General features: G+C 38.0%; 5 protein-coding genes across 6 annotated transcripts; 1 reads left to right on the top strand and 4 right to left on the bottom strand.

Annotated features, from left to right (window-relative positions):
* The first annotated feature begins 85,371 nt into the window (after positions 1 to 85,371).
* LOC139728939 (histamine H2 receptor-like) lies at positions 85,372 to 259,885 on the top strand. Of its 2 annotated transcripts, none has more exons than XM_071639877.1 (2): positions 85,372 to 85,485; positions 258,413 to 259,885. In XM_071639877.1, the coding sequence occupies exon 2, from the start codon at positions 258,429 to 258,431 to the stop codon at positions 259,743 to 259,745; it is 1,317 nt and encodes a 438-aa protein (XP_071495978.1). In that variant the 5' UTR covers positions 85,372 to 85,485; positions 258,413 to 258,428; the 3' UTR covers positions 259,746 to 259,885. The 2 variants fall into 2 exon arrangements, with proteins under 2 accessions (XP_071495978.1, XP_071495971.1); XM_071639870.1 differs by lacking the exon at positions 85,372 to 85,485 and adding an exon at positions 243,590 to 243,641.
* On the bottom strand, positions 135,427 to 136,173 carry LOC139729559 (E3 ubiquitin-protein ligase TRIM56-like). The gene has a single exon (XM_071640486.1). The coding sequence runs from the start codon at positions 136,171 to 136,173 to the stop codon at positions 135,427 to 135,429; it is 747 nt and encodes a 248-aa protein (XP_071496587.1).
* LOC139729548 (uncharacterized) lies at positions 148,324 to 150,500 on the bottom strand. Its single transcript, XM_071640475.1, has one exon. The coding sequence runs from the start codon at positions 150,498 to 150,500 to the stop codon at positions 148,653 to 148,655; it is 1,848 nt and encodes a 615-aa protein (XP_071496576.1). The 3' UTR covers positions 148,324 to 148,652.
* On the bottom strand, positions 173,535 to 175,814 carry LOC139729537 (uncharacterized). The gene is made up of 2 exons (XM_071640468.1): positions 174,438 to 175,814; positions 173,535 to 173,600 (listed from the first exon to the last, which is right to left on the bottom strand). Exons 1-2 carry the CDS (start codon positions 175,812 to 175,814, stop codon positions 173,535 to 173,537), a joined length of 1,443 nt encoding a protein of 480 aa, XP_071496569.1.
* Positions 208,858 to 210,702, bottom strand: LOC139729527 (uncharacterized). Its single transcript, XM_071640457.1, has one exon. It carries the CDS (start codon positions 210,700 to 210,702, stop codon positions 208,858 to 208,860), a length of 1,845 nt encoding a protein of 614 aa, XP_071496558.1.
* Positions 259,886 to 288,358: the final 28,473 nt, after the last annotated feature.

Here is a 288,358-nt window from a genome sequence, read left to right as displayed (position 1 = left end):
GTTACAATTCATAGTCACATAAAAAAGATTCCCCCCCCCCCCCAATTCATTCACCGTTAAGAGTAGGGTGTTTAACCCGGTGAAGTGGTCCTGCCTCATATCCAACTGGACCCCATGGAAGACCATCTCGTGCAACTGGGAATATGGGCTTTTACAGCCATCTTCTCAGATGGAAAATGAAGCAAACAAACAAACTTCTACCAAAAATCCCCTGCCTTCCACATCTGTACGATGCGTGCTTTGAGACAACTGTGGACCATGATCAAGTGACTCAAAATCCAACTTACTAATTGATACCCCTCGCCCCCCTCCAAACCCCCCCCCCCCAAAAAAAAACCTCAAGAACTCAAATGTTTCTTTTTCTACATTTTTTCTATATCCTTGCATTTCTTTGGCTAAATGTACAAAATGTACCAACACAACCCTTTAAAACACAGTTTGTTGTATAATGTACAATGTAAAATTGTATGTTTCCTTCTTCTTGGTTGATAGATTTAAAAGGGAATATATATTTCTCTAATATGTCCTTTAGTTCATCATTTTCTATTTAATAAAAAAAAAATGGGTTCTTCTCTTGGAATACTAACAACTGTATTTACAAAATGGAGGTAACAAGACACTATGTACATTGTTTTGGCTTCACCTATTCTCACAATGTTGTCACAAAAAATTAATAACTTTACCGCGTGGCTTTTGGCGAAACCCTCATGCAACTATTGGTCGGTCTGTTGCGATATGTCTTTTAATATAATGTTCAGATCATCTGCTCTTGGAGGGAATGGTCCTTCAGAAATCTGTATCGTCTAGATCTACTCTCTACAGCTGACGATCAGGAGAAACAAGGAGGGAGAGGAAGATAGTGGTGTCACCCCCTTGCTGTCTTTAGCCTTGGGGTGAGCAGGCAGCAGCTGATCCAGTCCTGTACCCATGGAAGGCTGCCTGAGGGACAGACCAAACACCCGCCTTGTACGCCAGGGTCTGGGCATTGCAAGGCATATGAATCAAGTGATTACTAAAAAGCATTGTAGTCTGACGCAATTTTTTTTTTCTTCTATAAAGTTCCTACTTTTTATTTTTGTTTTCTTTGGTTTTGTTTCCTCTTTTACCATTCTTGCCAGCATAGACTAGTTTTTTTAAAGAGTATAACAGTTTGTTGTAATCTATTGATGTTAACAAAATTCAGTTGAAAAATGTTAATATTCTGATATGAGCACATCGTATCCTACCTTTAACTGCTTTAAAAGTCTGAAGTGAAACGATACACTTTTTAGTACCAGTAGTTAACTTCCCTTCTTAGCTTATTTGCAAGAAAAAAAAATTAAAATAAGCAAATATCATAAAAGACCTGTCTGATTTACTGAGTAAGCACATTATTTGGAAAAAATGAATGTCACACATATTTCAAAATATATATTATTCATTATGTTTATTATTAGATTTAATGTACTGCATCAATTATCACAGATGGGTTCTACTATCAATATATGAGCAGTCCTTTAACATATTAGTTTAAAGTACAAAAGAGAACAATTTATAAGATAACATGCATGGCAGCTGGCCTAGAAACATCTGCAAGTACAGAATGTAGGTCAGGTACACATCATCTGGCGTACAACCTACAACATGGTTCACATGAAACATGCTGGAAATATGCGCCGAAACAACCGCAATGTTTGTATGGTTTCTACGTGCGCACAAAACGATGTCATACCCCATTTATGTCAAGACAAGTAAGCATCCGAATGGCTTGATGCGGGGATCAGTCAAGACAGTGGGAGTGGGGGCAACATTGAGCAGATAACTTGTGGTTAGTGTCTGATTCAGGGTAGTCAACGATTAGAAGTCATAACTCCTTAGAGCAAAATTTTGCCCGCGTGATAAATCATGCCACACCTGCTTTTTTAGAGAGAGCTTTACTGGTTACGTTCTCACAAGTTTGTAATCCTTGAAGTTTTAAACTTCAATGATTGGCTTATAGTTTTAAACTATGACAAGCATCCACATGACAACCCTATGAACATTAAAGTTTGAATTTTCAAGCTAGAGTCCCGTAGGAAAATCAAACCACAAAATCAGATGAAATAAATACATTCAGCGCTGTGACGAACCGATAATGTGCTACAATAAAGTAGTGTACAAAACGCACTGGAAGTTGAGATGTCTTGTTATTCTACTCATAGACTAATCTTTACGATTGCTAACTTTCAAGTGCATCTACAAGGGGCTACATAAAACTACCAGCTAATGATTGAAGATTGAAACTTTGAGCTGATCTTTAAGTTTATGAACGTAACTACTGATTCTATACATTTTATGCTACAGGACTCAAAGATATTAGTTACATTTACACGCAGTTACCAAACTTGAAGTTTAGGTTGAAAACTTAACTGTCGATGATTAGCTCCACTCGTGAATTCACGACGCGGGTTCACACACGCACCTACACTTTAAGATACAACCTACAAGTGAATCCCGCTCAATGATTATATACCGAAAGTGCAGAGTCTTTGCTAAGACCTTATGCCCATATGAAACTAGCGCAGCTGGAGGTTGCCCCGGAAGCGAACGAGAAGCGAGGTAAACGCTAACTCACAAGCTCATTGACTACTGGGTCCACACGGGGCAAAACTACAAATGGGGACCCCCCACCCCCCCGTGGCTCGTGGATAGAGCATAAACCCCAAGACGTCTTGTGGTTCTTCTTATCAACCACACTTACCCCCTATTCAGACGCAAGCCAGTTTATACCAAAACTCGATAAAGAAACAACGTACAAAGAATAATCGTATAGCCGATAGACCGTTCAGACGCTAATTTCGACCATTCTGGAAAAACGTCGTATAGATGTGCAGTTTCTCACTGCGCATGTTGTTATGGTCATGAGTGACAGATACAAGGTCACACTTTTCATGCTCACTCCCATTAAGCCCCGCCCAGTTATACCGTTCTATGGTCGCCATACGTTCAGACGCACAATGGACATGATGGAATGCTGATTCGTTATCGAGTTCTAGTTCGAAACGATGCACTGACCGTCGTTTCGCTATACGTTGTTTCGTTATACGTCGTTTCGTTATACGTCGTTTCGTTAGTCAGCGTTCAGACGTATAAATTCATCGTATAGCTATACCGTTTTGGTATAGCTATACCATTCTGGTATACATTTTTTGCATCTGAATGCCCTGTATAAGATTGCTAAATTTCACATGCATCCACATGTCCCTAAACTACAAGCTAATAATTAGTTATGTTCAGACGGCAGGCCCTAAACTCGAGGTTAGGAAACCTCGAGGTTTAGCTCTTGCCCCCTAACTACGACGTGTGTTCACACGACGAATCTTAACCTCGAGGTTACGAAACCTCGAGGTCAAGCTTCTGCCCCCCCTCCCCCCCCCCCCCCCCCCCCCCCCCCCCCCCGTAACTACGAGTGGGTCCCACTCGATGTTAAAACCACAAAACCGGAAGTTTCAGCCCACACTGCTAACAAGGCGTCTATTTATTCTTTAGTCCAACCCTGTCGGACTCGCTTACAGGTACTCTTTTTCTCTGTCATGGTATGCAGAGATAGCACTGCACTGATGACTTTATGCCTTTATGAAGATATTCGTCGAAAACATTTTTTTTTTTTTTTTTTTTAGCGTCGGAGAAGAATATAGAATACAGTATAGCGAGTTCGACGTGTTCAGTTTCAGAGATCAAGCGCATGGGAAGAAAAGATGATGTTGTTGTGTCGTGCGTCATAGGTTTTTCACGTGTAGTGTATTTGTGGTGTACATTTGGGAGGTTGACCTGGAAGCAGAGGGAAATTGTGGGGGCTGGGGTGTACGGCGAGGTCACTCTTAACTTCGAGTTCGTTGTTTTTTGTGTCCACACGGTGCTTAACTACGAGTGGGGACCCCCCGCGGCTCGTGGTTAGAGCGCTAACCATAAGATTTCTCGAGGCTCGAAACATCGAGCAAACCTCGAGGTTTGCTAACTACGAGTGCGTCTTCACGGTCCCTAACTACAAGCTCTAACCTCGAAGTTTCCTAACTTCGAAGTTAAGGGCTCCCGTCTGAACGTAACTATTGAGAGTTCAGTTTTTTTATCTAAACTTGAAGTTTAGGAACAGCGTGTGAACGTAACTTTTAGCAGACATGAGACACAGCCATCAACCTCAGAAACAGTGATTGTCAATCTTTGTCATGGACACAGGTGTTTGAATGTTTGCATCATCGTTATAACAGCAGCAGCTGTAAGTATTGCAGGTACACAATTCAGCCCAGTCCTTGAATCAGAACTTGCAACCATGGTCCTAATAAACAGACATGAGCTGTCTTTTGTTCGGGTGTGTGTGTCTTTATGAAACTGTGATGTCACTACTAGTACTGTATCATTCGGTATTCTTCCTACAATGTATTTTTTATCAGTTCTTTGTAATGTTTCCTTTTTATCAAAGGTTACCAATGTTCCCTATAAATGTTTTTCACTATGAATGCATGTAATAACAGGTGATATTCGTTACCTTGAAGGTTCGCTAATTTAAAAAAAGGAAATAAGATTTGTTATTCCAAAGGTTTGTAATTCCGAAACACACAAACTCCCAATACCTTATAGGTTTGTTAATCAGAATATAAAAAAAGCGTTGTAAAAAAAAAAAAAACCATGAAATAAGGTTAGTTATTCGGAAGGTTTTGTTGATTCAAAAATGAAGTAGGGTTTGTTACTTCAAAGGTTTGTTATTCCGAAGGTTTGTTAATCTGAAAACAAACTGGGATTTGTTGTTCTGAAAGTTTGTTCATCTCAAAATGAAATGACATTCCTTATCTGAAAATGAAATACGGTTCGTTAATCCTGCAATTCAGAAAAACTCCTGGTGATTTGCAGGACATAATTTGAAATGAACGCTTCAAGTATATCAATGGACCTCACTTTTAAGAGAATCCATTGTGCATTACTTTAATGATGAACTGAAGACACAAAATGATTAATGTTAGAACAGCATTCCACCACTAGAGGGCACTGAGAATCTATCTTGCAATAGGCAAATGCATTTAGGTCAAATGAGGTCAATTTTTTTTTTCAGTTGTGAAAGCTTCTTTTCTATATCTGAACACACCAAAGCTATCAAAAAGCTATGGTCACAATCCCCCAAATCAGCCTGCTCGGCAGCAGAGCATCGTGTTTTTAGCTAATTTTGCCTGGGTACCGACCACCCCCCCCCCCCCCCCCCCCCCCGCCTACATTGTATTCCCCGCTATTTCCTCTCATTAAAGGCATCGCTCAGTCACTGCTGAAGTTGTACAGCAGAATCATAAAAATTTCAGCAGCGTCTGTCCACTTCTCACCCTCCACCAAAAATATATGCTCCATGCCCAGGCAGTGACCGCCCAGCCACTGAACTGATCTAGCAGTCACCGTCGAGCAAGATTGAAATGGTAATGGAGTACATGTATGTGCCACCCTCTCCCTCAGCGGAGCAAAGTGCTGGGCTTAAAGATCTTACTGTCGTAGTCCTTAAGGTCGTTCCATCAGCATCATAGACTTGTTGACCTCTTACAGGGCATTCAGACGCCAAAAAATTTATACTATAACGGTACAGCTATACCAAAACGGTATAGCTAAACAATGAATTTAGACGTCTGAACGCTGACTAACGAAACGACGTATAACGAAACGACGTATAGCGAAACGACGTATAGCGAAACGACGGTCAGAGCATCGTTTCGAACTAGACCTCGATAACGAATCAGCATTCCATGTCCGTCTGAACGTATGGCGACCATAGAACGGTATAACTGGGCGGGGCTTAATGGGAGCTCGCACGAAAGGTGACCCCACAGCTGTCACTCATGACTATAGCAGCATGCGTAGTAGGAAACTGCACATCTATACGACGTTTCCGAGAACGGTCGAAATTGATGTCTGAACGGTCTGTCGGCTATACGATGAATCTTTATACGTTGTTTCGTTATCGAGTTTTGGTATAAAATGGCATGCGTCTGAAAAGGGGGTTAGATGCAGAGTAAAAGTGTTTTTGATGGCCAGGTAACAGTCACATTATATACCCAGGTCGTTTGTGAGTTATTTCTGGCAGAGATCGGCAGGCTGGCCTGGGGCCGGTACACCTACGACACATCACAGATCCCCCCCCCCCCCCCTCCATCATCAGCAGGGCAATTTCTTGAAAATCTTGCCGGCTGGTGGGAGATCGTCCAGTTATCCATGGGTCATCATTCAGTCACTGCCCAGATGCCGTGTGGAGAAGATCCCCCAATTTTGCAAAGTTTTTATCTATAGTTGTAAAATCAACCAACATGGGCCGGGTTCAATAATCCGATACAACTGTTGTGAGGTCAATGTATGACCCGGAAGTATTATCTGAAGTCAATCACCATACAGTTAGTGGAGGGCGCAAGGGACCTTTTGTTTCAAAGTCTTCCAAGAACACCAAATTTGGCACTCATGTGTAGCCCAAACCATACTATTTCGATTTTTGGCGGGCGCCAAGAAGGACACCCTCTGGGGCGGCCATATTGACAAAATCTAATATGGCCATCATATCACTTTAAAGGTAAATAACAGTTAAAAAATCCCTTAAAGGGTAACAAATCAGTTTGAGAGCTTTTCAGGGTCAAGAAAGCCGATTCTTAAGTTATATATATATATATATATACATTTTTTTTTTGTGTGTGTGATCTCAGATCAACTTTGTCTCATAAAGTCACCCTAAATGTCATTTAGGGGTTAACCCATTATATTCGTAAGGGGAATAAAAAAATGGCTTGCCTACAGCGACTGCAGGTGGTAGCAGGGAAGGCAACCCTGGAAAAAGCATTGCGGTTGCTGAGGGCTGAAAAGGGCTTTTGCTGGTGTAAAAATCAGTATTTTCCATTGCAGTAACAGTAATGTTGGCATCTCTGTTACAGGTGTTATCAGAAGTGTTTAGTTCAGATATTTCTGAAAGCTTTATTCTTTATCACGAGAGCTTCATGACTTTGAAAGGATGTAGACTCCACCTTAGCTCCCCCTTCTCTTCTGGAAAGGGTGAGTATACAGTAGGAGCTACAATGTATAGCTGTCCCACGAGTTACTTACAATATGTCTGCTTTTCATGTTAAAGACAACGAAGGTATATACAGTAATTATTACCAACACCTTTCTAAGAGTATAATTCAGACTGCGATAACAAAATGATTATATTAGAAATAAAAATATATTGCTACCTATTACGTTCTAGCTTGAGTAGTCGGGGGGGGGGGGGGGCACTCATTTATGTCGACATTACTCCTGTAAAAGAATAAAGAGAGAAATATGAAGGAAAGCTATACGAAATAGGAATTGAAGGTTTCCAAGGAAATGTAATTTCTTAGCAACAATATGTGGATCGGAAATGACCAAAACAAATATTTAGGCCCTATATAAAAGAAGCAGGTGGCCTAAGACTAGTTTCTGTATATTGTAGCACAACATATTGTAATATAACTATATATTGCAATATAACTATTTATTTGGCTTTGTATTATCATGGTCTCGTGAAAAATTTACGTCCCAGTTAGATTCTGCAAAAAAAGTAGGCAAAGAGACGGGTTTCCGACTACACGTTGTACGAAATTAAGTGAGAAATTAAGAAAGTTTACCAACACATCCAAATATTAAGCATAATAATACCAGTTAGACAAGGTTCCTGACATTGCGAAAACCTACCCGATGACTAGGCTGATTTTGCAATAACCAAAGCATGCAAACCGTAATCCAAGCATTTCAGGGCCGGAGAAGTGGGGAAGGGCGGAGGGGGGGGGGGGGGTGGATGGGGAAACCGGAAAACGGAAAAAAAAATAAAAAATCGACCATTAATGACCCTTGCCCAAACCTATAGGCCCCGGAGCCCTCCCCTCCCCCACGCTCAGAAAACACACACACACACACACACACACACACACACACACACACACACACACACACGCACCCTCTCTCACACACACACGCACACAAACACACACACGCACACAAACACACACACACACACACATTCCGCCGCCCCTGTTTAAGTGTATACTCTTCAGGAAGATTGAACATGGAATTGTGAAGTGCACGTCACCATGTAAAGAAATAAATCAATTATTCATTACACTGTAATGCACTCGGAAATCTGTCAAACCTGTACCGCCCCACCCTGGCAAAAGACAGCAAGTGACTAATGCGCTATATTTCTCGTAAATGAACAAAAATTGTGCTGGCGATTCCAGCGACATATCTCAATAGGATTGATTTCTACGCCACATTTTTTTTTTCAGGAAAACATCAATAACTCGGATTTGAGTGATTTGTCGACCCCCCCCCCCCCCCGCTAAAGTAGGACAGTACGTGTGCAGATATATAATATATATACTGAGTAGATCATATATATATATATATATGTATATTTATATACATATAGATTATATATATATATATATATATATATATATACACTGTACAGTCAAACATGTCTATAGCGGCCACCCAAGGGAAACGACAAAAGTGGCAGCTACAGACAGGTGTCGCTATAGACAAGTTGGCGGCCTTTTTGAATGTCAATACTTGCATTTGATAATAGCAGAAAATACCGCTATTATTCATTAAAAAAAACAACCAGCAAATAAGTTTGCATGTGCAGCAGTGCTATTATGGGGATTTTCGTTGTACAATGCACTTCAAATCGTTTTTTTCCCCTGCTTCTGTTCTTTTGATGTTAAAATAATATTTCGGGCCTGAGGAAGTTATCTGGTTCATACCGGTTTGCATGAATGGGGTTCACGAGTGATGAGTTCGATGGAGATTGATGTGTGAAGCTTATGTAAACAACAAACAGTGCCCAAACAAGTACCGTATCTTGTCCTTATTAAAAGGGACTTAAACACTAATTAATTGGCATTTTGGGGAAATTCAAAGATGTTATTATGAGTTGACTTTGTCTTTGTAGCATATATTCAGGGCGGCATTACTGAAGCGTAGATCTAATCTTGTCAAGTTAATGGTAAGACGGGTTTTCGTGGCAAAGAGCTGCATCAATTTTGTCAATCTTGTCAGAGTGATTATGACTGAGCTAGGACTCGGTAGAAATCACTCAATGAACGTAAAAAACGTCGTATTCATGGCTGATTTAACGATTCAGCTAAATATTTGTGGCCGCTATACGCAGGTAGATATTCACCACGGGATAATGAGTGACCGCTGGCCGCGTTAGGCAGGTGGCCGCTATATAAAGGGTCCATAATGCAGCAATTTCGTTCGGGGGATTTTTCAGTAGCCGCTATAAGCAGGTGGCCGCTATAGAGAGGTGGCCGCTAAGACAGGTTTGACTGTATCTAAGAGAGTAATCATTTAAGCAGCTGTTAAGAGGAATGACTTTAATTTACGTTTTAAAGGCAATTCAAGAGATGTAGTCTCATTTGTTAAGGGGCAAATCATACTGTTTGCAGTACGTGGACGGTGATAAGTATAAATCACTCTGTCGAGTAAATTACGTATGAATCAAATGGTTTCTTATAAACATTTTGTGTTGAAATGTGCTTGGTAATTCTTTCGCATTCAAAATGTGTACATGAAAATTCCAATGTTAAATGCATGTGATTGGAAATGTGAACAGTATGTGCAAATGCTTCTGTGTTTCCTGCTAAACTTATTTGTTAGTCATTAGTGGGGAACAGACAAGAAAAGAGAAGTCTCGCTTCATGAGAGATGTCGAAATTCCGCTCTACACCACAACTACTACGGATGTCTATATACGGAAGTCTCAAGGTGTTGAGGTGAGTTGGAATGTCTTGTGTTGTGCGTAATTACAAAGGTTTCGTATTGTTACGTTCTGATATTAAAGTGCTGTGACGCCAGAAGCGAGAGTTTTATTGCTCTTTCTAAGCATTGCCGTTAAGGGTGCTGATGTTTTGGCGTAGACAGTGCCGTATATATGGCACTGGGTTGAGGAGCTAATTTACGTTGGGTCAATGTGTTATGGTCACTAAAGATCAATGTTATTTTATTTTTTTGCTGTTTTCACGCAAGCCCAACGTTGTAAGTAGAAAATGAGTGAAGATTATTCGAATTAAATAGTTTCTTTCGCGTTTGAGCTATGATGTATTTGAGTGAAGAAATGGTGAAAGTGGTAAACTCGGGTTGGGTATGAGATTATGACACGTGTTGCTATTGAATGTTGTGTGGTGAAACCTCGCACGATCGTCTGCGTTTCAGTATCAAGGAAATTACAACGCAAATGAGGTGAAAATTGAGAGTAGAATTATGAAGATAGTGTGGGATTAAGAATTTGGTGAAGTTGGTGTTTTACAATTAGTAGAGGCTACTATGTAATCCCGTGAGATTTTTGTGCCAAAATTGATTTTTTTGGCTAACTTTGTCAATTTGGGGGTGCTGAATCCAAAAAAGTTTGGTTCCATTTTTTCTGACCACGTCTTCAGCCGCCATTTTGAATTTCAAAATGGCCGCCATAGTAAACTGTAATTTTATCCATATCTCATTAAGTGAGTATTATAGAAGCTTCAAATTTGGTGCAAAGTGCATGGTTGTGATGTCAGACACTCTGGTATATCTTTTTCTGATATTGTGGATTGTTTTGATACAATTTGTAGGCTGCCATCTTGAATTTCAAAATGGCCGCCATAGCAAACAGTATTTTGAACCATATCTCATGCAGTGAGCATTGTAGAAGCTTCAAATTTGGTGCAAAATGCATGGTTGTGATGTCAGCCACTCTGATATATCATTTTCTGTTATTGTGGCTTGTTTTGATACAATTTCTGGGCTGCCATCTTGAAATTCAAAATGGCCGCCATAGCGTTTTTACCCATATCTCATGTTGCAATTATTGTAGGAGCATCAAATTCTCAGTAATAGACATGCTAGTGGTGTCCAACGTTCCAATACAGCTGTTTCCTATTGTCGATCATTAGATAGGCCACCATCTTGAAATTCAAGATGGTGGCCATAGAAAAACATATGATACTGTGGTAAGCGCCCTAGATAAATTTGCCAAAATTGTCTTAGTTAGACCGAATTCACGTTCAGGTCACGCAGAACGACAGCCATCTCTTAATTCAAAATGGCCGCCATAAATTCAGACTGTAAGGACGAGGTTCCAATGATGTCATCAAGCCATCCTGAGGGGCAAAAACTGTGTGTGTGGGGGGGGGGAGGGGAGGGGTCCCATACCATTTCCCATAAGTGTGGGCAAGCGTGTAAGCGTTACATCCCACGTCCCATAATAGCGCCAAGCGGGTATGTGATTCGCTTACACATGATTTGTTTTTGCCTCTCAGGCAAAACATTATTTGGTTTCGTGGAACCTCGTCAATAGTTATATTCAATCCCAGTTATTAAATATTTGTACAAAAGTAAGCATTGATACGATTAAAGATGATCTTCAAAAACTTGATGCTGCCTTGAGAGAATGAAGACAAACACGGAAAAGTCTCGCAATGTCAAGAAATGCCATGGTCACCCTACCAGGCATCCCATTCACAAGCTTGTTTGTTGACCACAAAACAAAACAACTCATCAGGGAGCTCATAATTGCTGGATGTATTTCTGGAATAACACAGAATGAATAAGGAATGCCAATGAGTAGGTTTTTCCTGATTGCCCTTGTGTGAGTCATCCTCAATTATCCCAAGATGCTTACTGCTGTACCGCCAATGACTCTAAAACTACAAAAGAGCAATAATAGCTCAGTTCTGTGGCACTTTGGATGCATAAGAATTCCTCAACAATTTAGAACTCCATCACACGAGGGTAATCTCAAAAATTATCACTGCATTGAAACTGATGAACGTGGTGTTTGGCAATCAGGTATCGGAAACATTCAAGGAGGATATTCTAGAAAGAGATGAAAATGGATGTTTTCATGTAATTTACTAAGAATTTGTATCTGAAAGAATTAAAAAAAAAAATCTGTCTGGGATAATATGAGAAAGGCCAGTCATTCAGCTCTTGCAATTGAAATACACGATGTAAGATTGGATCAAAAGTCACTAAGCTTAAGAAGACCACTACCTTCTTATAACACTTCTACCGGTACAACAGTCTGATAGACCTGTCATTATCCAGTCTGGAGGATACAATTATCGGAAGTTATAAGTTCTACTGTTCTATCAAGTAATTCCACAATCACTCTTCATCTCACAAGTTATGGCCTTCTCCTCATTCTGACTAACAAAGGTTCATTTTTCATACCCATGCCTTAGAAACCCACAAAACTGAGCCAAATAATCAGCCTGAAAGTTGAAATACTGATCAGTCAATTCCGTCTGACACAGAACGGGGGAAAAAAAGAAACAATAGGTTCATCAAAGATGCCATGGGAGCTGTCACCCGTCACAATGAGGAAGCAGATATCCTTATTCCGTTGCATGTATTAAATGCTACTTCAAGAGCAACAGGGAATTTCAGAGATAGTGATGATTATTACGTATAGACACTGACATTTTCATTCTCCTAATGGATCTTTGCTTTACTTTTAATACTGCATCGCATGTTGTCTGTTCCATCACTGGAAAAGGGGAGATGATTAAGTACAATTGACAATGTTGAGAGATTATGTTCTGCAAATTGTTGCGAAAAACAAAGGTCTGCTTGGTCATGCCTTTCATGGCACAGGATGAAGCTGAAAATTTGAGGATGTCTCAAAGAGCAGATGGATCAAGAATTCTCTAAGCCTTGAATCATGCAGAATATCCAATGACACAGTCCATGCCTTCCAGAAGTTGGGCGTGGATGACTTCAACCTGGACAATCTCCCGCTTTGCTTTCGTAGAGTCTTGATACAACACATCCAGAGAACAAACCTTGTAAACCTTCAAAACCTAATTTGTGCCTCTACTATACAGGGGAATTTAATATGGTACATTGTAGTTATTTCCAGCGGATATACATAAAGTGTGCAATTAAATGCTTTGAGCTTCCTACACCAACGGTAGCCACATAGTTCATTATCATGTTCATAATAATGACAAGAAATGCAAAAGTCATTGTTTCTGGAAGAATTTAGAACCAATTCTCCCCTGTGTACAGCCCTATATACAAGTGCTGTGACTTTAAGAACACATGCAGGGAATGAGCCTAGAAGACATTAACTAAAGTAAATTTCCAATAAATTTTCTAGTACACGGCTAATATTGTTTATTTAAGTTCTACAACCAAATCGTCTAAATGGGGGCATTTAGTCACCCAGACACAGTTATTGAGGCACTTTTGAAAGTCATTTGCTTTGACACCAGAATCACATGATTTCCCATTCACAAGTTTTACCCAAATGCAATGCTCTTAAAGGAATGTTTCCCATGGCAGCCATTTTGCATTTCAACATGGCAGTGTACCTACAGGAAGCAGTCCCTCCTATGCAATGATAACACTATTTACTGAAGTGATTGACTTACACATAGGTCCTACATGAAAGTGGTATGCTCCAGCATGCTTGAGTTTGCAGGGTAAAGATCTTACAGTACCAAATATGGATCGAAATCATCTTGAATTTCATGAGTGGCAGCCAATGCGAATAATCCATTATTACAGAATGTATATGATTATGTGTGTGTGTCTGTGTTTGTAAAATAATGTACAATGTACACCACCATAAACATTGATATGCCTCAAAGTTGCTTGTCGACCACAGATATTAGCTGAAAAGCAGCCATTTTGAATGATAAAATGGCAGCCTCAAAAATGATCTGCAATTTTAGGGAGGGGATCAAAGTACATCTGAATGTTCAACATCATGAGCCCGGTTTATGCCCGAAGTGAACTTTCTGTATTGTTTACAGCATGAAATACGGGTCGAAATATACATTCTGGTATGGCGGCCATTTTGAATTTCAAGATGGCCACCTATGATATCAAAATGGACCATTATTTCAGATAAAGATGTTTCAGAAAGTATGATAGCAAACGCATGCTCTTTGCCAAAGTTAGAACCTTACACAATGCATACAATATGAGATATAGGCCCAATTACATTTGCTATGGTGGCCATTTTGAATTTCAAGATGGCCGCCAACCAAAATTATCCATCATTTAAAGCGAATATGTATATATTAGCATATCTGACATCATAAGCATGCTTTTTGGCCCAAATTTATACTTTCCATAATGCTTACAACCTGAGATACAGGTAAAAGTGCATTTAGCTATGGCGGCCATTTTGAATTTCAAGATGGCAGCCCTCAAATTGTATCAAAACAATCTACAATATCAGGAAATGGTGTATCACTATGTCTGACATTATAAACATGCTTTTTGCATCAAATTTGAACCTTCCATGATGCGCACATTATGAGATCTGGGTCAAAATACAGTTTGCTATGGCGGCCATTTTGAAATTCAAAATGGCGGCTGAAGACGTGGTCGAAAAAAATGGAACCAAAGTTTTTTGGATTCAGCACCCCCAAATTGACCAAGTTAGCTAAAAAAATCAATTTTGGCACGAAAATCTCACGGGATCCAATATTTCGACATAGCAGACCGTACTAAATGGCGAAAATAGCCAGATAGACAGTAGAAACTATATGTATGAAACTGGCAGTGTTACAGGGAATAATGTATATAAGTCAGGCCATGGGGGGGCTGGGGTCAATCGGTTCAGGCTCTTACTATGAACTGGGCGACTGTTGAGATGTAGGCTCAGTTAGATTATTGATAGTGGAAGTCATGTGTATACGATGGACAGCATGCAAGGTTATGATAAATGATATTGGGTTAAGAGCAGGGGCGGATCCAGGAATTCTGTAAAGGGGGGAGGGGCGTTAACAATATTTCTGGTGCCACTTCCGGGTTTCATTTCATTGTTTTTCTTTTTATTTCTTTTGTTTTTTACCAAAAATAAGGGGGGGGGGGGCATGCGCCGGTTGCGCCCCCCTCTGGATCCGCCACTGAAGAGTATCATTATAACCCATGCACTCATAGCTGAATACAAATTGGTATTTATGCAATCTCAAGGGGGTTTATATATGGACATGTAGGTTCCTATTGCACTTTCTGCAATGATACCAGCTGTAGAATGAGGTGTTGAAGACACAGAAAGGATTACACAAATAACACAATTGAATTTATAATAGTCCGTTGGATTTATTGATAGAATGAAGATACATTCACAAGGAGAGTGTACACTTACAGAATATAGGACAACATGTATGAAGGTCGAATGTTCATGTGTCAATTCGTGTTGACATATTATGCTCATTGACTAATGTATGGCTTGATGATACTCATGACTGTTTTCATTTGTTTCATTAAAGGTTGAACCATCATCTACATTGGTCAAAATTACCAGCTGGTATCAACACACGGGTGTCACTTCGGTGATTGATTTCGTCGACAGTGAACTTCAGTAAAGTGCCTCAATATGTCACTAACATCTTGTATAGAGCACCAGCCGTAATGGCTGACTGATTCGCACGCTATTCTTTGAAAAGAAACAATACTTTGTTTCACATGAGATGATATCAAAAAGACTACTGCTAATCATCCGCTCATGTGAAGTCAAGCAGAAGTTTCCAAAACATTTCAAGAGGCATCTTGGTGAGTTACAGTATGTTAAACATGTCAATATAATGTGAAAAACAAATTAAAGGCCACCTGCAATACAGCCTCACATTTTCCGACATCACACCAACTTTGTTCAACACATTCCATATTTATTCGTGATGGAGAGGGAAAATAGTAAACAACAACATTGCAAGATTGATGCATTTCTGCGAAGACAACAGACGGGAACCGATTCCATGTAACATACTGTACATACACATGTCTTTTGATTTCTCCATGCATTTTTCCATATCATTACACACAAAGCAGTGTCATGCAGGGCAAAATGTGGGAAATGCTAAAAATTACCCCGATATAAACTGTCAATCACTTGACTTATAGCGGGATTGAAGAAAGTTTGGAAAATAATTGCATGTAGAATTTTTGTTTTGTTGAATTTATGTTTCCAATTTATCTATAGTTTGTTATACATTTTCAAAATTTAGGGAGGTAAATTCGGCAGTACACTAGAGATCACTACTAAATACAGTTAAGTCTGACTTTAATTATTTAAGTGAATTCCTTCTTGTAAATCAGGACAGTATTGTTTTGTTGATATTTTCCAACTAGTGTATGAAGTAGTTATTTAAAATACCATCAAGGGTATATAAAGGGCAGATATGTAACAAAAGATGGTCCAAATGCTCACATCCGACGGAAAATGTGAAATTTTGCAAATAGGGGTATTTTGGGGCGCTTGTTTCAAAAATTGCCGGATCCAAGAGATCTGACCACGGGGTCAGCCGCTATTTTGAATTCCAATATGGCCGCCATCACAAAACATACTTAAAGTTCCCTATCTCCAGTTCTAAAAGACCTGTGACGCCAAGATTCGGTACACAAGAGCGTTATAACATGCTGAATTTGATGGCAGATTAATTTGAAGTGCCTGACAAACATAGAATGACTGCCATTTTGAATTCCAAGATGGCCGCCTCGACGAAAAGGTCAAAATCCCTTTCTCAAATTCTAAGTGATGACTGACGCGGAAATTAGCTGCAAACAGGTATTTTTGCATGCCGAGTAAAAAAAATGGAATAATATGATGTGTCTGACAAACGCAATGCCCGCTATTTTAAATTCCAATATGGTTGCCAAAACAAACATCATGACTAACATTCACAAGCATGCCAAAAAGTGCAGCAAAAATAAAGCATAATGCACCTTTCCCTGACGTCACAATGTAAATACATTAGCGCACACTCAATCACTTACAAATGCGCGCTCAATCAGGTAGCCTAATTTACAAACCCGAGATAGAAATTTTCCACACTCCAACATGGCAACTTTGTAGGAAAATTCAAATTGGCTGCCGCGCAGCTAATCAGACATATCAAGTCAGGCTGTTATTGAAGTGGTCATATCACCGTGCTTTTATGTATCAAATTTTAATGGCCTATTTTATTCAGAACTGAAGATAGGGATCTTTGACGGCGGCCATATTGGAATTCAAAATGGCGGCCGACCCTGTTGTCAGACCTCTTGGATCCGGCAATTTTTGAAATCAGCGCCTCAAAATACCCCTATATGCAAAATTTCATATTTTCCGCCGGATGTGAGCATCTTTTTCACATATCTGCCCCACTAATACTATAAATTGTACTTGGTACCATATTCCCTGGTGACGCCATAAGGGTATAATTATGTTTTACAGGTATATAGCGTCATTTAAGGCGGTACATACTGGGTATGCCGTAATCTACGTCATTCACGACGACCTTCAAGGTCCATTAACATTCTGAGGTGTTTAGACATGGCTGGGGAGTGTGGGTGCACGTCACGAGACCGACACCCACGAATCATACAGCCCACGAGTCACACAGCCCATGAGTTCGACACTAAGGCCCACAAGCAGTGACAAGACCGACACATTAAGCCTCGTGTTGTAATGTCTAACTCGTGGGCTGTTTTTACCCTATAGTGTTGAACTCATGGACTGTATGACTAAACCTGTTTTCAATGTCGAACTCGTGGGATGCATGACTCGTAGCTGTCGGTCTCGTGGGATGGCCCTGTATAATTGCCTGTAGAGCTAATCCTGACTAATCTGTTTTCTGAATACACATTGTTTTCCATAAGTTTACATTTGAATCTATTATCCATATTTCTTGTCCTAGCTCACCCCTTATCACTTCATAAATGCTGCCAGACATGCCAGATACAAAACGAAAAATGCATTTTCTTCGAGATTTACATTCGGTTCCTAAATTGCAGAATGCTCGTAACAAATAATCATAGGGAAAAGAATTTTACAACAGTATATACTGTGGTGAGTTCATACAAAATTTATGCATAGGTTCCATACTGGTCAACTCACATTGTAGTCACAAACGTGTATTCAAACTTCAGTTTAAAGAAATTCCTATGGACCTGTTCGGTTTGGGCGCTGAGATAACACTGCATAAATTTTGCCATACTAGAGTGTCATCCCTAGCATTCTGCCCTCTGGAAAGTTAACAAAAATGTCGGAAAATTCATTTTTCTGCTTAAAAAGAGAAAAAAAACATATCCTGGTTGAATAACTATCAGGATTTGAGATTGAGGCATGATTGCATTTGAACGAAAAACTGAACATTTCAAAATTTTATGTAAAACTGCAGCTGGTATCATCAGCTAACTCATTTACACATTCACATTGATATACACACTTTGTACCAGTTTAAGAACTGTTTTACAGAAATTGGCGGGACTTCACAATTTCATAACTTCCCTAATTTTATTTTTTTTTTCACCAAATTGTCACTGTTGTGCCTGTCATATTTTACTCTTTCTTTCCAGACCAACTTTTTACCGGCCTGGATTCCCCCTTAAAGGGTACTTTCACAAAGATGATACATTAATACACAATATTGCTGTCCAGTTGGTCCCACCTTTTATTTGGACCTCTTTCTTTTAGTTAAACACCGATTTTCATCAAATAAACCTTAATTTATTTTTTTTTTTTGGATTGTATGATTTTAAACTGTTATGTAATGGTTTCTGATCATCTTACAAAAAGTTAAAACCTGAATCCCCATCTCCTCCAAAACTTTACCATCCCTTTAAGATGTGCTTTCGGCGAGTCCAACTCCTCGCTAACGTTCGGAATGCGAACGGGTCATTTGCCTACATGCATGTGCGTAAAAGTGCCAGACTCGTCGGCTTGAACTGGTTCACCTCAGGGTGCTGATATGGCGTCAAGTGTAAAATTACGATACCCCAGTAGGCCTACATTGCATACTGGGTAGGGGAAACCCCGCTAGCCCACCCTAAATAATGCGATGTGCGTAGCAGGGTGTAACCTAACTGCGATCAACCCGAACACAGTATAACACTTATGGTGTAATGGAGCGCCTCAAGGTTACACAAGTGTATGTAACCATTATTTTATATTAATCAAAATCTTAGAAAAAAAAAGATAGAAGACTACCATGTGCACGCGGTTATTCCAGTACGATGTACGATATATCAATTTCCTATTTTAAAGCAGAGTCTGTTGAACAGTTTTGATAAAATAATGTAAGTACCGTCTTAAAGTTAGTTTTAATTTGTTTGTTACTGGTATTCAAACTCTGTTATTATCTCGGCTCCGTGGGAAGATTGTGTGCACGACCAAAAACACATTTAAGCAGACAAACAAAAAGTTCACGTGTTCATCGACATTTTCATACAGCGTAACGTGATAGCAGGGGCTCCTACTTTTCATGATTGTATACAATGGATACGTCACCCATGTGTAATGAACCTTGTTTTACACCTGAACACACCTGGGGGCATTTCATGAAGCATTTTGTACGACAAGTTGTCGGACAAATTGGGCTCTCAGCCAATCAGATGCAAGGATTTCAATAGCTTGTAACAGTTTGTCAGAAAAATTTCTGACGAAAATGCTTCACTGGGCGTAATAAGTCAGGTATGCGAGGCATGCCAGCCAACTCTTGAGCGTTGGACGTGGTTAAAGTGTACCAATATCCTTGAGATCAAATTAAGTTGTTTACAGCTAGAATACACACAAAAACAAACAAACAAACAAACAAATACAAAAAAAAAAACCAACCATAATTCACCGGTGATATCCCCTGAAACTGAAAGTATACACTATTATTTTGATAAATCAGATCGCATCTCTACCTTAACTATTTGGCACTTGTACTCCTTGCGTTTAAGTTCTCCTCCGTAAGCGGAGGTACTAATGTGTGAGCGTTCTAACACTTGCGTTTTTACGAACAATATCGAGATTCCATGTCGATCGGTTAAACATCCGCTCGAGACAATTTATTTGCAATATATATATATATACATATTTATACATACACTGTAAAAACATCGGTGTTAGATTTAACACCACGGGTGTTAGATCTAACACCGATCAAACTTCAATAAAGGACCACACCCACAGGTGTTGAAAATGCACTGTGATAGTGTTGAAATGTGTTCACCTGACACTTCGTGGTGTTAATTTGACACTGTATCTGGTGTTATTTTGACACTGTACTGGTGTTAATTCAAAAATGACACCACATGGTGTTGATTTGATATTTGTTGGTGTTAATATCAATGGTTTAACACCCGTCCAGCTTCAATAAGAGACCACACCAGCTGGTGTTACTTTGGTGTAAATTTATTTTCACATTTCTTCAAAGATCTAGTATTTTAATGTAAAATTCTTGATCGTCTTGTTTAAATTAAAAATCAACAAGAAGTGCAGTTACTAAGAAACTCTTCAAAAAACAGTTTAAAATTTGGAAATGACACCCGGAGGTGTTAATTTAACACCATAAATGAACACCGAAAATTTAACACCAGCTCGGTGTTCACTATTTAACACCGGACTTTTTGCAGTGTATGCATGTATATATATATATATATATATATATATATATATATATATATATATATATTGACTACTCTTTTTCAAGTCCTTTAAAAATTGAATTTAAAACCCAATGATTTATCTATTCATTTGTTTATTTATTTGAACATATTTATACAGGATTAAAAACGATCAGCTAAAGCTGTTTTACATCGAAGTCCTGTGTGGACAATGCAGTTCCCTGCACGGGGGATTACTGTAAAAAGACAACATCAAAAGACCAAAAATAAAACATTTCCCAACAGATTTAAAACAAAAGGACTGCCAGATTGACAGTACACTCAGTCAAACACACTCACATTCACACACACAGCACACACAGTCCCACACACACGCACACCCTCACAGACACACGCACGCATACACAAACACGCGCCAACACAGAATCTACACACTCGAGCACACACTCGTACCACATAAAGTGGTACAGCACAAGATCACGCCTCATACAATCAAAATTTAATATACACACAAACAACACAAGCAAAATATATAGGTAATGGCGGCTGTACATATCATGTCAAACATTGAATAACTAAAAACTGTTGTGTCACAATGTATGTCTTAAAAAGTCACGGTTATACCTTTTAAAAAGCAAAAGAGTGGGTGCATTTTTCAATTCAGTGGGAAGAGAATTCCAGGCTATGGAGCCCGAGTATCTGAAAGATTGCTTAAACATTTCATTATTTGGCTTCGGTAATACACTGTACTACATTTAACGAATTTGCATTTCTTATGTGTAGGCCATGCCTATCAAAATACATTTCAACTTCATTGCAAAGCCTGATTGGTGCTGTACCATGAATGCATTCATACATGAGCATTGCTCATGACATTCATCATGTCATGAGCATACAAAGAACATAATCCCGTCGGGTTTCCAGGCTTTGCCATTTCAATTGCTGAAGCAATTCAGTCATGCTGATATCACCATAGCCAAACTGTTTGGAAACTACACTGGCAGGTCTTTTTTTTTTTTTATAGATTTGCGGTTTTTGACGGAGCAGTTTCCCCACACAGAACAAGCATAGTCAATACACGGTCGAATGGTAGACTTGTATGCGATGTTAAGTAACGGAGTGTTAAAGTCGTTGTGAAGAAAACACTTTATAAGCTAAACTTTTACACAGCTGTTTTAAATAATTATCCCAAGTCAAAAGGCTGTCTATATTGACTCCCAAGTATTTTACACAGTCGACTTGTTTAAGTCTGGTTCCATTAAGATTCACATCTAAATCCTTCATAATAAGTTTCAAACGTGAAGATAACCATTACATTTGTTTTATCAGCATTAATTTTCAATCTATCATTTCTATAGCAGCTATATATTTCATCAATACAGGCTTGAAGCCTTAATTCAACATCACTCATATTTTTCCCACAAATGTAGATTGCAACGTCGTCAGCGTATATACTGCAGATACCTGAATTAACACTCTGAGTGATATCATTGATAAAAAAGCAATATGGGTCCGAGAACTCCACCTAGAGGTATTCCCATTGTTACTTTGCTTGGCTTTGATAACTTTCCATTCAAACATACTGCTTGTTTTCTTCCTCTAAGATAACTCTCAAACCAACATAATTCAACGCCATAAACCCCATGATACTGCAATTTCAAAAGTAATAATTCATGTGATATTGCATCAAAACATTTGGATATATCTTGCAAACATACTGCCACTACTTCACGCGCATTTTAAAGCTTCAAGCCAGTCATTAATGTTTACTCTGTGCAAACATTTAACAGTTGAATAATATTGTAAAAATGTTGACTGTTAACAGCAATAAAATAACAATCGGGGTGACAAAAAAAAATGTTATACATAGGGCATGTCTCAAGTATATTCTATACAAATACAGCAAACATGATACTCAGGGTAAATTCGAACTCCTGTTAACCCTGTGTGCGCTCTGAGTTTTCTATGGCACGTCCAAAGTCCATGACTTTATGCTAATTTAGCACCATCAAACATTCATATTAAAGGAGACTTCCGGATGATTTTCAGACCTTTATTTTCAACAACTAGAAATTAGTTATACTGAGTACAGAGTTTCAGAATTTATAGTGATGGGGATAAAGAATAAGAATGTTTTTCAAAATTTATGACAAATTGAAATGAACAAGGATGATGACATGGCAGCCTCACCATAGGAATGCATGAGTTGGGGCTCAAGGAAGCAGAACAAATGAAATAGTTATGCATATATTCTACTCAAGTGAACTTATTAAGCAAGCAATAATATTATTGTAATGGAATTACACCGCTACATTTCTGAAAAATATGAGGTTCCTATGTCATCAATAATGTTCCCAATTTGTTTCAGATTTGTTAGAGTATTGGTTTCTCCCCTCAAGGACCAAAATAAACTCCACAAATCTATTATGGAGCTGTTGATTTATGTACTACATGATATGAAATTACGAAAATCGTCTGGAATGCCCCTTTAAGCGCTGTGTACGCGTTGCATTCTGTTGTAGTATCCTTGGGGCAATGATGAGACGAAAGTGAATGCTGAACATAAAATCGGATAATCCGGTGAAGTTAAAGGACAAGTCCAGCTTCATTCAAACATGTGAATTGAGAGAAGTACTTGAAAGTTTGAGTAAAATCGGACAATGCCTTCAAAAATTATGCATTTTTGAAGTTTCAGTTTCTCGATCACTGGGTGTAAAGACTAATACAGCTTGTGATGTCATATGTGTAGAACATTATGAATAAAATATAAAGGAAATTCATCATATTTTAATTTTTTTTTTGCATAATAAAGATGTGTTCCACTTATATTGCTGCATCATCTCAATCCATGTGAAGGTGAACTTGTCCTTTAACGTTTCGGTGCAGCAATCGCTGGATGACTAGAAGACTACTAACAGTTTGTGACATGACGACATACTAGTGTTGTAGTCTTCTCATCCAGTGGTGTATATTATACAATTAGGCGAAGGCACAATAAGATGACGATAAATGTATGACAGAGTGACAATGAAACAGAAATTAAAGTTGCAATTTACTAATTATTTCTAATCATAGGGGATAAACCTGCTGAAAATCTAATGAGCTTGTAAAGAAAAGATCTCTAAGGGGAGAGAGAGAGAATCAAGAGATAGAAAGGGAGAGAGAGGAAAAAAGATAACCAAAGAGAAACATACAAAAACGCAAATGAATACATAGGAATACGTAGAACGCATAGTACAAAATGAACGTCATTCAACTGGATTGTGATATTTCATTTTAACAAAAGAGACTTAAAAAACCCCAAAACAACATACAAAAACTCCGTAATAAGCATTACTTCAAGTTTTAAAATAATGTGAAAAGCTTGTAAAATTCTTTAGACTATACGACTCGCATAAATCCCCCTAACAAATATAACCTCTATTTATGTTTAAGATCAATGTGTAGAACCCTTGAAATAGATTGTTTCAAACTAGGACTCAGAGAATTCCAAAATTTGGAGCCTTTATAAATAGGAGTGTTTTGGAGTATTCATAATCTCATTTTGGCGAAATGGTACAGATTCGTTTTGTTTAGGGGAATATGCATGCATTTTTGATTTTTTTTTTCTGGAATGAGTTTTCTATCACTGATGGAAAATGATTTCCATTTGATTTATATATTAACAGGCGAACATACAAGGAATAAAGATCTTCAATGTCAAGCATTATGCTATCAGAAAAGAGGGGGATCAAGCCTCGTGATCGCTGAATTTGAAGCCATGAATATTTTCTCCACATTCTGTTCTGAATTACCTGGACTTATCGTTAGCATTCCATAATTTAAATTGAGTAATAGTCGAATGCAGCAGAATGAACACATTTTAGGAAGAAATGATTCGAATTTGTAAATAACTCCGGCATTCCTTGATACAAGTCTGTACAGGGCCTACGTAGTTAAGATGACTTCTCCAATTTTAATGGACGTTCATCTATAAGAGCCTAAAAATATGAGAATCTCGTACGTTGTAAATGCGATTTGCAGTCAAATGGCTTAAAGGGATCGTATTGTTTTGGTTGAGACCTTATTTCAGGTTTCTCACATTTTTTTGTGAGATAATGAGAAACCTCTTATGAAATATGAAAGAGCATGTAATTCTATGAGGAATTCAACGTTAATTTGATGAAAATTGGTTTTGAAATGGCTGAGATATCCAGAAAAGAGCAATTCTCGTGGGACCCACACTTTATTACGATCGCTTTGTTTTTGGATGTTTCAGTCATTCCAAACCCGATTTTCATCAAATAAACTTTGAATTCTTCTTGAAATAATTCTCTGTGCTATATTATAAGTGTTTCTTGGTATCTCACATAAAGTTAAAAGCCCAATTCTCATCTTCACCAATACTGTACCATCCCTTTAATGTTATTTCACCGAGAAGATTTTCGATGTACCTACTAACGAGCGTGTAATTTGAGTTTTTAGTTTATAAGTCTGCGAGATCGGATTCATTCATTTAAGAGGATGAGTTTACTATTGATGGTATTATGGAGAGCATACTGATCTACAGAATTCATTCATTTAAGACAGTAAGAGGATAAATTCACTATCGAAGGCATTATGAAGTCCACCTTCATATACATAAGGATTGAGAGAATTCAGCAATATTAGTAGAACACATCAGTGAAAGTTTGAGGAAATCGGACAATGTATGACATTCAAAAGTTACAAATTTTTTAAGTATCTGCCCAATCACTGCTGGATGAGAAGACTTATACAGTGTATGATGTCACATGCGTACAACGATATAAGGAAAAAGAGAATTTCATAAAACCTTACTTTTTGAATAAAGTGCACATTCCGTCGACATGCTACTGACGTATGTTAAGGGTAATATTATATCCCCTGCCTTCTGAAAGAGAGAAGTCGAGTGTTCTTTTGTTACGCAAGGAAAATGGAAATATGTTGAATTTCCTTTATTTTTTTCTTTATATCGTTGTACACATGTGACATCGCAAGCTATAGTAGTCTTTTCATCCAGCCATGACTGAGCAGAAACTTCAAAAATTCATAACTTTTGAACGGATTGTCGGATTATCCCAAAACTTTCGCTGATGTGTTCTACTATTATTGCTGCATCCACTCAACCCACATGTCTGTGAAGGGGAACTTGTCCTTTAAAAGAAAAGATGCTTTAATCATCAGCATATTTATGGTAAAGCCTACTTTGAGCATGTAACGTCATTGAAAGAACAAAGAATAAGAAGGATGAGTCCCAATACAGAACTTTGTCATGCTTGTGGAACGGCACATTTGATAGGATTCTGGGAAGATTCACAGACATTTAGATTAACATCCTGGTGTCTATCTTTCAGCTAATCCTTAAATCACTCTAAGGCCTTTGCCCGTATCTAATAGTTTAATAGTGATTATAAAGTATATAGTTTATGTAAAAGTATTTCGTGATTGATTGTGTCGAAGGCATCGGAGAAATCCAGAAATAGACCACCGGTGTGACGGTGGTCTTCAATGGCGTCACAATGTCTGTCAGCTTCAAAATGTAAGATGATTTGTCCTACTTTGAAATTCATAAATGTCCGAAGCAAGTGGGGCTGCATGTGATATTGCGTGCCGTTATGAAGAGTGATAACATTTTTACCGACAATAATCATAGGGACTATGTATTGTCTCATTGTTAATGAGGTCATCATCTGCCATTTGCCAATTATGGAAGAGATATTAATAACACTGAAGTGTTCATAAAAACAACAATGACAATGCTAGATTCATAATAATCAATGATAATTGAATTGAAAAGGGTGTTTTATTGATCAATATCCACCGCAGCCCGGAGTGTGAATTACAGACATTGTTAACAAAGGACCATGAATGCATTAGAAATATACACAAGATACAGCATAGTACTTAAAAAAGTGCATAGAACAACAAAAAATCAATCATATTCATTTTAAAAATAAGTAGGAATGAGGAGAGTATAATGATGGCAATTACGATATAGCCATTATAATTAGTACCATAATGATGATAATGATAACAACAATTGAAATAACAACAATAATGATGATACTAGTACTTCTACTAATAATAATACATTTATGGATAATAATAATGAATAATGAATAAACGTTGTTATAATTATCTCTATCATTATCATTATGATTATTATTACATGTATTATCATTTTTTCCAAAATCACTTATGATATCGTTGTTGTCAGGATTCCTGCTACTACTACTAGGACCTACTACTACTACTGCTACTACTACTACCTCTATACTACTACAAGGCCTACTACTAACTACTTCTACTTCTACTATTACCATGATTTTCGTCATTGTCACTGACATCTTTTGTCGGCTACGCGTTTTTGATCAGACGTTTTTGTAGAAAATTCAGTTGTCACTTTCTTTCTGTGTGCGATATATCCAAATGACTACAGTCGATCTTCGTTTCGCGGTTCCACCTAACTGATCGCCTTTGTATCCAATTACCGGATAATCCGTTTACGAAATCATCGCATTGGGCAACGCGGGAGTGAGCATAATCCGGAAACCGAGCTATTCTCGAAAGGTCAACTGCGATGAGCCGTGTGCTTCCAAGAAACACATCGGGTTAGCAGGTGATAACCGAAATAAGTATCACAGCAATGTTACATTGAGGCGCTGTCGGTATTGTCCTATGAAGACAATTTGACACATCGCACCTCGCTTGAAAATATTATTTCAAGCAAAGCTGGCTCATGTAAAATTGTGTTTGTCTTTATGGTTGTTTTTTCTTACTCTCCGAAGAAAAATACTGTCAGTTGATATCGAGGCCATTAAGCTGTTTCAAAATGTTGAATTGTGTTTTTTTTTTTTTGCCAACTAAATCCAATTTTTCTGAAATTGATTTTGACTTGGATTTTTTTGGTTATTTTTGTTTCTTTACCACTTATAGACTCTTCCTTGCTACATTGACTGCTTCATATCACATCACAGATTATGTCTGCGGGACAGTTGGATTGAGCAAAATATGAGTGTGACTGAATCATAGACTTAAGTAGATCTGGAACGTCCATCTCGTTCCCTATACCTCTCTGTCTCTCTATCTATACCTCACCATCTAAAGTCCTTTTTACATTTGTGTTTCTTAACCCCGTACTTTCTCTGACCCAGGACTATCGTTAGTCCCGTACTAATTTTTCAGCTTTTTACACTCACCAATTAGTCCCGTACTAAGCTCTTGTCCGGGGCTAAAGAGAAAATTGACCGTTTTACACTCGTATTTCTTAGTCCGGTACTTTCCAAACCACGTGAATATTCATGATTACGCTGTGTTCTGTACACGTACAAGCACGCACCGGCAGCATTTGATTACCTCGTTTCTGATTGGTCAGTGAGGGTCGGACTTCGTCTCCGTTGCTTAGCCCAGGATTATTTTTTTTTTTTCGTTCTGTTTACACTCACTTGCTTGGCACCGCAATTGCGGTACTAACCCTGCTATTTTGCAGGACCAGATAGTACGGGATTATCGGTGGGGCTAGCCTACTTTGGCAAAAACGAGTGTAAACAGAAAGTGGGCTAAGGATAGTCCCGTACCAACGGTGGGGCTAAGCCCCCCCCCCCCCCCCCCGCCCCACCGTTGATACGGGACTAAGCAAAAATTTACAAGTGTAAAAAGCCCATAACTCTATGTTTATGAATGTTGTATGTATCTATCCATCTATCTATTTCAAGGAAATCAAAGCCCAAATGTAAATTTGAATGAGTAAAAGCAGAAATATTAGTAGAACATGTCACTGCAAGTAGCAGAAATATTATTAGAACATGCCACTGTAAGTTTGATGGAGATCGGGCAATCGATTCAAAAGTTATAAATTTGTAAAGTTTCTGGATAACGAGACTACAATACTTTATAACGTCATTGATGGGAAACAATATAAAGAAGAATTATCGTATACAGAAAATTCAAAATGTTTGAATATTTCCAGAATGACGAAAGAGCGCTTGTCTTGCCTCTTTGAGAAAGCAGGGGCAATGATATCGCCTTAAACATTATGTCAGTAACAAGTCGATGGAATGTGTACTCATGAAAAAGCAGATTTTGTAAAATTCTCCTGACGTTTTCTTTATTTTTTGTCCAAAGTGTCGTCATGAACTTTTGTAGTCTTCTTATCTAGTAATGATAGCATCGAACTTTAAAAATTCATAACTTTCGAATCGACTGCCCGATTTACCTCTCATTCATCGCAGCATTATGTGTGATATATATAAAAACCACATGCCGGCCCACTTGAGACTAAAAGAATGCGATGCAGGAGATGCTAATGGCATGGAGAAAGACATATATGTTTTTCTAATTAATTCTGGGTTATAACTCATAAAAAGCAAATTGATTGGGGATAGGCCTCATTTTACAGACCTCCTTTTCTCTATCTTTGCAAGTTTTGAACCACTGTTTGTTTGTTTGTTTGTTAGATTGCTTGTTTTCGTTAACTGTGAGTGTGTGGATGTATGTGCATAAAGACCAAATTGTGATGTAAGTTAATTTCTTGTTGAGTTTTGGCTATCGTGTGACCTGATATGCAGTTCTATTGAAATCTTTATAATTATGAAAAAATTTCGCTGCGAGCCTTTTGGGGTCTTATTGAACGGTATGAATGATAGGTTACAGTTCGCCAGTATTTCGAACACCGTCAACACTAACCCTGACCCAAAGTCCTTGGGAGTAAATAAGCTATTGAACGGAGCCAATGTCGTGGCACCCCAATACACACACCCACACATGCATGCACATCAATTGCTCTTTTGGTATCTAGTTCTCTCTTCTAAGAATTCAGGGTCTAAACACCGCATTCATCCCATTTATTTTCTGTGCAGCAACCCATGAGAATAGCTGCTCAGCGAATTTCTAGGTTGGGTACGTATGGGTCAAAGGCCTGGGTTATATGGGGTGCATGGAATGGACAATCAAAGGCAACGCGAGTCCATCGGTGAGAAACGTACTATCTAGCTCAGACACTTAGAATGCTAACTGACAGGCTTTTCTATATGTCTTCATTCTTCTTCTCCTTCTTCTTCATCCTTTGTCGTCTCATTCGTCTTCGTCTTCTTCTTCTTCTTTTTACTTTTGTTCTTGTTTTTCTCTTTATTGACATGTCAATTTCATGTCATTCATTTTATTTTACCACGCATAAAAGTACCCAATCAGCAAACGCTGTTTTTCAATGGGGCCGTGAATCAATGTACATAAATCATATTAACACTATAAGAAATTATTTTAATAAAAACAAACAAAAACATCAACTTTTTTGCACTACATTAACAGAGTGAGAAGTTAACATAATAATTTTCATAACACAAATCTACACAATAATTACAGAGTGTACACAAATATAAAAGATATAGATTATAGATATAAACTTATATCTGAAAATAAGATTAAGTCAAAAATTATGTGCAAACCAAAAATATACATTTTAAAGAACTGAACTATAAGATATCACCTTCCCAGATCATACCTCCCTCCAAACATGGTCATCCAAAACATCAAATTGATTTACCATATACACCTAATAATCCATTAAAAATCAATATGAAAATGTATTCAATACTTCAAAAATTATATATATGACTTAACTGTCATGCCATTTTTAACAATTTCTTAGATTTTCTCTTAAAGATAGATGTGTCTTGTACTTTGAGGTCAGTAGTTAGATTATTCCAAGCTACTGGGCCCCTGTATCCTAGTCGTCTTTTCCCAGTATAGTTTGTTTTGACTCGAGGAACACGAATGCTATATTCTGACTTACGTGTAACATAATGAGAATTTTGAAAAATAAACCTGCGACTTACATAATCAGGGACCTCCCCGTATAAGATTTTGTGCATGATGACTTTGATGACTATGCTTGAGCTATCAAAAGGATCGACTGGAATAGCTTGTGTATGTTTCTACAAGAACGTTTCATTAACTATTGTCTTTTGCTGGCCTCGTTGAACTCCTCCATATTTCTATTGCTAGGTGGTACTACACTCTAAAAAATTCCGGGTCAGAAATGACCCGGAGCTGGGTCACACACCGTTCCGGGTCAAAAATGACAAGGAATGGGGTCAGATATGACCCCATCCAGAGTCATGAATTTGGTCAGGGTGACCCCATTCCGGGTCTTCATGACCAAATTCCAAGTCATTTTTACCTGGAACGGTGTGTGACCCCAACGGACCCAGTTCCGGGTCAGTTCTAACCCGGAATTTTTTAGAGTGTACTGCCATTGCAATCGTTTCTTTCTATCTTTTTCTGACTCGATCCTTCTACCTGCTTTTTTCTCCTTCTTTTTCTTCTTTTTCTCCCTTCTTTGGAGAACAGTCCGCTATCTGATATATCATCGTTACTCATATAACTCGCAGATGAATGCAGGAAGTAAAGCATTTGATTTTGTGTGTATGCTTAGTTTATCTCAGCATACAAGAGTACAGGCAGTGGCGCCTTGTCAAAAAGCGACGATGAGTATGATTTCAAACGACTTCAACATGAACAGCTCCTGTGTGTGTGTGTGTGTGTGTGTGTGTGCGTTCGTGTGTTCTGATTTAGTTCCTGTTCTGTCACTTTGTTTCATATCTTACTCTATCTCACTTTCAGGAATAATGGTTACAAAATTGCCTTGAAAATTTTCTCAGATTTTTAGCCAAGAAATTATAGAGCTGGAAGAAGAAGAAAAATGAAATTCGTTACAAGATAAACTTGCTATTTCAATGAAAGAATTATTTTGCAAATTTTCGTAATCCATCACGTCAAAATTGAAATGTTCAGTTACAGGAAAGAAGCAGGCTGACAATCGTATAAAGCTTATAATGTTACAATGTCCCATCTGTGTACTAGTATCGGGGAGATATAAAGATTTATCATTACTTTGTATTGGCTTAGTATAGGTATAGGTATTCCTATGATAGTCTAGACTGGGGTGACTTTAGCTGTTGCAAGTATAAAAAGCCCCGTCTTAACAGGCCACAAGACGCAGGGTTATAGCCTCGGGGTAGCCTCGGGGTATAGCCTCCGGCGAAGATTGTTCTCCGGAGAAGATTGTGTCTGTTAAGACGCAACATGGTGAACATCCGGTCTCTGGAGAGCCTCCTGAGAGCCTCCAGATAAATCTTACCGTGGGAGCGACCATGTAGGGTAAAAGCGGGGCGTCATGTGATCAGCGCTTGCCACACAAATCTATGTCTTTCTATGTACAAGCCCAACCACACGTCGTTGGCGGACGAAGCACGGCGACTTCTGCACTTCGTGTAAAGGGCTGTGTGTAGTTACACGACTGGCTAATAAGCGCACATCACTTGTGACATACATGTACGTACACGTACGATCATGAAAAAACGAAAATTTACGATGATTCTGGGCTCTCGCTTGCGTATTTCGCGCATAAATGTGTGTAAATAAACGTTTCTAAAATGATATTGCTTGACCAAATGTGACTTCTTTTATTCTTAGTCAATCATAATAGCGTAATACCAAATTTAATGGATCAGAGGTGAGAATCTCATTCCTAAGCGCTAGCTCGCTCTGACCGTAGTTTAGCCAAAGAACAGTTTTCGTAAGTTATGATTATAGTCCTTCACAGTGACTTTTTATATGTTTAATTACCTAAAAATGTGTTTCTAAATGCTCTATAAACGCGACTTTATAGACTCTGTTTAAAAAAAAAAAAAGAGTCCCAACCGTGGGAGGGCCGGTGATATCCCCCTCCCACACCCTCCCCCTCTCGATCGCTTCGCTCCCTCGCCGAGGATCTGACATTATCTGTGCCCCGTTGAGATTTTGCCCCCCACCCCCCTTAAAAAAAAAAAGACGTTCCGGCGCGTTTGTCCCTGATAAGGTTTTCAAGCAATGTCTGTTAACTTTAAAACGGGGCACTCGGCGTTCTAATGTGGTTCTAGGAAAATTAGGCTACCCCCCGATTATTCCATCCCCTAAAAAGCCATAACCCTAACCCTAATCCTGAACCTGTTTATGCATTCCGTGGACTGTAAACACGAGGTGATTCTTCGCCGGAGAACGCCTAAAACTGCGTTCACTCAATCTCATTCATGTCTTTTATTCGAATAGACTGAGGTACCGTACTCAATTGTGCAATGAGTGATTGAGTATGCGGGACGATAATCATATTGGTGTTGAATTCCATTGGAATACAGGAAAACACTTGCCATGGATAGCACCATTAGTTTCGAGTGGAAAGCCAGCCTTTTGGTCCGCTCGTAAAGTGGAGCGACTATATAATGGGCAAATTTCCAGATGATGTGAATTCAGTCAATGCAACAATAGGCCTACTGGTTAGTACACTGGGAAATTTGAAAAAAAAAGCAGCTCCTCGAATGAAAGTCTGTGCCATAAGCCTTGCACGACATAGACCTCGAGATTGAACTGAGATAATTCCCAGAGTTCTTTTTATTGCAAGAGTGATTTACATGTCTCTCAGTGACGTTAGTAGAAAGAATATGAAAAATAAACTTGTATGTGTGTGTGTGTGTGTGTGTGTGTGTGTACGTTTATTTGCATGGACACTCTTTTTTCATCGTCTATATACTTAAAAGGGAATCAAACACAAATACATATGCAAATTGAATGAAGCCAGCAGTATTAGTATATAGAACACATCGGTAAAGTTTGAGGAAAGCTGGGTAGTTCGTTAAAGAGTTATGAATCGTTAAATTTGCTTCAGTCATCGATAGATGGAAAGACTACTACAGTTCGTGACATCTTGCATGTACAACATCATATACAAGTGTATAAAGAAACTATAACGAGAATTCGACAAAGTTTCATTCGTTTAAGAAAAAAAAAACCGCTCTTGACATTGTGTTGTGGGTAGTATCATTTCCCCCGGCCTGCTTTCTAAAAGAGGTAAGTCAAGTAATCTTTCATTACGCTAGAAAAGTGAAAATGTGCTACAGTTTCTTTCGATTTCCTTAGACAGTTTTCGACCCATAACGCCACAAAGTGTTGTCTTGTCATCAAGCGATACCTGCACCAAGGCTTAAAAATTCATAACTTTTCAACGCGTTGTCTGATTTTCCTCAAACATTGCTGATGTATTGTAATAATATTGCCGCAAACCCTCAATCTTCATATTTATTGGGTTTTACTCTCTTCTGTCGTCCTGTACGGTCGCTATCGTTATGTTTAAAGAAGGTTGACGCATCATTGAACAGCAGCTTTTAACAGCCACAAATGCCCTGGTCATATGTTGTATCCCACTCACATCCTGTGACAACATGGTACTTATTTCTGTCTCAATTTTTCATCTAAGTGATCTGCTCTGTTTTCAGAAAAGATAGTGGAAAATAGAAACAAAATTGAGTCCAGTGTCGATAGCAAACAAAGAAAAAGGAAACAAAAACAAGTGCAAATTAAGCATGAAAATCAGCAAAACAAAACAAGATGCTGTGAAAATAACCCTTCAGATGTAGACCGAAAAAAGTTCAATCACAAGTAGAGCAGAGGTCGTTTTCAGGATCAGATTAAAAGCATGTCCTTGAATTGACTCTATAATGAATGTATGCTTTATACCAAGTACCATAGGCATAAGAAATTGTCAAAAGCCCCACCGAGGCTGAGGCATCATAATGTGTGAGGGTTTTTTTAATCTATTGTGTGTTGAGTGTGTACGTCAGGGAGCTTCAGTTTGTGCGTTGATTCGAGCACGGTTGGAAGAACGCAAATCTATACTCTCTTTTGCTACATATACTTCAACAATTCACACGCGATCGGTATAAATGCGACTGTCGGCATAACGCCGCCCGGGGAGCAAACTGAGAGGAGACTTTTTAACACACGCTTATCTCCATGATGTCATGATGTATCGTATTCCATAAATTCTTGAGCCTAAAAACATTTCTCGTTGTTTCCTGAAATGTTCGGTATGTAATCGCTTAATTTAATTCGGCAACCACTGCAGAAATGCAGGCGATAAACAGTTGTTTACATCGGGATATTGTCGGCAGACGAGGGTTGATGTTTTCCTGTCTCGTCTTCGTGTTAACTTGCCTCGCTCTGGGCTTCGTGAAAGCGGCAGGTGTCCTACAAGCCCAGATAGCAGCTCAAATGAACATCACCGAGACTGAAATGGGATTTGCTCTTGGACTCGATACTGGCCTTCAATTCCTCTCCGGTAAAAAAAGAAATACGATTTGTACCCCCGTTCTTGTCTTTATGATATTTGTTCATTGCATAATACCATCGTGGAATATGTTACGGATTGAATTATTTTGATCACTCCAACTCTTTCATTTAGCAACCGTAAGCAAGTATGCTTTTCATCGTCATCTCAAATGCAAACTTTTTTTGTTGTTGTCATATTTTGTGAGTTTGTTGTATATTTAATTGGTTTTCTATCTTTTATGTCACTGGAGGAAGAATATCTGTATTTATTTCAACATGAAAACAACGTATCTTGAATCCTTCTCCGTTGACCCCCGTCTCTTCCTCCTCCACCTTTTTCTTTCTCTGCGTCTTCTTTTTTCAAGAGAATTACTAGGAACATTGGTCCGGCATTACAAAATTAAAGGGGACCACTCACGCCCCTCCCCATTTTTCCTTTTCCTTTTTTTTCTTTTTGTTTCAACAAAAAATAAAGCGGGGCGCGCGCCCGGTGCGCCCCCCTCTGGATCCGCCACTGGGATATTTAGTAATGGAGAACAATTCTCATGGTTTTTTTTTTTTTTGTCGTTATGCTTTGTTGTAGAAATTTGGGAAGATAATGTGTTCTCATATAACTCGTTAAGACTCTTAGATCACCAGCACTGTTCAAATTTAGTTTATTTAAGAATGCATTAAATGGAGATGCATGGCAGAGAACAAAAGAGAGCTAAAATAACCCTTTCTGCGCTAGGGGCTTTGGAGAATCATTATTGTTAATGTCATTATCATTGTTATTATCATTGTAATTATAATTATTATTATTATTATTAATATCATTATTATTGTTATCGTTGCCATTATCATTATTATTATTATTATTATTATTATTATTATTATTATTATTATTATCATCATCATCATCATCATTGAAATTATTATCATTATCATTATGATTTTTATTATTACAACTGACACTCAAACACACAAAATGGTTGAATACAATGACCAGTCTCTATAGACTTGCAGCGCAGCGTGGTATAGATCTATGCTACTCCTGAAAGGAACTATACACAGTCCAAATCACTATGTTGACTAGTGTGGATTCGAATGATATTTGTACAATCAGCGTCACCGACGTTATGGACAAATGAATATCCAAATCATGTTTTTGATAGTTTTTCTACTATTTTTCTTCAGACCACACTTGGTTACGCCCACAGAACGACAACCTTCCAGACCTGCCAAGACTCTGCCATCATATTTTTAACCCCATGTTTCAATCATTGCTGAGATATTGGTGTGATTAACATAAGGAACTGTAAACGTGCAAGTAATATGCTCGATCTGGGGGAGGGGGAAAATGCACTCCAGTGTCTTTTGTTATTATTGTACTCCAGCAATGTTTGACAGAAGATGTCACAGGCAGAATATTGGCGTAGAAGTTTGTTTGTTTGTTTGTTTGTTTGTTTGTTTTTTGGGGGGACGTGTCCATGAAAAATCTCAATATGATTATATTATATGAAGAGTTATAGCAAAATGAGCTAAGCGCCATTTTAAAACATTTTAAAGTAAGTCCATCGTCAGATATAGCAAAATTAAATCTTTCCAGTAATACCTCACTTGTGACGTAACAAGGAATAGTCTAGAAGATATGATTAAAAATGTCCTGCATTTTCTTCTTATTTTCTTTGTTGTTTTTAGCCGCTTTAATCACAAATCTCTCAACTTAACAAGAATGGATTTAGCTTGCTTTGCTATAAAACTCCTCGTGTATATATATATATATATATATATATATATATATATATATATGTATTTATATATAACACATATTCAAATATTCTTTTGGCCACTTAATGGTGGCCATGGTAATGATGACCAGGGTATTATGAATTACTACAGGTCAAAAAGTGCCACAGAATGTCGAGTCTTGTCAACCGAATCGCATGTTGCTTACAGGTTGTCTTCCTTTCCACACAGCACCTGTGGTGTCACTGCTGTACCGAAGGTTCTCCAACCCAAGAACACCGATAGCACTGGGGGCAGTCATTGGCGTCCTGGCCATGATTCTGTGCTCTGTGGCCACTGTAAAGATTGAGTTCTACATCTGCTTCGGAGCTTTAGGTACGTGTGTGACGCCCATCGACCATGCAAGCATTGTTATACCCTTCTTTTACTCTCTGCGTACCGCATTAATTTCTTGTTCATAGGTACGTGTGTGAAAATCGTGCATCTTTGAATCATTGGCGCAAAAAAAAAAAAAGGTTAAACATGTTAAATGGGTCGCATAGTTTTGGTGGAGATCTAACTTTCAGGTTCATACGCCTGTTTTTTTGTGTGTGTGTGTGTGTGAGGTAATGAAAAACCTCTCATGAAAGAACATCCAAGATGAATTCAATATCTATTTGATGAAAATCAGTTCTGAAATGGCTGAGATATCCAAAAACGGATCCATTGTAATAAAAGGTGGGACCACTTTTTTTAACGATCCCTTTGTTTTACGTTGTTTTCGGATGTCTTGGCCATTCGGGAACCGATTTTCATCGATAAACTTTGAATTCCTCTTAGAATAGCATGTTTTGTACTATTTTATAAGTGGTTCGTGGTAACTCGCAAAAAGCTAAAAGCCCAATCTTCATCCCCACCATCCCTACCCATCCCTCAAACGTACAACACGATGTACACACAATAATCAAGTTTGGCTTGTATAAGAGACTAAAACCTGAAAGAGTAAAAGAGGTTACAATACCACAGCCAGCTATTAACATTATCACATGAACCTATGGAGTCTAAAATACATTACCAAACAGTGCCTGTGATAACATAATATGTTAAGAATGTATTATATTCTTGTGGTATATTGTAGGCATACCAACACGTACAACAGGAAATACCACAAGACATCCACATCGGGTTAAAGGGTTTATAGTTATATTATCACAAGGATACCACATCCAGCTGTTCACATTACTACACCATGTACACGAGCCTGTAGTACATTAACACACAATACCTGTGATTACATAATTTTATTTTCGTGTGGTTTATTGTGTGGTACAAACACCACAAAAAATAACACAGGACATTTTTGTTAGGGTTCCGTCAAAATCGGGTCAAAAATAAGAAGGAAATGGATAGTTTAAAAGTTTATTTCTCTTCACGAAATAGTGTAATTCACAGCTTTTTTTGCATGTGCTATATCAATGCAGCTCCTTTGATTTATTGTTATGATATGTATTGAATTGACTTTTTGGGTTTCTCCATTGTCACACTGATTTAAAGCCCAATGCCCACTGTGCGACCTGAGCATGCGAGCTGGTGGCGAGCTGGTGCGAGCTTGATGGGGCAGAGGGGATACGGGTCTTGTCGTATGTATGGCAAGGGTCTACACTAGCTTTAAAAAAAAATATCTGTGGCCCGTTGCATAAAAGTTACAATTACGGTAACTTTGCCATTCAATGGTAACTTCCATGGAATTCTTGATTTTGATTGGCTGTTGAGTATTGTTGCCATGGTAGTTACCATTGGATGGTAAAGTTACCATTATTGTAACTTTTATGCAACGGGCCCCAGGTGGCCCTGTATATAGTACAGTGTATAGTTAGGATAGTATGTGTGCTCGCACGGTTCGGCCTCAATCATCCAACCACATCGTTACCGGCGGCCATAAGGGCAAGTGACATGGTCGGATAGGGTGGGATTTCACGGAGCACGCGAACGATTTGCGAAGGACGCGAATGACAAAATCCAACATTCGGAAAAGTTTTTCTCCGAATGTTTTCCGACAATGAAGCCGAAAACTATTCTTGCGCAATTTGTGCGAAGTTCCCACGACGTATGTGCGATTGTCGTGTGTATCATTGCTAAAGTACAGCATGTTACGTACACGAAGAACACGCGACGGAAATGCGAACAACGAAACATTTTCAATAATCATGGGAGAAAATGTAGCAAGGAGAGGTGGAAGCAAGAAAAAAATCAACTCAAAAAGCTTTCTTGAGTTGATTTTTTTTTTCTTTCCTGTATTTCTCCTTTCTTTTTCTCTCATTTCTCTATCGTGTGTTTGCCTACATTTTTTTTCCCCCTAGGACGTATCTCCACTAGTAAAGCATTTGTTCCTTTTTTTTTTTTGCAGTTCCTCCAACACATAATCTCTATAGTTCAAATGAAATTTACATACTTAAAGGGAAGGTAAACCCAAAGAACAATGTGGAGTGAGTGAAAGCAGCAACATTAGTAGAACACATCAGTGAAAGTTTGAGGAAAATCGGACAATCGATGCAAAAGTTATGAATTTTTAAAGTTTTGGTGTTGGAACCGCTGGATGAGGAGACTACTAGAGGATATGACGTATGAGTGGACAACAATACAAAGAAAATATAAAGGAAATTCAACAAAAATTCACTTTTCTATAATTATGAAAGAGCAATGGACCAACCGCTTTCAGAAAGCAGGAAGAATAATTGCTACCCTTAACATATGTCAATATCAAGTTGATGGAATTTGTAATTTTCATGAAAAATGGATTTTTGCAGAATTTTCTTCATATTTTCTTGGTATTGTTGTCCACTCATACGTCATAACCTCTAGTAGTCTCCTCATCCAGCAGTTCCAACATCAAAACTTTAAAAATTCATAACTTTTGCATCGATTGTCCGATTTTCCTCAAACTTTCACTGATGTGTTCTACTAATGCTGCTGCTTTCACTCAATCCACATTGCTCTTGGGGTTTACCTTCCCTTTAAGATTGATTTTAAGTGTATTCTGCGATTTTTTCTTTTGTATATCAAATATTCTTTCTCTTTGCTAGTCTTTAATTTCTTTCGTTACTATAGTTGTTAATATTTAATTGTTTGATGTTTAGATGTATACTACGATTTTTATTTGTAGAAAACGTACAGGGCATACATCCCTCAAACGTGCGCTAAACGTTCGCGAGAATGTCTCAAAAGGTACGCTAACAGTTCGCGATTACGTCGTAAAATGATCGGAAAAACTTCGCAGATTTCGCGTTAGGGTGGGATTTCACGGAGCACGTGAACGATTTGCGAAGGACGCGAATGACAAAATCCAACATTCGGAAAAGTTTTTCTCCGAATGTTTTCCGACAATGAAGCCGAAAACTATTCTTGCGAAATTTGTGCGAAGTTTCCGCGACGTATGTGCGAATGTCGTGTGTATCATTGCCTAAGTACAGCATGTTACGTACACGAAGAACACGCGACGGAAATGCGAACAACGAAACATTTTCAGTAATCATGGGAGAAAATGTACCCAAGGAGAGGTGGAAGCTGTCTTGAGTTGAATTGTTTTCTTTCCTCTATTTCTCCTTTCTTTTTCTCTCATTTTTCTATTGTGTGCCTGCCTACATTTTTTCCTAGGACGTATCTCCACTAGTAAAGCATATGATCTTTTTTTTTTGCAGTTCCTCCAACACATAATCTCTGTACTTCAAATGAAATTTTACATACTTTAGATTAATTTTAACTGTATTCTGCGATTTTTTTTTGTATATCAAACATTTCTTTCTCTTTGATAGTCTTTAATTTCTTTTGTTACTATAGTTGTTAATAATTGTTTGATGTTTAGGTGTATGCTACGATTTTTATTTGTAGAAAACGTATAGGTCATACATCCCCAAACGTGCGCTAAACGTTCGCGAGAATGTCTCAAAAGGTACGCGAACAGTTTGCGATTACGTCGTAAAATGATCGGAAAAACTTCGCAGATTTCGCGTAACATACGCGAAACATACGCGAGACATTCTCCAAAGTTTCGGAGTCTGTTTGGGGTTTCACGAACATTTTGCGAACATCGCGCGTGTCTTGCGAAGGTCTTGCGCATTTGACGAGGCTTTAAAGACACTTTCGAGAACAATTCACGAGCAAATCACGACCAAGTGTGCGGAAAAGGTTCGCAGAAAATTTCAAACTTTTTTGAAATCATCGCCGAAGTAAAAACGACATTCGCGAACAATTGACGACGCTTCCGAACCCTCACGTTCGTTTGGCGATCTTTTGCAGACCAAAATGCGAATGCTAGATTTTGCCATTCGCGACCTTCGCAAATCGTTCGCGTGCTCCGTGAAATCCCACCCTTACATACGCGAGACATTCTCCGAAGTTTCGGAGTCTGTTTGGGGTTTCACGAACATTTTGCGAACATCGCGCGTGTCTTGCGAAGGTCTTGCGCATATGACGAAGCTTTTAAGACACTTTCGAGAACAATTCACGAGCAAATCCCGACTAAGTGTGCGGAAAAGGTTCGCAAAAAATTTCAAACTTTTTTGAAATTATCGCCGAAGTAAAAATGACATTCGCGAACAATTGACGACGCTTCCGAACCCTCACGTTTGTTTGGCGATCTTTTGCAGACTAAAATGCGAATGCTGGATTTTGCCATTCGCGTCATTCGCAAATCGTTCGCGTGCTCCGTGAAATCCCACCCTTAAAGCGTGGTATGCTCAATTTTTTTTCCTATAATGTTGCGCGAGGTGTTTATAAAAGCTATTGAAAATCAACCATCCACAATTTGTACCTCCATTTTACATTGTTCCAAGACGGTTTAATGCGTAATGCTCATACAAGGGTACTTGTAGAATACTGAATACGAGGAACTTTATTGCTTGTTAAAATGGATACTGAAATTCTCCTTCCACTAGCATCTGTAACAAGAGAGGAAGAAAAACACAGCAACATACATTGCACATAATAGTATAACAAACTAACAAACAACAAACAAACGTATTGCACAGACGGTGTCTTGATTGATATAGGCCTATAGATAAGAAATATCTATAATTCATATAAAAAATCTACACACAAGCAGCCGCACGCACGTACACGTGCACACACACACACACAAGCTGTTTAAAAACCCTGATTACACATTCCCTCAATTCCAGAACTTCATCCATTTAACCTCCCCCCCCCCATCTTCCCTGTAAGTAATAATGAGATATAACGAGTAGATCGTCACTCAATTGTGGTTGCGCCCATATCAGTGCCATGTTTTGATGATAAGATCTGAGCTAACTAGTTCTTTATTCTTTTTCTTTTTCTGTCTAGGATTTGGAAATTGCTTGGTCTTTATTTCCAGCGTCATTGGTCTAAACGAAGAGGTTGGTACACACGCCTTCCGAGTTATGTACCCCTTGTCCCTGACCGGCTACGCCCTTGGATCATTCCTCCTACCCCCTATGGCAGAGGCATTACAAGATGTTTATGGTTGGAGGGGGATGGTGCTAATCATGGGCGGTCTGAATGCCCACGTCATTCCCCTTGCCGTAGCCCTAGGTCCCATTTCTTCGCCCAAAGAGATCGATGATGATGACGACGACGACGATGATGATGATGATGTGTTGCAGGAAGAGACTGACGTTGACGATCACGAAAGAAGTTTTCCAGTAGGAGAAAAATATCGCCGCGAACCTTCAATTAGAAATCGTGGGACTGTCTCAAAGGTTACTGAGTGTGTGACAAGCAGCGTGGACGGAGATTCAGAAACACCGTTTGCTCCCAGCGAGCTCTACAATGGCAACTCTCAGAGGTGTGTGACTAAACCCTGGGGTACTTCTTTTTATATCCTTCGAGACGATAATGAAGCAGATGAGAGTTGTGTGGAGGATGATTACGAGAAAGTTGAGGATTCTGGTTTGAAAAGTTTCCGTGAAAAGAACTGGAAGAGAGCTCTTCGGGCAATTGCTGGCAACGGCCAAGCACCAAGTGTCGCCGAAGAGCGTGTTCCGCTTAACGCAAAAGCAGCAGCAGCAGCAACATCAGCTAAGGAGGGTCAGTCATTCCTTGACTACTTCAAAGCAAGTTGCCACTGCGAGATTCTTTTCAACCCTTCACTTATTCTAGTGTTGCTTATGGCTCTGCTTGCAGGTTTTTTAGAATCGGGATGGAACACAGTTCTTGTTCCCAGAGCTCTGGAACATGGACTCTCCTTAGCCAGGCTCACAGTTTTCAATCTCGTCGCATCTTTGGCAATAGTGTTCGGTCGGCTATCGCTTGGATTGTTTGTGAGTTTCATCCAGCCTGTGCACGTGACTCTCGGCTGTTCCGTTCTCGCTGCAGTCTCCCTCCTAACGGACGCCCTGCTGGACCAACCTACCGTCACGCTGGCCTGTACGTTTCTGTCGACCATAGCCATGGAGGATTTGGTGGTTCTAATGGTGCTCCTTGGCCAACAATGCGTCTCTCATGAGAAGTTCGATATCTTCATCGGTTTCTACGAGCTTGTCTTCGGCACCGGCTCGTTAATTGGAGCGACAGTTTCCGGTAAATATCGTATTACCTTTACTTTTTTCCCCGAATTGAAAATTGAATGTAGTTATTTCATTTTACTTTTTTTAGCAGAATGACAGGGCACTTTAGACTCGCCTCTTTCAAAAATCAGGGGGAATATCCTTACCCATAACGTAAGTCAGTTAAGAGTAGAGGGAATTTTTACTTTTCATAACACAATGAGATTTGTTGAATTTTCTTTGTATTTTCTGTATATCGTTCTTCGTATGTGACGTTACAAACTACAGTAGTCTTCTCATCCAGTGATGGCTGTCCGAAAACTTAAAAAATGCACAGCTTTTGAAAGGATTGCCTGATTTCGTCAAACTTTCTGTGACTATTTCTGTTCATGTTCTACTGGTATTTTTCATTCAATGAATCCACATTTTTATTTGAATTTCATACTCCTCTAAATTATTCCAGTAAATAATTCCCTTCTTGAAATGATCTTTCTGGAAACTGTACAACTTACCGAAAATCTCAACTTAACATATTATTACCCTTGTGATCCGTTCATTGGAGAGGAGAGTATAGATTAAAAGTCTGTGCAGCATAGAAATTATTCTTGTTCATTTGACAGTTAGTGGGGCTATAGCACACTACGCAGTAATAGAGATCACAAATTATATCTAGGTGTACTCACTTCTCCCTAACTCGTCCTTGCAATGATAAAGTCAGTTACATTACGATAACGTGAACATCATCTCATTATACCCATAGAATAAACGGGGTCATCCCACTAGACCGACACCCACGAGTCATACAGCCCGCGAGTTCGACATTGAAAACAGGTCCATGAGTCATACAGCTCACGAGTCATACAGCCCACGAGTTCGACACTAGGCAAATAAAGCCCATGAGTTCGACACAAGGTATAAACAGCCTACGAGTTCGACAGATACAACATGGAGCTTAATGTGTCGGTCTCGTGGGCCTTGTTAGCTTAGTGTTGAACTAATGGGCTGTATGACTTGTGAGCTGAATAACTCATGGGCTGTATGATTCATGGGTGTCGGTCTCGTGACGTGCACCCGATTAAATTTCCATTTGGTTATTTCGATTTTCCCCATTATAATTATGTGAAGGGTTTCGGTATTCTGTCAATTGCTCCATCTATTGAATTGAGCTTTGTGTCTCAAATTAACACCTGAAGGGGAATTTAAAAAGGAGAGGTACGCTCGGGCATTCTCGTGTAAAGGATAAACTACTGGGTGACTCAATGACGCAAATTGAGACAATAAACAATTAGCGATTTATAATATTGGTCTCATGAAGATTGAATCGAAACGATTTATCAAAGTATTTGCATATGATTTCATCTTTTGCAGCTCTCTTTGCGGACAAGGCAAACACCTACGATGCCCCATACTTTGTCCTAGCTGCTGTTTGTGTATGCCTGTTATTATTTGCTATAATTCTGAAATGTATTGACTACTGGTACCAGCGTAAATCGGACAAAGCAAAGAGGCGGCTGGACAGCTACACACAACTCACCGGCAGATAGCGAAGTATCGCACCTTCTGCCATTTCTGATCTCCTCCGTCTAAAAGACGTTCCTGTGACAATCCCCGATGAAAAATTAACAACAACCTTCTAAAGCAAAACATAAACGAGTGTAAATCATTTGCTGAAATTCATTCTCTAGAAGTGAAAAGCAGCAGCAGTATTATATCTTAAAGAATGTCATTTTATCGCATAAATCTACATGAGTGACATATTTGCCTCGCCGATTTAATTTTTCACTCCACAGGAGGAAAAAAGAAAACTGGAAATAAACACAAAATACTAATTCTTCTGTCATTCCGAGGTCATTGCTTCACAAATGTTAAAGCCATCTAGAATCTATTCTTAAGTTGTATGTATTTTTTACATTTTAGTTGTATCTTCCATAATGTCTAATGATAAATGGCCTACTTGATTTTTTTTTATAGGAAGAGAGAACGTTTAGTACAAGCAGAAATTAATGCAGATCAACACAACTAATGTTGTAACTCAATTACAAATCACGACTACGGTTATCGAGGTTATCGTAACGTTTAGAAAACAACGATAGCAAAAATATATATTACGCTGATGTTTTAGGTTAATCTTAGTTCAATGCCACTCGATCTAAATTTTCAGTTTGCAATCTGACTGTAAATCCTAACTTCAATTTAGTCAATTTCCACATCAATTCTTTTTTTCGTCAACTATTTCAAAGACATCGAATTCAAAATTGGCAATGGTCAATGAAATTCATCCCCGTCGCCCATCGACCGGAGAACGTAAGCATCAATCTCGTCTTTGTTCGCACCATTTCATGAGTATTTCAAACAAATAAGTCGGATGGTATTGGTCTTTTATGTGAGCCTGAAACAATTCTTAAGTCCGCCGCACACTACACGATTTTGCCCCGATTCACCGGTCTTAAAACCTTAAGACTAGAAGTGTGACGTCACAGTCTTGCCATTTTCTAGTCGTACGACTGGGTCTTAGCGCCAGTCGTAGAGATTTGACATGTTGAATTTCTACCGACTGGTCGTGGGCTTTCAGCCATTCACAATGCAGTAAATGCAAGCGCACGCATGTGCGCACTGCGCGCGCTTTACAGTCGGGTCGTATAGTGTGCGGTGTCCGGTCGTACGACTGGTCTTAAGACACAGCTTGGCTTAAGACTTTAAGACCAGTCTGATCGTGTAGTGTGCGGTGGCCTTAAGTCGGCATTATCAGAGAAAATTAAGTACAGCAAGGACGATCTTTGATCCTCTGCGAGCCCCACTAAATTTCTGTTCATATGGGTATGTGTGTTAAATTTGTGTACATTTTACTCACTAAATAGCACAGTAAGGGTTAATCTTATTGTGACAACATTTTGATCTTGAGATGTTTCATTTCCTGATTTTATGTTATTGCACCTTAAGAATGAAACATATTTCATTTAACATGGCAGAGGGCATAAAACACACATAATGTTTCTTTTTAATTTTTGCATTAAAACGGGCTTATTGTCTTTGTGGGTCACATGTGCCTGCAAATCGTGGATCGCTATTTTCGTTTGTGCGGCAATACAAATTTTTGTCTCCATGTGTACTTTGATTAGGATGTGTTTTAAGTGTGCATGTGTGTCTGTGTTTTGCGTGCGTGTGTGTATGTGGGGGATTCATGTTACTCCCAAATGAGGGAAAAGTAAACGCCTGCGGGGAAATGAATTACAAAGAAATAACAACGGAAAAGATATGAAATAAATGAAGGAAAATTCGATGAAAATGATCGTTGTCTGTGTGCAGCGAGTGTGATGGACCAATTTGAATTTTTAATGACGAGAATGTGTGACAAAAATGACTAAATCAAAATTTGATAGACTTTGTCGAACATCATAGACAAAAGGCAAACTTGAAACTGGGACTGGCATATTCTAAATTTTTAGGGACAAAATTGAACTACAAAATTGAACTACAAATCTATCAAATTGAATGAAAACAAAAAGTTTGAAAATGAACGGGAAACTTATACACAGCTGTACATAGGGTCTAACCATTTTAGGAGCTCCCCCCCCCCCCCATTTTTATCCCGAAAGTGGCACCAGAAAATAAGGCTAAGGGTGTGTGTGTGTGTGTTTTTTTTTGTTTTACTTTGAAGCCGATTAACCCCGGAAGTTGTACCCGAAAAACTGCAGGTGAAGGCCTGTTCTTTTGTCTTGTTTTTGTTTTTGTTTTGTTTTGTTTTGTTTTTGCTTGTCAGCTGAAACCCGGAAGTGGCACCAGAAATACAACGCTGATGGGGCGACAGGACCTCGTACCTACAAAATGTCAAACGATTAGGAGAGAAAAAACAAACAAACAAACAAATAAACACACAAAAAACATGGCAGCCAAAGCACTATATCAAATGGGATAGCCTTTCCTTTGACATGCCGTGGTGGCTTCATTTTTGTGGTAAGACAGCTAGGATTTGGACACTGATCATTGTCACCAAAATTTGATATACGAGGTTTTGTCTCCCCTGCAACGAAAACTGGGCCCCCTCTTTTAAAAAACGCCTGTCCTGCGTATCACCATAACCAAATCATTATTGATTTTGAGATCTATCGTAGCACATTTTGGAATACGGAACCACTCTACGCACACAGCTCTCTTGAAGACATGACAACCTAAAATCGCGTTTCACCGTCCTGAAGACGAATGACCCCACATGTTCTTCTACCCAGCCCCCTCCTCCCTGAATGGGAATCTGAAGGGCATCCTTGTCTGATCTGCGTGCTTTGAAGGTTCAAAGTTTGGCTTCCAAAATGGTGCCACGAGATCCGATGCATGAGCCATAATTTTTCGAGAAGCGCACGAAGGTATCTAATCTGCCCCCCTCTACGGTCATATTCGTTTACTAAGGCGCCATCAAAGTGGCGTCATCGTTACTGTGCTATGATATAATGCAATATGATATGATATAATTTGATATATTTATAATTATATGATGCATACATGCATGCATACATACTGTATACATAATTTGTGGGGGGGGGTCGTCTTTTTGTGCTACATATCATTCTGTACAGGAGGAGGTTTTCTTTGAAGTACACAGTGTGAGCGAAATGAATTGAATCATTACTAAATGACTGTTCTGGAAACATTTCACCAGAAGAATACATGATATACCCTCACAACAAAGACAGGGACACACTATGACAAATGACTGCAAACATACACATCATTCACAGTTTAATTGAATACAATCTGTTCGTAATTAATGTGTTAACCCAATATAATATCCGCCCGTCGATGAATGCAGTTTATAAGCTGTCTGTGCCGGAGGCTACTTTACGTACGTTCACTAAGCTGTGCCATCTCAAATTCAAGGCGGCGTCACCAACACTTATGAAAAGAAAACTATGAAAAACTATATATCAATTGAAAGAGAAAGCAATGGTCTTTTATATAAGATGCAAATCGGCGTCATGTCATGAATTAAGTGACATTGTGATTTTAATATTTACATATGATTTATATATTTATAAATAATCATATCGCTTATACAAAAGAAACCACTCATGAAAAATATCCGTAGGCTTTATACGGGAAAAACAATCATCAAATTTGAAATCTTCATAATGCGAGCTTTCCGTTGGACCAGGTATGCAACTCATAGGGTAAAATGCTTATAAATAATATGAAGAAATATCAAATAAAAACTTATAGATCTGCGCTCTGCCGAATAGTGTGGTCTATCATACTCATAAACGTTATAGACTGATGGATGGGAATACACAAGTATTCGATCTCACATAGATGTAGACCTATTCTGTCAACAGCCTGCTGTAAACCTAAAAAATGAATACCAATCCAAATAAAAATATCAGTAACGGGAAGTGATGCAAAGGAATGTGGGATATCAGGTCAGAGTTCACAGGCTATGATAAGCTCTACAAATGACGTCATCGTCCCAGCCATTTCTGCTACGGATTATCCCATAGATCGGCGTTCTCAGCATTTGCGCAAACTATATGATACACGGGATATCCCGTAGATCGGCGGATATTGGTATTCCATATCTCCTATACGATTATATCGACAGCAAGCAAGGTCACGTTGTGGAGAAAATCATCAATTCTATTTTGGAGGATAAGCCTTATTTTCGAGGATTTTTCGAATTTCTGCACAAGTCCTTTGGTAATGAATTAAAAATTTTAATCTCAACATCTGAAGAGTTCAAATAAAGAATAGTGCATATCCATATCTTTTTGTTTGTCAATTTTCGATACTTGAGATCTAAGCTGCTGAAAAGCAAAATTATTGAAGTATGTGTGATATTTCTACAACGTCTTCAAATATATTTCTTTTTATTTGTCGAGTGCAACATCGTTGAAAAGTAGCTAATTTCCTTTTTATATAGTGACCTTACTTAAATTTTTTTTTTGAAAACATCTGTTTTTGGTATTCAAATTCTTCATCTGCAACGACATCATTCAAACATCATTCATTCATTCATTGTGAGACGAAATGTATTCAGAGTCAATATCATCAATATGTATGTATACATACATATATATATATATATATATATATATATATATATCCGTTGGGTATATATCCGTTGGGAATATAGTTTGTTGAGGATTGATGAAAAGTGCTCAATGCTGTTAAGCAGAGCATATATTATTATCATTATTATTATTATTATAATCATTATTGTTAGGTATTTACAAATTAGGAAACGCACGCACACACACGCAAATATATTTCATCGACAATCACACATCACACACTCCCAAGATTTCGTATTATGTTGACGGCACTGTGCCGCCATAAAAGCAAAGCAAAATAAAACAAACACACACACACACGCACACACCAAAAAATAAAAAGCAAAACAAAACAAATCAAAAAAGCAACAACATTTAGCAATATCACTTATGGAACACGCTGAATTCAGTCCGCAGTTGACAGACGTCCGGAGTAAAAATATCTTAAAAAGTTTATCTCTGACGTTCGTGAAATTTGAAACGCAGACGAAGAAATGAGAACAAGAAATAGAAGTAAGAAAACAACATCAAGGCAACTCACTTCACTCCGTCCGCTGGTCAAAAGAATTAAAGTGACGTTGCTTGCAACAACTAAAAGCTAGATAACATAGCAAAATTGAGATGTAAAATCGTGTCGTGTCCCCTCCGAGAGATAGACAGAGAGAGAGAGAGAGAGAGAGAGAGAGAGAAAGAGAGAGAGAGAGAGAAAGAGAGAGAGAAAGAGAGAGAGAGGGGGGGGGGAACGAGAGGATGACAAAGTAAAAAGTATTCGGAATGAGACGGTAATTGACAGGGAGACTGACATATTTTTCACATTTTCCTGAAACACATCGTAATAGCATGTCCTGCTTAGATATTGAAGAATGGGAATAACGCACTTATAGAGTTACCTCTAGAGGGAATGAGGAAGAGGGAGAGATGGGTGAGGTAAAGAAGCAGGAAAGAAGACTTCATATAGTCGTCATTTTCTTCTTTCTCTGTAAAGAAAGTGAGATTATAGCGAGAAGGGTACACGGGAATCATTTGCGATTGCCGTGAAATAACGCTAGTTGACACATGAGCATTATCAAGAGCAGGTACAATACTGTCGAGTTTCCGGCTGTATAAGTCGACACCAATTTACGTCACTTTTGAGAGCGGAAGAAATATCACGTGATCAGACGTCAGCGACCGTGTGAACAGAGGGGATCAGTTGGCCTGTAGCTGCATGTATCCCTAGAGCCAGCCAAGTTTATGCATTACTTTTGGAAATGAACCTCACGAGTATAAAGAAGTCCATAAACCGAATTATTGCGGATAAAATTTGAAAGTTTTGCCCCCAGACCTTTCTGAGGTACTACTGTAGTTGACATACATTCTTCCTCCATGCTCCTCTTACTATCTCTATCTTCCTCTTTTCACCCCTCTCATTTTTCTCAATCTCCCCCTATTTCCACAACATTTTATCTTCATTGCTTTCTCTCTTTGCTTTCCTCTCAGGAGTACATCTTTAACAAATAAAGTTTTTCTTTGCTGCAGCAAGCCTCCAATGAATGGATCCATCAGGCGTAGAATATTGTTCCTATTCACAAGAGTGGTCCCCGGGCGAGCCGCAAAATGTCCCCAGTGTCCCCGGGAGATGGGATGTTTAAGTCAATGAAGTCATGCTCCTTGTTCCGCTGGGCAAGTCTTATTGACATAGTGGTTAATGGCCGCTTTCATCCCACTTGACATCGGTACACTTCGTTTCATCCTCAAATATTGCTCCTGTTCAGTTTAAACAAATCGACAGCCTGGGCGGTTCTTGTTCTAGTGTTCACTTCCACATTATGAGAAAGACTTAAAGGGATAGCATGCCTGCTCCTCGCTAAATATATAATGCATACGTAAATTGCGCCCCCAAAAATCATAATCATTTAGCAATCAGCATCAGCCATGCCAAATTATGATAGTGATCTCTTTATAAAAAAAAGTAACAGTTTGTATTTTTGATTGTGATAAAGGTATAAATTGCGGCAGTGCTAATAATGATAACAATTATTGACACTCTCAGGAGCGACTTCTACGAAATGTTCCTCACGACGATGCTGGGAATAACTCAACAGTCATCGGCTAATCAAAAATCCTAAGCATTCAATACGGCGAAGGAATAGAAAATTGCTAAAACGGACTCCACGCGCATGATGCTTTCTCGTGGCGACGATGTAATGTTGCTATGCGAGAAAACCGGCGGTCACTGGCAAGAGATCGCGATCTTACACATCGCGATCATTTGCAAGTGTGATCGCGGTTTATGTATACAGTCAAACCTGTCTTTAGCAGCCACCAGTCTATAACGACTATTTTTTTTTCAGTTTCGCTTGGGTGGCCGACATAGACAGGTTTTACTGTACTTTCACTTTGTCCCTTATAAACAACGTTTCCCACTACTACTGTAACTAAAAGAAAGAAAGAAAAAAGTTCTCAATCTGGATAACGAAAATCAGAACACGAACAAAGCATTACCATTGAGGTATGCTCTGGTTTTATATACGTTTGCTATTATAATCAAAAGTGTGAATAGTAAAATCTCCAGCTCATTATTATAGTATAAACTCGTACACCATGCATGCCCAGTCTCTTATGAACCTCTTTACTTCTCTAATAACTGTCACTTTGTGAATAAAGTGACAGTAGAGATATTAGACTATAAATTTATAAATCGTATATCATCCTTATTATCATCATCATCATCATTTACATCTATCTATGTGATGAAAACCTAAATGGCATAAAAACGCTTCATCCTGCAGCAGGGGTGCTATGAAGAGTAATCGGCAGACAGACAGACAGATAGACAGACAGAAGGAGACATAAGTGGGCACACTCAAGAATTCATTGTTGAGATGTTTTGGATTTAACCCACCCCCCTAAAAAAAAAACACACAGCAAGGCCTTTTGCTTAACGATCAACTCAGATACCTGGTAACGGTGCTCTGGCAATATTCATAAATGAAATGGAGTATTATTCCATGCAGCGCTGTGTTTGTCAATTTTAGTGCGTTATTGGGAGGAGTGGTGTTTTCTCTAATTTTTTTTTTGTCCCTCGTCAAACTCATTTTCCGTCTTTTTTCTATCAATTATCATCCGCTTTCTGTCATCTTCCGTTTGTTCTTGTTTTTGTCTTATTCTTATTCTTCTATCCCCTCGTCATTTACCTATTCTTCTTCATTTTCTTCTTCTCCTACTTCTTAAATGAGTGTTCATCGTCATCATCATCATCATCATCATCATCTTTTTCTTACTCTTTCGTTCCGAATTCCTCAACTATTTTTTTCTTCTAAGATTGGTAAGTAATCAACGTCTGAAATCCAGTGAATGGGTTATTGATCACTAATGTATACAAAAATGTACGTTCAGCATCTTCCAGTATAGTACAGATACAACATTTGGGATGTTTGTATATCGTAAATAACGGTAGCCAAAACTTAAGACTTACCTCTCGACTTACAAAAATTTCAACTTCTTCTTCTTCTTCTTCCTCTTCTTCTTCTTCTTCCTCTTTTTCTTCTTCTTCTTCTTCTGGCTAAGTCTGCCTCCTTCAATAAGCTGAAGATTTTTGCAGACAGTAATTTACAGTGGAAGTTTAAATTAGAGCAAATCTGGGCAAGGAATGGGGGAATGGCAGCTTCATATCGATCACAAGAGGGCGGTAGATTCAAGATGTAGACAGGTAACTGAAAAAAAAAATATAACCAATAACCATAGATTTTGTGTGAAATTGTAAAGTGTGAACTAAATCGTTTTTTTTTTTCTCTTCAACTTGTCTAAATGGTCCGACATCATTACATAAAATAATTTATAGATATGTGCATACAGTATTACATTCCAAATCCAAATAATGATAAAATCGAAATCCAAAAACAAGAAAACACGAGAACCCTGATGTTCAAAACAAATGAAAAAAAAATGATGATCAAAAGAAGTCATGACTTCAGCAATTGCTGTATTCTGAAAACGTGTAACTGTGTTCTTCCTATTGTCTAAGGAGTCAGTTTGTATTATGCTTTATTGACATTTGTTCATATGCATACATGTACAAAACTATAATCATATAATGATTAACAGTATACAAGTATATAATTATCTAACAAACAGGTAAATATGCAAGTATTTAATATCATATAAGATTCTATAATAACAATAAAGTAAACAAAATAGATTTGACCGTTTCTTTTAAGGAAACTTGATTACTCGGGAAAGAGAAGGTCAATTTGAAGCTAGGCAAAAACTATCTGTCCCCCAAACAAGCATAAATCATATACCCTGTTTTGCCAAGTTGATAGAGGGGGATTAGAGTCGCCTGATCTCGTCATAACACACTATTATTGTAGCTTGTTTTTCCACAGATTTCTCCCATCAGCAGTCACACGAGCAGAGACATCGACCTATGAAGTAAAACCTCCCTGGGTCTCTGGCATTCTACACAATCAAAGTGTTTTTGTCTTGCTGTATTTATCATGACTGTTATTTTGGTTTGTTTCTCACCAACTCATTCCATCCCTCTCTTCTCTCCCTCATTCCATTCCTCCTCCTCATCTCTCTCTCTCATTCTATCCCTCTTTCCCTCTCCTTCCATCTCTCCCTCCATCTCTCTCTCTCTCTTACCTCCCCCTCTCACTCTCTTTGACTTCATGAGGGGATTTCCCCCTCCCCCCTCTCATCCCAGTTGACGTTGGAAGTCATCCCGCCTCATGTGTCATTGTTGTCATAACAACCAAATTGATGTAGACAGGTAGGATTAATGGGGCTTAATCGAATGCAAGCTGCTATTTCATACTCTCTAGAGGGGGCAAATTAAGTATCGTATTTGATGTTTGTGGGTGTAATTGGGATGGATTCATGTTATTTAGGAATACCAAGAGAATAAACGCACTTTGGAGTCCCGTACGTAAAACATCGACCCATGCTCATTTTCTGTTATTTTTCTTTGTTATTATTTCCAATAAAAACGATACTATGACGACAACGACAACAACAACAACAACAACAACAACAACAACAACAACAACAACAACAACTACTACTACTACTACTACTATTAATCCTACTACTATTACTTCTAATGATAATACTAATAATAATGATGATAATAACAATAATAATAATAATAATAATAATAATAATAATAATAATAATGATAATAACAACCGTGATGATAATAATACTGACGACGATGTTGATGATGATAATATGATGATTTTAACTATTATCATCATTACCATTATTATCGCTATTACATTGTATTATTATTGTTATGATTGATATTATTATCATTATTATTATTATTGTTATTATTGTTGTTGTTATTATCATCATCATCATCATCATCATAATTATTATTATATAATCAATGTGATTACACGTTATTTATCAAGGAAATCGCTTTGCTCGAAAAGCCCTCTAAATGGAGAGTGTCATTGAATGTATCAGTGACGGTAGAAAATGAAGTGCACAACATCACGTGACATTCAACATGCAGTTTCTAAAAACCTCTAATACAGCTGTATATGTCATTGCTTCTATTCATTGGGGCGCTGTGGCATAGTGGATAAGACTCCCGACTCCCGCTCGGAGGACCCGAGTTCAAATCCCGCCCAGCGCTTATACGTCCTTAGACAAGATGTTTTACCCACCATGTCCCTCTCGACCCAGGTGTATAAATGGGTACCCGGCAACGCTAGGGTAATAATAATGGCAGGGCCCTTGGTAGATCAGTGGCAACACTGAAGAGGCTACCCTGGATAATTAAGACCTTATTATTATTATCATTATTATTTATTCGACTAAAATAGATAGTCACATGAGCTATATAGACTTCCCAGTCTCTCTGAAGTAGTTATCAGAATTTTTAAGGGCTTTTTTTTTTCTCTCGACTGCATGTCCATTGAGTAAATCTTGACGTCTCACAGTGCTCGATATCAGAAGAAAAAAACAAACAAACAAACACCCAAACCACGGGTAAATGCGTTCAGCAATAAAAAGCTTGGTTGATTTCTCTCAGTACACCACATGATACAACTGTCTGACTGTAGAAGAAAGGAAGTAATGAATGTTTGTGTTGTGTCCATCACTTGCAGTAAACCAAGCTTTACATTGATGAATGCATTTACCATGGGTTTTTTTTTTCTTCTTCAGGTTTAAATCAATCGTAGTGAGAGGCCATCATGCACTCAATGGACATGAGGTCGAGAGACTATTACAAGAGACCCTCAAGATTCTGGTGAGTACTACAAAAAAAAAAAGAGAGTAAGAAATCTAGCTCATGTGAGTGTCTCATTTAATCAAATAGAGAGAAGCAATGGCATTTATCAGAGGTTTCTCCACCTTTTATTTTCACTAGAAACTGCATGGTCGCCTCACACGATCTTGTGCACTTTAGTTTCTGCTAACATCCCTACTGGAAAGAACATAGTGCCCCACAGTATAAGAAACACAGTGTGAAACACAGTGTGAAATCTCTTCACACTGTTAAATTCGAGCGTTTTAACAGTGTGAACACAACGTGAGACATCAATTCAGAGTGTAAAACAAAGCATTACTATGTGAACACTCTGTGAAAACCACACCACAGTGTGAAATCATCTTCATACTGTTAAATTCGAGCGTTTTAACAGTGTGAACACAACGTGAGTCATCAATCACAGTGTGAAACAAAGCATTACTATGTGAGCACGCTGTGAAAACCACACCACAGTGTGAAAATTTCACACTGTTAAAACACCCGAATTTAACAGTGTGAAGATGATTTAATCATCTTCACACTGTTAAATTCGGGCGTTTTCACATAGTCGACTATGTGAACACACTGTGAATACACTCCAGTAGGGATACCACGTTGACATTCTATTGTTATCAGTTACATTGTACATGTATCTACACAGTTCGTGTTGTCTGGACGCGATCACAGCTTTAAACTTACTTACTGGTACATCATAACGGGAGAAGTGAAGAAAAAAAATATCCACAACGGAGAACATTTGGGGTTTGTATGTTTGTCTGTGTGTGTGTGTGTGTGTGTGTGTGTGTGTGTGTGGGTGTGTGTGTGTGTGTGTGTGTGTGTGTGTGTGCTTATACCAACAACAATGATTATGGTGCCTATTTTGTCGTAATTCGCTCCTCTATATGCCTTCTATATTTACTTCTGCTCTGGTGGAGCTGTGTCCGAGCGATCTTCGTTAGACACGTGTCGTGAAAATTGTCTGGGGCCTGTCAACCGCAAGTATGTATGTTTTTGATGTTTAAAGTTGCAGCTGGCCGAAAATGAAGATTTCCAAGAAAACGCTGATATAAGCAACCATCTCGCTCTCTTGTAAATGTACAGAAAGATCGAGAGAGAGAGAGAGAGAGAGAGAAGGAGAGAGAGAGAGAGAGGGAGAGAGAGGTAAGCAACTTATTAGGTTCAATCACCCTGGACAAGAGGTGTACAGACATATAATCACAAGATGATATTCCAACATAAGAGATTACGTATATATACTGTACAATTAGATAATAATGATGATGATGATAATAATAATAATAATAATAATAATAATAATAATAATAATAATAATGATAATACATTTATAAAGCGCATGATAAGCACATGCTTCTCTATGCGCTGTACATTTCAGATACAAAATACGAACAAACAAATGACTAACAAGTACAATAATCAACATAACAAATACAATAGTTAACAAAAGGGGTAATGAATGTTTATCTTAATCAAGGAAGACGGAAAAGGTGGGTCTTAAGAATGGATTTGAAATTTGCAAAATTGGGTGCACGTCGAATGTTTTGTGGGAGATTGTTCCAAAGATTAGGTCCAACAACTGCAAAAGATCTGCCCCTGTAATATGATGTGTTAGTTCTGGGTTGAGTCATTCCCTTCTTTAACAGATCCTCTCACTATCTTCATCTTCTTTCATTAGCAATGATAAATCCTTGATACGGCGATAGAATGGAATTACTACTGAAAAACGTCTTCAAGCTGCTCTTGAAAACAAAACCAAACCAAACCAAACCAAACGTAAGATTTTCTCTTAAAAGTTTCATCAGTGAAATGCTGCCTTGAGTTTATTGGCGAAGTCATGCAAAGTTACACATCTTCTACAGGTGATTTTTCAGCTAGCAATACCTTCACATGCATTTTCACAATCATCTGGAATTCATGTCAAGCGTAATGACACCTGTGTTGCTGTTTTTTGGTTTTTTTTGGAGGATATTTACAGCGGATGAAGGGATAGAAAAAAAAATAGTAAAACGCAGACGTACGCAATGTATACATTGTACACATGGTGAAGAGTTTGTTTGTGTGCGTTTGTGAGTGTGTGCGTGAAAGTAAAAAGCATGTAAACAGTGTGGAAAGAGACAGGTTCGGCAGTGTCCCAAGTAACCTGTTCCATACTGAATTCTGAAATCCCTATAGATACACAGGCCACCAGGTTCTCGTATGGAACGGGTCAACGTGTTGAAGGCTGGTCCCGGGTGCGTTTTTTTTTTTGAAGACGGCACAGATTGGGGCATGGCGCGTGTTAAACCTATGGGAAAACGTTGGGTTAGGGTTTTTGGTTAGGGTTAGGGTTAGGGCTAGGGTTAGGGTTGGGGTTAGGGTTAGGGTTAGGGTTAGGGTTAGGGTTAGGGTTTGATGGTTAGGGTTAGGATTAGGATTAGGGTTAGGTTTAGGGATAGGGTCCCCAATAGATTTTTAGGGTCCCCAATCTGCGCCGTCTAAAAAAAAAAACACGCGTCCCGGGTATACTTGGGCAGATGTCTATGGGAAGTGCGTGTCATAGCAAACTCTACTCGTCCTCAAGGGGTTAAATGACAATTTTCTTCCGCAGCATGGCAGCATTCTTCCCCTTGTTTGACATGCGAGCGGTATACTGGATCAGACCTGATCATATTTGTTGGGAAATCAATTTAGGGGTTGCCTGATGAACTAGGTCACGTGATTAACCAGTGCTGCCCACAGTATAAGTCAACCACAAAAGCTAATAATACACTCAAATGTATTACTGCATCATCAAAACAGAGAAGCACATAGACTGAGTGAGTGAGTGAGTGTGTGTGTGTGTGTGTGTGTGTGCGTGTGAAAGAGGGGTTAAAAGAGAGAGAGATAGAGAGAGAGAGAGAGAGAGAGAGAGAGAGAGAGAGATTGATTTAAAGATGAGAATACGTCAAAACTGAATTCAATTTCGAGTTGCAAGTGTGTAATGCAGGGCCGGCGCAAGGGAGGGGGGGGGGGGGCATTTCTTTTTTCTTTTATTTTTGCATAATACATAGGAACACATAATGGTCTAACCACTTAGGCCCCCACTTCATTTTTTTATCCCCGGAAGTAGCACCAGAAAAATGCGGTTAAGCTTCCCCCCTTTTTTTTTTTTTGGGGGGGGGGGGGGGGGTGTCGAGCAGATCAAACCCGGAAGTGATCCCAGAAATATAAACTGGCCCCAGTCCCTCGTACTTTCAAAAATGCAGCACCGGCCCTGTAATGTGCTGGGTAGCGTGGTAGAGATAAAAGAAAACTGAAAAACTTGCAGACATAATGTTTCTTTCTCTTTCACTTCCTCACACACAAACTTTTTTTTTCTAGTAGATTTTATTTATTATATTCCAATCAGATACATAAACCATCATTTTTTTAATTCAAACATCAATCTAATGGCTTAATATCTTACAGATCGAAGAGTGAAAGTGTAGCCTGCCAGAATTTTGTAACTCTTGGGCAGTTCCAAAATAAAAATGCACATATGACTCTCCTTTCTGCAGCAAAAGGAACTTTGTTTTTGTACTTCAAATTCAAATTGAAATAAACAAGTTTTGGTGAATAACTCACCATGTGAGAATTTTATTTTGAAGTCTTATATGTATATAACTTGGTGAAATAAATCTTTTTTTTAATCTCTATCATTAAAAGCAAAATGAGTAGGATCGCTTTTAATTTGTAATGTATATCTAAATCTACCCAAATCCCTTGAAAAATATATGATATAATTTTCTGGATTTGATATAAAAAAAAAGAATTTCTGACCTAATGTATAAATCGCTTCAACACTCCTGTAATACATTTTAAATCCATTATTGTGTATATTATGCAAAATTCATTAGCATTGTCCATAAGGTTATGAAAATGATTAATTGCCTTTAATCTTCCGTTGCCTGGTGTATGACGCATAAACACACGCAAACACGCAAACACGATGTTTTTTTTTGCTTTTGTCAGTCTTTATCTTTTTTTTTTCATATAGGCCTAAACAATATACAATTAATTCATGACAAGTTAAGGCAAATTTTATTGTAACTACATACAACTGTAAATTCCACATTGTCAATATTACTGATGAAAAAGAAGGAATTTTGTGTATAAAAAAGGAAAGAAAAGAAAAAGAAAAAGAAAACCCAAAACACACACGCAGACACACACACACACACACACACACACACACACGCACGCACACGCACACATAGAATGATGGACCAGCCCTTTATTATTGAACTCAGCCGCAAGTACAGTGTCACGTGTGCCATCGTTCTTTTCTTTAAATAACCATGGCAACTCGATGGAGGGTGAAGTACGGAGGGAACAAAAGGTATCGCCCGTGAGATCTTTAAATCATGATAGAGCTGTATATGCATCAACAAGTCGCTTGTTTATATTTTCCCCTTGTTTATTTGCTGCCCTTTATGAATCTATAATTATTTTGGTTTGATAATTCCAAACCTCGCCCGATGAGATCACTTCAAAATGTTAAGATCATATCACCCACATGCTTCTTGGAATTCAGAGCTATTTTAGTATGATTTCATTCATATGATAATCTCTCTGCTTCTATACATATCCCTCTCTCTCTCGATCTATTCCTGTGCCTACCCATTGCATATTTTCTGTCTTTATTTATATTCATCTATGCATTATCTACCTCCGTCACTACCAACATGAATACATATGGCCACATCTTTTATTAGCACTATCAGCAGGAATGTATATGGCTACATCTTTTATAGCGTTCATGGAGGTGACGTCACAGCAATTTGAGCAACACACGGCAGTGATAATCAGAAATGTTTTGCTAGATAATGGCATCATCAGCCGTCTCAATCCCACTCATTGATTTCGGTGCTGTTGTTTGCCACGAGCAAAAGAAGTCTGGGTAACGCCCCCTAAAAGAAGACGGGAATGGATGGGTTACTTGAGTTGTTTTTCTTATCTTTTCAAAGCGGAGAATTTGTCATCTCGAGAATTGTTGAAGCAGGAATGCGAAAGAGAGGGAGGGAGGGAGAGGAAGAGAGGGAATGAAAGGTAGAGGGGATGGAGAAAAATACACATACGCTCGACAGGGATAACGAGATTAGGTAGAAAGTCGGGATAGGTTCGCCCGAATGCCAGCGAGTTAATCACATTACTTCAAGCAGAGCATTAACTTCAAAGTGAATGGGCTGGATAGACTTGGAAGCAGAGACAAAAAAAGAGGTGTATTTTGAGGGGAAACGGGTTGGGACACAGGCAAGCACACGACACAGGTTAAATTTTGCTGCATCTGGAGTGAGGAACGAGCAAAATGTGGGTAGAATGATACAAAGAAAAAGCGAGACAGACAAAAAAAAAAAAAAAAAAACAAAGAGGGAGAAGGGAAAAAATACACACACACTTGAAGGAATGTTATCTTATGCATGAAATGCAAGCCGGTCTTTAATAGAATAAATTTAATGGAATAAGTTTAGGGAAGCATGACACTTTTATAGGAGATGCTATTTAAAGGGAGTCAACAGTAAACAAAGGAGAGAAAATAAACCACATCCTGGAAAACAGTATCAACAACGACTTAAAGGGATATCAAAGAGAAAGATGAAGAGAAAAAAAAACGGGGTGGGAGGGGGGACCTGTGAAAAGTGGCAAGGGGCATTCCAAGAAGTTATCACATAAAAGTCTTAACATAAATATCAGAATGGCCAAAGTCGCTCATACGTAACTATGACAGAATTTCAAATCCATTTCATGAAGTCTCTATATAATAAGTGAGTCTTTATTGTGAGCAAAAAGTCTCTTATACAGACTTTCATTCATTCATTTCATTTATTTCGTTTCCAACAACATTTTCATACACAAGATAACACAACATCAATACAATGTAGTAACAAAGAAAAATACGTGACGTTAACAATAGTACGCATTACAAAATCAAATGAAAATTGAATTCAAACTAAAGTTGCAGGAAATGGAGGAGACATGCTAAAAAGCTAAGCTTGTATTTTGCAGTCTCCTCGTGGACAAAAAGACTAAATAACATCAAAAAGTAATTAGCTGGACAAAATATAAAAGGTGCACAACACATACAGACCTATACAAACAAACAAAAAACAAACAGACGGACAAACAAACACAAGTAACCTCTCTTGTAAAGAGAAAGATAGAGAGAGAAAAACAAAACAGTGAAGGAAAAAAGAGGAAAAGAGGAAATTATTTTGAAAGAAGAGACAGAAAGAGACAAGAGGACAGGAAAAAGGCGAGAAAGGAGACGAGATGAAGGGTCTATACCAGCACAAGCGAGGCACATGGTGCGATGGATCACCGAGATATATGTACATAATGTAAGGAATAGATAAAAGAAAAGAATGAGTATAGCGAATAAAAAAAAGAAAGCTCAAAATTAAGGCTAATTAAAATATAACTCATTCAGCTATATAAGAATTTATAAACAACTTCTTCAGTTTAAATGTGAATGCGTTTAAACTTAAAACTTGTTTCATACTATTATCGAGAGAGTTCCAAAATTTGGGGCCAGTAAAAGAAAATATAGATTTAGCAAACATAGTCCTAGTCACTGGCAAATGAAATGAGTGGTGGGTGGGATAAAAATGAACAGATCTATTTTTAGTGAACATGGACTCAAACACAAATGGGAGAGAATTATTGGTAAGTTTGTACATAAATTGTTCTAGGTGTAAAAAATACAAATCCTTTACTTTCATGAAACGATTCCGGGATAGATGCCCTTTGGGGACAGTGTGACCACTCAGTAAACATTAGGATGCTTACTGTATTATTGGCGGGATTTATTACAAACAAACACATACACACGCGCACACACGCACACACACACACACTCATCATATTATATGATATATAATATGAAATATAAACATATAGATGCATGTATACATATACATATTATATTACGTATATGCATTTCTATATCATCATAATGAGTATGTATATAATATGATAATGATATTGCCCTGGAATGCATTATACAACATACCTGTTTAGGAAGACGCCATCTATGAGGTAAAGTGGAACAAACAGAACAAGACTTGAGCAGAAAGAGAAGGAGAGATTGAGAGGAAAAGGGGAAGATGAGAAGGGACGGGAGAGAAGGAAGAATGGACGGGCTGGGAAGAGAATGACGAGACCATTATGTTTCAAGTAAGACACACTGGGTGAGTGACTAACAAGTGGCGCACGATGGTGGATGTGAAAGTCCCCCGCGCAACACCGAGCTTACTCTGCCCGTGACAAACGGGGACCGGCTTCATTTCCGCATTAACCAATACTCGGCTGAGCCCTCCTTTTTTTCCCTTCCAAAGGCATTACGGCATCCTGCTGGGTACGAGGGTGATCGGAGATTGCATTTCGGGGAGAGCTAATGGGCAAACGCGCTCGAAGAGCCAGTGAGCCAGGAGAAGCCGCCGCCCAATCTTGGTTCTTGGCCACGTGAGGAAGTTTTGCCCGAGTATGTTCCCACGACGTACATCGTGTGTTTAAAAGAAAGTCGCGACGGAGATACATGGCGCGCTGTCAAGGCTATTGGGGCGTGATTCATTCCGATTCCTTCCCCCGCACTCTCCGACCAGCCTCGCCTTTGTGAGGCTATCTCACATCCCATCTCCCTCTGCTCCAATATCGACCCTCATCTATTTCCGCCGAAAACTCGCGCTCAAAGTCAATGGGGGAATTCTTTTGCTTCCTTAGCGCTGTTCCTTCATTAAGCTCAATGTGTCATCTCTTTAGTATCCTCCAATGTATCTCACCTGTCTGTGGTAGTCAGACTCATCCTTCTTTGTTTCTGTCTCCGCTGCTACATTCATTTTTATCAACGTCAAGGAGTATGGACGAGTTGGCAACATGCCATTCTGTTTTTATTGTTGTTATTTTGTGTCCAATTTTCTCCTGCTGATGTTGCAGAATGTTTACTTTACTAATATTGATACATCATCTTTACAAAAGGAGGTCTACAAAACCTAGAAATCAATCATGTCTTCTGGGAACGTTGGCGGAAACTTGAAAACCTTGACTTATCCCCAACTTCTTCGAAACTATTCTGATCGATGTCACATTGTAATTGCTGCTGGCGTTTATTTACAAAATCTTCTCCCCGTTTCTTGTATCCTTCTTGTTATCTTCCATCCAATTCCCTGTCATCCCCCCCCCCTCAAATGGTCCCCGCTACATTCGGATGTATAATGAAAATGGTTCCATGGCATTTGCTCCCCTGCGACATTTTCTCCCATGAAACATCTGCACGCTAAGCCAAACAGAAATCCTACCCACAAACATAATCCTAACCCTAACCCTAATCTTCACATCAAACTAAACCTAAAACCCTATTACAACCCCAACCCTAACCCTAAGTCCTTGGAGAACATAAGACCGGAGCAACTGTCGCAGGAGAAAATGTCGTATGCCTTGACCCTGTAAGGCTACGCAAGATGCTTCATCTGGCCCTTGACCCACCCGTCCCAACCCTACCCCTACCCCATCCCCATCCCATGGCGTGGCCTTTTTGATCGGGGATCATCCCCTTTATCTTTTAATGGAGCCACTCTGACAGATCCACCCTCATCATCACCTCGGCGTCACGTCAGAAGTTGTCTCAACGTCTGGTATCGTGTTTGCAGAAATGTGCGGCATTCCGTCCATATAACTAATAAGAGGCGAATTACATGGAGAGCCCGTCAGTGTCAAAGCTGGATCTTTGCTTAGGTCTTTAAGGCAGATTTATCTTTTTCTTCTTGGCGTTTAACTCTGACATTCCTTTCGTTTGATGTCATCCGAATGTCACCATGTAGTTTTAATTTCATGTGAGAATTGCAAGGAAGAATGACAAAATAGTTAAAGATGTCTATTTTTAATTTGTGATGAGGGAAATTGTGCGCAAATATACCCACTTCGGGGTGATCACAGTTTAAAAGTAGAATCTTGGACTTCTGTTCTTTTTCTAAGTATTCAGTGGTGTAGGAGACATGAAATGCAGAAACGAAAAATTGAAATTGAAATTTGAAACATGTGAAGTTGGAATTGAAATACACTTCAAGACAGGAAAAATAGTCGCTATAACATCATCTAGAAGAGGATAGTTGTGTTTCTTTTATTTAGATTCTCCAAGAGTCACTTTTTTGATCGCCTTGGATTTCCCTATATAGACCTTGATTTTTTTCTTGTCCGTATATCATCTTGTATATTTGATGAGGTTGTCTGATGTCATTTCCACTTCTTTCACTTAATCCTTTCACACCTGATCACTATATTTCCTCCAAGAGAGTTGTGTCGTTGGATATTCTTTTTATGAGGCCACATCCATTTCAAGCTTAATCTCCCACGATGGCGGTCTCCTGCATTCAGTTATCTTTGTTATTTACTGAAAAATATCTCATATTTTATATATTTTATTTTGTGTCTCTATGTATGTACACTGCTCATTGCAATTGCTTATGTGTATCTATTTGTGTACTGTTATATGTTTTATTTCACTGCACTTGGTATTCTTTGTCTTTGTGCTTTTGAAATTTGTATTCAATTTGTATCTGATTGAGTGCGGAAATAACTCAAATCAAATCGAAATTTCCACTCCTTTCAAATTTCTTTGAACATTTACCACTATTACGTTGTAATTCAACGCTGTGTTTTGTTTGTTTCCAATTATTGTATAATTCTCTCTTTGTTAATAACATTGCTCACACTTCGGCGCTTCATCCTATATCATAATTACTGTCATTGAATTATCACAAGAACAGATTCCTAATCACATATAAAGTTATGTTGGTTTCTGATGTGCTTGCTGTGAATGCCTTCCGCGATGAACTCGTCTTTTTGTCTTGTTTGATATGGAAGAGATCATTCAATTTATTGTCACTTTTTCTCTTTATCCAGAATTTCTTTCGAATGTGTCCCTTGTTATCTTAAAGTGTTTGTTGTTTTTGTCCAGTTCACCGTGTGTACACTTGTTTTTGGAATTATCTTCCTTGAATACGTGTTGTGGTCAGCTTGTCTTTGCGATTAGCATATTTTCTGTGGGCTTTGGTGGTTACCGTGCCTGTTTTTGGTCATGCACTTTTCTCCATGGTTAGAAAATGTGTTTGTCTTGAGGCGGTATTTTTATCATTGTAAATTCTCTTAAGGTCTGTGCTTTGCGGTCACCTTGTATATTCGTTGGTACCTTCCCGTCCGTTTGACGTGCTTATAGCCTATTTTAATCTTCCTTACTTCTTTGAGTACCCTATTCGATAACTTTACGTCGTTACCTCAGTACCTGAGATGGTTTGAATCCTAATGCTTTCTTACATGTCCGACGTGTGTGCTTTTTTTCCCCTGGCTTGCATTCAGATCGAATCTTCATCTCTAAGTGGGTTTGACTTTTATTCGGTTCATTCATGCAACTATTCTTACTGATTGATTGTTGATCGTCGCAGTTCCAGTATGTAGTTTTCCTTTGGACTAAACTTATTGTTCTTTTACATTTTCATTACATAATTATGTACATAAATATGTGTATAATCATAATAACTATATACTTTTAAGTGTAATAAATAATGTTATAATTATTTCATCGTATATGCAGCTTTACGTTACTCTGCAATTCAGCCATTTGACTGCCATAGCAGTTTTGTGCATGAATAAACCAGACTAAAATGTTTTCTTGATATCAGATTGGGGTCCCCTTGTTATTTTATCAAATATTTGAGTGTCTTATCGTCCCTCCATTCTCCTTCAGCACATCGTTCTTGTGCCCATCTGATGATCTCCTTGTTTAAAAATGGAAAAAAAATCTGATTAAAAATAAACCGGAGTTTGTCAATTAAGTACATGATCACGGAACGTAAATTAACCACCCGATAGATACGTTGTCGTAATGATTTTCTGCAGGTTTTTCCTCTGCATCGTGTTTTTTCTCTCTCACAAATCGCAAATCTGTTGAATTATTTAGAGAGGAATTCGGTTTAAGTGATTGTTGACTTGTCTTTAGTTAAAGGGAAATGAAACCCTAATATGTACATGTGAGTTGAGTGAATAGGCAATATCAGAAAAAAAAACACATCATTGACAACAATCCGTTCAAAAATGATGAACTTTTAATTTTACACCGTCACCACTAGATGAGAAGACTACCGTGGATCATTACTTCACATATGGAAAATTACAAAGAAAATGTAATAAAGTTCAATAAAACATAATGTTTTATGACAAATACACATTCCGTAAACATTTTGCTGACATACGTCAAGGGTAATAATATTCCCCCTGCTTTCTAAAAAGTGAAAACATATTGAATTTCCTACTTCTGAGTTTCCTGCATTGTTTTATAGGCTTTTCTCACCCGACTAAAGATATCGACGGCTACCTTACATCAAACCTTCTCCTGTTCACCCTTTCTCTTCTCTGTATAGTCCCATGCATATCGATTCATGTTTGGTGATAATCTTTCTCCTCCCTATTCATTTACCTTTTCTTCGTTTTCTTCATCACTTGTCCCCCTTCTCCCGGGTAGTCCCTTGTCATAATGACCTATTTCTGTCACTCAAAGAGAATTCCGTCTCTCCCCTCACGTACAGAAATGAACTCAGAGTCAAACAGACTGTGAGAGAAGAAAGGCGAAAACAAAACCAGCGTGATCAACTGGGCGGGGAATTCATAATAATCCATTTTGGATTGAATTTTGATATTGGTATTCCCGCGGCCACTAACCTAAATAACTAGCTTTTATCTCGTTAGGACATGCCAAAGGGCAAATGTGTATGTCTGGGAGGAAAGTGCGGGCACAACAATTTGCTCGGTATTGCATTGGGGACAGTCATCTTTCGCGGGCTGTGGTTCGCTGTATTAATAGAAGTGAGGATCCCATCTCATTAACTCTTACACAGCTGCTATCCTACAATGGCATCGACACTGTACGCATCACAGTCACCAGTGATGGACCAGGTTATAAGGTGATGATTCGTTCTCTTCAAATATCCATCTCCGTCAGACACTTTATGGTATAGCATATGGAATTTACAAAGAACACACACACAAATAAAGACACACGCACACACGCACACACACACACAATAATAAATTAAATTATACATATACACGTACATATAATGCATATTCAACAGCTTTTCTTGCTACGCATATATATGTACATAAACTTGTTAGTTGCAAATAATTATGAAAAGATATTATCTTAAAGTCAAGGCGAAACGCACTACTGCACTTAATTTCATTTATGTCATTCATTCATTTCTTTGTCCATATCCAACAGAACTTGTAAATACTTTTTTCTTTCACATAAGACATAAGTACACGAGTAAATGATAATGTCAACATTACAAATTATGATAAATGAAATTTATGGATACATCATATTGATAGGATGAAAAAGAAAATTCTCAAAAACATTCTTAAGTTTAGAAAATGCAGGAGAGGGGAGGAATGCTGAAGAAGCAACAAAGATTCAACAAGCATGAAGAAATTGCAGAGAACGTGACACAGAGTTTAGTTTAAGGATGTATTGACCATGATAACTCACAAGCAATATTATAGAATTTGATATCTAAATGATAGAAGAAAAGGTCTCGAGGACGAATGCGCTTCTGATGAAACCAATCGCCGACATGCATTGCACTTGTACACCACTTGTACCAATAACTTCAAACACGGAGAGGGACAAGCGTAATCATCAAACTTGAGGACATTAAAAACCACAGGAACTGTAGAAAATTACACTTTGTCATTCCGAAGGTTTGTTATTCGTTAATCAGAGGGTCTCTTAATCCAAAAATGATATAACGTTCATTATTCCGGAGGTCCGTTATTCCGAAAATGATGATAAAGACAAGGTTCGTTCATCACACACGCACACACACACACACACAAATAAAATCATTCTTCTGTATAGGTTCGTTAGTACTCACCTTCTTTACATTTTCGGATTAACGAATTTTCGAGGTATAACGAAACTTATTTCACTTTCGGATTCACGAACCTTCGGAATAACAAACAGCAACCGACGTTTAAAATGCAGCACGAGTATATATGCAATGTGGATTGTTACATTTTCCACGAGGAGACTAACTAAAGTCATCATGACAATGATCATCACTGAAAATTTATTTCGTGATTATCATAAGTTGTTCAGCAGTGTGAACTGTGGCTCCTCCAAAGGACACCGACATTATTTTTTCCAAAGCCTTGCGACGCGTTGAATTTTACACCTGATTCAAAAGAGACTTCGTGAGTCAAACGTGTTGTCCAAGGTAAGCGCACCTGCAGGAATTTAACGGCACATCTCCTCTCAAAGCCATCGCCTACTGCAACCTGGCGTGGCCTACACAAAGCCCATGGGGATCTCAGAATGTTGTAAGAAATAAGATTAAGAGTTCATTTTTTTTTAGAGTTCCTGTCGCTCCTCTTCAAACATTACATACAGTCCATGGCCGGCGCCACGTTTTCAAAAGTGTGTATGTGTGTGTGTGTGTGTGGGGGGGGGGGGCACTTCTTGAGCTCACATGCAAAATGAATGAATAAATGAATAAATAAGTGAATGAATAAGTAAATAAAGGTATTTCTAGTGCCACATCCAGGGGTGAAAAAGGGGGGGGGGGCTCAAAAGTGGTGACACCCCATGTATTCATATGTATGGTGCAAAAAAATAGTGGGGGCCCCGCCGGTTCCGCCCGTCCTGCAGTCTTTGAAGAGAGAGATGTAGGTGCTACAAGGTGCTACAAAATAATGGCGCACTTTTTTTAACGTATGGTAAAATTTCATGTGTAGCATGGAAAATCTAGCAATTTTGTATCATGATATTCAAAAAAGTATTTCAGGTGTTTTCTCACTTGTGTATTTATATAGGCCTACATCAATTCAGAGCATGCGTTGATTAGCAAGATTTTGTCAAACAATTCTTCAGGGGAAAGAAATCCATGTTGTCTGACAAAACACATCCTGAAACATGAGGGAACTAAAAATTACATACGACGTAAATCCCTTTGGCAGTATTTTCCTCGGTCGTATCTTGCTCAGTTAAAAAAAAAAAGTTTTACTTCTGAACCGATGAGAGAAAAACTCAGGGCAAATGATGGAATGATGCAAGTGGGATGATTTCGATATTTGAGGAACAGTTGCTTGGTTTCAAATGACTTAAATAAAAAAAATCTTACTTTCCTCTTACTGTCATTTCACTGAAGTTAAATTGTGTGATTTGGCTGCCAAAGACCCATTTTCAGCATTGTTATTAGATAGGTCCTTTACTCCCTTTTCCAACTTTTTCCCCATCAAATTTGGTAATAAAAATGAAATTAAAATTTCAAGGATACATTGAACATGGAACAAAGATTCTAATATTGAGATGTACGACTTTCCAGGAGTACATCCCTGTCATCGATCTAGAAATCATTTGGCAGAGGGCAATCAGTGAAAGTATATAGGACAAAAAGGAACGGGAAAAGTAGAATAAGTAGGAGACTGCATGGCGTTCTATTACCATACAGCGTTACAATAGACTCTTGTTACACGAAGATCCGAGGCTCACTTCAGTGTAATCCAAGACAAACGTGACGAATGCATCCTTCATTGCCCAGACGCACTCAGTGTGGACGAATAACTTGAAAACCGTACAACAATATCAACGCTTTTGCTCGACTGTGCCCTCGGATTCCTTAATATAAATTTTGACAGACAAAGTCACAATATAACAGCCTTAATTCATAGTAAATGATGATGACAATAATCAAAAATTACACATACGCATCACTCTTTACCAAGGGATTCAAAGCACATGAGGAGAGGAAAAGATAATCCGACAAACCTCACATATATTTTAGACCTGGCATGCAGAAAACGCTTCCTGAAACTCCTCTTGAAACATGAGAATGGTTTGATGCAATACTGCCAATTGGAGATATTGGTTAAAATCACTTTGATGATATAATCACGTCGTTCACTGATGACACACCCGTTGTGATTACGTAGTTAGTGGTGCGTGGCAAGGCTATAGCTCCTCCTTGGTCTTTACAACCCAGTGCTGTGATAATCAAATGATTTGTCTCTTGACATTTTTGTCGGCTTGACCTTTCATCCCAACCTCCAACACATAGGTGAGCAGTAGGCCTATAGCACTAGAAACCTCTTATGAAATAGAACAATGAACTATCAAATCAAAAGTTACGCAGAGCAAATCAATTTAATCTCTACAAATTTCATTTTAAGCCTCTTGTGACCTGCATTTTTTTTTCTTTTGATACTTGAGTAGTTGCACTTCCATGCTGTAGTTGAGATGATTACTTCTACATCTCCCACAAGTCTTACATGAGGTGATGGTAGAACAGAGGGAATAATCTGTCGTCGATTTGTTGGTATACTGAGTGGTATGTGTTCCATAGAAGCAGTGCGTTATCAGATCAGAGTATTCCGAACGGGACGCCATCTTAGCGTTGGGATGACATCTCTCTCGTTATAACCATTCAAAGTACTTTCAACCTTTGTTTGCCACGTCATAGTCAGTGTTTCAAAGTGGATCTCCCTAAAGCTACCGGCTTAAATCGGAAAACACGTTGATGATACTTTACAAAATTGCTGCCTACAGCATGGCGTGGCGCCCTTGCCTTTCAGCCTCTTTTCTTTTCCCTGGCTGTGAATGAGCAGCTACATCTAAATACTCTCACTGGAAACATCCCCCTGGTCAAACAGGAGAAGGATATGAATAAGAAGAAGGGAAAGAAGAAGAAGAAGAGGAAGAAGAAGAGAAAGAAGAAGAAGAAGAAAGAAGAGGAGAAAGAAGAGGAGGAATAAGGTGTTCATGGGGAATACACGATGAATATTTAACCCCAAATCTCGGGCAACGCAGATTCTGCCTTGGGGAAGACACATCACCGCCTGCTGTGGTTTCTCTCACACTGAGGGATTTAAGTCTAAAGGTTTTGGTTACACGTCACCGAGTTTTGTTGAGGGAAAATAAACTTCCGTCGTCTTTTGGTAGCGTTTTAGAGGCACAGATTGTCTTGTGCTTTTACAATCTTCCATTTGTTTGTACGTTCGTTTCTTTTGTGTCTGTCATAGAGCTCTCTCTTATCTTATTATGAAAAGTAAGTTTCAGACTTAACCGACAGAACTTCTCTCAGGTTTCAAAATCAGCTTTGGTTGAAATTTCATCTCTTGTCGGACGCAGGGTACTGTTATTCCTACTAATCTGCCTAAGGCAAAATGCACATTAAAACCATCATATTTTGCAGACAAATTTATGTCACGTCAAAGCTGCCATCTGCAAAAGCGTCCTCCCCCATCCCCTTACCATTATCCAGATACTTAATATTATCTATTAGTCGGGAAATGCTGTTGTTTGTTTTGTTGCTGCCACTTTGAGTGAATGTTGTCCTACCGCGTGCATCTTACATCACGTGTTTTTAGCAACGTAGAGCTATTGAATCAAACTGTATTACGCAATTAATGCCTGATTTTATTTTATTTTTCAAAAAAATAATGAAATCCGGCTTCATTGTCTTCGCTGTGCTATGTTTCATGCCGACGTCTATAGCGAGGAAACTATTGATGAAAAATGTGCCTAATTTGTTTTATACATCTTGTTTGTGTTACTCGCTCTTTCCAAATATAATATGTGGTTCCAAATTCGTTGATTTATACCAGCTTTTACATTGTGCACGATTTAAAAACATAATAGCTATTTTATTGCAAATATGTACCCTTTAAGCATACATCACCTATGCTATAATGTAAGGTAGAACCATGCTTAGCCAATCCATTAAATTGTGAATATCTGATGCAAAGTTGAAAGATGGCCTTGAGATAATGGAGTGTGTTTTCGGCTTGTTTCCCCTAAATGTGAACCTGGCGTAAATTGGTCGATACCTTTCTATATTCAAGCTTATTATTTTTTTCCGATGTCTTCAGCAAATCCGACCTTTAGAGTGCCTTCACCCACCCGCTGTCCTCTACGAGGTCGGCTGGTCCCGTTTGTCCCGCAAGACCCTACACGACACCTGGTTGTTTACGATTCATTAGCGGGAACATAGATTTCCCGCCGGCGCCCAGAGAACGTAAAGAAAAAATCAAGCTAGCAGGGTTCCAGAATGATTAAGCTAACAGGACTTTCACAGTCGAGAGCACGCTTAATGATGTCGAAATTCATCGCTGGAGGGGAAATGACGCAAAACGAGATTTCTGTTCCGGCTCCTATAATATTGAACACCTTAATTTTCATAGAGTTCCTTTTTTTTCGAACACGTATTAGGTCAAAGGCGTTCAGGCAAAACAATTTGTTTATGTATAAAACGCACGTGCAGTGTGTCAAAAACTTTTTCTGTTCGAGAACAACATTATTAAACATAAAAAATGAACTTTTTTCTCAATTATGTATCTGCCCCGAAATACAGTCATGCGGACACCATTTCTACACTTGGTTATACTTCAGGGCTGTTTGAAATCATTATACGTTACAGAGATAGAGCACATGTACACATAAAAGACCCAACAACAGACGTCCTACTCAAAGACCAAACAAAAACCAAGGAACATTGCAGTGTGTGCAGAATTTCCACAGTTTGTATCACTTCATTTGTGGCTAAAATGAAGCATTGATTTTAGTTAAAACATAATCATATTTGTTCAGTCATTCATTAAAAAAAACATATCAAGATGTGTGTATTCATTTCAGTAATCATTAGTAATTACAAAGACGTTTTAGGTACAATTGTGATGTCATTTTGTAATCCATCAGAACATATTTATCCTGTAAAGGATGTTATATATATGAAGACCTGAATATAAGAACGACCCAAGTCCAATTTTTGGCCAAATTCAGTTTGACATGGGAAATTGTAGCTTATGCATGGACTCATCTTGTGTATAAATGATAAATCCTAATTACCCCCGGAAGTGCCTGAAATGAATGAGTTAAATCTAATATGAATGTAGGAATGAAGGACTTGGGTCATTCTTACATTCATATTATAGTGCCCTCTCTCATCCTTCTCTCATCTGTATAGCAGAATATCATGTATATGAATCAAAGAGCGACCCAAGTCCATATGATTCAAAGAACGACCCAAGTCCATCACACAAAATGGCCTCTCCACAATTAATGTAAATGTTAATTGTCATGATAATATAATTATGTTCTAATTTGTATATACATTGTTGCCTTCCCATCACAGTTAAATAGAATATCATTGGACAAATAAAAAAGATATGAAGTTTTTTTTTTTTTAAAGTTTACTCGAAATGGTGTTCCATGGACTTGGGTCGTTCTTATATTCAGATACTCATATGTATCTAATGATTAGAGTAAAATAAGATTCGATATATGGCTGACATAATGTAATGCTTAACCTTAACGTCTCGGACACATGGATCATCAATATGCCAGTGCGTCGACCTGATGATCTATGACAATCATCTGACGATCATCTGGTGTTCATCTCCTGCAGACTCCGAGGATACACAGCATACAAAGATACAGATCCGTTATCTTGAAGGCTCTCACACTCTGAACACTTTTTATATTGAACGTCCATTGAACGCAAGATCAACCAACCATGTTCGTATTAAAACAATTGCATTTACGGTAATCAAGTAGCAACTTTTAGGAGGCATGCATGGGTGAGTATAACAGCCATGATGTCTACATCTACATCTATATCTGTGTCCATGTATGTTTATAAACACGTATATGTATGTTATATGTATGTTCATGTATACATGTATATCATCTTATACCGCCTTGGGTTAGTGCTCTTACGACCAAAATCACACTGAGAATGATCGCACAAAAGAACCAACAAACTAAGGTTCAGTTCAGGTTAAGTCTATAAACAGTGATGGTTTGGGTAGAGACAATGATCAATAGAAACAATTATATATCAGCACAATGACAATGTGATAACTTGTATGAATATGAAATTATAAGGTCCATATTGTAATCCCCAGCATATAATGTCCAGCTATAGAAATCCAGCCCATCACCACTTCAATATAGCTATGTCCATGAGAATAGACAATGGACATGAGAATGGAGTCTGTCACCAAATGCGGGCAAATCAGTTCTCTGCAGGCAAACACAAATTTCCACATATTTCCACAAATATAGCGGGTCAACAAGTAACACAGGTCTGACTATAGTAAGTCGCTTCAGAGCCGGAAGTGACGTAACTCTCAGAGCAGAGGTGTTGGGTACTCTTCCTATACTTCAGAATTTCTTTGGCTTATATAGGTCTATTCACCTCTTCTTGAATGTTCTGTAAATTTCTCCAAGCTGGGCTGCATACTTTTACATACTTGTGCATTCAAGAGCCTTTCAGAGCCTTCTAGATCCCTGACTTCCTGTCTATGCCTAAGAATAACTATCAATCACATTGGGCTACAGGGACAGTGTGTATTGCCTAACGTCATACCTTAAAAAACACCAAAAAACTACTAATTATGTTGGGCTACAAGTACAGGTGTATGTATTGCTTCACTTAGCCAAATATGTGAGCACTTCCTAGAACATTCTAGATTGGACGAGCTATTATCTGTCACGTACATGTACTATAGCTATACCAAAAAAGAAAATTCTCCACTAATCTGGTCAACACATTTAAGCAATCATACAATACATCTTGTATCTGCCAGAATGTACATTCATGACAATGCGCTTTTATCAAGTGTGTTAGCCGAGTCTCAATCTATGGCTATCATTATTATGATAGACGGTAAATGTGTCAATGAACAGAGCTGCGTTATGCTCTGGACAGTCCACTTATCATATTAGTATATATCTTCATAGAAATATGCTTTGCAACCATCGTCACTACGATTACCCAGGTTGATTATCCTCATCATAAAATCTAAATGCACCATAATCATGACAGCACGTTCCATCGGATGTAGATATTGGCACTTGGGGAAAGTGGCTACAGGAGAGAAGAATAGTAGAGGGTTGAAGAGGGAGAAGATGAATGGAAGGAGGAGAAGGAAGGAGGGAGAGATAGAGAAGAATAGAGCAGATAGAGAGAGGAAGAGACTGTAAGAAATAGAAGAAGGGAAGGTGACGCAGAAGAAGAGGAGGAGAATGAGGAGAAAAAAGAAGTGAGAAGAAGAAGAAAAGAAGGAATACGAAAAAGAAAAAGGAAGGGGATGAAGAAAAAAAAGAAGAAGAATAAAATGGAGAATGAAAAGAACAAGAACAAGAACAAGATAAAAAAAGGGGAAGAACAAAAGAAAGAATAAGCAGAGGAAAAAGAAGGAAAAAGAAAAAAATGAAAAAAGAAAACGAGGGGACGAAGAATCGTGCCAAGAAAGATTAGTTGTAGCTGCGATTACATTCCACAGCGGTATACGATTTCAAATCTGAGATAACTGAGTACAATCCAAGAGGCCATTTAATAATGCATCGCAAGAGGGTAACTGGATACGCTCATTCGAAAACACCTTCAATCATGTGATGGATAGAAATAGGTCTTGAAATTAGTGGGTATCAACCGCTACACTGTATCACTTTGAATTATCTTTTGTCCAGGCGATGATTAGAAGGAGAAAACAACAACAAGACACCGTCTTTTAGATGAAAATAATCGGTTTTAAGCCGATAAACAATTCCGGGAAAGCTTGCCCCGAGGTGGGATAATAAAGTGCTAGGTATTATCATTCTTGTAAGCGCGTTTGAACAATACTTCACTTGGGAATTATATTCACTGGCAGTCTCGTTCGATATAATTATTCCTTTACACACGACGAGCAACCAAACCCCTGGCCACCATTAAACATCAATATCCGACTATCCTATTTTGCGTGCTTTTTTCATGGTAACATTTTGTTGTTGTAACTGTTCAACGCAAATTGTAACTGTAAATATTACATGATTTTTTTTTTAATCATGTTGAAACTACTCTGAACCCGAAATATGTCACCGAACAGGTGTTTTATTGTAAGTTGTCCGGTCCCACATGAATGTATTTGTTAAGTGTGTATTCGTGTATGTTTTAAGGGCTATTGTTTCTTAGTTTGTTTACGCTGTTGTGTCGTATCGAAGTTTATTGAAATAATGATTCAGAAACGAAAGCAAGTTTGTCAATAATTGTTTTGATAGGCTCACTTATTTCGTCACAAGATCTCACCTTTATTGTAAATGTCTGAAAATAGAAGACGTTTCCAAACATACAAAAGATATGAACATCTGAAGAACGAGAATATTGTAGGATTTTAATGACATTTAAATATTGCCATAGTCTATCACGTTTTGTATCCTTAATATCTCCCAAATTAATATTCAACACCCTACTCATTTGAAAATTAAAAGGATTGGAAATTAAATGGAAGTTCCGTGTACGAGAGTGTCACGACTCGTGGAAGTAAAAGATCCCGCTTTATTCATTTTGTGATTTTGTGATTTCAACCGGAAAAAAATTCGGTTGGAGTTTTATGCAACGGGCCCCTGAAAATGGGTGAATGATGCCTTTATACCCCACATGGTTTGCCCCAGTTGATTACAATTAGTCAGTAAATGATCCCAAAAAGGCACATTGTGCCTTACGAAAAAGAAGAAGATGTGTAATTATTATAATTTATACATAATATGGGATTGAAAGATACATATCCAATCTAACTTGGAATAATGAAAGTCATTATGCACAGTCCAATTGATACTACTTTAAGGATATTTTGTGAAAAGAATGCTTCAGCCACAATTGATGACTTGTCAGAGTGAGTAAGGTGTAAGGGATGAATTTGGGCAGGGGACAATGGTATGGGGTTTTCTGTCCCAATCAACATTTACAGCACACAAGGAGTTAATTAATTGAGGTGTGTCAGGCAATGTATCTGTTGGACAAGCTAGAGTCTCACCTGCTTTTCAAAATACCACAACTGAAGAATATATATATATATATATATATATATATATATAAATATATATATACACGTATATGATTTCTTCTTCTTTTTCTTGGTATGAAACATTTTGACACGTGTATATGACAAGAGAAAGTGTATGTGACGTACGAGTTGTTTAACCACTAGACCCTACCTACTTGCTAATTTGTGGGGAAAATATCTGTTAAACTTGTAGATGTCAACAGTATCACTATACAGTGAAATGGCTACTGCCGCGCCGCGCCGCATAACATAATCGCTTGCATGTATTCATTTAGTGTTTTAATTCACTCAGTTAAATTTGGAGCCCACACATCCGACTGTGCAGTAGATCTACATTACTATTGATTGGTTAAATTGATTGATTGAACAAAGACTAGAACAAACGTAACATGCAATTTCGTCACAATGGACATAGAGGAGCAAACAACATTCCAGGGGACGATTATGCACGCTTTTTTTTTTGTTCTGTGTCGAGAACATCACATGAATGCATGTTGGCTGTGTATGTGTGTTTGCGTGTATACGTGAGATAAAAATGATATTAAGGAAAATGGATTTTCGTTTTTGTGTCTCACCACCTTCCCACGACCTTGATTGCACAACAGGAGCAAGCAACAGGTGCATGACATTTAGCATTGTCTATCGATGTACTTACAAAAAAAAAAAAAAAAATCTAAGGCAAGTGTACAATAAATGTTCGGGGTCATCCCACGAGACCGACACCCATGATAAGAGTCATACAGCCCAACTCTTACATTGAAAAAAAAAAAGTTTATGAGTCATACAGCCCATGAGTTCGACACTAGGTAAAAATAAAACGGCCCACTGTGTGAGCGTCGGTCTCATGGGCCTTGTTTGCTGTAAACTAAGTGTAGAACTCATGGGCTGTATGACTTGTGGGTTGTATGACTTATGGGCTATATTATGACTCGTGGGCTGTATATGATTCGTCGGTGTCAAACTCGTGTTGTGCACCCAAATAGTGGCCATCATTTGACAGAAATATTTAAAATGAAACCGGGATTACCAGTAGAACTCATTTGTTGTTTTTATTGTGTTTTATTAGGTTTTTATTAGGTTTTGTTTTTGTCTTGTTTTTAGTTGGACAAACTATACTCTTCAGAATTTTCAGAGAATCACGCTGACAGTTTTCACTCTTAGGATATGATAACACCTGCGATGAATGACTGACAAAATGAATAAAATTAGGGTTTGATGTTAATAATGATATTAGGCAATTTTACATTTGACTAGTTATTACATTTACTGTGTAATGGGTAACCTTAGGAAACTTGCATGAACATGAAGAATATAAAAAGAATAATTTCACCCTAAAAATCATCCTCAATTCGACGATGGTTTGATATTTGCGAGATATAAATGAATATATTTTCTTTTTGAATCCATTCATGAAATAAAATTTAAGAGAAGATTTGAAAACAGGAGTCTTCAGAGGAGGGAACATCACCGCTCTAATTTGATTTGCATAGATGTAACCAGAAATAATGTAATAATGAAAAATATATTTTTATATCTACATCTAAGACCTTAAGCTACTGCCATGACTGTCAAAACAAATTTGGATATTATCCCTGGTCGAGCAATGCCCAGTCACTTATCCTATGAATTCTCTTCTCATTAATCTACTGATCTTTTCCAATCACTCTGTTTATCCATCTCCGCTTTCCCCCTTACCATTAATCTTTCTATCTTTCCATATTGTTTGTGCTGGTCTGAAAACCGAATGCGTTGATGCGCGGTATAGTTCATCAGGGATTGGCTACGCTGGTGACGTGCATCTACGGCAATTGTGGAGGGAAATTGATTTTTCAACGCGCTAGTAATAAAATCCATTTACAGATCACATCGGCGCTTATCGAGTCCTCGTGTTTGCATCTCATAGGCAAAACGCTGGTCTGACGGGTCAAAGAAAGTTGAAAGCCGCAGCCGACGGCCCTCATTTTAAAGCACAGCTTTCCGTGAGTGGCAGACAGAAATGTACAAATATGAAATTTAATATCAGTTCGAGAGTATAACTCTTGTGTTAGATATGTCTGAAGATTTTACCTGTGATCATGGTGATATCAGGAATATATTAATGATGGGAAAGATTGCAACAAAAATAATTAAGTTCAACTCATTTTTCTTTTCTTTTTTCTCTCAGAGCCTAATGGAAGAAAATTATATTACTGGTCTTGAGTAAACAAAAGCTGACTGTAAGATTGAAATTAGGCGAAACTGTTTTCAAACCAAAGTTATGACATTGTTTATGTTTGGAGAACAACATTGAATTACTTATGTCTCAGTGTTGATATTGCTCTCCCATTCGGCTATGTCATCTTTATCATTACAACGGGTGATGTTTGTTATTCCAAAGATTCGTTAATCCGAAAATGAAACATATTTCGTTTTATTACGAAAGTTTGTCATTCCGAATCACAAATATTCCCTAAATCTGAATGTTCATTAATCCGAACATTCGTGGCGTTATTCCGTAGTTTCGTTGTTCCGCAGGTTCATTAGTCAGAAAATGAAATGAGGATCAATATTCGATCCGGAGGCTCGTTAATCCGAAAATGAAATAAGTGTGCTAATTCCGAAGGTTCCTTAATCTTAGAATGAAAGAAAAGTTCGTTTATCCGATAATAAAACAACAACAACAACAACAACAGACAAACAAAGAGCATGCTGATGAACCATTGAATGACGAATTTGATTTATTCACTTTTTGATTATGTAAGCTACTTAAGAACATGAAAATCAACTTTAGTAACGATATTCCGTCACACTTTTTTTTTCAACAGCAGCAGAAGGTAACCTACTTGAACTCTTTACATTGAAGATTCACATTAGCTATTGATTAATATTTGTGGCACGGATGGTGCTCCATATGCAAAATAGCTGTCAGATATCCTTTTATTTTAACGATGTCCTTACACATGCCTTACGAAGTTGAAATGAAAGAATACGCAGGAAGTCATATTTTGAAGAGAAAGCAGCTTACTTGCTTTTCGTCCTTTCTTTTTTCGTTCGATTTTGTTTTGCTCTTTATCTCTGTATTTTCGTTCATTTCCCTTTTCCTCTTCCGAACTGCATTCCCGAGAAATTCTCCTCCCATTATGACGTCATACTGTATTCAACTCATCAGCAAGGTTTTCCTAGCACCTAGCAGTAGATACTCCATCGAGAATGCAATGTGAGCCTCGTGCCAAGGTTGGAGGTGATGATTGGGACCAGCTACCATGGTAACATAACTGATGATGGCGGAGCATCTGTGGAAATTGATAATCTAATCCCGAAGTCGTCGGGGCGAGAATTGGTATCCTTACTTGAAACTCGTTGTGTCTGGCAGCTGCCACTTTCTTAGGGAAAACTGAAAGAGAAAAAAGGAGAATGTAACAGGTATGGGTGTTATGTAATAATACAAGGTTGCCGACAAGAGAGAGATGGAGGGATGGAATATGGAGATAAATTATGGAGAGGATGAGATTTGCAAGGACAAAGTGGTAAAAGCAAGGCGGTATCACATACCTCTTTCGTAGATGCAAGACACTTCAAACACAAGTCCCCTGGTAGAAGCAAGGAGGTTATCACCAAGGAGCTTCGAAGCTCCCTGTTATCACCCACCTCCTTGGTAGAAGGTTGATGGGTTTATAAAGGACCTTGGGCTGTTGGGGCTTTCCACGTCAATAGCTGTTTAGGGCCGTTACTACGGAAATTTGGAACACAGGGATATGACTTCATTTAATATGATAAGATTTATCCATTCGGATCACTTAATTAGAAACTGTTTTGTTTGTACTTTTTGTTGTTTGTTCTTTCTTTAAGCCGTGGCTATCTCTTTGCAGCGCCGCGCCGCCCATTGGATGGGGCGGGGACCAACTTCTCCATTACTTATACACTATACATTCCGTTCAATTTGTGTAAAAAGAAGTATACGTAATCTAAACTATCAATATGTGACATGCTCTCTCTTCTCCAGGTTCCAGAATCCAGAATGTGTTAAGTATGTTAAGTGTCGCCTCGATTCCAGGACTTATGTCGTCACCGACTGTCGAATCGCTCAGACGTCATAATGTTCAAGCTATGACGCAACAATCGAAAGGGTTTCAGGCTAGGTGGACATGACGTGGCCAACAACCAGTTGACATCGCGCAGAATTAAAAAGGTGTCCACAATCAAAATCCCTCATTACGGCTGAATGAACATTCATTGAAACGACTTCGTGGAGTCAAATAACGGGAAATAATTCATAATCTAGTTACATGGCTTAAGTCGGCGAGTTATTATTACGATTATGTTGATTTGGTTGTTTTTTGTTTTTGTTTTGCAAATCTGAAGAAGAGAAAACAGGGAATAAAAGCAAGTTTGAGTTCATAATCTTTTGAATTCATTCGCTCTGTGTTTTATGTTCGGTGCCTTGCCCTGCATTGCCATGCACTTTTATCGTAAGTGATGGAATTTTTATTTTTGCGACGAAATTACAAACTCTAGGGCGGTAACAAAGCGAAATGCAATATTTCCCAAACCCTAACTGAGGATTTTTTTTTCCCGAAACAGTAAGAAAGTCAAACAAAGGCCACACAGTAAAAGGCTGAAAAACTTGTATACTATAAAAACAGATTATGTTCTAAAATGTATGTACCAAAATAATATGTTCATCTTGACGACATTGGCAAACATATTCGTCGATTTCAATGACCGGACAAATAAAATAATATTTGAAGAGTTTAATTGGAAAACCCGATATATCTGTTTGAGAAAAAGAATATAATGAAAAATCATATAACATTCAATATATCTTCAAAAGTATTCTTTGCTGTGTAACAAGTGCAATACCACTGAAAATATCTATCTTTTCTGTATTTGATAGTGACTTAAAAATGATTAAATATGGTATTTATCTGTTTTTGCATTCAAACTCTTCATTTGGTTCTCTCTTTTAGATTTGAGGCAGACGACCAGTGAAGCTCCGAAGCTCCGGAGAGAGAAAGAAAGAGAGAGAGAGAAGGAGAGAGAGAAGGAGAGGGATGGGGGGGGGGAGGGAGGGAGAGGGGGAGAGCGTGGTTTATACGCCAGTGTATACTTATCAGCTCCAATCGAAGATTAGAGGGCAAAGTGACGGCAATCCCGTTGGCGGGTGTGAGCACCAGGGCGGCTCGATCCAAAAGGTCACAGCCGAACCAACTTCCATTAAGGGCCTGCATCGCTGGATTCTCTCGAATTTAGGGTAGCCACGAGATGAACCCATGACAAATGAGTTGACATGACATGACAGAACGCTTCCCCTTTACCCGTGGTTTTTTTTTTTTTTTGTCTTGCTATTTTTTAAGGGGCGTGTGGCAATGCAGTCACTTTAAAACCGTAAATAGATCAAAACAAAACAACAAAACAACAAAACCAAAACACTTGATTGTGCGTGGGAGGTGGAGTACATGAAATAAAAACTATGTTGACCTGCCTGTAGAATGTAACACAGATATTTCATCCTTGGCCTTGAATATGCCAGTAATATATACATTCTATACGCTTTGTCGATCAGTACAATAGTGTATCAGCTATTGTTTTTTTTTTCTAAGAATCTTAGGCTGAGTGCATGCGTATGTTAAAACATTTTTAGATGTTATTCCTGTATTTCGTCGCTGTTTCGATACTAGTTCTTTCTATACTGCAAGCTGGCACGCCAATCCAGTCAAGAATAGGGTAAAGAGAGAAAGAGCATATCAATTTGCAAAAAAGAAAAAAAAATGGACCTCTGAAACCGTGCCCATGTGCGCTTGTGTTGCAGGTATTACTTACTATTTTGTTATTATTTACTTAATATTTTGTTTTCTTCACTCATTCCAGTACACATTTCTTGAGAATTCACACCAGTTGATTCTTCAGGTACATACAATGAAATTTGACAATGTCTCGTCAAAATACACAAACACACACACACAAACACACACACACACACACACTGCCTACAAACATGCATTTAGATATAGTGTATATGAATGTATAGATATATTGCCCTAAGGAATGCATGCAATTGTTCTAAAATTAACTTAATAGAGAACACTCAGAGAGAGAGAGAGAGAGAGAGAGAGAGAGAGAGAGAGGGAGGGGGAGGGAGGGAGAAAGAGAGAGAATTAGAAATGCCTGTCATCTAATTATCTAACATTTGGCTTATAAAACGTCAACGGTGAGCCTTGCCGGTATGTGGGACCTACACTGACTTTTTATTTCAATTTATTTATCAAGTATTCTTTACCCACGATAGACCCATCACTTGGTTCATTATACAATGTTAAGAGACCTTGATTAACCGAATTTGACAGCTGCGTCTGCACAGGTTAATACCACTGGCTTGCCAATTCCGTCGGTGCAAAACTCGAACAGTCACGTGACACGATCGACGTCACCTGATTAGACAGACGCAGCTACCAGGGCAGCTGAGGAATAAATCCGCCACGGCACTCGCGAAGGACACGCGGAAGCCACCACGTATACATCGGATACTCGTAAAGGAGAGAGCTAGTTTTGGAAGGTGGCATTTCATATTTTAATTCGTTTATCCATAAAAGTGGGGTGAGAAGCAATTGTGAAACTTAAATATAAACGTTTTTTTTTCTATCGACAAATCTGAAAGAGGCTTCTCGATTATCGTTGACTGAATGTTTATAACATGAGCTTTAGCAATAGGAGCTTAATCAAAATCAGTTTTAGCAATCGGAGCTACTTGCAAATCAAAGATTTATGAACTATAATCGCTGGATGTTACTCTCTTGATTAAAATTTCAATGTAGCTTTAGCTGTTTATCCTCAATTCAATTCAATTCAATTCAATTCAATCCATGCTTTATTTCATTTTTCGAAAAGAACATAAACATTTCACTTTCTTTGGTAAAGAAAGTGAAATGAAGAATACAGAAAAGTAGGTTTCGCAAAATAATCCCCATTAATTGAAATCTTAAATTGTTCGAAACTCACTTTTTCCTCTTTCACACCAGCCGCAGACACCATAATATCCTCCCCAAGGAATACATGTATAGCGTAACCTAATCATTTTATGTGTTTATTTCACTGATACACACTGATGTATGTCATAACGTTCTTTACTTTATAATGTAATTTACATATTTGACTTATTTGTTATCTTTCATTTCTTATTTTTTCTTCCTTGTGATGGCCGTTTCTTGTCGGCTCGCCTCTTCTCTTTACTAAAATTATTTCAGCAGCAGACATAATTATTTGATAAGATGCAGTAGAAGAAAAGAAAAGGGCAAAGGAAAGATGAGCGTGCCGAAGAGGCGAATGACTTTCAGCACGCATATGAATCGAAAAGAATCGCGAAACTGCATTGGTGAAATTTTGATAGTAAAAACAACCACATGACAGCACGGAGAAGAATGATTTTAAAAACTCATGCAGTTTGACATAATCTACAGAATACGTAATGATGAGGCAGCCTAATGATATTAGCTACATTACTGGAGGCGTTCCTATGGCAACACGAAAGAAGGAGAGAGAAAGCGTGTATGCGTGCATGTTTGTTTGTTTGTCTGTGTGCGTGAGAAAGAGAAAGGGAGAGAAGTATATCATACCTATTGGTAGGAGTATAAAAAAATATAATATGAGCAGAGATAAAAGAAATCAATTACAAAATCTATTACAGCATGACGGTGTAGTCTTCGTTGGACCTGCGCGTTCGTAGATTCTCCAACATATCAACGAGGCTGCGACCGTCAAGACTATCACTTCTTTCCCGGTATCCTTTTTAGCAGCAAGTGTCGACCCTCGCTGATTGTCGGACTGGTGGCCTGCAACAGCACGCGCCAAATCGAGCCTCAGCTGCTGGCGTGGATTCCTCGATCGAAGTATGTGCGCCGCGGCAGTGATTCGCAGTCGCATTTCGAGCTCAGCTGCTCCAAACGAACGGACGCAACCATGGGTTCGCCCACATGCTTCTGGTTAAACGCCAACAGCACTCGATGAAAACGGCGACCGGGCGCGCTTGGTGGATGGATGATTACGCAGTCTTGAGCAAAAACTTCAACGGCTTGCAGACGATTCACTTTCTACGCGTCAGCTTCCAGTGACAGAACCTCGGCTCTGCGCAGTGCTGTTGACGTGCGTTCCTCCTTTGCGATTTTTGGGAATAGTTTGCAATGTGATCGAGCCAGCGAGTCTGGCTGTGGTGAACTCGACAGTTTCGCTCCGACTTCGAATCCTTCGTGCTGTTTTAAGGGAATAAATGCCACTATCAAACTCGTTCATTCGCTCGTCAGAGAGAAAAAAAAAGATTACCATGTGTAGGAAATTCCTAACGCGGTCTTAATGGCTTCGCCACTTTCCAAGGAGACTCCTCACCATTACACGGCATAGATTGCGAAGTTCGTCTGCTCTTTTGGTCGTCATTTAATCTGCTTCCACTCATCGGTTTTTGTAACCACTCCAAGGATTTTACGGGAAATTCGTATTCTTTCTCCCCATCTTACTCCATCAGCTGGGTTGCCATAGAAACGGACAGGTTGCTCGGTAGTTATCTCCAATCAGGATCCTTTGAGGAATGGAATGACGCCAGCTCATCAAGTCTCCCTCAAATTTCCAGGTAAGCTGATTCTTGGATATATAGAACAAGGTCACAAAGTAAATGCTAAGTGAATGTTGGAGTTCTTTTTCTTTGAGAGAGGTCATACTACGGCGCCATGCATAAACGTCGATGAATTTAAACTGAATTTATTTCTTCTTCCCAGACAAAGTGCATTCCTCATACTCTTCCATACCTGCAATATACTTCCCTATCCCTTGAAAGAGGTTTAATTGCAGTAAGATTTATTCTGGTGTGACATGCGATGGTGATGAAGGTGAGTCATTGTCGCGTATGATTGTGAAAAACTGTTTAAACTATCATTCTCGTTACCATTTAGGTCACCTTTTAGGTAAGGTCCGTTACTGACATTTACGTTAAAAGAATATAGAAAAAACAGGAACATCATAACGCAGATTTTGCAATTTGCAGGCAAGCGCTACAAAGGGGTGCTAATGATTTTTGCATCAATTGACAAATTAAGAGCTTACGCGAGCAATGTACAATGCAGTTCAACGCCCAACTGCCGGTATTATGGGTCACCTGGTATAAACATCTGGTTGAAGGATGTTGCCTGACACCATCGTACACCAACCCTGATCATTTCTTTACCACTTTCTGCAAAATATCTTACATGTCAACATTCTGGCTTGAGTCAAAAACACACCAGTCCTTCATTTAACAAATGAAATAAGATTGAGTAATTTGGTAATGAACAAAGTGTCAAGGTGGACGCAGTAATATGAACTAATGGACATTTCGCAAAGTATCCTGGTCTATATGATATATACCTTGAGCATTTTCTCTTGGAATGTAGGCTGTTTGTTATGTACTTTGTGCAAATCACGTAGTTAAAGAATACCAAACGAAAATGTCGACCATGAGAAGGAGAAATCATTTTGTACTGCTAATGACGTAAAGCGGTCACCGACAGTTCTGGTCACGACAGATGCAGAAAGGGTAAACATCATGTATTCATGTTCAACATTTAGAAATCATTTCTTTGGAATCACCGCCGCCATGACAACCAAGCTGCTGAAACCGGATTGCGATATATTTAAAATAAATCTGCATTGTTCGTCTGTATGCATTTAACGGCGACTTCAGACCCAACACGAACAGAACATTCGATCTGCACTTGGACTTGGAGATGCAATATTTACGGACGGTTTAATATTTGTAGTTATGCACGGACTTATCATTTTAATTTGATGAAATCTATCCAAGTAGTGATAATGGGAAAGTTAATTCATTTATTTCTTATACTTATTTTGAACCCACCCCCATTTCACTTCAGACTAGTGCTTACTGTTGCGGAAAGTAATGAATGACGTCATTCCCTCTGTCCTTACCATGCTTACCCCCCCCCCCCCTTCCTCATTCATCTAGGAAAAGCAAAATATTTGAAAATCATTTCATCACTTAGGTTGTCCGTTTTACGTGTCCCCTCTTTCCCCTCGTTTTGTCTTTTATTGATATTGTCCTGACGGTACTAAAGAAGAATGTTAAGAATGCGATAGGAATTTTATCTTTCTTTGTGTGTGTGTGTGTGTGTGTGTGTGTGTGTGGCTGTAGAAGAAATTGCCGCTCCTTAGGAAGAATATACTACTCTACTTTATTGAATATGGAACACTTTCATCGTTAATCGTCGCCTCCCGAATAAAATTCAAGTCTTCATTCAAAGTAAAAATTTAAAAAAAAGAACTTCGACAGTTTTGACATTGGTTGATCTGTATGAAGTTGGATCGTCACGAATCAAACTTATTGACTTCCATTCTCATTACCAACATTCTAACTCCCTAGATCATCCTTCTTTTCCCTTGGCGTCACCCTCGCGATCCTATCCGCCACATCCATCAGTTCTTCTGTCATCATCCTTATTCCTTCTTTTCTCTTTTCCCTCTTTTCTTTCGCCTCCTTCCCTCTTCCCTCTTATTAGATATTCATTACTTTCCGATCTTTCTCTGTCCTCCTGATTTTCCATTCCTCCGACTCCTTATCGCAGTCATGCTGATCATCCTGTTCCTTCTCATCAATTCCTCTTGTCTGCGTTTTCCCCTTTACCACTTTCTATCTCATTGTCTTTACCCATTTCTCTTTATCATTGCGTTCTACACGTAAATGGAGCTGGGTATATGACTGCTGGTAAATCGTCCCAGAATAAAAAATTCCGTGGTTTTGTGTTGATTCTCTTTTACTGCAATTCTGTAATTCTTATCATTCATTGCTAGTGTTTCACATGGAAAGATTCCTTTGATTATAGAGTCATTTATTGTTAGTAAACAATTGCTTAAAGCCTCCCAACATTACTTAAGTTTGAAAAAGATTTATTAATTGACAAAACATTCTAGAAATGTAAGTTTCCGTTGCTCTCTCAATGCGCTGATTTTGTACAGATCTTATGGAATTAACTATTTCCGTTCAATCTTTCTCGAATTTTCATAGACTTTTGCTATTAATAATTGATTGTGTACTCAAGCTGCATACGATGCATCAGTGTATTTTGTTGTGGCTGATATATATATATATATATATATATATATATATATATAGTGAAAACTTTGAGCAAAGAAAATGGGTTTTCATCGGGATTTTTTCTTTGCTCAAAGTTGTCACTATTTATCATTTGTTTGTGGTCACTTTTCCCTTTCTTGTTTCAATATATATATATATATATATATATATATATATATATGTATACATATATAATATTTTATTGAGAATCATGATAAAATGAAATAACATGTAGTTGAATGAAATAGAATAAAATATATAAGACATACAGTGACAAACAGAGTAGTCACTTTGATGATGCTGACAAGACAAGATAAACACTTCCGGGGACCGTTTCATGAAAGTTGTCAGCCCTGACAAGTTGTCAGTCACTGACAATTACCATGGTAACAGTAAGTGACAAGAGCTTCTCAGCCAATCAAAACCGATGATTTTGCTGAAATTGTCAGCGCTGACTAAATTGATGAAACACCCCCCAGTAGTGAAATTCCCTGGGGCTTAGTGGGCGAAGACACTCATCGAGTCACCTGTGGTGGCGCGTTTTGACAAGATACAATTGAGCCTTCTCCTCCCGGTTAATAGGGGATCCATTTTCTAACTTGATGTCTGCAGGGGCGGATCCAGGAATTCTGTAAAGGGGGGCGTGACTAATATTTCTGGTGCCACTTCCGGGTTTCATTTCCATTTTTTTCTTTTTATTTCTTTTGTTTTTAACGAAAAATAAAGGGGGGCGTGCGCCGGTTGCGCCCCCCTCTGGATCCGCCACTGTGTCTGCACTCTCATAGTAGCAGTGGTGGAGGCATACCGATGCGCAATATTCTAACACATCTAAATATCCCCTAAGATTCAATGGAGAGAATTACAATCATAACAGAATAATTATGTGATCACTGTCAAATTGTGTCGTGTGGTCTCTCAATTATCTCTTGCATGTTATGTACCTATATTATGTTCTAATAACACAGATAGTAGCAATGACAATGCAATAATAATTGTTCTTCCGCGGTGCTTCTGTGCATGCGCGAGAACGTGATTATCATTTTAAAAAATAAAGTGAAACAACGTACAAGGTGATTATTTTCCACAAGTTTGGGTAAATAACCTATAACATGTCTTTTTTTTCTGTAAGATATAATGACGTGTTTACCATGAAATGTAATCCATCATTAAGGTTTAAAACATTTTTTGAGCTCAGAATGTGCATGGGTGTATTGTGTGAGATAAACTTCATTGATGAGACAACGGAAAAGGGGGGGGGGAAAGCTACATTAAGAAATGACCATTCTTTAACCTGCAGTATGCCGAACAAACTAAAATATGGAAAATAATTACCCAGTATTATCATACACTCGACGTTTTGGCAGTTTACTTTTATTAGTTTATGGAAACTTGGGAACTCATGTGTAGTATAATGTACTTCATGCTATATAGAATTCTATCACCAGCAAGAATAGTTTTTGAACTTTTAAAGGCACATCGGAGTTTCTTAAACAGAGGATTTGAAAAAAAGATATCTGTATATTCTTGCGTTAAAAATGTGTACGAGCATTGCATATGTATTATGAACTCGATGGTGCAGTGATGCACACGACATTCTATCTAGATAACGTGTCCTGTTGCTCCGTTTCAACGTCGCCCATTCAGTCAGTAAGCCATTCCAGTTCCAAACGAAATCAGAGCAGTGAAGAATCATCGGTGTTCAGTCTTTGAGATTGGTCTACCGGTATAGCAGCCGATCTTTCGGCAGTTTGATCCTTGTGGAATACAGCGGTCATTTAATTACATCGTACGTGCGCGGGAACCGCTCTTTATTTCCCCAGCGAGTTCGTAGTTACAAGGTATTTACTCTTGCTCACTCGGGGAGTCTTCTGGATTGAAAAGCAGGAAAAGAAGAGAAACAAAGAATGAAGATGCGAATTCAAACAGGAAATCCAGTGAATTTCAATCGAATCATGTGTATCCGAATGTGCTTTGTTCATCACCGGAGAAGTAGATACATTTTGTTGGTACTTTGCCGATGGGAAAAAATCCTTTTCCAAAGTAGATGTCAGGCTCCGTAAGATAATAAGATGATTAAAAAGAAGAGTTGAGGAATTCATGAAATGCCGTTTGTAGAGGATGAAGAATCTTTGAGTTAGAGAGTCTTTGTCTTAAAGTAAGAGAATATACATAACATTGTGCATACAATGAGGGGTTCACAGTATTCTGTCTATGGTATATAGCTGTGTATCTATATTATTAAAGATTACGAAATAGGGTGGTAATGCATTTCAGTCCAACAGTGCTATTCATTCAGACCAAATTTTGGACGAATGCATACGTCTTCCTCAGGGTCGACAATGACAATTATGTCATTAAGTATTATAAATCAAGTATCATCACATATCTATACATGTATGTATGTATGTATGTATGTGTATATGTTATTATTTATTTATTTATTTGTTTATTCATTTACTTATTTATTTATCAATCAATCAATCAATCAATCAATCAATCAATCAATCAATCAATCAATCAATCTATCTATCTATCTATCTATCTATCTGTCTATTTGAGAGAGGTAGAGAGCAGGAGAATTTTTATTATGAGCTATTTTACTAAAGAGGTGAGATACATTCCTTGGCCATCTGCCGCTATGCTGATACAACCATTAAAACGAGTGAAGATACATTAATGCAGTATTTTTAGAAGTCATTAGCTGATTGTTTTCCCTGAAGACTTTTAAGGTGTCATTGTGTGGCAGTCATTTTCTTTATGAGCACATAAAAAGCTACAACTACTTAAATACATGACTTTCAATACACCGAAAGGTGATTTTTCATGACTTTTTGTGATAATGAGTATGATAAAGAGAAGAAGAGAGATAGATAGATAGATAGATAGATAGATAGATAGATAGATAGATTCCTGGTAGATAGATAGGTAGATTCCTGGCAGATAGATACATGTAGATAGATTCCCGGTAGATAAATAGATAGATAAATAAATAGATGGAGAGAGAGAAAAAAATGGGGAGGGGCAGGATGAAATGGAATACCTGAATATAGGAACGACCAAAGTCCGTTAGAGAAAATTTTGGAAAAATAGAAATGAATAAATTACTTCCCACTGCTTTTAGTGTTTTTACTTATTGGGTTGTTATTCATACAAATTTGAATGTAAAACAATCACTTGAATGGTTATCTGTATTTGCATGACTTCGTGAATCGTTTTCAAAAACGGTAGCCAAATTTAGACTTGAGTCGTTCTTATATTCAGGTATTCAATTCTATGCAGCTCATAGATTCTATTCAATCCACATTCACCTGTAGCCTATATAGAATTATGTATAGCAACCAATTCTGTGTATATGAGTGCGCGCTCTTCATGTTCAATTTATGTTTTGGCATTGACATTCCGCGTCGAGACTCCTGAAGAAGGTGGATGGAAGCCACCGAAAATTTGAGTTGCTCAATAAACTCATTCTTTCTTTATATTGGCGAAATATTGCATTAACGGTTTATTCTTCGTTATATATATATATAAATATATACATACATATATATATATATATATATATATATAACACCTTTCTTCGCCTACCACGGAGGTAGTAACTGGGGAAAAACAGCAACAACTATATAGGAATGGTGCCTCCTAAACCCTGCTATAATTGGAAACAATGAATGGGATTTTGATGAGAAGACATCAGGGAGTGGAAGCGCTTGAGACAGAGACAGAGACAGAGATAGAGATAGAGATAGAGATAGAGATAGAGATAGAGATAGAGATAGAAATAGAGAGAGATTGAGATTGAGATTGAGATAGAGATAGAGATAGAGATAGAGATAGAGATAGAGATAGAGATAGAGAGAGAGAGATAGAGGGACAGATAAATAGAGAAAAGAGAGGGAGATTGAGAGGGTGAGGGATACATGAAACAGCTTTCAGCACCACCGTTCCTTGGGGTGTGCTTTAAAATCCTCTTCCGAATCCCCGCGGGACCATCAATTCACAGGCCCAGTTTTCCAATGAGTCTAGATAGGTGTGAAAAAAAGAAGTCCCGGAATAGAAGATACCGTAGGAAACCAAAGGCATAATTCCCCCATCTGATACTGGACTGTCTGACAAAAGGTCACCAGGTATCATTTCAGCGGAGGTTGCATCGTTACCTCACTACTAACGAGTCCGTCAGTGGTCAGCGTGTGTAAGGACATCGTGGATCAGTGGACTTTCATATCTTCCGTAGATAACACGTGGTGTGAAGATAACTTACATACCAGGCAAATTCAATAGTCTTTGTCACATCTGCCATACTGAGTATTATAATCACACCTTTTTTGTTTTGTAAGTCCTGCAATTTGGGTAATTTCAGCTTCAACACTTGTCTACCAAGAAAAACATCTTGGGTATTCAAACCAGTGTGTCTTCAAGTTCGTTCTGCAGGAGATTCTAAAATCTTGGTAGAATTGTAAGAATTTCATGAATTTGAATAATCTTGGTAGATTTGCACAAGACCCACCTCGTTCCTGACGCCAATGGCGTTGCTCCACCAACTACTATAACGTGGTTACACAGCAATGTACTGGTTGTTGTATTAAAGGCGATCGTATTTCACATGGTATGTCGAGCGCCAGTGAGCGTACTTTCGAGATTACGCTGTTTCATTCTACCCGCACACCTAGCGGTCCAGCACCTCGCTACGAACAGGATGGTTTCTCTCCACTCCGCTCCTTTATGTTGGCTTACGTGGTTGCAAGAAAGTCGCAAACAAGTGCCGGTCACAAATGCGGCAGTACACTCGCACAAATTACCATCAAAGTGGAACGCGCATCTTGTCCTCACGTCGACAGAGTGTGGTGTTTGGAAAAAGAATAACGTGTCTAAACGTCTCCATTATTAAGATACTGGGCTGTATTGACCCTATGTGCACAGCCAAGTGGTTCGCAAGAATACAAAGCTTTGCTGAGTTGTAGTGCTTGCTTTTTATTTCCGGTTTGGTTTTGATTTTATTTCATTTTCACTTCAGTCTCATGCTAGAAAGATACATGTAACAAATAAAGTACAAATAAATACTTACATAGTACAATTTAATCATAGAAATTGATGTAGGGAAATGTCAATTCTGTAACATCAGTGACCATAGTGGCGTTGTCACTGATGATAGATTAACCAAAAACAGTCAACTTTTATGCAGTTGTATACATTATCATTACCAGTAGTTAGCGGAAAGAGAAAAAAAAACCCTCGGAAGACCAGTACCAGCAGAGAGCTTGACTTGGCTGACTTCCTCCCCACCTCTCTCACTCTCTTTTGCCCCTCCTAAATTCTTTCTCTCCCCTCCCCCTCCCCACTCCTCCCCTCCCCCTTCCCCTAAAGAAAAATCAAGAGAATGTTAGCTTATACTCATATCACCAAGCTGCAATATGTTTCAGAAATGTAATGCTGAGCCTTCAAAGTTTTCCAAACTAGGACCACACGGTGCTAGACCTGTGTCATGCGTTTTCGATGTGTGAATGTGTGTGGATAAACGAATTCCTCACTTGAATGAATAGGATTGTAGGGTTTGCCTCGATGAAATCAATTTAATGTATGATAGCTCGAATGACGTCATTTTGAATAATGTTCGCCAAAAAATATCAGCAACATAAGTAACAGTGTTTCCTTGTGTCTCTTTATGCTTGAGAGTCTATCGAGTCTATATAACAGAAAGGGATTATTATCATAGAGAGCTTCAGGATTTGTCAGGAGCAGCGGTGTACATGTGGTTAACCTGTTCCATACTGAATTCTGAAATGCCCATAGACTTAATACGCAGGCCACTAGGTTCCCGTATGGAAAGGGTTGAAATCATTTGATTTCAGCGTGCGTGCGAGTATACTTGCCAATTGACTCAATGTTTAAGCAGAACTGTCAGCCTTTGATTGCAACTGATTGACAAATTGCCCCTTAAAATAATTGAAATATCATACATAAAAGCATACATACTCGGGAGGGATCCCACCCGATTATCATATACCCATAATGTCTTAAATATCACGGCTATTACCCAAAACATAGAGTGACTGATGCGTCCATGAATATGACATGAAGGGCAGCTTGTCAATCAGTTGCAAAAAAAGAACAACTCCACGCACGTATCATTATTTTGAATGTCAACCTTTTGTTGTTGTTTTACAGGAGTAAATAGATGAGTATTAATGCGTACCTCCTATGGACTCATAATGGTAATGTCACAGTTTTAATCTGCCTGTGTCACACGAATGTCTCAGAGAGACAGGGATTTGTTTTCAGACGGATCGTTAAATCGAGTAGTTAAAGGACAAGTTCACCTTCATAAAGATAAGGATTGAGAGAATGTAGCAATATTAGGAGAACACGTCATTGAAAGTTTGAGGAAAATCGGACAACCCGTTCAAAAGTTATGAATTTTTGAAGTTTTTGTGTAGTAACCGCTGGATGAGAAGACTACTGCAGTGTATGAATAACTTAGATGTCACATGCGTACAACAATATAAGGAAAATATAAAGAGAATTTCACAAAATTCCATCTTTTGAAAAAAGTACATATTCCCTTGACTCGTTACCGACATATGTTAGGGGTAATATTATTCCCCCTGCTTTTAGAAAGAGACAAGTCAAGTGCTCTTTTATTATGCGAAAAAAGTGAAAATATGTTGAATTTTCTTTACATTTTCTTTATCCTGTTGTACGCATATGACTCACAAGCTGTAGTAGTCTCCTCATCCAGCGGTTCCAACACAAAAATTTTAAAAATTCATAACTTTTGCATCGATTGTCCGATTTTCCTCAAACTTTCACTGATGTGTTCTACTAATATTGTTGCATTTTCTCAATCCTTATGTTTATGAAGGTGAACTTGTCCTTTAACTAAAACACAGAGGGGAAAAAAAAAGAACACACATACTCACGCACCCTAGAGCAAAGACAAATAAGCAACCGCTATCATCCCTCAGGCTACGCCAGATCGATATTATGTCTCAATTACTGAGAAAAAGTCTCGTTGGTGCCGTTTGTTCCAGGCCTAAAATAATCTTGCAACAGGCAGTGATAGACGAAGCTCACGATGGGAAAATGTCACGCCAGGAAAAATCCATGAGTCTCTAAAGGCTTATATAATAACACAGTGTTGAATATCTTTAATGACGAGGTATTATATGAAAGATTGATTTCAGCTCGTTACTCCAAAGGTTCGTTACTCGGAAAAGTAAACGGAGTTTGTTATTCCGTATGCTCGTTAATCCGAAAAAGAAATAAGGCTCCTTAATTTATACTCGCCTTCGAAATAACGAATCTTCGGCATTGCGAACATCACCAGAAAAAAAAACCCAGCAACAAATCGATTATGAAGATGTCGTGTATAACCATACAATATATTGTGAAATAAAAGAGGAAAATGAAAGCGCACCGTGTAGTAGATGCAGAAAAAAATAGGCGCTATGATGATGTAAGCATTGAGTCTTCATATAAGTGTTTTCGAGTCTGAATGATTGATTTTGTATGATTCAGATGGTGGAGCATAGAACATTGCCGTCAATGCCGAGTGTAAAAAGACTGGTTGATACCACCATATAATCCATTTCTATTTTTAACGTTGAACTACAGAAAATTCGACTAAATAAAACTCCATTATCCCCATCATTATTGTGGCGGGGTATTACCCTAGTTCTTGTCGCCGATCAATCTACTCAGTGCATAATTACATACATGGCCTGATAGCTTCCACTCTTGTTTTCAAACAAAAAGCCGTCCTCCGCCCCATAAAGTGGGATAATTGAAATGAGTCCCGCCCAATCCATGACAATGATTATCTCAGGCTGGTATTAGATCAGGGAAGCACTTTTCGAATTGTTTCTCTGCCACGTGATTGATCACATGACAAACGGATGAGTTGGTATCGAACTTCGCACATGATGACGTGATAATATCAGCCTAAATGGAAACATGCAAACCTTCAAGCAACATATAGAAACGTGTATTGGTATTGTTCTTGTAGGGGTTTATGGTTAGATATCAAATATTCTAAAATTGGAGGACACATCCATCAATCTCTGTACGAAAACATATATATATATATATACTATAGCAAGTATGAAAACTTAAACCGCTGTATATGTTTCAAACGTTTTCCATTATATCACGTTGAGAAAAGCTATTGGGGGAAAACTCACCGAGCAATTATTTTCTTTTTCTTTTTGATGAATTTTAGTCTTATTTTATGGTGGTGTGATCGAATTGCAAGAACTTATGTGGAAACAAATTGGCTGTCGTCAAGTCGCCTATATATTATTATGTTATTGTGATATAGAATTTCATCCTCTGATAAAACGTTGACATCTGAGATTTGGGAGTGATGACAGAGCGGATGTCTCCCCCACGATCTCTCGAAACACATGGCATTAGTAGGTAGTATGAACGATATAATAAATGAGAAGACGTGGATCATCTTCGAAATGATACTGAGAATAATCTATATGTTCGTATGTGTGTGTGTGTGTGTACGTGTGTGTGTATGCGTGTGTGTGTGTGCGTGCGCATGTATTTGTTTTGATACATTTTGATTCCATTTAGACAGAGCACGACAGTATCATAACTGTGATGCTAAATTAACGCAAAGCAGATTTTTAGTCCTTACACCGGTTTGTCGTGATGTTAATTACTCTTTGCACCCCCAACATACAAGCTCTTTCTCTATCAGACATACAGCACGCATACACATACATACACTCGCACGCGCGCACACACGCACACAACACACACACACATACACACACACACACACACACACACACACACACGTTGAAATGAAGCAAGTGGCCTATAGCACGTTTTTACCGTAATGTTCAGAGGTGATACGATCTTTAAAGCCATTTTCCCGCTGTCTCGTATGCATCAGTCCCCCAAGGACGGGTCGTGTCGTCATAATGCCCTACTGCCACCATCAGCTATGACTACCTGCCACAACCTGTGAATCTAATGAAGTCATTAATCTATTAGACAGTGATAGACATAGTAACACTCAGTCTCCTTGTACACATTGTGTGTTTACACATTTTAGGCTATCAGGCTACAGCGCATGTTGAGCTTCTATAATGCAATACCATCTCGTGTTGCACGAAACTAATACTATTACCACAGCGTATTCTTTCTTCCATACCGTTAGATGTTAGTAATCTAATTTGCAGAGACTACGAAGAATCGGGTTTCGTCATTGGACACTGCTTCTACCCTATTATTTGATAACTTTCATTTGTCTCAGGCAACATGTATCCCCCCCCCCCCGAACTTGGAATATTCTTTGGATATGAAAGAAACAGACATAATAGTGTCCAACATTTACCTGGACATAATCGTTTACTTCGGTACGGTGTCTCTTCAAGTTTTACTCATGCTTAGCCAACTCAACTTGTTTCTCAGTAACGAAAATGAGTGATTTTAAGTTATAAACATCAAGCGATTTATTTCAGTTAGCATTAATGAGGTGAAAAATAATGAAATAAACGTGTGTTGATGAAAGTCATGATTGTCATAAAACAGACAATACAAAATTTAACAGAAAGGACACGCGACAGGAGAGAGAAGAGGATAAGAGAGAGAGAGAGAGAGAGAGAGAGAGAGAGGGAGGGAAGGAAGGAAAAAGAGGAGAAAAGTCAGGACACAAAATTGATAGACTGTAAAATGGTGTGCGCACGCAATGTATTGTTGCTTCAGTCCAAGAAAAGCTCGCCCAATATCTCACTCACAAACGCAGGTTTATCAAGCAAATCAAATTAATCCCTGAGCACGTTTCGTCCCAATCTCTTTTGCTTTCCACCTGATCTCTTTATTTTGTTTGTTTGTGATGCTCCAGCTCTCAAATGTGCGTGTCAATGTCTAAACATGGTCGCAAATTACGCGGGGCCATCCAGAAGAGATACCAGACGAGGGAAGATGATCTGCGCGACCTCGGTCTTTGATTACTCCGGATGATTTATTTTTCCGATGTTCTAATTCGAATCTATTCGCTTAACGCCATGAATTGAGAGGGTTTTTCTATGGAGCCAGATAATGAACCGTGTGACGCCAATGGCGTGTAGTCATCATTGTTTTGCGTGAGTTGTGTGAAATGATGATCAACAGCTAATCATGATAACAAGCAATATATGCTTTGGTTGTGTGTGTCAGTGTGTGTGTGTGTGTGTGTGTGTGTGTGTGTGTGTGTGTGTGTGTGTGTGTGTGTGTGTGTGTGATAATGGATAAAGAAATACGTCTTCACTTCATACGTTATCATCTTATAACAATGATTTCGAATCAAATTTATGTGACATATTTGCAGTTATTTTTTTCCGTCCAAAAGATTTTTGTATGTATATCTGAAACAAGTCCAATTCAAACAAACAAACAAACAAACAAAGAAATAAACAAACAAACAAACAAACAAAAAACAGGTATGTGTGTGTGTGTGTTGGTATGTGTGTGTTGTGCTGGGTTTTTTTTTAATGAAATTTTCCTTCTCCTTTCTCATAGACTGAAGGGCTATCCATAATATGATACCCCTCTATTCAGTAGAAAATGACGGCACTACACTTATCAGGACATAACACCAGGTCGAAATCGAGGAATATTCAACTCTGTACTGCAAAAATATACCCATGATTTTGAAGGCCTGTCTGCGTCTTTGCATTTCATCTTGAATTGTGACAGCCAAACAAACACATCCCCCCAAAAAAAAAAGATATATATATATATAAATCTACGTAAGATGTAACAAACCTGTAGACAAATTGACGTACAGAGTTAAGATTCATGGAACATAGTGTGGTATGGTGTTGTTGTGAAAACGGCTTCCGTAGGACTCTCGTGCTAAGATTGACCCCCTCCCCCATATTTGGGGGTTCTACAGGGTACAATCTATATAAACTGGTAAGGTCGGGTTCAGTTTTCTTTACCCCAGCTCCCAGTTGGGGAGCCCAGTTCTCGTGATCAACACTCGAGATCATTGCCAGATTGCTTGAATTTATCTACAGAAGCTAGCTCGGTCCTTTTTAAAGAATTTTGGTTAAACAACTACAGCCCCACAGCCTCATATGTTGCAAGACGACCCTTCGGATGCCCACAGCCTGAAATGATGATGGAAGGATCATCCAGCTACCTCACAGCCCGATCTCTTGCTTCCCTGGATGAAGCCGCATCTGCCCCGCTCCTTTCATGATAGCCACCTCCAGACACCAGAAGATCCTCCAAATGCCCAACAACCCAACATGGTGCTAAATGATTTTTTAGCCCACCTCCCGCAACCTACCCTGATCTTATTCACTAAGGATTCAGCCTTTCCAGTGTTAATACTGCCCTTCCAGTGCAGGGGCGGATCCAGGAATTCAGTAAAGGGGAGGCGCCTTTGCAAAATTTGTTTTGTTTTAACCAAAAATAAATAAAAGGGGGGGGGGGGGCTCGCGCCCGGTGCGCCCCCCTCTGGATCCGCCACTGCAGTGGGCGCTGTCATTATCATTAACCCAGCAGGGCCTGATACGCATTCCTACAAATATGTCAGAGACTCGTTGTGGGTGTAGACATCTTGCCCAATGATTAACGCACTGGGAAGGATTCGAACCCGATACCTTCTGCTTACAAATCCTGAGCCTTATCCACCACACCACGATACTCCAACTAATGGAGGAAGATTCTCCAGTCAGATTTCTGGTAGTGAAGTGTGCTCCTTCAAAGTAGGACAACGCTGTTCAAGCTGTAAAAATTTCTGAACGTGTTCAATGAATTCTTTGAAACGGCTGTTTCCTTGCTCTATCGAGGCAGAAGATCCTACACCATGCCATACGTACAATTCAACTGGTCCTAGCTAAACCTTGTTATCACTAGGATGGGACATTTTTCGATCCCAATAATTGGAGGAAGAGATATTTCATTAAGCTCATCCTGCAGTGCAACCCCCATCTTATTGTCCTGCCAGCCAAGCATCGCATAGTGTCCTCCAGTCTAGTGCATTGCTCTTCCTGCACCAAGGAAGGTGGATGTATTAGATTTGGAAGTAAGACCTCATTGTATTCAGAGCAGGTCAAATAGGATGATGTAGCAGCTCAAACAACCACTAGCCTAATTGCTCTCCATGCTGAAAATTCAGGGGTGAGGAGTATGTAAATTGGCATTAATGGAAATTGTCCTCGCTTTAAAGAATACCAGCTAAAACACTATTGCTGTGGTAACTATGAAGTAGGTTCTAAATTACATTCTGAATTATCATCAATGATCATGTTTGTGTGTCTTTCTCGTCATTGAGCATTTTATCTTGAGGATTATATTATAACTATTATCTTGGAATCAACATGCGATACAGTCTAAACAATACATTATATTTAAGCTGCGATTCATTACCTCTCCCTTTAAACACCACACTCAGTCTGATGAAATGCAATTCGCTCTGACCAGAGAGGACTGCAACTTGCCGAAAGAAGTCAGCCATGATGAAACGCGCACTTTAATTCGTGTTAACATGTTTTTCTCTCTTCTCTCTTCTCAAATCTATCGACTGAGAGATATGTCACTGCAGTAAGTGGAAGGAAGAAGAAGAAGAAGAATTAGAAGAAAAGAAGAAGACAAACAAACAAACAAACAAACATGTGGACAAAAGTGACATCACACGCGCATGAAAGGAGACGTGGAAAAGTACCGCTCGCCACTAGACTGCTATATAATAATCGCCCTTTTGGCGACGGGTTAAGTGAAGCCTGGCTAATGCACGCTATTTACTCGAAGTACTGGCGGTCGCCACTATTCTTATTTTCCTGGGCTTGGAGAATGCTTCTTGTATTAAAATCCATTATCAAATAAGACACGTACTGTAAGAACCAAGAAAGAAAAAAGGAAAAAAAGAAATGTTGCTCGTATGCTTCACCCTTGATCCTTGGCTGCCCGTTTGCTATCGTCCAAGGAGTGTAAGAGTGTACAATTGAATTCTGTGTACCTTGATGTATGCCTCTATTGACTAACTCTCCATTGCTTGCAGGATGCTCCTTGTATTAAAATCCGTTATCAAATAAGACACGTTCTGTTAGCGAGAGAAGAAAAAAAAATCATAGCTCGTGTGTTTCTTCTGTGATTCTTTGTTGCTTGGTTGATATCATCCAAGAGTTTAAGTCTTCAATCGAATTCTGTGTACGTGGACAAATCTGCCTTCATACACTCAATAGTAATCATATTACTCTGAGAGTTAGAAAGAGAGAGAGAGACAGACAGACGGGGGGGGGGAGGGAGAGGGAGACAGACGTACCGACAGACAGACATACACACAGACAGAGATTGATTATATTGATACACTGTACTCTTAATTCTAGCTGGACACATATCATGACATCAATGAAATCAAAATTGGCTTAATGCATTTCGATCGACAGGCACTTCAGACAATAATCAACATTACATATGTCCCTGGGAGCCATGCGATCCGGAACAATGCTCCCTTATTTGCTTGGTAAATGGTTTTTGAGTTCCTATTACAGCCCGAGTTGACCGTCAGTTCTTATTGCATTGGGATTTGTAAAACTTGGGATAATTGCTTCGACTATCGTATGACAGACGGACTGACGTGGGGAATGTGAAATTGCAGTGTGAACTAACTATAAACAATACAAAATGCAAACAAAACCATCACAGAAGCATCAACAGATGGCTAGGTAAGGCGGAAGCTCTGTAGTCTAATGCCTAATGGATACGATTGTTTGTTTGTTTGTTTGTTCAACTTTTCCATCTATTAAGATGGGTGGATAGCCCATATTCAGCTGTACTATAGTTGGTCTTTCATGGGGTCCAGTTGGATGTGAGGCTTGACCACTTCACCGGGTTAAACACCCTGCTCTTTGCGATGAATGAATGAAGCGGGATCTTTTACGTGCATGAGTTGCGGCTCTCTCACATACGGGACCTCAATTTTATGTCCTATCAGAGGGACAGAGTGTTTTGCCTCTTTCTACATTGGGACGATTATTATGATTACACACAACATTGGTGAGTGAGACTCGGGAATCGAACCCGGGTTCTTTGGATCTGGAGGCAGACGTATTACCGACTAAGCCAAGTCACCGTTCTACGATGATACGAAGCCCGTCTATGAGTAGCAATCAGAAGGTCGTGGATTCGAATCTCACAAATTATGTATGCCCATGATGATTATTATGCCTATCACAAAACATTAAACAAAAAAAAAAACACCACCATAACAACATCATCATCAACAACAACAAACAAACAATGAAAAGTCGATGCGTATGTACGATGATGTAGGGCAATTTGTCAATCATTTGCAATGAAAAACAACTCGACGCAAGAATCATTGATTTGAATGAAAACCAGAAAGTGTTGAGGAAATGAGGGAAATTTTGTTGTGTCAAGGACAACAAACTCTGTCAAAAATTAATACAAACAAACAGACAAACACAGATACAAAACCAGAGAGGATACTCAGTAATAAGTTCATCTATGACATTGCTTGACCAGCCCGCTCTTTTAAAGGGAAACATTATAATCTCTTTCTCGGAGCATTAGCAGTGAGCCTAATTATGCCAATTTCGAATAGAAGGACACTATCTCTAGTCAAGATTTTAAGTCCTCCATGAATTACATGGCGTGAATGTGACGGACCACCCCTAGTGGCTTGGCGGGATGTCTGCACTCACCGACCCACTTACACCGTTTGCATCCCTAACTAGAGCAAGGAAAAATCGAGGACATACTAGTGCCAAGGTGGTTGCGAGTGCTTAGGCTTGCGAGTTTGATGCGTCGAACCAATCATACAAGATTGGCGCGGGGATGGGGTGTTTCGGAAATCAGGCGTCGTCTAGACTGTATGTACAAGCTTGTAAGCTTTATGTAGCAGGTGATACATTAAAACGGCGCCGTGGGCACCAGACCCGAACTGAGTAATGTATTACGCCTCAACCTTTTCCCAAGTGTGCTTGTCAACGGGGCTTGTCACAATTCATATGCACATAATCCCAATCTAAATGTAACAATATCAGTAACGAAAGATATTCCCATTCAACACGTGTGTTTCACTTTATCAGTACACATGTACGTTAGAAATACGAATACCAATCACGTAAAAAAATCATGTCCAACGGCGATTCGGGGATTTTCGAGGATTTTCAGTGGAGCTTAACTATTGACCTTCACCATCATTCATTTCATTCAAATTTTATTAATTCATAAATTATAAAAGATGTCACATCTATATTCCCCTTTGATACTACCAGTATAAGACTGGCTAAGACGTGTTGACATTGTAGCTGTGGTTGCAATTCTTGTGCCTGATCAACATTGATTTCTTGGAAGTACTGTAATCGTTTAGAGTACATCACAGATGTTTCTGCGTTACGTCAAAACATGTCTTCTTGTTGTCATAAGTATGTAATGCTCGTTTTGGTATTCTTCTGTGTAATAGATAAGCAACTTAAACAATGAAAATATGAATGAAGAGATAAATGAACAAGTGGATCATGTATAAGTAAATAAAATTATTACATTAATGAATGAGTAGATAAATAAGCAAAAAACAAAAAAAAAAGATGCGGACGAATCAGATCGTAATAGAAGTAAATCCCTGGGTTTACATGATAGCTAAAAGCTCCCACCGTGTGTTGTAAAGAATATTTATGCAAGCTTTATGTTCATCTCAAGTTTTTCACGAGATCACCAAACTATGGGAGATGTAATTGTAAGCTTTCTTGGCTTGATGTCTAGTGGGTTTTTGTTGCTGTTTCTGTTTTTTTTTTGGCATGATGTACAGCTTAGACCACAAGCTTTGAACCAAAATTATCCGAGTGACGTCTTCTCGCTTGGTGCTGACTTTGCGCTCCGTGGTAAGACGGTGAGAAATAATGGGTGAAAAATCAATAGATTTTCCATTACTATTGGATTCTGTCGCGATGAGGGATTTGTTTTAAATTCAAGCGCATTCAATTTTTCTTCAGTTTAGACAATTCTTTGGCTTGAGCAATGAAACTCACAACTATTCCTTCATTAAGAACCAACTTTCACGAGGATTAACACCGTAAGTTTGCTGTAAGACAGAAGAGAACGACTTGAAGAGAATAATACATTATTTTAAATTCAATCAGAGAGTGAGAATGCAATATACTCCAAGTACACCACACCCCACGTTTGCATTGTCTAGGATAAATTGCGTTCATGGTTGTAGTCGAGAAAAAAAAATCGAACTGCGTCCAATGTCGACAATTGATTAGAAGGACTTGCCTTCTCGAAATTTAATTTGAAAGCTTTGTAAACAGAAGCAATCATAGACAGAAACTAAATTATCCTTCATTACTGGCCGTGATGGAGATTCCGTTAGATAAGGAGGGATGTATATGAAGGAGGAGGAAGTAGAAGAGTCGTACCTCCTTGGTAGAATATAGAGAGGGACAGAAAGGGACAGCTATTTATTATTCACAGTATTCATATAAACATTTTTCTCATTGTATTGAAGGTGTAACTTAATACAGAGTATCCTTGTAAAGCCAATTGAAAGTTATGCAATGATTTTTGACGAGTCACATAAATCGCAATCACTTTGATTGCTCCGGTAGATTGCATTGTTTCTATCCTGGTATATGAGCAGGTCTTTGTCTGCGGGCATATACAAAAGTATGAAACAACATATCCCTTTGCCTGTATACAGGCACAAGGCTCACAGTGTCTCAGTTTTGCCATGTATTGAATGGTATAGGAAATTCATATCAAATATCGGAGCCAACTACATATTATGCATAATGTGTGTGTCTGTGTGTGTGTGTGTGTGTGTGTGTGCGTGCATGTGCGTGTAAATGCGTGTGTGTTTGTAAATGCTAACTTGTGAATGTGAATAGGTGTACGCACATAGTACATGCACTATACATTATCGCACACAAGACAAGTATGTATTATTCTTGAGGTCGTGTGCAGGGAGTTCCAGTGGTGGATATAGATCAGAGAGACCTACTACGGTCGTGATTTTTCGCACTCCATCAGCTGCCCCATCGGGAGAGGGGTGGTGAACACGGGAGACTGCAGCACTCTGTCACCTTCAGCGACGTGACCGTGGCACTCGACTCAACCTCGGTCACTGGAGATGGTCGCATCTCCTCCATCGTCACAGGGGAACTGGATACCACCCCTTCCCCCTCCAACAGCTCCTCATAATTATAACAACCTTCAAATGTTAATAGGAAAAAGGGGCCAATGCCTTGTCCGCTTCTTCTGTACCTTCCACAAACTACAAGACTGGCGTGGAGTGGAAGTGTTTTCGACCTGATATTCCTTTTTCGGCTCCAATCGATTACTAGAATCCTGATGAGTAATTTTGACATACAAACTCAGTGGAAGTTATTCAAGGTCTTGAGTCTCTCCCATCTCCACCCTAAGACTTACGTTACCATGGTTACAGGGAAATATACTGTACAGCATTAGCTGACGACCTTGGCTCCATACGGTGGTCATGTCGATGAGAATGCCGACAACAACAAACAGCAAAGAAGATGCATAATGACGGATCTCGGGCAATTACCCCCTGGGCAATTACCCCTTACCCTAACTCTACTCCTTATCCGGAACCTAATCCTAACCCAAATCCAAACTCTTACCCTAACCTTAATGCTTACTCTTACCGTATCACTAACCAGCATTTAGCCGTGGGTAATTGCCCTGATACGATCAATGACTCGTCATCTGCGTTCAAAGAGTTCGGACATCATCCTCAAAAAGACCCATGACCTGGGTCTGGACTATCTCCCTGCATTCTAACCTACGGCTTCATCTTGAGATTAGGCTTGAATGACATGACTTACCCTGGGTCCAATATCCCCAGTAACCTGTCACCAGGGAGGTTAAAAGAGATCTCGACCTCTCTGCTCTTACTAGACAAGCTAAACTGGGTTGGCGAAACACCAAACCGACGATCATCGCCATAATCCACGCACTTCCAGGTCCTATCCCTTGGCGACCTGCATTTTGGTAAATTAAACCTGAACCACATAATCCCGCCATCAACGCTGACTTATTCCTTCCATCTTCGATGCCTAACAAGGGACCCACGGTGCCATGGTACTGCATGGTGGGCGTGAACGTGCACTGACTTGACACTCGCAGGAATCTGGAGCATGGTCGCTCTGCTCACTCGAAGTCAATTGACTTGGTTCGGCAATGTGAGGTGTAAAGCAGACAGGATGGCTGGGGTCATGACGTGCCGACAACACTCCTCAATAGTGAAGTCCGTCTTGTGAAGGATGCTAACAAAGCACGTCACACCACTGAGCTAGCTCCACGGTGATACGAAGGCGGTCAATACCAAGCAAGTCATCGCGCTTTAAAACATGGCAACAATCAAATACCGAAGTGAATTGAAGAACTGTATGGAACATCATCCTCTAGAAATACCGGGAAGAAGATGAGGAAATTAACATGATTAATAACAAGAGGAGGAGGAGGAGGAGGAGGAGGAGGAGGAGGAGGAAGAGGTGGAGGAGGAGGGGGAGGGGTAAGGACTAGCTGTTCAATCACAATACCACCTGTTTCTGCATTGATATTTTCTCTTGACGAGTGTCTGAAACTCCTGCCTTACTTTCGTATAATGGCAGAGTGAAAAGGGCGCTTCACCAGTGTGTGTATGTTTGAGTGTTTTATGTGTGTCTGTGTGTAGTCACAGTAAACGATAATGCAACTCGAGTCAATATGCCTTTCACCAGCTGCTGTTCATTGAAATCTGAATAAATATTCATTCATTTATTCATCAAGGGCACGAAGTCACCCGTCCTTCAACCACAAAACTGGAGGTAATGAATGAAAAAAATAAAGGGGGGGGGGGGAGGGGGAGGCAGAGTTGCCCTTGATTATGAAGTAGGCTGCTATCAGTGATGATTTGGTTGTCTCTTTTGAGGCAGTCACACAATCAAGTCCGCCTTTTTCATCCCAGGACCAAAGCTAAACATCTGCCCGGCATGAGTTGGCGCAGATGCTCGCTGTTTGACTCTCACGTCTTATGCATCAATAACAATGATAACACAATCATCTCGAAAAAGGCTTGCTCTGTAAGAAAGAAAGTCTTACCTTCGATACCATACCATGTCTGGCTTCTATCGAAGTACGTCAGCCACTAATTGAATTCGCTCTTGCCACTCTTGTTCTCTGTATTTCTTATTCTTTGGTTGTTGTGCTTTAATTTTTCATATTCTGTAGCCAACATAGAGTCATACGTAAACTCTAATGCAGATTTAACAAGTAAGGGGAGAGTAGAAATTGATCGTTGTGAAACATTTTTTGCTGTTGGTGTATCTTCGAGATAGCCGGTTGCCCATTGTTGACAGCTACGTAGATGCAAATTCACTATGCGCCGTGTTAATTACGCTGGCAGGCAGGTACATTACTCACGCTCACTGAGTTAGCATCGCCATTATGTCTTTCACATAATATTATGAAGAAAAGGAGCAAAAAGCGCCGACAAAGACCAAAAAGGAAGGAGAAGAAGTGGGGGAGGATAAATGAGAAGGGGAAGAAAAATCATGGAAGAAGGAGGAGAAGAAGAAAAAGAAGAAATGAATCGTGTTTATTTGTGTCGTCCGCAGCCACGGGTATGCCAAAGCCTTTCGTGAACAAATTAAGCGAGTTGACGGCCGGGTGTAGCTCTGCAATAATGCAATGGTAGCAGCGTCATCCTCCGCTAACACTGGCTTTTGAGAATAGCTCCGGTCTGATAACTCAATAAAGACGTGCTTAATTAGACAGACCCATATCTGAGGTCGACCAGCGCGCAGGAGCTACCCGGCATGCTACGATTAGACCGCCGGGGTACGGGTGTCTAGAAGTATTTATCACATCACAAACTTGCTCTCGTAATCACAAGGTCGGTGTGTACAATGTCAACTCTGTACGAGCACACGTCATCTAAATTTGTAGGATTAGGCTTCTTCGCATACTTCGCTCCAGTTTAGCGTACGCTTCTTAAATCCTTGTACCACTTGTTTTTTAATTTTCTGGAAGATTCTGGTTAAGGCTTCCCTCACAATCAAGTATGACCTACTTTTAGTGAACGACCAAGAGAGACACAGAAAAACAGAGGGAGAGAGAAAGATAGATAGATAGATCGTGATGGATCGAGGGCTCGTGTTCTGATTTAATCGAACAACCCTCACCAATTTGTTGAAACGTTCGTATATCAGGACGGATCAGAGTACCGTTTTGTTCTACTCATTAGTATACACGGTGAAGGAAATGGGAGGGGGAGTGTATCTTCTGGAGAAGTTCTCCTGAAGTCAATAAGAAAACTGGGAGAAATAATGATTGAATGAACACCTCGATCATAATAGTATTATAAACAAATAAATGAATAAATAAATGTATCATATATATATATATATATATATATATTATACAAATGATGCACAGGATAGAGTGCGTTAACGCCACGAAATAATCCTGTGCATCATTTGTTTTATAAAATGGGTCGAAAATTCGAAAACTAACATCATTTTTCAGCGTTTTTCACGTACCTTTGTGGGTCAAGACGTCCGAAGATGTTCGTCCCAAATTTTTACGCACGTCGCACTCGCGGAAGTCCCGCACATACAGTATAAGTATAATGGGGGGTTGGGTTTCCGGACACCCGCATGAAAACTTACTTATTTTACATAGAATATGCACCCTTTACCTTAAAGACTTGATATAGACTCCTCATATAGGCCTACTAGACAACATACTCTGAAAACGGCGTGAGAATTAACCTGCTAAATCGTTGGATTTGCTCTTCAAAGTGACTCCATGTACGCGTCCGGTCCCATAACGCTTGGTCTACTGTACTGTACAAAGTGTACGTATAGTACAGTATACGTACGTACGCCACATATGTTATGCACAAGGGATCTAAGACAGGCCGGCCGGCCGGCAGCCCGAACTAGAAGTTGTTTACAGGATTGACAGCGCGTACGCGTATGCATGCAATTCATCAAAGGAGCCGCCGCGCGCACAGACGATCGGCAATCTACCATAGGATTACAGGCAGTGCAGTTGTACTGAAGTAAAGGAAGGAGGTGTGTCTCATTTCAGCGCTTCCTATTGGCTACATTCTTGAACCCATTTTATAGATATATATATAATAAATCAGAATGCAGTCAATACCAACAGTTTATATTTTGACACATAGTGCACGGTTTGTATTGACCGCATCAGTTTGAGTTCTGTTCTACTTTTTCATATTATATATTCATATATATTAATATGTGTGTGTGTGTGTGTGTGTGTGTGTGCGTGTGTGTATGATCATACAGTATTGTGAACAGTAACAGTGACTTGTAAAAGGAGTTGAACTCAGAGTACTTTGACACGAGATGGCGAGATTATTCATACCAGATTGCATTCTCTCCCTATAGCCGTCTTTCTCTACATTTCTATGTATCTCTCTGTCCGGCAAGAATGTGGTATCTCGCTATGAAGATCATCCCATTGCTGCGAAACGTCTGTCTTTCCTTCGTGTGTGTAGTAGTCACCACTCTTATCATTTCTTTTTTGGTACTCCTTGATTTCCGTGTTTTTATCCATGAAAACTGTCGAGGAAGATGGAAGGAAGTCGCTGATTATCTCATCCTCAGGCATTTCTTCAAACAGAAATCACTTAGCATTCAGCAAATCTCGGCGATGTCCACCATTAGTGACCTTTATGTGACTCCAAAGATTTTGTGCTAACAAAGGTATACAAGTGTACTTAGTACAGTACAAGCACATTCCTACTTATCACTAGTTTTACTACCATCGTTCATATTTATCGGGGTCACATCAAGTTATATAATAAATATAAAACTCTCTATATCTATCTATCTATCTATATATATATATCTATGTATAAATATATACATATAATGATAACGTTATCAATTTGACCAGTTTATACTCAAATTCTATGACAGAGTCGCAGCTCATAAAGGACACAGTTTTTTTTTTATCTTTCATTTTTTTTAATTTCCATCCTTTCACAAAAACAATAATAATCATCGTACATAATTATACATACCAAAAACCAAAAACAAACAAAAAAGAGGAACAATTAGCAGGTGCACACAAGCTTGCACTTATTTAAATTTCGCATAGATAACATATTGAATTATGCTATCAATATCTCATACATGTACCACAGAAAAGTAACGGCCAGAATGTCATATCAAGGAGGCATGCAGATTTATCCACTTCCTTTCAAATTTACTTAGTTGTCTATTTTGAAAACCAATTTGCCTCTCAGTCATATATATAATTTTTAACTTTGACCAGAACAGTTTAAATGTTGGCAAAATACCCAAATGTCTACATACATATATCATCTGTTTGGCTATAACTATACAGTGATTCAAAAGGGGCCTATGCTGGCTTCCACCAAATACACCGAACAAGATCTCTTCTTCCTTCAATTGTAGATTTATGTCAAACTTTGTATGCCACCATTTCAAAAACTCTTCCCAAAAATCACATGCATGTTGACATTCAGCGAATATATGTTCTGGCGTTTCCTCCACTTGCTTACAAAAGGTACACAATTCAGAGTCAACAATTTTCATTTTGTGTAATCTTTTGTTCAAAAGAAGTGTTCTTGTATTAATTTTATACTGAAATGTTCTGCTCTTAGTATCAACTAAACACACAAAAGGCATTTTGTATATAAGCTTCCATGTAATATCATCTATCGCATATTTATTACTCCAGTAGATTTCCGATGTTGGAGTCTCAAAATGTTTGCCTTTCAAAATACAATTAATAATCTGCGTTGTTAGCTTCTCAAGGACACAGTTGAAATCTACCCACTGTGTACCAAAAGTCTAGATTTAAGTAGATACATATATAGAAAATGTTTCTCTGAAAAAAAAGAAAAGTTTTACATTAAATTACAATTATAAAAAAAATCCAGACAAACTTAACGCCTTTAGACGCCCAGTGTCTTTGATAGCTTTAATCTTCAGAAAATAAAGAGAAAGCAAACTGCCAGCAAACACTCTCCTTCAATTACCATTGTTAGAAAAGTTCAGACGTGATTACTTACTGATCAATTCGTTTACTATGGCAGCGAAGTGGTTTAGTTGGCAGCGTATTTACCTTTCAATCGTATGGTTCAGTGTCGGGCGCGGATTCGAATCCCACGGAGTCTTACCCAGCATGTTGTTTGTTATCGCGCCGTCCCTTCCAGTACCTAGAAGCAAAACATTTAGTCCTCGGATAGGACATAAAGTGGAGGTCCCGTGTGTGAGAGAGTAACAACCCACGCGGGCAAAAGATTCAGCTTCATTCATTTATCGCAAAAAACAGGATACATACTTGGGTGTGAAGTGGTCCGCGCCAAGTTGTACATACATCTGGACCTCGTGGAAGACGAGTTAGTACACCTGGATATGGGCTCTCCAACCATCTCGTAAGGTAGTTTAGCGGCATAGTAAAACAATTTATTTCATTTCATTAAAGTATTGTATAAGTGGATTTGTTTTCAAAATATTCGTTACCATGGCAACGGCAGAGGACGTCAGAGAATGACTACGAATCTAATTCTATTCGAACGAGTAATTTTAGAGCTTTGAATTTTACCTCTATCAATATTACTTTTATGACTGGGGGAAAGTATAGGTGTTTTTTTAAAGAAATAATTCGTTAGTATGGCAATGGGAGAAGACGTTAAAATCGTGGAGGGGTCAATATCTGAATTTATCTTGAAAACTTCAGTCTGTATGTGTGCCAAATTTGGTGCTTTTAGACAAAAGTTAAACAATAAGTATTGTTCTGATACTTTTGACAATGCCGCTGGGCTTAGATGAATCTGAAACAAACAAACAATCTCATCGTTGCATAGAGGGTGATATTCCTTCTGTATACACCCCAAGTGATTCAGTTATCTTTAATCTATAGGGGAAAAAAGGGTATCAAAGTTTTGAGCTTTGGTGAGTGGGAAGAGAAGTAATAAGATATATCAGTCAAGTTTATTCCTGTATCTTCACGAGGAGCGTGTGGTAAGAAGACAGATTGACCTGATATTGGCCATCTTTCCGCCTCGCTTGTGTATTCTATTTTTTTGAGTGTGACTGTGTTTTTGTCTCAGCTATCTATGGAAAGGCCCACCCACATACACACCCACTCACACACTTACAGTTATATATACACGCACACACACACACACACACACACACATACACACAGTCCCAAAGTGACAAATTGCACCCCTGGTCAAAATATCAGTCGGTTGAGAAGACAGTAAATAGACATGATAGATGTATGTAAAAAAACAGCAACTGGCTCTTATTTCTGGTGTACCTTTTTCCCATGAATCCGATATAAAATGTCATTATATTTTGATATGTAATTTGTTATCCAGTCTCTCCTACACGAAACAAGTTCGACTGAACTTACAGGCATTGGCAGTTTGTTGCACCGTTAATACCCCCACCCCCCCCCCCCAAAAAAAAGGAGAAATGATAACAGATAGCATTAGTTTGGACTATGCTAAGTACACAAAAAAACTATTTTTTACAAATATAAAAAAAAATGAAATTGAAGACCTGAATATAAGAATGACCCAAGTCCAATTTTTGGCCAAATTCAGTTTGACATAGGAAATTGTAGCTTATGCATGGACTCATCTTGTGTATAAATGATAAATCCTAATTACCCCCGGAAGTGCCTGAAATGAATGAGTTAAAGCTCATATGAATGTAAGAATGAAGGACTTGGGTCATTCTTACATTCATATTATAGCGCCCTCTCTCATCCTTCTCTCATCTCTATAGCAGAAAATCATGTATATGAATCAAAGAACGACCCAAGTCCATATGATTCAAAGAACGACCCAAGTCCATCACACAAAATGGCCTCTCCACAATTAATGTAATTGTTAATTGTCATAGGCTAATTTGTATATTATACAATGTTGCCTTCCCATCACAGTTAAATAGAATATTATTGGACAAATAAAAAAGATATGAAGTTTTTTAAAGTTTACTCGAAATGGTCTTCCATGGACTTGGGTCGTTCTTATATTCAGATACTCAATTGTTGAATATATAAAAACGAAAGGTTGAAGAGGGCTGAAAATGAGAGTCTGTAACAGAGTTGTCAAAGATGAAAATGAGATACTTCGAACAAGAAAAGAGACATTTCACACAAGTCATCCTTTTGTGTCCAAGTGGCACTGTAGTGAAGTAGTGATGATCATTTTCCTGTTTTGTCGATAAATCGCAAATGACAACTTCACAAACTGCCGCTCTCGTCTCTCCTGACCAGGCTTGATATTTTGTGACGTCGAGAACATCTGCTGGTGGTCACTTTTGCGGCGGACTCTCAAAATGTCACGAATTTTGAGTCCTTTCTAGTGTTTATTTTATGCGGCCAGCTGTAAATAAGATAAATAAAAAGTTGTTGCCTTTGTTTGCTTCTATTTCTTCTTCTTCTTCTCATTTCCTCTTTCTTGTCCGTCTTCTCTTCTTCTCTTTTTCTCACTCGTTTTGAAATATAGTTCTTCTATTTCGTTTTATGTCATCTTATTTCAAGTTCAAGTTCAAGTTTATTCCTATTTTTCAGCAATAACATGATATACACGTCACTTTCTTTCGTGACAGAAATAATTTAAACAAGACAACATGAATTGAACAGAGTAAAAAAAACCGATAGTGATGTGGAAACCTTAAAGTAACGATACATTGTAATGAGCACTGAAGTCATGCAAGTGAAATATCAATATGCAATGTGCTAAAAACGAAGGGACGCACTGAAAAGAGCCAATCCTTGTTTCCTTCCTCTTGCCCCTTTTCACCTTCTAATCTTTTTCTTCCAGCATCAAATTATTTCCCTTCTCTACATCTTCTCCTTTTCTCACTCCACTCCTCTATCATGGTTTCTTTCTTACTGTTTTCTTCTTTCCTAATGTCCTTTCCTCGTCCCTTCCTCGCCATCATTCTACCTTTCTGTGTCATTTTCCCCTCGTGTTCATCGGATTCCATTTCTTTTTTTTTTCCGTCCTCGAGTGAGAGTGGTAAAAGGCCTGCAGGCCACCGAGTCATTCGCGGCAGCCAGACGGCAATCTTCATCATGAATTTAGAAATACCCTCTACTACTTTTTTTCCCGCCATCTTTCATCCAGAGGCCACAGGAGAAAAGAAACATAATAACTGTGGATAGCCGACATGTAAAGAGTAATTCTGTTCTGATTAGGAAATTGAGGGGGTAGCTCCGACCTTTTTTTTCTTTTTCTTTTTCTTTTTTTGCCGAGGCTCTCACTGTAACAAACAGCCATATGTGGAAATGACATGTGGTATATTATGAGCATTATTTCGTCAGATCGAACCTTAAAGGTAGGGGATACCTTTTACAGACCTCCCAAAATGCAGCAAAACATTAAATATGAACCTCAGGGGACTTGTTTAGGCCACTGCTGAGAAATTTGGAAGTCAACAGTTATCTACAATTTGAATAATGCACAAAACTCAACTACTCAGTAGTTCTGTGTGTCAGCCACACCTAAGCCTTTTTGTTGCAGTCTTCTGTATTTTTTATCTATAAACACAAATCTAAAAGTATAAGAGCTGATGTAATAACATATAGAGTGTGTGGCAAGAATGTATATAGAAATGTTTGTAAGTTTTGATGATTTTTCTTCACAAAATATACATGATGGACACACATGCAATGCATGGGTCTGCAAAGGTAGCCTAGTAATGTGCTGGAATTTACGGTGAGCCCCGAAAAAAATTCAATTCAAAATCTAACGGTCAAAAAAGTGTACTAAATGTTACCTTCCACTTTCAATACTTTATGGGAGTTTCTAAAATGATACTCTCTTCAACATACCACTGTATTTATACAACTCTTCATTTAAGGCATGCAAATGGGATTCCCTACCTTTAAGCCATCAATGTGTTTGGTATGTTTGGTAGTGAGGAAAAACAGAAAAAGAATACGTACGTTGTTATTTTTTCTCGTTTTCGCGGTATGTTTCAGGTTTTCTCCACCTTTTAAAGGTTTGCCAAATATTGAATAAAACTTGACTGCCAATCCGATATTACATTCAACAAATTTTCATTGCATTCTTTATATGAATTTCATTTATCAGCATCATTTTCACAACGAAATGAGTATAAACAAAAATAAGCAGCTGTATTCTTCTGGGCAGCTGAATCAAATCTTTGTTAAACATAAAAGAAATTGTATATGCACATCAAACTATGTATACAAAAGTGATATAACATTCTGCGTAAATTCGTTAAATTGGTAAACTGTTAACCACTGAAACGGCGGAGAGTAGGAAACCCCCAAAACACGTCGTCATCTAAGTTTGATGGACTATTAAAGCTACTCGTCATGTTAAAAGATCTATTTAGCATGTAGAGACATGGAAACAAGTTAAGATCGAGATGTTGTACATACACGCACACACAAAACACATAAACATGATAATTGTCATCATTGTTATGAGGGAAATTACGCACCCTCCACGCTTTATACCCCCTTTTGAACGGCTATCATTACGTTATCAGACAGAATCACAACACATTATATTGGCACCTTTCGAAAATCGTACAAATTGTCCATTTAATCACAACGCCTTTGCATATTCCTGTCACAAGGCAACCGAACCACCGTTATTTGCCCCTGACGGAGGCGTTGGGTCATCATCGAGCACGAACTCTTGATACATGAGCGTTTTGTTGAACCAAGAGGCGGTTGTGTACACGTTTTAAAGACCTGCGACGATTGCCTTTTAGTACCGGCATCCCCCTCGCGCTAACCAAACACGGGTCACTTCACTCACTCGCCCGTGATCTGCTTTCTTCACACTTAGGGTAAGACATGCGCGCTTCGCCGGTGTCTATATTTGCGCATGTGTGTAAAGTTTGCTGGCCGTCATGTGATACCCAACCTACAAATTACGGGAAGATGCGGAGACTGGAATGTATAAAACTTTTGGTGCCTAGACTATCGTCCGAGTCTCTCTCCCCCCACCACCTCTATATCCTACTCGATAATCATTGGGATTTTCTTTGTGTGTGTGTGTGTGTGTGTGTGTGTGGGCGTGTGTGTTTGTGTGTGTATGTGGGCGTGTGTATACACTTTAAACGAGGTGAATTCTAATATAAGCAGATAACTTGTAAATAAAAACATGAACCTGACATCGTTACCTATCTATGCATTCGATTTTTATGTGCTTATTGTAAATAAACATCTGTAATTACATAGATCATTGTAGATAGATAGATAGATAGATAGATAGGTGACATTAACATTTAATGTATACATACATTGTGCTTGGTACAGATGCTCTGACACATCTTCGAACAAATCTCAGAACATATCGACCGTATATTTTCTATCAAAAGAAATCTTAAAGGGATGTAATGCTTTCAAAAATGGACATACTGGTAAATTCATAAATTGTCCGTGTACAATCAACTAACAATAGGTATGCATTCGTATTTGGAGAATCTATCCGTTCAGGGATGCTTCAGTATCGCTTCTCCTTTTTCCACTTTGCATACGTGTACAACGTATTATGTTTGACACACACACACACACACACACACACACACACACACACACACGCACCCACACACACACACAAACGTATTGTCACACGTGATACTCTCCCATGCACAAGCAGAACTTGCTCCCTTTCTTGCGTACTTAAGCAAAGAGGAGATAATCTCTTTATCAAACATTGCAACTGACGTTAACACAAAAATTGTAGAATAAGGTGCAAGTTTAAACTCAGCTCAGATGAGGAAAACAAATCATACTTTGTATACCATATGTCCCCACCCCCCCCCCCCCATACATATAATTCGACTTTCCGCAACGATAACTTTCAAAATAGTGACTCAATCCAAATGCAATTTGAAGCTTCGAAACTATAACCTATTACCTGCATCTTATACAGAAAACCACATTTGCTTTAAATAATGGTCAAAGAGAAATGAGGATCATTGTAGAGCATGTCAGAAATCCCTTCCCTCCAAGTTTGTCCACTGTGTTTACAGTTCCAAGAGCATCCAAGTGCTGAACTTGGAAGAAACTGACCCATAACGTGCTTTACAAAGATCCACATTTCTCTGTGACCACTTAACCAAATTGAATGGGGTTTTCTGCAAAATATAGGTAAGAAGTTATAGTTTCATTCCCGGAAGTAGCGTGCAGATTGTTCCATCATTTCGAACGTTATCAATGTGGAAATCCTATTGTATTTTTTTGGAGGACATATTGTATAGCACAACGATGTTAGCTGGCAGCTTTGTCTTCTAAATTTTCGCTCAGATTTGAAAGATTGCAGCATGGATACTGGCACCTTTCTCCTATATTGAAACTGTGCTTTTTATCTATCGCAAAATGGTGTCCCAGAAATGCACGCCTGCAGTGTTTTGAGTGAGTTTTACTCGATGATATTGCAATAGAATAATGCTCCTTTCGACAAATTTACTTGATTGTAGCCGGCCCACATATTACAGGTCGCCTCTATATCTCCAAGGCCGTATTCTAAGCGGGAGATACTATTGATGTTGAGAAATAGGTGTTTTATGTGTGTCATTGCCTGAACCAGCGCGGCCCCGCCACTTTCACGGGGCATGAAAATAGCAACCGTTATAGACACAACTACTCGAGATTTTCGGATTCGCCCGGGCCTGCCTGCGACACACACTTGATCGACTTTTGCCGGGCAAATGTAGGCTCTCGGACCATCAGTGAATCGCTAAAGCACCAGCGATCTGCTTTTTCTCTCAGAGTCGGGGGTGGGTTGGTCTTAACCCTCTAGTGTTTGGGCTTGTTTTTTTGGTCAAGCCCCTCGAGATGGGTTGATAGGCGTGAGGCTTCGCTGACCACAGAATGCGTCAATTATACAGCACCTCGCTGTTAACAGCGAAAGTCTATTTGTACTTGTCAATATGTGTATACATACGTCTGTTCGTTGTAAGCCAATTGCCGTGATGATAGCGATAAATCCAGATTGTAAATAATCATATATAATTATTACAATCTATATATGTATATATATATATGTATATATATATATATATATATTATATATATATACATGCATACATATATAATACTTTTTACTATTCATATATAGTACTAATATTTAATAGTCAAACATATATAATCATACATATATATATATATATCTACTATTCTAAACAGATGGAAAACAGATTGTTCTCTCCGTTGTCAGTCATCCCCTGTACCTTTCAAGGTATTACGAGATACGTAACAGCAAAGTTACTCTTTCTATGTGGTACCAGACTTTACGATTCCTGCGTGAGCGAATGAGGGATCAAACTATTTTCCATTACACAAAGCGCCTTCAATAAACTTCGATTTTTCTGAATCACTATTGAGCTTTTAGATCACAGAAATAACAACTTTACATTTTCCCATTTTTCGGTCGTGGTAACGACAAACAGATGTCATGAGGACTCGGGGAACATGGCTTACGTAATTACATTGTTGGTTCAGTTGCAGAATGCAGGAGGAACAGTTTTTGACCACACTAATTATCTTCTGCGGCAGTTTCTTAGATCTCTGCCGAATGTTCCCTGGGGTGGCAATTGAAAATCAGATGGAATGGAATTGTCGAGCCACCATCAGAATGTGATCATAAGCGTTTTCATGTGCTTGGTAGTCGTACTTTATTGTAGTTGTGCTTCCGTTGTGTGAACATAAAACTTGCAGCAATATTTACGAAAGCTACAGGGGTTCTGCGGTGGTATTAATGTTGTTACAGAGAAGTTATCAGTTGAAATGGGAACCTTGTAGAATTTCAAAATGTACTTGATCCGACATTACAATGCGGGGGGGGGGGGGCTAGGGGTGATCCCCAGTGATTATGTCGGTGACTCTGCGTATGAACTATGTAGGCACGTTTCTTTTAGTGCTACTGCCAGATACACTCGGCGTTCGGGCGTGTGAGCACGAGTCGTGATGTGGGGCCCACAGTGACGCACACAGCTCGCAAATTGCGTGAACCTCTCCATGAAATAGAACGATTGATCCTGGACGAGAATCGCACTCATTGCGGAACACGGTCACGAGCTTTCTCCCAGCGTCTGGGAGCGAACTTCAAGGGAAAGAAGCAAAAAGCAAAAAGAAACAAAACAAAACCAAAAGCAAAACAACAGTAAGACCAATTTCAAGAAAAGCCATGGGGAACTGATTTGCACGAGACAATCATGAAATTAAATCGTATAAAGAATCTAAAGTTCGCACAAATTTCTCGAGGAGAAAATTTGATGGTGTCAAGAAAAAAGTACGAACACGCACATACACGTATTTTACTAATGACTTTGCCACGAATGTGATCTGACTTACCACTCTGATTCTGACATTGATAGAGCTTTCATACGGAGAAGAAGAAATTACTCGTTATTATAGAATGCACTTTGGACGTTCTTTAGAGACCATGTAGGGGAACGGGGTAATTCTGATACCAATAGACATCAAAACAGTTTTTTTTTTTTTTTGGTGAAAATCTTAAAGCTGCACAATAAGCTTTCTATACGTTTTATCATTACCATAATTCAAATTCAATATATCTATTACACACACCTATTCTTTCGTGTTTGTTTTTCTCTTTCCATCTGACAAGATGGCTGGATATCCCATATTCAGCTGCTCAAGTTGTTTTACCATTGGGTCCAGGAAGTTGTAGTACTTGTGGGGGACCACTTCGGCGGGTTATGCACACTGCTCTTTGCGACAAATGAATGAAGCGGGATCTTAGCGATACGTGTACTTGAGTGGGTCGTGACAGTCTGACACACAGGACCTCCATTTCATGTCCTATCTTATCCAAGGTATAATGTGTTTTGTCTGTACTGGAGGGGACGGCATAATAACAAACAACTACGTGAGACTCAGTGGGAACCCGCGCGGGAACTAATAATCACTCGATTGAAAGGCAGATACGCTATAACCGACTGAGCCACCTCGCCGCATTAGTGTCTATTGTCACTGGTTATTTCAACTTAGAAGCCCCCCCCCCCCCAAAAAAAAAAAAAAAAAAAAAAAATGAAGAGAAATTGATTAGTCTTTCTTATCTTGTATGATTCATGCAACATTCGTTCCCAGGTATTGATATTTTTTTCTTTAAGCCTTCGTTGCTTTCCTTCCGTAATTTACCATTTAATCGTGTTATTTCATGATAAAGCAACTTCAGTTCCCAACTTGGCACAGCACGGCATAACGGCGAAAAATGATTGTATTCTCAAAACCAGTAATGAAAAGAAATCTCTTACGGTCATCGACTTAATGTTGCCATAGCAACCCGCTCGGAAGAAGTCGGCGTCTTTTTTTCTTTTTTTTAAAGAAACGGTACATCTCGTGCAAAGGGTGTGATTATATCATGTGATTGATATCTAATGAAGATGTAGACTCACTCATTCAGCTGTGATTAACATTTTGTGCGAGTCCTCTGCCGAGGGAAACTTAACACTTTAAAATGTCAAATCCAGCAATGTGCAATTAATGCTTGCGTCTTTAATGTGATTATGAATAAATGTATGTCTCCTCCAGGTTTGTGAAATTGCCAGCAAAGTAAATGTCCACATGTATCATGATGACGTTTTTTCTTTTTTTTTTATTCGTTTTCCTTATCTCTGTACATACAACATGTCTTGCAAGCAAACTCTCAGATCATAAGTAGGGGCCTTCTTGTACGTATAATTTTGTATATATATATATATATATATATATATATATATATACATAATTATATTATATGTATGTGAGTGTATGTGTGTGTGTATGTGTGTATGTGTGTGTGTGTGTGTGTGTGTGTGTGTGTGTGTAAGAAGCAAGAAATGATACTCCACCGATTCAGACGTCACTTCTTCTTTCTATTTCCTTTAATTAGTTCGAGCTTCAGGCCCTAGCCTTTCATCCAAGTTGGCACAATAATTATCTCTTGTTCTCTCTTTTATAATCATGTACATGTATAGGCCTACATAAATGTGCTTGTATTTACCTACGTATTGTTTAAGAACTGGTTGTAGTATCATATCAAACATATAAAATTACTAAATCCACTGCCCAGGAAGAGGTATTATTTCATCTGTCTACACCAATTTTCCTGTTGCAAACTCGCATTCCATCGGATAAGTCGTGAAAGACGCACACAAATTGTACATTTTGAATAGGCCTATGTATCTAGAATCATGCATAGAATAGCAACAGCAATTTCAAACAAACGTACAAACAAACAAATAGACAGACAGACATTTAAATGCTCTTTCAACCAGACATCAAGTGCCAGTTCCGAATAGCGTCACTGCACCGGGCCTCCAAGAAAATGAGCTGTACATGGTGGGTCTCTTTTCATTTCTAGACTCGATTTAGATTTCGTTTTTCTCCGTGCACGGGTTGGCCTCCCGCTATCCGTTTCGCGGTGACACGTACAATCAATGCACGCGACAAAGTGTGAAACTAATCAAACTGTATACGCATGAAAAATCTGCGCTAAGCCCCCCTCGGCATGCGTCAGAAAACGGGGCACAGACACGGTCTTACCGATACCAGCCTACTCCTGGCCAGCGGGAAGGGAATTCCGTTCGTCCTTCTTAACGCCACGGTGTGTTTGCACTAGCCTCGTTTGTTCAACGTTTCCGCCGAGAAATTCAAGTATACATCAATGTCATTTTTGGTTTGTTTCTCAGTGATAAAGTAAATAATCATCTTCAAAATCATTTTCGCTGCCGATTCCCCGCCCCCCTTGCAACCGATAACCAATTACTGTGTTATATAGGAGAGTCATTATTCATGATGTCCATCTATAGGAGTGGTAATCATACTGATTATTGTATAGGTTCATTTCTCGTGCATATGACAGAGAGTGCGTACGTAATTGTCAATCGACTTGTCAGAATACATTTACTGTCAAAGTACATTTAGATCAGCAAAGCCTTTAGTGATAGGGTTTAGAAGTAAACAGTAGAATATCATAGGAGGTGAAATTCATCTCATCTTGAGAGTAAATGTGTTCCTGATTTGATAATCTAGGCCCTGATTTGTAGATTTAGCGCATGGATTACGAGAATTTTGTCTGCTACACAAACAAACAACCTATAGGTAACTGGAGCCGATGATATGATTTCGTTGCTGTTTTTAGTGTATGGCCTGAATTTAAACCATGGATTTGATTTAGTGAATTCGGGTGTATGTCTACCAAGATGCAAATCTAGGTTCATTTATGGTATAGATCGTAATGTCAGAAATATACAAATCAAAGTGATTATTTTTTGTTTATTTTATAACAGAAAGAGAGAGAGAGAAAGAGAGTTAGTGTGTGCGTATGTGTGTGTGTGTGTGTTTGTGTCGATGTGTGTCTTTTTGTCTGTCTGTGTCAGGTACTTTAGACATCAGTGTGTACAACGCAATGGGGCTTTTTTGTGTCAATCGGCTGAAATCAAAGCCCAGAATCTTTTTTTTAAATTATGTTTTAGCACAATGTGTTCTAGCACAATACCAATGTGGCTTTTTTGTGTCAATCTGCTAAAATCAAGGCCCGATTCTTTTTTTAAATTATATTTTAGCACACACACACACACACACACACACACTTTTGCTTCTAAGAAAACCCTGAAGAAAGTAAACACATAATAATACCTATGACTGAGGGTTTCGATTGCTTCTAACAACAACAACCATAACAACACACCAAAAACCATATTCCCTGATCCCTATATACCTGATAATACTGTTATCGAAACATTAACTCTATGTGAAGCGATACATTCTTCAAAAGAAAAAAAAGTAATAAGCACAGACACAGGCGACAAGAAGATGTGACGTACAAACAAACAAACAAACAAACAAATTAAAAACGTCACATACCTAGGAATTCGAACCAGCATAAAAATTTTACGTTCAAACATTCAACAATATAATCCGTGACTTGCAGTCAAAGTTCGGGCAGGGCGATTTCTTGCCTCGATACAAAATATGAGGAGTTTGTTCGCAAAAACCAATAAGTCCGTTTGTGAAGATTTTGAAGTACAATATCTGTCATAAAGTACAAAATGATACCCTTTAAATGATATATTGGTCACTACATATAAAGGTACATTTTTGAAGTTGTGGTCAAAAGAAGCAAAAATTTTCTTATTATTCTCTTCATTTTTCTTGACCTCTAATCGCAAATATCTCCATTTGGCAAATATGGACTCATCGGTTTTTGCAAACAAACTCTTCATTGTCTCTCTCCAATCGAGATACACTTGATCTGTTGATAGAATCACGTAGCGGTAAATTTTACAGTTGACAGAGCTATAACCGACATCTAAAGCCCAGTGCCTATAAGGAGTCAGACTGACATTTTGAATGCAACAGTTCAAAACATGGATTAATGGTTGTATCAATACCAACATCAGCAGTGTCTCCAAAACAGGGAATTCAGACCAAGCAATATAATGTATGGCGTACCACTTTAGTCCACATGACATCATACTTGGCTTGCTTAACATTGGGTTATCAGCCAGGCCTTATCTTGAAGAAAATCGAAGAAAAACTTTTATAATAACAAAGGTATTAAAGACCTGGTGTGTGCATTTTATAATGGTCACAACAAATTATTTTCGGAGAGCAGTTTCCTGAAATAGATCCGCTGCTTTCCCATTTCTCAAGTGAAATAAAAACTCTGTTGACACTTCCCTGTTTATTCTTGTCATACTAGCCTCTGACACACCCAAAATGGTTTTAATTGGTGTACTAAAGTCAGATATTGGAAACAGCCTTGGTTAATCCATCCGTCCAATTGTTTAAAAAAAAATGATTTTAGCGTCTTTGAAGATGCTGGATCCGAATCTGGATGATGGTACTATTGCATCCTTGAGGAGTAATACACCCACACACACACACACACACACACACACACACACACATCATATATATATATATATATATATATATATATATATATACATATATATATATATATATATATATATATATATACATATATATATATATATATATATATATATATATGTATATATATATATATATATATATATATATATATATATATGTATATATATATATTTCCCCTCCAGCGAGGGTATTTCACGTAAACTGGGTCTTATCATCAAAATTTTCACTCCCGGTACTCGGGTATTATACGATCTGGTTAAAAATCGAGATCTGAATCTAGATTCGGATTCAGCACCACTGAAATACGGTGAAATCATCAAAAACATTTGGCGAACGTCAAAACAAGGATATATATAGATATATGACGAAGTATGGTAGCAAAGCATTTTAGTCCAACAGTACTATTCCTTTACACACGTCTTATTCAGGGTCGCCATGAATAATGATGAAAGTGCATTACTACTCTTCATCGTCATCTTCCTTCCCTTTATACCCAGAGCTGCCTTAACGCCTTCCCCCTCTCTCTTTCTCTTTACTCTCACACGCACGTATAGGTACCCTATGTAGGTCCTATGTACTGCTGATGTACAGAAAGAATGTAGACTTAGCAATGTCACCTTTTTCGGGAGATTGTCGCTATTTATTTCCTTTTCCCTCTTCAGCGAAGCTAGTCTGCTGTCAAGGTTTTAGTGTTGTTAAACCTGTTCAGTCACCCTTTGGTTGCCGACAGGTCCTGACTACACGCCCGGCGATAAGCCTCCGAGTCCGACCCCAGAATGACACTCTGAGTCCTGTCTTACTCCTTAAAGTCTCTCTAGTATTAGATATGGGGAGTACTTTCTGTGGTGAAGTCGCGAGTTACTCTTTATTGGTTAGACTCATATCACAATCGTTTCTTGAGTTTAGCAAAATAGCCTCGCCAGTCTTGTGATGTGTGCGATGTCCTCCGTATATGGATAGAATATCGGAGAATCTAAACGACTGGTTGAAAGACCATGTTGTCGTTTCACTTCCAGTCGGACTTATTCACACTTTTCGTGTGAACTTCATTCATTTACACTTCGATCAGCTGAAGATTTTTTTTTTATTGTCGCAATTCGTAAATTGTAATATTCTGACCTCTGAATCTGAGCTGTATATGTTCCTTTTTCATCGATTTCTGCAAAGTGCCGGCGCATCGTGTTGCTGGTGTCTGAGCAAAAGTAATAAAGACGAAGTGTTTTTGTATTACTGTGGTCAAAACGCACGTTTATGGACAGCCAGAGTCAAAGTCACCTAGGCCAAGTGCAGCAGCCCAGAGATCATTGGGTCGCTGCTACTCGATGAAGTCAATCACCCAAGGGCTGAAGTGAACATACTGAGCTGATCTCGTTTGACAATGACAACATGGACAGATTGTATACTGTAGACCTCGTTATTAGGATAATTATAGTACATCTCAGCTGTTGTTTCATTAACATTTTTCGATGCCTTCTTGCTTTTGAACTCCTGTTTCTACTTGCGATTCAGTTCGAGCATCTTCTGCGTTATACTCTGCTTCAAACCTTTAGCGCTCTACGTTTCTTCCCGAAATGCCGTCACGGATGTAACGTTTCGCGGAGTTTTGGTAGAACTTTAAGGGGTGTTCCCAGTACATTTTGTTCTTTCACTATATCTCGTGGATCTTCCAAAATTGTCAGAAATACGAACGAAAATCAAAATCAGCGAAGAGATAACCTAAAATGTAATGAGAAGCAATGAATTATTATCAATTTCTTTTCACGTGTAACAAGTTTAATCGTGATTATTCATTCAGAGAACTCAAAGCGTTCAGAATAAAATTCTTATCACCTAATTCTTTATGCACTTCACCCTCCCTTCATGAATACTTTCAGCAAAAGTTTTTGCGTGGTGTAGGGATTATTTTTTTTTCTTCTGCTCCGAATTCAGTGAGAAAACATTCGTGGTACTCGTCAGTTTTCTTTATTCCTTTTCCCCTCTATTGCGATAATAACTGTAGTTTATTCGTGCGATCGATAGCGCAGAGAACACCTGCTCGTAGTGTTGGTGATCGATTTCAATGAAGCACAGCTGACCGCATTCACACTCAATCTTCCTCCGCCCGCTGCGCGCAACAAACACCTTCAAAAAAACATTGCGGCAAATTATAACGCTCGCGCACGGACTGTGATTGCGAAAAAGGCGGGATTTCGTCACAGAGTATAGGGGACTTAGAGTTACAAACAGAGAAAAAAAACCACAAAAGTGTGTGTGTGTGTGTGTGTGTGTGTGTGTGTGTGTGTGTGTGCATGCGAGTGCGTGTGCGTGTGAGGGAGAGGGCAGAGGGAAAATTAAAACCCGGCAGAAAAAACTACGACAGAAGGCAATATAAAATAACAACAAACAACACTTACTGTATTCAACCAGTAACAACGTTGAGGTAGAAAGTTAATAGAAAAAATGAGCAATGAGTTATATACAGGTAAAAAAGTTAAGGATTGAAATGGTACATAGAGGGCACAGGCACGAAGATTGTATAATACGTCACATACATACTAAATGCAATTTAGAACTAAGGTAATCAAACTATCTTTCATTACACATTTCAATTTTACAATCTGTGATCGAAATGATTTTTCTCTGTTGTCTGCTGCCAGACCCTCATGACGTATTTTCCAACTAAATCACTAGGACGTCAAAACGAAGAGAACGAATTCACAAATTTGTTCCCTGTGTGCAGATGTGATCAAATTTGTTGCTACGCATGTAAAGTCGAGCTGCAGTCCGCATCCCTAGCATAACTAAATCATGCAAAGCGGGTAAAGTTAGAATATCATTTCCGCCGCAGCGCTGCGAAAATTAGAAAATCCGATGAAAGGAAAATTTTGTTTTGAATCGCGCAGGGCCATTTTGATATAGATATATTTAGGGACAACAAAAAAGTTTGGATGATACAATAAATTGTTATGACAGAACGGGGAAAATTTATTCTGTTCATCGTTATGTAGATCGTTTGTTTGTCTATGTATTTTGTGTATGTCTGTATACGCTTATAATGCAGTTTTGCTTCGTATATGATCACTTGTGAAGGGAGACCTATGGGGAGAAAAAAGGCATAGAATCATAATGCATGATTCATCCTAGTAAGTGCACATTAATGCACGAGGAACATACAAACGTATGGCATTTCGATATTTCTATTTCTGTCACAATGGAAATGAAATATCAGTCAAATATCAAGAAGAAAAATCTGGTATTTACTCAATATTCCTTAGATCATTCACCTATCATACTGTGGGAACACCCATTGAAAAGTCACAGAGTGATTATCATCTTTTAAGATATGTTTTATCTATTATTTTTGTTTCGGTGGGAGGGGCTGGAAGTGGGGGCGCGGTCCTCCATATTAACTTTATCGCACAGTCAACTACCGTGTATACTCAAGGTCATTTGTAATTTTCTAATAATATTACGCTATCTTCTGTAAAAAAAAAAAGCACACACAAAAATGAAAATAAATTCAATTGAATTGAAATTAATTGAATTCAATTGAATGGAATTGAATTAAATTGATATAACAATCGTATCATTATGGGTATTACTTTTCTGATTATCATGATAAACAATTACCACTTAGAAAGTCAGAACAACAAACTGTTGGACTCTGCTCGTGACTGCAAGAATTGAGAAATATCGTCATCACCCGGCAAGACAGATTTTCAGTTATATAACTGGACATAAATTTGCGTCCAATCAATGACATGTGAAACAACCATAACAAAAAAGGTGTAATATCTCTCTTTTTTGCCAAGACTTGATTATCATTCTTAATTTGCAGAGGTCTGTTTCAGTTTGGAGCAGAGAAAGGATATTTTATTTAAACTTGAAAAATTGATTAGCAGCAAAGTGAGATGTTCCTGCTTACCTCATTTGCAATTGCGAATCGATTTTCCGATCGTCAAAACATCTTGGACAGAATCAAATTTAACCACATTCATCGTCAACCCGATGCGTGTGTTTTTCCATATGACAAAACATAAGAACACAGTATACATTTTTTTTTTCAGAATTAGAGAGAATTTGAGATAAAGAGTCACATTATGACACCTGCAAAGATGGTATTCATCTCACCAGACATGACAAAATCGGAGGTTATTTGACGGGAAATCTGCAAATGAAATAATAATCTCTGGTCGACAGATAAGGCAGGAGACGAAGAACGGTTCAGTGAGACTTTAACTCACCAGTCCCAAAATCCACATGTTTGTATGTGATTATGATTATAAAAATTAAAATGATTATAATACGTACCCAATTTAAAGCAGAGGTGTCAATTTGATTTAGTCCAGGCAAGATGATATATCCAGCAGCAGAAGTGCTGCAGTATACTGTGATTGGCCTACTGTCCAGGTTTACGAAATACATAGTCATGATGGGTAAAATGTCCCATTATGATTTTCCATTACAGTATTTCTATTTGTTATTTGTTTCATCATCTTTCTGGGGGGGGGGGGGGGGGGGGAGAGGGAAATTTGAGGGAAACGTGGGAGTGGGAGAGCACTTCCTTTGATGGATATAATGGAAGAATTGTAGATGTTGAATTTTTGTGGAAATTAAATATCACACACACACACACACACACACACACACACACACACTTAACGTTTTCAACTATATCATAATTATCCCATTCAATCGCATGTTTTACTGCTGACATTGCTATTAAGTATAGGCCTACACATTTCCCACACATTGTCTTCCGAGTTAGCTGGATCCATCTTTTATGTAGGCCTATTTATATACTCCATCTTACCATGCTGTTAAACCCACAATCTTTTCCACCACCGCACGCTGTGTGGGGGTACTCTTCTGCTACTATCCCTTATTTGACAAGACATTGTGTTGCGTTTGATTCCGTATCCTATACAAGTGATATTAGGGAGCTTTAGATTTTAGACGCGCGGACGTTCAAAGGAAAAAAACATGATCTGAGCTTGCGCAGTAGCGCGCGTAAAGTCAATCTATTTTTAGCTTGCGTCGCCTGAGTTGTTTACTACGCGTACTGGGCTATTTTCACGTCCGCACAGTTTGCGACGTAGAGAGCTTCTTCATGCACTGATCATATGGGGGCGCGATTTTATTTTTTTATACGTTGCGTCCCAGCGTAATCTAAAGGTACTTTTCCACACGACGCAGGGAGAGGAGAACGTCCAGCGCAAGCGTCGGCTCAAACGTCCGCGCGTCAAAATCTAAAGCTCCCTATTAATGTAGAAACGCACATTCGTATACGAGCACACGGACAAAAGGAAAGGAAAAAGAAATCAACACTCTGCTCCAGAGAAGGATAGCATTGAAGTGGAAATTGAGTATAGGCGAATGCAACGATGAAATAGCGTCCTCTTACCGACCTGCTTTTAACTCAACACGTTCTACAGTCTTTACACGGCAACTCTAAAGCGGCACATGGGATTGTAATCAGAAAGGTTGTTGACATTTAAATTCATGACAAGGGATAACAATAAAATCAGCGAATGATGAAGTCGGATCACAGTGAGAATAGTATGCCAAGAAATGACTCTGAAAATTTTAATGTCGTAATAGGCGAAGGGCTAGGACTATCAGCAGACACATACACATAATGCACACATTCATGATTTCATAAAGATGGAAAAGGCATGCAAACATGGGCATTAACGTGAAGAAGCGTGTGTGTGTGCGTGTGTGCATGTATGTATGTATGTTGCAAGTTAAGAGGGTTAAGCAAGATTACGGTTTGCATTGACAACATAAACAGTGGAAAAAGAATGTATGCGCTGCCATTTTTATCTTAGTTCTACTTCATAAAATGTCATGTACTATGTAGAGCGAATGTTGATTTTATTTCTTTTATTATGTCTGTTACAGTGATTTGCTTTCCTTTCATGTGCAAAATCAGCCATGAATTATGATGAAGTGTGCGTATATTTCTGAAAGTGATCATAGTTGATTATTTGTACCTTGCAGAAACAATAGAATAAAATGAAATAAAATGAAAAAGTGCACACACACCGTACACACACACAATAACATCGAGGCATGGAAAAATTTCTCAAAAGATATTTGGATCTAATAAACTTTTGCCTTTATTCCTAAAAACAAACAAAATGAAGTAGAAAAGTTTCTAATCATTGCAAACATACACCAACAATAAAAATGAAAATTATATACGCAGAACAACCAAATAGTTTGAAAAGACCAATATTACAAGATTTCTTTTCAAGTACACATGCTTTATATTTGTTTCAAGATACACCGGGTGAAATTCTGAACCCTGAACACTGTTTCAGAGAGAGAGACTGTGAGAGATAGATAGAGAGAGAGAGAGAGAGAGAGAGAGAGAGAGAAGTTAAGAGGGCAGAGAAAAAGACGGCACATAATGAATGTAATGCGGTATGGATGTATGTACAGATTTTTTTTTAAAGACAATTAGGAAGAATTGCAACAAACACTTAAACTTCGGTTAGACAAAAATCAATACAAGCATGTAAATGTGACCCTGCATCACATGAGTCTTTTAAGTTAAGAGCAGATCCTGAAAGAGAAGCTTTAAAATGATTTGGTATAACTCAAGTGAAATGGACTCCCCCAACCTTCCCTAACCTCCCCTAACCTTAATCCTGGAAAGAAAGCACACACTCTGGAAAAGTGTGAACTGAGAAAAGAGGCTCTGAAGTACAGGGTCTATTCAAGCGCTTAATCTTTTAAGCCATGCTTGCTGTACGATGAATGGAACAAAACACAGGATATAAACCACCGGAGTAAAAACAGTGGAGGTAGTCTATTGTCAGATTAAACTGAAATTGAGCATGCTTTATTAACTCATTCTGTAGATGTTCTTATGTTATAATATAATGGTATTTTACCCGTATCATTACTTGGTTATTTTCAACTAAACAAAGATAATCATAATTATGGCACAAGAAATTGTAGAAATTTTTACTTACCTCAGATTCGAACATCCTCCTACAAAAAGTCAATATTTTTTCAAGGCCCTCAAATTTGGAATTCTATCCACTCTGATGTGAAATGTAAGAAAACCGTGACAAGTTTTAAACAAGCTTTCAAGCGTATTTTACTTGAAAAGTATTCTGGAAGTTACCAATATCATTTTCAGAATTTTTAAAGAGATTAGCATGTTAGGGGTGTGTTCGTGAAAATGGCATCTTGTGTATTGTTAATGTGCTGGTGTTTTTTTTTGTCAGTGTATGCATGCGTGTGTATGTGTGAGTGTATGTATTATAGAAAGAAGAGACATGACGTTGTATTTACTTTTCCGGGGTTAGTTTTAAATAAGGCCCATTGCCCTCACACTGACCCCTTCACTTGATATCTTTGGTTGTTTATTCGTTTGGTTTTTTTTTTGTCACAATGTCATGTTATACTTGTCATACCATTGTCACATTTTGATGTACACCTGTATGCATGTTTTATTAAGTGAAAATAAATGAAAATAAATGAAAGATAATTAATGCTAACTTTCAACGCAGTAGCCTCTTCCTTATAGAGTTGAAAGTAAATAGTATGGACAAGGTTTTCAAAAAATGAAAAGGGGACTCTATAAGACACACTTAATCACATTATCTTACTAAAAGTGTTCGAGAGAATTTTGTTGTTCAACATTCTTTATTATGAATAAACAAGGTAACATGAAAGGCCTAGGTTGTCTCCTGGATTGAACAAGAGGCACAAGGCAAAGACAAAGGACAATACATAAAACATGTCAATACATCTTGTATAGTATAAAACATAATCACAATCAAAAAGACCAAAAATACATTTATACTCAAACAAATTAAAATATGAAATATTTGATTTCAAAACATACATTTTTTATGGTAATACAACTTTATCTCATTCTATTTTTTGTTCTCTTTGCCTTTTACTAAGTAGTTCTCTTTGACCTCTTTCTCTCTCTCCCTCTCTCTCTCTCTCTCTACCTTCCCCTCCTTATTCTTATACAAATCTCCTTCCTTTCTTATACCTTTCTCCTTACTCCATTACCCATTAATTCGTTTAACACCTTATTAATTTCTTCTCCAAAAACTCCACTTTAACTTTCTCATTAAAGATAACAATCCATTAACAATACCAAATCATATAACATCAAATCGTATATAATATTATATATTAACAATTGAATAAATCTCATTTTTTTGTTTTCCTTGTATAAACCTAAACATAAAATTTTTACACTAAAAAAACTTTACTAATGTTATAAATAAAGGTACAAACATCCTATCTAAAATCATCAAACGCAATACATTAAACACTCATCTCATGCTCATGACAAAAAAAAAGTTAAAAACACAATTTCCTCTTCGTTTCATGATCCCCAAATTAAGTAAAATGTCGGAGAAGACTTCTGCCCTACTTTGGCAAAAGGAAGCAAGTGACACCAAATACAAATGCTACAAGTAAAGAAAATATGTTTTGGGTAGGCCCTTCAAATTTGTGATGAGAATAATGTCGGTATTCGTGCAAGTCATATGGGGATGCATTTAAGAAAATTGGAAGAATTTTGATATTCTCATAGAAACTCATTATTATGTAACTTGCTTCCTTTTGCCAAAGTATTATAGATTTGTAGCAAACATTTAAAAAAAATGGCAAAAGGAAGCAAGTGACAATCATATCATGAGGATGTCACTTGCTTCATTTTGCCGAAGTATTTTAGATTGTGTGCAAATATAAATAATTTCGCAAAAACAAGTGACAATCACATCATGAGGTTATAACTTGCTTCCTTTTACCAAAATATTTCAGATTTTTAGCAAACATGAAAAAACTGGCAAAAGGGAGCAAGTTACAATCATATCATGAGAATGTTACTTGCTTCTTTTTTGCCAAAGTATTATAGATTTGTACCAAACATAAAAAATAGGCAAAAGGAAGCAATTGACAATTATATCATAAGGATGTTACTTGCTCCCTTTTGCCGAAGTATTTTAGACTGTGTGTAAATATACATGATTTGACGAAGGGAAGCAGGTGCCAATCATATCATGAGGTTGTAACTTGCTTCCTTTTGCCAATTTTTTTCCTGCAATTTTGTGCACTTGCTTCCTTTTGCCACCCGAATATCTCAGAAAATTGTAACTTTTGGTTTTTCAGTTAGATAGAGCATGCCTCAAATATGCCAAATCAATAAAAAGTCAATATCCATAAAAATGTCACTTGCTTCCAATGGCCAAAGTAGGGCAGACTTGCTCTTTTAGAAAATATGAAAAACTCAACTCAACGCGATAAGTTTTCGCATCCATTATATGAATTATTTTCCGAATGCCGATGAAGCAGAAAATCGCCCTTCACTTTCATATTTAGTCTCAATATGCGATGTGACTTTCTGGGTTCAAGAACGCAGCTACACTATACCAGTCACACGAAATAATACCCTAGTTATAACCTCACGCAATAGTTCATTGAGCACACAAACATATAAATACAAACAGAGCACAAAGTAATATGATTTAATTTCACGAATAACAGTGTATACGTATAAAGTTTTTCTCCTAATAGATCGAACAGTGCAATGTATATCAAAGACAAACCAGGGAAATGGAGGATACTTGTTTGCTTGGCAACGTCTAGCATATTTGAAATATTATTGTGATAACTAGTGTTGAGCAGAGTAAACTGCAGGAATGAACAGCTTAATTTACACTTACAATACTGTGCACTTGGCCAGACCCATTTCTGTGGTTTGTCAGGTTTTCGGTTTCAGTTTTTGTCACAGTGCACCTTGAACCCGATACCAAGTTGTTTTTTTTCTGTTCGTTATCATTTCTAGCTGAAAATCAAAGCAAAGTGTTATGGGTTGCATTCTAGGTTTTCATGAAACTGAGGCTTATGTAACATTCATCAAACGAACTTTTTTTTTAAATCTCACTGCAATCTATTTCAGTAATGTCAAGTATATATTATAGAAGTGGAGCTCCAAAACCAAAATCATGAATATTGTGACTTGCTTTTGTATTAATGATGGTCAGACTTGTGATATTCAAAGTGGAGTAAAGTGTGATGGCATTTATAATTATGCTGTTTGTTTAGAGCCCACTGAGGGACGCTCATATTTAAACATATACAGAGTTTCATCGAACAATTGAGTAAGTGGCAATTCTAAAAAGTAATGATAATAAATAAATAAATCCCATTATCATCTCATAGAGCAAAATCAAACCTCAGTGATACATTCAATGTAAATAGATAAAAAATGAAGTAATGATGTGAAATTATGATTTTTATTGCTATTTATTGTTTGATTTTTTGCAGCTTTAATCGTAAAAATTTCAACTTTAACAAGAATGGAGTTGGTTCGTTTTTGCGACAAACTCTTCAAATAAATAACACGGAACAATTCAACCAGGCGTATAAGTCTATGTTCACTTAGAATATCGCACCCAGGAATTCATTTTTCCCAACATGCTACTACAGAACTAATCGCATTTCACGTTACATCGCATCAATGATGTAGAGTCTATCTGTAGTGCAGAAAGCTATCTCACCATTCTTAAACTCTTGTAGATAGTACCAAATTAGTCGTGACTTTACTATTTTGAAATCAGTGATGAGAGTGCACAGGTGCTGCAAATCTCTCGTGTATCGATCGATACTGACAAGACCCTCCACGCACTTCACCCAGGCAACAATCACCGAATCATCTCGACAAACAGCTGGGAAGGCATACATACCCTCCTTCTTCACGACATTCTCCTTCTTTCCCTTATCATCAAGGCACACGACAGCTGATTTGTCTGTCAGAATCAGTTTCTCCGTGGTGTGAAAGGAAAATAATTGCCGGGGACAATATCCATCACATGTTATTTCCCTGACTGCCTTACCACCCTTTGGGGTAAATACCTGGATCTTTTTGGGTAACCGACAACCCACGTAGATATTATCATTTGTATCCACAGTGAGTCCACCAATCGCTCCTTCATATTTACCCATCGTCTCAAACGTGACGTCAGGCTTCTCCCACTGTGGAGTGTATAATGATATATTGTTGCGCATATCACGTACAACACTCAAACCATCAGACAGGAATCCAATTCCCCAGACATTGACATCCTTCAATACGGTCTGCTGTAACTCACCATCAGGGGAGTAGAGATGGATTCCGTGTTGCCACGAACCCATTGCCATCTTACCGTCTGGAGCACGAACGGCACACCTCATGCAGTCTATGCTATCGAGCTCTACATCTGCTTTGACATCCCGCGTGTAACCTTCCAGCTCTCCAAGGCAAAGTTCATTGACCTTTACATATCTACGGAATGAAATCCTTTGAGCTCGTTCTGCCACACTTTTCGGTGATTTGTCGTCAAGATCATCTCGTTCCAGGAAGCTCTTCAAGTTCTCACACAGCGTGTCGTGTGCAAACAAGGCGTCTTTCTCGAGCGGTACCTTCATACCGTTAGTTACCAGCTCTTCCATAGCGTTCACGTGACTGACTGTTTGGCGACTTTCTTCCTCCATAGTTTGTAATTCCTTCTCGAATTTTTCAGACCATTGTTTCACTTGAAATTTCAGGGACTTTCTTCTCTCTGACTATAGTTGCATGCATTCCTCGTATGTCTTGTCGATGTCATCATTGAGTCTTCTCATCATGTTTGTTATTTCATTGCGCTGTGTCTTTATGAAATCGATATGATTACCAATGGCTGTTTTCTGTGATTTTGCTCTATCTTGTAACTTCTTGATATTTTCCTTCAAATTCTCCTCATGGATAGCTGCCTCTTTGATCTGATGCCCTGCTTGTAAGTGCCTTACCAACCCGCACTTGCTGCAAATGTACTCCCGACATTTGGTGCAGAAATACTCCTCATCATCGTTAGGATGTTTCTTACACTTCCGTCGCCTCTCAAGAGGAACTTTTCCAGAGAGTACGTCACTCATGGCCACCACTTTGTGATTGGAGACCAGTTTCCAGTTCTTGTGGCCTTTCTCACACGATTCACACATGTATTTCCCACAGTCCTGACAGTAAGACACAGCTGGCTGCTTTCCGTCCGTCTCACAAACTGTACAAACTGGATTCTTGGTTTTCACTTCGTCCACGAGAGAATTCACTGGTACGTTTGTTTGTAACTTACTCACATCTCCACTTGGAACGGGCGTTTCTTGCCTGCACACTGGGCATTTTATAGTTTGTCGGCTCGGCTGAGTTTGAAGGATTCGTTGCAAGCAGTCTTTGCAGAAGATGTGAGAACACGTCAGTGATTTCGGTTGGTTAAAAAGTGTCCGGCAGACAGGACACTCCAGATTCTCGCTGCTGATCTTATGAAACGTTGCCATGGTGTCTGTCTGTCCTATAATAGCAAAAGAACCACATAGCGGTAAACACACCGACGAGCAATAGGAGAAATATGAATTCTCGTTTAATAAAGGTATGAATAAAACGTGGATATTTAGTCGAAGGACGGTGTTACAATTTATGCACTTTTAACATATAGCGAAGTTATAAATGAAGCGCAATTTAAAAGACGTGTGTGAACATTGTTTTCATATTGCTAAATCTACTTTATATCCGGGTTTAAAAGACTGATTTATGATGGCTCTTTCGATTGGAGGAGTACACACTAACTAGTTGGCTGGTGAGAATGTAATGGGATTGGTCAACTTTCAAAGTCGGATACTTGTTCATCATTCTGAAGGAGCGATAGTAAAAAAGAAGAAGAAAAAAAAAAACAACACCAGAATAGACTGAGGTAATGCGAGCAGCTATAAAAGAGGGATGACGGGTATATTTACAGTAGCGAGAATGAATATCTTTGACGATATATGGTACACAAAAGTTGTCCTGCGAAATGAGAAAAAATGTTATCTAGAAACGTGTGTCTGTTTGTCTTCATGCCATGTAACAAGGTGGCTTATATAGGTAATAAATAATATCTATTTCCTCGAGAAATGTGAGAGATAGTTTTTTTCTTTTTATTTGCAAGAAGATACTGACTTTCTTCGTCTTGGTAGACATGTGAGAACTGTATTCATTCACTTTATACATCAAGAGCCGAACTAGGCACGAAGAAAATGTTTCTTCCCGTAGTCATAATGTGCTATGCCAATCAACAACAAACAAACAAACAAACAAACAACAAACAAAAAACGAAACAAAACGCACACAAAACACAAACACAGACACAAACACACACACACACACACACACACACACACACACACAACACACACACACACAAATATCCGGGATTAATTCTGTAGGAAACTGTAACAGCCTTCAATGTTAAAATTATTTAAAAAAAGTCGAAATGGTGTATTGACTGAAGTCAGCCAGTTGTGATCTACAGACACTATGGACTTGATTTTCTTTCTAGGTTCGCTCAGTTTACGGATGTAAACATTTTGAGGTGTTGTAACTCTATCAAGATCCTTATCCAGGCGTATTTACACGTTATATACATAGGGCTGACATAAGTGTGACTCCGTAACGCACAAAGTATTAGCAGCCTTGATTATGTTTGTGATTTTTAGATGCCATCGTAACAAACTCAGCTTTATTGCGTCAAATGTGCATTTGAATGAAGGCGGTGTGTCTTGCAGCTTTACTAGGTGGTACCAAAAAAAAACCAAACATTTCCCACTTTTGATCCTTAATAGTTCAAAAACTATACATCAGGTTGTCATTGATATTAGTAATAGTTGAAAAGTGTACAATTTAGTTGGAGGTGATTTGAATATGAGAGCATGAATCAGTTTCGTTAAATCTATGATTAATTCAAAAGTTAAGTTCCAGATTTTGGTCAAATTTGAACCCTCTGTACAAAATTGAACTTTACACAAGAACCAATGATTGTGTATGTAATTGTGTGCTTACAATGACCCTGAACAATAGACATGAATACCACGCATACCACCTTTTCAGAGCTCTACTGACTAGGATCAAGGCTTCTGGTCTCGTGCCCCAAGGCACATGAATGCTCTATCAAAAATTCGATTATGACGGATTGCCCATGGCACTCCTAGTCTCAATCCATGGTAAAGAGTAAAACGCATGCACATGAAAAGGTATCCACATTTTTTCATGCGCTTGCATACACTCACATTTCAGGATGAATAAAGACTACCTGCGATAGTGGAATTTCTCATGAACATGTAATAGAACATTCCAATCCTGGCCATTGTTCAGGACCATTGTCAGGGTGTTAACCACCACTCCCTCTGTGCCAATTAATGAATAAAAAAAGATGTACAGAGGGTTGAAAACAGAGCAAAAATCTGAAACCAAACTTCAAAATAAATCTTGAATTCAATGCCATTTATTCATTCATTTTATGCCATCATTTTAGAATTATCTCAAACAAAATTGTACACTCTTCAGCTATTCTATGATTGTCAGCGCCATCTGATGTATAGTTTTTGAACTGTTAAGGATCAAAAGTTGGAAAAGTTTTTTTGCAACACCAAGTATTTGATGGGAGGATTAGATGCACCATACAACAAAAATGCACTCTTTGAAGATTTTTTTCTTTTATCTACCACACTATGATCGTGTTCCCAATATTCTCTAAGCATGAATATACACCCTTTGTCTTGTGTCTTAGTTGTTTAGATTAAGAGATTATGAAAACAACGTTATTGAGCAAGTCACTGTAAATACATTGAGAACAGGAAGTGGTAAAGAGATCTGACCAATGCAAAGTTCTACTCATGTCTCCAGATTCCTTAAATCTCTTCCCATCAATGTGTGATAAAATCATTAGACGTGGATTCATTACCATCGGAAAGAGTGATTAAACATTTATTCAAACGCCTATTATTGCGATGGGCTATGCCAGTTTTTCTGCTTGGCATACTATTAGCTGTTATATATTACAAATCAAAACATAACCTGTTGGGTTCAACATGTTAGACAAAACTAGCAAAATCATAGCAGATATGTTAACCAAACAATTTAGCGATAATCAGTTCTAATCATATTCACCGATCATAGATTATTTGTGAAAATACGTGACAAGCATGCACAATATTTAGTAGCGCTCGCAAAGTCTGTCGATATCGTGTCGTATGCTTACCAAGTATCAAGTAGCTAGCTGCACTTCCGGGTTTAAAATTGCTGATTTCTGTCTGGCTCCGAAGCAAATTTAGGCATGAGATCACATTAGTATCTGTTGTTAGCCTGTAGAAAGGTGTGAACACATGTAAGATTGCAGGTGGTCTTACTTTCTTACTGGACTTCAGCAAAATCTTGAGAGTTTGTTTGAGGACGGAGAGATACATTGCGTAGGGCGCACAAAATGGCGGGCCGATGCATGCAGGTCTAAAGGTTTATTTACCGGCTGCACATTTTGATTTGTATTCTTTGTGACCTTTCACCCTGTTTGCTAATATTCAAAGAAGCGTATATCATATCTCAATCACTGTGTGTATCACTGACGTCGAGGAAATTTTATCTATATATTTTAACGTTTTTTTAATACCTAAGAAATGTTCGTTTATCCGAAAATGAGAACAAGGTGTGTATAAACGAACTTTCGGAATTTCGAAACTTATTTCTATTTTGGATTGATGGACCTCAGAATTATATTGAGCTATAACCAATATTATTTCACAAATTTGTTATCATGCGACACAGAAGATGTTTTCTGCTCGCGAGCAAGAAAGAAGAAAGAGTGCGCCTACTGAATTTGCTAGTGATTGTGACGTAACAATGCACGCCTGTACATGACAATGGCCTCGTGCCTTCGGAAACCGACTGCTCGCAAGCAGGTGGTTGACTGGTCACGTGACAAAGATCGCGAAATTTATTATCTCGCTTTCAGACTAGGAAAAGATCGAGAAGTTTAAGATCGCGATCTTTAAGATCTCAAAGTTTTGCCAGTGTGACCCCAAACTTCCCGCGAAACTTCGCCGAAAACTTCTCGCGAAACTTCCCACATCAACTAGGGGTTTTCCCCCCTTCCCCTCCAACTTCTCGATCTTTTGCCAGTGTGACCGCGAGAAACTGAAACTTCGCGATCTTTGTCACGTGACCAGTCCAACACCTGCTTGCGGGTAGCGTTTTTTTTTTAAGACGGCACAGATTGGGGCATGGCGCGTGTTAAACCTATGGGAAAAACGTTGGGTTAGGGTTTTTGGTTATGGTTGAGGTTAGGGTTAGGGTTAGGGTTGGGGTTAGGGTTAGGGTTAGGGTTAGGGTTAGGGTTTGATGGTTAGGGTTAGGATTAGGATTAGGGTTAGGTTTAGGGATAGGGTCCCCGATAGATTTTTAGTTTAAAAAAACACGCTTGCGGGTAGTGTTTCCGATGCGCGAGGCCATTGTCATGTACAGATGTACATTGTTACGTCACAATAACTAGCCTCGGAAGGCGCTCTCTTTCTTCTTTCTTGAGCGCGCACCGATGACCCAAACTTCTCGATCCAAAGATCGAGAAGTTTGGCTACCAGTGTGACCGCACGACAAAAGATCGCGAAGACTTCGCGATCTTAAACTTCTCGATCTTTTGCCAGTCTGACCGCGCCTTCTTCTGCTTGCGGGCGGTGCCTCCGAAGCGCAAGGCCATTGTCATGTACAGATGATCATTGTTTACGTCACTATCACTAGCCATCAAACGGCGAACCCTTCCTTGCGCGTGTACCAATGGCCCAAACTTCGCGATCTTAAACTTCTCGATCCTTTGTCTGACCGCGCCTAGTGTACAATATGCACATCCATTATGGTAACTCTGTTTTGTACGGGGAGGGGGGGGGGGGGGGCAGGTTGGTAGGTTAAAAAAATGATGAATTTCGCTCAGTTAATTTAAAAATGATTTTCTTTTTTCAGTTTACCGCAGGCTTTTAGAAACGCTGTATTCTGAAGAGAGTGTAATGGAGTCAATGAAGCAGATATTGATTAATTTGCTCAAGTTGATCAAATTTGATATATTTTTCGATATAGAGTATTATCAGCAAAAAAAAACCAACACACAAATAGGGTATGTTTTAATCAAAAAGAAGGTGATTCAACAGCACAAGTTTTTGCGTAATGAGGTAGATATGGATTGGCTTCTTTGCGTTGATCAAGATTGCTTTTTCTGAGGATCATGCAGAATTTCATGTCATTTCTCTTTTACATGGTATGATTAAAAATAAAACAATATATTCTTCTTGTTTACCGTACATTGCACAAATTTGCCCCTGCCTACATTCAAAATACTCTTCATCTTCACCAACCACCACATAATCTCCGTTCATCAAACTCGCTAAAATTAATTGGGGGATCGGGTTTTTTCATATAATTTATGGGCCCAAAACTTTGGAATGGCCTACCAAAATCTCTTAGACAAGCATCTTCCATTGACGGTTTCAAAAAGAATCTCAAGACCTACCTTTTCAATTTAGATTGACAATTGTATACCTGTATGTATATGTGTACGTATACATTGTTTGTTTGTGTATTGTTCTTATTATTTTCTCTGATACTGTTGTAATGTGACACAATAAGTATGTACTCTAGCGCCATGAGTATCTTTTTAGGTAGAAATGAGCGCTTTAGTAGAGTCTCTCTATTATTATTATTATTATTGTACTGTACGTTGGAAAAACAATTTAGCAGCACAAGAAAGGAGAATACAGCTGCTTAATTTTTTTTTTCATATAAATGGACCTGATATTGAATGAAATTCAAAAAATAGGATATCATAAAACAGAAAAGTAACTGTGGTAGTGTGTGTGTGTGCCTATGCGTGTGTCTGTGTGTGTGAGTATGTGTGCAGCATGTTTTTTTTTCAGTTTATGACAGGTTTTGGGAAATGCTGTATTCTTAAGGGAACTTCATGAAGCGTATATTGATTAATTTTATCGAGTTGATCAAGATTTTTTTTCCTTTAAGAATTATGCGTAATTTGATATAATTTTTGTGCAATGTTTATAGCATGAGGTCTGCAAAAAAGTATGTTAAAAAGGTGATTTAGCAGGGTATTTTTTGTGAGTAATAAGGAAGATATGGATTGTCTTGATTACAACAATCAAAATAGTTTTTTTTTTCTGTGAGAGTTATGCAGAATTTCATTTCATTTCTATTACATAGACATGGTATGATTTGAAAACAAAGAAAAGTAGAAATTACGCGGTGCGTAATATATGTCCCCGCCGGAAGTAGCATTTTGTAGCAAAATGTACTATACAGATCAAAAATCAAGGTCAAAGGTCAAAGAAGTCAAAGGTCAAAATTCTGTGTAGAAGTTTTGAAGCCCTTACCTAGTGCCATCACATAAAGCAAACGGAATCGAAATCGGGTTAAAAATGGCGAAGGAGTAGCATTTTGTAGCCAATGTACAATATAGGTAAAAAATCAAGGTCAAAGTTTAAAAAAGTCAAAGGTCAAAATTCTGTGTAGAAGTTTTGAAGCCCTCACCTAGTGCCATCACATAAAGCAAACGGAATCGAAATCGGGTTAGAAATGGCGAAGGAGTAGCATTTTGTAGCAAAATGTACAATACAGGTCAAAAATCAAGGTCAAAGTCATAGAAGACAAAGGTCAAAATTCTGTGTAGAAGTTTTGAAGCCCTCACCTAGTGCCATCACATAAAGCAAACGGAATCGAAATCGTGTTAGAAATGGCGAAGGAGTAGCATTTTGTAGCAAAATGTACAATACAGGTAAAAAATCAAGGTCAAAGGTCAAAGAAGTCAAAGGTCAAAATTCTGTGTAGAAGTTTTGAAGCCCTCAACTAGTGCCATCACATAAAGCAAACGGAATCGAAATCGGGTTAGAAATGGCGAAGGAGTAGCATTTTGTAGCAAAATGTACAATACAGGTCAAAAATCAAGGTCAAAGTCATAGAAGACAAAGGTCAAAATTCTGTGTAGAAGTTTTGAAGCCCTCACCTAGTGCCATCACATAAAGCAAACGGAATCGAAATCGGGTTAGAAATGGCGAAGGAGTAGCATTTTGTAGCAAAATGTACAATATAGGTCAAAGGTCAAGGTCAAAGGTCACAACTGAAATTCTGTGTAGCAGTTTCAAAGCTCCCACGTAGTGCTATCATATAGAGCAAACAGAATCAAAATTGGCTCATAAATGACAGAGAAGTAGCAAATTGAAGATTTTGATCACACACGGACGCACACACGGACGCACACACGGACACACGGACGGACACACGGACACACGGACGCACGGATACACGGACACACACACGTACGGAGCCCGTTTCATAGTCCCCTGCTCGAACTCGTACGGCGGGGACAAAAACAAACAAAAGCAAAATATATTGAACTGTATGTTGGAAAAAAATATTTGGCAGCGCAAGAGAGAATAATACAGCTGCTTATTTTTGTCCATATTAAGTTCGTCGTTGATATCGAATGAAATTTAAATAAAGAATATCATAAGGCAAAAAGGTGGTTGTGTGTGTGCGTGTGCGTGTGCGTATGTGTGTGTACATACGCACGTATTATGTTAGTGGGGAAATAGGTGGGGATGGTCAGGGTTAGGCAGATGTAGTTAGGTAATAGTAGAGTAATGGTTAAGGGGTTAGTCAGGAATTTGTTTTGATAATATACACATATGGTTATTTTGTTTTGCAGGGGAGGGGGGGTAGGTTGATAGGTTAGATAAAAATGATGAGTTTTTCGGTTAATTTAAGTATGCTTTTTTAGGATACGTTTCGGGAAATGCTGTATTCTCAAGAGAGTGTAAGAGAATTTATGTAATGAAGTGGATATTGAGCAATCTGATCAAGTTGATCAAGAATTTTTTCCCTTTTGAGTTACACTTTATCTGATATATTTATGTATATAGCGTGTGCTCTGCAAAAAAAAAAAGAAGGAAGTTACGTTAAAAAAGTGATTTAGTAGCACAATTTCTTATTAGGTGTGTGAGTGATAAGGCACATTCGGATTGGCTTGATTAGGCTGATTAAAATAGCTTTTTCTGAGAATTATGCAAAATTTTCATGTCATTTTTCTTATAAAAACAGGGTAGACCCAAGTATGTACTGTATGCTTGAAAATGATTTAGCAGCACAAGAAAGAAGAATACAGCTGCATTTTTGTTGTTAGTAATATTTATTTCATTGTTGATATGGATTTGATATTGAATGAAACTTAGATAAAGAATATCATAAAACAAAAAAGTGTGCGTGTGCGTGTGTGTGTGTGTGTGTGAATGGTCATGCATGAAAGACGTTTGGTGTAATGCTTGCCTGTGAACAGCAATCAAAATCATGGTGTCTTAAAGATGCTTAGAAATGACGCATAAAGAAAAGAAGATGATTTCAGTAATTTCCAACTCATAGACACAACGCGACGATACTGCAACGACCCGGCTTGACTTTTTTTAAAAATATATTGCTTTATATCTCCTTCTCTTTCTAGTCTGCCCCTCCCCCCCCCCCCCCCGCTCTGTATCCCGTTGCTGAAATGACTCAATTATACTTACAGTTATTTTGTACCTGCAACAAACTCCTTGCTTATTTTGAAAGATGGTCACCACCTGGCTGAATACTCACATTATTATAATCGATTCTCAATAGATGACGACTTCGGAATCGTTTCGCCATCTCTCTCTTTTTTCTCTCTCTTTCTGTAAATGTATTTATCTATACATCTATCTATGTTTATTTCTCTCATACAGCCAGTTAGTGACTCTTATTCCTCTTGAAAACAATATATTCCCAGGGCTCTCGGAAGTAGTTTGATTTCCTACACACCTTTCGTCGTAATGCCGCGTCTTGGGGGAGTTAACGAGAGTGCGCTCGTATGGAATTCGTGGACACAAGAGACAAAAATTACAGTTACAGATTCTACAATCTCTGTTTTTTTTTTCTTTTGACAATATCAAGCTTCGGGAAGACACACAAACAAGAAAACGACAAGAAAAAGCGAGTTAAATCCATCACAGATTTTTGTGTTGATTCATGAGTGTGGCAAGCGACGGAATCTTACATTTTACTCTAAACGTAGAAGCAAGACGCAGGATGTACACAAAAGAGCTATCAATGTTTGCGTACACACTGGAGGATTGCTCTTTGTACAGTATTATACGGACTAGTTAGATACTCGATGAAATTTAGACATGAACTTCACTCGATCGTAGTTGGGAGGATAAGTGATCTTTATTGGAGAATCTTTCTGATATAATACATGAATGTACAAGTAAAAATGCATAGAGGTTTGATCGTGTTGATGCTATGATGAGGGACGAGGTGTACTGGTCAGTCTTACTTGGAAAGTGGTCAACGATATTTATGTGAGATCATTGGTCAAGAGGAAGTGATGGACAGTCATGACAGAATGTGTGCTGGCGTGAGATTGATGAAGATTGAGAGGGAAAAAAGGACATAGGTGGCGTGATTATGATTGAATCATACCGTTCAGTGGTCAGTGGAGATTACACCAGGGTCCTGGTTCATAAGGCTGTTCGTAAAGTTATGCACGATCAGTGTGTGCGACTTTGTATTGGTTTGATGATGCACGGTCATAAATGCAACATAACATCTAAATAATGTATCATTAATTTCTAATCACAGTATGATTAGTCCACAGAAGTTCTCATTTTATCTTGACTAGCGGGATAATATCATCATTATGTTAAGCGAGCTGTACAGAACAAAAATACAACAGAATAATCATACAATGAAGATAACCCATATTAAAAGATACAAAAATAAGACTACAAACCAAGAAAAAAAAACACTGTAAAAAAAAAAGAGTCACGTAGTATAAGTACAGACAGATTATATAACAAACAAACAAACAACATATGACAAGGGAGTGAGAAACGATAATTACTAACCGTGTTTCAGAGAGGGAGTAAAAAGGGCAAAGGAAAAGACGGCACATAATGAATGTAACGAGGTAAACATGGATGAACAGATTTCTTTTGTTTAAGACAATTCGGAAGACATGGAAAAATTTCAACGAAACGCTTTAACTTCGTTTAGACAAAAATCAATACAAGCACGTAAATGCACTAATGTAACATCTAAATCATGTATCATTAATTTCTAATCCCAATATAATTAGTCCACAGAAGTTCAAATTTTGTCGACTAGCGTGATGATATCATTATCATGTTAAGCGATCTGTACAGGAATAAACTATACGATGCTAATTATTAACATTGATGGGTACGAACAAAGTTTACTACCAGCAATAAACAACATGCTTTTATCTATGATAAAAGTGATACTAGTTACATTTTATATACAATAGTTGACCCATACATTTTCCAAGATCAACATACATGACATACGAGTTCCATCTTTTCAATTTTCATTTCATTTCATTTTCAACAACGCAAAATATTTTATACACAAAATAACACAGTATCAATACAATGTAGTAACAAAGAAAAATACGTTAAATTAACAATACAATAAGCATCATAAAAGCAGATGAATTAAATCAAAATTAAAGTTTCAGGAAATGGAGGAGACATAGAGACACTTCTCCTCGTGGAGCCGAGTTTATTATTTAACCATGGTATAAAGCTTGCTATCAGGTAAAAGCTGTTTTTCAGCAAGGCCGTGAAATGATAACAAAACATAGAAATCATACAATGAAGTGAATCCAAGCTAAAAGACCCAAAATTAAGACAAAAATCCAAGAAAAAAACTGCACAAAACATAAAACAAAAACAAAAAGCCACGCAGTATAAGTTCAGACAGATGATAAAACAAACAACATATGACAAAGTAGTGAGAAACGGTAATTACTGACCATTAAAAAAAATAAATATATATATATATATATATATATATATAAAACATAAATAAGATCGATAAATTTACAAAGGAAATGTGAGAAAATCCTTGTAAGAATGTCGTAATTGACGCTATGGATCTTGTTTCTATTGGTGATATGAAGTTTTCTATGAAGTCATTTACATTTTCTAAAGCTATGACTCATTGAAATGGGTGAAATTGGTCTCAGTCCTATACCTTGTCGATTTGGTTATGCAAATTAATGAAACATATTTTTTCTTATCTTAATGTACGAAGGACTATATCAAGACACTTCAGTTAATCTCTGTCCTCTTAGTGTTGTTCATTTGCAGCATCTCGCTCATATTTGGTGCATCACAATATCAGCGATTCATCACCTCAAACTCCTCCGTTACAAATGACGTCAGTTTAATTACAAAAAGGAAAGTGAGCGATTGCAGACATCAGAAAGCATGGAACATCAGCGACTTTGAATATGCATGAAAAAGAAAATGAAGAGAGAGGGAGAGAGATAGGGAGAAGCTGAAAGAGATTTTGCATGGTTTTTTGGGCAAGCGAAAAGTGACTAGGAATGATCAGGCATACATTGCTTTCGTTTGGGTGATATCCTGTGTGACCATTTCATAAAAATTCTAGTAAAATTCTCTTAAATGCTCTCTTTTACCAAAGCAGTGTGTAGGTTTGTTTATTTGTTTGTTGTTTCGGTACAAAGCAAAATAAATCCCATCCCTCAATAATAACTACAACAGTTACTTTTCTCACTTTCTCTTATTTACGTCTTAGTTACGTCAGTGGAGGTTAAATTTGTCAATCAGTTGCAACAGCTACTTTATTTTGAAATGGATATGGAGACTATTGTCACTGTTCCCTAGCTGATAAAGGCATCGTGTTTGCATGCGATAAGTTTTCGAATCCACTTTATGAATCATTCTCTGAATGCCGATGAAGCAGAGAATCGCGGTTCACTTTCATATTTTAGTCCTAACATGCGATGTGACTTTCTGGGTCCAAGAACGCACCTACAATAACATTCATGTAAAATGATATACCTCAATTATAAACTCACTCAATACATTATTGAGCACATTAACATTCTAAATACAAACAGAAGACAGAGCAAAATAATATGATTCAAAATCACGGATAATCGGTATAAAGTTTTTCTCCGATTAGATCAAAAAGGGCAATGTATATCAAAGGAAAACCAGGGAAAGGGAAGATACAATACTAGTTTGCTTGGCAACGTCTAGAATATTTGAAATATTATTGTGATAACTAATGTTGAGCAGAGTAAACTGCAGGAATGAACAGCTTAATTTACACTAACAATACTGTGCACTTGGCCAGACCCATTTCTGTGGTTTGTCAGGTTTCCGGTTTCAGTTTTGTCACAGCGCACCTTGAACCCGATACCAAGTTATCTTTGTCTGTTTTTAGCTGAAAAGCAAAGCAAGGTGTTCTGGGTTGCATATTAGGTTTTCATGAAACTGAGCCTTATGTAACAATTCATCAAACGAACGTTTGTTTGTTTATTTAATCTCACTGCATTCCATTTCAGTAATGTCAAGTATATATTATTATATGTAAAGTGGAGCTACAAAACCGAAATCATGAATATTGTGACTTGCATTTGAATAAATGATGATCAGACTTGTGATATTCAAAGTGGCGTAAACTGTGATGGCACTTTTGAAATTATGCTGTTTGTTTAGAGCCCGTTGAGGGACGCTTATGTTCATACATAAAGAGAGTTTCATCACAAAATGTGGTAAGTGCCAATTCTGAAAAAGTAATGATAATAAATGAAGTAATCCCATAATCATCTCATAGAGTAAAATCAAATCTTTCATGTGATACCTTACATGAAAATAAAAAAAAGATGAAATTATGACTTATGTTCTTAACAATTGATTTGATTTTTAGCAACTGTAATCATAAATATTTCAACTCTCAATCTCAAAAATGGAGTTAGCTCGTTTTGCGATAAAACTCTTCAAATGAATAACACGGAACAATTTGACCAGGCGTATAAGTCTGTGTTCTCTTAGAATATCACACCAAAGACTTCATTTTACTCAACATGCTACTGCAGAACCAATCGCATTTCACATTACATCGCATCAATGATGTAGAGTCTATCTTGAGTGCAGAAAGCTATCTCACCATTCTCAAACTCTTGTAGATAGTACCAATCCAATTGTGGCTTTACTATTTTGAAATCAGTGATGAGAGTGCACAGGTGCTGCAAATCTCTCGTGTATCGATCGATACTGACAAGACCCTCGCTGTACTTCACCCAGGCAACTATGACCGAATCATCTCGACAAACAGCTGGGTAGGCTAACACACCCTCCTTCTTCTTCAAGACATTCTCCTTCTTCCCTAGACCATCGAGACAGACGACGGCTGATAGATCATTCAGTATTAGTTTCCCCCTGGTGTTTAAGGAGAAAAATTCGTGGGGTGCATATGTATCACATGTTATTTCTCTGACTGCCTTACCACCCTGTTTGGTAAATACCAGGATCTTTTTGGTCCTCATATAGCCCATGTAGATATTATCATCTGTATCCACAGTGAGTCCACCAATCCCTCTTTCATATTTACCCGTCGTCTCAAACGTGACGTCAAGCTTCTCCCACTGTGGAGTGTATAATGATATATTGTTGCCTACATCACGTACAACACTCAAACCATCAGACAGGAATCCAATTCCCCAGACACTGACATCCTTCAGTACGGTCTGCTGTAACTCACCGTCAGGGGAGTAGAGATGGATTCCACCTTCACACGATCCCATTGCCATCTTACCGTCTGGTGCACGAATGGCACAGGTCATGCTGCCTATGCAAGGGAGCTCTACATCTGCTTTGACATCCCAAGTGTAACCTTCCAGCTCTCCAAGGCAAAGTTCATTGACCTTTACATATCTACGGAATGAAATCCTTTGAGCTCGTTCTGCCACACCTTTCGGTGATTTTTCGTCAGGATCTTCTCGTTCCAGGAAACTCTTCAAGTTCCCGCATAGCGTGTCGTGTGCAAACAAGGCGTCTTTCTCTAGCGGTACCTTCATACCGTTAGTTACCAGCTCTTCCATAGCATTCACGTGACTGACAGTTTGGCGACTCTCTTCCTTCATAGTTTGTAATTCCTTCTCGAATTTTTCAGACAATCGTTTCACTTCACATTTCAGGGTCTCTTTTCTGGTTGACAATAGTTTCATGTATTCCTCGTACGTCTTGTCGATGTCATCACTGAGTCTTCTCATCATGTTTGTTATTTCATCACGCTGTGTCTTTATGAAATCGATATGATTTTCAATGGTTGTTTTCTTTGATTTTGCTCTATCTTGTAACTTCTTGATATTTTCCTTCAAATTCTCCTCATGAATAGCTGCCTCTTCGATCTGATGCCCTGCTTGTAAGTGCCTTACCAACCCGCACTTGCTGCAAATGTACTCCCGACATTTGGTGCAGAAATACTCCTCATCATCGCTAGGATGTTTCTTACACTTCCGTCGCCTCTCAAGAGGAACTTTTCCAGAGAGTACGTCACTCATGGCCACCACTTTGTGATTGGAGACCAGTTTCCAGTTCTTGTGGCCTTTTTCACACGATTCACACATGTATTTCCCACAGTCCTGACAGTAGGACACAGCTGGCTGCTTTCCGTCCGTCTCACAAACTGTACAAACTGGATTCTTGGTTTTCACTTCGTCCACGAGAGAATTCACTGGTACGTTTGTTTGTAACTTACTCACATCTCCACTTGGAACGGGCGTTTCTTTCCTGCATATGGGACATGCTATATTTTTTCGGCTGGACTGAGTTTGAAAGATTTGTTGCAAGCAGTCTTTGCAGAAGATGTGACAACACGTCAGTGATTTAGGTTGGACGAAAAGTGTCAGGCAGATAGGACACTCCAGATTCTGGCTGCTGATTTGATGAAACATGGCCATGGTGTCCCTCTATGTCCTATAATAGCAAAAGAACCACACAGCGGTAAACAGAAATATGAATTCTCATTTATCAAAGACATAGAAAAGTGGATATTCAGTCGAAGCACGATGTTAAAATTTATGCACTCTTAAGATACAACTAAGTAATAAATGAAGCACAATTTAAAAGACGTGTGTGAAAATTGTTATCATGTTGCTATTTGAAGTATAGTTTATATCCGGGTTTCAAAGATTGATTTATGATGGTGCATTTGATTGGAGGAGATCACACTAACTAGTTGTCTGGTGAGAATGTCATGGGATGGGTAGACTTATGATAGAGTCGGACACTTGTTCATATCCTGAAGGAACGATAGTCAAAGAAAAAAAAAAACACTCATCATATTTTGATTAATACGTATCCGGGCAATTACCCCCAGAGGGCAGCTAACCCCCACCCCCCCCCCCCCCCCCGGCTAAATACTAGTTAGTGGTAAGGTTAAGAGTTAAGATTAGGGTAAGGGTTATGTTTAGGGTTAGGAGTTGGGTTAGGGTTAGGATTAGGTTCAGGATTAGGATTAGGATTACGGCCAGGGGAAGGGTCCGGGGTAATTGCCCAGGGGGTAATTGCCCTAGACCCCTTTGTGGCACTGAATGAGACTACCCTGCATGTTAAAGGAGACTTGATAAATAAATAGATAAATAAATAAATAAATAAATAAATAAATAAATAGATAAATAAAGTAAAATAAAACACACAAACAAACAAACGCGAAACACACACACACATACACACACACACACCCGCAATGATCATGGATTATTTGTAAAAAAGAAAACAAATACGTGACAGGCATGCACAATATTTAGTAGCGCTCGCAAAGTGTGTCGATAACCGTTTCGTATGCTTACCAAGTAGGTGGCTGCACTTCCGGGTTCAATCATTGCTGATTTCTGTCTGGCTCCGAATCAAATTTATGCATGAGATCACATTAAAATCTATTGTTCAGCCTGTAGGAAGGTGTGAACACATGTAAGATTGCATGTGGTCTTACTGTCTTACTGGACTTCAGCAAAATCCTGAGAGTTTGTTTGAGGACAGAGAGATACACATTGCGTAGTGCGCACAAAATGGTCGGGCGATTCGTGCAACTTTCAGAGGGGTGTTTGTACTCTTTGCGAACTTTCACCTGATCGCTTCCGGGAAGCGGGTTTTCCCACATCTCAAACACTGTGTCTAACTGAAAATCACAGAACATAATGTTTAACCATTATCGTATAGTATCATTAACACGTCGAGGAAATATACTTTCCATCAAAAAGCATTACGTGGAATGTACATATAATACTAAAATACTAACGTTATTTATTCATATATTTTTTACGTTTTTCATACGCAAGGAATGTTCGTTTATCCGAAAACGAGAACAAGGTGTGTACAAACGAACTTTCGGAATTTCGAAACTTATCTTTTTTTTTCGGATTGACGAATCTCAGAATTATATCAAACTGCAACCAATGATAATTATACATCAAATATCATATACCAGTTATCATGCGACACAGAAGAAAGGCTCTTATGTATGGTCCTTCTCTCTCTCTCTCTCTTTCTTTCTCTTTAATGGCTACAGTCACATTGTGAACATTTTGAATATTGTGACCTTCCTTGCTGTTTGAACACATTGTCTAAAATTTGATGAAAGCAAAAACATGCAGGAGTCTTCACATACGCCTGTTTGACTGAACATATTATATGTATAATATGCACATTATGGTTATTCTGTTTTGTACTTGGGGTAGATTAGTAGGTTAAAAACATGACGAATTTAGTTCAGCTAATTCAAGCATGATTTTTTTTTTTTTTTTTTTTTTTTTTTAGTTACTGCAGGTTTTGGGAAATGTTGTATTCTCAAGGGAGTGTCAGGGAGTTTCTATAATGAAGCAGATATTGATTAATTTGACCAAGCTGATCAAATTTGATGTAATTTTTCGATATTGAATATGATCAGCAAAAAAAAAAAAGAATAAGGTATGTTTTAAACAAAAAGTAGGTGGTTCAGCAGCACAAGTTTTTGTGTAATGACGCAGATGGATTGGCTTCATTAAGTTGATCAAGATGACTTTTTCTGAGAGTCATGTAGAATTTGATGTAATTTCTTTTATACATGGTATAATCTAAAAAAAACCCCAAAACAATCCAGAATATATTGGAGATTATGTTGGAAAAAAAATGACTTATCAGCACAAGAGAGAATACGGCTGCTTATTTTTGTTCATGTATTATTAATTTCGTTGCTAACATGGACCTGATGTTGAATGAAATTCAAATAAAGAATATCATAAAACAAAAAAGTGGTTGTGTGTGTTTGCGTAAGCGTGTGTGTGTACGTGTATGTATGTGTGTGTGTATGGTCATGCATGAAAGACGTTTGGTGTGATACTTACCTGTAAACAGCAGTCAAAATCATGGTGTCTTGATGCCTAAAAAATGACGCATGAAGGAAAGATGATTTCATCAAATCCCAGGCTCATATAGAAACAACGCGACAATACTGATAAAAGACACTACTTGACCTTTTTTTCTTTTAAATATATCGCTTTATATCTCCTTTTCTTTCTAGTCTACCCCCCTCTCTTTCTCTCACTGCTGAAAGAACTCAATTATATTTATAGTTGTTTTGCACATGCAAAAAACTCCTTGTTTATTTTCAAAGACTTCCACCACCTGGCTGAATACATACATTATTATAATCGATTCTCAACAGATGACTACTTCTGTATCGTTTCGCTATCTCTCTCTTTTTCTCTTTCTCTCTCTCTCTTTCTGTCAATGTACGTATCTATACATCTATCTATATTTCTCTCATACAGCCTGTTAGTGACTCTTTTTCCTCTTGAAAACTAATATGATATTCCCAGGGCTCTCGGAAGTAGTTTGACTTCATACACACCTTTCGTCGTAATGCCGCGTCTTGGGGGAGTTAACGAGAGTGCGCTCGTATGGAATTCGCGGACACAAGGGACACAAAATTACAGAAACAGATTCTACAATGTCTGTTTCTGATCTTTTTCCCTTTTTTGACAATTTCAATCTACGGGAAGACACAACAACAACAAAATGACACGAAAAAGCAAGTTAAAGTCATCACAGATTTTTCTGTTGGTTCATGGAATATGGCAAGCGACTTCCAATTATTGGAAAACGAGGAACACAATGTTTAAAGAGTTAAAACCGATGTATTCATTTGCACCAACTCGAATTATTTAAGGCAGAAAGGGTGGAAAAGCAAAATAACTAATTGAACAGTAAGTTGGTCCAATATTTTTATCGTTATGTTACCGGCGCAGTTTCATTAAGTATATTATTTAAATTTATCTCTATTCATTTCAATGATGACTTAGTATACAAACTGTACTTTGAAAATGACCTTTATCTGTTTTTGTACTTAACTCTTCATTTCATTGTAACTCAATTTGGAAATAGCAGCGAAAATAGAGACCATCATTCGTAAACGTTTCTCGGCACTCACAAGGCGCTGATGGCTATAAGGCAACAAATAGTATACGTCAATTTGCTTTTATGTCCTAATCAAGACAGTGGTGTCATCATTATTATGTCACATGGAATGTACCAGCTATTTTCATCTTGAAACGGAAATTGAAGAAATTAGATTTTACTCCAAACGTAGAAGCAACACGCAGGATGTGTCTACAGAGATTTAATGTATCAATAGACACTGGTGTATTGCTGTGTGTAGTGTACGGAGTATAAGTAGTTACATATACTCAGATGCAATAGACATGAACTTCACTCGATCGTAGTTGGGAGGATAAGTGATCTTTACTGGCGAATCTTTCTGATATGATGCTTGAATATACAAGCAGTTGCATAGAGGTTTGATCGTGTTAATGCTAGGATGAGGGACGAGGTGTAGTGGTCAGTCTTACTTGGAAAGTGGTCAACGATATTTATGTGTTTGAGTTGAGTTTGAGTTTATTTTATTTCACCACGGGTCACTCACTTCAGCCAATGGCTGTTCTTCTGTGAGTCCGTGAAGTAAAAAATCATACAATTACGAAATACAACATTTTATACATAGTATAGGAAACTTTAAAAAGTAACGACAAAAAAAGCAAAAATAAAATACAAAAATCAATGTGAGATTATTGATCAAGAAGAAGTGATGGGCAGTCATGGCAATGGAATGTGTGCTGGTTTAGAGTGAGAGGAAAGACTGGACATAGTGGCGTGATTATAGTAGAATCATACCGTTCAGTGGTCAGTGGAGATTACACCAGGGCCCTGTTTCAAAAGGCTGTTCGTAAAGTTAAGCACGATCAGTGTGTGGGACTTTGTGTTGGTTTGATGATGCACGGTCATAAATGCAATATAACATCTAAATCATGTTACATTAATTTCTAATCACAGTATAATTAGTCCACCCAATTTCTCATTTTGTCTTGACTAGCGTGATAATATCATCATTATGTTAAGCGAGCTGTACGGAACAAAAATACAACAGAATAATCATACAATGAAGATAATCCATATCAAAAGATAGAAAGATAAGACAACAAACCAAGAATAAAAAAACACTGTAAAAAAAGAGTCACGTAGTACAGGCAGATGATAAAACAAACAAACAAACAAACAACATGTGACAAGGGAGTGAGAAACGGTAATTACTAACCGTGTTTCAGAGAAAGAATTCAGTAAAGAGGGCAGAGAAAAAGACGACACAATGTCATAATGAATGTAACGCGGTATGGATGGATGTACAGATTTCTTTTGTTTAAGACAATTCGGAAGACATGGAAAAATTGCAACGAAACACTACAAAACTTCGTTTACACAAAAATCAATACAAGCACGTACATGCACTAATGTAACATCTAAATCATGTATCATTAATTTCTAATCACAATATAATTAGTTCACAGAAGTTTGCATTTTGTCTTTACTAGCGTGATAATATCATCATCATGTTAAGCGAACTGTACAGGAATGAACTATACGATGCGAATTACGAACATTGATGGCTACGAACGAAGTCTACTACCAGCAATTAACAACGTGCTGTTATCTATGATAAAAGTGAAACTACATACATTGTATAAAAGTTGACCCACACATTTTCCAAGATCAACATGCATGACATACGAGTTCCATCTTTTCAATTTTCATTTCATTTCATTTTCAACAACGCAAAATATTTTATACACAAAATAACACAGTATCAATACATTGTAGTTACAAAGAAAAATACGTGAAATCGGCAATACAATAAGCATCATAAAAGCAGATGAATGAATTTGAAATTAAAGTTTCAGGAAATGGAGGAGACATAGAGACACTTCTCCTCGTGGAGCCGAGTTTATTATTTAACCATGGTATAAAGCTTGCTATCAGGTAAAAGCTGTTTTTCAGCAAGGCCGTGAAATGATAACAAAACATAGAAATTATACAACAAAGTGAATCCAAGTTAAAAGATACAAAATTAAGACAAAAAGCAAGAAAAAACACAGATAAAGAGTCACGTAGAATAAGTACAGACATTTCAGTCCTCACACAAAATCAGTGTGTGCGACTTTGTGTTGGTTTTGAGATGCACGGTCATAAATGCACTGTAACTTCTAAATCATGTATCATTAATTTCTAATCACAGTATTAGTTCACAGAAATTCTCATTTTGTCTTGACTAGAGTGATTATATCATCACCATGTTTAGTCTGCTGTACAGGTATTAACTAAGATGCTAATTATTAACATTGATGGTTACTAACAAAATCTACTACCAGCAATAAACAACGTGCTGTTATCTAACATAAAAGTGATACTACATACATTGTATATACAATTGTTGACCCACACATTTTCCAAGATCAACATATGAGTTTTTTCTCTTCATTTCATTTCATTTCCAACGAAGCAAAATATTTCTATACAAAAATTAACAAAGTATCAATAAAATACGTATATAGTAACAAAGAAAAATACGTGTAAGTAACAATATTACCCATCATAAAAGCAGATGAAATTAAATTGAAATTAAAGTTGCAGGAAATGGAGGAGACGATGAGACATTTCTCCTCGTGGACAAAATAAGCTGAGCAGAGTTTACTTATTTAACCGTGGTATAAAGCTTGCTATCAGGTAAAAGCTGTTTTTCAGCAAGGCCGTGAAATGATAACAAAACATAGAAATCATACATCGAAGTGAATCCAAGCTATAAAAAAGACACAAAATTAAGACAAAAATCCAAGAAAAAAAATGCACAAAACAAAAAACAAAAACAAAGAGCCACGCAGTATAAGTTCAGACAGATGATAAAACAAACAAACAACATATGACAAGATAGTGAGAAACGGTAATTACTGACCATTAAAAATATATATATGTACATATATATATATATATATATATATATATATATAACATAAATAAGGTCGATAAATTTACAAAGGAAATGTGAGAAAATCTTTTTAAGAATGCGGTAATTGACGCTATGGATCTTGTTTCTATTGGTGATATAAAGTTTTATATGAAGTCATTTACATTTTCTAAAGCTATGACTCATTGAATGGGTGAAATTGGTCTCAGCCCTATACCTTGTCGATTTGGTTATGCAAATTAATGAAACATATTTTTTCTTATCTTAATGTACGAAGGACTATATTAAGACACATCAGTTAATCTCTGTCCTCTTAGCGTTGTTCACTTGCAGCTTCTCACTCATATTTGGTGCACCACAATATCAGCGATTCATCACCTCAAACTCCTCCGTTACAAGTGATGTCAGTTTATTTACAAAAAGGGAAATGAGCTATTGCAGACATAAGAAGGCATGGAACATCAGCAACTTGAAATACACATGAAAAAGAAAATGAAGAGAGAGGGAGAGAGATAGGGAGAAGCTGAAAGAGGTGTTGCATGTTTTTTGGGGAAAAGCGAAAAATGATAATGATCAGAAATACATTGATTTCGTTTAGATAATCTTCTGTGCAACCATTTCATCCAAATTCTTGTAGAATATTCTCCTCGACCAAAGCAGTGTTTTGGCATTATGGTTTGTTTGTTTGTCTGTTTGTTGCTTCGGTGGAAAGCAAAATAAATCTTATCCCTTCCCAATAACTACAACAGCTACTTTTCTTACTTTTTTTATTTACGTCTTAGTTACGTCAGTGAAGGGTAATTTGTCAATCAGTTGCAACAGCTACTTTGCTTTAAAATGGAGATGGAGATTATTGTCACTGTTCCCAAGCTGATAAAGGCAGTGTGTTTGTATGCGATAAGTTTTCAGATCCATTATATCAAATTTTTTCGGAATGCCGATGAAGCAGAAAACCGCTGTTAACTCTCATATTATTTTATATTAGTCCCAATATGCGATGTGACTTCCTGGCTTCAAAAACGCAGCTACACTTATACCAGTCACACAAAAACAATACAGTCAAACCTGTCTATAGCGGCCACCCAAGGGAGACGAAAAAAGAGGCCGTTATAGACAAGTGGTCGCTATAGACATGTTATTCTATTTTGGGTGCATTGCCTACATGTACATGTATCATCGTTGTATATCTATATAAGTACTTACATGCATAACCTACTGTATGTGTGTACGTATGCATACGTGTGTTTCATGCATTGAACATTGCCGGTGTTTATGAAGTTGTTGCACAGTAGCATGTGTACAGTCGTGAAGAAAGCTTAACTCTATAAATGCAGCGGTGGCGATCACTGAACGTTGCTCATGAATGACTAGCACGGTTACAAAGCAGAAAAACACGCTGAATTACCGGCTCGGCTACGGCTCCATCGGGTCTGTGGCCGCTATAGACAGGTTAAAATCTACCGCGGGAAACAAAATTTGTGGCCTCTTATCGCGTTAGAAAGGTGGTCGCTATACACAGGGTCTTTGACAGGGCTTTTCTCTCGGGGGAATTTTTCAGTGGCCGCTATAAATAGGTGACCGCTATAGACAGGTGCCGCTAAGGCAGGTTTCACTGTACCTCAATTATAATCTCACTTAATACATTATTGAGCACACTAACATATAAATACAAACAGAGCACAGAGCAAAATAATATGATTCAATATCACGATTAACTGCGTATAAAGTTTTCCTCCTAGATCAAACAGGGCAATATATATCGAAGGCAAACTAGGGAAATGGAGGATACTTGTTTGCTTGGCAACGTCTAAAATATTTGAAATATTATTGTGGTATCTTTCGTTAAGCAGAGTTAACTGCAGGAATAAACTGCCTAATTTACACTAACAATACTGTGCACTTGGCCATACCCATTTCTGTGGCTTTTCAGGTTTCCGGTTTCAGTTTTTGTAACAGCGCAACTTGAACTTGATACCAAGTTTTTTTTTCTGTTCGTTATCACATTTTTAGCTGAGAATCAAAGCAAGGTGTTATGGGTTCCATTTTACGGTTTCATGAAACTGAGGCTTATTTAAATATTCATTAATCGAACTTTTGTTTGTTTGTTTTAAATCTCACTGCATTCCATTGCAGTAATGTCAAATAGCTCCAAAACCAAAATCATGAATATTGTGACTTGCTTTTAAATTGATGACAGTCAGATTGTGATATTCAAAGAGGACGAAACTGATGGCACTCACTGTTATGCTGTTTGTTTAGAGCCCGTTGAGGGACGCTTATATCATATTCAAACTTAAAGAGTTTCAGCGCAATGTGGGTTAAGTGCTAATTCTAAAAAATAATCATAATAAATAAAGTAAGCCAATAATCATTTCATATAACAATATCAAAACTTTCCAGTGTTACCTCCCATGTAAATTACAGAGAAATGAAGTAATGATGTGAAATTATGACTTATATTCCTTTAACTGTTTTGATTTTTAGCAGCTTTAATCGTAAAAATCTCAACTTTAACAAAAATGGATTTAGTTCGTTTTTGCGATGAAACTCTTCAAATAAACAACACGGAACAATTTTTTTTTTTTGGCGTCAATCTAACCAGGCGTATAACTCTGTGTTCACTTAGAGTATCCCACCAAATAATTCATTTTTCCCAACATGCTACTGCAGAGCCAATTACATTTTTACATTACATCGCATCGAATATGTACAGTCTATATTGAGTGCAGAAAGCTATCTCACCACTCTCAAACTCTTCTAGATAGCACCAATAATCTGGTATTGGTATTTTGAAATTAGTGACGAGACTCTGCGTGTGCTCCAAATCTCTCGTGTATCGATCGATACTGACGAGACCCTCCTCGTGCTTCACCCAGGCTACAATGACCGAGTCATCTCGACACACAGCTGGGTAGGCAGACATACCCTCCTTCTTCAAGACATTCTCCTTCTTCCCCTGATCATCGAGGCACACGACAGATAGTAAGTCTGTCAGAACCAGTTTCTCCGTGGTGTGAAAAGAAAATAATTGCCGGGGACAATATCCATCACATGTTATTTTCCTGACTGCCTTACCACCCTGTTTGGTAAATACCTGGATCTTTTTGGGTAACCAATAACCCATGTAGATATTATCATCTGTATCCACAGTGAGTCCACCAATCCCTCTTTCATATTCACCCATCGTCTCAAACGTGACGTCAAGCTTCTCCCACTGTGGAGTGTATAATGATATATTGTTGCCTATATCACGTACAACACTCAAACCATCAGACAGGAATCCAATTCCCCAGACACTGGCATTCTTCAGTACGGTCTGCTGTAACTCACCGTCAGGGGAGTAGAGATGGATTTCGCCCTTCCACGATCCCACTGCCATCTTACCGCCTGGAGCACGAGTGGCACAGGTCATGCTGTCTTTGCTAGGGAGCTCTACGTCTGCTTTGACATCCCACCTGTAACCTCTCAGCTCTCCAAGACGAAGTTCATTGACCTTCACTTCTTTACGGAATGAAATCTTCTGAGCTCGTTCTGCCACACCTTTCGGTGATTGGTCGTCAGGATCATCTCGTTCCAGGAAGCTCTTCAAGTTCTCGCATAACGTGTCATGCGCAAACAAGGCGTCTTTCTCGAGCGGTACCTTCATACCGTTAGCTACCAACTCTTCCATACCGTTCACATGACTGAATGTTTGGCGACTCTCTTCCTCCATAGTTTGTAATTCCTTCTCGAATTTTTCAGACCATCGTTTCACTTGACATTTCAGGGTCTCTCTTCTGGTTGACAATAGTTGCATGTATTCCTCGTACGTCTTGTCGATGTCATTATTGAGTCTTCTCATCATTTTTGTTATTTCATTGCGCTGTGTCTTTATAAAATCGATATGATTACCAATGATTGCTTTCTTTGATTTTGCTCTATCTTGTAACTTCATGATATTTTGCTTTAAATTCTCCTCATGGATAGTTGCCTCTTCGATCTGATGCCCTGCTTGTAAGTGCCTTACTATCCCACGCTTGTTGCAAATATACTCCCGACATTTGGTGCAGAAATAATCCTCATCATCGTTAGGATGTTTCTTACACTTCCGTCGCCTCTCAAGAGGAACTTTTCCAGAGAGTACGTCACTCATGGCCACCACTTTGTGATTGGAGTCCAGTTTAGAGTTCTTGTGGCCTTTTTCACACGATTCACACATGTATTTCCCACAGTCCTGACAGTAGGACACAGCTGGCTGCTTTCCGTCCGTCTCACAAACTGTACAAACTGGATTCTTGGTTTTCACTTCGTCCACGAGAGAATTCACTGGTACGTTTGTTTGTAACTTACTCACATCTCCACTTGGAACGGGCGTTTCTTTCCTGCATATGGGACATGCTATATTTTTTCGGCTGGACTGAGTTTGAAAGATTTGGTGCAAGCAGTCTTTGCAGAAGATGTGAGAACACGTCAGTGATTTAGGTTGGACGAAAAGTTTCAGGCAGATAGGACACTCCAGATTCTGGCTGCTGATTTGATGAAACGTGGCCATGGTGTCCCTCTATGTCCTATAATAGCAAAAGAACCACACAGCGGTAAACAGAAATATGAATTCTCATTTATCAAAGACATAGAAAAGTGGATATTCAGTCGAAGCACGATGTTAAAATTTATGCACTCTTAAGATACAACTAAGTAATAAATGAAGCACAATTTAAAAGACGTGTGAATATTGTTATCATGTTGCTAAGTATAGTTTATATCCGGGTTTAAAAGATTGATTTATGATGGTGCATTTGATTGGAGGAGATCACACTAACTAGTTGTCTGGTGAGAATGTCATGGGATGGGTAGACTTAGAATAAAGTCGGACACTTGTTCATATCCTGAAGGAACGATAGTAAAAAAACAAAACAAAACCACTCATCATATAATTATTTTGATTAATACGTATCCGGGCAATTACCCCCAGAGGGCAACTAACCCCCCCCCCCCCCCCGGCTAAACACTGGTTAGTGGTAAGGTTAAGAGTTAAGATTAGGGTAAGGGTTATGTTTAGGGTTAGGAGCTGGGTTAGGGTTAGGATTAAGTTCAAGATTAGGATTAGGATTAGGGCCAGGGGAAAGGTCCGGGGTAATTGCCCAGGGGGTAATTGCCCTAGACCCCTTTGTGGCACTGAATGAGACTACCCTGCATGCTTTTAAAGGATACTTGCTAAATAAACAAATAAATAAATAAATAAATAAATAAATAAATAAATAAATAAATAAATAAATAAATAATGTAAAATAAAACACACACACACACACACACACCCGCAATGATCATGGATTATTTGTAAAAAAGAAAACAAATACGTGACAGGCATGCACAATATTTAGTAGCGCTCGCAAAGTGTGTTTATAACCGTTTCGTATGCTTACCAAGTAGGTGGCTGCACTTCCGGGTTCAATATTGCTGATTTCTGTCTGGCTCCGAATCAAATTTAGGCATGAGATCACATTAGTATCTGTTGTTAGCCTGTAGAAAGGTGTGAACACATGTAAGATTGCAGGTGGTCTTACTTTCTTACTGGACTTCAGCAAAATCTTGAGAGTTTGTTTGAGGACAGAGAGATACATTGCGTAGGGCGCCCAAAATGGCGGGCCGATGCATGCAGGTCTAAAGGTTTATTTACCGGCTGCACATTTTGATTTGTATTCTTTGTGACCTTTCACCCTGTTTGCTAATATTCAAAGAAGCGTATATCATATCTCAATCACTGTGTGTATCACTGACGTCGAGGAAATTTTTATTTATCTATATATTTTAACGTTTTTTTTATACCTAAGAAATGTTCGTTTATCCGAAAATGAAAACAAGGTATGTACAAACGAACTTTCGGAATTTCGAAACTTATTTCTATTTCGGATTGATGGACCTCAGAATTATATTGAGCTATAACCAATATTATTTCACAAATTTGTTATCATGCGACACAGAAGATGTTTTCTGCTCGCGAGCAAGAAAGAAGAAAGAGTGCGCCTACTGAATTTGCTAGTGATTGTGACGTAACAATGCACGCCTGTACATGACAATGGCCTCGTGCCTTCGGAAACCGACTGCTCGCAAGCAGGTGGTTGACTGGTCACGTGAGAAAGATCGCGAAATTTATTATCTCGCTTTCAGACTAGGAAAAGATCGAGAAGTTTAAGATCGCGATCTTTAAGATCTCAAAGTTTTGCCAGTGTGACCCCAAACTTCCCGCGAAACTTCGCCGAAAACTTCTCGCGAAACTTCCCACATCAACTAGGGGTTTTCCCCCCTCCCCCTCCAAACTTCTCGATCTTTTGCCAGTGTGACCGCGAGAAACTGAAACTTCGCGATCTTTGTCACGTGACCAGTCCAACACCTGCTTGCGGGTAGTGTCTCCGATGGCGAGGCCATTGTCATGTACAGATGTACATTGTTACGTCACAATAACTAGCCTCGGAAGGCGCTCTCTTTCTTCTTTCTTGAGAGCGCACCGATGACCCAAACTTCTCGATCCAAAGATCGAGAAGTTTGGCTGCCAGTGTGACCGCACGACAAAAGATCGGGAAGACTTCGCGATCTTAAACTTCTCGATCTTTTGCCAGTCTGACCGCGCCTTCTTCTGCATGCGGGCGGTGCCTCCGAAGCGCAAGGCCATTGTCATGTACAGATGATCATTGTTTACGTCACTATCACTAGCCATCAAACGGCGAACTCTTCCTTGCGCGTGTACCAATGGCCTAAACTTCGCGATCTTAAACTTCTCGATCCTTTGTCTGACCGCACCTAGTGTATAATTTGCACATCCATTATGGTAACTCTGTTTTGCACGGGGAGGGGGGGGGGGGAGGGCAGGTTGGTAGGTTAAAAAAAATGATGAATTTCGCTCAGTTAATTTAAAAATGATTTTCTTTTTTCAGTTTACCGCAGGCTTTTAGAAACGCTGTATTCTGAAGAGAGTGTAATGGAGTCAATGAAGCAGATATTGATTAATTTGCTCAAGTTGATCAAATTTGATATATTTTTCGATATAGAGTATTATCAGCAAAAAAAAAAACAGCACACAAATAGGGTATGTTTTAATCAAAGAGAAGGTGATTCAACAGCACAAGTTTTTGCGTAATGAGGTAGATATGGATTGGCTTCTTTGCGTTGATCAAGATTGCTTTTTCTGAGGGTCATGCAGAATTTCATGTCATTTCTCTTTTACATGGTATGATTAAAAATAAAACAATATATTCTTCTTCTTGTTTACCGTACATTGCACAAATTTGCCCCTGCCTACATTCAAAATACTCTTCATCTTCACCAACCACCACATAATCTCCGTTCATCAAACTCGCTAAAATTATAGGTACCTCATAATTGGGGGATCGGGTTTTTTCATATAATTTATGGGCCCAAAACTTTGGAATGGCCTACCAAAATCTCTTAGACAAGCATCTTCCATTGACGGTTTCAAAAAGAATCTCAAGACCTACCTTTTCAATTTAGATTGACAATTGTATACCTGTATGTATATGTGTACGTATACATTGTTTGTTTGTGTATTGTTCTTATTATTTTCTCTGATACTGTTGTAACGTGACACAATAAGTATGTACTCTAGCGCCATGAGTATCTTTTTAGGTAGAAATGAGCGCTTTAGTAGAGTCTCTCTATTATTATTATCATTATTGTACTGTACGTTGGAAAAACAATTTAGCAGCACAAGAAAGGAGAATACAGCTGCTTAATTTTTTTTTCATTCAAATGGACCTGATATTGAATGAAATTCAAAAAATAGGATATCATAAAACAGAAAAGTAACTGTGGTAGTGTGTGTGTGTGCCTATGCGTGTGTCTGTGTGTGTGAGTATGTGTGCAGCATGTTTTTTTTTTCAGTTTATGACAGGTTTTGGGAAATGCTGTATTCTTAAGGGAACTTCATGAAGCGTATATTAATTAATTTTATCGAGTTGATCAAGATTTTTTTTTCCTTTAAGAGTTATGCTTAATTTTATATAATTTTTGTGCAATGTATATAGCATGAGGTCTGCAAAAAAGTATGTTGAATAGGTGATTTAGCAGGGTATTTTTGTGAGTAATAAGGTAGATATGGATTGTCTTGATTACAACAATCAAAATAGTTTTTTTTTTCTGTGAGAGTTATGCAGAATTTCATTTCATTTCTATTACATAAACATGGTATGATTTGAAAACAAGGAAAAGTAGAAATTACGCGGTGCGTAATATATGTCCCCGCCGGAAGTAGCATTTTGTAGCAAAATGTACTATACAGATCAAAAATCAAGGTCAAAGGTCAAAGAAGTCAAAGGTCAAAATTCTGTGTAGAAATTTTGAAGCCCTCAACTAGTGCCATCACATAAAGCAAACGGAATCGAAATCGGGTTAAAAATGGCGAAGGAGTAGCATTTTGTAGCCAATGTACAATATAGGTAAAAAATCAAGGTCAAAGGTAAAAAAAGTCAAAGGTCAAAATTCTGTGTAGAAGTTTTGAAGCCCTCACCTAGTGCCATCACATGAAGCAAACGGAATCGAAATCGGGTTAGAAATGGCGAAGGAGTAGCATTTTGTAGCAAAATGTACAATACAGGTCAAAAATCAAGGTCAAAGGTCAAAGAAGACAAAGGTCAAAATTCTGTGTAGAAGTTTTGAAGCCCTCAACTAGTGCCATCACATAAAGCAAACGGAATCGAAATCGTGTTAGAAATGGCGAAGGAGTAGCATTTTGTAGCAAAATGTACAACACAGGTAAAAAAATCAAGGTCAAAGGTCAAAGAAGTCAAAGGTCAAAATTCTGTGTAGAAGTTTTGAAGCCCTCAACTAGTGCCATCACATAAAGCAAACGGAATCGAAATCGGGTTAGAAATGGCGAAGGAGTAGCATTTTGTAGCAAAATGTACAATACAGGTCAAAAATCAAGGTCAAAGTCATAGAAGACAAAGGTCAAAATTCTGTGTAGAAGTTTTGAAGCCCTCACCTAGTGCCATCACATAAAGCAAACGGAATCGAAATCGGGTTAGAAATGGCGAAGGAGTAGCATTTTGTAGCAAAATGTACAATATAGGTCAAAGGTCAAGGTCAAAGGTCACAACTGAAATTCTGTGTAGCAGTTTCAAAGCTCCCACGTAGTGCTATCATATAGAGCAAACAAAATCAAAATTGGCTCATAAATGACAGAGAAGTAGCAAATTGAAGATTTTGATCACACACGGACGCACACACGGACGCACACACGGACACACGGACGGACACACGGACACACGGACGCACGGATACACGGACACACACACGTAAGGAGCCCGTTTCATAGTCCCCTGCTCGAACTCGTACGGCGGGGACAAAAACAAACAAAAGCAAAATATATTGAACTGTATGTTGAAAAAAAAAATATTTGGCAGCGCAAGAGAGAATAATACAGCTGCTTATTTTTGTCCATATTAAGTTCGTTGTTAACATGGACCTGATATCGAATGAAATTTAAATAAAGAATATCATAAGGCAAAAAGGTGGTTGTGTGTGTGCGTGTGCGTGTGCGTATGTGTGTGTACATACGCACGTATTACGTTAGTGGGGAAATAGGTGGGGATGGTCAGGGTTAGGCAGATGTAGTTAGGTAATAGTAGAGTAATGGTTAAGGGGTTAGTCAGGAATTTGTTTTGATAATATACACATATGGTTATTTTGTTTTGCAGGGGGGGGGGTAGGTTGATAGGTTAGATAAAAATGATGAGTTTTTCGGTTAATTTAAGTATGCTTTTTTTAGGATACGTTTCGGGAAATGCTGTATTCTCAAGAGAGTGTAAGAGAATTTATGTAATGAAGTGGATATTGAGCAATCTGATCAAGTTGATCAAGAATTTTTTCCCTTTTGAGTTACACTTTATCTGATATATTTATGTATATAGCGTGTGCTCTGCAAAAAAAAGAAGAAGGAAGTTACGTTAAAAAAGTGATTTAGTAGCACAATTTCTTATTAGGTGTGTGAGTGATAAGGCACATTCGGATTGGCTTGATTAGGCTGATTAAAATAGCTTTTTCTGAGAATTATGCAGAATTTTCATGTCATTTTTCTTATAAAAACAGGGTAGACCCAAGTATATTGTACTGTATGCTTGAAAATGATTTAGCAGCACAAGAAAGAAGAATACAGCTGTATTTTTGTTGTTAGTAATATTTATTTCATTGTTGATATGGATTTGATATTGAATGAAACTTAAATAAAGAATATCATAAAACAAACAAGTGTGCGTGTGTGCGTGTGCGTGTGTGTGTGTGTGTGTGAATGGTCATGCATGAAAGACGTTTGGTGTAATGCTTGCCTGTGAACAGCAATCAAAATCATGGTGTCTTAAAGATGCTTAGAAATGACGCATAAAGAAAAGAAGATGATTTCAGTAATTTCCAACTCATAGACACAACGCGACGATACTGCAACGACACGGCTTGACTTTTTTTTAAATATATTGCTTTATATCTCCTTCTCTTTCTAGTCTGCCCCTCCCCCCCCCCCCCGCTCTGTATCCCGTTGCTGAAATGACTCAATTATACTTACAGTTATTTTGTGCCTGCAACAAACTCCTTGCTTATTTTGAAAGATGGTCACCACCTGGCTGAATACTCACATTATTATAATCGATTCTCAATAGATGACGACTTCGGAATCGTTTCGCCATCTCTCTCTTTTTCTCTCTCTTTCTGTAAATGTATTTATCTATACATCTATCTATGTTTATTTCTCTCATACAGCCAGTTAGTGACTCTTATTCCTCTTGAAAACAATATATTCCCAGGGCTCTCGGAAGTAGTTTGATTTCCTACACACCTTTCGTCGTAATGCCGCGTCTTGGGGGAGTTAACGAGAGTGCGCTCGTATGGAATTCGTGGACACAAGGGACAAAAATTATTGTTACAGATTCTACAATCTCTGTTTTTTTTTTTTCTTTCTTTTGACAATATCAAGCTTCGGGAAGACACACAAATAAGAAAACGACAAGAAAAAGCGAGTTAAATCCATCACAGATTTTTGTGTTGATTCATGAGTGTGGCAAGCGACGGAATCTTACATTTTACTCTAAACGTAGAAGCAAGACGCAGGATGTACAAAAAAGAGCTATCAATGTTTGCGTACACACTGGAGGATTGCTCTTTGTACAGTATTATACGGACTAGTTAGATACTCGATGAAATTTAGACATGAACTTCACTCGATCGTAGTTGGGAGGATAAGTGATCTTTATTGGAGAATCTTTCTGATATAATACATGAATGTACAAGTAAAAATGCATAGAGGTTTGATCGTGTTGATGCTATGATGAGGGACGGGGTGTACTGGTCAGTCTTACTTGGAAAGTGGTCAACGATATTTATGTGAGATCATTGGTCAAGAGGAAGTGATGGACAGTCATTAGAGCGGAATGTGTGCTGGCGTGAGATTGATGAAGATTGAGAGGGAAAAACGGACATAGGTGGCGTGATTATGGTAGAATCACAACATTCATAGGTCAGTGGAGATTACACCAGGACCCTGTTTCATAAAAGTTGTTCGTAAAGTTACGCACGATCAGTGTGTGCGACTTTGCGTTGGTTTGATGATGCACGGTCATAAATGCAATATAACATCTAAATCATGTTACATTAATTTCTAATCACAGTATAATTAGTCCACCCAATTTCTCATTTTGTCTTGACTAGCGTGATAATATCATCATTATGTTAAGCGAGCTGTACAGAACAAAAATACAACAGAATAATCATACAATGAAGATAATCCATACTAAAAGATAAAAAATAAGACAACAAACCAAGAAATAAAAACACTCTAAAAAAAGAGTCACGTAGTAGAAGTACAGACAGATGATAAAACAAACAAACAAACAACATGTGACAAGGGAGTGAGAAACGGTAATTACTAACCGTGTTTCAGAGAAAGAATTCAGTAAAGAGGGCAGAGAAAAAGACGACACAATGTCATAATGAATGTAACGCGGTATGGATGGATGTACAGATTTCTTTTGTTTAAAGGACAAGTTCACCTTCATAAACATAAGGATTGAGAAAATGCAACAATATTAGTAGAACACATCAGTGAAAGTTTGAGGAAAATTGGACAATCGATGCAAAAGTTATGAATTTTTAAAATTTTTGAGTTGGAACCGCTGGATGAGGAGACTACTACAGCTTGTGAGTCATATGCGTACAACAGGATAAAGAAAATGTAAAGAAAATTCAACATATTTTCACTTTTTTTCGCATAATAAAAGAGCACTTGACTTGTCTCTTTCTAAAAGCAGGGGGAATAATATTACCCCTAACATATGTCGGTAACGAGTCAAGGGAGTATGTACTTTTTTCAAAAGATGGAATTTTGTGAAATTCTCTTTATATTTTCCTTATATTGTTGTACGCATGTGACATCTAAGTTATTCATACACTGCAGTAGTCTTCTCATCCAGCGGGTACTACACAAAAACTTCAAAAATTCATAACTTTTGAACGGGTTGTCCGATTTTCCTCAAACTTTCAATGACGTGTTCTCCTAATATTGCTACATTCTCTCAATCCTTATGTTTATGAGGGTGAACTTGTCCTTTAAAGGACAAGTTCACCTTCATATAAATAAGGATTGAGAGAATGCAGCAATATTAGTAGAACACATCAGTGAAAGTTTGAGGGAAATTTGACAATCCGTTCAAAAGTTACGAATATTTTAAGTATCTGCGCAGTCACTGCTGGAAGAGAAGACTGCTCCAGTGTATGATGTCACATGCGTACAACTATATTAAGGAAAATAAAAAGAGAATTTCATAAAACTTTACGTTTTGAATAAAGTGCACATTTTTTCGACTTGCTACTGACGTATATTAAGGGTAATATTATTACCCCTGCCTTCTGAAAGAGAGAAGTCGAGTGTTCTTTTGAAATGCGAGAAAAATGGAAATATGTTGAATTTTCTTTATTCTTTCTTTATATCGTTGTACACGTGTGACATCACAAGCTATAGTAGTCATCCAGCCGTGACTCAGCATAAACTTAAAAAATTCATAACTTTTTAACGGATTATCCGATTTTACTCAAACTCTCATTGATGTGTTCTGCTAATATTGCTGCATTCACTCAACCCACATGTCTGTGAAGGTGAACTTGTCCTTTAAGACAATTCGGAAGACATGGAAAAATTGCAACGAAACACTACAAAACTTCGTTTAGACAAAAATCAATACAAGCACGTACATGCACTAATGTAACATCTAAATCATGTATCATTAATTTCTAATCACAATATAATTAGTTCACAGAAGTTTGCATTTTGTCTTTACTAGCGTGATAATATCATCATCATGTTAAGCGAACTGTACAGGAATGAACTATACGATGCGAATTACGAACATTGATGGCTACGAACGAAGTCTACTACCAGCAATTAACAACGTGCTGTTATCTATAATAAAAGTGATACTACATACATTGTATAAAAGTTGACCCACACATTTTCCAAGATCAACATGCATGACATACGAGTTCCATCTTTTCAATTTTCATTTCATTTCATTTTCAACAACGCAAAATATTTTATACACAAAATAACACAGTATCAATACATTGTAGTTACAAAGAAAAATACGTTAAATTAACAATACAATAAGCATCATAAAAGCAGATGAATCAATTTGAAATTAAATTTTCAGGAAATGGAGGAGACATAGAGACACTTCTCCTCGTGGAGCAGAGTTTATTATTTAACCATGGTATAAAGCTTGCTATGAGGTAAAAGCTGTTTTTCAGCAAGGCCGTGAAATGATAACAAAACATAGAAATCATACAATGAAGTGAATCCAAGCTATAAAAAAGACACAAAATTAAGACAAAAAACAAGAAAAAACACAGATAAAGAGTCACGTAGAATAAGTACAGACATTTCAGTCCTCACACAAAATCAGTGTGTGCGACTTTGTGTTGGTTTTGAGATGCACGGTCATAAATGCACTGTAACTTCTAAATCATGTATCATTAATTTCTAATCACAGTATCAGTTCATAGAAATTCTCATTTTGTCTTGACTAGAGTGATTATATCATCACCATGTTTAGTCTGCTGTACAGGTATTAACTAAGATGCTAATTATTAACATTGATGGTTACTAACAAAATCTACTACCAGCAATAAACAACGTGCTGTTATCTAACATAAAAGTGATACTACATACATTGTATATACAATTGTTGACCCACACATTTTCCAAGATCAACATATGAGTTTTTTCTCTTCATTTCATTTCATTTCCAACGAAGCAAAATATTTCTATACAAAAATTAACAAAGTATCAATAAAATACGTATATAGTAACAAAGAAAAATACGTGTAAGTAACAATATTACCCATCATAAAAGCAGATGAAATTAAATTGAAATTAAAGTTGCAGGAAATGGAGGAGACGATGAGACATTTCTCCTCGTGGACAAAATAAGCTGAGCAGAGTTTACTTATTTAACCATGGTATAAAGCTTGCTATCAGGTAAAAGCTGTTTTTTCTGTAAGGCCATGAAATGATAACAAAACATAGAAATGATACAACGAGGTGAATCCAAGTTAAAAGATAAAAAATCAAGACAAAAAAAAACAAGAAAAAAAATTGCAAAAAAGGAGAGTCATGTAGTATAAGTACAGACATTTCATTCCTTTCCTCACACAAGATCATTAATTGCGACATTGTGTTGGTTTTGTGATACACAGTCTTAAATGCACTATAATATCTTAATCATGTACATGTATCATTAATTTCTAGTCACAGTATAATTAGTCCACAGAAGTTTTCATTTTGTCTTGACTAGCGGGATGATATCATCATCATATTCAGCGTGCTGTACAGGAATGAACTACGATGCTGATTATTAACATTGATGGGTAAGAACAAAGTCTATGCCAGCAATAAACAACGTGCAGTTATCTATGATAAAAGTGATACTATATACATTATATATACGATAGTTACAAATAGCTACAAATGTATATAGTGACCCACACATTTTCACAGATTAACATATGAGTTGAGCTGAAAAAAGCTTGCTATCAGCTGATATATGCTGTTTTTCAGCAAGGCCGTGAAATGATTACACGTGGAATAAAAATACAACATGGAAATCATATTGTACAATGGAGAGATTCCAAGTTAAAAGATACAAAACTAAGACAGAAAGACACCAAGAAAAAAACACTGCAAAAAAAAAGAAAAAAAAAGAATAACGTAGTATAAGTTCAGACAGATGATAAAACAATCAAACAACATATGACAAGGTAGTGAGAAACGGTAATTACTGACCATAAAAAAAGAATTATAAATAAGGTCGATTAATTTACAAAGGAAATGTGAGAAAATCCTTTTAAAAATGCGGTAATTGACGCTATGGATCTTGTTTCTGTTGGTCATATGAAGTTTCATATGAAGTCATTTACATTTTCTAAAGCTATGACTACTCATTGAATGGGTGAAATTAGTCTCAGTCCTATACCTTGTCGATTTGGTTATGCAATAAATCGTAGACATTAATCGAACATACATGTATTTTTCTTATTTTAATGTACGAAGGATAAAAGACACTTCAATCTCTGTTCTCTGAATGTGGTTCATTTGCAGCTTCTCGCTCATATTTAGTGCACCATAATATCAGCGATTCATCACCTCAAACTTCTTCGTTACAAGTGACGTCGGTTTATTTACAAAAAGGAAAACGACCTATTGCAGACATCAGAAAGCATGGAACATCAGCAACTTGAAATACTCATGAAAAAGAAAATGAAGAGAGAGAGAGGGAGAGAGATAGGGAGAAGCTGAAAGAGGTTTGGCATGGTTGTTTGGGAAAGCGAATTGATGTTTGGATCTGTGTGACCATTTCATCAAAATTCTGGTAGAATTCTCCAAAATGCTCTCTTCCATCAAAGCAATGTTTTGGTTTGTTTGTTTGTTTGTGTGTTTGTTTTTGGTGCAAAGCAAAATAAATCTCATCCCTTCCTAATAACAGAAAAATCTACTTTTCTTACTTTTTCTTATTTATGTCGTAGTTACGTCAGTGTAGGGTAATTTGTCAATCAGTTGCAACAGCTATACCTTGTTTTAACATGGATATGGAGATTATTTTCACTGTTTCGTAGCTGATAAAGGCAACGTGTTTGCATGCGATAAGGTTCGGATCCATTATATGAATTATTTTCTGAATGCCGATGACGCAAAAAAATCGTTCACTGTTCACTCTCATATTTTAGTCCTAACATGCGATGTGACTTTCTGGGTTCAAGAACGCAGCTACACTTATAAAACAATCACATAAAACAATACCTCAATTATAATATTACTCAATACATTATTGAGCATTCTAACATATAAATACACACAGAGCACGGAGCAAAATAATATGATTCAATATCACGAATACTTGCGTATAAAGTTTTTCTCCTATTAGATCAAACAGAGCAATGTATATCAAAGGCAAACCCGGGAAATGGAGGATACTTGTTTGCTTGGCAACGTCTAGAATTATTTGAAATATTATTGTGATATCTGGTGTTGAGCAGTGTTAACTGCAGGAATAAACTGCCTAATTTACACTGACAACATTGAATAATACGGTACACTCGGCAAGACCCATTTATGTGGTTTGTCAGGCTTTCGGTTTCAGTTTTTGTCACGGAGCACCTCGAACCCGATACCAAGCTTTTTATCTTCCTTGTCACATTTTTGCTGAAAATCAAGGCAATATGTTATGGGTTGTATGTTAGGTTTTCATGAAACTGAGGCTTATGTAACAATTCATCTAACGAACTCTTAAAAAAAAATCTCACTGCATTCCATTTCAGTAATGGCAAGTATGTGGAGCTCCAAAACCAAAATCATGAATGTTGTGACTTGCTTGTGAATTAATGATGGTCAGACCTGTGATACTCAAAGTGGAGTAAACTGTTATGACACTTACAATTATGCTGCTTGTTTAGAGTCCACTGAGGGACGCTCATATTCAAACATATACAGAGTTTCATAGCAAAATAGGTAAGTGCCAAGTCTAAAAATTGATGATAGTAAATAAAGTAAGTCCATAATCATCTCATATAGCAAACTCAAAAACTTTCCTGTGATACCCTATGCATGTAAATCAAAAAGAAATGAAGTAATGATGTAAAATCATAGATTATATTCCTTTAATTGTTTTGATTTTTATCAGCTTTAACAGTAAATATCTCAACTTTAACAAGAATAGAGTTAGCTCGTTTTGCGGTAAAACTCTTCAAATAAATAACACGGAACAATAATTTTATCGAGGCGTATGAGTCTGTGTTCACTTAGAATATCGCACCAAAGAATTAATTTTCCCCAACATGCTACTGCAGAGCAAATCGCATTTCACATTACATTCCATCAGTGAATATGTAGAGTCTATCTGAAGTGCAGAAAGCTATCTCACCACTCTCAAACTCTTGTAAATAGTACAAAAAAATTTGGGGGGGGGGGGGTTTGTATTTTGAAATCAGTGATGATATTGTGCACGTGCTCCAAATCTCTCGTGTATCGATCAATACTGACAAGACCCTCGCTGTACTTCACCCAGGCTACAATGACCGAATCATCTCGACAAACAGCTGGGAAGGCACACACACCCTCCTTCATCAAGACTTTCTCCTTCTTCCCCTGACCATTAAGGCACACGACAGATGATAATTCTGTCAGAATCAGTTTCCTCGTAGTGTGAAAAGAGACTAATTGCAAGGGTTCATACCCATCACACAATATTTCCATGACTGCCTTACCACCCTGTTTGGTAAATACCTGGATCTTTTTGGAGTCCCAATAACCCACGTAGATATTATCATCTCTATCCACAGTGAATCCACCATACCCTCCTTTATTATTACCCATCGTCTCAAACGTGACGTCAAGCTCCCCCCATTGTGGAGTGTATAATGATATATTGTTGCCTGTATCACGTACAACACTTTGACCATCAGACAGGAATTCAATTCCCCAGACACGGACATCCTTCAGTACGGTCTGCTGTAACTCACCGTCAGGGGAGTAGAGATGGATTCCACCTTCACACGATCCCACTGCCATCTTACCGTCTGGTGCACGAGTGGTACAGGTCATACTGCCTTTGACTAGGAGTTCTACGTCTGCTTTGACATCCCACGTGTAATCTCTCAGCTCTCCAAGACGAAGTTCATTGACCTTCGCTTCTGTACGGAATGAAATCTCCTGAGCTCGTTCTACCACACCTTTCAGTGATTGGTTGTCAGGATCATCTCGTTCCAGGAAGCTCTTCAAGTTCTCACAAAGCGTGTCGTGTGCAAACAAGGCGTCTTTCTCTAGCGGTACCTTCATACCGTTAGTTACCAGCTCTTCCATAGCGTTCACGTGACTGACTGTTTGGCGACTCTCTTCCTCCATAGTTTGTAATTCCTTCTCGAATTTTTCAGACAATCGTTTCACTTGACATTTCAGGGCCTCTCTTCTGGCTGACAATAGTTGCATGTATTCCTCGTACGTCTTGTCGATGTCATCATTGAGTCTTCTCATCATGTTTGTTATTTCATTGCGCTGTGTCTTTATGAAATCGATATGATTTTCAATGGTTGTTTTCTTTGATTTTGCTCTATCTTGTAACTTCTTGATATTTTCCTTCAAATTCTCCTCATGGATAGTTGCCTCTTCGATCTGATGCCCTGCTTGTAGGTGCCTTACCATCCCGCACTTGCTGCAAATGTACTCCCGACATTTGGTGCAGAAATACTCCTCGTCATCGTTAGGATGTTTCTTACACTTCCGTCGCCTCTCAAGGGGAACTTTTCCTGAGAGTACGTCACTCATGGCCACCACTTTGTGATTGGAGTCCAGTTTAGAGTTCTTGTGGACTTTCTCACACGATTGACACATGTATTTCCCACAGTCCTGACAGTAGGACATTACTGGCTGCTTTTCGTCCGTCTCACAAACTGTACAAACTGGATTCTTGGTTTTCACTTCGTCCACGAGAGAGTTTACTGGTACGTTTGTTTGTAACTTACTCACATCTCCACTTGGAACGGGCGTCTCTTTCCTGCATACTGGGCATGTTATAGTTTGTTGGCTGGGCTGAGTTTGAAAGATTCGTTGCAAGCAGTCTTTGCAGAAGGTGTGAGAACACGTCAGTGATTTAGGTTGGTTGAAAAATGTCAGGCAGATAGGACACTCCAGATTCTGGCTGCTGATTTGATGAAACGTTGCCATGGTGTCTGTCCGTCCTATAATAGCAAAAGAACCCCATAGCGGTAAACACACCGACGAGTACTAGGAGAAATATGAATTCTCATTTTATCAAAGGCATAGAAAAGTGGATATTCAGTCGAAGCACGGTGTTTAAATTTATGCGCTCTTAAAGGGAATGGCTAGTAACTGATCAATGTGAATCATTGGGAATGCTGGGGGATGATTGTCCCAATCCTTGTGGGATTCATCTTGAATTTTCAAGATATAATTCCGATGGCAGCTTGTCCATAAAGCTAAACTGGGATGGGTGTGCGACAGTAGGTGACAGTGTAAGAAGGTTAGGTGACAGTGAAAAAGTTGTATGTACAATAAAAGGGTGACTGTGCAAGTAAAATCCAGGGCTGGGTTTAGAGTAGCCTGGAGCCCACAAGAGGCTGCATCCCTCCGATGACAGGTAGGGCGGCCTCCTGGAAAGCAGCAATCGATGGTGCTGTTCATTTAAGAGTACATTATAATATTATATCTATTGTTGTGTGAAAATTATTTGCTTCAGAATGGTCTCATATTCAAGTAATGTGCAGTTTAATGCTTCCAGGTTAGCATGCCTGTACAGTGACGGGGCGATCGTCCATGGGCCGATAACATTGAACTGCACATTACTTGAATATGAGACCATTCTGAAGCAAATAATTTTCACACAACAATAGATATATGATATACTCTTAAATGAATCCTACAAGGGTTGGAACAATCATCCCCCGGCATTCCCACTGATTCCCACTGATCAGTTACTAGCCATCCCCTTTAAGATAGAACAAGTAATAAATGAAGCACAATTTAAAAGACGTGTGAATATTGTTATCATGTTGCTAAGTATACTTTATATCCGGGTTTTAAAGATTGATTTATCATGGTTCTTTTGATTGGAGGAGTACACATTAACTAGTTCTCTGGTGAGAATGTCATGGCATGGATCGACTTTTGAATAAAGTCGGATACTTTTTCATATTCTGAAGGAATGATAGTTTAAAAAACACTTATCAAAATATACTGAGGTAATGCGAGCAGCTATAATTGTGAGGGCGCTGTGGCATAATGGATAAGACTCCCGACTCAGAGGACCCGAGTTCGACTCCCGCCCAGCGCTTACGTCCTTGGAGAAGATGTTATTACCCATAATATTTGCCCCTCTTCACGCAGGTGTATAAATAGATGCCTATAAAGGCTAGGGTAATTGAAATAGCAAGGCCCTCTGGTAGAGCAGTGGGAATGCTGAAGAGGCTACCCTGGGTAAATAAGATCTTATTATTATTATAATTATTATGATTGTTATTATTATCATTATTACTATTATTATTATTATTATTATTATTATTATTATTATTATTATTATTATAAGGATAACGCTTTTAACCATGACCGTGTATATTTACAGCAATATTATAGGTATCTGTAACATTGTGCTTTCGATGTTTACAACTTGCCAAAAAAAAAAAATCGAAATGGTGTAAAGGAAGTATTGAAGAAGGACTCTTATCCCATGTGTGACTGAAGTCAGCCAGTTGTGATCTACATACACTATGGAGTTTTCGCTCAGTTTACGGATGTAAACATTATGAGTGTTGTAACTCGATCAAGATCCTAATCCATGCGTATTTACACATTATCTACATAGGGCTGATATAAGGGTGACTCTGTAACGCACAAAGTATTACCAGCTTTGATAATGTTTGTGAATTTTTAGATGTCATGGTAACAAGCTCAGCCTTATTGTGTCAAACATGCATTTGAATGAAGACGGTGTGTCTAGCACCTTTATATTGGATGGACGGATTAGCTGCACCATACAACAACCATGCGATCTTTGATTTTCTTTCTTTTATCAGCCACACTGTCCCCGTGTTCCTATTATCCTTTAAGCACGAATACACACCTCTCCCTTGTGTCTCAGTTGTTTAGATTAAGAGTTTGCAAAAGCAACGTGATTGAGCAAGTCACTGTAAATACATTAAAAACAGGAGGTCGTAAAGAGGTCCGACCAGTGCCAAGTTCTGATTATGTCTCCAGATTCCCTAAACTCCTATCTCTTTGCACCAATTTGTGATAAAATGATTAGACGTGGATTCATTTCCAGGGGAGACAATGATCAATACATATATTCAAACAACTGTTATTGTGACGGGCTATGCCAGCGTTTTTCTGCTTGGCATACTATTAACTATTGTATCTTACAAATTAAAAGGTAACTTGTGGGGTTCAACATGTTAGACAAAACTAGGAAAATCACAGCAGAAATGTTAACCAAACAAACAAGCGGTAATCAATTCTAGTCATAATCATGGATTATTTGTAAAAATACGAGACAGGCATAATATTTAATGCTCACACATTGTGCTTACCAAGTAGCAGGCTGCAGTTCCGGGCTCAAGATTGCTGATTTCTGTCTGGCTCCGAATCAAATTTAGACATGAGATCACATTAAAATCTATTGTTCAGCCTGTAGGAAGGTGTGAACACATGTAAGATTGCATGTGGTCTTACTTTCTTACTGGACCCCAGCAAAATCCTGAGAGTTTGTTTGAGGACAGAGAGATACATTGCGTAATGCGCACAAAATGGCCGGGCGATTCGTGCAACTTTCAGAGGGGTGTTTGTATTCTTTGCGAACTTTCACCCTGATCGCTTCCAGGAAGTTGGTTTTCCCCACTTCTCAAACACTGTGTCAAACTGAAAATCACAGAACATAATGATTAACCATTACCATAGTGTCATTAACATGTCGAGGAAATATAGTTTCCATCAAAAAGCATTATGTGGAGTGTATGTATAATACTAATATAGATTTACCGTTTATTTATTCGTACATTTTAAACGTTTTTTATAAGTAAGGAATGTTCGTTTATCCGAAAACAAGAACAAGGTACATACAAACGAACTTTTGGAATTTCTAAACTTATTTTTATCACAGATTGACGAACTTCAGAATAATATTGAACTATAACCAATGATATATATATATCATGTGACACATAAGACATGTTCCTTCTATCTCTCTTTCTCTCTGTGACTACAGTCACATTGTGAACATTTTGAATATTGCGAACTTCCTGGTTGTTTGAACACATTGTCCAGAATTTGATGAAAGCAAAAACATGCAGGAGACTTCACATACACCTGCGTATGTTTAATATGCACATTATGGTTATTCTGTTTTGTACACGGGGGTAGGTTGGTAGGTTAAAAAAATTATGAATTTCGTTCAGTTAATTCAAGTATGATTTTTTTTCACTTTACTGCAAGTTTTTGGGAAATGCTGTATTCTCAAGGGAGTGTAAGGGAGTTTATGAAATGAAGCAAATATTGCTTTATTAAAATATTTTGATCCAGATGATCAAATGTGATATATGTATATATATATACGATATAGAGTGTGTTCTCCAAAAAAAAAGAAAGAAAAAAAGAAGGTATGTTAAAAAAAGAAGGTGATTCGATCAGTAGCACAATTTTTTTGTGTGTGTAATGAGGCAGATATGGATTGGCTTGATTAAATTGATCAAGATAGCTTTCTCTGAGAGTCATGAAGAATTTTATGTCATTTCTCTTATACATGGTATGATTTGGAAAAAAAATATATATTGTACTGTGTACTTTGGGGGAAAATGATTTAGAAGGACAAGAGAGGAAAATACAGCTGCTTATTTTTGTTCATATGAATTTAACATGGACCTGATTTTGAATGAAATTCAAATAAAGAATATCATAAAACAAAAAAACAGCTGTGGTTGTGTGTGTGTGTGTGTGTTCGTGTGTGTGTGTGTGTGTGTGTGTGTGTGTGTGTGTGTGTGTGTGTATCTCATGCATGAAAGACGTTTGGTGTGATACTTACCTGTGAACAGCAGTCAAAATCATGGTGTCTTGATGCTTAGAAAATGACGCATGAAGAAAAGATGATTTCATCAAATCCCAGGCTCATATAGAAACGACGCGACAAAACTGATTAAAGACACTACTTGACTTTTTTTTCTTTTAAATATATCGCTTTATATCTCCTTTTCTTTCTAGTCTACCCCCCCCCCCTCTCTCTCTCTCTCACACACACACAGCTGAAAGAACTCAATTATATTAATAGTTGTTTTGCACATGCAAAAAACTCCTTGTTTATTTTCAAAGACTTCCACCACCTGGCTGAATACTTACATCTTTATAATCGATTCTCAACAGATGACTACTTCTGTATCGTTTCGCTATCTCTCTCCTTTTCTCTTTCTCTCTCTCTTTCTGTCAATGTACGTATCTATACATCTATCTAAATTTCTCTCATACAGCCTGTTAGTGACTCTTATTCCTTCTGAAAACTAATATGATATTCCCAGGGCTCTCGGAAGTGGTTTGACTTCATACACACCTTTCGTTGTAATTCCGCGTTCTGGGGGAGTTAACGAGAGTGCGCTCGTATGGAATTCGCGGACACAAGGGACAAAAAATTACAGTAACAAATTCTACAATCTCTGTTTCTGATCTTTTTCCCTTTTTGACAATTTCAATCTACGGAAAGACACAACAACAACAAAATGACAAGAAAAGCAAGTTAAAGTCATCACATATTTTTCTGTTGGTTCATGGAATATTGCAAGCGACTTCCAATTATTGGAAAACGAGGAACACAATATTTGAAGAGTTTAAACGCGAAAACCGATGTATTCTTTTTCACCAATTCAAAATATTTAAGACAGAAGCTGCGGAAAAGCAAAATAACTAATTGAATTGTAAGTTATAATTATGATAATATATTCCAGTATTTTTTATCGTTATGTTACCAGCGCAGTTTCATTGAATATATTATTTAAATTTATCTCTATTCATTTCGATGATGACTTAGTATATAAACCGTACATTGAAAATGACCTTTATCTGTTTTTTCATCAAACTCTTCATTTCATTGTAACTCAATTTGGAAATAGCAGTGAAAATAAAGACCATCATTCGTAAACGTTTCTAGGCACTCCCAAATGATCTAACTACAGTTTTATTGTATACTGTAAAAGTCATCGTGAAAGCAAATTGACCGAATATTATCAAGGCGCTGATGGTAGTAAGGCAACAAACAGTATACGTCAATTTGCTTTTATGTCCTAATCAAGACAGTTGTGTCATCGTTATTATGTCACAATGAATGTACCAGCTATTTTCATCTAGAAACGGAAATTGACGAAATTAGATTTTACTCCAAACGTAGAAGCAACACGCAGGATGTGTCTGCAGAGATGTAATGTTTCCATAGATACTGGTGTATTGCTGTGTGTAGTATACGGAGTAAGTAGTTACATACTAGTACTCTGATGCAATAGACATGAACTTCACTCGATCGTAGTTGGGAGGATAAGTGATCTTTATTGGCGAATCTTTCTGACATGATACACGAATGTACAAGCAGTTGCATAGAGGTTTGATTGTGTTAATGCTAGGATGAGGGACGAGGTGTAGTGGTCAGCCTCACTTGGAAAGTGATCAACGATATCATTATTATGTGAGATCATTGGTCATGAGGAAGTGATGGACAGTCATGAAAGTAGAATGTGTGCTGGCATGAGATTGATGAAAATTGAGAGGAAAAAACGGATATAGGTGGCGTGATTATGGCAGAATCACAATGTTCAGTGGTCAGTGGAGATTACACCAGGGCCTTGTTTCATAAGGCTGTTCGTAAAGTTATGAACAATCAGTGTGTGCGACTTTGTGTTGGTTTGATGATGCAACATCTAAATCAAGTATCAATGAGGGGGTCGGTGCAATAAAGTGCTAACCTATACTTTTGTCAAAATAGAGTTACTTGCATTTTGATAATCCCTATCCTTCACTCTAACCTCCATGAAAATATCATATTCAAATTCAACCAATAAGATGCTATAAAATACACGCATTCATGTTCTATTAATGTGCAATGTATGGACTTTCCAAACATTCAACAGCGATTATCTCAAAATGACTATTGTGTGGGCTAGCACTATATTGCACCGCCCCCTCACTTTCTAATCACAGTATACCCGGGGAACTGTGACCGTGAATCAAAAAAAAGTCGCACCCATATATTTTATTTGAGGACTGAAAAGAGATGAAATGGGTCAACCAAGTCAATCTTGAGTTTTTCGTATTTTCTGAACAAGCTATCCTTCTTCTTCATTATTCTTAAGTTTGGGATCATAACATGATGGGAAAAGGTGTTTTCAGAAGTTTTTCTGCAATCCATTTTTTAGGGAGAATAAATGATCAGGTAGGCTGTAGAGTCCCATTTTCATTTCTTGAAATCCTTTACACACTCTTTACTTTCAAGTCTAATAACTTTTGAAAGGATTACTCTGTAGCTTTGAAAGTTAGCATTAATCATGGACAGTATGTGTTAATAGAACATTTTTAATTTCAACTTACTCTGGTAATCCCTTCATTGTTGTTGTTCCAGTGATTTACTTCCTGTTTTTATCCCTTTCATTGAACCGCTCACACGGCTTTGTAAAGATTAAGCGCTTAAATAGAACCTGTACTTCAGAGCCTCTTTTCTCAGTTCACACTTTTCCATAGTGTGTGCTTTCTTTCTAGTATTTAGATAGGTTAGGGGAGTCCTTTTAAATTGATTTATACATCATTTTAAAGCTTAGAGTCTATTCTTTAGGAATCTGCCATCAAACAAAGATCTATGGAATATTATGTGGGGACTTTTTGTTCGTTTTGTGATGCAGGGTCACAATTAGTCCACAGAAGTTCTCATTTTGTTTTGACTAGCGTGATAATATCAACATCATGTTCAGCGAGCTGTACAGGAATGAACTACGATGCTAATTATTAACATTGATGGGCACGAACAAAGTATACTACCAGCAATAAACAACCCGCTGTTACCTATGGTAAAAGTGACACTACATTTTATTTAATACAATAGTTGACCCAAACACTTTCAAAGAGCAACGCATGAGTTGAGCTGAGTTTAAAAAAGCTTGCTATCAGCTACATGCTTCTTCTTTTTTCAGCAAAGACCGTGAAATGATAGCACGTGGAGGAAAAATACAACATAGAAATCATACAATGCAGATAATCCAGGTTAAAAAATGCAAAAATAAGACAACAAACCAAGAAAACAAAACAATTTAAAAACAAAACAAAAAAGAGTCACGTAGTATAAGTACAGACAGATGATAAAACAAACAAACAAACATACAACATATGACAAGGGAGTGAGAAACGGTTATTACTAACCGTGTCTCAGAGAGAGAAGTATAGAGAACAGATAAAAATACGGCACATATGTATGTAAGGCGTTATAAATGGATGTACAGATCTCTTTTGTTTAAGGCAATTAGGAAAACATGGAAGAATTGCCACGAAACACTTAAACGTCGTTTAGACAAAAATCAATACAAGCACGTAAATACACTAATGTGACATCTAAATCATGTATCATTAATAATTTCTAATCACAGTATGATTAGTCCACAGAAGTTTGCATTCTGTTTTGACTAGCGTGATAATATCATCATCATGTTAAGCGAGCCGTACAGGAATGAACTATACGATGCGAATTATGAACATTGATGGCTACGAACGAAGTCTACTACCAGCAATCAACAACGTGCTGTTATCTATGATACAAGTGATACTACATACATTGTATAAAAGTTGACCCACACATTTTCCAAGATCAACATGCATGACATACGAGTTCCATCTTTTCAATTTTCATTTCATTTCATTTTCAACAACGCAAAATATTTTATACACAAAATAACACAGTATCAATACATTGTAGTTACAAAGAAAAATACGTGAAATCTGCAATACAATAAGCATCATAAAAGCAGATGAATGAATTTGAAATTAAAGTTTCAGGAAAATGGAGGAGACATAGAGACACTTCTCCTCGTGGAGCCGAGTTTATTATTTAACCATGGTATAAAGCTTGCTATCAGGTAAAAGCTGTTTTTCAGCAAGGCCGTGAAATGATAACAAAACATAGAAGTTATACAACGAAGTGAATCCAAGTTAAAAGATAAAAAATTAAGACAAAAAAAATAAGAAAAAAATTGCAAAAAAGGAGAGTCATGTAGTATAAGTACAGACATATCATTCCTTTCCTTACACAAGATCATTAATTGCGACATTGTGTTGGTTTTGTGATACACAGTCTTAAATGCACTATCATTAATTTCTAATCACAGTGTAATTAGTCCACAGAAGTTTTCATTTTGTCTTGACTAGCGGGATGATATCATCATCATATTCAGCGTGCTGTACAGGAATGAACTACGATGCTGATTATTAACATTGATGGGTACGAACAAAGTCTATGCCAGCAATAAACAACGCGCCGTTATCTATGATAAAAGTGATACTACAAATGTATATAGTGACCCACACATTTTCAAAGATTAACATATGAGTTGAGCTGAAAAAAAGCTTGCTATCAGCTGATATATGCTGTTTTTCAGCAAGGCCGTAAAATGATTACACGTGGAATAAAAATACAACATGGAAATCATACAATGGAGAGATTCCAAGTTAAAAGATACAAACTAAGACTGAAAGACACCAAGAAAAAAATACTGCAAAAAAAAAAGAGTAACGTAGTATAAGTATAGACAGATGATAAACAAACAATTTATGACAAGGTAGTGAGGAACGGTTAGTACTGACCGTGAAAAAAAAAGAAGATATAAATAAGGTTGATTACTTTACAAAGGAAATGTGAAAATTACTTTTAAGAAGGCGGTAATTGAGGCTATAGATATCGTTTCTAAATTTTCTAAAACTATGACTACTAACTGAAAGGGTGAAATTAGTCTTAGTCCTACCTTGTCGATTTGGTTAGGCAATAAATCGTAGACATTAATCAAACATATTTTTCTTCTTTTAATGTACGAAGGACTATATCAAGACACTTCAGTTAGTCTCTGTCCTCTTAGTGTTGTTCACTTGCAGCTTCCCGCTCATATTTGGTGCACCACAATATCAGCGATTCATCACCTCAAACTCCTCCGTTACAAGTGACGTCAGTCATTTACAAAAAGACAAATGAGCTATTGCAGACATCAGATAATATTCAACATCAGCAACTGAAAATACGCATGCAAAAGAAATTATAGAATGGGTAGCGAGAATCCCGCGATCTGATTGGTCGAGAGCTATGTGTTCATTTTTACTGGCCGCACGCTGAGTCACAGTGGTAAACATGTTATCGCGCACTTAGCAAGAGTACGCGTACTTGTAACAAAGGTTCGCGCACTAAAGCAAGCGTTCGCGCACTCAGCTTGGCCATGCATCCAATAAAAACTTATGCATGGCTGGCCATGCATCCAGTAAAAACGGTAAGTACGGGTATGCATGCCCTTTACGGAATGCCAAAAGGAAATGCATCCAGTAATTTTGTCATCGGGTAACACGATAGAAAACTGGGTTTTTGACAAGAAAATTACCCATTCTATAAATCAAATGACGCACATGTCTTTTCGTGCGTCAGTCGGAATATAGTGTGCATGCGGTAACTATGGAATTTAGCCTAAACCCACTCGGCTTCGCCTCGTGGGTTAAGCATTCCATAGTTACCTTATGCACACAATTCCGACTGACGCACTCAGACCTGTGCGTCATTTGTATATTATAGAATGGGTAGCGAGAATCCTGCGATCTGATTGGTCGAGAGCTATGTGTTCATTTTTACTGGCCGCACGCTGAGTCACAGCGGTAAACATGTTATCGCGCACTTAGCAAGAGTACGCGTACTTGTAACAAAGGTTCGCGCACTAAAGCAAGCGTTCGCGCACTCAGCTTGGCCATGCATCCAATAAAAACTTATGCATGGCTGGCCATGCATCCAGTAAAAACGGTAAGTACGGGTATGCATGCCCTTTACGGAATGCCAAAAGGAAATGCATCCAGTAATTTTGTCATCGGGTAACACGATAGAAAACTGGGTTTTTGACAAGAAAATTACCCATTCTATAAATCAAATGACGCACATGTCTTTTCGTGCGTCAGTCGGAATATAGTGTGCATGCGGTAACTATGGAATTTAGCCTAAACCCACTCGGCTTCGCCTCGTGGGTTAAGCATTCCATAGTTACCTTATGCACACAATTCCGACTGACGCACTCAGACCTGTGCGTCATTTGTATAATGAAGAGAGAGAGAGAGAGAGAAAGAGAGATAGGGAGAAGCTGATAGAGGTTTGGTATGGTTGTTTGGGAAAGCGAATTGATGACAAGAAATAATCTGACATATATTGATTTCGTTTGGATCTGTGTGACCATTTCATCAAAATTCTGGTAGAATTCTCCAAAATGCTCTCTTCCATCAAAGCAATGTTTTGGCATGTTTGGTTTGTATGTTTGTTTGTTGTTTCGGTGGAAAACAAAATAAATCTCATCCCACCCTAATAGCTACAATAGCTACTTTTCTTACTTTTTTTTTGTATTTACGTCTTAGTTACGTCAGTGTAGGGTAATGTCAATCAGTTGCAACAGGTACTTTGTTTTACAAATGGAGATGGAGATTAATGTCACTGTTCCCTGGCTGATAAAGGCAGCGTGTTTGCATGCCATGCATGCGATAAGTTTTCCGATCCATTATATGAATTATTTTTTGAATGCCGATGAAGCAGAAAATCGCTGTTCACTCTCATATTATTTTATATTAGTCCCAATATGCGATGTGACTTTCTGGGTTAAAAAATACAGCTACACTTATCAGAGCTACCAAGTCTCACGCATTCTGCGTGAGACTCAAGCATTTAGGGTCTGTCTCACGATCTCACGCATGGCACCCATTTTTCTCACGCATTGGGCGAAGTCTGCAACTTGGGCTTATAATAAGGAGCATAGCTCAAAAGATTAAAGTGATAGTTGCAATTGAAGGTATATTTCCCTTATGGCTTTCAAAATAAGTAAGAAATGGTCACTTGTATGTACCTGATCGCACCGTGCATTAAGAGCTAAAAATTGAAAAAGCTCCCTATAACGGTGGGAGGCCACATGGGGAAAAACCCCTCCTACACCCTCACTTGCGCGCACATTCGCGCGCCGAGATGCCGAGCGATGCAGAGTCATGAAAATCTCACTCATAATTTTTTTTTTTTGAACTTGGCATCCCTGACTTATACCAGTCACACAAAATAATACCTAAAATATAACCTCACTCAATAGATCATTGAGCACGCTAACATATAAATACAAACAGTGGACAGAGCAAAATAACATGATTCGATATCACGGATACTTGCGTATAAAGTTTTTCTCCTATTTGATCAAACAGAGCAATGTATACCAAAGGCAAACCAGGGAAATGGAGGATACTAGTTTGCTTGCCAGCATCTAGAGTATTAGAAATTTTATTGTGATATTTGGTGTTGAGCAGAGTTAACTGCAGAAATAAACTACCTAATTTACACTAACAACATTAAGTAATACTGTTCACTTGGGCAGACCCATTTCTGTGGCTTGTCAGGTTTTCGGTTTCAGTTTTGTCACAGCGAACCTTGAACCTGATAACAAGTTTGTTTGTTTTTTTTTTCTGTTCGTTATCACATTTGTAACTGAAAATCAAAGCAAGGTGTTACGGGTTGTATGTTAGGTTTTCATGAAACTGAGGCTTATGTAACAATTCATCTAACGAACTCTTTAAAAAAAATCTCACTGCATTCCATTTCAGTAATGGCAAGTATGTGGAGCTCCAAAACCCAAATCATGAATGTTGTGACTTGCTTGTGCATTAATGATGGTCAGACCTGTGATACTCAAAGTGGAGTAAACTGTTATGACACTTACAATTATGCTGCTTGTTTAGAGTCAACTGAGGGACGCTCATATTCAAACATATACAGAGTTTCATAGCAAACTGGGTAAGTGCCAAGTCTAAAAATTAATGATAGTAAATAAAGTAAGTCCATAATCATCTCATATAGCAAACTCAAAAACTTTCCAGTGATACCCTATGCATGTAAATCAAAAAGAAATGAAGTAATGGTCTGAAATAATGAATTATATCCCTTTGTTTTGATTTTTAGCAGATTTACTAGTAAATATCTCAACTTTAACAAGAATAGAGTTAGCTCGTTTTGCGGTAAAACTCTTCAAATAAATAACACGGAACAATAATTTTATCGAGGCGTATGAGTCTGTGTTCACTTAGAATATCGCACCAAAGAATTCATTTTCCCCAACATGCTACTGCAGAGCAAATCGCATTTCACATTACATTCCATCAGTGAATATGTAGAGTCTATCTGAAGTGCAGAAAGCTATCTCACCACTCTCAAACTCTTGTAAATAGTACAAAAAAATTTTGGGGGGGGGGTTGTATTTTGAAATCAGTGATGATATTGTGCACGTGCTCCAAATCTCTCGTGTATCGATCAATACTGACAAGACCCTCGCTGTACTTCACCCAGGCTACAATGACCGAATCATCTCGACAAACAGCTGGGAAGGCACACACACACTCCTTCATCAAGACTTTCTCCTTCTTCCCCTGACCATTAAGGCACACGACAGATGATAACTCTGTCAGAATCAGTTTCCTCGTAGTGTGAAAAGAGACTAATTGCAAGGGTTCATACCCATCACACAATATTTCCATGACTGCCTTACCACCCTGTTTGGTAAATACCTGGATCTTTTTGGAGTCCCAATAACCCACGTAGATATTATCATCTCTATCCACAGTGAATCCACCATGCCCTCCTTTATTATTACCCATCGTCTCAAACGTGACGTCAAGCTCCCCCCATTGTGGAGTGTATAATGATATATTGTTGCCTGTATCACGTACAACACTTTGACCATCAGACAGGAATTCAATTCCCCAGACACGGACATCCTTCAGTACGGTCTGCTGTAACTCACCGTCAGGGGAGTAGAGATGGATTCCACCTTCACACGATCCCACTGCCATCTTACCGTCTGGTGCACGAGTGGTACAGGTCATACTGCCTTTGACTAGGAGTTCTACGTCTGCTTTGACATCCCACGTGTAATCTCTCAGCTCTCCAAGACGAAGTTCATTGACCTTCGCTTCTGTACGGAATGAAATCTTCTGAGCTCGTTCTACCACACCTTTCAGTGATTGGTTGTCAGGATCATCTCGTTCCAGGAAGCTCTTCAAGTTCTCACAAAGCGTGTCGTGTGCAAACAAGGCGTCTTTCTCTAGCGGTACCTTCATACCGTTAGTTACCAGCTCTTCCATAGCGTTCACGTGACTGACTGTTTGGCGACTCTCTTCCTCCATAGTTTGTAATTCCTTCTCGAATTTTTCAGACAATCGTTTCACTTGACATTTCAGGGCCTCTCTTCTGGCTGACAATAGTTGCATGTATTCCTCGTACGTCTTGTCGATGTCATCATTGAGTCTTCTCATCATGTTTGTTATTTCATTGCGCTGTGTCTTTATGAAATCGATATGATTTTCAATGGTTGTTTTCTTTGATTTTGCTCTATCTTGTAACTTCTTGATATTTTCCTTCAAATTCTCCTCATGGATAGTTGCCTCTTCGATCTGATGCCCTGCTTGTAAGTGCCTTACCATCCCGCACTTGCTGCAAATGTACTCCCGACATTTGGTGCAGAAATACTCCTCGTCATCGTTAGGATGTTTCTTACACTTCCGTCGCCTCTCAAGGGGAACTTTTCCTGAGAGTACGTCACTCATGGCCACCACTTTGTGATTGGAGTCCAGTTTAGAGTTCTTGTGGACTTTCTCACACGATTGACACATGTATTTCCCACAGTCCTGACAGTAGGACATTACTGGCTGCTTTTCGTCCGTCTCACAAACTGTACAAACTGGATTCCTGGTTTTCACTTCGTCCACGAGAGAGTTTACTGGTACGTTTGTTTGTAACTTACTCACATCTCCACTTGGAACGGGCGTCTCTTTCCTGCATACTGGGCATGTTATAGTTTGTTGGCTGGGCTGAGTTTGAAAGATTCGTTGCAAGCAGTCTTTGCAGAAGGTGTGAGAACACGTCAGTGATTTAGGTTGGTTGAAAAATGTCAGGCAGATAGGACACTCCAGATTCTGGCTGCTGATTTGATGAAACGTTGCCATGGTGTCTGTCCGTCCTATAATAGCAAAAGAACCCCATAGCGGTAAACACACCGACGAGTACTAGGAGAAATATGAATTCTCATTTTATCAAAGGCATAGAAAAGTGGATATTCAGTCGAAGCACGGTGTTTAAATTTATGCGCTCTTAAAGGGAATGGCTAGTAACTGATCAATGTGAATCATTGGGAATGCTGGGGGATGATTGTCCCAATCCTTGTGGGATTCATCTTGAATTTTCAAGATATAATTCCGATGGCAGCTTGTCCATAAAGCTAAACTGGGATGGGTGTGCGACAGTAGGTGACAGTGTAAGAAGGTTAGGTGACAGTGAAAAAGTTGTATGTACAATAAAAGGGTGACTGTGCAAGTAAAATCCAGGGCTGGGTTTAGAGTAGCCTGGAGCCCACAAGAGGCTGCATCCCTCCGATGACAGGTAGGGCGGCCTCCTGGAAAGCAGCAATCGATGGTGCTGTTCATTTAAGAGTACATTATAATATTATATCTATTGTTGTGTGAAAATTATTTGCTTCAGAATGGTCTCATATTCAAGTAATGTGCAGTTTAATGCTTCCAGGTTAGCATGCCTGTGCAGTGACGGGGCGATCGTCCATGGGCCGATAACATTGAACTGCACATTACTTGAATATGAGACCATTCTGAAGCAAATAATTTTCACACAACAATAGATATATGATATACTCTTAAATGAATCCTACAAGGGTTGGAACAATCATCCCCCGGCATTCCCACTGATTCCCACTGATCAGTTACTAGCCATCCCCTTTAAGATAGAACAAGTAATAAATGAAGCACAATTTAAAAGACGTGTGAATATTGTTATCATGTTGCTAAGTATACTTTATATCCGGGTTTTAAAGATTGATTTATCATGGTTCTTTTGATTGGAGGAGTACACATTAACTAGTTCTCTGGTGAGAATGTCATGGCATGGATCGACTTTTGAATAAAGTCGGATACTTTTTCATATTCTGAAGGAATGATAGTTTAAAAAACACTTATCAAAATATACTGAGGTAATGCGAGCAGCTATAATTGTGAGGGCGCTGTGGCATAATGGATAAGACTCCCGACTCAGAGGACCCGAGTTCGACTCCCGCCCAGCGCTTACGTCCTTGGAGAAGATGTTATTACCCATAATATTTGCCCCTCTTCACGCAGGTGTATAAATAGATGCCTATAAAGGCTAGGGTAATTGAAATAGCAAGGCCCTCTGGTAGAGCAGTGGGAATGCTGAAGAGGCTACCCTGGGTAAATAAGATCTTATTATTATTATAATTATTATGATTGTTATTATTATCATTATTACTATTATTATTATTATTATTATTATTATTATTATTATTATTATTATTATAAGGATAACGCTTTTAACCATGACCGTGTATATTTACAGCAATATTATAGGTATCTGTAACATTGTGCTTTCGATGTTTACAACTTGCCAAAAAAAAAATCGAAATGGTGTAAAGGAAGTATTGAAGAAGGACTCTTATCCCATGTGTGACTGAAGTCAGCCAGTTGTGATCTACATACACTATGGAGTTTTCGCTCAGTTTACGGATGTAAACATTATGAGTGTTGTAACTCGATCAAGATCCTAATCCATGCGTATTTACACATTATCTACATAGGGCTGATATAAGGGTGACTCTGTAACGCACAAAGTATTACCAGCTTTGATAATGTTTGTGAATTTTTAGATGTCATGGTAACAAGCTCAGCCTTATTGTGTCAAACATGCATTTGAATGAAGACGGTGTGTCTAGCACCTTTATATTGGATGGACGGATTAGCTGCACCATACAACAACCATGCGATCTTTGATTTTCTTTCTTTTATCAGCCACACTGTCCCCGTGTTCCTATTATCCTTTAAGCACGAATACACACCTCTCCCTTGTGTCTCAGTTGTTTAGATTAAGAGTTTGCAAAAGCAACGTGATTGAGCAAGTCACTGTAAATACATTAAAAACAGGAGGTCGTAAAGAGGTCCGACCAATGCCAAGTTCTGATTATGTCTCCAGATTCCCTAAACTCCTATCTCTTTGCACCAATTTGTGATAAAATGATTAGACGTGGATTCATTTCCAGGGGAGACAATGATCAATACATATATTCAAACAACTGTTATTGTGACGGGCTATGCCAGCGTTTTTCTGCTTGGCATACTATTAACTATTGTATCTTACAAATTAAAAGGTAACTTGTGGGGTTCAACATGTTAGACAAAACTAGGAAAATCACAGCAGAAATGTTAACCAAACAAACAAGCGGTAATCAATTCTAGTCATAATCATGGATTATTTGTAAAAATACGAGACAGGCATAATATTTAATGCTCACACATTGTGCTTACCAAGTAGCAGGCTGCAGTTCCGGGCTCAAGATTGCTGATTTCTGTCTGGCTCCGAATCAAATTTAGACATGAGATCACATTAAAATCTATTGTTCAGCCTGTAGGAAGGTGTGAACACATGTAAGATTGCATGTGGTCTTACTTTCTTACTGGACCCCAGCAAAATCCTGAGAGTTTGTTTGAGGACAGAGAGATACATTGCGTAATGCGCACAAAATGGCCGGGCGATTCGTGCAACTTTCAGAGGGGTGTTTGTATTCTTTGCGAACTTTCACCCTGATCGCTTCCAGGAAGTTGGTTTTCCCCACTTCTCAAACACTGTGTCAAACTGAAAATCACAGAACATAATGATTAACCATTACCATAGTGTCATTAACATGTCGAGGAAATATAGTTTCCATCAAAAAGCATTATGTGGAGTGTATGTATAATACTAATATAGATTTACCGTTTATTTATTCGTACATTTTAAACGTTTTTTATAAGTAAGGAATGTTCGTTTATCCGAAAACAAGAACAAGGTACATACAAACGAACTTTTGGAATTTCTAAACTTATTTTTATCACAGATTGACGAACTTCAGAATAATATTGAACTATAACCAATGATATATATATATATATCATGTGACACAGAAGACATGTTCCTTCTATCTCTCTTTCTCTCTGTGACTACAGTCACATTGTGAACATTTTGAATATTGCGAACTTCCTTGTTGTTTGAACACATTGTCCAGAATTTGATGAAAGCAAAAACATGCAGGAGACTTCACATACGCCTGCGTATGTTTAATATGCACATTATGGTTATTCTGTTTTGTACACGGGGGTAGGTTGGTAGGTTAAAAAAATTATGAATTTCGTTAAGTTAATTCAAGTATGATTTTTTTTTCACTTTACTGCAAGTTTTTGGGAAATGCTGTATTCTCAAGGGAGTGTAAGGGAGTTTATGAAATGAAGCAAATATTGCTTTATTAAAATATTTTGATCCAGTTGATCAAATGTGATATATATATATATATATATATATATATATACGATATAGAGTGTGTTCTCCAAAAAAAAGAAAGAAAAAAAAGAAGGTATGTTAAAAAAAGAAGGTGATTCGATCAGTAGCACAAGTGTTTTTTTTTTGTGTAATGAGGCAGATATGGATTGGCTTGATTAAATTGATCAAGATAGCTTTCTCTGAGAGTCATGAAGAATTTTATGTCATTTCTCTTATACATGGTATGATTTGGAAAAAAAATATATTGTACTGTGTACTTTGGGGGAAAATGATTTAGAAGGACAAGAGAGGAAAATACAGCTGCTTATTTTTGTTCATATGAATTTAACATGGACCTGATTTTGAATGAAATTCAAATAAAGAATATCATAAAACAAAAAAACAGCTGTGGTTGTGTGTGTGTGTGTGTGTTCGTGTGCGTGTGTGTGTGTGTGTGTGTGTGTGTGTGTGTGTGTGTGTGTATCTCATGCATGAAAGACGTTTGGTGTGATACTTACCTGTGAACAGCAGTCAAAATCATGGTGTCTTGATGCTTAGAAAATGACGCATGAAGAAAAGATGATTTCATCAAATCCCAGGCTCATATAGAAACGACGCGACAAAACTGATAAAAGACACTACTTGACTTTTTTTTTCCTTTTAAATATATCGCTTTTTATCTCCTTTTCTTTCTAGTCTACCCTCCCCCCTCTCTCACTGCTGAAAGATCTCAATTATATTTATAGTTGTTTTGCACATGCAAAAAACTCCTTGTTTATTTTTAAAGACTTCCACCACCTGGCTGAATACTTACATTATTATAATCGATTCTAAACAGATGACTACTTCTGTATCGTTTCGCTATCTCTCTCCTTTTCTCTTTCTCTCTCTCTCTTTCTGTCAATGTACGTATCTATACATCTATCTATATTTCTCTCATACAGCCTGTTAATGACTCTTATTCCTCTTGAAAACTAATGTGATATTCCCAGGGCTCTCGGAAGTGGTTTGACTTCATACACACCTTTCGTTGTAATTCCGCGTTCTGGGGGAGTTAACGAGAATGCGCTCGTATGGAATTCGCGGACACAAGGGACAAAAAATTACAGTAACAGATTCTATAATTTCTGTTTCTAATCTTTTTTCCCTTTTTTGACAATTTCAATCTACGGGAAGACACAACAACAACAAAACGACAAGAAAAAGCAAATTAAAGTCATCACAGATTTTTCTGTTGATTCATGGAATATGGCAAGCGACTTCCAATTACATTGGAAAACGAGGAACACAATTTTTGAAGAGTTTAAACGCAAAAACCGATGTATCCATTTCACCAACTCAAAATATCTAAGACAGAAGCTGTGGAAAATCAAAATAAATAATTGGACTGTAAGTTATAATTATGATAATATATTTCAATATTTTTATCGTTACGTTACCAGCGCAGTTTCATTGAATATATTATTCAAATTTATCTCTATTTATTTCGATGATGACTTAGTATACAAACCGTATATTGAAAATGACCTTTATCAAACTGTTCATTTCATTGTAACTCAATTTGGAAAGAGCAGCGAAAATAGACCATCATTCGTAAAAGTTTCTAGGCACTCCAAAATGATCTAACTACAGTTTTGTTGTATACTGTAAAAGTCATCGTGAAAGCAAATTGACCGAATATTATCAAGGCGCTGATGGTAGTAAGGTAACGAACAGTATACACCAATTTGCTTTTATTTCCTAATCAAGACAATTGTGTCATCATAATTATGCCTTACGAAATGTTGTACCAGCTACTATCATCTTGAAACGGAAATTGGCGGTATCAGATTTTACTCCAAGAAGAAGCAAGACTCTGGATATATATCTAAACAGAGCTGTTAGGTTTTCATCCATGACACACAGTCACTGGTGTATTGCTGTGTTTACATTAATGTACGGAGTAGTTGGATACTCGATGCAATGTAGACATGAACTTCACTCGATGGTAGTTGGGAGGATAAGTGATATTTATTGGAGAATCTTTCTGATATGATGCTTGAATGTACAAGTAAAAATGCATAGAGGTTTGATCGTGTTGATGCTATGATGAGGGACGAGGTGTACTGGTCAGTCTTACTTGGAAAGTGGTCAACGATATTTATGTGAGATCATTGATCAAGAGGAAGTGATGGCAATGGAATGTGTGCTGGTTTAGAGTGAGAGGAAAGACTGGACATAGTGGCGTGATTATAGTAGAATCATACCGTTCAGTAGTCAGTGGAGATTACACCAGGGCCCTGTTTCATAAGGCTGTTCGTAAAGTTATGCACGATCAGTGTGTGCGACTTTGTATTGGTTTGATGATGCACGGTCATAATGTAACATAACATCTAAATCATGTATCATTAATTTCTAATCACAATATAATTAGTCCACCCAATTTCTCATTTTGTCTTGACTAGCGTGATAATATCATCATTATGTTAAGCGAGTTGTACAGAACAAAAATACAACAGAATAATCATACAATGAAGATAATCCATATTTAAAGATACAAAAATAAGACAACAAACCAAGAAAAAAAAACACTGTAAAAAAAAAAGAGTCACGTAGTATAAGTACAGACAGATTATAAAACAAACAAACAAACAACATATGACAAGGGAGTGAGAAACGGTAATTACTAACCGTGTTTCAGAGAGGGAGTAAAAAGGGCAGAGAAAAAGACGGCACATAATGAATGTAACGAGGTAAACATGGATGAACAGATTTCTTCTGTTTAAGACAATTCGGAAGACATGGAAAAATTGCAACGAAACACTTTAACTTCGTTTAGACAGAAATCTATACAAGCACGTAAATGCACTAATGTAACATCTAAATCATGTATCATTAATTTCTAATCCCAATATAATTAGTCCACAGAAGTTTGCATTTTGTCTTTACTAGCGTGATAATATCATCATCATGTTAAGCGAGCTGTACAGGAATGAACTACTGTATACGATGCGAATTATGAACATTGATGGCTACGAACGAAGTCTACTACCAGCAATTAACAACGTGCTGTTATCTATAATAAAAGTGATACTACATACATTGTATAAAAGTTGACCCACACATTTTCCAAGATCAACATGCATGACATACGATTTCCATCTTTTTGATTTTCAATTCATTTCATTTTCAACAACGCAAAATATTTTATACACAAAATAACACAGTATCAATACATTGTAGTTACAAAGAAAAATACGTGAAATCGGCAATACAATAAGCATCATAAAAGCAGATGAATTAAATTAAAATTAAAGTTTCAGGAAGTGGAGGAGACATAGAGACACTTCTCCTCGTGGAGCCGAGTTTACTTATTTAACCATGGTATAAAGCTTGCTATGAGGTAAAAGCTGTTTTTCAGCAAGGCCGTGAAATGATAACAAAACATACAAATCATACAATGAAGTGAACCCAAGCTAAAAGACACAAAATTAAGACAAAAATCCAAGAAAAAAACTGCACAAAACAAAAAATAAAAACAAAGAGCCACGCAGTATAAGTTCAGACAGATGATAAAACAAACAAACAACATATGACAAGGTAGTGAGAAACGGTAATTACTGACCATTTAAAAAAATTATATATATACATATATGTATATATATATATATAACATAGATAAGGTCGATAAATTTACAAAGGAAATGTAAGAAAATACTTTTAAGAATGCGGTAATTGACGCTATGGATCTTGTTTCTGTTGGTCATATGAAGTTTCATATGAAGTCAGTTACATTTTCTAAAGCTATGACTACTCATTGAATGGGTGAAATTGGTATCAGTCCTATACCTTGTCGATTGGTTATGCAAATTAATGAAACATATTTTTTCTTATCTTAATGTACAAAGGGATATATCAAGACACTTCAGTTAGTCTCTGTCCTCTTAGTGTTATTCATTTGCAGCTTCTCGCTCATATTTGGTGCATCACAATATCAGCGATTCATCACCTCAAACTCCTCCATTACAAGTGATGTCATTTTATTCACAAAAAGAAAACTGAGCTATAGCAGACATCAGAAAGTATGGAACATCAGCAACTTAAAATACGCATGAAAAAGAAAATGAAGAGAGAGGGGGAAAGAGATAGGGAGAAGCTGAAAGAGGTGAGGCATGGTTGTTTGGGAAGCGAAAAATGACAAGGAATGATAAGACAGTCATACATTGATTTCGTTTGGATGATCTTTTATGTGCGACCATTTCATCGAAATTCTTGTAGAATTCTCTAAAATACTCTCTTCCACCAAAGCAGTGTTTTGGCATGTTTGGTTTGTTTGTTTGTTGTTTCGTTGCAAAGCAAAATAAATCACATCCCTTTCTAATAACTACAACAGCTACTTTTCTTACTTTTTCTTATTTACGTCTTAGTTACGTCAGTGAAGGGTAATTTGTCAATCAGTTGCAACAACTACTTTGTTTTAAAATGGAGATGGAGATTGTTGTCACTGTCCTCAAACCGATAAAGGCAGCGTGTTTGCATGCGCTATGTTTTCGGAGCCATTATATGAATTATTTTCTGAATGCCGATGAAGCAGAAAATCGCTGTTCATTCTCATATTTCAGTCGCATAAATATGCGATGTGACTTTCTTGGTTCAAGAACGCAGCTACAATACCATTCACACAAAATAATACCTCAATTATAATCTCACTCTATACATTATTGAACACACGAACATATATAAATACAAACAGAGCACAGAGCAAAATAATAATTGCCTATAAAGTTTTTCTCCTATGAGATCAAACAGGGCAATGTATATCAAAGGTAAACCAGGGAAATGGAGGATACTTGTTTGCTTGGCAACGTCTAGAATATTTGAAATATTATTGTGATAACTAGTGTTGAGCAGAGTAAACTGCAGGAATGAACAGCTTAATTTACACTAACAATACTGTGCACTTGGCCAGACCCATTTCTGTGGTTTGTCAGGTTTTCGGTTTCAGTTTTTGTCACAGTGCACCTTGAACCCGATACCAAGTTGTTTTTATTCTGTTCGTTATCATTTCTAGCTGAAAATCAAAGCAAAGTGTTATGGGTTGCATTCTAGGTTTTCATGAAACTGAGGCTTATGTAACATTCATCAAACGAACTTTTTTTTAAAATCTCACTGCAATCTATTTCAGTAATGTCAAGTATATATTATAGAAGTGGAGCTCCAAAACCAAAATCATGAATATTGTGACTTGCTTTTGTATTAATGATGGTCAGACTTGTGATATTCAAAGTGGAGTAAACTGTGATGGCATTTATAATTATGCTGTTTGTTTAGAGCCCACTGAGGGACGCTCATATTTAAACATATACAGAGTTTCATCGAACAATGGGGTAAGTGGCAATTCTAAAAAGTAATGATAATAAATAAATAAATCCCATTATCATCTCATAGAGCAAAATCAAACCTTCTCAGTGATACATTCAATGTAAATGAATAAAAAATGAAGTAATGATGTGAAATTATGATTTATATTTATATTTATTGTTTGATTTTTTGCAGCTTTAATCGTAAAAATTTCGACTTTAACAAGAATGGAGTTGGTTCGTTTTTGCGACAAAACTCTTCAAATAAATAACACGGAACAATTCAACCAGGCGTAAAAGTCTGTCTTCAAGTAGAATATCACACCAAAACTTCATTTTCCCCAACATGCTCCTGCAGAACCAATCGCATTTCACGTTACATCGCATCAATGATGTAGAGTCTATCTGGAGTGCAGAAAGCTATCTCACCACTCTCAAACTCTTGTAGATAGTACCAAACTATTTGTGGCTTTACTATTTTGAAATCGGTGATGAGAGTGCACATGTGCTGCAAATCTCTCGTGTATCGATCGATACTGACAAGACCCTCCCTGTACTTCACCCAGGCTACAATGACCGAATCATCTCGACAAACGGCTGGGAAGGCTAACATACCCTCCTTCTTCTTCAAGACATTCTCCTTCTTCCCCTCACTATGAAGGCACACGATGGCCGATGGGACTGCCACAATCTGGTTCCTCGTGGTGTGAAAAGAGAATAATTGACAGGGTTTAAATTCACAACTTATTTCCCTAACAGCCTTACCTCCTTGTGGGGTAAATACCTGGATCTTCTTTAGATTGACATAACCCACGTAGATATCATCATCTGTATCCACAGTGAGACCACCAAGTCCTCCTTCATCATAACTCATTGTCTCGAACGCGACGTCAAGCTTCTCCCACTGTGGAGTGTATAATGATATATTGTTGCCTACATCACGTACAACACTCAAACCATCAGACAGGAATCCAATTCCCCAGACACTGACATCCTTCAGTACGGTCTGCTGTAACTCACCGTCAGGGGAGTAGAGATGGATTCCACCTTCACACGATCCCACTGCCATCTTGCCGTCTGGAGCACGAACGGCACACCTCATGCAGTCTATGCTAGGGAGCTCTACGTGTGCTTTGACATCCCACGTGTAACCTCCCAGCTCTCCAAGGCAAAGTTCATTGACCTTCACATATCTACGGAATGAAATCTTCTGAGCTCGTTCTACCACACCTTTCGGTGATTGGTCGTCAGGATCATCTCGTTCCAGGAAACTCTTCAAGTTCCCGCATAGCGTGTCGTGTGCAAACAAGGCGTCTTTCTCTAGCGGTACCTTCATACCGTTAGTTACCAGCTCTTCCATAGCATTCACGTGACTGACAGTTTTGCGACTCTCTTCCTTCATAGTTTGTAATTCCTTCTCGAATTTTTCAGTCAATCGTTTCACTTGACATTTCAGGGTCTCTCTTCTGGTTGACAATAGTTGCATGTATTCCTCGTACGTCTTGTCGATGTCATTATTGAGTCTTCTCATCATTTTTGTTATTTCATTGCGCTGTGTCTTTATAAAATCGATATGATTACCAATGATTGCTTTCTTTGATTTTGCTCTATCTTGTAACTTCTTGATATTTTGCTTTAAATTCTCCTCATGGATAGTTGCCTCTTCGATCTGATGCCCTGCTTGTAAGTGCCTTACTATCCCACGCTTGTTGCAAATATACTCCCGACATTTGGTGCAGAAATAATCCTCATCATCGTTAGGATGTTTCTTACACTTCCGTCGCCTCTCAAGAGGAACTTTTCCAGAGAGTACGTCACTCATGGCCACCACTTTGTGATTGGAGACCAGTTTAGAGTTCTTGTGGCCTTTTTCACACGATTCACACATGTATTTCCCACAGTCCTGACAGTAGGACACAGCTGGCTGCTTTCCGTCCGTCTCACAAACTGTACAAACTGGATTCTTGGTTTTCACTTCGTCCACGAGAGAATTCACTGGTACGTTTGTTTGTAACTTACTCACATCTCCACTTGGAACGGGCGTTTCTTTCCTGCATATGGGACATGCTATATTTTTTCGGCTGGACTGAGTTTGAAAGATTTGGTGCAAGCAGTCTTTGCAGAAGATGTGAGAACACGTCAGTGATTTAGGTTGGACGAAAAGTTTCAGGCAGATAGGACACTCCAGATTCTGGCTGCTGATTTGATGAAACGTTGCCATGGTGTCCCTCTATGTCCTATAATAGCAAAAGAACCACACAGCGGTAAACAGAAATATGAATTCTCATTTATCAAAGACATAGAAAAGTGGATATTCAGTCGAAGCACGATGTTAAAATTTATGCACTCTTAAGATACAACTAAGTAATAAATGAAGCACAATTTAAAAGACGTGTGAATATTGTTATCATGTTGCTAAGTATAGTTTATATCAGGGTTTTAAAGATTGATTTATGATGGTGCATTTGATTGGAGGAGATCACACTAACTAGTTGTCTGGTGAGAAAATCATGGGATGGGTAGACTTAGAATAAAGTCGGACACTTGTTCATATCCTGAAGGAACGATAGTAAAAAAACAAAACAAAACCACTCATCATATAATTATTTTGATTAATACGTATCCGGGCAATCACCCCCAGAGGGCAACTAACCCCCCCCCCCCCCCCCGGCTAAACACTGGTTAGTGGTAAGGTTAAGAGTGAAGATTAGGGTAAGGGTTATGTTTAGGGTTAGGAGCTGGGTTAGGGTTAGGATTAAGTTCAAGATTAGGATTAGGATTAGGGCCAGGGGAAAGGTCCGGGGTAATTGCCCAGGTGGTAATTGCCCTAGACCCCTTTGTGGCACTGAATGAGACTACCCTGCATGCTTTTAAAGGAGACTTGCTAAATAAACAAATACATAAATAAATAAATGAATAAATAATGTAAAATAAAACACACACAAAAAAACACGAAACACACACACACACACACACACACACACACACACACACCCGCAATGATCATGGATTATTTGTAAAAAAGAAAACAAATACGTGACAGGCATGCACAATATTTAAGCGCTCGTGTGTTTATAACCGTTTCGTATGCTTACCAAGTAGGTGGCTGCACTTCCGGGTTCAATATTGCTGATTTCTGTCTGGCTCCGAATCAAATTTATGCATGAGATCACATAAAATCTGTTGTTATGCCTGTAGGAAGGTGTGAACACATGTAAGATTGCATGTGGTCTTACTGTCTTACTGGACTTCAGCAAAATCCTGAGAGTTTGTTTGAGGACAGAGAGATACACATTGCGTAGTGCGCACAAAATGGCCGGGCGATTCGTGCAACTTTCAGAGGGGTGTTTGTACTCTTTGCGAACTTTCACCTGATCGCTTCCGGGAAGCGGGTTTTCCCACATCTCAAACACTGTGTCTAACTGAAAATCACAGAACATAATGTTTAACCATTATCGTATAGTATCATTAACACGTCGAGGAAATATACTTTCCATCAAAAAGCATTACGTGGAATGTACATATAATACTAAAATACTAACGTTATTTATTCATATATTTTTTACGTTTTTCATACGCAAGGAATGTTCGTTTATCCGAAAACGAGAACAAGGTGTGTACAAACGAACTTTCGGAATTTCGAAACTTATCTTTTTTCGGATTGACGAATCTCAGAATTATATCAAACTACAACCAATGATAATTATACATCAAATATCATATACCAGTTATCATGCGACACAGAAGAAAGGCTCTTATGTATGGTCCTTCTCTCTCTCTCTCTCTTTCTTTCTCTTTAATGGCTACAGTCACATTGTGAACATTTTGAATATTGTGACCTTCCTTGCTGTTTGAACACATTGTCTAAAATTTGATGAAAGCAAAAACATGCAGGAGTCTTCACATACGCCTGTTTGACTGAACATATTATATGTATAATATGCACATTATGGTTATTCTGTTTTGTACTTGGGGTAGATTGGTAGGTTAAAAACATGACGAATTTAGTTCAGCTAATTCAAGCATGATTTTTTTTTTCTTTTTTTTTTTTTAGTTACTGCAGGTTTTGGGAAATGTTGTATTCTCAAGGGAGTGTCAGGGAGTTTCTATAATGAAGCAGATATTGATTAATTTGACCAAGCCGATCAAATTTGATGTAATTTTTCGATATTGAATATGATCAGCAAAAAAAAAAAGAATAACGTATGTTTTAAACAAAAAGAAGGTGATTCAGCAGTTTCTGAGAGTCATGCAGAATTTAATGTAATTTCTTTTTAACATGGTATAATCTATAAAAAAACCAAAACAATCCAGAATACATTATACATTATGTTGGGGAAAAATGACTTATCAGCACAAGAGAGAATACGGCTGCTTATTTTTGTCCATATTAATTTCGTTGCTAACATGGACCTGATATTGAATGAAATTTAAATAAAGAATATCATAAAACAAAAAAGTGGTTGTGTGTGTGTGAATGTGTATGTGTATGTATGTGTGTGTGTGTGTATCCGGGATGGTCATGCATGAAAGACGTTTGGTGTGATACTTACCTGTGAACAGCAGTCAAAATCATGGTGTCTTGATGCTTAGAAAATGACGCATGAAGAAAAGATGATTTCATCAAATCCCAGGCTCATATAGAAACGACGCGACAAAACTGATTAAAGACACTACTTGACTTTTTTTTTCCTTTTAAATATATCGCTTTTTATCTCCTTTTCTTTCTAGTCTACCCCTCTCTCTCTCACTGCTGAAAGAACTCAATTATATTTATAGTTGTTTTGCACATACAAAAAACTCCTTGTTTATTTTCAAAGACTTCCACCACTTGGCTGAATACTTACATTATTATAATCGATTCTCAACAGATGACGACTTCTGTATCGTTTCGCTATCTCTCTCCTTTTCTCTTTCTCTCTCTCTCTTTCTGTCAATGTACGTATCTATACATCTATCTATATTTCTCTCATACAGCCTGTTAATGACTCTTATTCCTCTTGAAAACTAATGTGATATTCCCAGGGCTCTCGGAAGTGGTTTGACTTCATACACACCTTTCGTTGTAATTCCGCGTTCTGGGGGAGTTAACGAGAGTGCGCTCGTATGGAATTCGCGGACACAAGGGACAAAAAATTACAGTAACAGATTCTACAATCTCTGTTTCTGATCTTTTTCCCTTTTTGACAATTTCAATCTACGGAAAAAACACAACAACAACAAAATGACAAGAAAAGCAAGTTAAAGTCATCACAGATTTTTCTGTTGGTTCATGGAATATTGCAAGCGACTTCCAATTATTGGAAAACGAGGAACACAATATTTGAAGAGTTTAAACGCGAAAACCGATGTATTCTTTTTCACCAACTCAAAATATTTAAGACAGAAGCTGTGGAAAAGCAAAATAACTAATTGGACTGTAACTTATAATTATGATAATATATTCCAATATCTTTATCGTTACGTTACCAGCGCAGTTTCATTGAATATATTATTCAAATTTATCTCTATTCATTTCGATGATGACTTAGTATACAAACCGTATATTGAAAATGACCTTTATCTGTTTTTTCATCAAACTCTTCATTTCATTGTAACTCAATTTGGAAAGAGCAGCGAAAATAGAGACCATCTTTCGTAAACGTTTCTAGGCACTCTCAAATGATCTAACTACAGTTTTGTTGTATACTGTAAAAGTCATCGTGAAAGCAAATTGACCGAATATTATCAAGGCGCTGATGGTAGTAAGGTAACGAACAGTATACACCAATTTGCTTTTATTTCCTAATCAAGACAATTGTGTCATCATAATTTTGCCTCACGAAATGTTGTACCAGCTACTATCATCTTGAAACGGAAATTGGCGGTATCAGATTTTACTTCAAACGTAGAAGCAAGACTCAGGATATATATCTAAACAGAGCTGTAAAGTTTTCATCCATGACACACAGTCACTGATGTATTGCTGTGTTTACATTAATGTACGGAGTAGTTGGATACTCGATGCAATGTAGACATATGAACTTCACTCGATGGTAGTTGGGAGGATAAGTGATCTTTACTGGCGAATCTTTCTGATATGATGCTTGAATGTACAAGCAGTTGCATAGAGGTTTGATCGTGTTAATGCTAGGATGAGGGACGAGGTGTAGTGGTCAGTCTTACTTGGAAAGTGGTCAACGATATTTATGTGAGATCATTGGTCAAGAGGAAGTGATGGACAGTCATGACAGTGGAATGTGTGCTGGCGTGAGATTGATGAAGATTGAAAGGAAAAAACGGACTTAGGTGGCGTGATTATCAGTATGGTAGAATCACAATGTTCGTGGTCAGTGGAGATTACACCAAGGCCCTATTTCATAAGGCTGTTCGTAAAGTTATGCACGATCAGTGTGTGCGACTTTGTATTGGTTTGATGATGCAGGGTCATAATGTAACATAACATCTAAATCATGTATCATTAATTTCTAATCACAGTATTATTAGTCCACAGAAGTTCTCACTTTGTCTTGACTAGCGGGATAATACCATCATTATGTTACGCGAGCTGTACAGGAATGAACTACAATGGTAATTATTAACATTGATGGGTACGAACAAGTCTATTACCAGCAATAAACAACATGCTGTTATCTATGATAAAAGTGACACTATATTTTATGTAATACAATAGTTGACCCAAACACTCTCAAGGATCAACATATGAGTTGAGCTGAGTTTAAAAAAAGCTGCTATCAGCTATATGCTGTTTTTTTTTCAGCAAGGTCGTGAAATAATAGCACGTGGAACAAAAATACAACATAGAAATCATACAATGAAGATAAAAAGATACAAATATAAGACAACAAACCAAGATAAAACACTGTAAAAACAAAACAAAAAAGGGTCACGTAGTTAAGTACAGACAGATGATAAAACAAACAACATATGACAAGGGAGTGAGAAACGGTAATTACTTACCGTGTTTCAGAGAGAGAAGTTAAGAGGGCAGAGAAAAAGACGGCACGTAATGAATGTAACACGGTATGGAGGGATGTACAGATTTCTTTTGTTTAAGACAATTCGGAAGACATGGAAAAATTGCAACGTGACACTTAAACTTCGTTTAGACAGAAACCAATACAAGCAAAGTAAATGCACTAATGTAACATCTAAATCATGTATCATTAATTTCTAATCACAGTATAATTAGTCCACAGAATTTCGCATTTTGTCTTGACTAGCATGATAACATCATCATAATGTTCAGCCTGCTGTTCAGGAATTAACTACGATGGTAATATTCAACATTGATGGGTACGAACAAATCCACTTATACCACCAATAAACAATGTGCTGTTATCTATGATAAAAGTGATACTATATACATTATATATACGATAGTTGATTCACACTTTTTCCAAGATCAACATATATATGACATATGAGTTTCAATTTTTTTTCCATTTTCATTTCATTCCATTTTTAACAACGCAAAATATTTCATACACAACATAACACAGTATCAATACAATGTAGTAACATAGAAAAATACGTGAAATTAACAATACTATAAGTATCATAAAAGCAGATGAATGGAATTAAAATAAAAGTTTCAGGAAATGGAGGAGACATTGAGAAATTTCTCCTCGTGGACAAAATAAGCTGAGCAGAGTTCATTTATTTGATCATTATATATAAAGTTTGCTATCAGGTAAAAGCTGTTTTTCAGGAACAAGGCCGTGAAATCAAAACATAGAAATCATACAATGAAGTGAATCGAAGTTAAAAGATACAAAATTTAGACAAGAAACCAAGAAAATGAGTCATGTGGTATTAGTACAGACATATGATAAAACAAAAACATATGACAAGGTAGTGAGAAACGGTAATTACTTATCGTGAAAAAAAGCTATGAATAAGGTCGATTGATAATTATACAAAGGAAATGTGAGAAATTGCTTTTAAGAATGCGGTAATTGACGCTATGGATCTTGTTTCTGTTGGTGATACGAAGTTTCATATGAAGTAATTTACATGTTTAAAGCTATGACTACTCAGTGAATGGGTGCAATTATTCTCAGTCCTACCTTGTCGATTTGGTTATGCAATAAATCGTAGACAGTAATCAAACTTTCAAATTTGATCAAACATCAAATCATTTGAATGTACGAAGGACTACATCAAGACACTTCAGTTAGTCTCTGTCCTCTTAGTGTTATTCATTTGCAGCTTCTCACTTATATTTGGTGCACCACATTATCAGCGATTCATCACCTCAAACTCCTCCGTTACAAGTGATGTCATTTTATTCACAAAAAGAAAACTGAGCTATAGCAGACATCAGAAAGTATGGAACATCAGCAACTTAAAATACGCATGAAAAAGAAAATGAAGAGAGAGGGGGAAAGAGATAGGGAGAAGCTGAAAGAGGTGAGGCATGGTTGTTTGGGAAGCGAAAAATGACAAGGAATGATAAGACAGTCATACATTGATTTCGTTTGGATGATTTTTTATGTGCGACCATTTCATCGAAATTCTTGTAGAATTCTCTAAAATACTCTCTTCCACCAAAGCAGTGTTTTGGCATGTTTGGTTTGTTTGTTTGTTGTTTCGTTGCAAAGCAAAATAAATCTCATCCCTTTCTAATAACTACAACAGCTACTTTTCTTACTTTTTCTTATTTACGTCTTAGTTACGTCAGTGAAGGGTAATTTGTCAATCAGTTGCAACAACTACTTTGTTTTAAAATGGAGATGGAGATTGTTGTCACTGTCCTCAAACCGATAAAGGCAGCGTGTTTGCATGCGCTATGTTTTCGGAGCCATTATATGAATTATTTTCTGAATGCCGATGAAGCAGAAAATCGCTGTTCATTCTCATATTTCAGTCGCATAAATATGCGATGTGACTTTCTTGGTTCAAGAACGCAGCTACAATACCATTCACACAAAATAATACCTCAATTATAATCTCACTCTATACATTATTGAACACACTAACATATATAAATACAAACAGAGCACAGAGCAAAATAATAATTGCCTATAAAGTTTTTCTCCTATGAGATCAAACAGGGCAATGTATATCAAAGGTAAACCAGGGAAATGGAGGATACTTGTTTGCTTGGCAACGTCTAGAATATTTGAAATATTATTGTGATAACTAGTGTTGAGCAGAGTAAACTGCAGGAATGAACAGCTTAATTTACACTAACAATACTGTGCACTTGGCCAGACCCATTTCTGTGGTTTGTCAGGTTTTCGGTTTCAGTTTTTGTCACAGTGCACCTTGAACCCGATACCAAGTTGTTTTTTTTCTGTTCGTTATCATTTCTAGCTGAAAATCAAAGCAAAGTGTTATGGGTTGCATTCTAGGTTTTCATGAAACTGAGGCTTATGTAACATTCATCAAACGAACTTTTTTTTTAAATCTCACTGCAATCTATTTCAGTAATGTCAAGTATATATTATAGAAGTGGAGCTCCAAAACCAAAATCATGAATATTGTGACTTGCTTTTGTATTAATGATGGTCAGACTTGTGATATTCAAAGTGGAGTAAAGTGTGATGGCATTTATAATTATGCTGTTTGTTTAGAGCCCACTGAGGGACGCTCATATTTAAACAAATACAGAGTTTCATCGAACAATTGGGTAAGTGGCAATTCTAAAAAGTAATGATAATAAATAAAGAAATCCCATTATCATCTCATAGAGCAAAATCAAACCTCAGTGATACATTCCATGTAAAAAAATGAAGTAATGATGTGAAATTATGATTTTTATTGCTATTTATTGTTTGATTTTTTGCAGCTTTAATCCTAAAAATTTCAACTTTAACAAGAATGGAGGTGGTTCGTTTTTGCGACAAACTCTTCAAATAAATAACACGGAACAATTCAACCAGGCGTATAAGTCTATGTTCACTTAGAATATCGCACCCAGGAATTCATTTTTCCCAACATGCTACTGCAGAACCAATCGCATTTCATGTTACATTGCATCAATGATGTAGAGTCTATCTGAAGTGCAGAAAGCTATCTCACCACTCTCAAACTCTTGTAGATAGTACCAAACTATTTGTGGCTTTACTATTTTGAAATCGGTGATGAGAGTGCACATGTGCTGCAAATCTCTCGTGTATCGATCGATACTGACAAGACCCTCCTCGTGCTTCACCCAGGCTACAATCACCGAATCATCTCGACACACAGCTGGGAGGGCAAACATACCCTCCTTCATCAAGACATTCTCCTTCTTCCCCTGACTATCGAGGCACACGACAGCTGCTATATCGTTTACTATCAGTTTCCCCGTGGTATGAAAGGAGAATAATTGCCAAGGTTTATACCCATCACACATTATTTCCCTGACTGCCTTACCACCACGTGAGGTGAATACTTGGATCTTTTTGGGCTTCCTATAACCCACGTAGATATTATCATCTCTATCCACAGTGAGACCACCAAGATCTCCTTCAACCTCACTCATCGTCTCGAACGTGACGTCAAGCTTCTCCCACTGTGGAGTGTAGAGTGACATCGTGTTGTATGTCTCACGTACAACACTTCGACCATCAGACAGGAATCCAATGCCCGTGACAGGGACATCCTTCAGCACAGTTTGCTCTAACTCGCCATCAGGGGGGTAGAGATGAATTCCGCCATCCACCAAACCCACTGCCATCTTGCCGTCTGGAGCACGAGTGACACAGGTCATGCTTTTTTTGGTAGGGAGCTTTACGTCTGCTTTGACATCCCACGTGTAACCACCCAGCTCTCCAAGGCAAAGTTCATTGACCTTCATATATCTACGGAATGAAATCTTCTGAGCTCGTTCTGCCACACCTTTCGGTGATTGGTCGTCAGGATCATCTCGTTCCAGGAAACTCTTCAAGTTCCCGCATAGCGTGTCGTGTGCAAACAAGGCATGTTTCTCTAGCGGTACCTTCATACCGTTAGTTACCAGCTCTTCCATAGCGTTCACGTGACTGAATGTTTGGCGACTCTCTTCCTCCATAGTTTGTAATTCCTTCTCGAATTTTTCAGACCACTGTTTCACTTGACATTTCAGGGCCTCTCTTCTGTCTGTCAATAGTTGTATGTATTCCTCGTACGTCTTGTCGATGTCATTATTGAGTCTTCTCATCATGTTTGTTATTTCATTGCGCTGTGTCTCTATGTAATCAATATGATTTTCAATGGTTGTTTTCTTTGATTTTGCTCTATCTTGTAACTTCTTGATATTTTCCTTCAAATTCTCCTCATGGATAGTTGCCTCTTCGATCTGATGCCCTGCTTGTAAGTGCCTTACCATCCCGCACTTGCTGCAAATGTACTCCCGACATTTGGTACAGAAATACTCCTCATCATCGTTAGGATGTTTCTTACACTTCCGTCGCCTCTTAAGAGGAACTTTTCCCGAGAGCACCTCGCTCATGGGCACCACTTCGTGGCTTGAGACCGGCTTCCAGAGCGAGTGTATATTCTCACACGATTCACACATGTATTTCCCACAGTCCTGACAGTAGGACACAGCTGGCTGCTTTTCGTCCATCTCACAAACTGTGCATATTGGATTTTTGGTTTTTACTTCGTCCACGAGAGAATTCACTGGTACGTTTGTTTGTAACTTACTCACATCTGCACTTGGAACGGGCGTCTCTTTCCTGCATATGGGGCATGCTATATTTTGTCGGCTGGGCTGAGTTTGACAGATTTGTTGCAAGCAGTGTTTGCAGAAGGTGTGTGAACATATCAGTGATTTAGGTTGGTTGAATAGTGTCAGACAGATTGGACACTCCAGATTCTGGCTGCTGATTTGATGAAACGTTGCCATGGTGTCTGTCCGTCCTATAATAGCAAAAGAACCACATAACGGTAAACACACCCATGTGTACTAGGAGAAATATGAATTCTCATTTACCAAAGGCATAGAAACGTGGAATATCCTTGACAATATATCATACACAAAAGTTGTAATGTGAAAAAAACAGCCTCCGATGTTTAAAGCGTAAAAAAATCGAAATGGTGTAAAGGAAGTATTGAAGAAGGACTCTTCAAATCATGTGTGACTGAAGACTGAAGTCAGTCGTATAATTTACACACACTATGGACTTGATAATCTTTCTGGGTTCGCTCAGTTTACGGATGTAAACATTATGAGGTGTTGTAACTCGATCAAGATCCTAATCCAGGCGTATTTACACGTTATCTGCATAGAACTGATATAAGGATGACTCTGTAACGCACAAAGTATTACCAGTCTCGATCATGTTTGTTTGTTTGTTTTTTTAGATGTCATCTTAACAAACTCAGCTTTATTGCGTCAAATGTGCATGTGGGTGAAAGCGATGTGTCAAGTAGTTTTATTTTTGATGGACTGATTAGCTGCACCATACAACAACCATACACTCTTTGAATATTATTTTTCCTTTATCTGCCACACTATGACCGTGTTCCCCATATCCTCTCTCGTGTGTCTCAGTTGTTTAGGTAAAGAAATTATGAAAAGAACGTGATTGAGCAAGTCACTGTTAATACAGTGAAAACAGGAAGTCGTATTAGATTCTGACCAGTGCCAAGTTCTGCTCATGTCTCAAGAGTTCTGCTCATGTCTGCAGATTCCCTTAACTTATATCTCTTTGCACCAGTTTGTGATGAAATCATTAGACGTTGATTCAGTTCCAGGAGAAACAATGATAAATACATAAACAGTTGTTATTATGACTGACTATGTCAGTTTTTCTGCTTGGTATACTATTAACTATTGTATATTACAAATTAAAACATAACTTGTTGGCTTCAACATTTTAGACATAACTAGCAAAATCATAGCAGATATGTTAACCAAACAAACAAGCGTAATCAGTTCTCGTCATAATCATGGATTATTTGTAAAAATACGTGACAGGCACAATAGTCAGTAGCGCTCGTAAAGTGTGTCGAAATCGTTTCGTACGCTTACCAAGTACAGGCTGCACTTCCGGGTTCAGTATTGCCTCTTTCTGTCTGGTTCCGAATCAAATTTAGACGTGAGATCACATTAAAATCTGTTGTTCAGCCTGTAGGAATGTGTGAACCCATGTAAGATTGCATGTGGTCTTACTTTTTACTGGACCCCAGCAAAATCCTGAGAGTTTGTTTGAGGACAGAGAGACACATTGCGTAATGCGCACAAAATGGCCGGGCGATTCGTGCAACTTTCAGAGGGGTGTTTGTATTCTTTGCGAACTTTCACCCTGATCGCTGCCAGGATGTTGGTTTTCCCCACATCTCAAACACGCACTGAAAATCACAGGGCATAATGACTAACCATGCATTACCATAGTATTGTCGAGGGAATACGTATACTCTCCATCTAAAAAGCATTCTGTGGAATGTATATAATAATGTTTATTTATTTATAGTTTTCATTTTTTCATACGTAAAATGTTCGTTTATCCGAAAACGAGAACAAGGTGCGTACAAACGAACTTTCGGAATTTTGAAACTTATTTTTATTTCGGATTTGACGAACCCCAGAATTATATTGAACTATAACCAATGATTTCACAAATTTGTTATCATGCGACACAGAAGACGGTTCTTGGGTATGGTCCTTCTCTCTCTCTGTCTTTAATAACTACATTCACATTAGACACGGTCAGACTGGCAAAAGATCGAGAAGATTAAGGGTGGTATTCTGAAAATCTTCCTAAGTTTCTTCCTAAGTTTCTTCCTAAGTCAGAAACTTAGGAAGTGCCTAGGAAAGACAAAATTGGTATTCTGAAATTTCTTCCTAGGCACTTCTTAATGCAAATTAGGCCATCCTTATCCCCGCCCACGTCCTTTCCTAAGCCAATACGAAATGCCGTATCATAAGGAACTAACCAATAACAATCGTACATTACTATGACGTAGGGTCAAATACACGAGTGCGCGGCATGTCCCCTTTCTCACGCTCATTTTGCGCATCAAAGTACATGTGCGCGCAATGACTGACAAGCGCGCCTATCACGATGCTTGCAGTTTGCTTTTCTTAACAACGTACTTAGGACAGGGGTGGAGCTTTCCTAAATATTTTCCTAAAATTCCTTCCTAAGTGCATTCTAGAATACCAACTTCTTCCTAAGTCAGAAATTTGCATATTCCCGCCCCCTTCCTAAGTTTCTTCCTAAGTCTAGTTAGGAAGAAACTTAGGAAGATTTTCAGAATACCACTTAGGAAAAAATCCTGACTTAGGAAGAAATGTCTTCCTAGGAAGGATTTCAGAATACCACCCTAAGATTGCATTTTGTCGTGCGGTCAGCCAAACTTCTCGATCTTTGGATCGAGAAGTTTGAGTCATTAGCCGGGTTCACACGTACAAAATAGCGGGATGACGATCGCGATGCACATCCCGAGTTTTTTTGCGAGCGTTCACACGTACCAAATTAGCGGGATAGCGATCGCGATCGGTATCCCGCTAATTTGGCGAGCGTCCACACGCACTAAATTATCCCGCTAATTGCCGATAGAGATAACAGCAAAGCCTGCAAACTGGGTCACACAGCGCCCTTCTCTATCACTGCCTGCGCGCACTTACCTTGTCCATTGTCTTTTACGCGTCAGTGGTGTGTTTCGCGCGCTGTTGTTGAATTGTGCTCCAAAGAGGTGAAAGACCTCTTCGCAGAGGCCTCGCTGTTGTGATGTGCGCATTGCATGATGGGATGTAAAAACTCGAGATTCTAATCCCGACCGTTCACACGTACCAGCGCGGGGCCAATTATCCCGCTAATTGACGAACCAGCGCAAGATTTCTTGGGATTAGCATCGCGATGCTTATCCCGCTAATTTTCGGGTTTTTTCTGTCCACACGTGCAAAAAACTCGGGATGACGATCGCGATGCAAATCTCGAGATTTGTATCCCACTAATTGGTGTACGTGTGAACCCGGCTAATGGTGCACGCGAGCAAGAAAGAAGAAAGAGCGCGCCTTCTGAGATGGCTAGTGATTGTGACGTAACAATGCACGCCTGTACATGACAATGGCTCGCGCATCGGAAACACTGCCCGCAAGCAGGTGGTGGACTGGTCACGTCACAGAGATCGCGAAGTTTTAGTTTCTCGCGGTCAGACTGGCAAAAGATCGAGAAGTTTAAGATCGCGATCTTTAAGATCTCAAAGTTTTGCCAGTGTGAACGCAAACTTCCCGCGAAACTTCTCGATCTCGAGTGTTTGCGGGCGGTGCCTCCGAAGGGCGAGGCCATAGTCATGTACAGATGTCCATTGTTACGTCACAATCACTAGCTATCGGACCTCGCACTCTTGCTTGCGCGCGTACCAAGGGCCCAAACTTCGAGATCTTGAAATTCTCGATCTTTTGCCGGTGTGACCACGCCTATGAAAAACATGCAGAAGACTTCAAATATGCCTGCCTGACTGAACATAAATGTATAATATGCACATTATGCTTATTCTGTTTTTGTACAGGGGGTAGGTTAAAAAACACACACGATGAATTTCATTCAGTTAATTCAACCATGACTTCTTCTTTTTTTTCAGTTTACTGCAGGTTTGGTGAAATGCTGTATTCTCAAGGGAGTGTCAGGGAGTTTATTTAATGAAGCAGATATTCATTAATTTGATCAAGTTGATCAAATTTGATATAATTTTTCGATATAGAGAATGCTCTGCAAAAAAAGAAGAAGGTACATGTATATTAAAAACGAAGGTGATTTAGCAGCACACGTTTTTGTGTAAAGAGGCAGATATGGATTGGCTTGATTAAGTTGATCAAGATGGATTTTTCTGAGAGTCATGAAGAATTTCATGTCATTTCTCTTATACATGGATGATCTGAAAAAAACAAAAACAATCTAAATATGTTATACTGTATATTGGGAAAAATGATTTGACAGCACAAGAAAGGAGAAAACAGCTGCCTATTTTTGTTTATAATAATATCGTTGTTAACATGGACCTGATGTTGAATGAAATTGAAATAAAGAATATCATAAAATAAAAAGTGGTTGTGGTTGTGTAAGCGTGTGTGTGTGTGTGTGTGTGTGTGTGTGTGTCTCATGCATGAAGGACGTTTGGTATGATACTTGACTGTATGAACATCAGGGAAAATCACGGCCTCTTGATGCTTTGAAAATGACGCATAAAGAAAAGAAGATGATTTCATTCATTTCCAGCTCATAGAAACAACGCGACGATACTGCAAAGACACGATTTGACTTTATTTTTTAAAATATATTGCTTTATATTTCCTTCTCTTTCTAGTGTCTGCCCCCCCCCCCCCCCCCCATCGCTCTCTCTCTCTCCCGATACTGAAAGTTATTTTGCACCTGCAACAAACTCCTTGTGTATTTTGAATGATGGTCACCACCTGGCTGAATACTCACATTATTATAATCGAATCTCAACAAACGACTGCTTCGGAATCGTTTCGCTCTCTCTCGCTCTCTCTCTCTTTCTTTCTCTTTCTGTCAATCCATTTATTCATACATCTATCTATATTTCTCTCATATAGCCTGTCAGTGACTCTTATTCCTCTTGAAAACAGTATATTCCCAGGGCTCTCAGAAGAACTTTGATTTCTCACACACCTTTCGTCGTAATGCCGCGTCTTGGGGGAGTTAACGAGAGTGCGCTCGTATGGAATTCGTGGTTATAACAAGGGACAAAAAATTACTGTCAAAGATTCTACAATCTCTGTTTCTGTTTCTTTGTGTGTGTGTGCGTGTGTGTGTGTGTGTTTTTTTTTTTTTTTTTGACAATCTCAAGCTTCGGGAAGACACAACAACAACAAAACGACAAGAAAAAGCGAGCTAAATCCATCACAGATTTTTGTGTTGATTCGTGAGTGTGGCAAGCTACTGCCAATTTTATTCTAGAACGAGAAACACAATATTCGAAGAGTTTAAACGCAAAAAAAAAAATGATGTATTCATATTCATCAACTCGAGTTATTTGAAATTGGAGATGTTGAAAAGCAAAGAAACTAATCGAGTTGTAAGTGATAATTCTTATAATTATATTCAAATATATTTTTGTTATGTAACTCGTGCAGTTTCATTGAATATATCTGAATTTCTCTCTATTTATTCTGATGATGACTTAGTATACAAACCGTATATCAAAAATACCTTTAACTGTCTTTGCATTTTAATTCTGCATTTTATTGTCACTATATTTGAAAGTAGCAGTGAAAAGGAAACCGTCATTCGTAAAACATTTCTAGGAATTCCCAAATATAATGATCTAAGTAACTGTATAAATCGAAAATGACTTATCCGAATATAATTATGACGCTGATGAGCATTAAGCAATGAACAGTATACGTCAACTTACTTTTACTTCTGAATCAAGACTGTTGTGTCATCATAATTATGCCACACGAAATGTTGTACCACCTATTATCTTCTTGAAACGGAAATTGACGAAATTTGATTTCACTCCACACGTATTATAGAAGCAAGACGCATGATGTAGGTCCTATCTACAGAGCTGTAATGTTTGCATGCGTCCTGGTGTATTGCAGTCTGTATTATACGGAGTGACGTAGTTATAGATATACTGAGATGCAATAGACAGGAACTTCACTCGATTGTAGTTGGAGGGTTTGTGATCTTTATTGGCGAATCTTTCTGATATGATACATGAATGTACATGCAGTTGCACAGATCACAAGGTTCAGTTGTATTAGGTGAGGGGACGAGGTGCTGTGATTTTTCTACTTGGAAAGTGGTCAACAATGTGTATGTGAGATCGTTGGTCAAGCTTGTAGTGGTTGGTCAGTCATGACAGTGGAATGTGTGCTGGTGTAGAGTGAAGGGAAAGACTGGACGTAGGTGGGGTGTTTATGATGGAATCATACCGTTCAGTGGTCAGTGGAGATTACACCAGGGCCCTGTTTCATAAAAGCTTTTCGTAAAGTTACCCACGACTTTACGAACGACTTAAATATGGCAAGCTAAGTGGTTTCCTAATCATTGTTAATTCAATTAGCTAAAGTTGAAAGTTGAAGATGATAATGATTATTCTTACATTTTAACACATGTTTTAAGTTGAAGGTGTGTTTTTGCTCCAATGTAGGCCTGGATGAAATATTGACATACAGTCGTACTTTCTTAAAACGTAAGGGGGAAAAAGAGCATGCATATTGGCACTTCATATTCCAGTCGTTCGTAAAGTCATGCGTAACTTTACGAACAGCTTTATGAAAAAGAGGACCCAAATCCATGATGTATCCATCCTGTGCTGATGTTATCGAACTGTCACGTGATCAAGGCGAAGAGGGAGCATTTCACTGATGAAGCCCGTAGCGTTGACAGCTGTAAATATTTCGTATCGAGATCAAAAGTTTAACACCAATTTCAAGCATAATATAGTGGACTGACTGGTATACGGCACTAAAAAATGGGGGAAAGGGGATGGCTCCCTTTAACACGGGCAGATTGAAGGTTTGATGAAAAGGTGCAAGTTCCCCTCTTTTTTTTCCAGAATAAAGCATCCCTAGCGGGACTCATTTTGTTCAGCAATGGGTTTCCGCATAACGCACCTGTAACAACAGAACTAAGGAGGGAGGGGGGAGGGGGGGGGGGGGTGGTAAAACGAAAGCGTCTCCGGGATACGTATCTTGAAACAAACGCACACAATGAAGCGTGACCTTATAACATTTCGATACACTGTCAGAAAGAAGCATTTCCGTTCCTCTAACTGCACAAATTACTATCACATAAAGCTATTTGAGAGAAAACAAATGTGACCCTGCATCACCAACAAAACCAACAAAAAGTCGCCAGACATGGATATTTAGTTAAGAACAGATTTTGAAAGAGCAGACTCTATAGTAAGCTTTAAAATGAGGTGTAACGCAATTCAAATGGACTCTCCTAACTTATCTAATATTGGAAAGAAAGGACACACACTGGAAGGTGTGAACTGAGAAAACGGGCTCTGAAGTACAGGGTCTATTCAAGCGTTTAATCTTTACCAAGCCATGCTAAATGTGGGATGAATGGAACAAAAAACAGGATATTCACCATTGGAGCAACAAAAAATGAAGGGATTATCAAATTTAGCTGAAATTGAGCATGCTTTATAAACACATTCTGTAGATGATTAATGCCAACTTTCAATGCAGTTGCATTACTCTTTCTAAAGTTATTGGAGTTGAAAATGAAAAGTATTGGTAGGATTTTTAAAAATGAAAAGAGGGTTCTATGAGAAACACCTAATCACACTATTCCACCAAAAAGTGTTCGAGAAAAATTGCTGAAAACACAAGTTCCTGTTTGTTTCATGATCCCAAACTTTAATATAATGTGGAAGAAGATTTGCTCTTTTAGAAAATATGAAAACTCAGAATTGGTTAGGTTGACCCATTTCACCTATTTTCAGTCCTCACACAAAATCACTGCGTGCGACTTTTTGTTCGTTTTGTGATGAACGGTCACAAATTGTCGTGTCCGGCGTTCACTGGATCAAAATAAGACATCGCTTTTTTCCTCAAACAACAGGAACAACAACAACAACGTGGAACAAAGACGAGTACATTTTGTTTGTGAGTATTTTATCTGTTCATTTCTTAAATCTTACATATGACTAGACCATAATCTTAACCGAACTCTCATTAGCAATAGAAAAAAAAATCGAAAGATTTAATTTTTAATGACAATGTGTACTATTATGATGTAGGCCTAACATATCCTCTCTTCTTTTTTCCTTTTTTTAAAGATATAATATACAAAGAACAGACGCATTCACAGTAAAGATAATTATGTATAATATACACGCATTTGTTCGTTCAAAAGTATTTATACATGTATGTGAACCTAAACAAACGTTCTGTGTTATCCCAATATTTTTCTACATACTCTCAGACGGACATATACGCACACACATACACAAAACAGGCGTACACACACACACACACTCTCTCTCTCTCACACACACACACACACACACACACACACACACACACACACACACACACACACACACACACACACACACACACACACACACACGAGTTCTTGCTTTCTAAAAATATAATATAATATGTCTATGAAATGTCGCACTGTGCTATGCAGTATTAACGTATGATGGAGTGGTTCGGCTCTCCATTTATTATTAGTCGCAGAGAGTGTACTGCCCGAGGACTCGTTTTTCCGCGACTGAATAAACCTAATAGCGTAAGGTAATCTCGGAGACAGAATAAGAAAATAGCGTGTTGTCAGGCGAGGCGGAATGTACCGAAATGTACGATGTAACGCGACGAACATGGCTATGACAACAATATCATGGAACCTGAGGGCCTTACAGGTTTGACAGGATATTGGATAAGGATCGATGCCTTACATGAACATTGTGTGTGTGTGTGTGGGGGGGGGGGGGGTTGAGGTGTTGGGAGGGGAGGGGAGGGGAAAACAGTGGCACGCCAGAACAAGAGCATTATTTTGTTAGTTCTTTAATTTTTGGTTTAGATTTAAGAAGCATTATTAATGTTTACATGTCATATAAAAAGTTGTTTTTATCCAGTGTCTAGCTCATGATCTTGAGTGCACCAGATTATGATAATATAATATAATATGATATAAAATAATATAATAAAATATGATAAAATGTAATATAAGATGATAAAATATAATATAATATAATATAATATAATATAATATAATGTAATATAATATAATATAATAAAATATAATATAATATAATATAATATAATATTATACAATATAATATGATATAATATAATAATAATATAATATAACATAAAGCTATAATTTATAATGATGCACAATGAATATAATAAATAGTCCACGTGAATGAGGGGAGATTATGATGGGAAAGTATGCTTGCACTATTTTCATCTTTTGTTTTATTCATCTGGAATATGATGTATTGTGAATGTAGTACATGACATAGCATGAACTTTTTGCTACGAAAAAAAAGAAGAAGAAGAAGAAAGTATTGCTGCAATTTATATTGGACGACCGCGCAACATAACAAAATCAGTGCATCACATTTGCCAATTCAGATAAGTACGCATTATCACGAATGCACCACTTACTATTTTCCTCTCGTTTAAAAATGTATTGATCATATTATATGATAGATGTATCAATTACTTTTAAATGTATACATTTAAGCTATTTACTACTAGTATATCTATTATGATTATATTATAGTATATTAGATGTAACATAATTATGTTCCGACATAAGTTATTATCATTAGAAAGGAACACACTAAGATATTGAGGTTATAATACATTGTGAAACAATGGATTTGTCATAATCGTGTGTCCCTTTGTGGATGTGCAGTGCAGTGAGGTAAGAATGGAGTAACACACTGGCAGATTTGAAGCACGGTTTCGAACTTGAGGCAAATTTGGCCATTTGCTATTCAGGGCAAGACAAGTGGGAGCACTTGAGCTTGGGTATCACTGCGCCGGTGTGGCTGGCCGGCGTTGCCCGCTCGTGCGGCATCGTCACTGAAATACAGCTACGTATGAGACACCTAACCAGCGTTCGGCTTGATTTTTTGTTTTGTGTGTTAATTTGCTTCTTGTTTTGTTTTGCCTCCCCCCCCCCCTTTTCCTTTTTTTTTTTTGGGGGGGGGGGGGTGTTAAAGCAATAGGATTGGGGATAAGGTTAAATTAAGAGGGGGTTAAGGAGACTTGTTTAATTCTCTATACATTGCAAATTCGAACCGACATTGACTAAAGAGCTGCACAGATTTTCTCTCTTTTTTTTCCCCCACTTCCCTAGGGGAGAGGGTGCCTCGGCCCCTTGTTGAGGTCGCGCTATGCATTATGGATGTCGTCGTAGTGAAATCACACGATGAATTCCGTCTATTGCTCCCTCTCTACCTCCCCCCCCCCCCCTCCATCTCTCTCTCTCTCCTCTCCCTATCTCTCTCTCCCTCTCTCCATCTCTCTCTCTCTTTCTGTCATTCTTTCTTTCTCTTCCCATTTCTCTCTTTCCTCCTCATGATCTCTGTCATTTTCTCTCCCCCCCCCCCCGCTCTCTCTCTCTCTCTAGATAAGCGACCCTTGAATTCTTCAAGTATTCCCGGTAACTTGTAAAGGCGGAATAAATTCTGCTATTGATTATGTCATTGTAAAAAGTAGGGTAAACAAGTATACGGAGTACAGGATGAGCGAGGAGTGAAATATCTTTTCTTTTGGGGGGGGGGGGCTGGCTGGTATAGGGCTAAATGAAAGGGAATGCGATATCGCTGTTGAATACGGAATGGTGCCATTGAGTGGTTTTGAGAATGATGCTCGAAGTAGTGGTCGGAAGCGTGCATGATTATTTTCGAGCATACTTCGTACTCTCACATTAGAAATGCATATGAAGATATTTTGTTCATACGACCTCCGGCTTTGATCCATTCCTGCAACTTGCATTCCTAAGATTCTATATTTGGGATTTGGTTTCCATTCATCTCTGTCTTTTAGGTCAGTAGCTATTTGTATCAGCCTCGAGAAAACCTCGTGCATAACATAACCTTTTATATATTGTCCTGAACGCTACATGTGGATGTAGCAATGCATTATGCTTTATTTGATGGTGTCTCTAGATCAACGTGAATGTACGTACCTTTGCCAAAGTCGAGTTATCAAATAAATGCGATTAAAATCATGGTTGTTGTGACCCTAATCAAGATCTAAGTACTCTTCATGGATAGAAACCCTGCTGCAATGAACTTAGTGTCCCACTGTGTTCACGGTGTGTTCATATAGTCGACTTTGTGAAAACGCTCGAATGTATCAGTGTGAAGATGATTTCACACTGTGGTGTGGTTTTCACAGAGTGTTCATACATGTATGGTGATGTTCAGTTTCACACTGTGAATTGATGCTTTACACTGTGTTCACAATGCTTAAACGCTCGAATTTTACAGTGTGAGAGATTTTACACGGTGTTCACAATGTGTTCACATAGTGTTTCACACTGTGCTTCACGCTGTGTGACACTGTGACACCAGTGAACTCTATGTCAAACATCATCATCAGCCGACATCAGCATCACTACTACACTGAGCAAAAAAAAGAAACTAAACACTCCAAGGTACAAAATTTAAAATTGCAAAAATTGACATGTTCTCTTTCATTTGTAAATGCCCTTCACGATAACATTGACAACAAAAGACCAGTTTAACACAATGAGAGACATGAATGAAATAGCAAACATAAGTTTTCATTCTCTTTATCTCTTTAAAACCTCTAAGAAAAGCAAAGTGGGAAACTAAAAGGGTAATAAGAATTTTCTGTGAAGTCAAACTTCAAATGACATAGGGAATAATAAGCATAAAGATGATTAAATGAGCAGAATTTCTTTATTTATTTCTTTTAATCTAGTGATTTAAGAATTTATGAGACAAATTCAAGAACCAAACATTATTTACAATTTCCTAATTTGAAAAAAGCTAAAATTTCTACCATTTTTCTTAATTATTACTTCTTCTCTTATTTCATTTTAATTTAAATTTGACATAAGATTCTTTATTTTGCTCCATTATTTTTAGCCTTCATTGATCATTTGGGCTTTAATGATATCATAGAGACCAGATGTTTATTTTTGTGACTTTTTTCATGTTTCGTTTTGTGTGAAATTTGTTGTTTGTTCTTATTGTTCTATGGGAGAGCACATACGCATGAATGACAACTTGTTCAGTTTGCAATTTTTACTTTTGTGCCCTGGAAGAGAAAAAACAAAAAAAAAGTGTTCACTCATGCGTAAAGTTTCCCTTTTTGGTGACCTAACAGGTTGATAGCCAATTTTGAATTACCTTTAATATGGTATATAACAGGTTAGCGTTCAGCCAAATATTCTATTTTTTTGCTGAGTGTATGATGAACATCATAAATGATTATATTAATCACTACTATAATCTGCCAACAACCAGCCTAATTAATGCAAAAAGACCGAGTCCCAAACTTCCATGATTAAAAATCAAATTGCTTACGGAAATACAAAATATAACACTAGCCTTATTTTTTTTCCATTTTCCATTCAGAGATATATAACATTGATCTCAATGACAATCGCAGCGGTATAAAATCTTGTGCTACTAGGGTGATTTCGAGAACCCAAACGGGGAATTATCACTATTACCTTGTTACTGATGGAAAGTGAAGCAAATAGTTAGGTTTCTCCCCATCTCTTACTCTAATGAGTTTCAGTGAACCCTTCTAAATCATTAGGCTGCTTAGAAGACATTTTATCAAGGTGAACGAACGCCAGGTAAACGACGTCGGAACGTGAATGGACGAGATTATGTCATGAATGCCAATACTCTCTACTGAAATGCAATATCATCGTAGAGGGAGCCCTTTCCTCTGCCGATGCGGTGTGTGTGTGTGTGTGTTTTCTCAAACAAGAAAGACCACTGTACAGTCCATTATTTACACGCAATGAATTATTAATAGTCATTGTTTGATACTTAACTGCTATTGTACGTGGGAAATGACGATATAGACTTTTTAGGTTACACCATGCGGTGGTTAGTGTGAGGACGTTTAAATCGCAAAAGAATTGTTTGGTATGACCTCTGTCAGCTGTCTGTGCAAGCAATAAAACAATGCGATAAATAAGTGCATATCACTGTTGGGTCCGTGGTCACATGATAGTTATCGCAAGTAACTTTGAAGTCTAAGTTTAAATTCATAGTGATATTTCAATGAAGCCAAAACCTTGTGTCCAATTACTTTCGTGAAGCTTTAGCTGTAGAAAGTTTTGAAGCCACTTTCTCAATTAAAAACCTACCAAACAGCAAAAACAATAATAAAAAGGACCGTACTGAAATTAGGAACATGTCACAAATAACGAAATTCGATTTGATGAATTTGAATAATCTGTCATTTAATATTTCATTTTTCTTTTCATTACCACTTTTCTTTAATGTCACAGCTTCGGAATTCCTCAATAAATGTGAAGTGAGATATGTAACTCAAGTGATGGTAGTGATTTAATACATTTCTTTCAATTTCAAAACTTTTTATATGTTTCAAACCAAGAGAAGGAGGTTATTTCAGTCACAGTCAAAATAAGACAAAGTTTATAGACTGACCAAATCGACACAAGGGTCCGAATTCACGGAAGTGGCACACCTGGCGCCTCATAATCTTTCTCCATCGATGGTTTAAACCATGGACAAGATTGTACCACCTCCGTGAATTCGGCGGGGCCAGGTTAATTGTTTGTGTCCATGCATGTCATGGGATCCGTTCCTGCCAGAGAAAAACCACAACTTGTAAATACTGCCCTCTTGCGTTCGATGTAAAATTTTGCTCTGAGTACTGCAAAGTTCTTATTCCCCAAGTGTTCCTAGTTTATGTGTTGCTTGAATGTTACCTATGTTCCCAGTTTGTCTTAGCCAGTTTTGCCACTTTAGCCAAAGTAGCCAGTTGCATATCAAAAGCCTTGCCTCCAGTCGACTTTCGAGCCGTCTGCTTGCCGCGGGCCAAGAATGTCCCCTGTAGTTTACATTTCTTTTCTTTCTGTTTTTTATTGAGTTAATCTTATTTCCAAACCTTACAATGTTAAGCAACTTGGCAAGTTGGTCTTGGATACCTTTGAGGGGGATTCACCTCCACAAAAGAGAATTCAGCGCGACGAAAAAGCAAGCCAAATCCAAAATAAAGTCCAGCAACTAATATTGAAAGAGGGGAATTCCAGACGATTTTCATAATTTCACATTATGTATGGTACATAAACCGACAGCTCTGTGTTTAGATTTGGGGGAGTTACTCGTGGTCTTTGTGCAGAGAAACCAATACTCTGAAAAACCCAAAACAAATTATACTAAGCAAGGTAGCAGCTTAACCATAAGAATACAAGAAGTAGGAGGCCTACATAGCCATGCAATTCCGTTACAGTATACCGCTTGCTTAACAAGGTTATCTGCGTAGAACTTAATGCATGTCTTCTTCTTTTGTTCTGCTTCCTTGAGCCCCCATTCAAGCATTTTTACAATTGTGACCGTGCTACCTCAAAACGAACATAAAGTCGCACACACTGATTTTGCGTGAGGACTGAAAATAAGTGAAATGGGTCAACCTAGCCGAATTTTGACTTTTTCATATTTTCTGAAAGAGCGGGTCTTCTTTTACATTATGCAAAAATTTGGTATCATAAAACGGGCAGGAAAGTGTGGATTTTTTTAAGTAGTTTATCTCGAACAGTTTTGGTAGAATAGTGTGATTATGTGTGTCTTTACAATCCCTTTTTCATTTCTGAAAAACCTTGTCCACACTCTTCACTTTCAACTCTAATAACTTTTGAAAGGATATTGCTACTGCTTTGAAAGTTGGCATTAATTATGGACAGAATGTGTTAAGGACGCATGCCTAATTTCAGTTTAATCTAATAATTCCTTCATTGTTGTTACTCTGGTGGTTTAATTCCTGTTTTTTGTCCCATTCATCGCACAGCCAGCACGGTTTGGTAAAGATTAAGCGCTTGAATAGACACTGTACTTCAGAGCCTCTTTTCTCAGTTCACACTTTTCCTGAGTTTGTGCTTTCTTTTCAATATTTAGATAGGTTAGGAGAGTCCATTTGATTTGAGTTATACATCATTTGAAAGCTTAAGGTCTGCTCTTTCAGAGTATGGTCTTAACTAGAAATTTATGTCTGGCGACTTTTTGTTTGTTTTGAGGTGCAGGGTCACAATTGTTCTATGGCGAAGTCGCCCTTGTGATTTGTTCTAAATTTTGAAAACATTCTTATTCATTGTCCCAATCACTATGAGTTCTGAAACTCTCTACCCACTATTACCAATTTATAGTGTTCAAATGTAAAAGTCTGAAAAAAACAACCGAAGTTCTCTATGAAGTGCGGTTCCTCCCTATGTACAAGGTGTCTCTAAGTGATATATCAAATAAAAGAAAATGATATTGATAGCCGGGATTCCGCCAAAAACAGTCATGTCAGTTGAAATCACATGTCATGCAAATCGCAGGGGTTGACGCTATCATTGCTTCGCAAGTCTTCCATGATCTGCAGATTTGTATTAATATTGTCCGCTTTTTACGATAAACTGGAAGAGGCCACTTTGTAACATTTGCTTCAAGTCTTTCTTGAGTACGTGTAACTCGGATGTAATGACTCTTAGAAAAGAACAAGTTATTGATTGTTGATCCCCCAAATTTAGTAAAAACAATTGAAACTTCCATTTCTACTCTTTCAAATAAATTAGATTGTGAAAACGGTATGGAAAAAACATTCGATGTGTACAATGTATATCTGAGTGCAATGGCGTTATCTGTCATACACAAAGGCAAGCACAATCACAAATACATCATCATACACTCATGGGCTTTTCCTTGTATCATCTGGAGAGATCTATCTGATATCTACTATTAACTAATCAGATTTCCAGGAAATTTGTTCTGTCATGTTAAAATACATGGAAATGGAATGAATAAATAAATAGATGTATAGATATATAATGAATGAATGATATGTTAATGAATGAATGATATATTAATAGTTGAATGAATATATCAATGAATGAATGAATGAATAATATATGAATAAATCAATGAATATATTAATGAAATGAATGAATAAACGATGAATAGATGACTGCATGAATGAATGAATGAATGAAAGAAAGTACTAATGGGTGGATGGTAAATGCCAAGTTGATTTTTGATGATTATCGACTCGGGCTGTATTCTACGCATTTGTCCCTTTATGGATTTACGATGATTAGAGTCTGTGACACTGATACCAAAAACTTTGAGGGAAAAAAAAATGTATGATTCACTTGCAATGTTTACCCTATGTCACATGCACACGCATATTTTCACACACACACACACACACACACACACACACACACACACACACACACACACACACACACACACACACACACACACACACACACACACACAAACACACACCCAAAACAGGGGCGGATCCAGGAATTCTGTAAAGGGGGGCCGTGACTGATATTTCTGGTGCCACTTCCGGGTTTCATTTCATTGCTTTTCTTTTTATTTCTTTTGTTTTTTTACGAAAAATAAAGGGGGGGGGGGCGTGCGCCGGTTGCGCCCCCCTCTGGATCCGCCACTGCAAAACGCACACAACGTGTACACCATTGGGTCTAGGGCTATTACCCCCTGGGCAATTACCCCGGACCCTTCTCCTGGCCTTAACCCTAATCCTGAACCTAATCCTAACCCTAACCCAAACTCCTAATCATTAACATAACCCTAACCCTTATCTTTACTCTAACCTTACCACTAACCATTATTCAGCCGGGGGGTAATTGCCCTCTGGGGGTAATTGCCCGGATGCGATACTCATGTATGGAATATAGGGCCTACATAAGTAATTGACGAATATTCGGTTAACTCACTCGCACACACATAAAATTATTATTATTGACAATAATAATAATACAGGCGTAGTAATGATAACAAATAAAACGACTAACAGTAAACACAAACTTACATACTTGATTTAAGGATAAAGGTATGCAAGAACTCAGTAACCGCTTGATTATGTACGGCCCTGTCAAGTGTAACGCACAACCTAGGTATTCGGCCGCACGCAGACGATAAATCATGCTTGCTCGTTTGGGAAGAACCGGATCGTAATAGTAAATAATTCAGTCTCTTTCATAAAGTTCTCACACAATGGGGATTTGAGGGCATAATTGGGCCCTGCTTGAAAGCACCGTCAACGGCTTTCCATAACTTTTTGCTAGAATTTCATTTCGTCGTTGAAAATAACCACCCAAGCTTGACGTCTGCTACTTTGAATAAGGAAAATGGGGTGATGTTTGTGAATTGGTTATTTCTCACACCTACCCCCCCCCCCTCTCTCCCTCTTTTGTCGTTTTTCTGTTTTTCTACAGCTAAAGAATGAGGTAAAAAGCGTATGACAAATGAGCAGTTGTTAAATTGCAATCTGCCGCATTCACAGCCGTGTATCATGACGAGTTCCTTGTGTGGTAGTTGACAAGAATCAGACACACGCAGCGACAGTGGTATATCTCTCCTCCGTTTAGTGTCTGATTGTCGTCAGAGGAGTAGACCGTCTTATACATCTATGTCGTGGTGTCAATGTTGTCCTCTTAATCCTCCAAAAGAAGGTGGCATTCGATAAGACAAATCAAACGGACGCAGTTCTGCAGGGACCTCTCAGCGACGTCACAGTTTACACTAAAGGTAAGACCGTTCAACTCAAGCGGCGTGCAAGTAGAACCCTTCATACTCCCCGATTCCAGAAGCTGTGTTGCTAAAACTTCCACAAGATTTAGCGATGTGATAGTGTATCAAATCAGGGAGGTCGTTTCACCTCCCTGATCAAATACAGGTAGCTCTCTATCTCTCTCTCTTTCTTCCATATGAAAAAGGTTTTGTTTGCTTCATTTGACAACGTCATCTCAGTTGGGCCTTCCTCTTCTATCCGTTTCTTAATTTTGACTACCAGCTCAGAGCAGTCATGGAGTCAAAAAATCACTCTCTCTACGAAGAAAGAGGAGATCAAGATAAAGGGAGAGATAGAGGAGGAGAGGGGGAGGAGAGAAAGTGTTGGTGAGGAGGAAAATGAAGTAAAAATGGAAAAAAGGAGGAAAAGAAAGAAAGAAAGAAGAGGTTAGAGAAAGGACAGACAGGAGAGGAAGAAGGAAGGGGGAGGGATGAAGAGGGAATTGGGAAGCAAAAATCCACCAAGCCGACGTGGAATAAGTGAATTAGGCGTCTAGGAAGAATGCCGCTAAGGAAGTTTGATTTCAATCGCTCGATTTTGATCAGGGTAATTGTGCTGAGTTTTCAGCATTCACCTTCCGCTAGAGTGCTATACGATTTCAGCTCCTCTCTTTATACCATCATCTTTTTCGTTTTGTTTACCCACGGTCGAGATCTTGAGCGCGAAACGAATTACTTTTCCAGCCTATTTGACGACCTCAAGAAACCATGAACAATGCTTTCTAAGGACAATTCCATGATCGAAAAGCTTCTATGGTGTATTGCGCTTGAACTTTTCTCTATGAGAAATACAGAGAAAGATAGATTGAGAGAAATTGAGAGAGAAAGAAAGTGATATATATATATATAAAGATAGATTTAGAGAGTGAGAGAGAAAGAGGAAAAAGTTTTGAGATTGAAAGAAATGTATCAAATCACTATCACCACTTTAGTTACATATCTCGCTTCACAGTATTAAGCTCTATCTGGCGTAAACAGTCGGGTTCATGGAAAAGATGAATAAAATGATGAACAGGATGGCAAAAATAACTACTATAATGTCACCTTTATTACAGATTCGCGACACAATGTAATGAAGGTATTCCTTCAGCCAAGCTTTACTAGGGGTTGTTTTGTTTTTGTTTTCACGTTTTTTTCTTTAGTGGCTATTCAACTTTATACTGCTATAATATATCAAATATATTAGAAACACCTTGATTTTGTAAAGTATTCTTATTCATGTTGACTGAAAAGGGTTAGCAAATTGAATCGAACAGCATGGTAGCATATAACGTCAAAATTCAATCTTTGTACATGTTTTACAAGTTTCATAGTGGCACATGTTTTCACTTAATGGAAATGTTTTTACTCTTTTCATATTTACTCTATTCATACAAGTCAACTTAAATGATTTTGCAAGTGATCGATAGAGACATCAACTGACACTCTTTCGTTATTTTACATATTGTCAGTTTTTGTTTTGCTTTGTTTCGTTTTGTTTGTTAGATTGTTTGTTTGGCTGTTTTTTGTTTTTGTGTTTTCTTTGTGTTTTCTTTTTTTTTGCACAGAGGTATTGTATCTCAAACACCACGCTTTGGGTCGATAATGTATCGACTACTCCCACGGGGAAAAAAAAATCTTCCGCAATTGCTAGCTCTTTGCAGCCCTGCAAACAAGGTGAAATAAAGGATGTAAGCCCTACGTTGATCTCTTTGTTATTGATTTTTGTATCTTGTCAAAAACGGGGAGGTGGGGACAATTTCATGTGAAGGTCCATGAGAAACTTTAAGGCGATGATCGAGCTTTATACACCGACTAGACTTTAACTGAAACATTATCATAACCATGAAATGCGAGAGCTTTGGCATGCACCTATACACTTATCATGCTTATTATACTCAGATGTATTGGGAACGTGATTATTTTGAACAATAATGTTATGTTTCAATGGTTATTGCACTTATCGGGTGCATTCTTGAATGTCTCTATAGAGTGATCTATTTCAGTGTTGTTTCCATTGGACCTACTTGTCTATCTGATCTCCATTAACTCAAAACACCAAAACGTCTGTTGAAAATGATAAGGGCTTGAAATTGCCACTAAACCCATAGTGTTCGAGACAACTTAAAGCCCTTCTCATTCTCAAGAGACGAAAATGTTCTTTACCAGAGGGGCCTTACATTCTACAAGCTTTGTCTTTTTAGCGGGTCCCTCCATTTTTCGCACTTAACATATTGTTTACTTCTTTTTGATCGCTATAAAGAAAGAAAAAAAAAACTTTCTTATAGGCTATCGTAGTAAGCATGGTACTCTGGGGAAAAAAGGGGGATTATTTGATTGACTGTTCAACAGCGCATAAAACTTGTCAGGTCAAACATGAAAAGCTGAGCTCCACTGATCTACCGATTAGCAGTGCATGCGTACTCTGACCCGCAAACATTGGATGGCCTCGCTGACACGAGACTGCTTCGGGACGGGTCTCGCTAGTCATAACAACTCGCATTTCTCATCAACATTCATAATATGGTGGAGAAAAATAACCTCCATCTCCTGAGTTGTGGTTGGAAGGGTGTCGAAATGCAAGTAGAAAAATGCGTTGATGTGTGTTCTTTCCTTCGACATGCACATGTGTGTACAAGGAAAAAGAGAGTGACAGGTTGCAATAATGAGTAAACTGCATGAACTGAAAAGGGAATATTCTCACATTTTGTTACAGGGAGTGTTACAAGCGATTTAGCACCTCGTGCGAGTGGGACCCGAACTCGTGGGCGATCCTGACAAAAGGAACAGGCTGGCTTTTATGCCGACCACGCGCGGGCGGGTGGTATCAACTCCATTTCACAGTAAATTCACACCAGAAAATTCAATGTCGAAGGTCGTCCAGAAGTTACAGCTTTAAAAGATGAAGTTTATGTGACAGTACATAATCATCAGGTTAGCAAGCACTCATAACAGAAAAAAGAACAACAACAAAAAGAAAAAAAAAACCAACAGCTTTATATGCGGGCACGGTCATTTCCTATGGTAACATATCACATTGTTGAGACAAAACGAGCTACACTTGGTAACATCTGATTTCCACTTCCTAATACTTAACCACTGTTTCGCTACTGATTTTTCAGCTGTCACATATATCCGTTTTTATCTGTCACTTAGTCAAGTGATCTATTATCATGTGCCGAAACAGTAACCCGCAAGATTCGCCCGTTCCTTGTTAAAACCAAGAAGGTAGGCCTGTACCTATCTCCTGCCCTGGTTAGAACCTTGTAAGTCTTGTGCAAAATCTACGGGCGTGTCAACGTCTTGTGGGGAAAAAAAAAAGGTTTTTTAATGATTGCTTCTGAAAAAAAAAAAATCCAGCAGTGTGCATTCCATCAGTCAGTGTGTGTGTGTGTTATGCATGTATGTGTGTGTTGATGTGTTTGTGTCGGGGGAGGGGAGGGGGCGTTCACATTCACCAATTATATGCCAAAGTTTTGATGATACCAAGGATATCATAGCTCCATGGTCATACACTGGAGTCATTTCAATCGGATGACGTGATTTTGGCAGCCCACGTGACTAAAATTCCTACAATAAATTTCAATGTTAAAGCACAAAGAATATCCGGCTTATAGCCCACCACAACGGTTATTACTGTGTGTGGTGTAAAATGGGTAAACGTGAGTCCCACCTCCGAAGGTTAAGGTCAGGTTATTTATAGATTGATGGCACAGACTAGTGTTTGTGTGGTGGATAGCCTCGCCCACCGGTTAAAGAAATGGACAGAGAGGGGAAAAAAAACAGAAAATACGACAAAAAAGTGAACTCGAAATTGTACCCTTGCTGGAAAGCTCATTTAAAGCATTTTTTTTCGCACACATTCCATTCGATTGTTGTCTCAAATTTCTTCTTCACCATCTCCTCTTCAATCTGTTCCTCCTCCTTCTTCCCTTTTCCCGTCTTCCTCCTCTCCGACTCTTCTTTTCCTTTTTCTTTTTCTTCTTTTTCTTTTTCTTTTTCTTCTTCTTCTTCTTCTTCTTCTTCTTCTTCTTCTTCTTCTTCTTCTTCTTCTTTTTCTTCTTCGTCATTCTCGTTTCCTCTTTTTTTTTTGTGGCACTTCCGTCTTCTGCTTTTTATCTGTCTCCCCTTCTAATTCGTCTGTTACCTTCGACAAAATTTTTAGGAGTAACGCTTGGCGATCACCCGACATAGAAAATCCATGTGGAGGTATGTTTTTAAGTATCGAGGGTGATTGGAGCAATGAATAGAAAAAGTGAAATAGTTCCCTCTAATATATTTTGAAGTTTATTTTACACCATGATCTTGCACCATTTCATGTATCGAAATACCATGTGGGAAACTGTGCTAAATCTCTTTTAAACCGTATCTATATCTTACAACAACGTGCAATAATACTCATCACCCAATCACAGTCAAAAACCCACACAGAGCCCTCGTTTGAAAAAAAAATGTTATCAGTGTATAAAATAAAATTTCTTATCTGTACTTCCATAAACTATACTACATTAATAATATCTTGCCATTTTTGACAATTTATTTTTTTTTCACTGAACACTGCTGAAAGCGAAACGAGAGTTGCAAATTATAGTACTAGTCAAAGTAATAAGTTAATAGGTCTATATTTTCCATTTCATCAATACAATGTTTCTAGACGTACTGTAAGATGCACTAGCCCTCTTTAATGGATGACTTACCAGCTATGTGATATCAAATGCACCGTTAGCATGGTTAGTCTTTTGTCCTTTAAAAGGAAGTATAAACAGTTTTTCCTGAATCAGGAACTTCGCTTTACACAAGCATGAATAAGATAAAGATACATTTTATTGGTCCAATCGCTCGTTTATCGCATGTTTTGTCATCTATAATTATTGTCTAATGTAGTCTATAATGTTTTATTATATAACATCAATCTGAATTGTTACTTAATCCATCTGACAGGAATAGGCCCTTGAAATTCCTTTAGACCTATTGCTGATTCGTCCACTTTTAGTATTATATTTATTGTATATCCTCCGTTTTATTTAATTTCCAACACATGATTACTGATTTTGAATATTATATGCACATGATACAACAATGCAATGAAAAAAAAACTATGATCAATGATATAATTTTGTAATGTCAAGGCAAGTAAAAAAAAAAAGAAAAAGGTTGGAAATTTTGCATTATGTAAGCTACAAATTTATAAATCTTATAATTTTCACTTACTATGTGGAAAATGTAATGAATTGAATGTCAGGACATGGATCGATTTTGCGCTGAATTCGGGTAGCTGCATCCGCTACGCGCACGTGAGTGAATTACGCATTATCAGATACCATGTTTATAAATTACTAACAGGAAACGGGCACATGGAGGTTTGAAAAGAAGAGGACATTTAATCTTCCCCATATCAACATTATCAATAATGGAGAGGCGTTTGATGGCCCCCTTTGGGAATGGATTGACCCATGCGAGGGGAAATGAGTTTACAGTTCTGAAGGTTGATAGTCCGCAAGTGTACCTATTTAGCTAGTCTCCCTTCAAGACAATTTAAGTGCGATGATCACCTCTAAACTGCACACAGTGAAGCAGTTTCAGCAATGTTAATGTTTTTTGCATTTACGTGTACATGAATACATGTTGCAGATGTATGGACTTGTATGTAATGTACCATCGGGTTGTGTATTTGGTTATAAACATGTTTGAGCGCCTTGAGCACCTTTTAGTGGACATGTTACGCGTTATAAATGTCTCTATTATTTTCATTTATTACCATACATACTGAATATTCTCAACACTTAATTACCAAGTATAAAAAGAGATACGTATTCTATATATTCATATCACGCTGTTTTGCTACTGTTAAAGAAGAATATTTATACACACCCCCGACGAAAATTATTCCACACAATGGTTTACCAAGCCAAAGTTTTCGACGACCAAAAATACGAGACCATGCCAGGTCAATGCATTGTGTATGGGTCAAAGCTATCTAGGTCAGTCCCTCCGTCCGCTACATTGGCCTTGACCAATAGGCACGTGGTGCTGGTCAGTTATCGATTTTTTTTCTTCATTCATTTTTAATCGTCTGGGATTGTAAAACTGGGAAAACGTGCACTGACCTTGATGCTGTGATGTGGCGAGACTTACAGAAGAATTTACACCGGTATGACTGGAAAAATCGCACGAAAGTAATTATCTCCTCCTTAAATATCAATGGACAGGTTTCGTTCCTGCGTGTTGAGGCGCACTGAAAGCAAAATATGGAGCTACTATGCAAAGTTTTGCCAGAGGAGTACGTGGGATTTTGTGTCTGGAATATGACGGCTTGAACGTGTTACGTTTTGTAGAATGATACATAATGAAATGAACTCTTCTACATGAGTTTTGTTTTTCCTTCCTATGTAGACATGGTATAGCCTACTTTCTCGTGACCTCGTTATTGTCATTCGAATTTCCGTTTGTTTGAGTTCCAACTTTGCTCTCATTTTGGATTTTTGTTATTGCCCGTCCATAGAGCTTTTTTTCGTTGATATGACGGCGAAAGGCTCGTTTGGAGTTGTATATGATACGATCAACACCCGCATAATTCTACACCTCGCAAGAGACGCTCACACGAGGACTATTCAGACGTTCATTTTTCATTTTACGCGGAATAAAAACATAAGTTCAACAAACTTTTGAGAGATGGAGCGTGCACAGAGTATTAAGTATTTCAAGGAGTATTCACACGGATTCAAAGACCCCATTAAAAGGGGTATCACTTTATGGCAATGTTGACTGAAACTACGTTCGGTATAGTGGTGCTTTTACGATGTCTAGTTTTTTTTATCTATATCTCTATATCTTTCTATATATCCGTGTGCTACCTGCGGATTTTGTCATCGTCAAAAATATCCGACTGGCAGATATGTTTATATGCTTCCAATTTTCCCTACTACTAATGTGCTGGCATATTTTCAGGCGTCACCACTCCTTGCAAGTTGTTTGCAGGTATTACTTTAAAAACAGGTGGTGTACACCCAGTTCTAGATTTACAGAAAAACACACTGAGATAAATATCAAAAGACCCCAAAGTTCTGGTGTAGTTTCGCTACAGAAGTCATCATTTCTTTAAATTTACAACTGTGCATTTCACTGCATATCGTATATTGTAAAAAGATTTAACTAGTTAAGTACATTAAATCTGAACAAAATGAGAACAAAATTTATCAAAAACTGCCCTTTTAGAATGAAACATCTTCTAAAATGTGTAATCTGATTTTGTATCGATATGATATGTATTATGATTAGTTTTTTTTTAGGGGGGGAGGGGAGAAAGTTGATAAGTTATGGATTTATAGTGCTGTTTGGTATATATATTTTTTTTTTTGGTACGGGGATGAACCATTTTATATGAAATTATATTGTAATACGGTGTTTTATTAAGAGATGCTGGATAAGTTTTGGTATTTCGTGAAATTAGATAAGGTTAAAAGTTATGAGGTTAATATATGTTATAATAATAATATTGTAAATTATGATTATAAAGAGGGACATATAGGTGAGATATTGATTGATATATAATGATGATGCAGGAAAGGTAATGAATATATTTTTGAGTTGATCCATTGGGAAAAAAAAAATCTGATATAAAATATGTGGATAGTTTTTGCATAGTTGTAAATGTCGGGTTAATGTATTATGTTGTTATGGTGTATAATGATGATATTGTATGTGAATATGAGTTAGTTTCAGTCGCATTCTGCGATATGTGGTGTGCCTGCATATAGTATTTGATGTTTATTTTGTTGTGATATCCAATGTACAAAGAATTTCCTGCGTGGACAATAAAGTAATCAAGCATATTACGAATTTTACGAACCAGTAATGAATCTCATATAGTAAGAACGAAGGACATCTGGAAAAGACTCAACTTAAAGGGATCGTATAGTTTTGGTTGAGAACTAATTCCAGGTTTCTAACATTTTTGGTGGGATAATGAGAAACCTCTTATAAGATATGACAGAGCATGTAATTTTACGAGGAATTCAACGTTTATCTGATGAAAATTGGTTTTGAAATGGTTGAGATATCCAAAAAAGAGCGATTCTGATAAAGTGTGGGACCCACACTTTATTACGATCGCTTTGTTTTACTTTGTTTTTGGATGTTTCAGTCATTCCAAACCCGATTTTCATCAAATAAACTTTGAATTCCTCTTAAAATGGTATGCTCTGTACTATAATCATCATAAGTGTTTTCTTGGTATCTCGCAAAAAGTTTAAAGCCTAATTCTCATCTCCACCAATACTGTACTATCCCTTTAAAAATATCTCTATATCTCGGGTGTCTAGGTGTGGATTGAATATTACATCAGTAACTGAATATGTCGATACATGCTTGGATCATACAATGTCACAAAATTTTGTTTCTTTTTCCTTCTATTCCCTTCACTTCAAAATATCTTTCACCCTCATCAAACCATACATCTAGAATGCTGATTTCATTGGAAGGAAGACAAGAATTTAGAATATTGTGCGGAGGTCATAAACATCGCTCTTGCATTGAATTAATTCATGCAATAACACAATCGAAGTCACGCCTAAATATAGATGAATTCTCTTCAGCAAGAATAACTTGTCTCATAAAGTTATACAGGGAGGAGGGAGAGCTATTCGCTGAGTTATATATGCCAGTTTGAATGATATATAGACGTTTTACTAGATGTATATGCTGCACCGGTTTTCAAGCTTTCAAAACCAAGAGAATCCGAGCATCCTAAGGAATTGATATAATATGATAGGTCTCAAATACTCGGCAGTACTTCACTCATCACGTTACTATCAAATTTACTCACTGTAAGTTAATGAAGAAGTTGCCATGATATTCAGTGTAGAGTTATTTTCCTCGTAACCAGCCCTCATTTATACGTCTCCACTTGGACTTACATATCGTGATATTTTCTAAGGCAGCACGGAATATTACACTAATCAAGCAGTTCATGTTTGGCGTCGCGGCGCAAACTCGTTCCACGGAATGGGTCGCTCTCTCATGGCAAAGTTGTCATTCGAGTTTGATTTGTGTCCTCCCCCCCCCCCCCCCCTTCACTTCTTCATAACAATGTCTATTTCGTCTTGCCGGCAAAAGCTATTAACTTTAATGTTCATGTAGTGATTTCATCATTTATTCATGATATAATTTCTTCTCCTCCCTCCCTCTCTTTCTTATGTTGTACTGCTTTATAGTTTCGATATCTGTTCGTATCCAATGTCTATAAGCTCATTTTCTCCATCTTTGCTGATTCCCATTCCTGCACGTTGAGTGTTATTCCAGAGAGGTGTTCGTTTCACCTCCCTGGTTATTCCCTTTCTTGAATATAACTAAAGGTCGCTCTTCAGACACTGAGAGCCTGCTCTTATGTATAGATTTTTTTTCTTATATATTACTATATTTCTTTGACTTCATTAAGTCGTATAAGGCAAAGTAACACCTATACTACCAGCATAAATTACGAGAGGTATAAGGGGGGCACAAATGGACAACCCTGGAATAATTGTGTCATGCTTTTTCCCTTTTAACTGCAAAATATTGCAGGGTATAGGCCTATGGAGAAAATACGCGTCTAGCTCTTCTGAGTGTACCTTAAAGGTAGGGAATCCCATTTGCACGCCTTAAATGAAGAGTTGTATAAATACAGTGGTATATTGAAGAGAATATCATTTTAGAAACTCCCATAAAGTATTAAAAGTGGAAGGTAACATTTAGTACATTTTTTTGACGGTTAGATTTTGAATTGAATTGTTTTCGGGGCTCACCGTAAATTCCAGTACATTACTAGGCTACCTTTGCAGACCCATGTACTGCATGTGTGTCCATCATGTATATTTTGTGAAGAAAGTTCATCAACACTTACAAACATTTCTATATACATTCTTACCACACTCTCTATATGTTATTACATCAGCTCTTATACTTTTAGATTTGTGTTTATAGATAAAAAATACAGAAGACTGCAACAGAAAGGCTTAAGTGTGGCTGACACACAGAACTACTGAGTAGTTGAGTTTTGTGCATTATTCAAATTTTAGATAACTGTTGACTTCCAAATTTCTAAGCAGTGGCCTACAACGGCGTAGCCAGGATTTCATCTTAGGGGGGGGCGGTTAGTCTGCGAGGGAGCGAAGCGACCGAGCCCCGAGCGAGCGGAGCGAGCGAGGGGGGGGGGGGGGAGGGTGTGGGAGGGGGGTGTCCCCCCTCCCACGGTAAGAACTTTTTGCATTTTGATGTTGTAAATGGTGCAATTTGATGCATGCTTTTGCGCGTTTTATCGACGTGAAACAGTCCCACTTGTTTAAGGTAGCAGTTTATTTTGATGTAGATTATTATTGAACAATTTGCCTATTAAATACACTTCTTGTATTAATTCTTTTCACTGAATATCATGAACGCGACTGAACCCGAGCAAGCGGAGCGAGCGAGGGGGGAGGGGAGGGTGTGGGAGGGGGTGTCCCCCCTCCCATGGTGAGAACTTTTTGCATTTTGATGTTGCAAATGGTGCAATTTCATGCATGTTTTTGCGCGTTTTATCGACGTGAAACAGTAACATTAAGGTAGCAGTATATTTTGATGTAGATTATTATTGAACAATTTGCCTATAAAATGGTATCATCAAAATAATCTTCTTGTATTAATTCTTTTCACTGAATATCATGAACGCGACTGAACCCGAGCGAGCGGAGCGAGCGAAGGAGGAGGGGGAGGGTGTGGGAGGGGGTGTACCCCCTCCCACGGTGAGAACTTTTTGCATTTTGATGTTGCAAATGGTGCAACTTGATGCATGTTTTTGCGTGTTTTAACGAGTTGAAACACTCCCACTTGTTTAAGGTTGCAGTATATTTTGATGTAGATTATCATTGAACAATTTGCCTACAATATGGTATGATTTAAATACACTTCTTGTATCAATTCTTTTCACTGAATATCATGAACGCGACTGAACCCGAGCAAGCGGAGCGAGCGAAGGGAGATTGGAGGGTGTGGGAGGGGGTGTCCCCCCTCCCACGGTGAGAACTTTTTGCATTTTGATGTTGCAAATGATGCAATTTGATGCATGCTTTTGCGCGTTTTATCGACGTGAAACAGTAACATTAGTGTAAGGTAGCAGTATATTTTGATGTAGATTATTATTGAACAATTTGCATATAAAATGGTATCAATTTGAATAATCTTCTTGTATTAATTCTTTTCACTGAATATCATGAACGCGACTGAACCCGAGCGAGCAGAGCGAGCGAAGGGGGAGGGGGAGGGTGTGGGAGGGGGTGTCCCCCCTCCCACGGTGAGAACTTTTTGCATTTTGATGCTGCAATGGTGCAATTTGATGCATGTTTTTGCGCGCTTTATCGACGTGAAACAGTAACATTAGTGTAAGGCAGCAGTATATTTTGATGTAGATTATCATTGAACAATTTGCCTATAATATGGTATGATTTAAATACACTTCTTGTATTAATTCTTTTCACTGAATATCATGAAAGCGACTGAACCCGAGCGAGCGGAGCGAGCGAAGGGGGAGGGGGAGGGTGTGGGAGGGGGTGTCCCCCCTCCCACGGTGAGAACTTTTTGCATATTGATGTTGCAAAATGGTGCAATTTGATGCATGTTTTTGCGTGTTTTAACGAGTTGAAGCAGTCCCACTTGTTTGAGGTTGCAGTATATTTTAGTGTAGATTATTATTGAACAATTTGCCTATATTTAAATACACTTCTTGTATTAATTCTTACACTGAATATCATGAACGCTGTCTGTTCAGCAATCAAACAGAAATAGCATGCACACGAGGTTGTAGATAGGGGCATATCCCCTCCCACACGAAGGGGATTTTGCGTTTTCAGACCTGAAATTCAGCGATCTGGTGCAAATTTTTGGTGCAATACTTTTTCATCGAAGTGTTAAAATCACGGAATTTAGCTCTTATTCCGAATGTGCACCATCTGTGTGTCAGTGTATAAAGTCTAGTGAGGTAGAGCTTAGGGGAAGGGGAATTCCGCCTCCCGCTCGCGGAGCTTTTGCGTTTTTAGAATTGAAATAAAGCGATCTGGGTATAGCCACAGTCTACTTATATGCATGGCGGAAGGGGGGGAGGGGGAGGAGGGGCGGGTGAGCAGGGCAATGCAGGGAGAAGGCGTGGGCGAGTGTTATCTCCACCTTTCCCTTCCGATGGAGCTTTTGCCTTTTTAAGGTTGAAATTGAGATATCTCGTATACGCATAGGCCTATTTGATGGAATCAACATTTGGGGAAAAAAAAAAAACTGATGGGGGGAGGGGACTGAGGGAGGAAAGGGTCGATTAAGAGGGGAAATTCCCCTTATACATGCGGGAACCTTGAGTTTTTTGAAGGTATGTGATAAGTCTTGTGCACTCAGAATTATTCATTTTTTTTTTGTAAATCTAAAAAGTCCCCTACTAAACTAGGGAAAGAGGCACAGAGGGGGAGGGTTTGGGAGGGGGATACCCCCTCCCAAGCACGAGAGATTTTGCATATTTTGAATTGAAATTCAACGATCTGGTGCACACTTTGAGTGAAATATTCAAAAAAATATCTTATTTGATGAAAGGTTGCAAAGGAGACCCGCTTCATGTGCATGCATACAGTATACACGCATTTTTTTTTCCGCCTCCCAAATCCCCGGTCCAAATCTTAGGGGGGGGGGGGGCGACCGCCCCCATCGCCCCCCCCCCCCCCTGGCTACGCCAGTGGTGGCCTAAGCAAGTCCCCTGAGGTTCATATTTAATGTTTTGCTGCATTTTGGGAGGTCTGTAAAAGGTATCCCCTACCTTTAAGAGTAGGCCTAAACATTGTTGCATATGGTTTTTTTTTCTTATCAAATGTGTAGGAGCAACAGTTTCTTGTATGAACTCGATTTAATATTTCAAACTAGCATATCTTATTTCTTTACAACAAACACATTATTTTTTTTTCTCCTTTAAAAAAAAAACCATCAAAATTATCACGATTATACGTTTCACAGTTCCACGATGAAGTTACTTATACCCTGGCTCTGTTGTATACAAACGATGTTATGAAACATTAAGTGAGAAAAATCAAACAAGTCAAGTATCCGTCAATCGAAATTTAGTATTCAACGAGTCATCTCAACATTCATGCAACAGGGCCTCGGAAAAGAGAGTAAGAGTAATGACTGTGAACGAAACTTGATGTTAGAGAATGATAATGATGTCTATAATTGATAGATAGTAGTGTTTCCTCTTTCTCTGTTAAAACAAGAGTTTTCAATCATTTTTAAGACTTGAGTACAGGTTAAGGAAAAATCTAAGAGTCAGTGGGTTAATCTGCCTTGCTAGTATAGTGTGCGTCGGTCTGCCATAGGTCTGCTGCGCTAGAACTGTGCATGCGTGCGACATTGAGATAGACACAACATTCTTCGAAATCACCATCATTATCTTCTTACGGCCAAAGGCGGGAGCTAATTCTCCATAGTGACAGACGGTTTAAAACTCACCTTGCAAACGATACACTGTGTGACTTTATAATGTCATGTGTCAACTTGCAACACAAGGTCGCATAGTGATCTGCAGCGGACTAGTATAACTGTCTGGACTTGGCCTTTTACGATATTCCATATATCCAAGGTTCCCGACCGTTATGTACGAGGTCTCCTAGTCCGATTATTTGCAATGAATATTCGGGCGATGAACGTAATATCCTGCATGGTATATTTTGCCTCACAAATTGTTTTATAAGAACATTAACTCATTCGAAAGACCACCCCTTCTTCCCCGGCGATTTTCAGTCATTGTATTGCATTTACAAAGATATGTATAATAGTAGATAGATAGGTGGATCGACACACTGATACAAATTGATAACATTAAATTTACTCTCCCCACTGGTGAATAATCATACGATTCCATGTTTTTTTAAACAATCATTTCTGTCCTTTAAACATAATTTGTGATCGTGAATGCCTCTCCTGATCGACCTGAAATCTGTTTTGAAGCTCTGAAATCATTTATTTTGTTCGTCATCATTGCACATCATTTCTATAAATCATACCTTTCTTATTAAAATACTTTCCTTAAAGGAGCTATACCAACAGGTCTCGTCAATGAAACAGAATGTCTTGACTCCTACACGCTGCTTCCATGACAATTAACATGTATTATCTCGGGGAAAAGAAATAGGGAAAATGACAGGAAAGTTTAATGACGCAACGATAAGTATATATAGTATAAGTATCGATAAACAGAATAAGTTTATTTCAAACTCAATGAAATGAATACGATAAATGATAATATGGATGAACTGCTCATCAAAATGTATCAGCATTGTGTCCATCCGAGACTACAGTAACGGACTTTTTTTTTCAAACACATGATATTGAAGCTTTTTGTCTCGTATTCGGTTTTTTTTTTTGTTTTTTTTTTGTTTTTTTAGTCCGAAGATGACCTGCCCGCTAGAAGCCAGGGGAATAGAGAAAGCTGACTGGCATATTTCTTTGGCAATCCCAATGGTTTGGTAGCCATACACGGGATGAGGAAAATCAGAACAATTTTGAAAAGAATCCATTAAACGCGCGCGCGCAAAAAGAACAAAACAAAACAAAACAAAACAAAACAAAACATACATGACATGAAAATTCATAATAAATCCAGCAGGAGTTTGCATTTCGTAACTACGCCAGCGAGAGACTGTTCCCAACGAAATGGTGAGTTGCGCTGTCCTTACGATTGATCCGGTGTTCAACTCTATTTGATTAAATTTAAATTATGTAAGGATTCCACACAAAAGACGTATTGTTAGTTGCAGCAAACACTCAGATTAACAAACGGACAGAAGTCCCTCAACATGCAACGTCGTTATGGCTGAGCAATCCATGCGTGAAGACAAGCCTGTTCGTCCATTACCCACGTTATATATTGATAGAAAAGATATCATTGATTTATTTAACAACCTAAAAAAGCACATCAAATCTCATGAAATATTCAGCAGCGTTTTTGAGCGAAAACTGGAGGAGACATTATACACAGTGTTGCAACAATACACTCGGTTACAACAATACACTCGGTTACAACAATACACACGTCTCCTACCGTACATTCAAACGGAACGTGACACCGAAAACATACAAGACTGAGAGTACAATGCACTGTATTGATTATTAATTAAAACTGACCTAGTGCGCTGGAGGTGAGGCTATTGGCACTTACTGTGTGTGAGGACGTGTTAAAAATCGTTAGTCGATACTTCGCTCAGACAGTAACCTTTTGTACACATGCACTACACGGTTTACCCTGTCATGCACTTTAGTGCTATGTATCACCGGATCACGAAAACTTTTATTTCTCACTTCATCTAGTATGCAGCGAGATATCACATGAGCTCTCAGACCATTAGGAGAGAATCATTGTTATGTTCTGGAAAGGAACATTTCTAGAACTTCTCTTGTGAATGGACAAGTTCTGTGGTTTTTCATTTACTGTTGAGAGCGTCTCTACTCTGCTGGCTTCAGCGCGCTATGTATTGAATCGTCTACATTCATGTGTCCAATGTGCGCATTGTAAGGATGATACATGGGACGAGAGGAGATGGCGAAAACCAGGTAGGAAAAGAAACCTCGTGTCTTATATATCGTCTGAATATGAGACGCTAAAATCTAGAGTAATTATTACTATTGACATGTTAGTTGTTCAGTGAGATGTTGTTACTTTTGCTGTGTGGGATATCACGATTTTAGCATGATTTGTTTGCATGACTGCGTGATTACGTGTAATGATGAGTCCATCCCTATTTTTGAAGCATCATTATATTATTCATATCAGAAAAAAAATACTTGCAAATGCCCCGGATGATTTGCAATTAATCATACGGGATCAATATCAAATAAATAATGTACCTTGCTTCTCGAGGTTTTCATGCACGAAAAATCAAAGTCCGTTGGAATTACCAGGCTGCGAGAGCTTTACAACGATATCCAGCTAGCTCTCAAAGGATATAGGGAACGGATTGATGGCAGTGCATAAAGATTCATTTTTCACTATATGTTAAGGAGGTGAATTTATTTCACATGTCTCCCTCTTCTGTTTTAATGATCACACATTGTCAGAGCAAATGGGAGAGATCATTTTACTTTATATATTCGCTGCGTAATCAGTTTTCTATTCTCACCAAAGATGAAAGCTCAATACATATGACACTCGTATGAAAGCTCGTAAATAAAATAAATACCCTCGCTCCTCTTTAAAAAAACAAGGTTTTGTATCCCTCTCAAGAACACACTGGCCCATAAACTTTCCTATTGTTTCTATCTATGCCTGCATCACCGATATCGATAGTTTCGAAACGACATATTCACAAGCAAAGAAAATCTGGATTGGCAATTGTTGTCTCATCAGGGAAATTGGATAACTAGTTTCGATTGTACCCCAACCACAAACTATCAGCAAGCACGCACGTTGTGAGATCTAGCTTTGTTGACACAGTGTATGATCGTTTTCATTGTTTTATAATTATTCGTCTCCTTTTTTTAATAGTTTTTAAATCAATATATTCTATCCCGTAATTACCATTGCTTGATTTCTATACCTAACGCTAAAGAAAAAATATAACAAAGGTTTAACCATTCAAAGCGCCTTGAGCATTTAATCAAAGTGGAGAATGACGCTATAGAAATTGTATGTATGTATGTATGTATGTATGTAAAGAGCAATAATTGAAAGTGATTAAAAACAATTATTGTCTTCTAAAAGAGTTTTGTTTTCGTTTGTCTGTATAACTACTTGACAAAATTCTCCCAATCGCGTGTGTGATATAAACGCACACAGGATGTTGAACAAAATAGTTGAAATGGCTACTATGACGTCGTAATTGTGACACCCATCTATTAAAGGAAGTTATCACAATACACACACATAGGGCCTACATAGACACGCGCACGCATCCCCCTCCCCCACACACGCACACACAAACGAATTGTATATGTCGAATGTAATACGCATATAGCGCTGTCAAGTGAATTTTAAAAGGGCGGAAATGTACCCAAGGACTTTAAAAGGATGATCCCCTTTTCGTCGCCAGTCAGCGTAGGTTAAATTAGATCCTTGCGACATTAGTGTCACATACTACTGTCACACACACAAAAAAAAAAAACACACATAAAATAAAACGAGAAAAAAATATCACGACGTTTGTGAGAGAAATATGAGTCGTAATATACGAAGTAACGGTGTTGAATATCTTATACTCATTGGAAACTGTCGCGTTTGCCAAACTTGCAAGGTTACAGAACTATACAACTAGAATACAATTTCCGTCAAAGATGTGAAATGTTTCATTTGGCATAAAGCCATCGGTTGATATTGTATCTAGGCTTCGTCATAGTGTGAACAAAGTTTGTAGTAATATACATACGCTTCACACCACGTAACTAGACCGTGTGAAAAATCCACATTTCAATAGTACGCAATGTTTAATATTCCCTTCCAAGCCGCATCATTATATCACATACCACGCCGTCACAGTAGCACAGGCCGTGCACACTCTCCGTGCTTAAGTCAACCCACTGTTCTGAAAATGTTCCATGGGACCTTATAATACGGGTTTATATTTGTAAACACCATGTTCCTTGAAAAGGCAATGACACTTCTCCGAACATTATTTACATGAGCTCGCTAAGCATTTGATAAAGCAAACCTTGATGATAGGTATTACGTAATCATTATTGAACGTACGGAATCCCGATTATAACTGTCTGCGTATCGGGGGTAGCCCGAAGGTAGGAGCTGGAAATGTTTGTGTGTGCGAGAGGCGTTCGCGCCAAGCGCTTTGCGTGTACATAAACGTTAGCAATATTTCTTGGTGGAGAAAACCTGGTAACTTTGATTATACAAGCCAGAATGACTGAACATCGAGCTTTGAAAATTCTTTGTCCTTAACTGATATGGTAAGGGACATAGCAGATAATATTTCGAGACGTTTACTTAAAGGGCCGGTTTACCTTTGGGAGCAGTAATTTTAAAAATGTGGAAGATATCATATTTGAGGCATGTGTGCAGGTCTGTTGTATCACAAAAACACCCTACCATATAAAACTTTCACAATAAAGCCTAAAATATAAGGAGATATCAGTATTTTCTCATTTAGCCATAACTGTAGATGGTTTACTGTGGAAACATATTTATTATAACTGTTTTTATCATCACTATTCACATTTTGAGTATTTCAATATTTCTATATACTTGACATCGATAACAAATGGATTCAAATTTTTACAGTGGTTGTTTCTATCCCGAACTCACATTTTAGAACTATATCAAAGCACTAATGGTGGGTTTTGTTTCATCTGCAAATGGTAAATTATGTCTTTAATCTGGACGTGTTTTGTAGGCGCCTGTATAAAAAGGGTCCACAGCAGCTGAAGTGGTTATCAGGTTCTGACAAAACTTATAGCGCCAAAACCGAACGCGACATGAACTCAACCTGAAATAGACACATTCGCACAACCGGGTCAGTTTTGCTTTTCAGTTCATCTTCAGTTTCAATCATATTTTATTTCCATCAATGAAAGAAACAGATAATATACACGGTGATACATCTACCTTTATCATTCAACTGTTAAACAAAGGAGATATCATGTGTATAATTACAGGAATATACGGCTGATAATGTACAGAAAATGAAAGGCGGGCACACTTTGCAATTCTAAAAAAAAAACTAATGAACATGGCGATGGAAAAGAGTGATCCACTGAAAAGCAGAACTATTAGGACATGGATTATTCGAAAACAACAACACAAGTTTACCAATATTATGTTATGCAAAATTTGTACAGTTTAATGAATGCATAAATGAATGATTTATCCGACGCAATAATAATCAATGAAAATGTTTACAAGTATGCAGTCATTGGAAAAAGCAAGGATAATTGGGTACAGAAAATAGCATGAATGCTATGAAAATCGTGTCTGGCCTCTTACAATTCAGTTGGAGCAGTGCATAGCTAATGATATGAAAGCATGTCGTTAATAATTATAGTGTATTGCGTTGTCATCACTGCGTGTAGTCGTTTTTTCTGTAGAATAGGTAACACGCCTTGATGACTGATACAAAAATGTTATCCATTCACATTATTTTTTGATTCCTCAATGAAAAAATGTATTTCTATCATGGATTGTCATATCAGCCAGTTGTGAACCCAAGGACACTCATAAAATGAATTATGAAAAAAGTCGAGAGAATTATCCACAAATCCGAATCGTGATAAAACATGAATTACATGATGAAGCATGAGTCATGCTATAAAAGAGGAACTCTAAATCTGTAAATTGGAAGTCGTTTGTATTATTGTCTAGACTTTGAATGAGACGTGAGGTTGTGCATACTTTCACATTCAGCGAGCAAAATGTGCAAGTAGTAATAGACAGCGTAGTTTGGCTAAAATCTGATGTACCACTTTGTACCTGTTTACCAAGTGTTGACATTGGCATAGCAATCCAAGAATATTTTGTTATATTGACCTGCTAAAAATAGGTATAGTGCACAGAGCGTTGAAATGGAATGTCAACAACATGTTACCAAGGTCGACACGTGAGTTTAAACACGTGACTTTGGCTCAAAGCGCGTCCACAGCGCGTAGGTGTGAGCTACATCTATCACGTGACATTCCTGCACTTAGCTGCGGTTTAAAGAGGCCGTGAAGGAAAACGAAGGGAGAGGAATGTCGTCTTTTCTCTTTTCATTGCGAGGAATTTGGGCAACCTTTGCTAGCTGGCTTCATCCTCGATGCTTTGCGATTCTCCGTTAATGAACTGAAACGAAAAGGCAGTCTGTATAGACTGCACCGCATTTATCATAATCGTCTGTAATGCTATACCACTCCATTCGGAATAGGGAGCGAGAATAAAAACAAAAACAAAAAGAAGGGAAACAAAATCAAAGTATGTTTTTGATATGTGATATGTGTATAAGTACATATTATTGATATGTTGGTATATTAATATGATAAAGCGATAAAGAGACATATAGATAGATAGATAGATAGATAGATAAATAGATAGATAGATAGATAGATAGATAGACAGATAGATAGATAGATGCTAGGTAGATAGATAGATAAATAGATAGATAGATAGATAGATAGATAGACAGATAGATAGATGCTAGGTAGATTGATAGATAGATAGATAGATAGATTGATAGATAGATAGATAGATGATAGGTAGATAGATAGATAGATAGAAAGATAGATTGATAGATTGATAGATTGATAGATAGATAGATAGATAGATAGATTGATAGATAGATAGATAGATAGATAGATTGATTGATTGATAGATAGATAGATAGATAGATAGATAGATAGATAGATAGATAGCCAGAGAGACGGGGGGGGGGGGGAGGAGAAAGATGAGATAAAAACTTGACAGTATATTATACAGTCATACGTTGTCCGCTTGGGACCCAGAAACAAAACCAGTTATCTCCTTAGGCAAGATTTTTTTTCTTTACTGATAAATCAAGTATCTGCTTTCTCAACTCCGATTGTCCTAATTCTATACTGATTAATGTATTCCACACATTCACTCTTTACCTTAGTACTCACCAGTTTCACACACAACAAAGGTATTATTCCCGCCTTGTTGTAAAACATCTTTGGATGACATAATGGAATTAGGGGAACTCTTGAAAAAGACATTTTTTTTCCTCCTGAAAATATGTAAAACGTGGTCGTCTGCCAAGAGTGCTCCTAGTGTTCCCAAGTATAACCCTCATCCATGTATGTTATCGCATCTGGGCTATTCCATCACTTTAAAAAAAGGGGATGTTTAACAGAATAAAAAGGAGTTTATTCGAAAGTGAGTGAAATAGAAGATGGAGGGGGTGTCCAGTATACCCTCATTTCTTTTCTTTCTGCTTTTCTAAACTTTGTAGTCTTAAGAACTACTATTCCGAGGGGGGAAGAAAATCCTTGAGCGCAGATATGATGCCAGTCTATAGTATACCGTTTGAAGGAGGCGAGCAATGTGAGGTTGCCCCTGTGATATCTTACGTAAGATTTCAGTTTGATGAGGCGTATGATTGTTCGCATGTCATGTATGTCCAGTCCAAGGATGGAAGTAGACCCTCATAGAGCAATTTAGAGACGCGAGCGCGCAGCCATGCGTGCTACCAAACGAAGTATATCAACTTTGAGTAGATTTGGACAGAGCGAGGTTAGAGAGGTATAACCGCAATGCATTGTTGAATGCTCCAAAATCGTCTTAACATTGTTGAGTCGACACCATAAGAATAGTCATGGGATTAAACGAAGGGGACCTTAAAGGGCCTGATTAGCAATGTTTCCGGGATTAGAAATAGAAAAGCTTCACGGTAAAAACATGTTTACAGCGTATCTGATGTTGCGTGAAATGAAGCTAGAAATGAATTTAAGAATAAAATGTTAATGCTAAATGCTTTGAAGAAATTAGAATCTTTGAGAGAACGAATTTGATAAGCTTAGCATTTCCCATTGGCAGTAAAGATGTTAGAAGAAATCCTTCAGTAAAGGAGTTATTTAGTTGAGCATAGCAGGGATATTTGTGACTGCGTAATTCCCTGCCTCTTGGTATAAAAGACACTGTTTCATGCACATATCAAACATCATGCATCATGAAGTACAATCAGGAAATTTTAAAGAATTCCTTAATTGAGTTACCACTAATGTTGAACAATATCAATTCATCGTTTATTGTATAGAACTCTTGATTCGCACGTAAGCACTTGTTTTCAATATCTTGTATAATATGATGTTATTGTTGCATGTTTTACAGTGTGTGTGCAATATGTAATGGTCAACATTCTATTCTACGTAAAATGCGAAAAGAAAACAACAATAGCTTTGACTGATCATGTGAATGAATGAAAGGATGAAACGAGAAACACTTCTTGCAATAGATAAAACCGATTTAAAGGGGATGGCTAGTAACTGATCAGTGGGAATCAGTGGGAATGCTGAGGGATGATTGTTCCAATCCTTGTGGGATTCATTTAAGAGTACATTATACATCTATTCTTGTGCGAAAATTATTTGCTTCAGAATGGTCTCATATTCAAGTAATGTGCAGTTTAATGCTTTCAGGTAAGCGTCCCTGGTCAGTGACGGGGCATTAATCTGCACATTACTTGAATATGAGACCGTTATGAAGCAAATAATTTTCACACAACAGTAGATATATAATGTACTCTAAAATGAATCCCACAAGGATTGGAACAATCATCCCTCAGCATTCCCACTGATTCCCACTGATCGGTTACTAGCCATCCCCTTTAAATAGAAAAAAAAATACAAACGAACGTATAATTAGGACAACTTCCGGTAGAGTGGTACGATACGTTGCTGTGACAAAGCGTGTATTGCTTCTTTACCCATGTTGGCATGAAATGAATACGAAAAAAAGGAAAGTGTACATGTTTCATTTGTTAAATCGGCTATAAATCCATGTCTCCCATTGAATTGACACTGATTCCAAAATCACGTGTAACGTTTTCGTGTAGCGAAATGACATTCGAAATCGACCATTTGACACGGCTTACTCAATCACGTGTTTCCGGTGTAACAACAAATTAATCACGTGAACTGCGGAAATGAAAAAAGATGTAAAATCTATGCTTAGGCGTTTGACACAAGAAAGAAACACTATCTCGTTGGATCCTTTGTTGAGGTAGTCGGTGTTCATAATTGTATCCGTTTCTTTTTATTACTCTTCTCCATCCGTTTCCTTTCAACTTACGCTTCCTTCGTTTGCTTCGGGTATCTATTTATTGGTGGTTTATTGTGTTTTTTAAAGTTCTCTTGGCCATTATTGAAATCTCGTGTAAATTTGCTTCCTTTTTTTAGCTGTCCTTGTCCTTTTTCTCTACGTTTGTCTAAGCCACAGAACAATACGGTGTCATGTGGTGCAGATAATGGCATTGGTCGAAACGTAGATTTCCGGCAAACAAGTGTTTGATCTCAAATCTCTGATTGACAGGGTGATAATGGTTAAACAATGATGTCAGTTTGCTTGTTACAATGTCACAAAAAAGCAGGCGAGGGATAGAAGGAAAGAGATATATACATATATAGATAGATATAATACATTGCATAGTAGTGGCGGGAGACTATCAATAAAATGCAGTTCATTGTGTATTTCAGTGTAGGCTTATGTTTTTATGTGTACTTAATGCGGGGGAAAAGCTTCCTTGGTTTCCAGTAACGCATATTCTGTTTGTTTTGCACAATACAGGGATAAATTTAGCATGCCTTTTGTCCGTACATGTTTACCAATGTGCACTCAACGGGGAATTTAGTTTGATCACGTGACACATGTTACCCAAGTTGAGAGACCCACATTATTCATGCTTGGACTCGTCTGTATAGTATATTCTTGTATAGGTGAACGTACATTCTCGTACACTGGTATTTTCATGACTGGCCGCCCTGAATAGACCGTTTCAGCAATATATTACAATTCATGAATGTTTCTACAGCCTAGGTCATGTAGGTAGCAACGTAGAATTTCATTCCCCTGTTCCCTCCTATTAAGTTTCCTAGGCAGGAGTTTCCCCTGATAGTTCCTTATTGTTATAGGGCAAGTTAAGTCTCCGGCAATTTTTGTGGTTTTAACTTTATATAGGGGCAACAATGCTGAACAAAGCATGAACAGAATTTGAATACATTAACACCGAACACTAAATAATGCAAACCATTCTAAGGTTTCAAACTCATCCACGTTATCACTATCCAATTACTTCCACTTCGAGTATAAAATTAAACACAAAGTGGTCCAACCCTCATTGTACAGCCTGTGTACCTCCAGGATTTTAGTTCGCGCGTGTAAGTGTCACGGTCGTCTGCTAAAGCTATCGCAGCTAGCCGTATTTAGGACCAGAAGTCGCTATGGTGACCGCGCGTTGTCGATCATTTGCTCCGTTGATAATGGTAAAACCTCTCGACAAAAAATCTATTTATCTCCTTCAAAGCACAAAATACGTCTTGAACGAAAATTCATGTCTTCAGTAAATCTCACCTTTAACTGCTTATGTTTAGAAATACGCTTTGTAGCTATTGTAATTTTCCTTGTGTATGTAAAAGATTATGAATTTTATTATTCGATTGACTACGATGGAGGGTTTGAGAACTTGTGAAGAAGGCACTTTTATACCATAATCATTGTTATTTTCATTGTCAACATAATCAGCGTAAGATTTGATTACTATAACGAAGACATTAGAAGACGCTGCAGATAATGTTCAAGTCGAACTGTTTTAAAATGTTTTGGTTAAAGTTACAGGTCCCTCAACTATTTTTTTTCTCTAAACTTATTATAATCACCCTAATTTGTGTAGGCCTACTTAGTAACGGAATTCTTGACACATCGACAGACGCGCAAGCAAGCGCGCACACAAACATATCTACATGTGTACCCGTACATTGACACTGCATCTGCGCACTCATTTCCTCACTTTTTTATTTTATTTGTCATCAACATCGTCACCATCGCCATCATCATCATCATCATCACCATCACTTTTTTTCTCTTATTGTAAAGAGTCGTCGGAGCGCAAGACGGTGTCGTGCTACGTGTCGAATCCTTTCACATACAAAGTTTTATCCCTTATGTTGCACCAACATATCTATCTTTTTATAAATTTTCTTTTACTTTCGTAAGTAAACTTCCCTAGGGCAGAACAAACAAACCCTAATCCAATTCATAATCCCGGAATCCATTGTGCCAGTCCCAACCTGAATGGAGATGTGCGTGTTGATTGATTGGCTGCCATGTGAGAAGACATCTTTTGGGAAGGTGACGTCCATTAGTTAAGACCGAACACGAATAAATGTTTGTCGTCTGTTATGACTCTCCATAACTGGAGGCTATACCACGCACTGGAATTTTCGTTGCCCTTGGCGACGCCTATTATTCCACAGGTTTTCAAAGTAACAAGCAGACATACTGTATATCCTTTGACAGTGCGTGTGTGGCGCCTCAGACTTTCATGAAGATACGAAAAAATGATAAGTGTGATATCATACGATCATGCTACCAATCCAGTACATCTTAGAGACTTTCTCGACAGATAACCACTCTGTCGGAAGCCGAAATTCCTTCACTGCATGCTGAAAGTGTACTGTATCATCGGATATACAGTGATAGAGCATACATGATTACCCACAAAATCGACCGTTTTTTTTTTTTTTTTTTTTTTGGGGGGGGGGGGGTTAGTTGAGGGTAGATTCTAAAAGTGCAGATTCGATTCTACGCTTTAAAATGACAATATTTCATAGCTCAATACAAAGGGACTTTTCTAACCTAAATAATGGAAAGAAAGTACACCCTCTGGACAAGTGTTATACTGAGAAAAAAGACTTTGAATTTAGAGTTTATGCAAGTATTTAATCCCACCCAGGCGAGCTCTTTGCAATGAATAAGACAAGAATCAAAGACAAGTTACAAAAAGTCTTGATTATCCACTAAATGAAGAGATTATCAGATTAATTTGAATTTTTCTACAATCATCATGTGCATTCTATTCATGATTGATACCATGCAACTTTATATGCGATATCATTATCCTGTAAAAATTATTAGAGTTGATAGTAAAAAGTGATAAAGGGTGTTTAAAAAATGAAAACGACCTCTGTAAAGACACACCTGATCACACAGACCGAAATAAAAGTGTTCAAGTAAAAAAACGAAAAAATAGACAACTTCCCATTTGTTTTATAATTTCAAACTTTAGAATCACACAGATGAATATATTGCTCTTTCAGGAAAAAAAACCCCTTCAAATTGACTACGTTGACCTATTTCACCTATTTTGCGTCCTCACGTAAACTAGGTCGTGTGACTTCTTGTTGGTTTTGTGATGCACGGTCACATATTTCTACCATCAGTACTTTATCAAAGTCATTCAAACTAAATTGAAAGCATTTATAAATAACAAACTTACATGCTACTTGTATTGCAGCTCACACAGACATGGTGTGTGACGTAGTGATTATTGACAACACACTATTTTACTTTTTTTAAAATTGAAACCGTTTTTAAACTCAGAAAAAAAAACAAGAGTGGGTTCATGTGCACATCACTGCTTAAATCTTGTTTGGTGTATGTATGTATGTGTGTGTTAATAATGGTCATGTACATGTTGTGTGTGAACGTGTGTGTATTTGAGCATAAGCAATTATTATTATTATTATTAGTATTATTATTGTTATTATTATTACTATTCTGATTATTGTTATTATCATTATTATCATTATGATTATTATTGTTATTGTTATTATTATTGTTCTTCTTCTTATTATTATTATTATTATTATTATTATTATTCTTACTATTATTATTATTATTATTATTATTATTATCGTTATTATTATTTTCATCATCATCACTATCATCATCATCATCATCATCATTTTTTTCCGTTTATATACAGTATCGGGGTGTTTTTACACTTTGAAACTCCGTACGTGAGCGTGTGTTCATGAATACTAATCGGTCTCGCAGGCTGGTTCTGTGGGCCTCTGCAGGCTTACGGCTCCTTCGCTATATTCTTCTCACGTTTCATGTTTGTCTCCGATAAATTCCCTTACTTCTAATTATTCAATATTCTATCCAAGGTATATGCATTAGTGCCACCCTGACACAATCAAGAAAACTGCACCCAAGCCTGTATGAATTACCATACCCTCAGTTGACGTTTAATTCAATGTGCCTCATGTGGCTTCCCATATTCCCAGAGTAACTTGTCAAACATTTGGGTTTTTTTTTGTTTTTTTTTTTCATTTCATAATTTCGTCTGAATAATCATACGTATTCCATATTTCCCTACAATCGATTTTGTATTAGAGTCTGCGATTTAACAAGTATGCTTATATTTATGTAGGCCCCATCCTATTTCTTCCATTATAGTTCGCCAAATTTGCAGTCACCATAACTATTGTAAAGTGATCAATACGTTAATATCTCATCGGGATAGTTTCGTACATTCATGTGAATGTTTCACCTACTGTGTATTTTTTAATCTTTGAATATCGTTTAACTTGTATTTTTTATTCTACTTTATTTTTTTAAACAAAAATTTAAAAACAATGCAATTGAAGTTGAAATTTGAGTTTTCGTAAGATGATAGATACCATGTTGTTTATACTATTTAATAGGCACATACTTTTAGCCGTATTTATCACTGTCATGCCAATTCTGTTGTTTGTTTCTTTTTTATTGATGATGTGAGGGGGTGTTGAGCGGAAGACCATACGCATGACACGATTACAGATGTGAATCCGATTCAGACGGTTGAGTTCGCAAAGAGCAAAATCAGATGAAGTCAGGCAAAACCACCAATGCCGAGCTTTTATCTCCCCCCCCCCCCTTCTCTTTTGTCTATCGAGGCCTTTGGCTTCCATATTTAGAATCGTCACAACCATCTCGTGACCTCACTGACAGTGCAAATAGGACATTAAACAAATAAAGCTACAAAAATCACAGCTAGCGCTCTGACGCCATGTTCATTTCCAGCGAGGTAAAACGTTTGGCGTTGATTTAGGCGCCAGCGTAATAGTCCCTGTGGAATGTGGGCACCGAAAAAAGAAAAGAAAAAACTATCATGCTGGATTTGCAGAGCGCATCATTCATTTGTATGGAAGCAAACGTGACGATATGCATGATTTGAATTCATGTTCACCGTCCTCCCTTTGATAAGTTATTTACACTCATGCAACGTATTGTTATTGTTTAGAGTGATCTTTATTCTACACGCCACAGAACTAGTCGCGAACGCAACTTCATTTTTTTTTTTTTTAATCTGCTGATGATGTCGTTGTTGCGACGGTCCACACTGCTCCCAACCCCATGCAGCACCCGCTCCTGTATCCCCGGGGGACTTTCGTTCTAGGTTTATTTCAAGTCTGCCGAACAATTACCCTGCACAAAGGGAATTATGATGAATAGCCACTGTAGCTTCTCCCAAACAGATAGCATCAAGAGATGATTTAAAAAATTTAGATCGTGGAAATTCTATTCATAGTACATAATACATTATATTTGACTGAGTGAATGGGCAGACTCCCCAAGAGCTAATCAATATCCCACATGCATCGATAACAATGGGACTTACACTATATGAAAAAAGTTCAAATTAGGTGAACTCTACAGCGACGGTGCATTGTGCATGTATCATATATTGGCGTAGCATGGGTACACACAAACTATTACGGCATCAAGCGAAGGGTACTTTTTTGTAATTTTTTTTTTTAGAAAAAGAAATATCTCACCATGCCATCTGTGCGATAATCAATAGTGAAGCTAAATATAGTGTTCAGGTTCTTGAAGTGAATAGCATTATTGATTAAAGGTACACAAACGAGTCGAAGAAAATTAATATTCGTCTGGGCAGACCAGATTCAGTTGATAAGGAAAGTTTGCTTACCATGTCAATGTACAAACCTCAACTGTGAACTAAGGACATGTCACTTGTGTTACAGGCTAGAATGATTTAGTGCAACGCTCAGTTCTCCCATAAAATATCCAACGTTTGCCTGAGAAACACGGCTAAAAGCAAACTTTTTGCTGAGTATGTGTCTGATGATTTTCATTGTTGTACTTTCAATACATTTCAAAGTAATTCAATTCAGTTCAAATTTGTGTTCACTTTTCGACAAATAGCAACATATATTTTACAACAAAAAAAAAATGCATGAAGCACATTGTGACAGAAACAGTGTGTTCAACAATATTGATGAGACATACTGTAATGCATCAGTGATATATAACGAAACATTCCACTCTCCAAATCGAGAAAAGTGATGTTTTTAAATGTATTACAGTAGCTTAAATAAACCAAACTAGTTGTATGTGAGTGATTTCTGTTTTTGTTTGTTTGTTTCCATTTTTTAAAAATATGATATGTAGTAAAAGGCAGCCTTCATTCAGCCCACTATAGGTAGGCCTACCTCAAGGAATCTCTGATCCAGGTTTTGATTGCTTCCCTTGTTGATTTAGTGTTGATAACTCTCCGGCCAAGTTTGATGTTCCTGTGCCAATGAGACATACACAAATTGTTTCTTCACTTTTATCGCTTTTTCGCTCTTCTCATCTGCACACTTCTATTTCATCTCTTAATTCTCTTCTTGTCTTTTTCTAACTTAACATCGTTTCTCCTTCCTTTTTATTTTTTGTTTTGGCGAGCACCGTTATCACCATCAGGAAAACTACAATAAGTTTTATGATAATTATTATCTTCTTTTTTTTAACTACGCATCTTTTACGTTTTCATCTACAATGTTTTCTATTTACGGTACCTTTTTAGAATGATTGCAACTCTCCTTCTTTTCCCTCTTTTCTTCTCTTTCATTTTTGTTTCATCATGGTGTTCTTCTTCCTCCTCTTTCTCTTCTCCTATTCCCACTCATCTGCTGCTGCTACCACGTACTACCACAACTACCACCAACTCTAAGCGTTAAAAATTCTGAGGATGAATAGATCAAGCAAATCAAAAATTGAGCGGTATGAAAACAAGTTCAACTCGTTTAGCTGTAACCCGAGTATAGATAGGGGCAGGTACTGCTGGAAATTTGGACACCCGTAATCTTGGCGTAGAATCACGACGCTTCCTCTTTCCACTTCCCATACAGTCAGGCGGGACTGTGTGAGGTCACTCACAGATACAACGCACATGCACGTACACACAAATATATACGGTGTATTCAAAAAATACACAAAAAACACACACACTGCACACTTAACGCATAGAGTGATATTTCATGTCAAAGTTTGCCATGAGTTGAACATTGTGATGACAACTCACACATTCGGGTTTGCATGGAAGTGCGGCTGGAGACGGAAAAACATTTATACCTTCTCTCCTCAGTTCTTTAGGACGAGTTCGTGTCTTCAATACGCAGGCCATGTGGGACAACAACGGAAGAGGGAGGAGAGGGGGAAAGAGAAAGCACAGAAGTTTGCACGTTGTAGAAAAAAAAAGTGCACTAAAAGTGCACGTATAGTGCGCTCTGTGCGCGTGTGTATTGTGTGAATATTATTATGCGTGTGGATGTCCGTGTGTACATGAGTTCCTAAAAGGGCTGTCCCTGTGCTGGAAATAGATTTTGCGTGCACGCATAGTTTTTGAACTACTTATGTGCTTACACTCGAACGTGTCAGTGCCAGAACAAGTTAACACGCCGTCTGGGACTGACACTAGGCGTCTGCTCTCTGAGATATAATAAGAGTGTGTGAGTGCGATTGTTGCGTTTATCTTGCCTCGTTTTACTTTCATGGGAGTGTTTGAATATCATGTTTGGAAAACATGCTTGACACGATGTCTTTGCACATTTCTTTACTGTTCCTACAGCTAACCAGCGTCCTTTATGAACGATAACGACCCGCACCAGCCAGTGATAGTCAGAATGGGCGAACCAGTAGCGGGGACCATCGCCGCCAACAGGTACGCCGTCACGTACGCCACGCCGGTGTATCTGGAGGACAGCTCGATGAACGAGTCGTCGTCGAACTCGACGGCCTTCCACCGGAGCTTGGTGTCAACCATCAGCCTGGCGACATGCTTCAGCATAATCATACTGACGACGTTGGTGGGTAACGTTCTCGTCTGTCTGTCTCCCCTCGTGTGTCGACGGCTACGGACGGCTACGTACATTTTCCTCGTCTCCCTCGCCATTGCGGATTTACTTCTTGGAATAACCGTGCTCCCATTTAGCGCAGTGTTGACAATACGGAGGCAGTGGTTTTTTGGACCCGTGTTCTGTAACATCTACATTTCATGTGACGTCATGTTCTGTACGTCTTCCATTTTACATCTCCTGGTGATCAGTCTAGATCGTTACATGGCCATCACCCGGCCGTACGCCTACCAGCGGAAAATGAACCGGCAGAAGGCCTTCATTGCCCTGGGAATTGTCTGGACCATTTCGCTCCTAATCTCCTTTCTCCCGCTGCACCTCGGTTGGAACACGGGCGATAACAAGGTGCAAAACTACGCCAAACTTGACGAATGTTCCCTCTCGTCCAACGTGACGTATGCACTGTTTGATGGTATCGTCTTATTTTTCATCCCTCTCATCGTCATGACGCTGGTCTATATTCGTCTCGTACGGATCGCAAATCGACAAGCGCGTGCGATCAAGAAGCTGATGGTGGGGAGTAACGAAGATCCTGAGGAGCGCGCCAACCGACGACGATCAGTTGACGAGCACCGCGCGCTGAAGATTATAGCGATCGTCATGGGATGTTTTATCGTCTGCTGGGTCCCTTACTTCACAATGTTTACCTTCCAGCCCCTCTGTAAGTGGGTGATCAGTGACACTTTATACGATGTTTTCTTGTGGCTCGGATACCTCAACAGTACCGTCAACCCGGTCGTGTACGCGTGCATGAATCGCGAGTTTCGGCTGGCGTTCAAGCGGCTCCTGTCTTGCATGCAATGGCAACCACCACCAGACGATAGTTTGGATTCGCGCTACTATACCACCCAGTACTCCACTACCCGGTCCGACCGCACCCGCGCCGGGTCGAAAAACGGCGCCATCCGCTACAGTGCCTCTAGTCCCAACTCTAACTCCAACTCCAATAAGCATAGTCTGCAGCTGCCCCTTAAGAAGAACGGCATCTACATGAAGCTGTTCCGGTCTTCCAGCAGCGGGAGTAACGCGCGGCCTCAGGCCACGTGACAGGAGGAGGGTACCCCGGTGTGAGACAGAAAAATACTCGGCTTCATTTCAAAAAGCCATAATGCACGCGGGTTTTAAAAAGAGGACCGATTTACAAAGGCACTAAATGGGAACAATGATAACCTACGAGTGAAATGTGAAAAGAGGTAACGACGCCGGACTGACGTGCGTGTGAAATATTTGAAGTGGGACTATGCCCAATGATGATAGTATATTATGCAATATATTGACGAGAACTATCTCCGTTTTTTTGTTTTTTTTTTTGGCTACTCTTGCTTACGCACACTGTACGACAATATTGTTATGCAAAACCAATCCCTATGCGGTTCGAATATATTTGAGGGGCATACAATGTGAAAACAGCAGGTGCTGCGATGCAGTGTCTGATTATAACATTACTATAGCATTGTATTTCTTTTTTATTTGAGATACTGGCTCAGGTCTGTGTGTATGTTGAATAGATAGTAAATAGTGTATTTATAACAAGGTTTGTGATTGGTCGAATCGGTATCACGTGACATTCAGTGATTCCGTTATAGTTCCCAGTCGTGAACTATACCTTCTGATTCTTGCACGGGGATTTCCCCGAGACTAGACAAATCGATGTTACAAACACATTTTATTTACTATAACAAATGACACATGCTCCTTTATGTGCTATTCTAGTCAATATGCACACCAAATACACAATTAACCCTTGTATAAGTTTATTTCTCCGAAGCCGAAGGCCGAGGTGAAATAAAACTACGCTTGGGCTAATTTTTATTCGGCGTACATATAGTCTAGTATAGTGCATTCAGGATCGTGTGCTATTCATAATGAAATAATATATCATGAGCATACATACGTACTGAATACGTGCAGAAACGATAATTCGACACTGTATTTGGCTTTGGGCATTGTACTATTGATACTAACGACTGTGGATTTATAGTCAAAAGTGGTCAGTTCAGGGTTTCCCATGATGAGCAATGCGATATGTTTCATGGCATGCCGTGACCAGTGGTTGAGAGGCGCTGTTTGTGTTTCATACATTTTGTCATAGCGCATTACTCTAAATATACGGACGGCTAGCGATGCCAGTTACGGGCAAGGTACCGTGCGGCAAGGTTGGGGTTGCGGGTTGACTCCTTGAGGACTGACCGAGTGTCGGTCTATGAGGGTCGAATGGTGCCTTCGGTCAATATTCGTTGGAAAGGGTTCGAAGCAAGAGGTGAAGAAAACAAAAGGGTTGGCTGTTAACTATACTGCAATCTATTTATGTCTATCTGTGAAATAATGATTAATCTGAATACAATATGTTATATACATATGAATATAAATATATATATATATATATATATACGTATATTGTAAAGAGAGTTACGTGGTTATTTTTTTAATGTTATGCACGCAAATATAAGAATGTGCAATTTTCACTGTTGATTAGTGTTGTAGATGTTGTTGACGGATGAAGCCCACAATCATATTTAAAACTGTGTAAATCGTGAATATGTTACTTTCAGCGTCATAATGTAGCTTCGACAATCTTGATTACGCTGGTTCAGATTATGGTAGTTCGGGCCACCATAGTATTCAACGGTGATGTATATTTAATGTATTGGAAATATTGGTGCCGGAAGGATAAAACTTCGATAAACTTTTACGTGATATTGCTGAATCACAATGTCGAGTAGGCTATGTATTGGTAAAACAAGAAATAAGAAATAAGGCCGTCACTCCTTGCGTTACCTATACATAGAAGTCGCAAAAAAGCAACTAAGGTAATTTGGCTGAAATATAAGAAAAGTAGATATTTGTTGTTAAAACAGAACTCCAAAAACTGACACCTTACCACCTTCCAGTCCTGACTTGAACGTTGAAGAACGTTTTGAAATACGAAACTTTTATGTGTGTGTGTGTGTGTGTGTGTGTGTGTGAAGTTACTACAGGCTCTATAGATGAACGGGTGTCCAATGAATTGTTCTTTCCCAGGCTTAACCGCTTTCAAAATTCACGGCTAATTTTGTCCAAATTGCGTTTTCTTTAAAGACAGCTTTCTCACCATTTTTTTTTCGGATTTTGTGTTTATTCTGAATAAACCTTGGGGAATTATCTTTTCGAAGTTTTCAGAGTCTGGAAATTTGAAGTCTAAATTCAGAAGAGCGAACAAAAAATTTGGTTGACTTTAGCAATATCAGGCCGCACAAATTCATCGTCATCTACTGTGAAAGGAATAATATATGTTAATGACTCTGACCTTCGTCTACACAGTGCTGGTATGTCGAGGTCCCCTCGTCGCTTTCTTCGGCGAGAACAGTTATTTGTTTCGTCAAACATGCTGGTAGTGTATTGATAGACGCGGGTGGGAACTTAGGGAGTCTGTCCATTTAGAGGCCAATGAAACATTGTGATAGCATCAGCACAACGTGTACAGAATTTTGCCGTGTCTCGTTTTAGGGAAGTCAACAGATTCACCATTATCCCCGTTAGCTAAAGCCATTTCCGCGAATTTAAGGTAAATTGACATTTTTGTTATCAACACGCATTGTTCTCCTCGGAGCGCGACCTGCTTAACTTTTAATGGTAGCCTTTGATTGTAGGCATGCGCTCATAATGGCTAGATATTATCAACTTACTGTGTGTCGATGAATTGTAGTATGGTATCTAGGTGAAATGAACTTTCGCCCCAGTAAAGAGAGGTCAAAAGTACGATAAGACCATTCACGTAGCGTCAATGAAGTGGTCCGATTAAATAAGGGAGTTCATGGTTAGAGTATGTCTCATTTGACCCCTACACCACAGACTTTGAAATAACATGGACATGTGTTGTGATCAAGAATTCCTTCTTGAAGCATGTCATCTTGTATTAAATCAGTGTTGAGAAAGTGCATGGAGAGATTATGCTAAACAGAGTTGATGAATGACTTACACCTGTACGTTCTAATTTAGTCTGAAACACATACATTGTACTGACATAATTCAGATTCTCTTAGTTGCTCGAGACTTCTGTACGTTTTAAAGTCAGTGGCAAATACGCAGACATTCTCATTTGACCTTTGTTCTGCACATGCGCAAATCACAACTATGAACTCCCTTATTGGCAAGCTCAGAATCTTGCTGACCAATAGAGGTCTCTTATGAACCAACGCAGCTGAAACAGTGTGTGGATATGATAATGATTTCTCCGCAACAAGACGCAGTCGGTCGGTGCAGCAGTACGGCGTTTGTTGCGGAGATGTTACCCTGTGTATCATCAATGTACCTGTACTATTTTCACCAACAAAGTTTAGGGTCTGTAGGTTTCACATGACTGTTTTTCTTTTTAACCTAGAAATCTATACCGCGGCTTCCCATCACATGTATATATCGTTGCTACTTTTGTTTTCACTGTATCTAATTACCCAATATTAAAAAGGGACGGTGGTATAATTATATTGACGATAGGAGACAAGAATCAAGGCAAGCCGACATGACTTGGATAAATACAAAATGTGGTTTGTTTGTTTGTTTGTTTGTTTGTTTTTTGCTGCTGCAGTCGCACAGACCTTCTGGCCTTTTCCCCACTGCAATGTTGTAATGACTCTCATTTCCCATCTAAAGAATGATAAAAATAGCGGTGATTTGGCACGATCAGTCAGAAAACACCGTCTTTCCGGCTTTTATTCCTTAATACATCCCATCCCTCCCTATCGGCCTCGCTGCTCTCCCTTCTTCCCCAGTCCGATATGACTAATTGCTGCAGAGTGATAAATACGCCAAGTTGTAGTAAGTTTATAGAACGGCCAGCTATCATCGTCACACAGTTTTATGGGGCAGGATAGTCGTCCATTTCTTTTCAACTCGTACGAGATGGTTTCCTTCATTTATTTGGTTGCCACACGATAAGTTAAATGCATGCCTATTGTAACCAAGACAGTGGAAGAAACGAGAGGCTGTCACTTCAAGAAGGACGTAAGTCGCTGCAAGTCATCTACATCACACATAATCATTTGTAACATTTCAGCCCTCTAGCAAAATTCCAACACTGTATGACATAGTGACTTTGCTATTGTTGTTGTCACTGCTGATGTTGCTGCTGCTGTAGTTGTTGTTGTGCAGTTTAAAGAAGCACACAGTTCACACTTCAACACACACTCAATGCTCAAACAACTTTTCATCTGAGCTGCATTCGTTGGTCACAAGTATTGGGGTCTCAGCCTTATGCCGTTGACGCGCCCCCAACCCCCATCCTAACGGGGCCCGGGTAGGATGGGCGAGGGAGGTGGGGACGCTGTTTATGTTGTTAACTCTTTGACTCCGAAATATTGTAATATCTATAGGGTTAATATCATGAAATACCCAGTTCCGTAAGAAATGGCATGTAGTCCATTAGGTTGGGGCACGAAGCAAGGCGGCATGTGTGGCATACGCACTTTGTACAATCAGAACTTTATCATTCAAATCGAATGAGGTTAATACCCCGTATGACGAAAACTGAAATATTTTTGTTGTTGTTGTTGTTGGACACAAATAACCTTCTGGTTTTTGTGAGTGCTGCATTAATTCTTTGAAATTGTCAACCCGCAATTATGAAGAAATTGCCATACTCCAGAAGAATTTATCCTGTATGTTTGTAATAAAAAGTTACCAATATTACGTGTTCTCGTTTTCGAACTGTATTCTATTTTTTATGGTATATTGAGGCCTAGTTCTTGTGATGGTAGCTTTGATTGCAGAATAAGAGAGACATTAAAAGCGCTAAAACTGACATGTTACTGCTTCCAGCGTTATTGTTTTGTAGTTTTCTTATACTGTCTCGGACAATTAGATAAAACAAAATGAAACAAAAAACAAAACCAAACGACTCGGTATTCATTCTGGCATTATTCAACTGTAAAAAAAAAAGAAAAGAAAATGGGAATCGTAAATTGGTATGAGTCAGTACTCTGCAAATTCCTTAGATTTAGATGAGGGACAAATCCAAAATTATATTTAAAATCTGATAGATTTAGAAGTCAATCTAATTTTAATGTCTAATTTTAGATTTGTCCCTAACCACAATCTCATAGATTGATCCCCAATCTAAGGAATTTAGAGAGTAGTCAGTTGTAATCAGTCGAAGAGGTCGTTGACCCATGAATGTTGCCGTGACCATAACAACATTAATGAATTTGTTCTCCTGAGTTATACTTGCATGTATAGTGTGAAGACGCCTTGAAGTAGTTGTACAGTGTATTTCCTCGTAATGTCATGGTGATGCTCAAGGCTGAATCAGTTGCGTTTTAGGGTGTACTCTAGGTAGTATTGATGAGCAAATTTCGTAACTCATATAATGTAATAACTTATGATTTTTATGTTTATTTTGCTTTGGTTTGTTTTTGTATGGCAACTATAGAAAAACAATGCATTTCACCTTTTCGATTTGTTTTTTTTTTATGAGAATGTTTGTCGTTGTTTCGTTGGGGAGGGGGGGGGGCGGCGGAGGGAGGTTCAGTGTTACATTTTGGTCGATTCTAAATACTGTACTGAGAGCACATACTGCCATTTGGAATAACAGTCCGCAGATATATTTAATGTCGAGGTATGTATTTCATATTTTGCGTATTCAGTTCATGGTTATTACTAGTTTGTCTTGTTATTTTCTTTGTTTGTGTCACAACCTTTTTAAATGCCATTACAATGTACCACACACAGTGACTATCATTCACTATATTGTGTATAAGTTGGTGGAAATATCTATGTATTAATGACGGTGTATGACAGTGTCCTGTATGGGATTATATCCTAGGGCAATTCTTACTCTTCACAAAGATGGAGCCCGAATTCTCATTGTACGCCTTGGAGTAACTATCCGTTAACAAGGCTCCGGGAGCATATTGCGCATTAATATTGCAAGTGCAGCAACTTTTGCCAATTTGTCTAGCAAATTGCAAACACGCAGCTTTCTTTATAGTGTCACTCCTACCCTTGTTTAAAACCTCGAATTGTTCGTGCAAGATAGCCTATCAAATTCACTGGAATAACCACCCGCACAATTTTCTGTAGTTGGATGTTTAATAGGCAAGGTTTTTTTTTCATTTGTTCTTGTTTGTTGTTTTCTATTTCTAGTACCGTACGTGGTATGGCTGATATGTTTGTATAAAAGTTTATTTTGTTAAAAAAAAAGACTGACAAATCATGATCATTTTGCAACGTGCTGTGTTGTACTTCGTGTGTGATAGTCCGACCTATATAGTTCGGTGCTGGGTTAGAATGGCGTTCAGAACTACTTGTATGTAGCTTGTGTATCCTATTGACGATCGTATGGAAAAGGTTGATGGGATAACTTAAGTAGTGTGAACTGATATTTTGATACAATCATGGCAAGTCATGTGTATATCTCTATTTCGAAGAAATTAAAGTCCATTTGGCGATCAGTAAAAAGAAAATTTGTGTCAAAGTGTTGTTAATGGAATGGTGATGTTTCTAACAATGTGAATGATTCACTATAGTGATTGGTTAGTTAGCCAATCGCAAATTGCACATTAATATTCAGTTTACTTTCATTCATTCATTTCATTTAATCATCTATTAAAACAGTTCATAGAAAATTATCTCCATTAGCTAAAAACAAGTTGAAAACAATAAATAATATAGTTGAACGCATAAAACGCATAAGAAAAAGAAGAAAGACTGTGCACGTACTGCCAAAAATTCTAAATCTTACAAACGAAATGCTAACTCCTAGGACACTTACCTACCAGTCGAATGAGAAGTAAGAATCATGCAGTTAGTCGAAAAAGAGAAAAGAACAGCGCACGTGTAATGTAATAGCAGAAGATCAGGACATGAGACTCACAAAGCAATGTATAGATCGGCCGAGTAAGATTAGTCCAAGCCAAGCGAATTGATGAATAGTCAGGGATGTGTATGTTTAATCACGGAGAGGAATGATGTAGGTCCCAGTGAAATACTGGCTGCAAATATAATTTAAGTCACTTTTGAGTTTGTCAAACAGATTCATTTGCCTACCTACCATGTCTTGATTTTCATGTTTGTGGATTTCTTCCCCATGTTTTCGCAAACAGACGCGCCTACATCTGCTCCAAAATCACAACACTTATTAGTGCTTATTATAGACTTGGAGACTATAAATCGTTTTGCTAGGGCAACTTCGCGTTTTTGTATAAACTGTTGAAAGGTTTGTACTTATATACCGGCGTTTGTGCGCTTTAAAAAAAAAATGCACCCTTAAAAGAAAGAATGAACTGAATTTTTACCTTTCAAGTATGACACCCACAATGATTGATATATTCAAATGTTGCTATTTGCAGTTAGAGTTTTATTGCCTACTTGTCGGAGTAGATCTCTCCCTACATGTTTTTCTCTCTATTAGTCCATCTATAGCGGGGCGCTTTGGCATAGTGGATAAGACTCCTAACTTGCAATCGGAAGAACCGAGTTCGATTCCCGCCCAATAATACTCACGTCTTTTTGGCAAGATGTTTTTACCCACCATGTCCCTTTCGACGGCCCAGACGTATGAACGGATACCTGGTAACCGCTAGGGTAATGATAATGGCAGGGCCATCTGGTAGAGCTGTGATGACATTGAAGAGGCTACCCTGGTTAAAGAAGACCTTATTTTATTTATTCATATTTCTGCCCAACTGCCTATCTATCTATCTATCTATTGTGACAGCAACAACAACAAATTACAACATGCACAGAATATTAGTAACGTTCGGCTAAAGGGCATTGCATTTTGGAGAACCCATTTATCTACTGGAAAATGTGATTGAGAGGGAGAATGAGGGGAGAGAAGAGAAGAGAGAGGGGGAGAGGGAGAGACTGGTGGTCTTTAAAAAGCAGCTGGTTTGGTCATGATTTATGCACTTTGTCGCCTTTCTCATATGTGGAGTTGTCCTTGAGCATGAGTGCACTCTAGCTCCTTTTGTAGGGATTTTTGTACCGCTTTCCTGTATTCGCCTAACGTTATAACCATGAAGTGTTACCAGGATTTCTTGTCAGGAGGATATTTGTGGGCTGGCACTTCGAACGCAGTGATACCTGTTGAGAGAAAACCCTGCTCTATGTTCGAGCTGACTTTCATGAAAAAAAAAAAAACGGATAAGAGAAAAAACGATGCAAAATAAACTTGTGAGCAATAAAGCCTGCATTAATAAAATTGGACATGATCTATGCTTAAAGGAAGGGAACTTAATTCTACCTTTCCCCCACGAAACAGTAATTTTTGTCACAAATCACACTATAGAAAATGGATGAAGTGATAATGTTGTACCCGAAAAAGTACAATGCATCTATTTTTTGAAATGCACAAACATTTTTTTTTTCTTGGAATGATATCGCAATAACTTGTATCCTCGTAATGATGATTCCTTTTTTAATGGGGATGCACTATTATTTCATAGTTGCCATTTTGACATCAATGTCATTCATTTGATCCTATTTCATATCAAGATCTATTGAATTGTTTCACGGAAATACGGAAATGAAATTAATCGGTGACGCTATTGTACTTTGCCAGATTGAGACATATTTCATTCTCTGTTCTTTTGTTCTCACTCTTTTGGTTATAGTCCATTTGACCGTGGGATGGCGTTCCACTTTAACAGTTATAGATTAATAATTCACACCATAACCCCACACATGATTCCCTCGACCATGGCGACCTTACATTATAGTCACAAGGGAAGCACAGTGTGCATAAAGTGAAGAGTTATATTCTAAGCAACAGAACCGGTTTCTGGTATTCTGCATCTTCTGCGAAAGAGGCCTGTTTTCGCCATAGAGCAAACGGGCTCGTAGACTGCTGATACTCATAGTGGACGTGGAATTCTGTTGCTGTAATTGAACCCTGACACAGGAAGACGAAAAAACAGCTGGTGTGCGCATTCCTTTTTTTTTTCTTTTCAATTTTAGTGGAACCTGTCAGTCTTAGAAAATAAAAGTTGCTTCGAAGTCTGCGACGATTTGAAATACATGAAATAGGCAGCATCTTGCGGACTACGAAAAATCTCTTTCTCTCCTCCTTCCCTCCCCCACTCTCTCTTTCACAGACATGCAAAGGACAGAATAGGAAGGGGGAAACAAAAGAGAAAATAAGACCTAACCTTTGACTCTTATTTTGGGGTGATGTTGATAGTGCCGTTATTCACTATTTCCGGTTTGCCAAAACAATACTGAAGTAAATAGTCCCAAAATTATTACAAGGGATGTGTTTGTGGATGAGGTTAGTTGGCAATTTTTAACCTGAACTCTTGTGTAATAACAGACATTTCCTGAAAAAAGAAACTTACAAACACCTCATTTTGAGGCCAAACTGTGCCTGAAAATGAAAAGCACAAATTGAATTGCCTCTCCAGTATCGGCGTTGCGTGTCCCCCGTAGAATGGGGGCTCCTCGTGCAGGGTACAGCAATGCAAACAAACTTCTTTGGCGCGATACTCCGTGCGCGCGTTTAGCAGAAGACACGATATGGTCTGTATTGTGTTATAATTTTCATCGTTTGTTTGCTGTCTGTTGTTTTTGTGTTTTAGATCATTGACTTAACTTGGAGCAATTATTAGCCTTCAGGCTGAAATATTCTCCATGAAGGAGTTAACGGGACAATAGAAAAGAATGCTGCTATTGTATGCACCTTCCCGCCAAGGTGATCTGCTGCCGTTGTTCCGCAGTGCTCGTCTCCCACACACCGTGTGCGGTTTACCACATTTTCGTTTGTTTGTTGTTGTTGTTGTTTTATTTTTTCATACGAATAATTTTGATCGCGGAGACGTAAAGAGCATTATATTGCTACAGATGTTGTCGAAGTTAAATAAAAATTACAGAACCTTATAATTAACAATTCACCATTTCGTCAACGTGATCACCGCGATATGCACAGTGCGTGCAGCGAGTTTAACAAAAGATAGGTTCCAATCCGATGACAACCCAATGTCATCTACTGCCGTTGAATAGAGAAAAAACAATCACCTAAAGATTTGTTGAAACCGAGCTAACACTTAGTCACAATGTCACTGCAACTTCAAGGTCAAAATAGATGCAATGGTCGTTAGCCCGAAAATGGTATTTCCCTTTTAAGTTGATGTAGCCATATTAATAAGGATAACGTGCTCTTGACATGGCAGGAAATTATGCCAAAATTTGTCGATTTAATGATGATACCGTGGGAACACAAGGAAACACAGAACAAACTACAGAAACTGCTAAATCTATATCATAAATGATTTCAAAGCTTTCTTGAAGCAATAATCTCTGTGCTTGTTCCTGGGTACAATGTGTAACCAATACCCTTACATTTGATATTTATGGAGGAGGGAGATTGCCTTGCTTTATGTCTACATGATTGCTAATAAACAGTCTATTTAGAAAGAATTAGGGCCTACGACTGGTCCGACAACTTTTAGTTCCTTCCGAAGATCCAGGCGGTGAGATAAGAGTGTCTTTCCAAAGGACACTATCGCAGCAACCAAAATGAATGACTTAGGGACCCGAGAACAATGTCTTACCCACTGATTTACAACTTATAGTTGCAAAACAAAATCCCAGGTTTTAACGTGTTAAGATGGGACATATCCCCGTGTCTTAATTACACCATATGACAAGAAACCACATGGTACTTTGATAATTAAGCAGTCAAACATGAGCTCCCTGATTTAGGGAATTAACAGCATCCTGTAAACCGAATCATGTACCAAGATGTTCAAGTCCATGGATGAGTCGTTTAGAATTCTTTCAGTATACACTGCTAAGAAAGTCGTGACAATAAATCACTTGTATATTTTACGAGTGCCAGACGGAGAAACTTCACTACAGAAGGAAACTAATCAGAGAGATACAGTGACATATCTACAGTATTTCATTTTCTGCAAGAGTCATTTTTCCCCATGCATGGCGTATATTTACATAGTCTTCTCGTCCTTGGCAACGTTGCATGGACTCTATTTGCATACCGAGGAGCCGCTGAATAGTTCCCGATTGTAGGTGTCGCTGGAACTTTGTGGACCGTGGAAAACAGAAAAAAATAATATAACAGAAAATAGTTCCAGGTATAGTCCGTCACGACCAACTGGGACTGATATACTTGGGTGAAAATCTATTGAATTCAAACTATGATCCTAATACACACTGTACAATAACGAGATAGTAAGGAAAACATTGATATGGGCACATAGTTGAAACGATTGCCATATATTATAACATCTCTATTTATCTATCTATCTATCTATCTATCCATCTATCTATCTATATTTCTTTCTATATTTCTATCTATCTATCTTTCTGTCTATCTATATCTAACTACAAGTGTAATAGCTATAATGTGTAATGTTTATGTATATGTTTATGTATTTCATATTGATGTGTGTGTTACATGATGTATCCAAATGAATCATAATTCTCGTGCAATACTTATTGTGTGCCATAGTTTGGAGCATAATGATAATTTGTACAAATATTCTTTAAAAAAGAATTCATGCACATCTGCTGTCAGTTCAGATAAAATAGGTGTACCTACAGAGATTTAAATTTTTGGTAAACTTCTCCAGTGTGTTTGCAATAAGCGAAAGTCACGTGACTTTAAAACAACCACGAGGACAAGTTTCGCAATTTCTAATTTACAAAAGGACCCTTTTTTTTTAGTTCCACTTTGCACATGATCAGAAAAAAAAAAGATATGCAAAAAGGGGCATATTGGTTTTTAAATTCACTATTAAAGATAAGGGTCTCTGATACAATGAGTATCCTTGTCATCCTGCTCGCCAGCACATCCACCTGACAACAAGCCTGGTACTTGGCAATATGAATAGAAAAAGTTTGTCGATTCATTCAATAGAAACCAATGATATGGATGCTTCTCCATGGGTTCTAATTGGTCCCTTTCTGGTCCACGAAAATACATTATTTGAACATGATTGATGGATTCCATAAATTGTTACGTAGGACAAACTTATATGCATTTAGTCGGTTTGAAAACGAGTGAAGTGCTTGACGGACTGCGAAAAAAAAAGAAAGGTCACTTGTACCAATGTGTACATGAGCTAACTCCGAACTGTCTCATTTATTTGTGTCTTCATCCTCTGTGTTGTTTCTCAGTTTCCGTTTGATGCAGGACTTCTGTTCAAAACACGCCAGACAAACAGCCAAACACCTGCCAGATACAGGAATACTGCCTCACTATAAAGGCCAGACGCCCATGGAGTACGGTTGTACCATCGGTACCCCGATAGGAAAAAATTATCATGATTACCAATCTGCCGAGTATTGATCTAATCATTTACTGACATTCTCATAATCATAGCTCACTGATGACATTAATCTCTTCTACGGTTTTACATCAGGGTCTTTTTTTTTCTACACACGATAATGTCACGTAGTTAATCACCATGTTCTCTCAATTACTCCAGCACATACTGACAAAAAAGAAAAATCCCCATGAATTCTTAACGAATTTGATATCTTTGTTTGGCGCTTATTGTTGAGACGAACAAGGTTGAATCAGGCTGATAAATGCATAGTCCATGCAATTCATCGACAGACAAAACATGACCTTTCTCATTCTGTCTGCTCAAAATGGAAGACGGGTATCAGCTAAAAACATATCCAGAAAACTGCATATTATATCCGCATCGTATGTGTGAGACGTTTTGATGAGATTCTGCAATATTTTTGCGATCAGTGTAATATCAGTGAGAAAATTCAAATGTTGCTAAATGTGACCGTGCACCTCAAAACGAACATAAAGTCGCACACACTGATTTTGCGTGAGGACTGAAAATAAGTGAAATGGGTCAACCTAGCCGAACTTGACTTTTTCATATTTTCTGAAAGATCGGGTCTTCTTTTACATTATGCTAAAATTTGGTATCATAAAACGGGCAGGAAAATGTATTTTTTTAGCAGTTTATTTCGAACATTTTTGGTAGAATAGTGTGATTAGGTGTGTCTTTAGAATCCCTTTTTCATTTCTGAAAAACCTTGTCCATACTCTTCACTTTCAACTCTAATAACTTTTGAAAGGATAGTGCTACTGCTTTGAAAGTTGGCATTAATTGTGGACAGAATGTGTTAATGAGGTATGCCTAATTTCAGTTTAATCTGATAATCCCTTCATTGTTGTTACTCTGGTGGTGTACTTCCTGTTTTTTGTCCCATTCATCGCACAGCCAGCACGGTTTGGTAAAGATTAAGCGCTTGAATAGACACTGTACTTCAGAGCCTCTTTTCTCAGTTCACACTTTTCCTGAGTTTGTGCTTTCTTTCCAATATTTAGATAGGTTAGGAGAGTCCATTTGATTTGAGTTATACATCATTTTAAAGCTTAAAGTCTGCTCTTTCAGAATATGGTCTTAACTAAAAATTCATTTCTGGCGACTTTTTGTTTGTTTTGAGGTGCAGGGTCACAAATGGACCATTAGATCATGGACTTGAACTTGACGTTAGAATAGGAAGAATGACTCATTAGTCGCTCGGGCGAGCGCTAAAGGTTAACGTCTTTTCAAAATGTGAGTCTCAGTTTCCCTTTTTTCAAAGGTATTTTAGTTGAAAAGCATCAAAAGACAAACACAACTAACAACAACAACAACAACAACAACAACACGAACAATAACTGAATCTCTGCATTCAAGCACATACAAGCAGAGTGCCATTTTTTTAAAACTCCGTTTCAGGCTATAACTGGCAGTAGTTCTTAAATCTCTTTTACCTCATTTAACAGTATTCTGCAACAACTCAGTTCGGAGTTCCACTTTGCGCAAGAGCAGAAACTAGGTCATTCGTACAACAGGCGTGTTGGTTTTTAGATTCACTGGGATAAGCATCTGTGATGTAATGATTATTCCCTTGATCCTTCTAAATGCTGCTTGCACTAGCACAGCCACCTGACAGAAAAAAGTGATATTTGGCAACATCAGTAGAAAAAGGTTGTCAATATTATATTCAATGCAAGATAATGGTATGGATGCTTGCCAAAATGCTAATTGACGGGTCATTCTGGTCATCTAGTCCACGCAAGTTCATTTTTTGTTCGGACAGGGTTGATGAATCCCATAAATTCTTACCTAAACCTTACGCATTATGTCGCTCTGAAAACAAGTGAAGTGCCCCTAACCGACTGAGAAAAAAGAAAGGTCACTCTTACCAATGTGCACATTAGCCAATTCCGAACTGGCTTTTAGCAGGTTGATGAGATTTTAAACGACTGGTCTATGGAGATAATAGGCCTAAACCAAAGATGCTGTTAAGAATGTGTGTCCATTTTCACTATGGCGATTCAACGGACGTTTTGTTTCTTTCATAAGCCATGGCAGTATCACGCAATCGAAAAATTGTCAACCTCTGACTACATGAAAAGATATTCTGGTGAAGTATGCTGTGTTTTGTGACAATAATGTCTTTTTCCAACGGCTTTCCTAAAATATGCTAAGAACGTGCAAAATCTCGCCGTAGCCACGTACGGATGGAACGGATTTAGAAGCACGTATTTCTGTAATAGGCAGATGGATGAGACGATGAACGGGATGGACGTAAAGGTCATTGACTCCTTTGGTGCTGCAGATGTAGCTTAGTACGTCCTTGCTTTATTTTCGCGCCCTTTCTCTCACATATATAAGACAAAAAAGAGGAATTTAATGTTTCGTCCGTCTGACACGAAGCAGGAGATTTAGACGCATAAATTTTCGGAATTTTCTCGTCAACACCGCTGAATCTTAATTGAAATCAACCTTTACACTTAATCTAATAATCTAATTAATTCAAGTTAAGAGGCACGTTATGTGAGATTCATCACCACGGAATCCAATTTACGTTGAAGCATCGATGCTTTTATCACTATAAGCTCTAAGCTTTTATAATAAAGTCTGATTTGATATTTGTTTGACCGACTCCATTGAAAAGAGAGAAAAAAAAACATACTGCAGACGAGGCACCAAGGTCGACAAACACACACATTCTTTTTGTGTATGTGTGTGTGATTGTATTGAAACCTTTGTAGACGTAGAGATGCAGCCAGTTATGAATATGCGCGCAAGACTAGGAATTGAGCCTATCAAGCCTCCCGTCCTAAACAGGTAATAAAAACGTCGCCAGAAGATCTGAAGATACAAGTCAATCCTTGCTGGTAAGAACACAGTGACCCACAGTGTGAGAAACACAGTGTGAAGACAATGTGAACACACTGTGAGCACACTGTGAAATCTCTTCACACTGTTAAATTCGAGCGTTTTAACAGTGTGAAGACATTGTGAATCATCAATTCACAGTATGACACAGAACGTTATCATGTGAACACATTGTGAAAACCAAATCACAGTGTGAAATAATCTCCACACTATTAAATTCGGGTGTTTTCACATAGTCGACAATGTGACCACACTGTGAACACACTGTGGGACACTGTGTTCTTTCCAGCAGGGATGGTTTAATGCAAAACATCTGTTAAATGCATCTTGAAGATTGGAAAATTTGCAGTTTAGCCGTTCTCAGTCTTAATAGCATAAAGACGGGAGGAAGTAATCATGTGTTGTTGTGGTTTTTTTTTCCTGAAGAAATGTGCAAATATTGTCTCTCATCGCAGAATATCATATAACAATTTTGCAGATTCCACGTTCTCATGCCTACCAAGATGCCATGGTGACGGGTCAAGCTGAATAGATGTAAAATGTCTCAAATGGAATATTTGGGGGAAAGAATGGTTGTGGGTAACTGTATACTGTCATTGACAAAAAAAAAAATGAAAGTAATATTTGATGTCCTGTATGATGTCGACTGTCAAAGATGAGGACAATGATGATGAGAAGAAGCACTCCAATCAATGGTCACTCTGGTGGCGAAGATGAAAATGATGCCAGTGGAAAAAAACAAATGGTGATATATGAGGGCAACACCAGTGGTGGTGATTAGACGATGACGATGATGATTACAATAATGATGACAACGACGACGATAGTGATAGCGATGTTGATCATAATAGTGATAATGATGATGATTATGATAATGATGGTGATGATGATGTTGTTGTGGAGGATGATGATGATGACAACGACGACGATGGTGATGATAAAGTTGATGATAATAATTTTATTGATGATGATGATGATGATGGTGACAATAATGATGATGATGATTACAATAATGCCAATGATGACCATGACCAAACTTGTGACATTTATCTAGGTTCATGCAATAGAAATATGTCCTTTTCCGAGAAACGTATACTTTTTTTTCCTTTTGTGTTCAGCACAGATATTTCGACATATTTTCTCCTAATGTATTTGCAACGTTATGTTTATTCGACATCGTTTGTTTGGTGTAAAATTAGGATTGTTCTATGCACTTTCCAAGCCTGCACGTAATCAGATTGCATGTTATGTCATATTGATGATAATAATAATAGTCAGTTCTTAGAACCCATAATACCATAAGAAGCGTGTACAAAATTAATGAAAACAAAATCCATCACATATTTCTCTATTTCTCTATTTAAACATATAATTAACAATTATCAAAAAGGTGAGTTTTTTAACACAGATTTGAATTTATCAAAATCTGTAATGCATCTTATACTGAGAGGGAGATTATTCCATGATGAGGGTGCCATTTTTCCAAAAGCCCTATCACCAAATGTCTCAGATTTGACACTTATTTCAGAGAATTTTTTTGATTTTGATATTGATATAAAAGCGAAAAAAAGTGAAATGTCGAAATGGGGAAAGATTGCATCTAAATTCGTTTGTAATCACTGAATCGTGTAATGAGCAGAGCTTCTATACCTTTATGACTATTGGCCTAAATACACGTGATTACACATTTCTGATTGCCTTTGCTGTTCACCTGTTGTTTCCATTTGAAACAATTCATAAAAGTAAGGCAGAAAACTGAAGAGTAGGAGAGAAGAGGGGAAACACTGACAAACAAATAGGTATGGAAGACAGATGTATAGGATGTAGACAAATATACAGGTATATATAGATAGAAATATATACAAATAGAGAAAGAGGGAGATATATAATAAAGAGAGAGATATATATAAACATATAGAACAAGAGAGATATATAAGCATATATAAAGATAGAGATATATAAACATATAGATAGGGAGAGATAGATATATACAGATAGAAAAGGGGAGTGAGATGAGGAGATGGAGGGAGAGTGAGAGAGAGAATCAAAGCTCAAAACATTCCCCATGCAGATGCATCGTGAATATAATACTCATGTACTCTCGGAGATGTCAGGAACAATTATCCGTACAGTATACTACTAATGGGTAGTTCGAGCACTCTTACCCCTACTTCGTCAAGACTGTCAATTCCTTGCCACAAAGATGACGTTCCGCCCTAATGGCCAGAGAAATTGACTCGCAATTATTAATTCATCATAAATAAAGAAATACGTCAGTAAATCTAAGTCAAAAAGAAAGAGAGAGAGAAAGGTTCGGATCGACAAAGAAACGGACAGAAAAGAAGGAAAGGGAAAGGATGCGAGAGAGAAGAGAGAGAGAAAGAGAAGGGGAGATGATATCTGTCACGTGATTGAAGATAAAATGTGACGATGGTATTCAGTCATGATGTGTACTCTGAAGGACGTAGCTGATGATGGTTAATTTGTGAAATATCACAAATATTCTCAATCCGTGGAAGGAAACATCAATTCAACATGTTATATCTTTATACATAAAAACATGGTTTTATTGGTTTTATCATTAATCGGTTCCATGGCATTTGCTCCTGCGACATTTGCTCCCATGAAATACCTGCACACTAAGTCAAACATACATTCTACCCACACACATAACCCTAACCCTAATTTGAATCCTCGCATCAAACTAAATCTAACCAGGGACCTCCCTGATCAAACGGGTGCTGTTCGTTATTCCGAAGGTTCGCTGTTCCGAAGGTTCGTTATTCGAAACACGCAAATTCCCTACACCTAGAGGGTCGTTAATCCGAAAATGAAAAAGGGTTCGTTAATCCGAAAATTTGTGGGGTTATTCCGAAGATTGGTTAATCCGAAAATGAAATTTGGAACAATGAACCTTCGGAATAACGAATCTTAGGAATAAAGAGCTGTGACCGATCTAACACCCTATCACAACATTATCCTTAACCTAATCCTCGGTACTTGCATAAATAAGACAGGAGCAACTATTGCAGGAGCAAATGTCGTGTCACCCATTAATCATAATAATAATAATAATAATAATAATAATAACAATACTAGTACTACTACTACTACTACTAATGATAATAATAATAAGAATAATAATAATGATATAGTAATAATAATAATAATAATAATAATAATAATAATAATAATAATAATGATAATAATAGACATTTGTAGAGCGCCTTTTCCACTGGATACAAAGCGAGCGAGATTATCTGATTTGATATTCAAAGAAATGCTCTCGTGGGTTTTTCCAACATAGTTTCAAAACACAATATTATCTGACTTCTTTTGTAATGACATCTATTTTACTCGGCGAGTGATGCTCACTGAGACTCATATTTCTTATCCATGATTAGAGTTTTCCCACGGACCATGATCTAAGTTTATTGTCAAAATGTTAACGCCGACTTTTCAGGGTAATTGAAAAGGTGATGCTTGTGCGAATTGTGGGTGAGAGAAGAAATTTCATCACTTTCCTACATTGATTTGAGAGGGCAGACACTTCTTTTCCCATCTCTCAACAAATAGATCATGAAATTGCATTATGTTTATATATATCATATCCATATTCTTGCACGTGTGTGTATGTGTTTGGTTTATAGTTTGTGGTCTCTTGTCTTCAGGTATATAACTTTTCTTCTTCTTCTTCTTCTTCTTCTTCTTCTTCTTCTTCTTCTTCTTCTTCTTCTTCTTCGAGGATACCTTGATATGTTTTTCTGTTGGGCAATTACAATGGAGGCAACTTCTAAGTTGGGATTAGATAGTCGGCTGGATAAACACAGCCAATTAAAGATCTCTTCTTACCGAAACTATGATCCAGCGTGGCGATTAGAAACGCGAATGATGTAATTATTGTGTTCACCAAACATACACCGTCTCATTTCAACTCTCCGGACACCTAATATCACCGCCTGGAGGGCAGCATGTCACGACCGGCGGGCATTTCGCCTTCGCCATTTCGACACGTCCCGATGGAATTCTCGCCCTTGACTGTCCTTGACTCGGACACTGACGTGCGTTCCATGCGACCTTTCCGTCTAGAGAAGATATATGCCCTATAACCTTCACACCAATCTGTTTATCATGTTTGTGCTGTATTGATCCGCCCAAATTGAAGCTTGTCCGGGTTCGCGTGAGAGTTTCTGAAGGTGAGAGGTATCTCATTTTCGTCATATACTGTAACATGTTAATATTGTTTACCATAGCTTTTCTGGGGAAATCCTGAATGTAAATCATAAACTTTAGTCATATTCAGCGGTACAAGTTAACACGGTCAGTACATCAATAAAAAAGTGAAATCAGTAAAATGAGATACTCTCACCTCTGACGTGTGTGATATGCAAAGAGATAATTCACTCGATGCTGCTTACATCGCATTATACAAAAGAAAAGTATAAGCTTTCACGGTATGGTACAGAGTTGATACTACCCTATTCACAACTAAACTTTGATTAATCAGTGTAATTATGCCATGTCTCTCCACGTCTGACAGAATTATCGAATGTGAAAGGGCTCTGGAGGCTCTCAGGGATACTTTCCTGCCGGATTTAAAATCGAGAATGACGCGTATTCGCAGGGGATGAAAGCAATCAAATGTTGATCGACATTGAGACGAGGTAGTCATGCTGCTTTACCTGTCGCTTCCAGGCTGTCATTGGCGTTTATTTGCGAAAAAGAAAATGAGAAAATAGGTGTCCAAGTTTGGCCATTGTGCGTAAGATTCCCTCATCCGTGCCGATACCGCCCCGGGTCCGTATTTATACGCCTTGTGCGCCCTGCCGAATCTCGCCGAGTCGCTGGGTGCATGGATCCCAAACAAGTGTCAAACATTGTCAGCAAATTAATATTTGACTGGCGATTGACAAGTGAACTTCAGGATTGCCGAACGATGTTCGATCATCGTCAGCCGAGGATGAAATAAGATGGTCGCTCATCGCGCCATTTTCCCGCCAAAATCCACATTGTCGTCTGCCTGTTTGCTTTGGCGTTGAATTCGTTATCGCTCACGCTCAACGAGAGCTCAAGGAGATATTCAAAGCCCGATGTTTGGATTGACTTCCACCATGGCTAGTCTGTATCAAGACGTTAAAGCCATAATTCACTATTTGCCGATGAAACAAAAAACCCAGCTTTAGTGCTTCAGAAAATAGTTCTAAAATGTGAGTTAGAGATAGAAACAACTAATGTAAAAATTTGAATCAGTATGATTAATGTTCAGTATTGTTAAAAATGCAAAATGCGAACAATAGTTTTAATAAAAATGTTTCCAGACTAGAAGTAGAACGTCTACAGTTATGGCTTAGTGAGAAAAATAGTGATATCTCCTTACAATTTGGGCTTTATTGCAGAATTTTTACGTGTCAGGATGTGTTGTGATACAACTGTCCTACACATTTATATATGCATCAAAGGTGATATCTCGAAGATTGTTTATATTTTCATACTCCCAGTGGTAAACAATACCTTTAACATAACAGTTGAGTATCCGGCTATTTTCTGTGCACTTTAGAAGAAGGGAAAAAAAACCAAACAAACGAAAGACAAAAACACGATGAATTTGTCTTTCTTACTAAATACGTCAGATGTAGAAATTAAATGATGGTAATACTTAGACCTAAAATAACAAAATCGATTATACTTTACATCACATAATATATATTACAAACATGTACATTTACATCTTTAACGCTGAAACAAAAAATGTCTGTATGTAAAAAGATTCAATATTGAAAAACAATTTTTTTTTTGCTCGTCGAGATCATATTTCCGGTTGTCGTTTTGTGTGTTTCGTTTTGCTTAGGTTCAAAATCTTGATTTGTGTTATTATTCTTCGACTCTCCCACTCCAATGCGTGTGGTGCAATGGGTGAAACTCTATGAAAGAATGAAAATATATAAACATATAATGAAAATATCATAACGTTGTGCTTTGAACTAAAACTCCCACCCTAGCAAATATGATGGAAATAATAATGATGATGATGATGATGATGATGATGATGATGGTGATGATGGTGATGATGATGATGATGATGACGACGACGATGATGATTGTAATGATGATGGTAAGAATGAATAGAAGCAGAGCAATAACAATAATGATAATGCTGCTGCTAGAAATGACTGTTGTAATGACAAAGATAAAACAAATACATTAGTGTCGATAATGATAATCTTATGAAGCGAAAATAGTGGCAATGCCAATGTCCACATTATCTGAGATTAGTAGATATGTTGCTAATCTGTTAAAGTTGGAACACTATGTATGTATTATGCTTGCTTGTCATATGAAGAAGTTAACGAGCTCCATTTCACTGGGCCAATAAAAAGATATAGGGGGCCTACGGAAATGAATGAAGCTCGCTAAGTAAAAAAAACCAAAAAACAAAACAAAACAAAACCTGATAATACTAGTCACTTTCACCAAATAATGCAGATACAACATCCCCCTGGCTAATTACTGTTTATTAAGTTTGCATTCACTTCTTGACTACGAATATCAGATATCGGATCGACGGTTGCAATATTTTTTTTCCCCTTTGCTTCTGACGACAATTCATTATGGAGTGAATGGCTAGTCTCCTTTACCATTTTTTTCCTTAAATTTAGATACAAAATATATTGCTAGTCTCTTCTGCTCTTTGCTAATCGAAACATGACGCAATCCGTGCTTTTAAAGGTAAATGAAGAGAATGAAGGGATATTGGGGTGTGTGTGTGTGTGTGTGTGGGTTTGAGTGTGTTGTTTCAGTATGAAACCTTTAAACAAGTAATGGACAAGGTCAAGGCGAAGAGAAAAGTGGCGGGTAATTAGCCTGAAGACTGCCGCCAAATCTTTTTTAGGTAATCGGCTGTCACATTCTCGATTTCACGGCTTGATATGGCAGAGGACTGAAGCATGGTACGTCAAGGCAATGACACACGAACAACTTGACGAACATTGAGAGCTACCTAAACCACCCCAGGGGCGACAAATACACCCTGACATTCACCATGGCGACCTCTTGGACCTCTGAACATGAATGACTAAAAACCAGTAAGCATTGACCGTTAGAGCGAAAGCAACATTTAAGGCATGATTTACCATTTGCAGATAAAACAAAAACCCAGCATTAGTGCTTCAAAATAGTTCTAAAAGGTCAGTTGGGAGAGAAACAACCAACCTCAAAAAAGTTGAATCAGTATAATCAATGTTAAGTATTGTTAAATATACAAAATGTAAACAATAGTTATAATAAAAAATGTTTCTACACTACACCGTCTACAGTTATGGTTTATTGAGAAAAATAGTGATATCGCCTTATATTCTAGGCTTTATTGTGAAATTTTATATGGTAGGATGTTTTGTGATACAATTGACCTGCACATATGACTCAACTGTGATATCCTGTACATTTCTTAAATCACTGCTCCCAAAAGTAAACAGGACCTTTAAAGACAGTCTATCCTCTCGGGGCCACTCACAATGTTGCACAGCTTTCGGGTGATGTTCGTTATTCCGACGGGCTATACGCCTTAAAAAATGAAATAAGGTGCCTTTAAAATTCCGAAAACTAAAAGGAGATGCATACCGACGAAAGTTCGGAATTGTAAACCGTATTTCATTTTCGGATTAACGGACCTTCGGTATGACGAACCTTATTTCATTATCGGATTAACGAACTGTCGGAATGTATAATGAAGCTTCGGAGTAATGAACCTTCTGAATGATGAATCCCATATCATTTTTGGATTAACGAACCTCGGAATGACGAAATTCAACCGTTCCTTTCAGGCAGGCCTTGTGCAAAATGATTTTGTAAGCGTAATCATTGCGATCACCAGATTAGGTGTATTAATTGATCTACATAAATACTGGTCGATAATTGGTCATGATGCAGTCACGTGACAAATGCAGCCAAGATCGAAATCGTTATGTTGCATGCACTGACTTCACGTCAGATAATTATGATTTCAGAATTTGACTCACTTCCGACGGGCTGGAATGAAATGGTGATGGTTTTGGCATCACGAAATTTTGACATTTCATTACTTCCTTAACACTTTTAATCTATAATTTTGACAAATCTTTCATCATTGGGCTTGTCATATTTTAGTCTTGTTTTTTTCTTTTCACAATAACTTTTAACTGGTCCGAAATTTCCCCATGATAAATCTGATTCAGTAATCTTATCAGAAGAATGTTCACTGTTTAATGTTTAGTTCTTTTTTTTATCAAAAATCAAATCAAGTCAAATCAAAATATACAAGGTTGCCCCTTTGTTGAAGGAAAGAGAAGAAGAAAAAGAGAGGGCTGTTTTGATAAATGTCATTGTTAACGTCTTAATGTCTTTGTTAACTACATAACCACATGAACTCTTTTTAAGTGTATTTTCAATTTCCAGACATCTAGAAATACGCGTTTTAAAAAGAAACGTCGTTTAATTAGTTTTCATGAGATGAGGCGACACTAAAGGTGTGAAAAAATATGTCAGATATGATAACAATGATAGTACCAAGGCGTGTAGCTGAAATTGGGACCACGCACTTACCAAAAATAGCTCATTCTCGCGCAAGAAAAGGAAGATTGCAATTAAGCGATGCCCTGATCAGAGACTGCAGTAAACTTTTCAGTCAAGTCTCGCCTGCCTTGGTCCTTGGTTAAATACTTCCGGAGCATAACAAGATTCGGAAGTGCCTGGGAGAGCATGGACTAAAAGTGGTAGATATGGAGAGCGCGTCTTCATTCAACGACTATAATGGCCGAACAAATGATCGTTTGTTTAGCTCTTAAACCAACCAAACTGAGTTTAATAGGCAATCGAACTATATATTAGCATAGTACATCATTGTATTGCATTACTATTATAGTACAGGGCAGTACAATATAGAGTATAGTTTTCACCGCAGTATAGTATAATAATAAAGTACAGTCGAATAATAGTATGGTGTAACAATCGTAGGGTAGGATAATTATCTACTGTATGGTACATAATATTACGACACTTTACTTTCTTTTGACAATGACAACAACAATAGCAAAAGTACTATTTTCTAATATTAATGATAATTTAGTCTCCCCTAACTAGTCATCTGATTTCTGCATTTGTTTGTTTGTTTGTTTGTTGTTGCTGTTGTTTTTTGCCTCAGGCAAGTAAAAGAATACCATACTCAAATACGATACCACACTCTTATCATGATGATATCAGATTGTTCATTTCCTGTCAAAAACTCATACAGATAGCAACTGTATAGAAGTTAGATTGTTGCTGCGTTTGCAGTTTATCTAGCTTGCACACCCCATAACGTGGCAACCGGAATTATCTTTACAGGGGTTGGAATGAATGCTTGTTGTTTCTAATACCAAAGTTAGAGTTATACAAAGTATGGTGCTTTGTTTCTGTCTTTGCTGAAGACTCAGACATATCAAACTACGTACACCTCTCTGCTGTAAAAACAGGTTTACTTTAAAAACATAGACCACGTATAAAGGGCAGCCTGAAACAGTGCAGTGCAAGTCCTCGAGACTGGTTCCTGAATACAATTCCTGTGTGTTGCCTGCACAAACACACATACACACACACACACACACACACACACACACACACACACACACACACACATGGTCGAGGTGATATACCAGGGATTCATGATCGTGCTCAGATTTGAAGATGAGCCTATCCTGGGGTCAATCAAGACCATCACTTTATTGCAAAATTGATTCTGATTCTGATTATGGTTATTATCAAGATCGTAATTAATAGATTGATAATAGTCATGTGTCTGCATGTGATTGTGATTGTGATTGTGATAGTGATTGTGATTGTGATTACAACTACGATAGCGATTATGGTTATTATTGTTATTGTAATCAGAGTAAGAGTATGATTATGATTATGACTACGATAATGATTATGATTACGATCAAAATTGCGACTGTGAGTGTCACTATGATTATCATTTCATATGATTGACATTACAATTTTGATTATGACTGCAATTACGATTGTGATTGCGATTACAATTATGATTGTGATTTCATTGTGATTGCGATCGTGATCGTGATTTCGATATTGATTTTGATATTGATTTGACTTTGATTTTGATATTCATTTTGATTTTCATTGATATAAGTCCATTTCAATCTTTCATATAGGCATATACCTAGTTGAATGCGGCAGGATGTGATCGTACATTGATTAATCATGATCAATTCAAGTGGTGAGATGGCATGGGCACAACGATATTACCATAAAGATGTTACGCTCGTTGTGTACAGTCAAAGTGCTAAACATATAGATTAAAGCGCTTCCATCATCCACGGTTATGACTGTGACATATCGAATAAAATTTGCCAGTTGCTGATATCTCTAGCAGATATATCCATGACCTCAACGTTGTGGACGAATGTTTCCGCCCTTTGATGATGAAAACAAAATTGAAGGGAACTGCATAATGGCAGAGTCCCAAAGTCAGTTATATCGCACTGATTTGATTGACGCCGAGAATAGAATCTCGTCCTGAATCCGGACTGATATGGATTACTCTTTCAGATGAGCGAAGCAAACGATGCAAAATCCACTTACATGCACCTTTGTCTGGAGTAAAAAGGCCATTCATTCGTTTGGTGACAACGACTTTTAGTTTTGTGCCCATTGTTTGTGGATTCACAACGGACGGGAAAAAAATTCTGACAGCGGCCATCGTTAACAATTATTATCGTAATTGAATGTCAAGTTTCTGCTAACATTTCAAAGCAAGTATCATTGTCAAAGGGTAAGTCACATGAATACGACCTTTACACAATTATTTTGTGACTCAGAAATGGTTTATTGGCCTTTATAAAATTTTACGTCAGACCAGTAAATTGAAGGATAAGTACGTTATTTGCATATCAATTATGTCACGTAATCTTACATTTGTTTCTTTTCTTTTTTTTCTTTTCTTTCCTAATGGGATTTCTGTCTTATCTCCGTGCAAGAAATGAAGGCAATAATTGACACGAGGTACAATACATCTAAAACGATAATCGCTGTCACTGTAGCAAATTCGTATATTCGTAAAAGGCTACCATACATTCCACAGTAGACAGTGCCGAATATTAGTGTAGAAAGCATCACACGTAAATACCAGTGCCAAAAATATCACGCACCAACATTTCAGTGATGTGCACCTAACATGATGTCCCTGTAATAAGTTTTTTTTTCCCCCGTGTCCCATAATAAATTCATGGTATCAGATTTGCGAATGGTGCAGCTGTAATTGTTGCACTTACTTCCACGCCCAAGGCAAATTCATGTGCCTGGGAAATGCCTACATTGAGTTACTTATCAGTGACATGCATACATGACATTTCAGTTGCCCCGTAGGAAGTGGAGAAAAAAAAAAGAGAAAGAAGCATAATCAGCTAGTCGTCTTTCCCAGGATTTTATTCAACTAAAAATATCCCAGTCACTAGATGTCGAGGTCAGATGAAAATTCAGAAATTCATATGCAGGTAGCAAAGGATGAGTCCTACCTACTCTTATAACCAAAGGATCTATTTCACTTGCCATTGAACACATAAGCCTGTGGATGACCTTATGCGAATGTGATGTTCTTGTTGCCAAAAGTGGGTCGGGGTGGGGTTGGAAAGTAAGGACAAAAGAAACGGAGATGCCATGACCTCAATCGACCTGCTCGTCCGAGGCCAGTGAGTCCAGCGTCCGACGGCGACCCAGAAAGTCTTTGTCCGCCAGCCCCCGCCATGGACCAGGGGTCAACGCCGCGCATTCCTAGAAGGCGATTGGATTTACAGATTTTCTTTTCCCTTCCTCCCTGACTTTCTCTCCCCCTTTCTCTCCCTAAACTCTCTGCTGTTTGAGAGATAAAGGAGACGATTCAGAAAGTAGGTCTTATGGGTTCAATTTCGTTCCCTCTCTTGAGATTTTTTTTCTCTCTCTTTTTCATTGCTTTTGTTTCACATTAAAGGAAGAGGACAGCACTCGTCGTCCCGATTTTTCTCAAATTTTCTTCGTGTTCTTTCTCTTTCTTTTAAAATATCATTGTTCCTTTTCAAAGCGGGAAAATTTGATTTAATTTTTTTTTTGATGTATTGGTTCCTGTATTATCACTATACATTTACATGTATATATATATACATACATTGGGTAATTTGAAAACTGCCTCAGTCAAATCGTTGCTTCAGAAATGTCTTCTGAGATGCTTTGCACATCTACGAAAATGAGAACAAAAAGAGTAATGGATTCACACTCAGATTCAGATTTCATGTTATCGTCCATATAGGAAATTCTTTCTGTTCATATTAATACAAAAGGGAATATCTACAGACACGTATATAAAATTATAGGATCATGAGATGTACTCACAATGCAGTGAACAAATGCATAATTACCATTTGATTATTTATTATAATTCATTGTATTTACAAATCAAGACGTGAGCAATTGAAAGAAAAGAGAACACAGACCTACAAATAAACACCACAATGCTCGTGAGAGATGATGTTGTCCCTGTTCCAACGCTTGCTCACGAGAACGAAAAGAAATACAACAATGAGAACAAAATAGTCTCAATGATAATAATATATTCACTAGGTTACCGCCAGTTGTCAGTCTAGAAAGTACTTTAGGCATTTTTAATACATTTTCTGTAATCCGTCACTACTCTTAGCCCTTGGTTGTTTCTACTCTCATTCACAATCGCACTCTTAGGACCCGGAAGTGAAAGACACCGTTTACAAAATCAATTACCGTAGTGTACCGCAGCAAACTCAATAACACAACAGACATCATAGTCTCTTCCATTCATAGGCCGCCAAGATCACCCCCCCCCCCAGTACTAGGGCAGCCCTGCACCGTGATTCTTGTTAGCTCAGACTTGATGGCAGCATGAAACACACAACCATTGACGAGGGAGAATCTTTCATTTCCTCCAAAACTCTTCTCTTACGCCTTTTTACTTGCACTCCTTCTACCCCTCCTTGTCTGTCTGTCTGTTTATCTATCTGTCCATGTCTGTCTCTTTCACACACACACACACACACACACATACACGCACACACACACACACAGAGACACACACACGCTCACTATTTCATATATTCCTCTCTGTTCTAATTGAATGCCCTTCTATCTCTCTCTCTACTTCATTTTTCTCCCTCACTCACTCTATCTGTCTATCTTTTTTTACTATTCTTTTATCTTTTTGAATGGATTTCATTATGTTGTCCACCACTGGCCCGATACCGGGTATTCTTGCTGACGCGTGAAGAAGGCGGTCATTGATGAAAATTGGGTCGCTTTGTGCACCAGAGATATCAGGTCCCTGTGGAATGAATTCAGGAAATAAATGTCAAAAATCTTTACAATTGTATTATATACCGTATATAGAATAAATAAGCACCTAAACACAGATATATTCATGAAAAAATGTTAATATTGTTAAAGGATTCGTCCGGTGATTCCAGTCACAATTTTCATTACGTGGATTTCCCAAAATTATTAGAG

Source organism: Diadema antillarum, unplaced genomic scaffold, assembly GCF_040938485.1.
Source record: "Diadema antillarum isolate AM-2024a unplaced genomic scaffold, OU_Dant_1.0 scf00000020, whole genome shotgun sequence".
Taxonomy (NCBI): domain Eukaryota; kingdom Metazoa; phylum Echinodermata; class Echinoidea; order Diadematoida; family Diadematidae; genus Diadema; species Diadema antillarum.
The sequence above is the reverse complement of the archived record's forward strand: the minus strand, read 5'-3'. Positions and strand labels throughout refer to the sequence as shown.

What these genes read in the sequence shown, in the direction of transcription:
- LOC139729559 (XM_071640486.1), bottom strand. Translation starts at nt 136,173, where the DNA reads ATGGCAACGTTTCATAAGATCAGCAGCGAGAATCTGGAGTGTCCTGTC.
- LOC139729548 (XM_071640475.1), bottom strand. Translation starts at nt 150,500, where the DNA reads ATGGCCATGTTTCATCAAATCAGCAGCCAGAATCTGGAGTGTCCTATC.
- LOC139729537 (XM_071640468.1), bottom strand. Translation starts at nt 175,814, where the DNA reads ATGTCCTACTGTCAGGACTGTGGGAAATACATGTGTCAATCGTGTGAG. An exon ending in TGAAGTACAGCGAGGGTCTT is followed by an intron (nt 173,601 to 174,437) that starts GTCAGTATTGAT and finishes CTTGATTTTCAG; the next exon opens with CAAAAATGTGACAAGGAAGA.
- LOC139729527 (XM_071640457.1), bottom strand. Translation starts at nt 210,702, where the DNA reads ATGGCAACGTTTCATCAAATCAGCAGCCAGAATCTGGAGTGTCCAATC.
- LOC139728939 (XM_071639877.1), top strand. Translation starts at nt 258,429, where the DNA reads ATGAACGATAACGACCCGCACCAGCCAGTGATAGTCAGAATGGGCGAA.